General features: G+C 39.4%; 3 protein-coding genes across 3 annotated transcripts; 2 read left to right on the plus strand and 1 right to left on the minus strand.

Moving 5' to 3' along the window:
- Positions 1-763: 763 nt before the first annotated feature.
- On the minus strand, positions 764-107,009 carry LOC137257597 (uncharacterized). Its single transcript, XM_067794915.1, has 30 exons — positions 106,726-107,009; positions 92,372-92,454; positions 76,079-76,211; positions 64,000-64,171; positions 25,088-25,216; positions 22,772-23,058; positions 22,296-22,430; positions 21,956-22,098; positions 21,294-21,402; positions 20,988-21,174; positions 20,500-20,740; positions 20,001-20,181; positions 19,505-19,645; positions 18,975-19,146; positions 18,448-18,687; positions 17,734-17,921; positions 17,308-17,514; positions 16,575-16,706; positions 16,321-16,464; positions 15,868-16,014; positions 15,121-15,370; positions 14,821-15,002; positions 14,294-14,602; positions 13,773-14,045; positions 13,195-13,434; positions 12,500-12,703; positions 11,715-11,961; positions 6,923-7,101; positions 6,591-6,743; positions 764-6,281 (listed from the first exon to the last, which is right to left on the minus strand). Exons 1-30 carry the CDS (start codon positions 106,817-106,819, stop codon positions 5,200-5,202), a joined length of 6,384 nt encoding a protein of 2,127 aa, XP_067651016.1. The 5' UTR covers positions 106,820-107,009; the 3' UTR covers positions 764-5,199.
- Positions 107,010-116,510: 9,501 nt separating this feature from the next.
- Positions 116,511-154,560, plus strand: LOC137257445 (sushi, von Willebrand factor type A, EGF and pentraxin domain-containing protein 1-like). The gene is made up of 31 exons (XM_067794776.1): positions 116,511-116,562; positions 117,246-117,544; positions 119,470-119,529; positions 122,887-123,610; positions 123,993-124,145; positions 124,930-125,085; positions 125,462-125,680; positions 127,055-127,246; positions 127,828-128,019; positions 128,261-128,515; positions 128,903-129,142; positions 129,679-129,873; positions 130,619-131,740; positions 131,957-132,112; positions 132,350-132,673; positions 132,834-133,055; positions 133,157-133,384; positions 134,841-134,954; positions 135,133-135,264; positions 137,777-138,003; positions 138,711-138,897; positions 139,438-139,662; positions 145,848-146,075; positions 146,677-147,342; positions 147,693-147,806; positions 149,379-149,467; positions 149,616-149,680; positions 149,955-150,145; positions 150,447-150,588; positions 151,219-151,331; positions 152,372-154,560. The coding sequence occupies exons 1-31, from the start codon at positions 116,511-116,513 to the stop codon at positions 153,172-153,174; spliced, it is 8,085 nt and encodes a 2,694-aa protein (XP_067650877.1). The 3' UTR covers positions 153,175-154,560.
- Positions 154,561-170,177: 15,617 nt separating this feature from the next.
- On the plus strand, positions 170,178-171,741 carry LOC137258916 (uncharacterized). The gene has a single exon (XM_067796610.1). It carries the CDS (start codon positions 170,417-170,419, stop codon positions 171,662-171,664), a length of 1,248 nt encoding a protein of 415 aa, XP_067652711.1. The 5' UTR covers positions 170,178-170,416; the 3' UTR covers positions 171,665-171,741.
- Positions 171,742-239,629: the final 67,888 nt, after the last annotated feature.

Consider the following 239,629-nt stretch of genomic DNA (forward strand, 5'->3'; position numbering starts at 1 on the left):
CACCAACACACACACCAACACACACCTACACACACACCAACACACACACCCACACCAACACACACAGACACACTCACACAAACACACACCAACACACAGACACTCGATCACACAGCAACACACACCCTAACTCACCAATACATACAGACACCAATGAACGCCTAAGTGATGTTTAGCGCATGCTTTGTGATGCACTACTTCAATCTTTTTAACAACGTTCCTAAAGCGTTCGTTAAGCATGCGATAGGGACAGATTTAACGACTGCTTCAAGTTCCAGGTCTGCACAGACACTGCTCAGTCGCTCGAGTTTGAATTCTTTAGTAAGCTCCAGTTCATCAACTTAACTGCAGTTACGTGAAGCATAAACTGATACAGGTGGATGAGCTTTGACAAGTTTGGCGGTAAATATGCATATGCATATGTAGAATGCACATAATTACTTAGATACAAATTTGTTATATGTATTCACTTTTTGATGATTGGGCAAGTATTAGCCCAGAATTGTCATGTGTAAATAATGAAGAAGTTGAACACCCGTAACAAGTGTCTTGTATGAAACATAGAAGACAATCAACTTTACAGTGGACCTTACACATAAGGTCAGTTCAAAATGTCTCTACATATTATCATATTAATATGTTGCAGTTCACTTGTGGTACTATATTTTCTTCACCAACTCCTAGCAGCTCTGATGTGTGTCAGCATGTGTATTGAGGAATCTCCTGTGGTTCAGCTGTTACACAAACAAAAACAAACACACAGTTGGATGGAAAGTCTCAAAATTTATTGATATTTCAGAAGCATAATTTCCAGGAAACGTGAGTGATGGTCTCTCTGCTAATAGTGAACCTACCAACTTCAATAAACCACCTAATAAACAACCTACATGAAACTCCATGTACACAAACTATAACATTACAAACCATAAAAACTGAGGACTTAACATTTTAAAATAATCTTAAATTCTTTTTAATCAAATCTGAAACTAATGATAAATAGTCTGTAATGATAAAATACGGACATTCTTTGCTTCACAGTGACAAAAAGATATTCCATAATGTTGGTATCAAACACAGGTTAAATGAGAGACATCACCAGTGTATTTCCATTCAGTTCCAGTCATCTATGGCCAGTAGAATACATATATACTGCAATGTCTACAGAACACTAGAGTATTGAGTATGAACACAGGTGGTGGTACAACCGAGCAAGCCCAGCTGCTCTTCCAGAGATACAATGTAAAACACTACACCATCAACTTGGAGAAAGTCACAACAACTACAACAATAGTTTGCACAAGGTTCCATAGCTTATCATAAAAATGGCTACAATGATTCAGTCAAATATCATGTTCATTTACAGAAGAACCCTTTGAAGCTAGCCTTCTATGTCAGTTTCTTTAAGTATACACCTGTCTAAGTGCATGCTCTAAACACACTGAGGGTTCCCAATAATTAAACTACATTTGTGATGTCATTACATCGTCTGCCTGCTCCATTACTTTTCAGAAATAAAGCAACATGCACCAATTTCAATTCAAAGACTTCATTTTGTCATTTTGACATTTACTTTTGATAACAGAAATATTCCCAATACTTTGAATGTAATTTAAGTAGGGTAACAGCCTCTCAACTTGCCATTCCTTAAAAATAATGTGCCTCACTCCCCTCTTTAAAGAATGGAGAGTTACTCGGACATTACCCTATACTTAATTACATTTATTCCTGCATTGACTATTACATAAGGCCTATCACAATGATCTTGCACTGATCATGTAACTGACTAGTATTGTATTGAATGCCCTTAGATTTACACAACTCTTGTTTCTTTGTTAAGTTATCCCACTATCCACTGCAACAAGAGACTACACCAGACACGGATACAGCCAGGAGGTGACCAGCAGACAGACAAGTTGATTCTACATCACTTATTTACAGACAGGCAGGTTCCAGCACAACACATGAATTGAGTACAGCCAACAACTGGAACAATATACACACATTCAGTCTCCCCAAGGATACATTGCTGCACACCACAAAAAGAAAACCAGATTTCAGACCTATATACCCACAAGAAGACTCTGACAAGAAAATGCTGTAAGGTTATATATATGCATGATAATGTGATGAATGCCCATTGTAAACAGAAAGTAACAAATGAATAACTTATCTTGATGGGTAATTACATACTGCGATGACGACAACCTTCAGCACATGACGGCTGTAACAACACAACCAGTATCTTTGTTTTTTCCAAAGCATGAAATATTTATGTAAACTGATATGACATTTGAAATAAAAGCCACACTTCTCATCTAAAGCAGAATATTCATCATTCAAGTAATCCTGTGTTTTTGTTCCATTTGAACAAAACCCATCCTGAATAAATTACAGAAGTACCACAAAATAATTTCAAACAAAAAATTTGCATCAAAAGCATTCACCCTCTCTTTGGTAATATTACACTGAGCACCGTGTGTGGACTTTCATAAGCAGTCCAAACTAATCCTCTCCAAGACAAGTTCTAGTCACCTAGGTATTTAGTTAACACAACCCAAGAATAATAAGGGCACCTCCAACTGGGTTTTCATAAATCCTCAATAAAATTTTAAGAGTAAAATTGCATCATCAATATGTTAAAATGCATGTCATTAGCAACTTAAACTATTAAAATATCAAAATTGTTTTCATTGAAAACTGGTTAACTGTCAGTGTGAATGTTGACTCTGGGAGATGATGCGAACACCTAGAGCTACCAGCAGTTTGCTTGCATAGGATGTAGATGATGTCTCAGCACTATCAATGTCAACACCAAGCACTGTAGGGCTAGAGGAACACACTGTACAAAGTCAGGAGTCTAGAGATATTTTCGAGATGAGGCCTGAATAGGCCTGAGTCCTGGGATTTGCAGAATCAGGAAACACAAAGAACAATAAAAAGACTAGTACAATCAAGCTATTCAAGATGTACGCTGTGCTCTTTCTATTCATCCTTACCCCAGATAAACCATTCCTGTAACAACTTGATGAGCATTTACTAAATGTAAACCAACATGATCAGTGTCCACTGTATTTGTGTATACAAGTTGACATCCTCTGCTAATTCCGATGCTAGCCTTGTTATCAGTTACCAGATTGATATCTGATATGCATCAGAGTATCAAGTTGATATGATGATTGATACCAGTATGCTTCATTTGATGAACAGAATGCCTGTCGACACAAGTATCACAGTATTCATCAGTGTGAATATCACCTGTGTTTTATAGTGTACTTACACTTCCATGTTATTGTTGGCAATATGTAGAACTATGTGATCACCAAAGCTCAAGGAAATATTAAATCTATATGTAACTTGTCCTCTAGTTGAGCATCTGTTGAAATGAAAAAGTGTCACAAGAGTGAAGATTTGAAACAAAGGCACGAAACATGTTTTGCCCAGCGGACACTGATGTCCTACATGCAGACATTGCTTCTGTCCACTAGCTCAAGACAACAGCCTCTCACAACCACAGTACTAGTGCTACGAATACTTACAATGTGCACATACAAACCACTAGTCATAAGCATTTCATTGCATGCACATTTTGTAAATTCTTGAGCCTTTGTTTACGATTCTGTGCTTCTCATGAACATACTTTTCAAAAGTGTATAGCTCTGAAACTCTTCTTTCAATAAGTTTCTAGTAAGAAATAGCACACAACAAATGACTTGATTTCTTAGCAGCAAGTTCACGTATGCTACACTGTAGACATCTTTCTGTACCAAATACAAAGGCATGTGAGTACATGACACAGTAGATATCATGAATCAAATCAAAGCTTTATAGCTCATTTTTCAGATGAATTTAATTGATCCCTAATTAAAAGATAATTGTTTCAAAACAATAAAATTCAAGTTGAATTCTGATTACAAATTAATGTCAAGCAAATACATAAGAAATAAATATTCAGTTCTGAAATGATCCCTAAGTATGGAAGCCAAGTATTGTTCCAGTAAGTTTGTCACCACACTGGAAAACTCTGAATTAAATGCTGTGATGTGTCGTATCACTGATGGATATACTCATTGATGGCACTTTATTATTGAAGATGTGCCCTCAACAAGTATTGTCATCAATGTTTGTTGTTAGCAATGGCTTGTATGAATGATCACATGATTCTTATGTAATATAACAGTATGAAATAAGATGCTCATCGCTACAATGGATATAGTAATGATTGGCCAACAGTGTGCCAAATGCACTAAACATTAATATCAAATAATTGTAAACTCTCTCAAAATGACAACCTCTTTCATGTACAGTACATGTGTCATGATTCAATGCAGATAATATCGATCAGTAAATCAAATACAAGATAAAGAGAAAGACATCAATATACATATACTGGGGTTGTAAAGGCTGAAAAATATATCCTTGGTTCTGCAGCAATGATGTATCATTTAAATCAAAGCATTTTGTAGTGCGTTATGGACAAATTTCACAAAGTTCACTAACCATAGGGGTTCATACTTCAACACAAAAAAGGGGCCCCTTCAAAGCCATTTGAAGACTACTGACAGAAAACAAATTATTTTTTCAATTCATAAATGGTTATGATTTTCCAACACAACAACATAATATACACATATTATGTAAACATCACTTTCAGGTTATTTACTGGTTCATATCTAATAACCTGGGCCAATAAGTAAAAAGTCTTTTTGAAACCCGAAGTCGATAAGTGATAAAATGAATGATGTTTTTTATTGGTAATACATCCAGGTATGAAAAATCCTGAATAACAAACTTCTTGTTAGTGCAACTTGGCAACAAACGATATGTACATAAATAAGTATAATTATCATCATCATATACATCAAGTCAGGGCAAGCCAATACTTGCAATGAAGTATTCCTGTGACAAATGATGGCTAAATGATATAGTAACACAGATATTCCATACTCTTAGTGACAACAGCCCCCATTTCCACCAGATGAAGCCATGGACTTCATAATCCCATCACATAGCGATCTTCACCTTAAAAGTTTAGAACTTTAGCCTCTTTTTCCAAAGATAGTTTACTTCAAACACATTAAGAGGAACTTTGGGCATGACTATGGTGTTTAATGTATCTGCACTTTAAAGAGACTGTCATTATTCAAAGAAAAGAGTGGAAGAATATTTTCTACTCTTTTCAGAGTCTAAAGAAAGAGCTACCTACTCATATTCATAGCAACTGTTTTCAGTGATGGATTTCTTTGACCGCTGAGATGGAGGAGTCCTAAACATTGCTTCAAGGCGAGCTCGGGAAGCATTGGGTGATGCCCTTGGGGTGGATGGGGGTCTGTAGAGGGAGTCACTGGACACACGGCTGGATGTGGAGGGGGAGATAGGAGATGGTGGGCGCTTGTACAGAGAATCACTCAGAGGCTTGAATGAACTTTGGCCATCTTTTGGCAGGTTGGGACTGCGATAGGGCGACTCCAGGTTTGATTTGAAGGTGCTGGGCATGATGACTACATCACGATTGTTTGATAAGCTCCGATGAGGCATTTCCGGGGAGGCACGGAAGGACCTGTGGGGCATCTCTGGTGATCCCCGGAAGGATTTGTGTGGAGTTTCTGGAGATCCTCTGAACGTGCGCTGCATGTGTGGACTCCGATAGGGGGACTCTGGTGGAGAGCGGTGGATTCCTATTATCTCTCTCACAGACTGAGGGCTTCGATAGGGCGACTCAGGTGACGACTTGAATGAGTTGGTTGATGCCCGAGGTGACATAGGGGGCTTATAGTTATAAAACCCTTCATTTGACCGGAAGGATTTTGTAGACTCTCGGGGAGAATTGGGCACCAATGTGTCATCCGAGGCCTTGAAAGAGTTAGTCCCTGATGACTCCCTTGGGGATGGTGACGGAGGTATCCGATACACTATGTCACTTGCAGTCTTGAATGAGTTCATGGAATCTCTCTGGGATTGAGGGGTGCGGTAAAAGGCTTCAAAAGTTGCTTTAGTGTTTGCAGCTCCATCGATATCTTCATAGTCATGGTAACCAAGATAGTCTCGGGTATCAGAGGGCTTTTCACTGAACTCAGACTTTGGAAGAGGTGGTGGAGCAACATAGATGTTGGGCATCATGTAACGTGATGCATTGGCGAGGGCAAGACTCTTGCGGGCTTGCTTCTGTTGGCGCTGATACTGTGTGTACATGAAGATGACCATACACAGGAACACAAAGCCAAATGTGCAGGCTGTGATAATCAGGAATTTACTCATCTCATCAATGGACGGTAAGGACACACCTGAAACATGATAGTGAACCTTCCTGAATGGCTGCTACAAAATTAAAAGAACTGTTTCTTATGATTAAATTATTTGCATTAACATTTATAAACCTCTTAAAACATGAAGAACAAGGAGAAAATGACATGGAGTGTCTGAATATCTTGGAAAGACCACTCCCTTTCTTTAGTCACCAGTAAGAAGGGTAGAAATACTCCAAATACAAATAAATCAATACCATCACAAATTATTTTGTCCTGATTTCAGGAGTTAATGTACCCAAGGTTCCATAGCTTAATTCTGTGCCTCCCATTTGAAGGGCTGCTTACATTGAGCTTGGCCCACTGCACCCTCCTCCTTGGTGAATCCTTCCAGGCAGCGCTGGCACTGTGTCTGCCTCTCCTTGTCCTGGTAGTATCCCCGTGGACACAGAGCACAGCGGCCTGTGCTGGTGTTGTGCAGGGTTCCCACTGGGCACGACACTGTCAGGAGCAGATGAAAGTATTAGTGAAAGAAATGTTGGTTTATCAAACAATAACATACAAAAACAAACCCTACCATCATTGAACGAGGTTTTGCCACTTGAACAAATAAAACAAGTTTACATTGAAAAAATAAACATCTTGTGTAGTATGACTTTATGTAGATATTTGTAACTTACCACAGCCCTCATCATAGCGCATGGCACCAGTCAGACACACCATCTGCAGGGGGGTGGTGCGCACAGCCCCTGGGACAGAGGTGTACTGCTGTTCCCCCACATTGAAGGACAGTGTGTTAGCCAACTTGACCAGCATCAGGTTGATGTTCATCAGCACAGACTCCACATGGGCACGGTTGCTGGAACACACAGGCAATACATAGTTGCAACATAATACATACATGATTCTTTCTGCTAGTACCTGAAGGTGAATTAACATGTAACAATTCTGCTGGCTACTAACACAACCTTCCACGTAATACCATTTTTACCAAACGAGTCAATGATTTGGTATCAGACAAGTAACTGCAAGCTTAATAATAATGGTACTTAACAGAAGTGAGTTAAGTATTCTGTTTATGGCATCATACGTGTAGCGGTTTTACACTAGTATATGATTGTCTTAAAAATATTACACTGCAGCATCTTCCCGTGCGAGTAGTAAATAGTCTGAACATAACCCCAGTATGATGATGTCTTTGAGTATCTGAATAATAAAACCTGGAAATTCACATGTAACAATTCTGCTGGTTACACTAAAATACAGATATGATCACATCACATCAACTTCGTAAATTTTCGTTTTTGTCATCTGACAGTTACTCATTGTTTTTTTAGACTAAGTTTGAATTATTTGTTTGTTTCTGAAAAATATAAATGCCATATATCTGTAATCAGCAAACTCACAATTTCAAGATCTGTCTCATATATCTGCCAAGATCTGTTTAAAGACATGGTTTTTGGTTTTTGGAAAGGGTTTTTGAGTTGTGCTCTGCTCCCATCCCTCCATTCAGACTAAGTCTGAAACGTTTCCATGGAAACCAAGAAACTAATACATCACAAAAACTTGTAAATAGCAAAAGGCACCACTGTGGGGTCTGCCACACATATCCTCCAAGTTTTACTGACAGATATTTAGAGGTTTTGGAGTTCTGCTCCGGAAACGAAACACACCTCTCTCTTTTGAGACTATGTCTGAAACGTTTCATTGGAGACCAAGAAAATAATAAATCATAACAAGAGTCATCAGAAGATGACATATACCCCCGGCCCAAACATTGTTTGAAATGACAAATAATCTGAGAGTTACTCGTTGTTTTTTAAGACTAAATTTGAATTGTTTCCATGGAATTCATGGAAATTATAAATGCCATATATCTGTAATCAGCAAAGTCACAATTTCAAGATCTGTCTCATATATCTGCCAAGATATGTTGAAAGATATGAAATGGTTTTCGAGTTGTGCTCTGGGAATGAAGCCCACCCCTCCATTTTGAGAAAATGTTCGAAACGTTCCATGGAAACCAAGAAAATAATACATTGCAGAAAAACCTTTAAAACCCAAAAGGCACCACTGTGGGGTCTGCCACACATAAAACATAAGTTTTACGGATATATATTAAGAAGTTTTTGAGCTCTACTCTGGAAATGAAACGCACCTCTCACTTTTCAGACTAGGTCCGAAACATTTCCATGGAAACCGAGAAAAAAAAAATCACAAGATCCTGTACATAGCAGAAGGCACAACTTCAGGTTCTGACTGATATATCTACCAAGTTTTGCAGAAAACTTTTGAACGGTTTTTGAGTTCTGCTCCGGAAATGAAACCCACCCCAGCATAAGACTAACACCAAAATGTTCATGTAAAAACAAAAAAAATTATAAATGTCAAAAATCTGTAAATAGCAAAAGGCACAATCATAGGTTGAGATTACTATATCTATCAAATTTGGTCTAAAAACATTGAACGGTTTCTGAGTTATGCTACGGAAACAAAATGTTTCCTGATTCTCTATTAGCCATAAGCATTTTGTCAATTTGCCTTTTTCTTCTTTGAATGTTTTTTTCAATCAAATGACTATAGTTCTAATAGTTAAATTTCTGGTTTGGAAAATGCAGGAAATCTGTGAACAGAAATGAAACAAGAAACCCCCATAAGTCTAGCTAATCCAGTGACTTAGATCATATGATATTTCATCTGCCACCTGATTCTGAAAAATAGTAAACGGGGATATTGTGTGGACCATGTCACTTCCAGCAATAGGAAATGTTTCCTTCATTGACTTTAAAATGGAACTAACATATTTCAGATACAAATGGTTGCGTACTCTAGTTGTGGATAATGACAGTTGTGGCTTTTGGCAGAAATTTATAATGGTTGTAGGTTCCACTATCATTTGTAATATCTTAATGGATGACATCACCAAAGATTTGACATACTTACGCAGCTAGTCAAAAGCTTTTCATATGGAAGCAGCTAATGGGAGCACTTCAGCTATGTTAAGGATACTCCCTTATGTCAACTATAAAGCATCAGTGTGAAAAATACTCAATCTTGACTAGCGAAGAAATCGATTCCATTTGGTGTAAAGGGAAAATAGATGTGATAATAAACCGAAAATGAGTGGTGAACATGTCCTGTCCTACTGTGCCACCTGCCATTCATCGGTGGTTACCTGGTGTAAAATCGACCTAAATATCCATATCATTTCCAGTTGTATATTCACTACCGAGATTCTACTCTCAAACTGATACTGGTTAACTGATTGTTTTGAGTAACGACCAATAACAACAACTTCTGTTTCAATGGCTATTCCATTGGTTTAACTATCTAATCAGCAGATGATATGACAGGTGCTACAAATCTTAAAAACTGGTGAGAAATTTTGGATCAATGTTTCCGTCAACAAAGGAAATATCATGCTTTCTAAATGTAACAACTTTTCATTGTTATTAGACTTGTGTCTGAGATTTTGTTTAGAGAAGTACTGTGTAATGCCGACCTGCCATTTGAACTCGTGAATCTGGCCATGCAGTCCATTTTACCATTAAAGGTCCGAGGGTGTGTAAAGCGATCAACTGCTGTGAATTGTGTCAGGCTTCTCTCGTTCTGGAATGGATTCTATTTGCTATTTTCAGGTTGACAATTTCAATACACAACCCCATACAACACTCGAATTTTAAGTGTCTAATGATAAAATAAATACCGAAAGGTTAATTTCTGTCCTAGCCTAGGTTCTGTGTGTGTGGATATATGTTTGTGCTGTCGGAAATAGTTCATGTGTACTGAATGACATTGTAGGCAACCTCATGTGAATGAATGACTTGACCTCATGTACCTAATTTAGAGTGCGACATAATATGTTTCAAATACCTGCAGTGTTTAAAATGCTTTCCACAGTCCATATTACAAGATGCTAGTATACGAATGCTCGAACAGAAACATGACACTTCCAAATCATTGAGTAAAAAGTGATTATTGCAAGGATCACAAACTTTTCATACCTGTTCCACCTTCGAGTAGGTAGTGGATCAGTTTACAGCATGCTGCCCAATCCCCTTTCACAAAAGTGTCTAATGTTGGTTGGACAGTAATTGTATATGACAACTAGCAATCACCATCAATAGCTGTTGCTGGGAAAAGTCACAGTCATACATGACCTTATGCAACTGTTGAGAAAGACCGCCTTCATAAATTCCCTGCAGACTGTCAGATGTTTTTCGCTGAGGGTTGTTACAAAAACAACATAATGCATTGTTAATCATAGCAATGCACTGCCCAGCAATGGAGGTACGTGGCATTTCCTGATCCATATTTAACTGTCAGTAATCAAAGTTTTCCATCATTTCACAGAACAAATAACATTGTTATACACATTATCATGATGATGCATTGCCAACCAGCAGGCATCTGACGAGTCAAATTCAAATGAAGCCAAACTCAGTGTTGTCATGATGTCCTGTGTTACATAGAGTATCAGTATACATTACACTGTTCCTCTTACACTTTCGCAGCTGAACATGTTACCGGAGTCTATTAGGAAATATACCGGAAAAGTAAAAAAAAATTCGATTTCTTGTGAAATTATGAATCAGATTATCTGTCACCTTTATAAACTAATGCCTTACGTAAACACATATATAAGAACAGTTAGTGGTTTCTAAACAAATATCCCAGCTAGAGACTTGTTAAGATGAAAATTTTATTTGTCCGTCAACACTGATACAAAGGTTACGGTTTCTCTCACACTGTCGTGTGTATCCATAATGTGTGTCTGCATTTTGCTTTTGAAAAACTCGCCAAGAAGACTTTGAAAGTGTCTAAAGAAAACTTTGCTTCAGAACTTGCAGTCAATATGGCAGTCATCGAAGGCACATCCTGGCACTTTTTGTGCAGAATCTGCGCAATGGTTACTGGACATCAGTTATGGAAAGTTTGGAATGTCTACAGCTGAGTTCGAGCTCACCACATTTTGGGAGCTATCTACTCACAAAACTGCCAAAAAACATGGCCAGAAAATGAAAACAAAAATAATGGCCAATTTACATTTTAGTGACTAGACCCATCCAGCCCAAACAGATGGGAATTAGATTGTGCATCTGCTGAAGAAAATTGGAAGTCATGGAATCATTAGTTCTGGAGATATCTGCTTTCAAAGTTTGAAGTTTAGGAATTAATTCTGAATTATCTGCCCTTTGTTTTGGGTCTAGGGTCTTGGGGTTTTGGTGCAAACAACTTCAGCACTGTGGGCCTCTTGATGATTTTTTTTGAAGTGATTCTGAGCACTGGTTTAGGAGTTATGTTTGGTACAAAAATCAGAGGAATATTGAACAATAATAATAATAATGATCCGAACAATTACAATAGGTCTCCTGCTTAAAGGCATGGAGCCCTAAATAAAATGCCAAGAAAACAAAATACCAAACAAAATTCACATCCTTTCATGCTCTAAACCAGTATCACTGTCTGTACCTGTTGTCAATTGTAATGTTCCACTTGACATAAAACTGATCCTCCACATAGCGGCGTTGTTTAGTGGTGGTGGGGCCACAGTGGATGGTGAGATTCCCAAAGGTGCACCTCTGACAAAGGTTTAGGTTATCCAGGTACTCCAAAACTGATACGGAAAGCTGAGCCTTCAGGCTGTTGTCATCAGGGTCACACGGGCCATTGAAGCTGAGGCTGAACTCCTGCCTCACTACTGGAGGTCGTCTCTTACCTGCAACCAGCAGACAACATTCAGTTAGTATGGTTACACACGTCATACAAACGTTCCTTTACCAATTATTGTTTATTTACTCATTTCATGTCCTTTATGCTAAGTGACATTCACTATTGCTGAGCACTGTAATTACACAGAAAATATAGCTAAACTGGAAGCCTGGACTGTAAAGAACAGAGAAGATATTAGTTGGTCTTCCACATATTAAATGAATTTCAGAAGATGAATGTCAGAAAGTGATGTTGGTAGCAGTCCCATCTTCCCTCAGTGTAAGTGGATTCTGGGACAAACTTCGTATATGCTGCTACTTTGTGAGCACATGCCAATAACCCAACAATGATAACAATCTTTTTAATCAAACCCAAATTGATCTTGGCAGCTAAGGTCAGGTGCTCTACCCAGCAAGTCATAGCACCTCAGTCAACTTGAACAACATCTGTGCCCATATCTGAAATCTGATGTGGGAAAAAGTTGTATTAGGAGTCTTTTTGTTCACTATACCTATACAGTTGTTAGTAGGTCACAGCAGACTTACGTAGACATGGCTCGTGATACTGCAGCAAGCTGGTTAGATGAACAATGTCCTTGACAACCATACAGTTGAAAGGTCGTGAGAAGGTGATGACAGGATGAAGGACAAAATCCTTGTCACATGCAATGTAGCAGTTGTCGACCTTTGTATGGTCATGGCCACACACAAAGGCACCATTATCAATGGAAGGAAGGGTACAGCTTTGTTCTGAAACAAGCACATGCTTAAAATAAAGCCATTTCTGAGAAAATATTCATTGTATCAGGAGATCTTCGCATTTTCTATTTTTCAATACTTATTGTTGATAAGTAACTGTTAATTAGCCTTTTGTCTACAATCACACAAAGTAATCTTCAAAATTTAAACAGACGTCACTTTTAACTTTACAAAACTTGTTCTCAAGATAATATTACCACCAATCAGGAACCAGGTTTTTACCTTGAAGAGGTCTGAACATCTTTGCTAGACCAAACCTAGACTTCTCATTTGGTCATCTCAAGCACATAGGCCATGTAGTCCCACAGCATAACTAGGATTCAGTTAGATGATAGCCACTCTCTATGTTAATGGTTAGATAATATGAGTGGCTGTATATTCTTGGTCACTGCAGCCCACATAATGGATTTATGACAATGACAGAGATAGAAGATTCTAAAGAATGATATTCAGTTTAGTGGAATTATTATTGGTCTGCTTACTTTGAATGACCATTATGGTGAAGTTGCATACAGCTGTGTTGCCTGCCTTGTCTACAGCGGTGTAGTTGACAATGGTGGACCCTTGTTTGAACTCAGTATCAGGTTTGTGTGACCCTGTCACTGTTGGCACTTCCACATTGTCAGTGGCCACAGGGTTGTTCCATGTGACTTTCTGTCGGTGGTGGTTGGTATTGATGGGTTTGATGTTTGGGCAATAGGTGAACTTTGGTGGGATGGAGTCTTCAAAAACAAACAAAACATGTTTTATCTTTGAAATGGAATTGCATGATGTTTGAACATGTTTTCACTGGGATTAATACTGCACTCCAGATGTCAGAGAGCTTAAGACAAAGTAGTTTCATGAACTCAACCTTGCTACCTTTCAAAAGATGAAATGTCATACAGGAAATTCAAACTGACCAAGAACAGGTAAATCTTTCAGCTCTGCGGTAAATTAACAAACTACAAAGGATAAAAAAATCCTGAATAATATTTATCTTGAAGAATTTCGTTTTCAAGAGGGAACCATCATGTATATGGCACTACAACGCCAGTGATGACTTCTGACCTGTACTCACCGTTGATGATCACCTGGAACTGACAAGTAGTCTTCTGCTTCCAGTTGTCTTCAGCTTGAAACAACACTGTGTGCTGTCCTGCTTTCCCATTGGCTTGCCATGGCAGTGTGATGTGGCCATCTGTGATTGGATAGTTGGAGTTGATTGGAAGTAGACTGCCATAGGAATCCATAGCTATGAGGGAGTCGGTGGACAACTTAACTGTCTTGCTGTTGGAGTCTAGTTCCATGACCTTCAACTCCCCCTGGGGGCAACCCTCAAAATAGGGCCTTCCTGTAGAAGAAACAAGGCCAACAATGTTTATGAGATGTCACATTTCAAATATACACAGATTAAATCTTATTTAACAATTAAGCTTCTCTTATTATCTTGAATTTCATTTGGTTTCAGTTGTCTCCAAGACCAGATTACTTTTTGTATTTCTTTGATTATAGTTGAAGACTTCAGTTGGAAACATCTCTGGTAAATACATTGTATCTCTAATGTGGAATGATCAAACTATTACGAGAAAGAGAACACACCTCGTGCAACTTGAACCTCTTCATTTTTCTCTGTAATGATCATTACTGGTGCAGTTGTCACCTCTGACCGAACAATATTTGGAGCAGTGGTCACCAAACTGTCTGTCATTTCCACTGTCACATCCTCCATAGTCACCAAGTCAAGATCATCTTCGGTGACCTCTTCAGAGGTCATGTGTCTAGACCTTTCTGTCGTTACACCAGCTGCTGCTTTTGTTTCTGCAGATGATGAGACAATGATCTCAGCAGATGTCATCTCTTCTGATGTCATGGAAGCCTCTGTTGTCATGACAGGAGGTGGAGATTTTCCTGGATCATTCACAACTTAATTACTTAATCATCAAGAGCTGTACATGATGACACTGAACATGGCAGGGCTTGAACAAGTTATTGCCTATCTACACTGCTATTCAAACCACTAAGTCAGGAGAGTGTTGAGTCGAATGCAAACTGATGGTCGTAGATATTTGTGTGAAAGTGATCTTGAATAATTTTAATTTTTTATTGGGAGCAAAGTTTCTACTCACCACAGCTCCCCTGATACCTGTCTGCCAGACAGGCATGGTGTGGTGGGGACACCCTCACATTTCCAGGGATGGTGGAATACTGCTGCTCATCCAAGCTCACCTTCAGGGTCAAAGACAGATCCTCCAATTTATGCTTGATATTGGCCAAGTCCTTGCTTATAGCATGCCCATTTAGACCAGTGCTGAAAGAAATGAATAAACATTACACAATTGATTATACAATATCAAGTTACATATAATCCATGTTTTACTGCCCACATAATCTGTAAATTGACACTTCATCCACTACCAAATACATACCAGTCATTGTAAGTGATGTTCCACCTGAGCTGGAACTGCTTTGTGTTGAACCACCGTTTCTTGGTGCCAGTCTCAATACACCTGATTGCAAGGTCAGTAAACTGACAGTGATGAGTCCGACATAAGTCATAGCGAGCTAAATAACGCAGTGCTGCATCCTTCAGCTCTGTCTTCAGATAATCGTCGCCAGGGTCACAAGGCCCGTTGAAACCAATGCTGTATTCTTGCTTCACTTGGGAACCAGTCTTACCTGTTGGAGACATTCAAGTTGAACATAAAGAAAATTCTAGGGGGGCTCTTTAGTTTCTGGGTTTTGTTTCTCATGATGTTATCCATCCTTTCGCCAAGGGGACAATCTGTATCTGAGCAGAAATGCCATCCTGTGAAATCAGATTCCCAATCAATAGTGTGCTCCTTTTAGCAACTGGTGGAAAACAAATGTATCCCCCTTACTGATGTATCTCACACAAGGAATTATATTGGTTTTATAAACAAAAGCAACATTCAGAAACTACTTTCCCTTAAATATTATTATCCATATTGATGTCAAATAGCAGCCTAGTATTGTTAGAATATCAGTCAGAATATTTAGTGGAGACATACTACAAAGTGAATCTTTCATCCATAAATCGTATCTTAAAGTTGTGCATTAATACTGTTTGATGCTTTACTGTTAGAAGTTTTGATGATGGAAATGTTTTGCACAGTTTTATTTGACTAGATTCCATCAACACAAGATATACTTACAGACACATGTTCCATTGCTGTTGTGGGCATACCTGTCCTCACATACACATTCTGTGGCTGAGGTAGCGCCTCGGGTTGTCATGCCAACAGGACACTGGGTACATGTGCTGTTGCCAAGGAACGCCTTGAAAGAGTCTTGGCTGCATGCTGCAATTACAAAGTTCATTCAAAATGAATAACAAAAGATTCTGTTGTATAAGCAGAGTACTGTAAACAGTCTTACTGCTAATACTATTGTGCACAAGCTTTTAGAACATCATTACATGATGTCAGCAAACACGGCCTGTATATTCCTAAACATATAAACACAACTATCAACTGCCAACCCTGCCTCCATCAACAATCTGACAGGTACAACATGTGAATCTTCATCTGGAACCAACCCTCAGAATCACCTTGACAGTTTTCATGTTCAATTCCCTATATACAACCTAATCCTGATTGTCCACTCACATTCACATTCATAGCCATCTCCTTGATACCCTCCCTGACAAACACACTGATACTTGAGCTCTGGGATGAGCTGTGCACAGTGAGCCTTGTCACCACAATCCCGGCCACATCGGAACTCCTCTGTCATCTCCCAGGGACTCGACACTGAAACACAACAATCATATGGAGATATCTTGTGGTGATGTATCGCACATTATGGATAATATGTTCCACAGATGTTTGTGACATGTTTGTGTTTGTATGACACAACTTACTCTGGATACAATTCTTGCCGTCTGCTGCTAGCTTGGACCCCACATCACAAGTACAGTGGTATGAGCGTGGGACAGGCACACAGATGTTACTGCACACTTGCTCCCCCTCACTTGATGTACACAGGCTGTTTTCTGGAATACAAGTCAAAAAGGTTGTTCAAACAGCACTCAACTCAACTCTGAGGATGCTCTGCTTTCAGTATTACACAATCACAGTCACATAAAACCAATCAATAAGCGTGTTTTGTTCCTTTGTACAGCATTGCAATGATAACCAAATGTGTAAGAAAGATGGAGAAGTTCATGGACATGGTACTCATCACAATCCGAGCAAATCTGGTATTTAAAACAAGTATCTGAAGATCCTTTGCAAAGCAAAGTTCTGGCACCATCGTAGACATCTGAATCAAGGGGAACAGATACCTTCCATCTGAAGTGCAGCTGAATTTTGATTTTTGTGCCAAGAGTGAACTTGAATTTGAGACTGATACAGAAATGAAAAACTAGTTTTTCTAGTCTCTTGCTAAGATTAGGTGTGATGAAGACTCATCAGGAGACATCTTGAGGCAATTAAACATCCTACCATGTTCCATGGGAAATGAATCATGACACACTTCATTCAATAACCATCCTGTCACTAAGTTAAATCCTGCAAATATTTTAAAATCTTTCCACACGTAGAGAAAAAGGTATAATTTCATTTGGCAGTACATTCTTTACAGATCACCTATACCTTTGAGACTTGCTGGATGATAGATGACCACAGCAGTAGGTCTGGAGAGATGTGTTGCTATGGTTTCCTGGTCTCCAGTTACCATGTCAACCATGTAAACACTGTGTGTGTGCCAGTCTGAGTAGAAAAGAGCATTCTCAAACACCACCATGCCAAAGATGTGGAAGGAGGCCCCAGTCAGAAATGTCAATTCCTTCACATCGTTCCCTGGAACATCAAAAACAAAGCATGGCATTACTTGAGTCCCGACACATGTTGTTTCCATTTTTCTGAGTTTTCATTATAGCAGAATTTTAAAATTTCTTGACGGATTGAGTCTATGACAACTACAAAACTCCCTTATTGTGAATGCTTAACTACACAAGTATGCAATTCAAAAACAGAAGTTAATATTCAGATAGAGTATAATGATATGGCTTCTCTCACCATCGAACTTGAGTGTAAAGACCTTCCCCCATCCATCACCGACAAACAGCTTGTTCTCCTGTACTGTGAGGGCATTGGGCCAGACTAGGCCTTCTGACATGATCACCTTATGGTGCTTGCCATTGGCCCGTGACTTGTGAACGCTTGGAGGAGACTTCTTTGTACCATACTCAGTCCAAAATAGCAGCCTGTAACAGGTAGGTCAACTCTTATATGTTGAACAGCAGACAAAAATATATAGCTGAGGACAGTTCCAAGGAGCACACCTATAACATAAGGTCTGAATATAATTAACTATTGTTAGCCCTGACTACTTTCATTGCGACCCGTGAAGGTCCCGGGGTAGAATAGGCCTTCAGCAACACATGCTTGCCATAAAAGGCAACTCAGCTTGTCGTAAGAGGCGACTAACGGGATCGGGTGGTCAGACTCGCTGACTTGGTTGACACATGTCATCGGTTCCCAATTGCGCAGATCAATGCTCATGTTGTTGATCACTGGATTGTCTGGTCCAGACTTGATTATTTACAGACTCCCGCCATATAGCTGGAATATTGCTGAGTGCGGCGTAAAACTAAACTCACTCACTCACTTTCATTGCCTTTTTGTCAAAATGCCTATAATATAACAAACAATGGTTAGAACAAACCAAAACATTGATTGATGATGTGCAATGACTTAATGAACAAACTCAGATACTTCCAGTACACTAACTTTTTCTTGGGGATGTGTAGAATTGCCCTTGGACTGTGAAGTCCGGTGACTATCTCATGGTAGGATGACTTCCCCCGTTGGAGGTTGATGCGTGCAATCACGCCAGAACCATTATTGAGGTAGCCAGTCCAGAACAACCTCTGTCGGTCACCATCAATGGTCAGTCCATCGATGTAGTGGGTGCTCTGATACACCAACTTGGGACTGATGTCATTGAAGGGTGAAGAGAAGATAGCTCTCCTGAAACAAACCAAATTGTCAAGTGATGTTTTCTGATGTGTTACTTTGTAGTGACACGTTTTACAAAGTCATGAGTCTCAAATTATACACATGACCTCTCTGGTCATTTCAGTTCAGTGTGTCCTTTGCTTCAATGAAGACAAATAATGGACACATTATCACTGTTGTATTGGTTGAAAACAACACTCAGTTGAATGACTATTGTCGCCAGAACAATTTTTATATAGACGGCCTAATGACATTGCTCTGTTGATATTTATGTAGATGACCACGGCTAGCAGACTGACTTGTTAATGTCACTCCAGTAGATGGTGTCAGTTCTTTCATCATAGGCAACAGCAATGAAGTTGCTCTTTATGTCGCTGTACAGCAGCGTGTGCGTTGCTTCCTCTGAGTCAGGGTCAAGGCTGTTGAGCTTCAAGGTGTTCAGGTCAGCATACAACAGGAAGTTCTGGGGTCCTGTATGGGGCAGAGGAAACACCATGTGTGTATATATGAATATTTCTTGGTATCACTCCCTACAGTTTCATATCTATAGAGACAAGTTTTGATAATGGGTGAATCCAACCACTGAACCTATATTTCTAGTACTTCCACCACTTCAGTTTTACAGACATTGACAAATACTTAAAGACATATTGTTACAATCATTTTCAACAGAGGGATAAAAATGGTTATGAGCGGAAAAAAAAAATGTGGAAAATGAGCCAGGGGTCTTAGGCGTGTTTCACAAGAATGACCCAAGTGCAGAATTCTGCGGATCCAATGAAAATTCTCATCCGTGTCAATGTAGTTTTCCAATACTTGCTGTACTCACTGTCACAGGTGACCTTGTTGCTGGTGAGGATTTTGGCAGACTCATCAGGACACATGCACTGCACTGGGTGGGCAGGTGATGAAGGAACTCGGACACACTCGTTGCTGCAGCCGGTATGTTCACATGACCCTTCAGCAGCTTCTAAAAATTAACATTGTAATAATTACTCTGATGAGAAAACTCAGTGTCTTACTACAAATATTAGTCATTGTTTAAGCCTTAAACCTTTTCTTAAACTGATATAAGACAAGGCCAAATGTGTCAATCTAGATTAAAAAGCATCATACCTTGCATTTTAGTCTCAAATCTCATAAAACCCCTCAGATGTGCTCTATCAAATGTAAAGAACAACAGTAAAAGAAGTGTTTGCACTAACAATGATAGTTCCTATGATCAACATTTACCCATGATGTGTATTGTTTTTAACATGAAGTGTTCAGTAGCATGTCCGATTTTGGTGCTGTTGCTGTGAGATAACCTACTGTCAGCTGCTTACCTTGTCTCCGTCTGGCTAGAGGAGAGTAGTGGAGACCAGTAGGCTTCTGTCCGGTCAGCATCACAGTGTTGTCTACCCCATACCGCAGGTCATATGACTTGAGGTAGCCAGTGGAACTCTCCATAGAAACCCAATCGGTGTAGTACAGGGTGTCTCCTCGCACAGCAAGACCCATCGGCAGCTGAAACAAACACTCAGTGGTGAGTACTTATGCCAAATCTATAACATAAAATAATATTTGGGTTTACACTTTCTCAGTAAAGTACAGATTCCAGTGCATTTCCTTGGGTAGAGTCCAATCCAGAATTCAAACCTACAGTACTATATCTGGTTGAAAGTTTTTCATCACTACTTAAACATACCAGTCTGTGTTGGCACAACCTTTTGGCAATAATCTAGCAATTCCCTTACTCATGTCATGACAAGCACGTAATGAATGTATGTTGCTGACGCCTCCTGCTGCTACAGTCCATTTACTGAGAAACTGTGGTTTACTTACTGAGACGTTGGTGCTGAGCTTCAGTTGTTGCCATGTTGCTGTGTAGACATCATACACCATGAGGTGAGGGGAGGATGTGAGGTTGTTGAAGTTGGAGTCAGCAACATACAAGTGACCATTGTAGAAAGTCAGTCCATTGGGGTTGGACAATCCACTGTCAAGGATTATCTCCCCCTTTGAGCCATCCAATAAGGAAGCCACAATTTTGGGCTTCTTGCCCCAATCCCCATAAAACAAAAATCTGGAAAGAGACAAAGTAATGATACAAAATGCATGACATGAACTTGATTACGAGAAACATTCATTTATGAGCAATATACTGAAAGTCTTTCATATGTCTGAGGGCAGAAAATATATAATTATTAAATCAGGTTGATACAACAACTTCCATTTTCACTGATATTAGTAATATAATACACATAGTCAGCAAAAATGGAATTTAAAAGCTGGCAAAAATCCACACTTTTGATTCAGTCTGAATGGCTTACCCATTCCTAATATCCAAGTCCAGACCTCGGGGACTCTCAACATCTGTCACTACTGTCTTCCTGTTGCGGCCGTCCAGGCCAATGACCTCAATGCGATGCCAGGAGTAGACAACTCCGTCAAGGCCAGGGGTAGAATGCCCCATGTTGGTGAAGTAGAGTCTGCGAGCCTCCCAGTCCACTGCCAGGCCTTGGGGAGGGAAAACAATCAGTGCCCATGTATCAAGTGACAGGGTCAGGATCAAAAGATTATCTTTCAGGCTACCTACATCAGTTGCGCTTTTAAGCTGTGTTAGACATGATACTCACCATCAACAACACCCACACCATGAGTACAGTTGAGGAACACCTCTCTCTCTGACCCATCCAGACTTGTTCGGTAGATGATGTTCTCCTTTGTGTCACTCCAGTAGACAAACTGTGAAGTCACCATCAAAACACAATATCCTTAATGTAACTCATGATGACCTTATATGATTATGAAGTAAGCCTTAATATGGTGTACTATAAAATACTTTGTACACTGAATAGTATGTTTTATAATTGGTTTGTACGGTTCTTCAGCATGTGGAAGAAGGACTTATAGCTTTTACATGACCCCTTTGTTTGGACCAAGCGAAACCTATCTGTAGTTGTGGTGCTGTGTGGTCCTGTGCATAGAGCTCAAATTACAAATCTGTTTAAGTTAGGCAACTATAAGTGTGGAGAGTTCTTGGATGGGTGACCATGTTTAGCAGCTTGACTGCGGGCAGTTTCTAGCACATCAATCCTGCTGCACAATGAAGCATATGTGAAACATGTGGTTCTACCTTCAGCTTCTGTTTGTACAGCAGAAAAATGGTAGGATAAGTCATGCCACTACATAAATTTCTATTGGGTTATCTGGAGGAATAATTATTTGTGCTATGATTATGATGTTGGTGTGGATTCAGCACTATATAAATGGACTAACATAAGGTACATGATAGTACCTGTTCAATAGGGTCATAGCTGACAGCACTAGGACTTGGGCTGCGGCCAACAAGGGTCAGGTCGGGTGACTGTCCACCAGTCAGGGAGATAAAGCCAATGTCCTCAGAGTTCTTCAGAGTGAAGAACAGCAACTCACTTGGCACTGGAAACACACAGCAATTATTCACACAACAAAGTCAAACCTGAAGTAGACACCTGGCACATTTGCTGTACAGTGGTATACTCAGAAAGATATTCAACAATGTTCATCAGTGAAATGTGAAAAAATGCACTGATAAATGTCACAACAGCATGAACTTATCTTACAAATATTAGTCTACTTCTTTAATGAATTCTCACCTTCACAGCTTTTGCTGTTGGAACTGAGGGCAAGACCTCCAAAGGATGGACAGGCACACCTGTATGAGGTCCCCCTTGTTGGCAGACACAGGTGAGAACACCCACCTCGATCCTCCTGGCCACATGGGTGGTTACCTAAAAAGTTTCAACAGGCTGTTCAATAACTGATGGTCAGATGCATACTTTTCTAGTTCATGTGACATCTTAACCAAGTTTGATATGGATTGTAAACAGCAAACTTCCAGGCACATATACTGACATCATTTTCACAAATCAACATGTTCTGTCAAAATGTGATCAAAAGCGCATAGATACTAATTTCAAAATACTTTCACAATTTATGATAAATATAAAAAAGATATTACAAATTATTACTGTAGAGACAGACTTCACATTATCATTCAATCCCATCAAACCATTATCAATTTTGTCACTTTCTTTACTTCATCAAGGGAGGCAACTCAGCTCATACTCACTGGGTGGCTGCATTGAATGAGTGGTGGCAACCAGACTGAATAGTTCTCGACTTCCAGATAGTGTTGCGATGGTTTCATCCCTCCAGCTGAGTCGCGTGGCCACAAGGGTTGAGTGGATCCCAGCACTGAACCATGTACTGAAGATAGCAGTGTTACCAAACACCACCAATCCAAAAACTGGGTCACTGTTGGCAATCTTGGACAGGTCTCGCTCCTTGCTGATATCCTTGCCATCAATGTTGCAGGACATGATGTGCTGTTTCCGTTGGTCAACCCAGTAAAGTCGTCTGTCAAACACACACAACATAGTCATATGCAGGTAAGCACAGTGACTAACATCTATGCATGACTAACTGTGACCACTAACTTAACTTGTGAGAGAGTAAGGTTAGTTCTACACCACCTTTAGCAATATTCCAGCAAGGGACACCACAAATGGACTTCACACATTGTACCCATGTGGAGAATCGAACTTGGGTTTTCAGCGTAATGAGTGAACGCTTTGACTCCTGGGTTATCTCACCGGCCCACTAACTGTAATGAAGATGTGAGCAAATCTTTCCTTTTTCTGAGATATGAAAATATTGTACATGACAGTGAGTGAGTGAGTGAGTGAGTGAGTGAGTGAGTGAGTGAGTGAGTGAGTGAGTGAGTGAGTAAATATCTTTTGCTAAAATTCTTTGGCATCAAGTTGTTTCTATATTCATGAACCTTTAAACTTTTATTTAGTCAGATGTTTGGTCTCGAACCGTTTCTATAATTTGGCACCTTGAGGATGCACAAACTGTTGCTCTATATAGCAGGATCTTCCACAACAAGTTGTCTATATTCAGTCAACTTTTGGAGGCAAAGGCCATTGTTATCTTATGAGTAATCCACAGTATCATGTTACACAACAAGAAGTCCAGCTGATGTCTGGGTGTCCAGGTGATGTCTGGGTGTCCAGGTGATGGATGTCTGTGTTAGTAGTTTATCTCCATTAAGACCACTTTCTAGTGCAGTGTTGTATCCTAGCAATCTAGAAATCTGAGTGAACATAGTTGCTGTTGCAATATTCTGCCATGGCTGGGAACAACTGAAATAGGTTTCTTAGACCTCATAGAGGAGCCTAATCTAGGCCTACATGTCCAGTCATGTCATTAACCACACTCCACCATACTAGATCAATTTATACAGAATGCCTGGTCATCACCTGATGTCACTGTGAGACACCCTCATATTTGAGTGAGGTTAGAGGATTATTGAATGATGGGTTGAATCAAACTTACCATTACTAAACTTGGGAAAAGTCAGAACGTTCACATTTAAATACGATATTAGTGCGTTTACAGACATACTACTGAAGCCAACTAAACTTCATTATTAAGTTATCATGACTGAAGTGATGGCATATCACATATTTCATCTATGAATTGCACAACCATGACGTACATCAAGACAGATGCAGATGAAAAGATCCTCCCAGCTCAACCATGCTACATGGAAGTCTCCTGAACTCACTGGCTCCATTTAATTAAGAAATGTTATTGTTATAAAAACAATTCCACCTTGAAACAAAACCTCTGTTTTCCCCAATTTCCTGGCCACATGTGGCCTCAAAACATATCTGCTCATTCAGGAGTCAGGTTAGGTAAACTTCATCATGATTTGGCAGGACTTCAATATGTCAACACTTTGACTCATCAAGTGGTTTCACAGCGAAAGAAGCATAATTCCAGCTTCATGAAACTGTCATAAAACCTTGTAACCGATACACCCAGCTACTCTGGGGTGCGGCAAAATGGGATTTGACATGGCAGCATGTTAAAGACTAATTCACTTCTATAGCAATGTGCATGTACAGTCCACACTTAGTGTTTGTGGTATGGCACCAGCTCACTGAGATGTCACAGCCAACACTGATATTCCATTCAGATTCCCTGTGCGACTTTAGCTGACCAACCCTCATCTTACCACCTTACTGCCAAACACCAGGCAGGGAAACAACAGGAATCAGCTTCCAATTTGTTTTGGTGACAGAACAGTGAGGGAATCTGACCTCCAAACTTTCACTCTCATGACAGTGAAGCTCTGGCCATTATTTCACATGACTGGTTACTCTGTAGGCCACAGATGTGTAAAAAACAAAGCCAGTGTTTGGGGAAATGAATCTCTGATCCTGATTTTCCTGCTTTCATGCCCACTAGGTGCTGTAATGGTGCTTAAAAACGAAGCACTATGATTGGAAGATATATGAAAGAATATTGGATAAATAGTCAATTTTGGAAAAAGGGAAATCGTTGTGCTAAAAGTATTGTGTGTTTTTGGAACACTGACCTTGTGCCATAGCTAACATCCAGCTGGTTGGGCCAGTGGAGGTTGCTATTGACCAGCACAGTTCGGTGACTTCCATCCAACCACACCCGCTCTATCTTCTTGGAGCCCTGGTCTGCCCAGAATACATATCTGAAACAAAACAATGAACAATACATACATTGAGTACACAATACAGAGACCTGTGGAGCTTACAGAATACATCAAACCTATTCATCAGACCTGTTCAATACAGTTTTGTTTGCCCTAAGTACACAATGTATACATTAGGCAACCCCAACAACCATCACAGAACCAAAGAAGTGACCACACATGCTTTGACACTTCAGTTTTGACAAATAGTCAACCATCCACCAAGCTGTGAATGGGTACCTTGAAAGGATGGGAAAGTCACAATAACGTGGTATGCATCCAATGGCTGCATGACTTGTACTCAGCCAAGGGAGTTGAGTTTGATAGCGCAATGTTTCTGTTGAGATTGACATCCAACGATCGAGGGAAATATACCAGCGCCTTGATCACGTGTTGCATGGATATGTGTGCTATATCCTATAATAATAATAACAACCACAAGCTTAAGACTGTAAATGACAGTCACTATATGCTACATGGTATAAAAGATCCACTGTGAATATCTCAAGTGACAGCTTCAGGCCTGTCAGTGAATGGCGTCACCCTCAAACAGCTCCAGGTGGGGAATGGTAAAGAGGCGCAGACATCACTTTTAGTAGAGAGCAAACACTCTCAGTTGCAAACAACAACCATAATATTGTATCCATAGTGCTCCTTATCATTAAAGCCGATCTCTGAATCTCCTTCATTCTCCACTGAATGTACCTCTGATGATATATATAAAACAAATATACCCATCAGGCAGAACCTACCCATCAGGCAGTCATTGATATGAGACAGAGACCTGGACACATACTGATGTCCTTCATCAGACAAAGTTGGTACCAGCATACCAATCTGTTAAAGAAACCGCTCCATACGCAACACAAGAGCGTCATCTGGATTTGATCTCTATAAACTCTCTTCAAGGAGTGTCCTTATGAACCAATATTTATGTATTACCACCTAAAAACAGACAGTATCCACCACCATGTTTCACAAGCCAAAAATCACTACTCTGTCAGTGTCTTAACATAATGTTATCTAATCAAGTTACGCTTCACTACCTGAAGGACTGAAACAGAGAGATGCAGAAAGAAATAACTCAAAAAACTTTCTTGGCTGATCAAGAAAACACCTTGTAACAAGCCGGCTCATATTTCCCTGTTGTAGGACTAAGTGAGAAATGCACCAAATGAGCAATGGAAGATCTTTGATGCCAAGAAACAACTGTGAACATATCTGAGGCTCCCCCTCGTGGCAAAAACCTTTCTCCAGGTAAACACACATACCAGTACCTCAAACATGTATTTTACACGTGGAGAAATGATTTGGGCGGATGCCAGCCTCTTGTACAACTGACTGAAATAACTTCTTTCAAATCTCTGTTAATTGATATCTACTGTTGTGAGATGTGACTCTACATACAAGGCAATGGCAATATGCTCAGGTTCAAACAACCTTGTGCTGTCTATCAGTCATCAGCATCTCCTTATCTTCCTTTTCAAAGAATGACATTGAAAGGAAAGGTACAGTTAGTACCCTACATTCTTTCAGTATCAACCTCTATTTATGTAGCTGGCTTGGTACTGAGGTTCTGTTTGGGCCCTGGAAAAATGTGTAATTGGACTCAGAACTGAATTCCAAAATATTTTTGGTCTACTTTTGCTAACCTCTTATCTGCATCAAAGTTCATCATCTGAAACTCAGTGCAGGTGTCATATTTCCCCATGCCCATCCATTCAAGACAGACGCTGTTGATTAGTGTGTTCATGTGGTTTGTTCATCACCTTGATGTAACAACCGCACAGCACCGCATCTCCTCCTCCTGTCAGGACAGCAGTGGTATGTGGCTCAGTCATCAAGTAGGGGCAACCACCTCCCATGTATACCTGCCTCACAGTCATCTAGCAAAGGGCAACCACCTCCCATGTATACCTGCCTGACTGTCATTTAGTAGGGGCAACCACCTCCCATGTATACCTGCCTCACAGTCATCTAGTAGGGCAACCACCTCCCATGTGTAACTACCTCACAGTCATCTAGTAGGGCAACCACCTCCCATGTATACCTGCCTCACAGTCATCTAGTAGGGCAACCACCTCCCATGTATACCTGCCTCACAGTCGTCTAGTAGGGCAACCACCTCCCATGTATACCTGCCTCACAGTCGTCTAGTAGGGCAACCACCTCCCATGTATACCTGCCTCACAGTCGTCTAGTAGGGGCAACCACCTCCCATGTGTAACTACCTCACAGTCATCTAGTAGGGCAACCACCTCCCATGTATACCTGCCTCACAGTCATCTAGTAGGGCAACCACCTCCCATGTATACCTGCCTCACAGTCGTCTAGTAGGGCAACCACCTCCCATGTATACCTGCCTCACAGTCGTCTAGTAGGGGCAACCACCTCCCATGTATACCTGCCTCACAGTCATCTGGTAGGGCAACCACCTCCCATGTATACCTACCTCACAGTCATCTAGTAGGGCAACCACCTCCCATGTATACCTGCCTCACAGTCATCTAGTAGGGCAACCACCTCCCATGTGTACCTACCTCACAGTCATCTAGTAGGGCAACCACCTCCCATGTATACCTGCCTCACAGTCATCTAGTAGGGCAACCACCTCCCATGTAATGCCTGCCTCACAGTCGTCTAGTAGGGCAACCACCTCCCATGTATACCTGCCTCACAGCCATCTAGTAGGGCAACCACCTCCCATGTATACCTGCCTCACAGTCATCTAGTAGGGCAACCACCTCCCATGTATACCTGCCTCACAGTCGTCTAGTAGGGCAACCACCTCCCATGTATACCTGCCTCACAGTCGTCTAGTAGGGCAACCACCTCCCATGTGTACCTACCTCACAGTCATCTAGTAGGGGCAACCACCTCCCATGTATACCTGCCTCACAGTCATCTAGTAGGGCAACCACCTCCCATGTATACCTGCTTTACAGTCATCTAGTAGGGCAACTGCGTCCCATGTATACATGCTTTACAGTCATCTAGTAGGGCAACTACGTTCCCATGTATACCTGCTTTACAGTCATCTAGTAGGGCAACTACGTCCCATGTATACATGCTTTACAGTCATCTAGTAGGGCAACTACGTCCTATGTATACATGCTTTACAGTCATCTAGTAGGGCAACTACGTCCTATGTATACATGCTTTACAGTCATCTAGTAGGGCAACTACGTCCCATGTATACATGCTTTACAGTCATCTAGTAGGGCAACTACGTCCTATGTATAACTGCTTCACTGTCATCTAGTAGGGCAACTACCTCCAATGTATACCTGTTACAGTCATTTGTTCACAGTGGAAAGACATGAGACTTGCAGTAAACCTGGAAAAAATGTCCTTCAGCTTAAAGAGGCTAGCAGTGAGACCAACTTGCATGTGCAATGAGTGTACCTGTGCCTGCACTACCTAGATATGTTTGTTGTTGTACTCTAGCTCTCCCAGCAGGTTCCCTCCATCTACCCTTCAGCTGTAGTTAACACAACATGTATCACTGTTTCCAGTACCAGTACCAGTGCTTATTGTAAACACGTTTCTCCCAGTAGGGACTCGGACACTCAAGGCTCTTTCATTCTTTGCATTGCTCAGGTAAATATTTCCCATTAATGCACTGATTTGCTTACATATTCTTACAACATTTCTGATACAATGAAACAAACTTTCTGCTAACATATACATTCCCCATTACTTGCTTATGACTTTCCTCCACTACTTATTTGTACACTTTCCCTTGCTTACATATATGTTATTCATTACTTAGATCCTCGATTTCATGTGTTTGCATATAGAGTCTCCCTTGTTTAAATATTGGCTCTCCCTTGTTTGAATATATCCTTTCCATCATTCACATACTGGCTTTCCAATGCTCCAATATCTCACCACTGCTTCATACATGCCCTGTTGTTTAAACATATGCTTTCCATTATGTATTGATAGGTTCTGAGTTCCTTATATATATACTTGCCAAGTTTTAATATATCTGCATGGTTAGGTAAATGTAAAAGTGACATGTCATGAAGACTATTGTTTGAGGTATCCTGGATTTGCTTCTAGATAAAGGAAAACTACTGAGCATATCATTTCCACATGTGATCAATTTTTCAAACTGTGAGCAATCACTTGAAAGCTGCAGCTGAACACAACCAGAACCAGTTGGTTGCAGCTCCATATGAGAGACTAGTTCTAGAACATGTCAGGCAGTGGTCAAGGACCACAGGAATGACACTTGGTACATCCTTCACTCTAAGATGTAGCACAGATGTTACATATGTAGCAGGAAGTCATGTCATCTGAGACATATCAGATTTTATTATGTGGTGAAGGTGTTCCATTAGTTATGAAATTATGTAAAATGCTAAACTCCAAAACTACGTTTAAAGCTTTCATTGGTGATGGGTTATTTGATGAACATTGTGGTTGTCTGATATTTGATTTACAAAGTTCACAAAAGGTTTATTGAGGGTTTGTTAGTAAATTTCTATGTGGTTGAGGTGCATCTGAATTATGTCCCTTCATGGAATATTTACATCACAACGGAAGTGACTCGTGGTTCATTCTGGGCTCGATTTCATATTGTGTGACTGTGTCCAGAGATTAAGTCTCTGATTGGCTTCTTTTAGGCATATTAAATACCTTGAGTGTCCAAGCACATGGCACTTTGCATCTGGCCTTGCCACAAAAGGTGCCAAACCAGGTAGAAATTGTAAACTCTATTCCATAAATGGGTAAGGTTTACTTTTTTTCAATATACTGTTCATTTTTCTTCAATATACTGTTTTTCCTCAGTATATTATGTGAATGTTTTCACTGTGTATTTGCATAACATGTCTAGGTTGTAATTCACTTAATGCAACCTGTAAAATGTTAACCTACTTGTTATATAGAACATTTTCCTATATAATATATTTTGATGTTTATTTTGATATTTTGTCAATTATTGCAGGATGGTTTCTTGTGGAATCTAAATTGAACTTCTGAACAGACTACCCTAGACACAAAACATCCTCACTGCTACCAGTGGCATTGTTGTTTTGAAGAAGAGAGCTGGTCACACATACTCAATATAAATACCATGACCACTGACTTTTCTATTCAATTTCAGAAATCCCATGTATTTTCCAGTAGGTACATATTCCTAACATTATCCAATCTGCATTTGATAGAGAAGGATCATGTGACCATCCAAACAGGTAGTGATAGATGAGGGCCATGAGACAATCCAAACAGCCAGTGACTGAGAAGGATCATGAGACAATCCAAACAGCCAGAGACAGCAAGGGACCATGAGACATCCAATCTGCCAGTGATAGAGAAAGATCATGTGACAATCCACATATCCAGTGATACAGAAAGACCATGAGACGATCCCAGAGAAAAAGAGGGACCATGAGACAATCCAAACATCTAGTGAAAGATGAGGGTCATAAGACAATCCAGACAGTCAGTGATAGAGAAGGGCCATGAGACACTCCAAACAGTCAGTGATAGAGAAGGGCCATGAGACACTCCAAACAGCCAGAGATAGAGAAGGGCCATGAGACAATCCAAACAGTCAGTGATAGTTAGAGAGGGACCATGAGACAATCCAGTCAGTGATGGAGAGGGACCATGAGACAATCCAAACAGTCAGTGATAGAGAAGGGACATGAGACAATCCAAACAGTCAGCGATAGATAAAGAGGGACCATGAGACAATCCAAACAGTCAGTGATAGAGAGGGACCAAGAGACAATCCAAACAGCCAGAGATAGAGGAGGGCCATTAGACAATCCAAACAGCCAGTGACAGAGAGGGGCCATGAGACAATCCAAACAGTCAGTGATAGATAGAGAGGGGTCATGAGACAATTGAACATCTAGTGAAAGATGAGGGTCATAAGACAAGCCAAACAGTCAGTGATATATAGAGAGGGACCATGAGACAATCCAAACAGTCAGTGATAGAGGAGGGCCATGAGACAATCCAAACAGCCAGAGATAGAGAAGGGTCATGAGACAATTGAACCAGCCAGTAAAGTTGACATAAGAACCTTTATTCCCAGCTTTCATACTAGTCCAGCTTTTAGTCCAGACAAGCATGTGTTCCTTTGAAGACCTACTTGGTGCCAATCTCTCCTCTTGAGTGGGACACCAGACATAACTGGGTCTTATTTCCCCTCTATTCCAGATAAGGTGGTCATTCTGACAGAGGCTACACACTAGACAGGACGAAGATGCTTGAGAACAAGACCACGATGGAAAACTAATTCTCAGCTGACTTAGCAAGGTCAATCCTTAATCATCTTAACCAAACATGCCTGCAGTTTCAAACACCATCTATTTTCCTCCAACATGAAACTAGAGACTAACCCAAATCAGAAAAAAACAGACTCGTCTCCCATGAATATAGTAAACTAACCACAGAAAAAGTTCAGATGACTTATTTCACCCTTCCATTTGAGGGTTATATTTTAAATAGGAAGAAGCTGATATATGATAATGGTAAACAGTATGACAAATTGGCTCACAAAATCTGACACTAAGTGGAACAAAAATCTCCAAGATTAAGTTCAGATCAATATTTACTCCCAGATATATAAATATCTCTAACATATGAGAGGTGTGGGTAATTTTGCAAGTGCCATATGACAGAACAAACAGAGACAATGAGATTCACCAGGTCACTCAGAGTGACACCACAGTAATCACCTCCATAAGCTTTTAATGCTGCCATCATCAGTCATCTTACAACTGGTGCCAGCAACATCATGGTGGCTCATATTTTCTCAGGTGGGGGTTGTTTTATGAATGTTTTTTTTCATGTAGTTTATCCATTAACTAACACAAAATTACAGTTCTAAAATAACATATACATTGTTTTGTTGAAATCAAAATGATAAGTGTTTTAAGCATTAAAGATTTAATAGTTTTCCAACCTTCCTCCTCCTTAAAATAAACATTGATCCTTCTAAGGATTCTGGACTGCACTTGAATAATAACATAAACAAACGTCTCACATATTCTGCAGATCATAACTTTATACCTAACTGAGGTGAAGAATCACATTTGTTCCCTGTAAAGCCTGACCATGCAAAAAGATGTTATCTGGTATAAGGTTGAACAAACTGCAGATTGCTATCAAATAGACAGCTCAAATTACAATAGTTCTAGGGCTTACATCATCAAAATGGATGAATTTGTCTTGGACACACATAATATGTACAGTTACAATAAAGCTTGATTGCGTAGATATTAATCAGTTAGTTCCACATGAAATTATAGTAATATGGAATTGCTGATCCATACCTACATCTGCCTAAATTACATCGGTCACAGATATGCACTATTTGTGAAGTCAAACATTTTAGTCACTGTTATATCCGGAAACATTACTAAGCAACAGTTTTAAGTAAAAGTAACATTTCGAGAAATAGAAATCCATATGACAATTCACTTAATGCAAAGAGTCAATATCAATCATACACTGTCAATAAAGCACCACAAATGCCTTAGTATGTGGGTGAAGTACCTGGAGGGTATTGATAAACTGTCCTCATTCACACCTGTATTTTCTCTACGAACACATTAACACTTTTTGGGGTACAATACTGATTCCTGAAGCAGAACTTCTGTGGGACATAAATGGGTCCAGTCTTCGCGGACATGACAAGGAATCAACATGGTGAGTGTCCCCCATGATGAAACTCATGCTTAACACCACACTTCCTTTACTGTATTGACTTCCCTAAATAACTAGGGTATAACATACTGAAACCTTGGATATCACAGTGTTTGACTGTCCATGATGAAACCCATGCTTAACACCACACTTCCTTTACTGTATTGACTTCCCTAAATAACTAGGGTATAACATACTGAAACCTTGGATATCACAGTGTTTGACTGTCCATGATGAAACCCATGCTTAACACCACACTTCCTTTACTGTATTGACTTCCCTAAATAACTAGGGTATAACATACTGAAACCTTGGACATCACAGTGTTTGACTGTCCATGATGAAACCCATGCTTAACACCACACTTCCTTTACTGTATTGACTTCCCTAAATAACTAGGGTATAACATACTGAAACCTTGGATATCACAGTGTTTGACTGTCCATGATGAAACCCATGCTTAACACCACACTTCCTTTACTGTATTGACTTCCCTAAATAACTAGGGTATAACATACTGAAACCTTGGATATCACAGTGTTTGACTGTCCATGATGAAACCCATGCTTAACACCACACTTCCTTTACTGTATTGACTTCCCTAAATAACTAGGGTATAACATACTGAAACCTTGGATATCACAGTGTTTGACTGTCCATGATGAAACCCATGCTTAACACCACACTTCCTTTACTATATTGACTTCCCTAAATAACTAGGGTATAACATACTGAAACCTTGGACATCACAGTGTTTGACTGTCCATGATGAAACCCATGCTTAACACCACACTTCCTTTACTGTATTGACTTCCCTAAATAACTAGGGTATAACATACTGAAACCTTGGACATCACAGTGTTTGACTGTCCATGATGAAACCCATGCTTAACACCACACTTCCTTTACTGTATTGACTTCCCTAAATAACTAGGGTATAACATACTGAAACCTTGGACATCACAGTGTTTGACTGTCCATGATGAAACCCATGCTTAACACCACACTTCCTTTACTGTATTGACTTCCCTAAATAACTAGGGTATAACATACTGAAACCTTGGACATCACAGTGTTTGACTGTCCATGATGAAACCCATGCTTAACACCACACTTCCTTTACTGTATTGACTTCCCTAAATAACTAGGGTATAACATACTGAAACCTTGGACATCACAGTGTTTGACTGTCCATGATGAAACCCATGCTTAACACCACACTTCCTTTACTGTATTGACTTCCCTAAATAACTAGGGTATAACATACTGAAACCTTGGACATCACAGTGTTTGACTGTCCATGATGAAACCCATGCTTAACACCACACTTCCTTTACTGTATTGACTTCCCTAAATAACTAGGGTATAACATACTGAAACCTTGGATATCACAGTGTTTGACTGTCCATGATGAAACCCATGCTTAACACCACACTTCCTTTACTGTATTGACTTCCCTAAATAACTAGGGTATAACATACTGAAACCTTGGACATCACAGTGTTTGACTGTCCATGATGAAACCCATGCTTAACACCACACTTCCTTTACTGTATTGACTTCCCTAAATAACTAGGGTATAACATACTGAAACCTTGGACATCACAGTGTTTGACTGTCCATGATGAAACCCATGATTAACACCACACTTCCTTTACTGTATTGACTTCCCTAAATAACTAGGGTATAACATACTGAAACCTTGGACATCACAGTGTTTGACTGTCCATGATGAAACCCATGCTTAACACCACACTTCCTTTACTGTATTGACTTCCCTAAATAACTAGGGTATAACATACTGAAACCTTGGATATCACAGTGTTTGACTGTCCATGATGAAACCCATGCTTAACACCACACTTCCTTTACTGTATTGACTTCCCTAAATAACTAGGGTATAACATACTGAAACCTTGGACATCACAGTGTTTGACTGTCCATGATGAAACCCATGCTTAACACCACACTTCCTTTACTGTATTGACTTCCCTAAATAACTAGGGTATAACATACTGAAACCTTGGACATCACAGTGTTTGACTGTCCATGATGAAACCCATGCTTAACACCACACTTCCTTTACTGTATTGACTTCCCTAAATAACTAGGGTATAAAATACTGAAACCTTGGATATCACAGTGTTTGACTGTCCATGATGAAACCCATGCTTAACACCACACTTCCTTTACTGTATTGACTTCCCTAAATAACTAGGGTATAACATACTGAAACCTTGGACATCACAGTGTTTGACTGTCCATGATGAAACCCATGCTTAACACCACACTTCCTTTACTGTATTGACTTCCCTAAATAACTAGGGTATAACATACTGAAACCTTGGACATCACAGTGTTTGACTGTCCATGATGAAACCCATGCTTAACACCACACTTCCTTTACTGTATTGACTTCCCTAAATAACTAGGGTATAACATACTGAAACCTTGGACATCACAGTGTTTGACTGTCCATGATGAAACCCATGCTTAACACCACACTTCCTTTACTGTATTGACTTCCCTAAATAACTAGGGTATAACATACTGAAACCTTGGACATCACAGTGTTTGACTGTCCATGATGAAACCCATGCTTAACACCACACTTCCTTTACTGTATTGACTTCCCTAAATAACTAGGGTATAACATACTGAAACCTTGGATATCACAGTGTTTGACTGTCCATGATGAAACCCATGCTTAACACCACACTTCCTTTACTGTATTGACTTCCCTAAATAACTAGGGTATAACATACTGAAACCTTGGATATCACAGTGTTTGACTGTCCATGATGAAACCCATGCTTAACACCACACTTCCTTTACTGTATTGACTTCCCTAAATAACTAGGGTATAACATACTGAAACCTTGGATATCACAGTGTTTGACTGTCCATGATGAAACCCATGCTTAACACCACACTTCCTTTACTGTATTGACTTCCCTAAATAACTAGGGTATAACATACTGAAACCTTGGATATCACAGTGTTTGACTGTCCATGATGAAACCCATGCTTAACACCACACTTCCTTTACTGTATTGACTTCCCTAAATAACTAGGGTATAACATACTGAAACCTTGGATATCACAGTGTTTGACTGTCCATGATGAAACCCATGCTTAACACCACACTTCCTTTACTGTATTGACTTCCCTAAATAACTAGGGTATAACATACTGAAACCTTGGATATCACAGTGTTTGACTGTCCATGATGAAACCCATGCTTAACACCACACTTCCTTTACTATATTGACTTCCCTAAATAACTAGGGTATAACATACTGAAACCTTGGACATCACAGTGTTTGACTGTCCATGATGAAACCCATGCTTAACACCACACTTCCTTTACTATATTGACTTCCCTAAATAACTAGGGTATAACATACTGAAACCTTGGACATCACAGTGTTTGACTGTCCATGATGAAACCCATGCTTAACACCACACTTCCTTTACTATATTGACTTCCCTAAATAACTAGGGTATAACATACTGAAACCTTGGACATCACAGTGTTTGACTGTCCATGATGAAACCCATGCTTAACACCACACTTCCTTTACTATATTGACTTCCCTAAATAACTAGGGTATAACATACTGAAACCTTGGACATCACAGTGTTTGACTGTCCATGATGAAACCCATGCTTAACACCACACTTCCTTTACTGTATTGACTTCCCTAAATAACTAGGGTATAACATACTGAAACCTTGGACATCACAGTGTTTGACTGTCCATGATGAAACCCATGCTTAACACCACACTTCCTTTACTATATTGACTTCCCTAAATAACTAGGGTATAACATACTGAAACCTTGGATATCACAGTGTTTGACTGTCCATGATGAAACCCATGCTTAACACCACACTTCCTTTACTGTATTGACTTCCCTAAATAACTAGGGTATAACATACTGAAACCTTGGACATCACAGTGTTTGACTGTCCATGATGAAACCCATGCTTAACACCACACTTCCTTTACTGTATTGACTTCCCTAAATAACTAGGGTATAACATACTGAAACCTTGGATATCACAGTGTTTGACTGTCCATGTTGCTAGGTCAACAGACAAACTAGTCTCTTGCACATTCATTCTGTCCCTTCATTTCAGGTATGTGTCTTATGTTGGCTGCATACAGATCATACGACTCTGCAAGTAGAGTTTCAAGAAAACATAACAATACTTATCTATAAAAAAGAAACAGCAACTTTAGTCCAACAGATGCTGTGTAACATGTACCTTAGATGATTTTCTCTAATCCCAGGTTGTGGGAAGATTATTGTAACAGTCCAAGCAAGCAGAAGACCACTGTACTTCCTTATTACCTGTAAGGGATGGCTCACAGCACCATATAGTCTAATAACATCTATGCACTGACACTTCCAAAAATTACCTCCAGAATATCTGATTTCAGTGGTTTCATTGTTACAATCTATCCCTCCTCCATCATTCACAACGTTGGAAATCCATTTAGCTGCTTTTGTAGCAGATAAGAGCCGTTCTCCAACACAGTGCATGTAATAACCTTGTGAAGCAATATTAGATTTACTAAGAACTGCTTACAGCATCTTACTTTGAAGTCGTGAAATCCTCTAATGGATGCTCAAAGACCAGGTAAATGTGAAGAAAAATAATCTTGCTCCTGATAAAAACGCAGGAGGCAAAGTTGTTTTTAGAACTGATATTTGATAAAAAGTACTGTTTGGAAGTGTGCCCTAGACTAACTTACCAGTTTTACTTGACTTTGTCTGGCAAGCAAAAACAGCACAGAAAACCTGACCACATCAATGTCGAGCTAGCTCACCTCCATTCAACATCTGACCCATGGCTACTGATCCTAAAGCACCACCAAAACTTGTCAGATTACAACAGTCTTCCTAGAGTTCTAGTCAGGCAAATAACATTTCACAGGGATCAATTTGATTCAGAAAATTTGGTTCAAGAACTCAACAACACACCACATCAAAGAGCAACAATGTATGAGCTGAATCCAGCCTTATGAAATTCACTCTTATGGAACAACCACATCTCATGTTACCACACTGTCCTAGCATGAAGAACAGTTTCATGCTAAAAAACAAATATAATCACCCAAACTCTTTGAACCTTTTTCTCAATAGGACACTTAGCAGCCTCCTGTAAACTTCATCAGTCACTGCGATACATGGGGTGGGATTATCCGTTTCCGCTGCCTCCATCTACATATTGCTCAAGTCCCTGGGCAATGGCACCATGTATATTTCATGCAATGTTGTTCCTCTTATTTATGATGCAAATCCACAGATAGGAATAATAAATGTACAAGAATTGTACCATAAGGGGCTGTAAGTTGATGGTAATCATGAAAAAAAAAAAAATTTTTTTCTATGAATGAAATATTTTACTAGGCACTTAACAGGCGGGATCCATGTTTTCCTAGTGCAGAAGGGTGGATTATGATGTGTGTGCTTGAAGAACAGTTGAATAATGCTGCTCTCATGTTTCCATTGTCTTCCTAGCTCACTACAGGGCATGTTGAACTACACATCCAATATTCTTTAAATGACTCCATGAATCCATGGAGTGCTCCATGAATCCCGAGCTATTTCCCGACCCTGATGGTTTTACATGGTCTACCAAAACCAAGGAGAAGTGTTTTCTCTAACATATATACCATCAATGATGGGTAATTACAATATAGATGATCATTTAATGAAGCTACAAAACAGTAACTGAAGTGTGTGTAAAATCAATATAATGACAGTAACTATAAACATTTTTTTTTGTGAATTTAACTTGATCGATATTTTTCAATTGATTTCAAACACTCACGTATCATTTGAATGTTGATGTTCATGTCAAGGTAGGAAAAGTAAAACCTGGGAAGTGGTCTTAGTAACGAAAAGTAAAACCTGTTCCTCCAAAACAAAAACCTCAAATGCTGTTATTCTGGCAACACAAGAGATGACCTAATATACAGTGAGAAGCACACTTTAGGGTTATGTTGTGGTAGCAAAACAGGAAACCTATTGTTTGAGTGCTACACCGAATGTACACCTAGCTGATTGGAGGACTTTCTGTTATTACAAGTAACCCCTCCCAGACTATCACTTGTGCTGCGGGTACTTCTCTCAAGTGTCTCCATAGGTGTTAATCCTGCTGACCTTGTGGTTCATCACAGGATATGAAGATGACACCAAAATACAAACCTTAACACCATGTTCTTTTCTACTGACATTCCAGATTTCACAAGAATGTGATGTCATCTGAGGCTGAACACAAAAATACTGTCAGCTTAGTCATGCACTTCCACATCCATGCTCCCACCATAACCATAACACATTACAGTTCACACAGAAAACCACTGAAGTGATAAGCAACAGCCTGCTTCTATTGTAAATATAGATTTTAATCTGTGTTTTTTTTCATGCATCAGCATGACATTTAAACAGAACATCTTCTAATTTGAATGAACGTACACCATGATCAATACTATACATGATGCCTGCAAACACTGCTACCTGGTGTGTATCTATATGACAATATCTGTAACAACACACTCTTAAAGAACTGTCTTCGGTAGTGTAATGTGTATTGTGTTGGGGAGGCTCCAACTTCGCCAAATGTACAATGAGACAAGGCCTTCATCCCTGCATGAGTTCTTCTGCTATTTGACCATGCTCAGGTCCTTTCTCAGATGCTTTAACACAGACAACACTAACCTCACAGAGTATTTCAGCTGATGTTCATCAATATCAATCACTGTCATTTCACAGAACTTGTCTGCTGTTGTTGTCCAAAGTCAACCACTGTCAGCCACAGAACTTGTCTGCTGTTGTTGTCCAAAGTCAACCACTGTCATTTTACAGAACTTGTCTGCTGTTGTTGTCCAAAGTCAACCACTGTCAGCCACAGAACTTGTCTGCTGTTGTTGTCCAAAGTCAACCACTGTCATTTTACAGAACTTGTCTGCTGTTGTCCAAAGTCAACCACTGTCATTTTACAGAACTTGTCTGCTGTTGTTGTCCAAAGTCAGCCACTGTCATTTCACAGAACTTGTCTGCTGTTGTTGTCCAGAGTCAACCACTGTCATGTCACACCGTTTTTCATTTGCTGATACTCAACATTGAGTCCAATGATAATGACTAAGTAGACACTGTTCATGAGCAGACTGATAAAAAATTCTTATGAAAATGAAAAATATCTATTATGTGTTAGCCATAAATCAGTGCAAGAAGTGTCTGTATCGATTCTGATCTCCATAACAACCCTACAGTCCTTTCTATTATCACTGTCAGTAGCCAGTACTTCATAAAGCACAGATAAGAAACCAGATAGACAATCTGCATATGCAAGCCACCATGTCCATCATCAGCAGGCTGGACCCACACAGTCCATCCCCTATCTGCAGCAGCCTGCCTTAGGGTGGACCTATGCTTTGGGGCCCATTTATCAGTGCAAACAGTCAGCATCCGTATCTTCTTCGTGTGTCAGGTCTCATCGGGTCCATGGTTTGTTCTATTGATTTTGTAGTGTACCATAGCACTCCATTTTATGTTCCCTGGTTATTCCTGACTTGCCATACAATATTTTTTAATATCCTTGCAAAACTCTGACTAGATGATAAATGACATAAGTTGTAAATGTGACTCAAACATTAATACACATTCACATGGATTCAGAGACTCCTGTCTGAAGTTTCAGAGTTAAACAAATCATTTCATTTATTGAATCTAATATTTGCAAACCATCAAATGTCAACATATTTTCTCCACATCTGGGTGAGGCTATACATTAGTCATCAGATTTCTGTAACAATGCATATCAATTTGTAATGCCGCCATCTTATTCCATTTCAAGCTATCTGGAAATTAATAACAGTGAGAGTTCATAACCATTGGTCGGCTTTGTTATTTTATCTGAACAAACTCCACCAATAAGTCAAACAAACTTAAAAACTGCACACATAAGACATAACCATCACAAATGTAATGCTATTTTTTCTGACACAGTGTTTACAAAGCAACACTAGAACACTACAGCAACCTCTAATGGCTGATGAAGGGTAGCAAGCTACATTTTCAGACATTTCTCAGTGGTGGCCAATAAACAATAAAGACATCAACCAGTCACATAGATTTGATCAGGGTGTCAGGTAGACTAGCAACTAGTCTGAACTGAAATGAACATATTTTATAGAAAAAAGTACAGAGTAAAAAGACAAGCTATAACGAAAAAGAGCCATGACATATCCTTCCTGAAGCTGTGGAAATTTAGATTTGCTACATTTTCTAGACAACATTTCTCTCTACATTGTCTCTTTATAAGACAGATTTCACAACATACTCAGTTGGCAGTCCAACCATAAACTTGTGTTTGAGAAGGGAACAAACCCAATCAGTTATCTAGGGTTGACCCCTATTACAAACTCAGTCTATTTCTTGTAGAGAATATATACTATGTAGAAAACCAGTTTTATTGCTTAGTGAATTATAAGTACTATTCATATTTATCCTAACGTGCAGCAGACCTAACTTCTAGGGAGAAACAGTAAGCTCACTTATGGTACCATATTTTCTGCATGGAGCCAACCTAATGAAGCTTGGAGTCATTTTATCATCATTATCAGTACATTTACTAACAATTGTGAAATTCATATCCCATTCAACATACTACAACTACTTTGTGGGACCTTATGCAACAACATCTTTCCAGGGAATATATGTGTGAAGCTAATATTCATAAAGGTTCTGTAGACTGATTCACATACTACTAGCTTGTAGCTGGTGATGATGCCCCAAACCATCAATGTGAAATGATACAATCCTTCCAAGATGGCATCATATCTGTATACAGAAGACCTGAAGCTCTATTTCTGTATTTATACACTTAACCAGCTATTCATATGCACATACTGACACCAAATGTTGATGACAAAAGAAATGCGATCCATCAAACTGTTTACAACAAATCCTATTTTAAACCTAGTGTATCAAAACTTCTTTAACCATATAAAACACAAACATATGATACTCTGCTTACGCCATGCACCAAGTTGCATTGCCAACAACCACAAGAAGTAGACAGAAGGCAGCGTAATACTGGCAGGGACATGAGATATTGTTAGTGAAACCAACCACAACATGACCGCCACTTTCACCCACCATGAACACAATACAGCCTGGAAACAACCATCACCACCCCCTCCCCCCTGCCATGCAACCCACACAAGTGTCTTATCACAATTGCCTTTCTCAAGCATCTTATCATCCTGCCAGTGGTGAGTAGGTATTTTCCAGTGATGCCAATTCCTGTCTTGATAATGTAAATGGATGCTAGGTGAGAAAGTCATAAGAAGATTTAGGCTCAGTATCTGCCGAAAATAAGTTCAAAGTTCTTTTATCTGATTGGCATGTGTTCATGTGTTGACAGCACACAGAAACCACCTGATGGTGTGCTCTTAAAGGGATTCTCCGGGTCTTGTTTATTGGACATCTTGAGTAAATATTTGTATCACCTGTTCACACATACATTTTGAAGAAAACATGACAAATGAATGCGAGTCCTGCAAGAATATCTGCTATGAATGTTAACAACTCACAAAATCCTTGAATGTCGCAAATAGATATGTCTGACGTTATATTCTTATTATATAGCATTCAACTTATGTATGTCAGACACATGTGCAGTAAAAGTTATCTAATGGCTGCATACAACATTTGTTAAGCTTCATATGTAAAAAGTTGTGCCATATCGTATATTAGCTTACTTGGTGATGAGGTCAACGGTTCAAATCTAAACAGAGACAAATTAAGTAGTCAGCAATGGAGATGATATTAACAAAAAGTTTTGCAAAAATACTGTGGACTAAAACCTACTGTTTAAGCTTAATTTAAATGAACTCGAGATTTAAAAAAAAAATCAAAGTTATTAAGATATTAAAAATTATAACGTGCATGTTGAAATACAAGAAATGTCAAATTTCACTACTGCTGTATATTGTTAAGTGCAGCACCTCTCTCTCTTTCTCTCTCTCTCGCTCGCACGCACGCACATTTTCCATCCAAAATTAATTACAGAAGGCTGTAAATACATTTTTTAATACCGCAGCCACAACAAAATTACACTTTGAACCTCTTGTGCAAGCTGGGAGTGCAATCATCAGTGAAGCTTTAACTAGTTCTGAGTCTTTTGAAGAGAGAATGCTTAAAATGCACAATATGTAACCCATAGATTGCTTGCAAAATCAGTTCACAAGTTCACTTGACTGACTGATAGTAAGGATAATTAAAGAGGTGGTTATTTCCTCATCTTCAAGCAACAGAATACACCAAAAACTTCCTACATTTCAGACCTTCCAAACCCAAATCTTACAAAATATGATGCAAAAGATATCTCCAAATGGTTGCACATTGGTTTCCAGACAACAAAACATTAAACCATGTTCAGTCATCCCTGAAACAAGTTTGCTGTGTGGAAATGATCCTGCGCCATTAACATTAGAATTTGTTTGCACACTGACTAATGTCTGCAATATTCCTTTACAGTTATCACCTTGCATAAATATACTGCATTATCATCCACACCAGACAACGTATGCCATTCTGTCAAACCAATATGTCCTCCAACCCACACACTGACAGAAAACCCTTCTCTAAGACTAGACATACTAGACAATCTGCATTACCAGTGGCAACTTCCGACAATTCCAGCAATAAATCTCACTGTACTAAAGGCAAACAAATGGGAGGAAATTCTCCCCTGAAAAGTTATAAGGTCATGACCCCTCCCTGCCATAACATATACAGAGCAATAACAGCCACTGACTTAGGTTCCTGGCCTCTAGGACAAATTGTCTGGAATCATGAACAAACGTTTAGCTTGCCTTGCAAACAAAGAGGACAGGTCATTAATTCATATCCATTAATTCAGACATTGCATGTTACAAAGACAAATCTCATGCAGGTTTTGCCACACCCGACAAGGCTTCCCTAATGGAATCATAAAAGACTCTTGTGTCCGTTGGCGCCAGTCTGGTGGAAATGGTTGTGATGGGTTATCAATATTTGAAACAGGAAAAAATTCAATAATGTGGCAGAGCCCTTGGACACTTCAACCCTGTGTAATGTTATTCCATTTGGGATTCAATACAAAATGGATGTGATCTTATGACAATAGTAAAGTGTTTTGAAACAGAATGTTTTCCTGGAAAACCAATACAAGATACAATGAATAAGACCATTCATCTAAGATCATTGATTTCCAATTCCTGCATGAAGATTAAACCAAGTCTTTCTTCACATGTCTGAGAGTATAACCATCGGGAAGAAAACTGACACAAATTCTTGAGATGAGGCCATAACAAATCACTTCTTTACACACATTGTCTTTTCATTAGTGCATATGTCAACAATCAAATCTGGATGTTCTCACTGTAAGGTTAACACCAACCCAGTAAAACTACAACACAAGATGACTTAATACTAGTAGAAAGTCCAGACACTCTATTTTCAGAAAATACTTAAACCATCAGTATCACAAGTCCGAATATCAACTGCTTACCCCAGATTTACTCTCAGCTTACACACAAAAAAAACCCCTAATTTAAAACTTATTTTTAATTTCAAATATCATAGGCTGTAGATATAATTATGAACATTTACAGATCCAGTTACCATCTTGCCTTTTTGCACTGCCCAATTAGGAGAGACTTTTGGAAGGCTCTAAACCATCACAAATGAATATTTCATCTCCAGGTCTTTAAATGGCAAACATTTTCTTCCCAAATTAGCAGCTAAAGATATGGAACAAAGGAGAGATGATATCCTGGAACAAAGAAACCAAAAATTCTTTAATTGCATTGTGGATTCAGTCTTAAGCCAACTGATTCAATATTCCAGTAGAGTGTTTAAATATGCATGTGTCAAGCTTTGTAGGGTATTGTCCCAGTCTGTGAGTATCATTACTCAAGTATGTAAATAGCAGCAATAATCAATAAAGAGTAAGTTAATGTGGATTTAGCTAGTCATCAGCCTGCAGAAACCTAACAAAGGAATGTGTGATTACTTGTTAGAAATGCCATTTCAAGTTAATTAAGTCTTAAAGTATTGACTATATGGATGAAATATCTCATTTTTATTCAAGCAATATTACTAAAATGTCATAACTTTTAATGTTCCAGATAATGCTTTCTCATTTCTATCAACCATGAACAGCAATCTAATAACCTTCACAACACAATAATGACTTTCAGAATTATCAGTAATAGTAAAATCTTTAAAAGAAATCAAATAGAATCGCCACATTCCAAATTTATATTTTATTCATTTAAAAAAGAATTTCAGGAATCTTTCTAAATCACACCCACCCAATGAATGAATGAAAGAATGAATGAATGAATGAATGAATGAATGAATGAATGAATGAACGAACAGGGGATAAACTGAATTATATTTTTAAAACTAATGATTCACTGTGGTATGTATATATGTATTCAAGTGAGAAAAAGCTGTGTTATTTGTCATTGTGCCCCCTGAGCCTGTCTGGCCTGTGGTGTTGGTATAAGCAGTAGAGGTCTTGTTTGGCCATATGAGCTCAGGTGCCACTAGGGAGAGAGTAACAAGACATGACCTACTATGAGTTAAAGTTTCATTGAAATGTACAAGTCAAGGTTTTTTTCTCTCCATTTTGATACCAATACAGCAATAATTTAGCAATATTTCATGTTTTCAGCAGAGTAATGTTTTCAAAAGAATGAGATTTTCAAAACATGAACAATATTGCACAAACCAAATACATTATTATTTGTTTTGGTTAAAGAGAATTCTTTCGAATGCATGACTTCTTTTTTTATTCTTTTTCTTTTCATTAATAAAGAACAAAGGCCAAATAAAAAGCAAATCATGAAAAGTGGCACAGAAATTTATGTTACCTCTGCACTAAAATCTGCCTAAAACACATGAAGCTTTGTTATTTGTCTGATGAGTGGAAATGTAGTAATCCCTCCAACACATCACCACATACATCTGACTGTAAACCTATCTGCTTCACTGAAAATATTTTCCATGTACTACTTCATGTATTTTCTATCACTACACAGCTGTACCACGCATAATCAATCACTACACCTAAAAAGGCAGAAAAACAACAGCTACAAGGTGTCCTGACAAGACACAGCATGCTACATAAGCACATGTCTGTTGGCTGTAACACGCTCCCTTCTCCACACAGGCCCCTTGCCTCCTGCACTACCCAGCTGTTGCAGCAACAGCAGCAACAGCACTCACACCTCCAGGAGCTGGTTATCTCTGTTCCATAGCATGCTCTGGAAGACTTGTTTTTCTCTCTGTCCAAGCTTGTTTGCTGAGACAGCAAATTGTTTCCATGACAGAGTTCATCAATCACATGCTGGTCAATATTATGGCTGACTAACACAATGGTATTCTTCCCCTTGGACAATCTGAACTTATATTGGTGCTTGTCAACAGAGGTTGCTATATGGCTCACATGGAGTTTTGGCAAATACCATTGAAACATGTGAATGTGAATAATGTCAGTAGTACTTGTTCCAGTAATTCTACATTTGTTCTACTGCAAGGTGTCCTGCATTAGCAATCCTAGTGACCAACAAATTAACAGACCACCATCCATGACATGAAACATTCACATTCATCAGTCTTCTGACAGGTAGCACTGAACCCATGCTTATTGTCTTGATGATGCAGCAGAATAACGATTGACATTGTATTGACTCAGATACGTGCCATATGTCAGTTATCACACATGCACGTGCCATATGTCAGTTATCACACATGCACGGAACCATACTTGAGACTGTCTCTGGTGATAAGCAAATAAACTGTACAGCAGCATTCAGCTCTTTGGTGACACAAACCATAGCCAAGCTTCATCTCCCAGAATCTGAAGTCCTGTTCATTGTTGTACTCAATGACAAGATGCAGCACATTGCCCATCAAGTGCTTATCACTGCTGTGACAGCAAGCCTGCTAGAGGTGTGTTGATCTGCAGTCATCTGAGGCACTGAGGGAGGAGCATCACACTCAGCACATCAGTATGCAAAGCCAATGTTCACTACAGAGAGTGAATATAACAGCAGCTAGAATCAGGCAGTCCTGTTGTGTGTACAGATCTAGTATTTAAACTAGCCTTGTGACCATTATCTGGTCACACATCAATGAAAGGGGAAGCGTACATGAAAGAAATCATGCTATATCAAACAAACAGGAAGGTTTTAATTAGTAAATATCAGTTTTTGAAAATGTTTACCTCATTTATCTCATAATGAAAGAACAAGGATCCACAGAAGTGTTGAAATGTTATGTCATTATGAGTCTCTGTTTTTCCAATCTAAATCTGGCCTGAGTCACTGCGCCCTTGGACTATTACTCAACTGGTGCCAATTGAAACAGACTGGCCCCCTGCATGGTACCAAAGCAAAAGATGTCTGTAGTGAATCTAATCACATAAAAATGTACAAAAAGACCAAGAAGGATGAAATACAAATCAAATTAATGTAAATGTTTTACTAGTGGTGCCTCTACTGTTTCCCAAAAGTACTTGTCTTTGAAATGAAATGATAATTTATCTATCACAAGAAACAGGAAGAATCAACCATTGAGTAAAACTTTTCATGAAGAGCCATCTTGTCATGTTAATGAAAACTGGCTGTCCAAAATGGATCCTCTTCTAAAAATCTTTCTAATCTGCAGAATCTGTGAGTGAATGCTACACTGGGATGGACAAAAAGCTTGCAACTTTGCCTCCTTGAGTGAATGAAATTTAATTCTGTGTTTAAAAAGTGTTGTCAGTCCCAACAAGTCAATCTATTTTTTGCCACTTTACCATCTGCTGTTAAACCAGGGACCCCGTCACTTCTCATCAACTATTTTTTAAATTCTCAATCTGAAAATTCAATTTCTGGGACTGTTTGTAATGTCAGACAGCTTTTAAGTAAACAGATGATTACTCAGACAGGTCATCCAGCATGCTTCCAGAGGAATACACAAGCTTGTCACGGCATGGTACGATGCTGGAGAGAAGTTGAGTTTAAAGTATAGACATCAAATGTTGTGACACATTGACATTCAACTTGGCGTGACTCCGCGTTAGTTCAAGTAATTACCCAGTTATTGAGTGCTACTTCTCTCCAGATCTGTCAGTGATTTTTTATTAGTCATCTGCTTTTCTGCCCAAAATATATCTTGTGTCACACATATTTCTTCATAAAACTTGTAGATCGTTTTTTGTTACTACTGATGGATACACAATGAAAAATAAAAATAGTATCATACACTACTAGTAAAATGTTTTGTAATGAAGTCAAATTCTCATGATATATCATTAAAAGCAGAAACAAATTTTCCCTTTTCGTACATAATTAAAACCACAGACCTAATGTAGTGTTTGCCTCTAGACTACAAAGCAAGAAACCAATGTCTCCAGTGAACCACACAAGTCTGTCCTGGTCTATCAGGTTTTCAATATCAAACAGAAGCACCATTACTCAGCTTCCTGTACCTGCTTTCTTTGAGAAGGAATCTCTTTGAGTGAGTCTGCTTTAACAACAAGGATCTGAAGTAATACTAGTCACTAGGTATTATTCCTGAGAGGGCTCAAATCCCAACTTCTTCAACACAAATTTCTTTGAGTTATTCCTTGCTCCAGAAGTCAGTTTCAGTTTCTATTTTTTTCTCCATGATCAAATCAGACTTTTCTCCTGAGCCCTAACAACTGACACCTAAGTGCGAATCATAACAAGCCTGGGGCTATTTCCAGTCCAAACAAATGTAATGACTTCCTCAGGAATTAACAGTGGGCTTATCTGACATGTGAAGACTTGGGATGACTTTTCCATATGGAGGACTACCTTCCTCCAGCCCAGGGAATTGAGGACCCTGATAGTTGCAGTGGCGTGCATTTCATTCATGTTGACGTGACATGACAATGAGCCAGAACAAATGACATGCAAAGGCTTAAATGTACATTTCACTGAATGCTTTTGACATGTGGTTGTTACAAGGCCTGATTTCAGTGATAACCAATGTTTCAAATTCATATTTTTTCACTTTAAATGTTTGCCAAGCATTGAAGTGAAAAGATCTGAAATGGATAGCTAAATGGACCTAAAGAGTTAGATTCTACAGAAAAAAGAAAAAAACCATAAAACTAGTGCATCAACACTGTGTAAATAACATTTGAAGTTGGCAGAAAAGACTACTGGTAGAATGCTGGGCAATGAATCAGCATCTCTAAATAATAAGGAAGACAACCTTCAGCTTACATAGCTCAAAGTAAACATTAACATATAACCAGAAATAATTTCAATCTTGTTTCAGAGTATGGGTCTGCCATTTTGAAAAAAATATTTAAAAAAAACAAGCCTTGAAAGAGTTTTTATCATGCTGATATGTACAAGCCATTTCATGTTATCATTATGGTGGGATTATTGTCTTAAGACCATGATGGGACTTTTGTGTTACCTGAATGGTGGGACTCTTTTGTTATCAGTTAGGTGGGCCCCTTTGATGTTATCAGTATGATGGGACTGTTGTGTTGTCAGTATGGTGGGATTATCATGTCATCTGTACTGTTGAGCTATTGTGTTATCAATATGGTGGGATTATCATGTTATCAATATGGTGGGGTTATTGTGTTATCAGTATGGTGTGACTAGTGTGTTTTCGGTGTAGTGGAACCAAAGTCTACCCCATAAAGCATGGCCAAGGCTACTAAACACTCATTCCTTACTTGTGAACACCTGTCAGTCCAACATGTGATGACCTGAACTTCAGTCTGCTTGGCTGGTGATACCCAAACATACACAGTGAGATGACAGCAAACATCATACTGTGTGTTATGATATAGAATACTCTGTGTAAGTAAGCCAACCTGCTGTTGGGTCCCTCCCCCCTTGCCAGCCCTGGGAACCGGAACACCAGTCACAGCAGTGGTAGGTGCAGAACAGGTGGGACACCAACATATCAACCAGGGGAATGTACTCCTTATCACTGCTTATACAAATCACAACAGATGCATGTGTGAGATGGGACATTGGCTACTGACATGAAAAGCTGCATCAGCAAGTGTAAAGGACATTTAGATAAAACCTTAGGTTTCACAGAACGTTCATATGAACAACCCAAAAAACTATTTATGTATTTTTACAGAAATAACCAAAAAACACAAACATGCTTTCCTTGACACGAGATGGTTCTTGAAAGTTTTACTGCACAAATGGCATGGTGGATATATATAATCTCTCAAATACACATATTCCTCATGTTTGGCCAATGTATCATAAGTGATACAAACAGCATGGCAGGAGGATGTCAGAAACATTGGTTTGCATCATGATACAGTTGCTGTAAATCACAAAGGCCCAGTACCCTGTCCATCACTACCACTCCCTAGCTACTGGACTGTTATACAATGTTTCTACAAAGCTATCAAACTTTCACCTTTATATTCAGTATTTTATTACTTCTAATCATCAAATCAACCTTGTTTTTCATTTGTCATCACTTTGTAAAGTAGATCCGAGAACAACATATTAGCCTCAAAGTAATATGGTTTTCATCCAGACTCAATTAACCACTGCATGGTGGTCTCAGTCTTTTCTTGTTGTCTTGACAACCACTGCTATTGGCTTAACTTTCATGAGCATGGAGCATGGATATTTTACATGTGTATTGACTGGCAACTAATTTCCTCATTTAGTGAATTGATTTATTCAAATTAAGGCTGAGGAAGGCTCCTGTTACGACATGTTCTGGTAAATCGGGGATCACCTTTCTGGGAGATTGATCTCCTCACTGGGACAGAACACAGGCATTCCTGGCATCACATCAAACAATACAGTTTCGTTTCCACTCTTCCTGTTTGGCCGTATATCAGGCTGACTGCACTGACTGAATGAGTGAGGCTGGAACACTGGTTGTCCCGCCTGCTTTGGCTGATCAGTTTAATCAACACTGTCTTACAACAGCTTGCATCAGTGGAGCCAAGCCATGAGGGAAAGTGGGTTTTTCTGCCCTTCTGAGCACTATCTCATAAAATAAATATATACGTGAAGGCAGAAGCACCCAGCCGGTGATTCCATCTACACCAACACATCGATGTAGTAGTCAGGGATCATCTGGGAGTTGCTTCCCTTTCCAGATGCTCATTCATCTGGCTGTTTTAAACACCCAATTTCATATCCCATCTAGGTCAATGTTTGCACCATAAATCTCCAACATAAAGACCATTCATTTCACTTTGCTGACCGTTGAAAGCAACAGTCTGTCTTGGTCATCATCCTCCCTACCACGATTACTGTGGTCTACATAATTCTGGTCCAGTCTCTGCAGACAGAAGATTACACAACTTAACTTCATGGCAAGCTAATCACCTGCTACACAAACCAACTTTCCAGTGGTTGTTTCTACAGATTCACTCACACGAGCTGTGACCAACACCTTCATCTGTTTGCAAGCAATGTGACTTTGATGATGCTGAAATGGCAACAATATGTAGCATGCACATTTTCAAAGATTTACATGAAGTCATTTTCTGTGTAGAACATGTTTAAATTGGAAGATACAGATTATGAGCTATTTGTTCAATAATTGTTTCCAAAACCAAGATAACAAATATCCTGTTGTTTTATCTAGCAATTTCAGATGATGGCATGAAAGAAGTAATGATATCTCACAGTCTCCACAAAAGCCTTGTAAAGTATGATTGCACAAATCACAAAGGACAGCTGTCTCCTTGGATCTAGACAGTATCTCCACTTCTGCAAGTTCCGTAATTAGGGTTGTTTGAAGAGGGTATTTAGATCTGATAGACTTGAGCCTGGAAACACCCACCTGAAGCATCTTGAATTTCCAGTAATACTTTTATTACTTTCTACTCTCCTGATAGCACCATTCCAGCACACGTAAACATTGTGCACATATACAATGATCTTAATTAATCTTACAACAGAGACACTGCAGCCAAGAACCATTCCAGCTGGCACTCAAATGACAAACGTGATCCATGCAAGACTTTGCATGATAATGGAATCTTTTCCTGTCTGCTTTGGCTGCCATTAATGTTTGATGCTAATAGAGACACCATCTATTTACCTGCAAGAGCCATGCAGTGACAAAGCCTTTTTCTTCCTAATAGGAAGCATCCTCAAGTCAGCCTGTATTCTCCTAAAGACACTGCCCATATTCTCCATTCTCTTTACATGAAAAACAGAGAGTTTTCCTCTTTCCTGAAGATCTGTTTTGTCACAACATTTTTGGGATCAATGTTTATGGTTTTTATAGCGAAGGCTTAGCTTAAAATACATCATGTATAAAGATGATATTCCAAGTGGCTTTCTCAAACATTTTAACCAAAATGAAGAAAACAAAATGTTGCAGTACCAATTACACGTCCATGATATCAGCCTTCTGTAATTCCAGACTGTGTGCTTATTTTCCAAGCCAAAATGAAGAGGTAATTTTCATTACCCTAAATGAACTTATGAGTTATATGGTTAGCAGCAATATATAGCAAGCTATCATGCTTAGTCACATTTGTTGGTTTAAGCCCAAAATGTAGACACCATTTGCCTGGCCTCTTCGGAACCCATGTGCATTATGTAAGAACTTCGATAAAATGTTCAGTCTATCTCCTCATATTAAATGTCAAAGACTGTCAAGGACTGCTTTTCCCTTTCTGGTACACTTCATAGCTATTATTTCAATAATGCTGGCAATAGATATATGCTGACATTATAACAACTGGTTAATGAAATACACCTTGAACATTATGGGGTAAATTAGGCATTTCTTAAACAAATTTCTCATTTATATGTTCCTTGCAAATTGATGTGACAAAAACAACCCAGCAAATGAAGTTGATGAACTGAAGGTACCCGAGAAATTGTTATGTATATGTACACTGAAACACGCACTTGGTACATTTCTACTATCTCACTTGGAATGGCCTGGGCAATATCACTATTCCATGGGAGGCCCCATCTGCATAATTACCATGGAACTGTTAGCACTATAGGGACTTAATTGAATGAAGCTATTCCATCAGACTGCTATGAATATACTAGGAAGAAATATTCAACAGCTTACAGAATCAGGATCATTACAGACATCTATTTGGGTACTCAATCTTGAAATGGGTTGAAAGAAAACCTGTTCAACTTGGTAAAAACATCTAGGTACACAGAGTATAAATGATGTGCATGCTTTATTGAAATGAGTGTGAATAGGTATGGTATTAATGGCATGATGCTGTTAGGACACTACCTGATGAACAAATGATGGCTTTGTCCATCTTAAACACATATCTGTGGCGACACGCAGCATACTGAACCAGATGGTCCACTAGGACTATGCATAGTTAACAGCATTAAACACCCTGTGATCATATTTGTTCTTCTCATTCCTGATAATAATGGTTGCTGATAAAAAATCAGCATGCAAAAATATATGGAGAAGAAATCTGAGGCAATGCCTCCACAAGGTGAGCTCCACTGATTAATTTCTCTGTTGAAGGCCCTGATCCTAAGACTGTGAGGTTAGCACTTCAAGTAGATGGATTACTTGCGGATCTATAATGATACTTAAACACAAGCACGGAAATTAAGTTGCAGATCAAATATTTATAGAAACTGCCTCCACAACTCAGAACTGTCCAAAGTGGAGAGAGGTGCCACACAATTAGCCCTAAATCAAACACACCAAGGAGAGAAAGGGTCTGTGGTCTCACTCAGGTAGCAACTACAGTGTGGCTTGGTGCTACTAATGAAACTTGGGTTGGTTCATGACAACTTTTTGGCCAACCTGAAGGCAATACCTTCCCTTTCTGGATGTGAAAGGTCTCCAGTATTTGTATACATCATAATCTATTGCAAGTCTTTCTTCAAGCCAGTACTGAAAAGGATAGCCAAATCTTACTGCAATTTCCACACAAATTACATTTCAGAACCACTCCTTGTGAAGTCAGATGAAATGATATGATCCCATATAACTTTTTTTGTAATATATTCTGTTTCATTAATCCTCAGGACTTGTCAGAATCAATTAGTTGAGACCACACTGACTGAACTCAAATGTAAGCCTGTCAGAACAGCAGAACAATATCACACTAGGATTCTACTTCATAAAACAGTATCACAGGGATCCCGGCCTTGATCAACTTTCTCCTAAGCTCTTCCATCGTGAGAAAAGGTTATAGCCACATTATGTCACAGCAGTGAGACTGAATGTCATCAAAATATATGTCAATACCTACTTCAAAGGCATCAGCTGCCCCAAAGAGTCCTAAGACACACTTATAACCCATTACATCAATAACATCTGTCATCTGTAAGTAGAACCACAAACACTTACCTTTCATATATCACTATTTCCACATTTGTTTTAGAGAACATATCAATGAATCCTTTAAAATCATCTGTGTGTCCAGACTGGTATGAGAAGATAACAAACAGAATTCCCCCATGAAGTTCTGTTTTTATCCCTAAAAACATATCTGTAAGAAGTCATCATGTGGAGAAAAATGTCTTCATCATCTTATCTTCACAGATACTGCAGATATAGAGTTCCATAATGACAAATCTTGTCACCACCGTTACATACTGACATCCACGTACCATACTCATCACATGTTCTCGAAACCTTCAGCGTTCTGATGATGGTGAATTTTATCAGTCTTGTAACTAAGGTGATTAGGGCCAATTGTGTTGATACTACAAGTGTTTCGGTAGCCTGGTGGTTTGTGATGGTGAGAATGTTACTATCTCAGGAGCTTCCAGGGTGCAGACCAGTATGTAGACCGTCCTTCCCACTAATCATTTTGGTCAAGTATTGTCAACTGTTGCATAATGTCAACCTAAACATTAGCAGATAATATATAATAATATATTTGATGTGCATGAAGCAAACAGCAGTATCCATGGGGTGGTCTTTACTGACTTAGGAGTCTAAATTAGACAAAATATGTGTGGCTCCAGACTGATTTTCATGAGTGTATGTGTCACACTGATGGTTAAGTCAGGTGAAATGGGGTTTAACATCATTGTTAAGAAAATTGATTTAATCAGACCAAACACCAAGTGAATTTACTCAGATGTACGGAACAATTAAACAAAAATTACCAGACCATGGGGCTGGCTAGCTGTGAATTTGGACCATCCATCAAAACTCTAGCTGGGTAGACAGGCATTATTTCATACCCTGGTAAGTGTAAAATCTTCAACAGCCATGTCACACTACATCCAGCTTGGTTTCTGTCCATAATTCTATTCATATGCCCTGAACCACCATATCACGTGTATGTACACCTTATTATCTCTCATATGGTAGAACAAGGACAATAAAGGAGCACTTAAGCATTAAAAACATGACACTGTTATTAACCTTATCAACAAACACCAATTCCTTTCACTGTGTATAAATATTACACTACACCACATCACCAGTCCAGCAGACAGTGAGTACAACAATGAGCTCTGTTGATTCAGCCCCATCTGACTATTCATTGAGAACTAGTCGAAGTGGTGATGGGGCAATGAGCTGACAAGGACCAATCAGTCGCCTGAAGGCCCAGGTGCTGTAGATCGCCTGTAATTAACAAGGCTAAGGATGGTGATTTCCTTTGTCTGATGGATGCGTGAGTATCAGAGATGCAGCAGCAGCAGGAGGATCCTCAGACAGTGACTCACCCATTGTCATCAGCAGGATCCCTGATGAGCGGGATCTGACCCTCACTGGATACTTCACACTATCAGGAGCTGTTTGCTGTATTCAGGGTGTACTACTCACTGATAACCACCAGCTGTGGTGGAAACTTGCTGGCTGAGATATCATACTGAGCCTTCAATTAGCTTTGACATGTTTGAGTCAAGTCCTTGACAATCAGTGGATACACTTATTAAGAGATATTTGGTTGTTGCCTAAACGGCATTTGGTAACCTAAACTGCTGCTGATTAGGAACAAGCAGTTAGGTAACCATGTCTAACTGGTTGACAGATACCTCATCATACAAATCAGTGAGTGAGGTATAATCATGTATACAGCAATGTAACAATATCCTGGACTGCACTTCTGTAGGGTGAAGTTATTCATGTGCAGTATAACCAACTTATAAAGAGGCTGATGCAGTCAACCAGTTCATATCATTGTATGACTGGCTAAATAAGTCTCTTCTAAAAGTAGTTAGCAGTCCGATTTAGGACTTTAATTTAGTTAAGGTGTTATGGTAACTGACTTATGTACTGTTATGACAGGTACAAATTTGTATTACACAGAAGCACTGGTGAAAAAGACGCCCTTACGTTTTACACACTTTAGCAGGCTGGTTGAATAAGGTTGTCACCATACTCTCTTGGCCTTAGCACAGACATATACATTTGTCATACATAAAACAGCCAATGTCAGATTTTCATACATAAAACCATCACTGTCAGATTTTCCTAACCATCTTGCTTTAAATGAAACATTCATTCGAGAACATGTTGCTTAATTGATTGGATTCTCCAAACTGAAATACCCCTACTCACCATGATGCTGCTTGTAGAGAAATGAGACATTTCTTTCGCTATATTACCTTACCACCCATCATTCAAAACTGACATGATACTGACATGTCATTTTCTAAGAACTCTTGAGGGTTACTTCTGGCTAATTACATTAGGACCTCTGACTGTCAAGTTAACATCAGAATGTAACTTTAAAGGCAATAGAAAAAATTGACATTTTTGAAAAGATTATTTGATTACTTCTTCTGTATTAGGTCATGACATGGAGACTGTTGAAACCTCATGTCAGACGCTAGATAAATGTCAGGCTGGCTCCTTTTACAGCTCAAATAACTTTGGGTCATGACATGGAGACTGTTGAAACCTCATGTCAGACGCTAGATAAATGTCAGGCTGGCTCCTTTTACAGCTCAAATAACTTTGGGTCATGACATGGAGACTGTTGAAACCTCATGTCAGACGCTAGATAAATGTCAGGCTGGCTCCTTTTACAGCTCAAATAACTTTGGGTCATGACATGGAGACTGTTGAAACCTCATGTCAGACGCTAGATAAATGTCAGGCTGGCTCCTTTTACAGCTCAAATAACTTTGGGTCATGACATGGAGACTGTTGAAACCTCATGTCAGACGCTAGATAAATGTCAGGCTGGCTCCTTTTACAGCTCAAATAACTTTGGGTCATGACATGGAGACTGTTGAAACCTCATGTCAGACACTAGATAAATGTCAAGCTGGCTCCTTTTACAGCTCAAATAACTTTGGGTCATGACATGGAGACTGTTGAAACCTCATGTCAGACGCTAGATAAATGTCAGGCTGGCTCCTTTTACAGCTCAAATAACTTTGGGTCATGACATGGAGACTGTTGAAACCTCATGTCAGACACTAGATAAATGTCAGGCTGGCTCCTTTTACAGCTCAAATAACTTTGAGTCATGACATGGAGACTGTTGAAACCTCATGTCAGACACTAGATAAATGTCAGGCTGGCTCCTTTTACAGCTCAAATAACTTTGGGCCATGACATGGAGACTGTTGAAACCTCATGTCAGACACTAGATACATGTCAGGCTGGCTCCTTTTACAGCTCAAATAACTTTGGGTCATGACATGGAGACTGTTGAAACCTCATGTCAGACACTAGATAAATGTCAGGCTGGCTCCTTTTACAGCTCAAATAACTTTGAGTCATGACATGGAGGCTGTTGAAACCTCATGTCAGACACTAGATAAATGTCAGGCTGGCTCCTTTTACAGCTCAAATAACTTTGAGTCATGACATGGAGACTGTTGAAACCTCATGTCAGACGCTAGATAAATGTCAGGCTGGCTCCTTTTACAGCTCAAATAACTTTGGGTCATGACATGGAGGCTGTTGAAACCTCATGGCGGGACTTTAGACAGGTATCAGGCTGGCCCCTTTCATGGGTCAAACAACTTCGGGGCATGCCCTGCAGACTGGTGAAACCTCATGTCAGACTTTAGACTGGTGTCAGACTGTCCAAGTTATGTTACATGTTGCCACTTGGAAATCAGCATCTGTCAGATCAGGGTAGTTTGTTATAATAGGTTGCCATGTCTAGTTGGCAGAAATATGAAATCTGTCATAGAAATCATGTAGGTAGGGTAGTCAGAGATGCAGTCACAGTTCAGGCTATACTGTTGGTAAATGATGACCTGTGAAGGTCCTGGGGTAGAAGGGGCCTTCAGCAACCCATGCTTGCCATTAAAGCCGACTCTGCTCGTTGCTAAGAGGTGACTAACGGGATTGTTTGGTCAGACTCGCTGACTTGAATGACACATGTCAATTGCACAGATCGATGCTCATGTTGTTGATCACTGGATTGTCTGGTCCAGACTCGATTATTTGCAGACCACCACCATAGAGCTACTGGAATATTGCTGAGTGTGGCGTAAAACTAAACTCACTTACTCACTCATTTGTAAATGTTACCACATACAATGACACTAAGCAGGCAGGCATGCTAACACTGAATTGCTGTTTCTCAGTGCAAAAACTGTCATCAGGAATGGAGGTCGTTAACTGTTGTTTCTTGGTGCAATAAACAGCTTTCAGGAATAGCAATTGCTTTGACTCTTGTTTCTCTGCCAGAACATCATTGCAATTATCGCTTGGTTTCATGGACCACATTTACAGTTTGATCATGTTTTTCAATACTTCAAGTAATGAAATGGTTACTACAACAATATCTTATATCTTAGAAGTGCAAGTTTTCTGCAAATAATTCCAAGCAAAAGAAATATTTTAAGAGTCCACTATATAGAAATGATCAAGAGGGAATCAAGAATAATCAGCATTTTTTAACTTAGACCAATGACATGTAATGTGTCTGATATCATCACCTTTCAGGTAGAAAAAAAAATACTGTACATCTCACACATGCTGACGAAATTCTGACTCTTTAAGAATTTTATCAGAAAAAAGGAAAAGATCTACATCTCCGAAAAAGTTTCTCCTCTCGTCAAGGAAAGATTCCCCTAGAGTGTGGTTAGTCTGTTACGTATCACCCGGAGAGTACTTGGCCATCTGTTTGTGCCGTCATGAACAGGTTAAAACAAGCAGTCAGCCAGTCATGTGAGGAGCAACATCAGGTTTTTAACCACTGACTTGTAGACAACAACAACAACGTCATTACAGGCGCACATGATTATGTTTAAGTTTGGAAAACAGATATTCTTCATGATAAACAAAGTAATATCTTACCTACCTGTACTTGACTTAAATACAGTGTGGGCTTAAATACTGTGTGGACTTAAATACAGTGTGTTTGAGGAATGTAAATGGTTGTTATGATGTTATTTTCCCCAAACAAATTATTTGTTTCTTGTGGATGGTAATGCTTCACCCAGTTGTTTCCCAGTGCATTGTGCTGGTACATCTATAATTCTAATGTCATGACATACCACTGATGATGTCACCTGTGTATGTCAGAGGTAAAAAGGTCCAGGGACAACATGATGCTCACTAACATCATCCTGCATACATTGCCAACAACCGATTGGCATCTTAAGGAGAAACACAGTTATGGATATGCAAGATACTTTACACAAATGTTCATGAATCAGTTCCATAAAATTGTCTTTTCCTTACATTTTTCAAAACACAAACTGATGTGCATCAATATACCACTTCTTACATGACACAGACATGCTTCAACATACTTCTTACATGACACAGAAGTGCTTCAACATACTTCTTACATGACACAGACATGCTTCAACATACTTCTTACATGACACAGACATGCTTCAACATACCACTTCTTACATGACACAGAAGTGCTTCAACATACTTCTTACATGACACAGAAGTGCTTCAACATACTTCTTACATGACACAGACATGCTTCAACATACCACTTCTTACATGACACAGACATGCTTCAACATACTTCTTACATGACACAGAAGTGCTTCAGCATACTTCTTACATGACACAGAAGTGCTTCAACATACCACTTCAAACACAACCACATTTATACATACCACTCTTTACAAAGCACATACACACTTCAATATACTACTCCTTTTAATATCACATATACCACTTGAACATAACCCCAGATCCAAGCTGATTGATTTCAGTGAAATGTACTCTCTCATTAGAAGTAAATCAAACACACACCTCATCCTGGGAGGCAGACACACCTGTTTTGTATGCATGGGATCGTCAAGTCGATGAGCTTCACTGATGTGAATTTCAAGCCTGAGGTATTAGAGCTGTTGAATTTGGGATAGAAGGACTGGTGTTCATCAGGGGACACGACTCTCCATATACATTGATTTTCCCTCCTGCCAGTAATCTGATTTCCACATGACTAAGAGCCAACAAACTTGCTTCAAAGTGCAAGCAAATACTGCTGCTAAGCTCTCCTACATCAGCATTCTGCTGGGGGCTTGGACCACTACAATGTCTTTAAACAGCCACTGTTTCACCTGTCATAGATCACTTATTATCAATTTCATTTCAAAAGTCTCCATTTGCCATCTCATGATTGAATGTTCAAGTATATTTACTCCCAAAATACTTGGTCACCTACAGAGCATTGAATCCTTGATTTGACTGAATATTTCTGATTGGAAATGTAAACCGTTGTTACAAATACATAGAAATCAATCAAAGTTGGAAATGAAAATAAAATATTTTTCCTAGAAAGGCAATTGTTTACCAAATATATTTCATCCAAGCTGGAACAAGGGTAAATTCAAAGATTTTCCTCACCTGAACTCCACTAATGTCATATTTTTCAAATTATTATATGATCTGAAATGACATTGATTAACCATCACTTTTCTAATTGATGAGATTGACTTTAAGTTCTTTTGTTCTTGGGCATCACTGAATCATGATTCAGTTACCATGGAAACAGGTGATGATGATGTTTGTCCACTGCAAACACAGCAGGAAGAGACATTCCCCATGAGATCATCCCTACATTAATAATGCATCTCTGAAGATAAACATGACCCCAATCACAATAATTGTTTAGATTCTACAGAGACAACAAGACAACAAGTGTTATCTGTTAGTGTTAGTCCTCAGATGTGAAATCTAAGGCCACATTTGTCATATTCATGCATTGCAGATCACAACCAGACAGTTTGAGCACGTTCATATAAGACTTGTTGTTTGGTTCAAACTTTCTCCTTTTTGGCAAATGTTCTGGTTCATTTACCCTGGTTAGAAATATGAGATACTCCTAATGCTTGAGTGAGTGAGTGAGTGAGTGAGTGAGTGAGTGAGTGAGTGAGTGAGTGAATGTGTATGGTTTTACAGTGCTTTTAGCAATATTGATAGTACATGTTGTGCTTGATGAAGTGCTACACTGTAACATATTTCTGTGGAGAAGGCTTTCCAAATTGTTACATATTCGGCCACAACCTAAGTTTTTCAAGATACTCAATAGATTTCCATAGATTTTTTCCATAGATTAGATAAATGCTCATTAGTAATGTTCGTAAACTTCCTGTTTCATCTGTAGTGCCATAGCTGTTCAGGTGTATAAAGCAATTTTAATAGCAATTTGTCTTCACACCCTATACACAAATATGCCTATCAAAGCATCATAAAGATACTCATTGTAGCCTACCAGCATATCAAATTCCAGCTCATTAGACGCTCATTGTCCATTTTCAACTATTTTTCACATGTGATATGGCACTCAAGCCACAAATCAATGCAATATCATAAATTGTCCTGAAATGACATCCACATGAATTATTGAGACTGTGATACCAAACCTATGAAATCAATTTCCTTTTATACAGACAAGAATTGATTTAAATCTTCTATTTCATGTGACCCCCCACCGAGAAATCAACACCATTAACCTTGCAAATGGCACTGCAATCTACATGCCACTGTGCTTATCAAAATATTGTCTTGGCAGAACGACTATCGATATCTGTGTTGCCTCGATATCTGTGTTGCCTCGACCTGCCCATGTCTCTTTCATCTTCAAGTGATATTGATGATGTTAACACAAAGTGACTGTTAGTTTCAATAGACATGAAAAATCAGTAAAGTGATTGTCAGTCTTTCAAATTTGGACCATAAATTCTACCTGCTATCTGGAAGAATCCTGCAAAGAGTGACATTACATGTGGAATCTGATACTGGGAAAGGATGTCACAGAGACTGGAGGCTATCCCAGGTTGTGATGGTCTGTAGTCTGTCTCACAGTCCCTCAAACAGATTATTTTCATTTGTGCCTAGCCCTCCCTGCAATGCAAAGGCCTCAAATAAAGCAAGTCTAGGTTCCCATGGTTCATCTCCCAACTCACTGGGGATTCTTGGGTTTAATGGGTTCAAATGGGTTTATTTGTAACTATCAAAAATTATATACATTCAGGGACTAAGCATAAGTCTAAGAGTCTGCAATAGTGCAGCATTAATGTTTAACAGATCTACAGACTATCACAAACTACACACATTCACATTCCAACCAATAAACCATAGCCAAACAGTCACACGCACATACCACAGATCTCTAGTCTGTCATCAAGACTTTGTAATAAATTCACCCATGACAGCCTCATGCAAGTCTAGAATATGTGGCAGGTCTAGATTTCCACAAGAAAGCTCCTTTTCATTATATTTTATTTTTATTATTTAGGAACTGTATTTTTATCATAAAATATATAAAATACCATTTATTTCAGTGACTAGATGTTAGTCTGATAGTAATTCTACACATGGTCAAACCCCAACAACCAAATAAAACTGTCACAGCAAAATACTAAAGCACAGAGGGACTGGTCAATTCTGCACCCTCATTATTAAGTCTCCAATTCTGCAACATCCCAGACCATAAAGGCTTTATGCTCTATTAGTCGACCTAATGATTCTACTGGGAATATTCGTTATACTCAATAAATGCAACATTTCAGTAATGACATTCTTTTGACTGTTTATAATGCCCTATCAAACTGACATTTGGACAAGCAGGAACTTGGAGCTATATATACCCTAGAGTTTCATAGTACAACTTTTGTCAGTACCAGATGTACTGTAGCCAATACCATATCAGAAATCCTTACACAAATCACTGGACTGAATGTGACCATGTTCCCCAGCTGGCCATATAGTCAGTCCTTGGTTCATTACCCACAGGCAACCAAGTCATCAGCCTTGGACAAAACAATGGCCTCTTTGGATATTGAAACCTTGCTTAAAAACAATACCATCAAAGAAGTCGGTTCATGAATAAATATCAAAAGCAGTCAGAATATTCCACCAGACAGCAGAATGTCATCTTGCGTGAGGGTGCTGCATGAAAATATTGATCACATGGCAAATTTTCATGACATCAAAGCAGTCTGGTTTGAGCAAAGACTTTTTGAGGTTCAGGGACTAAAATGTGAAAGCACTGGACCAATTCTTTACATCTGCATTGGGGTTGAAAGCTTAGCATAACTGAGATTAATATTAGTATGCAAATTTATGAATATTTTAGTGTTTGGAACACACTGAATGACAGGAGATGTTGATGTATCTGTACAATGTTTGCAGGTCTAATGGGTGAAAGTACATCATATAGTAGGTAAATGCAAACAATGGATACATAAAGATATTATTGACATAAATATTAAATCTGGGGGACTATAGCTCACCTTGCCAACACAACAGAAAATGGTAAGCAGTCATTTTGGATAAATGTAGTGAGTATAAACATCATAATGTGAGCTACAATACATTTCTCATCAAGCAGCTTCATGGCAAAGGAAGACATACACAAGTCTCTTAAGTAATAACTAATACATTATATGACCATTTCATTTCACATATAATCAATGAGATCCTTAGACACTAATCTAGACTTCCCTCTTTAAATGACAGCAAAAAAAGAAACAACACAAAAAGAAACAGGTGCACAGGAAACAAGCTTGGTCGAGGTCAGGGGAGCAATTCCTTTGTAAACTTCAACTGAAACTTTGATATTGTTCAAGCTGCATTCTGGCTTATGGTGTCCCAAAGCTGACATCCTTAAACATCCACTTACAAAGGGTATGAGAATGCAAGGCAACACCAAACAATACTTACCCATACACCGGGTCCACAACAATCCCACGTGGTTTGTCCAGGCCAAAGCCAATCAAAATCCGACGACCGCTTCCATCATAGTTGGCAACTTCTATGGTTTGCTTCTGTGCATCAGTCCAGTAGACATGATTTGACAGCCAGTCCACAGACAGCCCATTACATTCCTCAACATCTGCAGCATACACAAGGTGATATCATTTTAAGGTTAATCAAACTGAGTATTGCGTCAGTTTAAGCAATGGTCTGCTTTGCAATGTCAAAATAGCAGAAACATGTCAGTACAGACCAAGCTCAGATACCCCGAGAACTAAAACTCCATCATTGGGACCCTAGAGCTATCTGAGTAGTCTCATATTGAAGCTGAAAACGACCAGTGTGATGAGGTTCTTCAGAGGCATTTAGAAGTAAAAGGCAACTATTATGGATGACAACTTATTTATCGTATGTCACAACGTTTCTGGGCAATCCCTTGTCCCTTTGTCAAGTGAACTGACTCAGGGCCAAGGAATAAACAAGAAAGGTTGTGACATATAATAAAGAAGAAGCTCTTAAATATATGCCTTTGGCCAGTTTGATGATCTGAAATTTTCCAGTTGTGAGGTGTTTGTTTGAACACCTGGCTGCATCTGCTCTCACTTAAGACAGAAATCAAAACAACCAGTGGCAGGATCTGTACAAAATAATTCAAAAGCTTAGGAAGATAGCTGCATGTACTAATGTGCAGTTCAAGGAACTGATGATAGGAGGTATTAACTTTATGACTTTGAGTGTTATGTATCTTCTGACACTAATGTCTGAAGGAACTTCCCAAAGACAGCAATTAATCATAGGGTATCTTTCTGTATGGATATTCTGCTTGGACAGAATCTACTGGAATATCATGAAGGACATGTTGTAACTCACTAATATCATGTCACACCTCACATCACAGTTCTCTCAAATAAATGTAGACTCTAAACACATGGCTAGGTCTGTGGTCAAACTGAATTACTTCCCCTGTGTTTCAGATGACTGTGAACGAACTGTAATGTTAGAATTTTCTTTAATAACATGTTTGTTTAGGTCCCAACTCTTTGACACAACATACTTCTACCTCAACTCAGTACACCCGTGGACATTTGAGTACAGACGGAAATGTTACAAACAGGAAAGGCTTAATGTCGACATGGCTGGGCCTAGTTATAAGATTCTTAACCAGTTTACAATATGAAGACAATGACTTACAAGTAGTGGAATGTAAATATTGTGTGTTTTAAATTGTAGTAAACAGCAGATGATAGCAGGTGTTCACGCTGCTACTGATGTAGTGCATGCATGGTTATAGGGGTTATACTACTGTGTGTGTATGTACGTGCACACCACTCTTTGTCACAAAGTATGTGTCAACATTCATGTGCATTATACAGTTTACTGCTTTTTAATAAAAGCAAAAGAATGTAGTCGCATTGGCAGCTACACCACTGAGTGCTGCTTCCTGGAGACAAAGTTGGTATTTTGTGTGCCAAGAGAACCATTTCAATGTGATTCAATGAGTATTTCACTGTGATTCATTGTTCTTTAATCATGGATGCACTACCTCTGTTCCAAACAAAACATTTTCAGACAGTATCCCAAACTTCAAGTATTGAAGGGAAAACTGCCATCAAAGGCAAGTGTCCTATGAGAGACTAGTTAATAGCTTAAACCCAGTTTCAGTAATTCACTTAAAAATTACATCATCCTTTAACACTCAGTCAATGCTATGTTTCTAATGGCAACACCCTAGAAGAAACAAACAATAGATACCAGTCATCAGTTGGCTTTAATGTCGCCAGGTAAGAAAATATATTAGAAGACAATGGCTGCTTCCTTATCCTTAAACAGAAAATAACCCCACAACTTAAATTTTGTGTTTTGTAAAACAGATTAAAAGACATGTACGACTGTGTCAGTTCTTCCTCAATGTAATGTCTACCACTGATTGTACAGTGGGTTGTCCTGTCCCTGCTGGTCAGTTACTGAACCTGAACAATCCACTCTCACACCTAGCTGGGTCAAAATATTCCCACTCTCATGAAGAGATTTCACCACTTGCAACATATAGCCTGTCTTAATATATATCACCATAAATACTGTCACTATAATGCTGCTTTGTTGTGAGTTTCAATAATCCTAGAGAACAGAAAACCCTTCATTTACATGGTCCTAAAATGTACTGTTATGCTGAACTGACATTATGAGAACTATCACCACTCTATGGCCCCCTGATGAAAGATTTAATCATTTCCTAACCCCAATACTGAGCCCATATCAATCATACGTCTATCCATTACTCTATTACGTAAATTTCCATACGACACCTGTCAAGTTGAAATCCACTGTGCATATTGCTCATGTAGTGTAGTGGAGATGATTAATGTAATCAATTTCCCTACCGTCAATCAGCGACCCTGTGACCCCTCCTTATCCGACTCATCAGAAATTGATCTTCTTTCAAGCAGCATGTTGTTCATGGGGAGTCACTGGGGCTCCTCACTCAAAAAATGTCAGACATCCTCTCCAAATGCTCATAAAGTCAAATTTTTCACACGGCTAAATCACCCACATTGTTGACACATGGCCTTTGCATATGAGCTGAATCAAGGAGGCGGACTGACTTCTTTCAAGCCATATCACATTCTGCATCAACAACGAACCAAAAGTTTAAACTGCCAAGTCTGTGTCACAAGTACCAAGACTATGATAACTTAATTAACAGAATGATTTCCTCATGCTAGAGAGTTCTAAGTGAAAATAGTAATTTTCACAAATTAAACACAGCAGCACTTGATTTCACAGCAATATAAATTGCTGCAAAAATATCACATAAGGTGGACATACCAGTAAACTGAAATTGCCTCTTCCACTATATTTGATGTTAAGCAAGGGAAACAGACCTGTGCATCTTGCACTCTAAATGGAGTGAGTGAGTGAGTGAGTGAGTGAGTGAGTGAGTGAGTGAGTGAGTAAATATCCTTAGCTAAAATTCTTTGGCATCAAGTTGTTTCTATATTCATGAACCTTTAAACTTTTATTTAGTCAGATGTTTGGTCTCGAACTGTTTCTATAATTTGGCACCTTGAGGATGCACAAACTGTTGCTCTATATAGCAGGATCTTCCACAACAAGTTGTCTATATTCAGTCAACTTTTGGAGGCAAAGGCCATTGGTTTCTTATGAGTAATCCACATATCATGTTACACAACAAGAAGTCAGTATATAACTGTCCAGGTGATGGATGTCTGTGTTAGTAGTTTATCTCCATTAAGACCACTTTCCAGTGCAGTGTTGTATCCTAGCAATCTTGTCCACTATAAACTCAACTGCTGTGAAATACGGAAATAAAGTCTTATGATAACATTACATAGACCTGTACACATTCAAGGGAATACTTCAAGCAGGGTTACAATACTGCTTTGCCCAGTCAGTGATAATAAGACCGGTTTACACCACTTCCGTGATACATATAACAGTTTACTATAACGATAAGGATTTACCTAGCCTCAAATATGTTAGAAATATGTAGTTTCTTTCACAAAAGTTTAACCATACAAATGACAAAAGTTCATAAGTTTCCCCAACTTCAGTGGTGATAACGTCTGACATTCAGTGCCTACTCCAAAATCAAACAACATTCATTTCTACATTTCTCCGGCATTTGGAGACCTCCTCTCCTGAAGAGTGCTCTACTGATGCCTCGTTAGATGGCACCAAGGATTCTTCTGCATTTATTTTGGTATCTATGGAACTAACAATGGTCTGAGATGAGGGCATCAGCCTGTCTTCCACTGTGTGATTACATCAGATTATCAGAAACAAGACGTATGATATAGCACTGCCCATTCCAACCTACATTTCCAAGACACCTGCTTTTGGTTCTGGGAATAACCTTGTTATGTCCTAAAAAAAATTTAACAAACATTACCACATTTTCTTGACCCAGACAGGCTAATATTGATGCCATTTTGTCCTAAATTAGTTTTGCTGAAAGAACTGAATTTCAACAAATGGATTTTCCAGCAATGGCCAAAAGACGATGGACTGTGAAATCGTTGTGAAAGATCACATGACACACAATGTCCTGGAAAAAACACACTGCAGTTGTCATACAGACAAGGTTTCAACAGAGTATACTTGGAATCAATCATATATCATTTTTTCAAGATTTCATTTAATATCGTTGATATATTTTTTTTGCAAGATTATTTTTAAACTGTCCTTTATTTACAAAAAACATTACCAGTTTGAAGTCACTGACTATTAAAGTCAACTTCGGTTGTCTGAGGATCGATGGTTCCACATATTACACAGGCTATACATTGACTGGTAAAAGTCATATAATTACACAAATGAATGTTTTTGCGGCGTGTTCACAGTTGAAACCATCATCGCAACAAACCACATTTATTCTTATGACTATGTGTGCTTCAAATATTTCATCTAAAAAATATGAACATACTATTCCTAGTAAGATAATAGTACATATACAATATCTTCTCATTCCAGGTATAATTATTTGCAGTGACATTACTGGTTATTTTCAAAAGAAACCAGCAGTAGAGGAAATGTCTGGCCAGGTGACAGCTGTTAGTGGGTTTCTTTATGAGAAGATTACATACACCGATCTTATCTCTTCATATAAAACAATGACAAATACTCAGTAAATCACACTGAAACTCTTATCTCATTTTGTCTGGTGGTGTTTTAGCACAAATCTCACATTTCAGTCGCCAAATCTGACAGTCCTTGTTTGTTCAACTGTAGCTATGTGATGAAGTTTTTTTCCTAAGAAGATATAGAACAGCAATTATCCCTAACAGCTGTACCTAACAATAGGGTGTGCGCTTTTCATAAAGTCTCACTAAATACAACAAAATACGGCAGATTTCTAACGTGTTAGGTTTGCTAAGTACAGATGTGTTTAGATGCTTGTATTTGTGTGTTTAATGGTTGATGACAGTCCTGCAGTTGTAGAGTGCATTACTCCAGCCTGTGTGTGATCTCTCAGTAGTACAGCAGTAACTACCTCATCCAGCATGACACAGGCCTTGTTCCCTCCATATCTAGTGTGGCACCTACTGACCTCACGCCCACCTGAGAGTAGCTTCAATTATGGCTCCTCTCAGGAAACATCTGACAGTATCTCTAACTCATCATGGCAGGACACATCCTTCCCATGCATGACATGCCTCATCTTTAGATGCAAGATCAACACCAACTTCTCACCTCACATTATCCAATGGCCAATACATCCTTCATTGTTGAATCCTTTCCTACAATTCCTGAATCTTACATACTGCTCACTATCAGAAATTCCCTAATCATTTCAACCTATACAAAGCTCTTTATTTAACTCATTCTTCCTGCTATCAAATCTTCTATATAATTTATTGTTTAACCCTTTCCAATGACTACTGAAACCTTTATATCCCTGATTATTTAACCCTCCTTCAACTGCTGAAACATAAATCCTTAATTTTACCTTTCCACTGATTATTGAATCTTATGTATGTATTCCTTATTGTTTGACCCTTTCATCTAGTCTTGAATCCCGTATTTCCACTCCTCATTTCACCCTTTCCTCACATCAGTAAGTCCTGCATATCCCTCATTGTTTAACCCTTTCCTCACATCAGTGAGTCCTGCATATCCCTCATTGTTTAACCCTTTCCTCACATCAGTGAGTCCTGCATATCCCTCATTGTTTAACCCTTTCCTCACATCAGTAAGTCCTGCATATCCCTCATTGTTTAACCCTTTCCTCACATCAGTGAGTCCTGCATATCCCTCATTGTTTCCCTCATTGTTTAACCCTTTCCTCACATCAGTGAGTCCTGCATATCGCTCATTGTTTAACCCTTTCCTCACATCAGTGAGTCCTGCATATCCCTCATTGTTTAACCCTTTCCTCACATCAGTGAGTCCTGCATATCCCTCATTGTTTAACCCTTTCCTCTGGCTACTGAATCTATGGAACCCTCAATATTTATCCCTCCTTTCCACTTCTATCTTATATGTCCTTCATTATTTAACTCTTTCTATGATGACTGAATCCTATACATATGTCCCTCCAATAACCATTTCTTCTGATTACTGAATATCCTAATTGTTACATTACTTACACCTTCCCTCAGCTGGTACATGATCTTACCCCATCTATGGAGACAGAGTGCCAAATATCAGTCATTCATTTATCCCATACTTTTGACTTCTGAATCCTATGGATCCCTTGTTCACTGAACCCTGTCCCATGATAACCCATATATCACACCCATTTCTTCTTCCTTTCCTCATAACCCTCATCTACAGCACCGAGGCCACTGTGCAAAGTTCTTCCATGACATCCTGGCCTAAAATCTTATCACAGAGAGTTACCTAATTTTACATATCTGGTACAGTTTACGGTCCCAGTCTTCAGTGATAAGAGTCTGTGCACTTGCTTACATCAGTGAGCTGGGACAGATAGTATGTACCCCCTGCTCTGCACGAAAACACACTGGTGTAATGATATCAGCTAGTGCATCTTATATCAACACACTGACTACAAGGAAAACCCCTCTCTCAGAGCTTCAAAAGAAAACAATCTTGTTTGAAAAGTAAATAAATGCATCTGTCAACACAAAGCCTCATTGCAAAGGGATGGAACAGGTGACTAATCAAAACTATACATCAAGAGATACATATGTTGTAATCATCTACTTTAAGCATTTAATATGCAATGCCTGGACAAATCTTTGTAATCAGGATGTGATACTGACAGAAATAAACCCTTTGTAGTTCATGGTAAATCTGTAAGATTCTTTAACAAATGGCGTGACAATATTTTCTCTGGTCCATTGAAATCTGGCTTGTTCCCCATACTGCTATTACTTAATATTTCTTATTACCAAGTTAGATACACGTAGATAGATACAATATTAAAGCTACCAGGCTTGCATTGATATTAAAAATTCACACTATGCAGTTCCATTGAAATATTGATGTTCTTTTCGTAATGAATTCCATCCCATTACCAAGTATAACTTTATAAGTTTTTGCAATTTGAAAAGGCTTTTCTAGGTGTTTTCTAATGAGCTACTGTTATTCAGGCATCACTCATGGGTCACACTAAGGGGACTACTGTCAAACTGGTGTTCATTACAACTTTTGACAAGGAGACAAAATCATCAATATTCCCTACAAACTACTCTTCATGTATATGTGTACTAGTTATGATGATGTCAAATGTTTCGGTGTGTATATAGCAAAGTGGAAAGGAAATATTTAAAAGGTTTTTAAGTTCTGCTCCAGAAAGGAGCACTACTACCAATTTCAGTTGGAGCCAAATTTGTTGCCATGGAAACACCAAAAATATTTCATTCAGAATTCCAAAACTAAAAGGTACCAGCTCACTACCAGACCTATCCATTTGCCAAGTTTGGTTTAAAAATAGTCAACAGTTTTATAGTTCTGCTAAGGAAAAGACCACATCCACCAATTTCAGTCATGTTGACATGGAAATGCAGAAACATATTTTATTCAGAATTCCAAAACTACCGAAAGGCACCAGTAGTAATCTTTGTTTTAATTTTTCATGAAGAAATAGTGTAAGGTTTCACAGTTCTGCTCCAGAAAAGAACACTACCACCTAATTCAGACACAGTTAAACTTGTGGCTGTGGAAATGCAGAAATATATTTTATTCAGAAATCCAAAAGTAACAAAAGGCACCAGTATGCAAGATCTATCTACGTGCCAAGTTTGGTGAAGAAAGAGAATGGTTTTGAAGTTCTGGTCCAGAAAAGAGCACACCCACCAAATTCACTCAAAGGCGAACTCGTTGCCATGGAAACACCAGTATTGTTTTACTCAGAATTCCTACCAAAAATCCACCAGTACATCACTAGATCTATCTATGAGCCAAGTTTAGTGAAGAAATAGTGAACAGTTTTAAAGTTTTTGTCTCTAAATTATGAAGGTGAACGGTGAAGGGTGAAGGTGACGAGAGGAATTTAATACCCCCTGCAAAATGTGTTCAGGGGAATAATTATATTTCTTGCCAGTACTTAAAATTTACCAATACAGAACCATAGGAATCTGAAATTTCATGAAAAGATCCAACAACATCTGTGCAATTCACTCAGTTTTACCCTTCTCTTTAAACATGGGCTTCTAGTTTACATTAGCACGTTCAAGTAATAACACTTAATGTTTCTTCTCTTCCGAAATGTTACAAACATACATCTGCTGGCTGGCATTACTGGGTTAGTTGATAAGAAGCATGGAGCAACATAACCACATAAGTTGGGAGACAGCTGAACATGGCCAGCTTGGCTTGTGTTCTCCTGCATCCTTCCCCTCCTAATACTCCTGTACCAGCCCTGATAGCACAGGTCTGGCCAGAGGTCGGAAGGTCATTACTATGACTGGCAGCATCAGACTGGCATAAACCTGCAGGAACACCAGATGTCTTGGAGTTACCAATTCAAGGAACCATGGAACCTCGGCTGGTTGCAATTCAATCGGCATTCAATGAGGCCTCTACCTTTCATCAGAGGACATTAACCTTGATTACAGTCATGGCTATCAGTGAAAGTTGGTGAGCTTGGTCTCCAGAGTGTCTGTAATAAATCTTGTCTTCTCAAAGATCCTTTTCCCAACACTTGTTGCTTTACTGCAGAAACAATATCACTCTCCCTATAAACCAAGCCTGGAAGAATGAGACTGGAGATCTGCTGCTGTGACATTCAATAAATACAGATAACAGATGCAGTAAACACTGGATGTGGTGTGAAGCAGACTGCCTCTACTACAACCACAGTCTTCATCACTGATATCATCACTGCAGTTTCTCATATACACACCTTTGTTTACAAGTAAAAACAATAACAAATGATAAACAGACCATGTGTTCTTTAATTCACTACTGCAATTTCAGTGAATCGATAAATCTAATTATACTGAAATTGAAAATAACTGTACATTTACTGTAGCTAAATAGTGGGATAAGCCTGAAATATTTCACATAGTGACATTTAAGTGCAGATCTTTTGCAACATTTAACATTTATGTTAATTCATCTCTTGTCACAGTCAATTATCTTCCAATAATAATGAACCTTTCGACCATTCTTTTATGGTAAGGGGAGAGATGAGGTAGCCTAGTGGTTAAAACGTTCACTCATAGTGCAGAACACTCAGGTTTGATTCCCTACATGACTACATTGTGTGAAGCCCATTTCTCATGTGTATTGCTAAAATATGCTGGGAGCAGAGTAAAACTAAAAACTCACCCACTGACTAACACAGTAAGCAAAACAACCCTGTCCTCCATCCATCACTGGGTAACAACACACTCCCCAGCATAGTGCACATGTGTCATGATCTGTCATTAAACATACATGACTGTATTATGTACACATCTCAGTAGGAAACAGACCAGCATGTATAGCATTCATCATAGTGTGATAACATCATTATTCCATCAACATATGTCACTCATTGCTTGCCTGCTGCAGGGACAAGCATTGACCAACATGAATTATTCACCATGACAAGTGATAAGTGCTTGATTGAGGTGAATAATTTATCACACAAACCACTGGATACTTGCATCACATCCTCGATGAGAAAGCCATTGGCGATGTGTCTTTGAAGTGCTTTCATCATTAGGAGGAAATAAACACATTCATCATTTTCATTTTCAGCAATTTTGTTCTTTCTGCCCATCAATCATCTATGTCAGCATCTAATCCTCCTTGTGGAAACATTAAAACACAGCATGGACACTATCGCCTAAACCTGATTCATTAATAACCATTCTTGCTGCAATGATTGTCAAAGAAATCCTATAAAATTAAAAATTTGGAAATGAAAAATCTCATTTAAAATATACCTCTGTTTCATGGGATTACTGTCAATGAAATATAGTGATACAGGCTCCCTGGTATCAGCTGGACTCCAACAGAGAGAGAGAGAGAGCTAGCATGAATGGCAGTTACCATAGTTTCCGGAGTAGGATGCTCACCTTCTATCATGCACTACCCTTCACTATGTTAGAGTCTTTGGCACAAAAACATATCTCTTCAGCAAGCCATGTCTTCCTAAAACCTATCAATACAAGAGGTCAATTAAATTTGAAATTTGACATAAAACCTGGCATCCTTTGTCTGTGAAATAGTGTCAATAGCAGTAATTACAGTGGTCGCTGCATTGTTGATAGCTTCACCCAATTTGGCTGAATTTAATGTTAACATTTTTGAATGAAATTATGCATAATATTAACTGATGTCCAGATATACACTGAACACTATTCATAACTTGTCAAACTGCATGATTATGGTATTTCATATTTGTTGGCATGGTAATTATCTTGTGTTAAGTGCTCACCTAATGACAACGCTTGGGTAAAATATAAACATTTATTACAGTGGGTAGTATGATGCATGCTTCCCAAATGGATGCCCCTGCTGCTGTAGGAACAGTTCCCCACACTGAGTGTGCTCTGGTGATTAATTTCTACTAAACAAGTTCATATACATCTATGCAACTATGAGATGCACACCTTTCAAGTCCCAATGAATAACGTGTATAAGCTTAATCAGTTCTGCTGAGCAGTTTTTGTGGAAACGTGGATAAACTTAATCCCCTATTAACCATGATCAGAGAGAAATTCCACAAAATTTATCGAAGTTCAAATGTCTTTAGACATACAAAAAAATATAAATACAAAAACAAAATATGAGATGCACACCTTTGAGTCTCCTTAATAGAAATATGTAAGCTAAGTAAGTTTTGTGCAGTGGACACTGGGGAGAAGTGGATACACTACACCCTATATTGTATCATATGAACAGGATGAATAGAACCAAATTCAGCTAAGTTCAAACATCTGTAGAAGTGACAAAATTAAAAAACTAGATGAACAAAGTATGAGATGCACACCTTCAGAATCTCAATGAAACACATGTAGAAGTTAAATCAATTCTGTAGAGCAGCTATTGTGGAGAAGTGGATAGACTTCATCCCCTATAAACACTATATTCAGAGAGAAATTCAACAGATTTTATCTAAGTTCAAATGGCATTAAAATTGGAAAAATACAAATACAAAATCAAAATATGAGATGCACACGTTTAGATTCCCTAAAAGCACACATGTAATGTAAATGAATTCCACAGAATAGTTTTTGAGAAGAAGAGGATAACGTACACCCCCCTTCATCCCCGATTGCACTATCAGAGATAAATTCAGCAAAATGTATTAAAGTTCAAATAGCATTAAAATTGAAAAAATACACAAAATACAAAATCAAAATATGAGATGCACACCTCTAGAGTCCCTACAAAGCACACGTGTAATCTAAATGAATTCCATGATGTAATTTCTTAGGAGGGGTGAAAAACATACACATCCCACATAACACTATATTCAGAGAGAAATGTATCTAAGTTAAAATAGCATTAAAATGGACAAAAATAAACAAAGTAATTTCTTAGGAGAAGTGAATAATGTACACCCTCCTTTGTCCCCTATTACACTATTACAATGAGAGTTTTTGCAAAATGTACTTAAGTTCAAATGTCTCTAAACTTACAAAAAAACCCAATAGAATACAGAAACAAAATATGAGATGCACACCGTTAGAGTTCCAAGAAAGCCCATGTGTAAGTTCTTTGAATTCCATAAAGTAGTTTTTGAGAAGAAGTGGATAGAGTACATTCACTGTTTTCGATGAATGAATGGACGCAGATGGTAACCCTATATGCCCCCAGCCATAAAAAGAAGTAAAGAAATCTAGTTCAGTAACTGTAAATCTTTACACTGGGTTTGTCACATGATGGTGACATGATTCAGTGACATGCAGAATGTAGGTCAGCTGGTTTGACCACCTGATATTGTTAGATACATCTTGTTACAAGCAAGGTGACTGAAGATCTATATCTATCAATACTAAGACAACACATACAATGACACAGACATAATTACTATTGATCTTTAGAGTTTACATGTTACATTCTGTTAATGATGCTTCTTAAACCAGAACACGAATGATGAAGGTCAATATATGGCCCATCCACTCACCTCGGAGGATAACTGTTACATCACTTCCATCCAATCGAGACCGATATATTGACTTTTGTCGGGAGCTGATATCTGACCAAAACAGCCAGCCGTCATCTATGTCTGCCGCCAAACCGATTATCCTTCCATCATACTGAAATATGCAATGAGAACAAAACTGATGAGAGGGGACTAGATGAACTGATGAGAGGGGACATGTCGGGACTTCTGTGAAACAAGCTGCATTTAACCACGATTTAACTACTAAGTTACCTCACCATCCCCACACTGGATCAAAGGTGACGCTGAGAATACATTTTGCTTAACACCAAATTTCAAAAACATGGCAATTGGTAAACAAAATCAAAAGACGAGTAAAATAAGAGTCAACAGGAGATGACATATTCTCCTGGTCTGTAGCAATTTGGAAATGAAGTTTGACTACCCTGCTAACATCACGTAACTGGGCCATTACTGGCCCAGTAAGTCAGGAAATCTGGCCCAGTAAAGTCTGAAAATCTGGCCCATTTAATGCATTCTGGAACTGAGCCTGTACAATTTTGCACACTAGTGTTGAACTGGCCCAGTACACAACCCTAATGGTTGCAAATTGGCCCTTCACAGTTTGGCCAGCACTAGCTTGGTTAAGTTTAATACAGTTTCTACTATTTAAAACAAGCTGATACCAAACAAAACTCTGACAAATATAAAGAAATATACCCACAAGAACATGAAAAACACACAACACATATGAGTTTAATTCATAAAACAAGATGAAATCATGATGTGTTATTCTTTCATTGGCCTTCTCAATGAGCTTGTTCAACACAAGTTTTAAAATTTACCTGATATATTTTTAGCTAAAGTATTTTCAAAGTTTCATTTAGAATTCATCCTTTTGATGTTTTGTCAAGTATGACTTGTTTATCAAAGAATATGATAAACTAGGTTGTATACTGAATTTTGGTTCTTGAATGAGGCATGTCAACATGTTTTACATCTAACAACATGACACATACTGAATGTTTCAAATGCCCTTGTCCCAGCAAAGTTCATGATGCATGTTATTGTTCATAATTTAGCTCAACACTTAGCCTTAGTTGAAAATGAAGTCTTCATGAGTGTTTCTCAACAAATGCTGTTACTTTTTAAGAGTTACATTAAGTAAATTTACATTCAGAAATGTAGAAAATGTCACATTCTGACGTTTGGCCATCTCGATGGAGCAGACAACATGGTCCATTGATAATCACCCCAAACTAACCAATAAGTGCATTGTCTATACTGGACCAGTACTGGGCTGGTAGTGTACTGAGGTGCAGTATTTCAGGTAACTGTCCATATATGGCCCAGTACAGTTATGCCTGTAACGGGCCATTAACAGAAAACATGCATTGGTCCAATACTAGCTCTATACTGTCTTATAGTACCATCTGTACAGGCCAGAACAATGCCAACACTGTCCCAGTAATGTGATGTTAGCTGGGTACTTATACCTTCATTTGGATTCATTGCCATTAGAAACCTGTACTTCCGCATAGACAAGCCATACTTCAACAGATACATTTTCAATATCACCACCTGACTGATCTGTAAAGCAAGTTCAAAATACTGAATGATTTTTTATGCTCTGTTTTTCTGGACTAAGAAGAATTTTTTTCAGTGACCAGCAGTTCACTTGGGCCTGCTATAAGAACCGAGAATGTTCTGTGAGAGAGCTGGAAGAAGTTGGAAGACTGCTTGGTCCTAAGAAAACTTCATTCAATGACCAGCAGTTCGCAATAACAGGCTGTAGGCCAGGGTCGGTATGGTACCCACACGTAACAAGTGGTTGGTGCTTCCTCATTCCCCATAACAGGCTGTAGGCCAGGGTCGGTATGGTACCCACATGTAACAAATGGTTGGTGCTTCCTCATTCCCCAACATTAATGTTATGGAAGCAAGTCTTGACATTGTTCAAGGTTATTCCCCTCTACTACCTGACTATCAGATCCTTTCATCTCTACTTACAAGACTTACTGGCAAAAACACTGACACAATTCTTATGTTAGGGTCAGAATGAAAAATGAATTGGGACACACTGAATAGTGCATGTGGTTTTGTAGTGCCACATAACTCAGTGACACGGTTATAAACTGCTGTTCTGACAATGTCGACAAAGACGCAGAGCGAGGCTGGGAATGCCACATCCATGAGTATAGGCGTTATATAAGTCACAGCAACATCCTCACAATGAAAACACCTCAATGTAGTTCACCTCATTCTGCCTGAACTTATTTCCAGTAGTCCATGCTTGTTTTGGGGTAGACCATTGAGGATAAAAGGGTCTAACTGTGTAGAATCATACACTGACACCATGGATCTGTGCTCCTTACATCAATCACTAGTTTGCTAGGCCAGTTTCCATGGACTGTCATGCCACATAAATTAACATTTCCTTGGTATGTACACATATAAAGTTATTGCATGTGCAATGCATTTAATCAATAATTTATTCATACAGTTATGTTAATGCTGTATGACCTATTTTTCCACAAAAAATTGGTGACATTTGGCAAAAGAGAGTATACTGCATCTTGGCAATGTTGATTGTATATTCTGATTGTAAATCCATCAAACAAAACCAGAGTAAACCCATAGTTTAAGAAACAAACATTGAGAAAATCAGGAAAACATGATGTGAGACAGTGTATAAGCGCACGTCATGGAGAGGTGAATCACTTAACCATCATACCATGTCTCTAACACTGACCCAACATTAAATATAGTAACTCTGTGTGATAAGAAACAAGGTGGTGTGTATACAGGTGAAGTGTGAAGGTATGTAAATGACTGTGCAGCTCTCATGTGCAATACAGGTGCACAGATGCTGGCTCTGCAAGCATGTTGCTCATCATGTAGACATGCATATGTGTTTGTGCATACATGTGGTGCCACCTGCATGCAGCAGCCTGTGACTTCTGTGTCCAAAGGATACCATGTTATACAGCCATTTAAACATTATGTACTCGATTTAGAACGTAAATTCTTCTGCTTTACCAAATGAAGGTCAGTGAATGGTACTTAGAAGTGATCCACATAAGGAACAGAGCTTTACTATGGATGTCCACTCTTTTGTTATGAAGAGCACCCTGTTTCCCACATGAACTACCAACAGAATCTAATATCAAACACTAAACAGTGTAATTACTAGGGATAGATTGCCTTTTCACCTTTCAATCTATTTCACTGAACTTAAGTCTACTAAAAAGCCAAGACATTACTTCAACTTTAACTTCAAATGCACATTCCTTTCTATCATAGAGCCAGTGCTCAACAGTTTCTGTAGGAGAATCGATTCTGTTTAACACATTTTGGATATATAATAGAATTACACTCTCTCCCGAGCTTTAAAGGTGCCCAATGTGAATTGATGAGGCCATGTGTGGCAAAGGAAATTTACATATCGTGTTTCTCTCCTTCATTAGCAACATGTCATGTCAGGTCATATGAAGGTCCTAATACATTTCTGCCTGTACGTGACATATATAATATACTTTCACAAACGATGACAATGTCACATTACACAAACTTAGTGCTGAAATGCCCAATTTCCATGAGATCCCAGCGCATCAAATATGTCATGAGATGGTCACAATGACCTACTGCAAGACAATGACAGCTCAGAGCATCCACTATTTAACCCAACCTGCATCTCACTGAACATGTTCCATGGAACAACACATACAGCCTATGGAAGTATATCTGAAAATATACTATGGCCATTGAAGGCAGTTGATTTAATGAAATTTGAGAAGTAATCCATATATTCCAAGATGTGTGAAGAAATAGTACACATAGTACATGATGTTCATGGCCAACTTCTTACTGTTTTCTTTGGCCAGAGTCCAGAACAAACATCAGAATGATTATGGCAGAATACAAAGTGGCAGCCTGACATGTAACATGAAAATCATTAAAACACAAATACATGTTGAAATTTGAGCTTGAACAAAAGATATGCTCCCCTGAAGGGACACTGTCTTGGATTTACAGTTGAGTAGACAGATATTCAAGTGGGACACTGTCTTGGTCCTGCAGCTGTGTAGACAGATATTCCACTGGGACACTGTCCTGGTCCTGCAGCTGTGTAGACAGATGTTCCACTGTAACACTGTCTTGGTCCTGCAGCTGTGTAGACAGATGTTCAACTGGGACACTGCCCTGGTCCTGCAGCTGTAGCTGTGTAGACAGATGTTCCACAAAAGATATGCTCCCCTGAAGGGACACTGTCTTGGATTTACAGTTGAGTAGACAGATATTCAAGTGGGACACTGTCTTGGTCCTGCAGCTGTGAAGACAGATGTTCCACTTTAAAACTGTCTTGGGCCTGCAGTTGTGTAGACAGATGTTCCACTGTAACACTGTCTTGGTCCAGTAGCTGTGTAGACAGATATTCCACTGGAACATTGTCTTGGTCCAGCAGCTGACTAGACAGATATTCCACTGGTACAGATATTCCAGTGGGACAATGTCTTGTTCCAGCAGCTATGCAGACAGATGTTCCAGTGTGACACTGTCTTGGTTGAGCACCTGAGTAGACAGATATTCTACTCAAATACTGATGGCTCATGTACATTCATGGATGATTACGAACAACCTCACAAACATCTAATTAATATCAGGCTTTCAAGACCACAGAAGGCTTTTACATGATTAAAGTGCAGAAAAAGGACACTTATCTCACATGCTTATGTAAAAACAGACTGGTTATAAAAAGTTTGCTTTCTCCTGATTAAAAGGACACAGCACTTGGACCACAATATTCTCCCATCATTATCCAATATGCCTTAAATTTTAAAAATGAAGCTGGTGCGTTAGCTGTGATGAACACATCGTGCAGGAGCTAACTGGAAGAGGTTGGAAGGTTGCTGGTGGAAGGCAGGGCTGTTCACACAACAGGGGCCCTATTATCTCTCTCCTCCTGCTTTGATAAACACTCCACTGAAAACACAGCACAAGAACATTGTTCTTGTCAAACTGAGATGAGGCCTTTGAAGATATTTGAAATGCAATTCTACTCTTTGTCTTGGTGGGGGACAATTTCCAGTTGGTATTATTCATTCATATATAAACATACAATACCATGAATATTTCAGAACTAGTTTCCAGACAAAGAGACGACAAGAGAAATCCATTTACATCAAAGACTTTGGTATTGTAGCTGCATGTTTTCTTTGTAATAAGTTAAGTGACACAACTGAGAATTCTGTCTTTACACACAGCATCAGCTGCCCTTCAGCAACACTGAATCAGTTCACCTTGAAAACAGTAAATGACAATTTGGACAAGAACAAAATTATCATAAAAAATAACAGTTTTTAGCTTTTAGGAACTGCCATACCAGTTTAATACTTGTAATCATGACATGTTCTTCTGTCTTAAGTTAAGGTATATCTTCCTAATGTTGCTGTTTCAAATTAGTCGCATAAGTTGGAGAAAATGCACCTTCACAATTAGAACCATTTTGAGTGAAGACAAATTACAGTCCTGTTTGATCAAGGGTCATTAGCGTTTATCAAATATTTGTAACTTTTTTCTTCATGTTCCAGTGTCCACTGTTGATTCATGCTTTTGTTCATCAAACTGACAACATTTCTGATTTGTCCTTATACATTTGGAGTTGATCTCCAGTTAATCACATCAAATATACCAGAAATCCTTACCAAGGAAAATGATAAGATATCCCTATTCAGCCATGTATCTCCCCAGGTCTCCTCCTTACACATTTGCTGGCTAGGATAAACACTGCAAGGTATTTGCACATCTTTAATATCAAAGCTCAAGAATATGCTTGGTTCTGCATTCCTGCAGAAACCATTCTCCCTTCCTCTTTTACCCCCCATCTAGATTATTCAGAAAACCATAAACTCCCCTGTGTCAGAGAGATCACAAATATCTGTCTTGTTCCTACTCCAGTCAGAATTGTGTTGTGTTATCAGTTTCCTTGCATCATAAATCTGCAGGGGTGAAGTACCATGGCAGCCATTTGGAGGTTGAGGAGGGGAGGTGCAGCGGGACCAGGACTGCAGGGAGAAGCAGAGTAAAGTACTGTTTTCCACCATTACAGATCGGGCTGGTCCTTCTGTGCCATATTCATTTCACTTCATCATGAGGTAATAGACAATTGTACAGCAGATCTGTAGCATATCTGCATGGCAAGGAAATAAATCAGAATGATAGATGGTATACTCTGTCCTCATTACTTCCTTGTGCCCTAACCTCTTGCAAATACAGGATCGTGTTACCCTGAAAAATGATGTACAAGCTAAAGTGTCATGTTGATTATTTGATTATTAAAATCTTCCCCATTCTTCTACATCACTATAACTATAACATGGAATAAGATGAATTCATTCCATAACATCGAGATAATGCCACACAAAGTTACCTGATTCTCAGCATGCATCTTCATCACTACAGCCTTCAAAACATTGGAAAGCCCTTAAACTATAACTCTGCCATAACACCTACATTGCTTACTAAATGTTGAGTGATGATCATGTAAAAAAACTGTTGCCATTAAACATTCACTTGAAGTTCTCATAACCACACGGGTGTAAATCCTGTGCATCCATTTTGCCAGAAAGTCAAAAAGCCACCAACAGTGAATCACCAGTAATGCAACAGTTTGGTTTACCAACAGCCTGAGACATAATCTGGTATACAAGCTACAGGTCTTCCCTGGCCTCCTTGTTTTGATACGATTATCAATGATTTCTACTTCTTCACACATACGGGAGGTGGGGTAGCCTAGAGGTTAAATGGTTCCTGGCCAGGGAAAAGAAAGGGTTCACTTGTAACACTGAATGCACAGGTTCCATTCCCCCCATGGGTACAAAGTGTGAAGCCTATTTCTGGTGTCCCCGTTATGATATTCCTGGAATATTGCTGGAAGCAGCATGAAACCAAATTCACTTACTCACTCCAGCATACCTGTCAAATATGGGTGGGGAAATTGCAGAGATCTACTGATGGTCATGTTAAACATATCTGATTCAACTAATGAAAGAAAAACAATGTTACTACCTTACAGAAAAACAACATTCAAAAGGAAACAGTTGTTCTACATGCTTTATTTCCTGAAGGTGAGTGCAGAGCATGGAAGTCTCTTCCGATATCTCTTGAAAGATAACAAAAGAATAGATTCAGGAAAGTAAACCATAAATACCTTAAACTAATGTCTCAGGTCTATAGAATCCATCTGAACAATGATGTTTGTCAAAGAATCTAACTACACTATCTTATTCACTTTTTTTTCATTCGTCACTCATCAATGTTTAGAATATATTCAGTTTATCTTGTAGTCATGACACCAAGCAAATGATAACACTGGAAATGTGAAAGTTTAAAAATGACCACCTGGACAGAGAAAGGCCTATCTTTATATATGCTGTCGGAAGTTGTTATAATACCAGATTTTATCTTGAAACCAGCATCAACCAGGTGCAGGTTGTAGTGAAATAGCCAGCCTCTGTACTCTAGAGGTATTACAGGTAAGTGCAGGTTATGGTGAAATTATCAGCCCTTCTACTGTAGAGGTATTACAGGTAAGTGCAGGTTATGGTGAAATTACCAGCCCTTCTACTGTAGAGGTAGTACAGATAAGTGCAGGTTATGGTGAAATTACCAGCCCTTCTACTGTAGAGGTAGTATAGATAAGTGCAGGTTATGGTGAAATTACCAGCCCTTCTACTGTAGAGGTAGTACAGATAAGTGCAGGTTATGGTGAAATTACCAGCCCTTCTACTGTAGAGGTAGTACAGATAAGTGCAGGTTATGGTGAAATTACCAGCCCTTCTACTGTAGAGGTAGTACAGATAAGTGCAGGTTATGGTGAAATTACCAGCCCCACTCCGGTAGAAGTAGTACTGTTAGGTGCGGGTTGTGGTGAAATAACCAGCCCCCTCTTCTACTGTAGAGGTAGGTGCAAGATTCCAACTAGTCATGTACACATACACACATGGAGCACTTGCTGGTTGTGAAGATTAACACTGTATAGTTCTAGAACAACAAACATCTACATCACCAGTGAAGAGGGACACTTCAACATAACTGTTCTCAAAAAAGTGGTTTGTAAATCTGAGACTTACCTGATTATTCATACTTTTCAAAACAAATTCTTAAAGCCAAATGTTATGTAAAAAATGTCACTACAATGGAGAACAGCATGTGCTGAACAAGCAGTTGATAATGAAGAGCACAAAAGTATTACATTTTCCAAATATGATACACACGGACAATTTATGCAAGTGCATATAAATTTGAGCAAAACCAGAGGGAAAATAAATCTATCAGGACCGGACAGTCAGGTGGAATTTTAACAGAACACTGTCAACTGAAGCAGTTGAATGTCAGTAGCAGTATGATCAGTGGCTTTCAGTGTTCTGGGAGATACTGGAAGTGTGTGTTTGTGATAATTATGAAGTTGATGACTGAGACAAAATCAGTATGATCTGTTAGCAGTTTATGACACTGGTTGTGGTTGTTTGGGTTGAGATGAGGAAGGGGTAATAACTGTGGTTGTGAGAGGGTTATAACTGAAGAACTCCAAGCTGCTGGTACTCTGAAAAAACAGCAACAAAAACTGGCTGAGTGTTTTTGAGAGCTGCTTCCAGGCAAGCTTGGCATAATATTCTTGCATTCAATACAAGCCATTCAATTTCACAACTCTGTGTATCACCATTATTGCTGCTACCAAAGTAGATTTATGAGCACATAGCATCAACTCCATCCAAGTTGCCTACTTGAAGCCAAGGTGCTCATACAAACAACTGAAGAGAGCAATAACTATACATCACTCTATCGATCACAGGCTTAAAGGGGCACTGATGCGGAGCAATTTCCGTGGACTGGTGTAAACTTTTGTTATTGTTTTTCTCCCGTGAGTACCCGGATGATATCCCAGAATTCGTGACTGGTTCGAGACCTCTGCTGCGCAGTCCGTAAGCGCAATTGATTTTAATTATAGACAGATCAACTGAGGTGAAGTCATTTTACTTCATTACAAATGTATTATGAAAACAAATGAAACACTTTGAAGGTTAATCATCTGCCAGTGGCAGAAATGGTAAAAAAACTATTAGGACGGGAAAATAACGAAGCCAATGTACGTCTCTATATTATGTCTCATAACCCTAGTTAGTTTATTGTCATACTTGTATGATTCTGAAAATTAATAAAAGAACACACGATCTGCTTATACTCACAGTAAATTTCTAACATAACAGCAACATTTATACATTGTATAGAGTGCCAGTGTGGATCCTATTTGACACACATACGCGATCTAGTGTGTTTTTTCTGTCATGCAGATTCTGCTGAATGCTACAACAAATAAATTAAAACAAAATGCAAAAAAATGAATGTAAAACAGACTAGCAACGATGTCAGGCTACTACCTTGTTCAGGAATGTATCCATCAATATCCACGTAAAGGAAATTCCATTCATCTGCAGCTGGTAAATAATCCTGCTCTGTGTCGCATGTCTTACAACTGTCTCATTTGCGAAAAAGTAACACATCGTTTCACGTCTTTCGTTGGTGAAAACCAGATAAACCTCTCATTGGTCTCCCAAGATAGCACACCTGGCAACTAATTGTATGATGTCCACTATTCTAAGTAATTTAGTTAACCAATAATGAGCAATCAATCAATCAACGCAAGGGTGGTTAATTCTCTGAAGGGAGGATGTTGTTTTTGCACTTACACTTTACGACAGGGTGTAGTCATCTACACACACTGCCTTTTGACAAATCCGCTAGAAGATAAAAGTAATTAATCAATCAGTGAGTTATCGGTTAATCCTTTGATCGATGTTTGTTTTTGTAACTCAGCTGATAAACCCTCTTGCATCACTTACATGCACATATTACATAACATACAATACATTTGCCATTACAGACCTTAATTTATAATGTTGAGTATTTACTCCAGACAGGAGAAATGCCAAATGGGAACCTTTGTTGAGTAACCGAAGTGGTGTTACTACTAATTATACCTGTTATAAATTCATTAATTGACCATCCAGAGAATGATGACAAATAACACGTGTAGGTTTACACCATCAAACGCGAGTTACAGCAAGGAAGATGTAATCTCTGTGTCGCATGCAGCCTGAAAACACTTATGAGCCGAAACTGTTTTGAGGATACCAAGGGAATTTCGTTACATAAGGAATACACACATGCATTTGCTGTGTACTTGGGTAAATAGGTGAAATAAGGGTTTTTTACGTAAGAAAATTTTCAGATTTCTCTACCAAAGGCAAAGTCATCGGTTTTTGTGTACGAATTCAAATAAATCAACTGTGTGTTTTTATTAACATAAATAATAAACCATTGTAGCTACCATAGCTACCAAAATGTACGTATGATATTTGCTATCACAGCTGAACCAACACACAAAACTACCTAAATATAAAGCTTTGCAATCTTCCGTACTGAAACAAATGGCTACGTGCCTGTAGACATCATATTTTCATGTAACATGATGAAATATCGAGGTTAAAACACTGAAATAGGATCAAATTGGATCAGTAACTATACTACCCAAGCATCCGAAAAGAACTACACTGCTGGGATATTTGGTTACGATCAGACAAGGAATAGCATGGATATTTTTAAACAAATGGCATATGATGGGCATCCGGCCTCCCGACTGTTTAGGTGAAGAAATTCTGCTAATATGGACAGGAGCCCAGTTCCTTTGTCCGTCACGGTCGAAGGAGCGGGCGGTGACCAATTCGCGGTTTGGTTTCGTAATTAGACCGTTGGCGAGAAACATTATTCGCTCCGCACCAGTGCCCCTTTAAGTGCATGCATTATCTACATGCAGCAATAACATCTTATCTGCTGATGCAAAACCTCAGCTCAAATAACAGGATGTGCAGACCCAGAGAGACAACTAACTGTTACAACACCTTAGCCTGTGTAAGATCCACAAATACAGTCCACTGTTTTTAGGATGTGTAGACTCACAAACATAGCCCATTGTTACAGCACCACAACATGTGTAGACCCAACACAGCCCATTGTTACAGCACCACAGCATGTGTAGACTCACAAACACAGCTCATTGTTATAGCACCGCAGCATGTGTAGACCAAACACAGCCCATTGTTACAGCACCGCAGCATGTGAAGACTCACAAACACAGCTCATTGTTATAGCACCACAGCATGTGTAGACCAAACACAAACCATTGTTACAGCACCGCAGCATGTGAAGACTCACAAACACAGGCCATTGTTATAGCACCACAGCATGTGTAGACCCAACACAGCCCATTGTTACAGCACCACAGCATGTGAAGACTCACAAACACAGCCCATTGTTACAGCACCGCAGCATGTGAAGACTCACAAACACAGCCCATTGTTATAGCACTGCAGCATGTGAAGACTCACAAACACAAGCCATTGTTATAGCACAACAGCATGTGAAGACTCACAAACACAGCTCATTGTTATAGCACAACAGCATGTGTAGACCAAACACAGCCCATTGTTACATCACCGCAGCATGTGAAGACTCACAAACACAGCTCATTGTTATAGCACCGCAGCATGTGTAGACCAAACACAAACCATTGTTACAGCACCGCAGCATGTGAAGACTCACAAACACAGGCCATTGTTATAGCACCACAGCATGTGTAGACCAAACACAGCCCATTGTTACAGCACTGCAGCATATGAAGACTCACAAAGACAGCCCATTGTTACAGCACCGCAGCATGTGAAGACTCACAAACACAAGCCATTGTTATAGCACCACAGCATGTGAAGACTCACAAACACAGCCCATTGTTATAGCACCGCAGCATGTGAAGACTCACAAACACAGCCCATTGTTATAGCACTGCAGCATGTGAAGACTCACAAACACAGCCCATTGTTACAGCACCGCAGCATGTGAAGACTCACAAACACAGCCCATTGTTATAGAACCGCAGCATGTGTGGACCCACAATTACAGCCTACTATTACAGCGGCAGAACTAGTCTAGACAATCAAATGACCTACAAAACAGCTTGATACAAGTCTGTAAGGAGAGCAATTATCTTCAATACCACAATTATTTTTATCACACCAAACAAGGCTCACATTAGCATGCAGAATCTACTTGCAAGTTGCATGATAACAGATTCATAGAAAGAGACAAAAAGGCACAGCGTTAGAAGAAGCCAGGGCTATTTCAGAAATTTCTCTCAGGAGATTTTGCAGACATGATTATAGTTTTAAGAAATTTATTCACTGTGCTGAATACACTGGGGAACTCTAAAGGAAGATGTGTTTTGGTGTGAAAAATGTTATTGTAATGTGGCTGGACGAGAGGGATGGGATTGAGGGCAACTCCTGAGTTGAGTTGAATGCTCCCTGTAGTATTGCCAGTTGCTTTCACTGTGTACAGGTTGTGTCTGAAGCTGTCACTCACCTGCAACCTTCTCAACATGAATCATGCATACACATACACTTTTACTGGTTAACTTTTAATTCCTGTTTGAAATTAGCTTAATACCATAACATTGAAAACTAGACATCAAAAACATGATATATGACTAATTAGAAATCTATTAATTTCTTCAACATCTTATTGCAAAACTAAATCTTTCACTCAATTACATTTCCTTCTTACAATGCAAGTCTAAAACACTGCCATGGTGATTCAAGCCAAAGATTTGATTTTTTAAACTTATGAAGGAAACAAACATCTCATTAGCAGGATATCCACAACAAAAATAGATACACATGTTCAAATTAGGAAACTGCATCCAGACAACTGATTTGCCTATTACAAGTACTTCCTTTAGGACAACTTCGTAAAAAGTAGAAGTCATGACCCTTAGGATAGCAGACGTCAACCAGATAAATATTTACATTGCACTGATGATTACTTTAATTCACTTAAAATAAGGATATATTTGTTAGTGGTGATATAATGTTTGTAAACATTGTATCAGTCTAAAAGCCCTGCCCAGCAAACTCAGACAATTTCTTTCCACTGAGTCTGTTAATGCAATGGTGTATCTTCTGAACATAAATATTTGCTGAAACAAACAATTACACAATTCAATGTTTTGAAGGGAGTTGACTCACTCAGGTCACTGGTTGTCTGTGGTACCTGGTCTATTTGTGTCAGAAAGAACCAACTCAAGTCACTCTTACAACCAGTAGTAAATATCAACTCATGAATTTTTCTCATCATCACTTATGAAGGGCAGACGGTACCCATGAAGGTGGTTAGAACTCATCTTCAGTAAACCATACATGTCTTAAAGGTCACATGCAAACAAAAAATCAAACCTAATTAAAACACAGTTATCACTTATTCATGATATATAAAATGCATTGCTCATTTAAGGAAAAAAAAATAATCAGAATTATAAGCATATAATCGCAAATCAAAAGTGCAATATTTTGTACTTGAGTTTACCTCCATCGAAATGAAGCAGCTGTGACACCGAACCCAGTCAGAGCCGGTTGGTGTGCACTCAAGTGTAACAAAGGCTTTTCATTGGCCACTGGTCCATTTACCAATACGCTTAGCCGGCTCTTTGTTTATGGCATATAAGCCTCAGAGGTGTTAATTTCAAATTGCATGTGGTCAGTGATTGAAGTTCTGCATTGCATAGTGTCATTAGCAGACAGGCAGACATATTGGTGTCAATAAACCAGACACTGAGTTTTCTCTGTGACAGAGTCTGCTTATCATAATCAACATGTTGGCTTTTTTTATGTGACTAGTAGATTATTTACTTGTTTGTGAACACGACCATGATTAGACTGTTTGTCACAACCTCATATCTCGGGCATGCCTACTGTGTCAAGCTCCATGAACCTATTCACTGCACATGTGTTATGAGTGCAGTGCAGTATAGCTCTTGAAATCACTTTTCCTCCCAGCACTGGGGGAAAATTAGTGAACTGTTTGACTTTTTGCTGTCTTTTTTCGTCATCGCGGTTCCCAACTTTATAGGTTGAATTGGTATTTTTGATGATTGCTTTCGGTAAGTGCATACCGAAAGGTATAAGAATTTGCAAAGTTGTGTTTTACTCTGTATGTGACCGTTAAAAATACACCATAAGGATGCTAATGATGTTAAGCACTGGACCATCCAGACCAGACTTTGGTATTTACAGACCTCCATCATATATAGCTGGAATAATGTTGAACTCTATTTCACCATGATAGATAACCATGATAATATTTGATGGTAAATATGCATGTCATACCAATCAGCATTTGACCTATAAGATGAAAGTACCTGTCAGTATTTGGGCCAGACAAATCAATTGGTCTCTTGCAGCATAAGCAACAATCAGTGGTGTCAGGGCACAATGACATAGATTCAACTAGGTGACACACTGAAACCATTCCTTTCTCACCAGCTGGCTTACAACCAGTTACCCGAGAACATCCGGGTTAGAATAGATCTTCAGTAACCCATGCTTATTGTAAGAGGCATCTAATGGGATTGGATGCTCAGGCTTGCTGACATGGTCAACACATGACATTGTATCCCAATGGTGTAGATAAGTCCTCATGCTGTAGATCAGTGTCCTGTTTGGTCCAGACACAATTATCCACATACTGCTGATATACGGCTGGAATACTGATGAATGAGGTATAAAACTAAACTCACTCACTCACAACAAGCATGGGAAACTAAGAGCTCTTCTGTATTCCAGGAGAGAACTGATGCCCAGTAACCTTAATGAATTGGAAGGTCACATTCACAGACTCTTCATCACTCTACTTGGCTTTTTGCTTATTTGCTTATCAAAAGGTACTACAGGTAAAGGTGATGCCTCTTGGAACCTGCACAACAAAAAAAAACACACTCACTCACTCACTGAGTGTATATTGTATATCAGTTTGGAAGCAATAAAGTCTCAATGGAAGAGAGTGAAGAACCAGTCTCTGAGACGCACTACAATGTTTAAATACTTTGTAAATATGACCAAAATTGTACATTGAACATTCACATATTTTTAAAAAACAAAAATGTACGTGACAAGATACTTCTATGAATGCTGACCAAACTATAATGACAAGTTCAGGTTCAGTAAAATACAGTGAGAAATGTCCATCTTTAACCAATGTTAACCTTGCAAGCAGCCGTTATTCAGTGAGTAATCTCCATTACAAAGAAATGAGAAATGCTACATGTAACAATGTGATAGAAATCTCTGCTCCAGCACGACAAAGCTTGACACTCGTTACATGTGAAAATACGACACCATTTATCAACCTTTTTCCGCTGTTTACCCCAGAGATCCTGTCAGAAATGGGCCTGCACTTTCATTGCCGGCAACCCCCAAAGGACCCTGTATCCTAACATGGAGCACTTCCTTCCTCCATGTTGCTGCCAGAGATATTAGAACACCCTCATGACCTTTTCAATCCAGTATAACGACTGCTTGAACCATTGTTGGGCAGGAATCTTGTGAGACAATTACCTGCCTCATCTGTTTTGGACATGTCTGATTTGTCCACGCTGACGATAGCCTGTTTTTGTTACCTTTGTTCTGATTACACATGCTAACAGTCAACCGACCTCAAACATGGCACCCAAGATTGCTGTTAAGACAGTATTTCTGAGTTTTTCACCTATGACCTGAAGATTCCTCATCAGAAATAGAGTGGGTTTTTGCAACAAGTTTGTCATGGAGCCTTTGAACATCCAAATAGTTTGGTTAGAGCTAAAAGTTGCCTTGAGGTCAAAGAAGTATTTGAAATCTCATAAGTTTGAGATCAAAGATCATGACTTGTGAAGACACAGGGTCTCAGTTGGGATCTACTTTTGTCAACAGTCACTACTGCACAGGAATATAAGAAGAGGGCATTAACAGTTCTGCTAGAAATATGATCAGGTAAATTACCAAGCACACTTCCCTAAAACCATACATCATTATGACCTTCTCAGGATTTCGATGATGTGATAGTTACACCATCACTTAATGTCGACAAGACTGCTTTCTATGTTTCCACATTCATAGAAACAAATGAAAAATACTGGTGTTTCCTCAAACTAAAAATACCCCCTTGTACAGAAATTGCGAGTTTTTCTAACTTCCATGAGAAACACTTGGCCATGTTAACTAGTTTACTACTTCTTCTCTCCTGACTGAGTACTTCAAATACTGGTACTAGTGCCGTCTACCATCATCTGTATGTTGGATGGGTGGAACTGCACCTCTTGTCTGTTGATTAGATAAGCCCTACATAAAACAATGTGCAGACATATCATGAATTACACCGATATCTCACCTGGTAGAAGACAGATGCCTTGTGTCCATTGAGTCTGTTGATTTTGATGATGTTGGTGCCGTTGCTCACGTAGAGGAAATTACCTGAAACAAAAAGAGCCACTTTACATGGAATTCTATGATATGTCCTTTGAGGGTGAACACATGGCACCGTCATCTGTGGTGCTGCAGCTATTTCTTGCAGAGTTGGGCACACAAATAATTAGACTTGCACTAGTCTCTAAGGTAATAATTAATAGTTTATATGATAATTTCTGGAATCTCTACATCCATGGGCTTAGCCTTTAGTGCAGTCTTGGAACAAGGGTTGCAAGAAGTGTATGGATGTGGGCTTGGATCCCAATGTTTCTACCTTTGTAAACACTGTATCTGTGTTTAACTTAAGCTCTTGTGGTTAACCAGAGTCTGGGACTTGCTTGGTTATAACTAGAACACTGTTCAAAGTGGTGCTAAACCAAACTCACAATACTTCCATGAATACAACAGAATTTTGGAAAAAGGGAAAATGAACACACAGACTTGGTAACTATATCATTAGAACATGAGACAAAATGTTTCAGTTTGAAATGCAATGCCCTCAATAAATAGTGAACACTTTCTGAAGATCACACATAACTCAAGGAAATGGAGATGTTTTTCACGAAATAAACCCTCAAACTTTTCAAATACAAATATGTCCCGTTTAGTAGGAAATGAAATACTCATTACTTTTAAAAAGTAAGAAAGTTCTAATTGCCCTTTCTAATTTCCTAAAAAGACTGGGTGTTATGAAAGAGAAGAAGCATTTTTTTCAAAGTGTGAAATGTCTCCATGTGTGAGGAGATTGTGGCGAGCCCAATCTTACACATCACTACTACGTTGATACATGTCATGTACCTAGCCACTTAAGGTGATAAACAAGGCTCTTTAACTCAAGTTGTGAGACTGTCTTTTGACATGCTGTTAACAGCAGTGTAATGTAGATTTTCTCCTCCAACCTAACCATGTGTAATAAACACTGTCAGCTGCTCTGACTGGAGTAACCAGTATGATTACCTCATTATTTACTACTTACACCAATAGCTGGGCAAGTCCCTGGCCGAAGACCACCTCAGCTATATCAGGATCCACCATAAACCCAATTGACTTCACTAGAGTACAAATAAACCTGTCAGACTGTCACTTCTCAGTATATCTATCACATTTGACATTAGTCAATTTGATCTTCATGCACCTAGCAAGATCAGATCTAACTGCAGAGGTGTCTAGACTTGGTAAATTAGACAATACTGACTGTCTTGGTATCTATGGTGACTCTTGTCTTACGGGACAGTACAGGTGACAGGAATGAAAGATCAGACTCTGGAATTTTATTTATACTAGTGGTAAGGTGGTTTTAGCCAGGAATCTTTAAGAGTCAAAATTTGTCTTAGTATTTATCCCCAACTTTAACAAAAATGACTGTGACAATTGTTCAGGGCAGGGGCATAAGACTCATTCAACCAAGCAGTCTTACTGCTACTGCTGTAGTTTAGACAGATAAGGACTAAGATCAGTTTGCACAATGGAACCATTAGGGCTTAATTTTCACATGAAACTGGCATCCAAGACTGCCTGTTCATTTGATGACAAGTGTTCCGGAACCAATCAATTTCAGTAAGCATATGAAAGAAAACCTTTCACACGGATCAGGATTCTTGTTTCAGGATTGTTTGGAAGTGTTATCATTTCTCCTCCTCAACCCCCATGAACCGAACATTCTCAGACATATTTCACTGCGTACCTGCAACAAATCATTCCCTACTGTCTGGCTGATGGAAAGCCTGCTCTGACATTCCAAGTGAATTATTGGCTGTTTACGCAGTAATTTCAGACTCTACTTACAGATCTGTGGGTTTATTGGAAGTATTAAATAAACATCCTTTGAGAGAGATACAGTGAATACTGGAGTTTCCCAACATGATGCAAACATGCTGGCGTAATTGTCTGTCAATCACTTGTCAATCACATGCCTTTGTGACTTATTTAGAAGTCTGAGCAAGTATTTCATTACAAGTCACCAGACGCACTGACCATTTTAACTGACTGGTCTGAAGTTGCAAATCCATATTGTCTTCATGTAGCTGGTTGTGTAAACTGACCAAAAGTAGTACTAACAAACTAAACTGATCTATTGCCAATAATCCTGTTCTGCTGATGAACAGCCACCCGTCCCTCCTCATAGATAAGAAGATACCACACAGTAAATATGTATACATTGTAGCAGCTATGACACCCATGGCACTGTGACATCATCAATCTGACTTGCATCAAGAGTGGTCAAAGCAGAATGAGCCAGACACAAACAATCAACACTGCAAACTGAAAATTGATGTTACAGTGAGCTAACAGCAAACACCAACTAGCTGTAACAAGAAAATTACTGAAGAATGGAGGGGGAGAAGGAGGATGTCAGGGGGTTCCGTTTGAATATGGCTCAAGGCCACAATGAAGTTAATCTAGGGGTGACTTCAGGAGGTATGGGTTTGAGACATCCCTGGCAATACTGCTTATGACAATGCCAATGTTCACTTCATATGGCTAATGAAATGCCCACGGCACAACATCATATGGCTCATGAAATAGTCAATTTACAACATCATACTACTCAAGTATGAGTCTTACAATACATTCAAAACCCATGTTGTATCTTACAGTGTGTAAACCAAATATACCATATCTCATCACTTTAGTGTATCAGGAAAGGCAACTTGGAAGTGAACAAGTAGGCAAATGGAAAGACAATGAACAACATGTAATGCCAGTTTACACCATTATCTTGGTGAGCTGACAATGAGTCACCAGGGTACTGTGGAGGCAGACTAAAGCCAGCATGCCAACAACCCATGTCAATCAACCTGGGGATGTAATTCACAAATGAAGGTTTTCTACCTCTGGCATTTCAAACAGTGACATTGATTAAAATATTGACAGAGATTGGGGATTCTGTTTTAGATAAGTGCTAAGGCAGAAAAGACAGTCATCAGGTTACTTAGATTAGTCTTGCTGTCAACATTTCAGATTTGGTGAGGCAATATGCTTGATGTACAAACCAATCTTTCCACACACTTGCAACATCCCCACAATGACAGGCTTCCAATTTCTTTTTCCACACATCAGTTAGAAGGAACAAAGTTCATGATACGGTATTAAGACTATCAGAATCCAAGTCAACATTAACATCTCTCAAAAACACTGCCACTTTGGCAGCAGACTCTATTAGGAAACCTAGAGCAACAATATCCCCTTGTTAATTTCCCTCTTGCACCATCTGGAAGAGGTTTAATGAGTTAGGAGCTGTAAATATTAGCCGAATAGCATGGGATTCATTACCATGAGCTTGAAAGTAAGTGATACAGAAATGTTCACAAATACAAGCTGAAACAGTGAAGACCCTCACGAAGGTGGTTCAAGCTAGTCCTGGAAGGAGTCAACTGTATGGGGGTACAGCTAGGCGGAGGAGGCACGTGACAAGAATTAACTCAGCCAACTTCTAGACTACATTGTTTAATTCCGCAGAGAGTCTTGTCTTGAGGCGCAGGACATTTTACAATTAAACCATAAATGTTTATTGTCCCAGCTTTTGGGGCTTTTTTTAAAATTGAATCTGTTGCATCAAACTTTCAAATATGTCAGATGAGGTGTGGTCATATAGAAAATAGGTAGTGGTCATACAGACAATGGGGAACTGATGTAATAACCATGGAAACATATAAAAAGTTTACATACAATGGACCTGGAACACATAGAGATAAGGGATATCTGTTCAGTAATACAGAACCCAGTAAATACACCGACATCTGCATTTAATGGTGATAGTGGTCAGCACAGGCCATCAACTCGTCTGTCTCAGACCTTGACTTCTTTCAGAGAACTCTCTGTAAATTACATCAGTTGTCTGACCAGTGCTGGACAGCCATGTTATTTTCTATCAAAGTATGTCTTAACAGATTCAATAACAGAAACCATTAAATTTAGATGATGACAATGGCAAAAATGATTATTATTATTAATATTTAATAGTAGTTGTATTAGGTGTAACAGTTATGCACCATACAAGCTGTGATTTGAACCAATATTCTTCTTCAATTAATTCATTGAAAGTCTGAACTGTCTAAATTGTAACTACTCATAAACGCCTCTGGCAGTTTGTCACTTTCACAATGCAGACAGGTTTCTCAGCTTTGTTCTGTGTTGCCTATTATAACTGGAAATGTTCATGAAATACTGAAACAGAAGATGAATTAGCTGTAAAACATAAACACTGGCAGAGGGTTCATAATGACAACAGCAGCCATGTCTGCAGTTGCTGATGACTACAAGATATCTCCAATACAGGGACAACCGAAGGAAAATTGTTTTCAGCTAAAAACTTACTACTGAGTCAGTGAATGGGGGTTCGGGCAATTCACAAAATGGATCAGTTGAAATAAAATCGGCACCAAAACCCACACATCCACAGAAAATTACCTTCCCAGACCAATAGGATCTAATATCAGTTACCTCACAGTTGTACCACCCTTTGGTTCTACCTCATCGAGTGTACCTTTTCGTATCTCCCTCAACCTGCTTACTCATATCATCTGAACTACTCTATAGAACTTCACTTTGGCCAAGTGGCTGAAGTTACTAGCCCTTATTGTTGAAATAGTTGTAGCCGTAAGAATTCTTAACTTTGATCGTAGCCTCTGTGTTTAGACTGAGCTTAAGAAGTTCGCAGAGCTAAGAAAGTTTCGAGAATAGCTAGCCTGTACTTTACAATCAGCATCCCTCACCATCATGGCACACTAATACTGATCAACTTGGTCACCAAGTCTGACCACCAAATCCATGACGTCACCTGAGAAACTTTCCCTATTTTCACATCTAGACTTGAGATATATTCTACACTTGCATTGGGCTTTCTTGGATATATTTGTTCCAGGGTCTTCATGAGAGACTAGATGTTATTGTGAAGTGAAGGACAGCTCTGAAAAACTCACTGATGGCCATGGAAGTTTTACAGAAATAAGCTGATTGGACTTCATGATGTGGTAAGCAGCAATGAAGAAACATGACAAATTCATCACTGACACTTGCAGAGAAACTTGATTAATGATGGATTTTGAACAATACTTTTCTGCAAGTTTACATACATAATCAGGTGTGCCCTACAGAGCTGGTGTTTATAACAGCACTGTGCAGCCTGCTTAGTCTCATACAGACCCTGAAACTAAAATATCCAAGAAAGCCCTTGCAAGTCTAGATCAGGTGGCAAGTCTAGATCAGGTGGCAAGTCTAGATCAGGTGGCAAGTCTAATATGGCAAGTGTAGGTTTCAAAAGTTGAAAAAGAAGAAAATATCTTGGCTCCTCTATATTTTATTTGGTGATTACAATTTAGGAACTATTTTTTAGGTAAAATATGTTCATTTCATTTACTAGATGTTAGTCATAAGTTAGTCAGTAGTAAAGAAAGACACCAGCTTAAAGCAAAAACTAATGTCATAGATCTACAATTCCACAAGGGTTTAAAATTACATGTGCATTGTTTAAAGATGTGTGTACATAACTCTTAGCCTGAGTTATTCAAAATGCCACTGTTAGACAAACCATTCATAAAGACAAAAGCTGAGTCTAGCCAGTTTAATGAGCTTCTTTGAAGAAAACATATCATCAGTACAACACTGTGCAGACATTTTAAATTAGGGTCATATAGCCATGGCCCAGTGAAGCGCATCTATTGTAATCCAAGCAATGATAATTGACACATCAAAATAGGCTTGTTTAGCCCAAGCTTACATTAAATGTGCTAGCCCAAGCATATATTAAATGTGCCAGCGGGACTAATGTCACTTAAGATAGGATTAATAGGATTAAGAGCACCCCCCCACCTTCCTGGTTATTTCAAAAGGTCACACCCTACTCTGTATATTCAGTATTCATTGGCTATTATAGGGCACACCCATTTTGTATCTTTTAACGAACCATAATCCTTTTATTGTTTCAAGATAAGATAAATAAGTCACTAATTCCTAGTATTGGACAGAAGGGTCTAGACTTCCAACTTAGACCAACTCTAGCCCTCAGCCCAGAGGGTTGTACCGACTCTCTGTGGCCACCCTTGTTATTCTATTTCTTGTTAATAAAATTGTAATTAGCTTCTTGTGACTTTGGATTCTTTGTTTAGTTGATTCCCCCAAGCAGACAAGCACGCCAGTTAGATAAGGGATTTTACTGGTATGCTCATTTAGACCCGAGACCCTTATCATAATATCAGCCATAACCTACACCACCGTCTACTACAAGTGGCTCAGTATATTCCTCTATACATATGTGCATTTCTTTGTTTGAGAGTCACAGACAATCTGACCTCAAGATTGAGGACTGGAGCAGTATAAGCTGATGGTCTGTTGACATGACAGACTGGGACTGATTTCCCACATGGGACCTGAGGAGAGTTAGTTGAAGACATCAACCTGACATTCCATTGTTTGTGTGCTTCCTACTGTGTTTTTACATCACATATGGTGAAGGCTTCCAGACAAACTCACATGCAACACAAATAAATAATGCATGTTGAGCTGAACTTCCCTGTTGGTCGTTTCCTTATCTGCTTCTGAGTACATGCCAGCATAACCTACTGCTTTAGTCAGTGATACCAAACACTCTTGATAACAAGAGTCATCAGAAGACGTATCCCCCCCTCCCACCCCACCTCCATTATCAAATGTTGAAAGATAACAAATGGTTTTTAAGTTGTGCTCAGAAAATGGAGCCCATCCTTCCTTTTGAGACTAAGACCAAATTGTTTCATGGAAACCCAGAAAAGAAAAAGCTAAATATCTGCAAATAGCAAAAGGTAACACTTTAAGGATTGCCCCACATATCCGCCAAGAGACTAAGACCAAATTGTTTCATGGAAACCCAGAAAAGAAAAAGCTAAATATCTGCAAATAGCAAAAGGTAACACTTTAAGGATTGCCCCACATATCCGCCAAGATCTGTTGAAAGATATCAAACGGTTTTCAAGTTGTGCTCTGGAAATGGAGCCCATCCTTCCACTTTGAGACAAAGTCTGAATTGTTTCCAAGGAAACCAGAAAAAACAAAAATGACAACAATCTGAAAATAGCAAAAGCAACCACTTTGGGGTCTGCCTCATACATCTGCCAAGGTTTGCTAAAATATATTAAGAAGTTTTCAAGTTGTGCTCCAGAAACAAAGCCCATCCTTCCCTTTTGAGACTAAGTCTGAATTGTTCCATGGAAACCCAGAAAATGATAAATCACCTAAATCTGTAAATAGCAAAAGGCACCACTCTTGGATCCCCAACACATATCTGCCAAGTTTTGCTGAAAGATATTGAGAAGTTTTCAAGCTGTGCTCTTCAAATGAAACACACCTCTCTCTTTTGAGCCTAAGTCCGCAACATTTCCATGGAAACTGAAATAGTAATAAATCACAAAAACCTGTAACAGCAAAAGGCACCACTTTAGGTTCTGATTGATATATTTTTCAAGTTTTGCAGAAAAATATTGAACAGCTTTTGAGTTATGCTTTGGAAACAAAATGATTATGGACGGATGGATGGGCAGATGGACAGACAGGCAGACAAGGCATCGACTATGTCCCTCCACATTACATGCTGGAGGAATAAAAATACACAGTTATGCATATTTCTAGAATTACAATTTCTACCAAAGATCAAACACATCTTCAGCAAGTGGTAGATAACTTTTTCAACTGATTATCAGTGACAACCCAGTGACAAAGCCACCCACTGAAAGTGTGAATCACTAAACCTATAGTTAAAGATAGCAACTACAGCTGAAATACAAAATCATCAGCCAAATGATAAAACCATCACCAAATGGTAAAACCATCACCAAATGATAACACCAACAGCTAAACAATAAAACCATCAGCTAAACAATAAAACCATCAGCTGAGTAATTAATCCAACAACTAACAACTAAGCTAAAAGGCAAAAGATAACTGTACAGAAACAGACTTTATAACAGTGTCACAAGTTTCTTAGCCTCTTTTAATCCTTAGCTCCTGCACATGTACCATCAAGTCCATGTATCATTTCACAAGAGAAAGAACAGTGCATTCATATTAGAAAGGTATTACCATAAAATGCGTATTCATCTCCATTTTAGACAGAATCTGCCACTTTGAGTTTGAACACTAAAACAATTTCTGATCATCCCAATGGTAAGAATTGTACACAAAAGTGTCCCTCCCACTTATTACAGAAAAACAGCAACCATGGATGATCTGTGAGTACCGCCTTCACAAGGAACCAAGTTACCACAAACAAATAACTGCATGGGGCAAGTGGTACCAATACCATTACCCCTAGGAGAGTTCATCAAGTTAAGTGTAGTCCTCCTGACCCATGTCTCCCCCCACCACTCCCCCCCACCCCCCCATTCACCCTCCCCCTCACAGACATCAGATAGTGATTGGGCAGATTTTGGGGAAGCTCCTTTATGACCTGTTCAGAGATAATGACTGAAGAAAGTCATCTCTACCATCAACCCCTGTAGACTTTCACTGGGGCAGCACGTGATTGCTCAACACCTTCACCTTAATTATATCTCTCGCTACACAGTTTATACCAATTCACCGTGATGCACACTCTTATACTTTTTGTAGAAAACTATGATTTTCTACAAGTATTCAAAAGAATTACTATTGTGTGTTTAATATCATCTTGTGGCACAGTAAACAAAGAGTCTGAACTTATTCATAAGCACTGGCCCATACCATTCATATTCTTCACAAACATATTTCAACCATAATAAGATTTTTTTTCATGATTCTTCTTTGGTAAATATTAATATGCCTTCAGATGACCCTGACTTTAAAGTCTGTTTTCATAACCACCCCAATGTACATGCCAGGAATAGGCTGGGGAAGGAATAGACCGCTTTGATTTGTTTAAGCCAAAAGCTACAGCACAGGGAGGCTACACTACACATTGTGTCCTTTCCTGGTGATATTGGCTAGCCAGCTGCCGCTGATCACTATCTGCAGGTGGAGACCATGGGAGAATTGTTCCTTAATCACCATGGGTGTAGCTAATGCATGTATCTTTGTCTCACGCTACCAACCACAGACTGGTATACCATGGTTTTCCTGGATCTATATCTGAATGTTTGTTAGCTGTTTAACGCTGTACTCAGCAATATTCCAGCCTCCCAGTTATACAACCCAACAATCGATCTTAGGCCTCTACAAGCGTCTTTACAATCATCATACAGTAGTCCCAATCCACTTGCACCAACAAATCTTAATGCAATTGTACGATCACTTTGATTTTAAAACTTTCCAAGACGGGGTTTTCTTGAACCCCTGTCTACAGTTGCACACTGAGGAGAGCTTGTTGCATATATTTAAGGTTGAGGCTCTCATGGCACATATATTCCTCCCTCCGTCCCACCCTGCACAGTTTTCATGAAACAACACAATTATTTGAAGAAAACAATCACTGAGATGATTGCTTATTCATTTTTTTCTCTTCATTTAAACTGTTGCTATCTCTACATTAGGAACTTTAAGTTTCATACTGCAACAAGAAAAATATCTGTCCATGTTTCATGAAACTCACAAGAAACAGTCAACGATTCCTAAGTTTGGCTCAAGATTTACAGACTAACAACTGTACTGAAAAATGTTCAAAGTGAAAGAAACTAAATGAAATGGAACCCTGAGACTTTCTTCATTTTGCTGTGGGAATCTAGACTTACCACATTTTCTAGACTTGCATTGGCTTTCTTGTATATATTGCTTCAGGGTCTGTACGAGAGACTACACGATATAGTGACACAATAGTTAGAATCATCATAATCAACTCAGTATTGAATAACAATAATAATAATAATGCCTTATTGCACAGCACATCACGGTTCAAGGTTAAAACACTGAGGTAGCAACTTCGCTATTTAAAATCCACAGTAGCAACAACTTGCTACCTGGTATTTTTTAGTTAAACCACTTACATTCCTTAATTAGCTGTCATTTTAAAAGGATATATCTCTACTTGACTGGAGATGTAGACTGCAGACAGATACACTTGAAGATTTTGAAGAAAATCAAACTAGCAGACCCAAAGACGTTTAGAGAATTTGATCCAAGACACCACAAGTGAACAGGTGGTGAGGGAGTGGAGAGTGGGGTCAGGAGACCGAATATAGTTCCACATGGGCAAAGACAGTAATGGGACTGGGAGGGAGGGATTAACAGTGACATGTTAATGCTACTACCAGGTAAGGGATTTTGCTCTCGATTTTCAAAACAGGTAGCAAGTACTTGCTCCCAGCTGAAAAAGTTAATTTTGGACTGCACAAAAATGTATGATCTGACAATTTTGTGAGCTATGGTCATTGGTAATGCATGTACTTGGGCTACTTTTAATGAAATACCAAATGTATTTCTTAAGGACATGTCTGGCTGCTACAAGAAAACATGCCACGATCATGAGTGTCGTGAAATACACATGGCAGGGAAATAAGAACAATAAATAATATTTGGGGTGAGCATTGTTTCATTAACTATACTATGCTGATACATATTTTTCCCAGGATGTAACATTCTTTCGCTTGTCATAACATATTTTACACAAACTGAAAATGTGTTATCATGAGTATTTACTGTCTGAAGAACACTTGCATATATTCAGTCAGTTTGTTTATTCAGTTGCTTGATTTTTTGTTTAATGCCACACTCAGCAATATTCAGGCTATATGGCAGCAGCGGTCTGGAAATAACAGAGTCTGGACCAGACAATCCACTGAACTAAAACATGAACAATCTACTCAACTGGGATAGATTAATATGTGTCAACCAAACCAGCGAGTCTGACCACCCAGTCACGTTAGTTGCCTTTTACTACAAGCATGGGTTACTGAAGACCAATTCTAACTTGGATCTTCACGGATCTTGTATCTATCATGAATACATGAAAACCTCTTGTCTCACACCGACTCTTCCATAGATGTCAGAATCAGAAAGAAACGTCAATGATTTTACATGTTAACTGTTACCCAACTGAAGAACACGTTCATGACAATTACAAAATCACTGACATGGATGTGGCTAAAATGACATAGAGTGTACCCTGTGATCTTACAACAAGGGCAAGGCAGACTGTCGGCAGTGAAAACCTTTCTATCTCATGTTAAGCCTATGAATACCTGTCCTTGAGTTATCATACAGGTCAAGGCTACTACCAGTCACTTGCAGACACCTTTTGCCATTATGATTGCCTTGACTATGGAGAAGCTATGTTGTTTCACACATCTTCCAACAGGGTGGTTGATAGTCTGGTGGTTCACTGTGGCAAGTAAGGGTGTTTCTGATTTTAAATCAACGGTCCATTCTGTGCATTGTTGGTAGTGTCTATGTGAATGGTCATACACAGAATTGTAGTGGCATTCTTTGAATGTAACATATATAGTTTGTATGAAACCCAAACTTGACACCATTTTGTCTAGTTCATTTACAGATGGCAGTCTTTGTAACTAAAGATTGCCTCCAATTTTAAGTTTCAACTCCAGCCTATAATGATCTTGGCCTATAGTCACTTTGTAATAGTGGATGGTGACTGTAGCCAAGGCCTAACATCATGAACATTGTGCTTGTTTTGAGCAAGTAGGCATTGGCTGGTACAATGATTATTCTATGTAACAGGATGCCACTTTTTCTAAAATGATACAAATATCTAATTAATTTTGAAACTATCAGTTTAAATATGTTTATGTATCACTTACATTTTGCACAGAGATCACATTTTTTCATGTTATGAAAGGTATAATGGTTATTTTTCATGCACAAAGAAGCGAAATTAGAACTTTTTAATCTCTGAGAACAAAAAATGTTGATCTTTTCATGGACGATTATAAAACCTGAAATATTACTGTTCCAAATGTAACTAACTTTATGCAACAATGCTGCAGAAATAAGTATGCCTAATGTCATATTATTGCTCATACTCAGAAGCCTTTAGTTTTTTTGTGAAAGGATTTTAATGGCAGATTCATAATAATGAACCCATCACACTTTAACCCTGGATGGAGTTCTATTTAGGAGGAATACCCACCACTCTGAACACGGTCTATTATCCCAACACACGTTCTTTCTATCCCACTGTACTTGCTTTGTAAATACCTATTCCGTTTTTATGAAGACATGAGGCAACATTTTGTATCAAGTATGAAGTTACTTATATATATATAGGTTTGACATTAGTGCAAGACAGAAGACTGTGCCTGAAAACAATATTTTCTCATTCAATTTCCACTTCTGCATGAAATTGTGGGGTTAATGTCTGTAAATATCTTTTTACAACCTAAACCTGCTTTCAGACCTCTGAAGATCACGTTTTGAAACCAGCATGCAGATTGACAAACTGTTCCAAGAAGATGTCTTTTGCTTCTCTTCTCATTTGCAATGGACTTGGTTTGATTTCATGTACACCTTTTCTGGCTTCACAGTACACTTTGTTTATGAAAAAATAGCTCCCATAGCTACTGCAGAGGATTATTGCCTACCACTAGCTGCCTAGGTAGCCTGTTGTTAGTAATATCTGGGGAGTGAAATCTTCATTATGTTTCTAGATGCCCACAGGTTAGCATCTTCTCAAGACAGTCAGAAACAGGCAGATAAAATCAATACATGTAAAAATACCTGATCATGTTGTTAATTTATCCAGAATTAATCAAAAATTTGACAAACAATAAATACTGTATTTGAAATATCTGCAATACTATTTTTGAAAGATCAATATTTGTTTGCCTGTCAAGCAACTGGTTACATAACTTTAAAAATTCAAAATTAATAAAAAAAAACCTGCAGTTGCTTATCATCAGTGTCAACTCCTTGTAGAGATAATGCTGGATGAGTTAATCCCTGAATCCATTGTTCACAAAAATTAACAGATTCTTGACGTTTTACACATAAAGAATGACATTCTGCTTCACATTTCTGACATGACCAGATAACAGTAAATGAGGACAGGATTTAATTGAAAGGCAAATCATTTCTTTTGATTAAAACTCCAGAATATTCAACATTATCTGTTCGGGAAGAAATTCCAACATGAGAGATTGATTGTAACTGGATAATTATTCAGACAGCAACCCCATGGTGGGTTCTGAAGAAAAATCTATCGGCCTGTTGCATCAAGGCTCCTGTAGTCATCTCTCAATAAAAGGCGTCAATGTCCTTCGAAAAGTGAGCTGGGGTGAAATAGACGTGATGACTCATGCTACGAAATACATTACACTCCTTACTGCCTTGAGCCATAGTAGAGATGAGTGCTGACACACACTAGAATGGTCAATTTCACGTGATAAAGAATCACTAGTGATGTAAAAATGAAGCAAATTATTAGGCCAAACATAATAATTCTGGGTCTGTTTCCTGACTACTGCCGTCAGTAAACATTTCAGAAATAACAGATTTATGATCCTAAACAAAGTATCTAAATTTCCATATTCTTGCATGTAGCATGATACGTTTTAATGCTGCAGAAAAGAATGCTGACCTCAACCAAATACTTGCTACTTGCCTCAGAAAAAAATATCTCTGTCTTTTCAGCCTCCGCATTCATTGCATAACCTCTATTCCATGTTGGTATTATCCCATATCATTAAATTTCATTAATCTGTGATTTAGTTAACTTCTTACACAGGCTTAATAAAAAAAATGTAAAAAAAATGTTTATACAATTTGATATAAATTATGGATGACTTGCAATTTGCATGATGTAACAACAACTTTCTGCACCTGCAAAGAGTTGCACTAAGAATATTAATTCTTTCAGAATTAAAATAAAAGTCATGTTTTTTTGTGGATTTGTGCAACTGTGGTGGACCATGCACATGACGCACTACCTGTAATAAAAACAACATGTAATTGCAATCTGATGGGCTGACTGCTATTGAAAGTACCCAATTAACTGAGTGGTGTTGATTACAATTATCAGTGGTAATTAGATAATTGGTTTGACGGCAGTCATAACCAATAGAATTTGTTATTGTTAACTTAGAGAAGTTATATTTCATACTGAATAAAATTATACCCTGACAGATTCTGACATGACCATATAACCTGCAAAGACAGTATCAATCACTTTGTTGCCATGGAAACCTTTCAAGCCAAACTCGATTAGACTTTAGTTCATTCCGAAACACACGATATCTCACAGGAAATCGACAACACAACTTTCGCCTGTATGCCATCTGTTAGCCGATAAACTTGGGGAGCTGTATAAAATTTCAACTAAGACGCTTTGAGGTAAAATTGGAAAATCATTCAGTTGGAAGAAACACTCAGATTTAAATATCTCACCTTGGGCATATGCAGCAACATCATAGAAGAAAACTGAAAATCCCACGAATAATATTGCACTGAGTCCCTTAGGTAAAGTTGAAAAGCGGCCCATCGCGGTATGATATCCCAGGCCAAACTTGGCACCGTTTTACATTTATCCTCTTCAGTCGAAATTTTCGACTCTTTCTTGAATACAAACACACATTTCAGAGATATATTCCATTCACAATCGCGTCAAATCGTAATCCTTGACTGTGTACAATCCATCGCAAGTTTACATGGCACTGTTTCTGCGTTCAACGGTGCTTACTTCGGCTTAACTGTCATGCGAAGGCAGATTCACAATCCGGGCATTCATTTCCTGACACGGAACAGTTCATAGTGAGTCAGGGGGAGTTGGGACCATGCCAACCTATTTCAACACGCGTGAAACACTTACAAAATCGATCGAGTGCATGCCACATGACAGTGAATTATGTGTGTAATTACGTTACGTTTAAGGTACTCACAGACCTCTTTGTTACAGAAATATTTGAACATTCAACGCATGCACATCGGGATTTTATTAATTTCTTATTTGTTTTCACCTATTGAAATAATGGACTGCGCCACCGCTGGCTCGTGGAACGGACACATGGTTGTGTTTTGGAATAGTGTAGCTGTCTGCGAGTGTCGACCGTCGGCCATCGAGGCAAGAATTTCGTCGAGAAAATCAAATTATTATCTTGAATGCACGGGCTTTATGATGGCAATGCCTTTCATTGATAAAAAGGCGTATAGCCACAGGGAAAAAATACAGTGTAATGGGTCACGTGCATTATGATTAAAAGGATGCCGCTATATTGTATGCATCGATTTTGAGTTGAAATTGTTCTTTTTGGCAAATGATTGAATAAACGTATCTATTATTAAGATATTCATTCATATTTAGACATCGTTCTGTCTCTTATTATTGATTTCATATTCCCCGACAAATACATGAGATGCTATCCATGTTGGACCGATGACTCATGTGCGCGTGCATGTGACAGTTTGTATCTCTTCGTATGTAAAACAAAGAACATTCATTGAAAAAGGACAGTCATAAAAAAGGAGCTAATGGCACTGATGATAATGGAGCTGATGATAATACATTTTTGTGACAATGTTGCTGAAGATAAAAATAACATCAATATTAAATATCAAATTGTAGTTAGATATCGATGTGATGGTGATCTGTGACAAGGTCATAAACGAACCTAAAATTATTGATGTTGACCTTTATTCTGCTTGGTGTTGCATTGAACAGTTTTACTGTTGTATTCAATCATATCAGAAAAAAGTTACTTTTATTTTGCAAGGCATGTTGTAAGTGATTTATATCCTTGCAGGTTGTAATACTTGTCACATTTTGAATAACATTGTGTCAGCTTAGTTCAGAAATATGTCAGAGTAACCACTTCAGGTTATACAGTGTCTTTGCTTTGGATATTTTATACTAGTCATGGCTGAAAATTTAAAGAATTCTGTACATGATGTATTTCATCAGGCATGGATGTTTGGTAGGACTGTGTACATGGTGTATTTCATCAGGCATGGATGTTTGGTAGGACTGTGTACATGGTGTATTTCATCAGGCATGACTGTGTACATGATGTATTTCATCAGGCATGGATGTTTGGTAGGACTGTGTACATGGTGTATTTCATCAGGCATGACTGTGTACATGGTGTATTTCATCAGGCATGGATGTTTGGTAGGACTGTGTACATGGTGTATTTCATCAGGCATGGATGTTTGGTAGGACTGTGTACATGGTGTATTTCATCAGGCATGACTGTGTACATGATGTATTTCATCAGGCATGGATGTTTGGTAGGACTGTGTACATGGTGTATTTCATCAGGCATGACTGTGTACATGGTGTATTTCATCAGGCATGGATGTTTGGTAGGACTGTGTACATGGTGTATTTCATCAGGCATGGGTGTTTGGTAGGACTGTGTACATGGTGTATTTCATCAGGCATGGGTGTTGGTAGGACTGTGTACATGGTGTATTTCATCAGGCATGGATGTTTGGTAGGACTGTGTTCATGGTGTATTTCATCAGGCATGGGTGTGTACATGGTGTATTTCATCAGGCATGGATGTTTGGTAGGACTGTGTACATGGTGTATTTCATCAGGCATGGATGTTTGGTAGGACTGTGTACATGGTGTATTTCATCAGGCATGGATGTTTGGTAGGACTGTTTACATGATGTGTTTCATCAAGTGTGAATTGTTCCTAGCAAATCTTTATGAAAATATAAATTTTTATTACAACAAAACCGGTGTAAATTTTCCACATTCAATTTGATACATACCTCAATGAAGTGACTAGTTTTACATTCAGTCCTGGTTATAAAATGAACATGTACATCATGCAGTGATACAAATCAAAGCAATCTAAAGTGACAAGACCGACAAACATTACAGACTAAGGAATACATACTGTGATTTATGAATTGTTGATGGCTGACAAAGTCAGTAGCCAATCAACTGAAAGCAACATCAAAACCAAGTTCATCAGATCTGATGTGAATAGACTAGAACTTACAACAGCCAGACTGTAACAAACCAGGACTATATGGACAGGACAACTGTATAGAATCACATGTCAGTTACCACCAGATTTAAACACTGGGCCACTGAATATGGTCAGACTTGAAGCTGGTGTTACCAAAACGTGGAAAGCTAAAATACCTGCAGATCCTGAGTGTCTATTGTGTCATTGTTGCTGAGCCTAGGAGGGTTGGTTGGTCCTAAATATGTGTGAATATCACCGTGGAATGTGATAAAGGAGAGCAGATTGGGAGTTCCACACACCATGTTTTGAGTATCTTACATTACCAAAGACCTGAAAGTTCTCTACTTTGGTGGCAGTGGCTTATTGTGTTACTTTTACTGACTACCTGTGAAGATGTGGGTTTGAACTGATTTTCAGTAACCCATGCTTGTCATCAAGTCCCAGTTGTATAGATCAGTGCTCATGCTGTTGATCACTGGATTGTCTGGTCCCTCCTTGATTATTCACAGACCACTGCCATATAGCTGGAATATTGCAGAGTGTGGGTTAAACAACAAACCAACCAACCCACCATTTTCAGTGAGCCAGACAATGACTGACACATCTGCAAGTTACACTGTTTTTCTAGTTTGGGTTGTTGTTTATTATATTATTTGGTATTGATGTTTGGGATGGATATGACTGACAGATTTGGTTTCCCTGCACCCTGTTTCACAAAACTATCACAGTGCAACAACTGTGTGTGTTACAGTATAGGAGGTATGGCAGTCACAGCGCTACACTAACTTTGAGAAACAGGGCCTTGGTTATAATGCCATACATCTTACCAAACAAGAGGTGGCAATGTAACCAGGGTGCACTGCTATAATAGTTGGCAGGAGTAATCTTTGTGCCAGTACTGTTAATCACTCTAGCAGACTGACTGTTCGAGAGCATTGGTACACCTCAACTGTATACCTGAATTACTCTCCATACAGTATGATACAGCTCAGATGAATGTGCAGCATCTTCTAACATTATAGAGCAACCTTTATGGATAACAACTTCTTTTATTTGTGAGTGCAGGGTAGAGATGCAAATTCTTATACTGTTGTCAGTCTGCACAGATTAACTTGAGGGACTAGGGTGTACTGTTACACACTTTGGGGAATTGAGCATTCTGGCATATTAAGTGTATTCTGGGGTTATGATGTACTGTAGAACTAGGATGAGTTGGAAGAAATGGAATTGAGTACCCGTATGTACCGGTACTTACCCAAATCAGGATCGCATACATGGAAATGATAGGGATACACAGCTTCTGTCAACTTTCTGTTTATTCCGTCAGTCACGATTTGGCAGAGGTTCTTATAGAAAACTTGAAAGCATGGCATAAGACATTATAACATTGATCTGATATGAAGAGTAACACCATCATTAGTTACATTGCTACTTAAACAGAGAACATTTGCTAAAACACAGAACTGTTCATTCCCTTTGTTGCTGTGGCTTGACTACTCACTGCTCATGTGTAGATAAATTAATAGTAAAACCTGGATAAGTCAGACAATACCAAAAATGTGTGTTAGTCAAAATTGATGGAGACAAGTTATTCATTCAGCTAATAAACACTACGTTTGTATGTGATATTCTAACTGAATCTATGATGTTTTACATACAGACTTTATGTAACTTTATGTAGAATAATATTTGATAGATGTATTTACTGACTGGAAAAGTTTATACTGTAATGCAACTGAGTTAAGTAGTTACAGCAAAATGCTTCTCATACATCAGGGAAGACTGGTCATTTTGACCTGTTGTGCAAGTCCGTTGCATTACAGTTTGCATATTATACATTACAGAGTACAGACTAATATCGAGCCGTGAATAACTCATTGGCGGCATGTGAAATATTTATAGTGATTTAATTTTGATAAATGTTGCATTGAAATGCTTTTGTTTGAATGAAGGGATAAAGAAATGATGTAAATGCATATTATCACCTGTAATAAAACTATTGTTAATTCAGTATTCTAAGTTTGTATGTAAGCAAACATATCTTCTTTGGAATAACTGTATGCTGGTTATTGTTTGTTTAACAATAAGATGTGTAGTAGCTGCAGTGGTAATATATGTGGGTTATGTATGTTATGCTCCTATTTCTGATAATCTTTCTTCTTTTATAATGATACCCTTTTGAACATTGTATTTGCAGTTTAGAATGCACCCTTTCAGCACTAGTATACATGTGTTTTGATACATTAATTCAGTAGTTTTAATTGATATTCCCAACACATACAATCATTTAATTGCAATAACCTTATAGGTCAGTGCATTCAGGTCTGATGCAAATGTAAAAGCTCTGTTTGAAAGAAACATTGTATAGACAGTAAAGGCAAAATTCAATGTAATCTTGTGGAAAAAAAATTTCATGGACTACTAACTTGATAAGCAATGAACTTTGTTACACAATGTACTGGACAGGTTTATGTTTACAGGGTGCTTTAGTAAAAGATGTTTTTTGGCACTGCGTCCACAATATATGGTATTGGCATTTGGTTCTCTTGCCATTTTCATTAAGCTCAAAATGAGCCCAAATACTCCACTTTACATGAGAGTCATCCATATTGCTTTAGGTTACAGTTACCTGCCCGTGTCACTACAGAGTTCTCAGCCTTTCCATGTACTTGATTCCTTGAAATAGGAGTTGATTCCAGATGTACCCGACCCAGATTCGAGTACCCGAGTATACGTCCCAGCCCTAGTGCACTGATGTATGGGAAATCATTTCCGTGTTGGCTGTGTCGTATATGTTCTGTGTCGTATATGTGTAGAATTTAGTAGATACTGCCAAGTTGATGATGGATTTCATGATAAACAAGCCGCGTCTGAGAGTTATATGAAATGAGTTTGATTCCGTACACAGGCACAGTGTGTGAAGCACATTTCTGATGTACCCTGCTGTGATATTGCTGAACTATTGCTGAAAATGGCATGACTATAGACTAGAGCTACTGATTCTTCCTTATATCACTGTCTTGACAGCAAGAGAGCCGGACTCTAAGCTAGACTTGTGTTTTTCAGTCCCTGCTATCCAGTCATCAGCTTTCACTTTGATATGTTAACTGAGTTAACAGACTTTGAAGCCATGCTGGTCAATAATAAGCAGGTAGACAGAAAGTAATGGATTCCAAGCAAATTAGATAGTCCACCAAATCTGTCAATGGTTGTATGAGGGTTACTTGATGATTACTGAAGCTGTCTCAAGACTGGGATCTAGATGATAACACTTGGTTAAATTTAGATGACTCTCAGACATCACATGCATAAGTCAGAAATATCACTATTAGTGAGCATTTCCGATGTTTATTTGCTTTATTGTCTCAGATGAATTTTATCCTGTTTCAGTTTATGATTAAAGTAAGAAGAACTGAGTAAAATAAAACGATGATGTTTCTTGTTTGTGTTGAAAAAATATGGTCATTTGTTGAAGTTTACTGAATGTTATTGAGAAAAAAGCTACCTGACATTTTCTCACAACATCTTTAATGTCCTCTGTGTTCTTTTATCTTTTACTGAATATGGCTGTCTTCCAAGGAATCATTTCTTGGGGTTCACATTATATAAACACATGAAGAGGCACTGGCAGCTTTTGTAGAAAGTGTGTTTATCGATTTGATTGTCATAACATGCTTTTGATAAATGATATCTGTGGTACAATGTCAGTTAATCAACATGTATAGTATGATAAGTGATGTGTGGTGCACATCAGAGAGTCACATGTGGTGCCTCCTGAGACAAGGGGTTGTCACATGTGGTGTCTTTTGAGGCAAGGGACTGTCACATATTGTGTCTCCGGAGACAAGGGGCTGTCACATGTGGTGTCTCCTGAGACAAGGGGCTGTCACATGTAGGGTGTCCTGAGACAAGGGGTTGTCACATGTGGTGTCTCCTGAGACAATCGGCAGTTACATGTGGTGTGTCCTGAGGCAATCAGCTGTTACATGTGGTTTCTCCTGAGGCAATCGGCAGTTACATGTGGTGTGTCCTGAGGCCATCATCTGTTACATATGGCATTTCCTGAGGCAATCAGCAGTTACATGTGGTGTGTCCTGAGGCCATCATCTGTTACATATGGCGTTTCCTGAGGCAATCGGCAGTTACATGTGGTGTGTCCTGAGGCAATCGGCAGTTACATGTGGTGTCCCCTGAGGCAATCGGCAGTTACATGTGGTGTGTCCTGAGGCAATCAGCAGTTACATGTGGTTTCTCCTGAGGCAATCGGCTGTTACATGTGGTTTCTCCTGAGGCAATCGGCAGTTACATGTGGTGTGTCCTGAGGCAATCAGCTGTTACATGTGGTTTCTCCTGAGGCAATCGGCAGTTACATGTGTTTCCTCAGGCAATCAGCTGTTACATGTGGTGTCCCCTGAGGCCATCATCTGTTACATGTGTCTCCTGAGGCAGTCAGCTGAAGTTGTATCTCAGGAAATGGGACTTGTGGATCATGTGCAGTTCATGTCATACACAGTGCAGAGGGGAGGAGCATTTCCACCTAACCTTTGGACTTCATGATTTGTGTGCATACATCTCTTAGTCTTCATAGTCAGGATTTGGAAAACTATCTGAACCTTTTGAAAAGATTAAAATGAAAGTTTCCCTATATCAGTATGTGTTGTGTTTTAAAGTTGATTTCATTGCAAGTATCTGTCACTAAAGATGAAGCAGAGTGTTCATGAAGTCCTAAAATTTCAAATGACCTTAGCAAAAGTGTTAATATTCCCCATCATGACACGGAAAATGGAGAATTAATTTCTATGATTTCAAGTGAGATAGATAAGTTTGTTTCATGGTAAAAGGGTTATTTAAACCTGTTGAGATTTGAAAGCAGTCCACTGGTGGGGTTGGTAGGCTAGTGGTTACACATTCGCTCACCACACCAAAGACGTGCATTTCATTCACCTCACTAATTTTGTACAATGTTAGAAGCCCATTTCTAGTGTGCTTGTCATGATATTGCTGCAATATTGCCTAACTGTTCTCTCTCTCTCTTTCTCTCTCTCTTTCTCTCTCTCTCTCTGTCACTCAATCACTCAATCACACAATCATTCAATCACTGTTGTAAATAACTTAAGATCAGGCCAGAATTCCATAACAAAAAGATCCGTCTCTCCTAAAACCTGTGTTGTGAAAGTGCTGGGTAAACACTTGTTACAATGTGGCCAAGTTGATTATGATGGTTCCATAGTCTGTTCTGGTCTAAAGCAACATCTCAGGTTAAAAACCAGTCCATTTGCTTGTGAAGCCCAAACTATTTTAATTCATTCATCTTTCCACTTTTTCAAACACAAATACTATCAGATATGCTGATGTTTTGGAACACAGTTTTATGAATATCTAATAGAAGGCTAGATAATGTAGAGTCAGCACTGATTTGTTTTTTTGAGACAAATATGAATAAAATTTATCATTGCCACAGAAATTATAGATCAATCGTTAAAAAAGGGAATGGCATTTTTTCAGCAACTTCCTCATTACCAGCTGTCTTGCCAGTCATTACATCAGCTGAGACAGCCATAAATTATATTAAATGGTCTGGCGATGGGTTTTATGTCTGCTATTAATGTCCTAAACATGTGGAATATCAGGAACATAACTTTCAGAAATATCTCCATTATATTGAAAGGAACTTCCAGAAAACTGGATACAATGGTTACTTCAGAGAGCATTTAGTACACTTTACCTCCAACATTGAAAGTCTTGTATAAAGCATAAGTTAATGATGTGATTAGTGTTTTAGTATTATAGTATAACACAATTTTCTAAGGTAATTTTAAAAAGTCTCAATAATAATTTTTTAATTTTTTTTCTCACTGTCTGGCATCCTTATCTAGACTTGCCTCTTAAAGGATAGAATTACTACACAGCCATGGGCTGAGCCTTCTGTGCATCCTTCATGGAAGTCTATATTTTAGTGAACCTGAAGTTTTGTTGGATTTAGACATACTCTTCAGAAGTGCTTCCTTTCAGCTTGAAGTAGATGCCAGTTGAGAGCACGAATATCTACTTCTCATTTACAACATTGTTTCTGAACCAGGATGATTCTTTATAGACGTTCAATATAAATTATGTACTTAGAACCCCCACCTCCGGTCTGGTTGCCATGGTTTCTCTTCTTTAATCTCATGGGTATTAGCTGATAGTGGAGGTGGGCTTCATAATTCCATATCGACAATTATGTGACAGATATGTTATAATTCCACACTTGAGGTCGGTCTGTCCCCAGGGATCATTGACATAAGGGAACTGTTTCTGTTTTAAAGAAATTTCATGAGACACTTCAGTGTTTTATGTTGGCATTTTCAGCCCTGATACTTAAACAATAAAATGGAAATATTGTAGCTGTATATTCATGATATCTGAGTCTTATAAGTTACACTGGGTTACAGTGGGTTACAGGGAGTCAAATTGATTGAATGCAGTAAGGATTAGTTTGAAGTAGTTCACTGCTTTCCACTGACTGTATCCTGATGTTAAACTCATCATTGTTTTGACATTCGTTCTTTATCATTTATTAAGTAGCACCTCACTGAATACAATACTGACTTAACATAGTCTTTGTGAATAACACCATCAGTTTCAGCAACAAGTGTTCACTGTATGTCTGGATACAGTACATGCAATGGAAGGGTGCAACATTTACACATCCAAGTCATTCTTTTAGCATTGTGTTAGGAGGTTTTGTATAACTGTAAGGAATGAGTGCAATATCGGATCCACTATTGGTTTAAAATATCCAAAATTATGTAGTAGAAAATAGGGATTTTTTTTGACCCAGTAGTTTTTATAACTTTAAACTGTTATAAACTGGAGTGGTGCAACCCAGGACATTCCTTCTGGACCAGAGGAGGTGGTGATGTCAAATATTTAAAGCATTAGTTCATCATGTTGAAGGTGTTGGTTACTATCCCCACATTGCTGAAGTCCATTTTCTGTATCTCCTGACACAACATTGCTGGAATATTGGTAACAGCATCCCAAGAACATGTTCACTCTGTACCAGTGTATGCAATTGATGATGAAAGACATGTCACATATTTTTTTCTAATTGTTGACTCCAGTCGTTGCCTGGCTGTTCGTGTGACAGTCACCTTCGCCACAGACTCTGTAATAGTGTGTCTAAAACCTGTCTCTGTCCCTACATTAATCTCTCAACCCCAGGATACCTGTGACAAGATAGCTTCCAACTGTGGACTCCTACATGTGCTCATGATGTCCACCACTAGTTGGCCTGGTCCAGAGCTGAGAATGTACTGGGGACACAGTAGATGTTTGCAGAAAATGTGTCTGCATGCATTTGTTTGTTTGCTCTGTCTGTCTGTCTGTCTGACTTGAGTGAACGGAGTACTCCAATGAACGGACATTTGGATGAAACACTAGTAAAATGGATCCTATCAAGTTTGTAACATAAGTTTATTGGTAGAGTGCTCTTCCTCATCATGAATGTATGCTAAGGGGATATCATGGACAAATGCCTGATTGTGCTGTGCCCTATGCCTCATTGTTTTGATAATGTCTAAAGATATCATCAGGATATTCATTTGATTACATTATCAAGTTATCCATGCACAGTTTCCACATATAGAAGCATATGTTGATGAAACATTCATAAAATCTCAGTCTTTTGAAACAACTGAATCTGGTGTTATGTAGAATAAGGACATGCTGTGATGGTTGTTTTCTTTGTAAGTTTGAAGTTGCAACGATGTTAGATAAATGTGAACTTTGCTGTACAGTTTTGTCTTGCTAACCAAATGCTCCCTTGTTGGAGATACCTATCCAGTCGGTTATCTGAACTTCCAGAGTCTAAGCATTTGTTCGTTAGGGCAGAGTTTATGTTTTTCGCATCACCCGACTGATCCTTGTAACTTTGTTGCCGACCCCCAGGTAAATTCCCCGACCAGGACAACTGTGAGGGGGTCATGAGGGGGTCTCTGTTTGATTAAGTGACAGATACTTTGAGGGGGTCTCTGTTTGGTCAAGTGACAGATATTGTGAGGGGGTCTGTGTTTGGTCAAGTGACAGATACTGTGAGGGGGTCACTGTTTTATCAAGTGACAGATACTGTGAGGGAGTCTCTGTTTTGTCAAGTGACAGATACTGTGAGGGAGTCTCTGTTTGGTCAAGTGACAGATACTGTGAGGGGGTTTGTGTTTGGTCAAGTGACAGATACTGTGAGGGAGTCTCTGTTTGGTCAAGTGACAGATACTGTGAGGGAGTCTGTGTTTGGTCAAGTGACAAATACTGTGAGGGGGTGTCTGTTTTGGTCAAGTGACAGATACTGTGAGGGGGTTTGTGTTTGGTCAAGTGACAGATACTGTGAGGGGGTCTCTGTTTTGTCAAGTGACAGATACTGTGAGGGGGGTCTGTGTTTGGTCAACTTACAGATACTGTGATGAAGGTGTGACAGAGCTGCAGGTGTGCAAACAATCAGCATAGAAAGCTGGAAACATGACCAGGATGAAAATGGGATTCAAACTCATTATCAGAGATTTCCGTGATGCCCTAGGAGAGGAGTCCAGCATTACTGGGTTCTCCTATGCATGGAGAAATGAATAGTGCCCAGGGAAATGTGTGCACCTATCATATAACGAACCTGCTAAATTGCAATAAAGTAGATGAGGCTGATTTAAATTGTATTATTTTTCTAGAAAATGAACTTGAAACTGACATTTACATCATTTTTATTGTAGGCAGCATCTTATCAAACAGCATCTTATCAAACAGTCCAAGACATCTTCCAACAAAAGGGCAAAATGACCTTTCCTGACCTACTTTATCCCTCAAAACTTTACTCAGGTTGAGTTGACCAGTCTGAAACAAGATGAATTTAGTTGTTATCTTTTGTTTTCAGGAACAATGCAATGATATATATTTGTCTGTGTTTATTCCATGTATTTTAATCAGCAGTGTAATTCAACTGTCCAAGTGATTACAGTGTTTATTCTGCGGCCAGTAATTGTCAGTGTTTTATGGGCTGCCTGCATCAGGTTCAAGGCTCGAGGTGCTGATACCACAGTTCCATGTAACTGTATGGAAAGATCCTTCTGACTAATGTTTCTCTATACAGTTCTATCTGATCCTGCCTGAAGAGGAGGAAGGGTTATAATGAATGTCATCACGTTTGTTTAGTCGTGATGCTTTCCACTCTGATGTACCTGGAACACTGATTTAAAGCAATGTTAAACCCAAACAAAATGTGCTTGTTCAATCACTCACTCTCTCCCACTCCCTCCCTCAGTCGCTTGAGGCTGTGTTGAAGTTCAAATTCTGAAGTCAAGGTCCACTTCTTTCAGAGATAAATTCTTCAAATTGTGTAGAGATTTATGTCACATGAGCTAAAACTTTTGACACTGTGATATTATTTGACTCTTCATATATTGTTATTAAAGATACAGAGGCAGCTAGATGAGAAAGAATATAAATGTTTCTTGGGGGCAGTTTTGTCATGTTCATGAAAATGAGTGTTAACATGTTTCTTTAATTGCTTGTGAACATGCTGAAAGACATAAAACAAATGCCAGTTAAGGACATTTTTCTACATTGTTAAAAGTTAGGGGGATATGGGAGGAAATCATTCCTATGTGTCAAACCCTGATTTATGCCTGTAATGTTTTCTCATTGGTTAGCACCAGTGAGATTCTGAAACAGCCTAGCGGCACTGTCCACTTTCCTCCCTCCAGGATATACTGTTAACTGAAATACTGTGTAATACTGTGCAAATCTGTGTAAGTAAACGGAATTCACCCACTCACTCATATACCTAGTAGAATGCATCATTTTCTGAACTATTGTCAAATTTTCTCCATGTCCAAGTCACTTGAGAAGTCATTTTCAACAATATTTTTAAAAACATCCAAAATTCCAATATACGGAACTGTCCAGTTACGTCTTTATTTGTAGATAATTTTGTAAAATGATTTTTACATCAGCGTCATGACTGTATAAATGAAGCATCAGTGAATTAATTCATTGTAATCATATTGACCTCTGCATAGCGACTTGCCACTCCTGAATGCTGCATGGTGTATTTCAGGCAGTTTATCACCACTGCCCTCTCCCAACATGACAAGAGTTGTAGACCTGGTGCCACCTTCAAGACCTGACCATTGTATTGTGAGTGGGATCAAGTTTCCTCCCTAGCAAGCATGTCATCATTATCTGTGGGCAGATAGTGTGTGGGTCCCACCACATCCAGGACGAGAACGCACGCACGCCCTCACTGCAGAAAGTGAGTACTCAATTTGTTATAGCACTTTGATTTTGTGCCAGTAATTTGGATTCCTAAGAAAGAGTATTTTTTAGGTATATTTTAATATCAATGCTTAAATGTTTAAATTAAACATTATGATCAAATATTCAGTTTATATTTATTGGTTTAGGAAAGTATGTGTATTATGTAACAACCCAATGAACATGTTCTGATGTGAGCTGCTGAATTTCGGCAATATCTCGGGTACTACAATCTGTAATATAATAATGCTTTGAGATTGGAAATCTCAGGAGTATTTCACCATAGGGTATAATGTTTTAAGATTGGAAATCTGACACAAGATTATATGTAACAGACATGAATTCCTAATTGTTCCCAAATTCCATGGCATCACAAAGAATCATCGTGTTATGAACTCACAGTTGGGCCATAACAGATCAACATAGACTAACACCTGATCCATGAAACAAAAACGTTTTCCTTAAAATATATGCATAAAATATAATAATATAAAAAATAGGAGTCCAGAGATTTTCTTCATTCCTAAAACTGTGGTGATCCAGAGTTGCCACACATTCTAGACTTGCATGGGTTGTATTGGGTATATGTGTTTTAGGGTCTGTGTGACGTGTGTGGACAAAACCCCCTTGATTAGAAAGTCTTCAATGGAGATCTTAGCATCTTAATATATATTAATTATTAAACTGTCCTCATAGCCCCATGACAGATTAGGGCTTATATTTGTAATATTACAGTGAGTTGAAATACTAAATAATGTGTACATATATAAAATATCAAAATAATATGTCAGTCATAACTAATTGACTCTGGTTGTTACAAATTATGGTTTTAATCACAATCATAATTATTTATGGACATATATGATAATGGAGTCACTAAAACACAACAGTAGCAACAACCATGATTAATAAACCAAAGTAACATAAGACTGAAACACATTTGAAAGTTTTCCCAATTTCCAGCATCTTGTGACGTAACACCAATATGTGGCACTTTATAACAAACCTAAATGTAGACTGTTTGTTTCATAATTAGACACCATGATTCATTTATGAGGAACATGTAAATTGCATGTTGTGTTGATTATACTGAATGTTTATAAACACCACCTGTCACCACTGATGTAATGTGTGTCGTCAATAGCACGTCACTAGCAGCCTGTCTGTGATAACACAGCAGGAGGTGGGGATCATATTGCTGAAATGCGACCCACTCCTGATGTAAATACAGGATATGTATCATGTTGATGCATCGACACTCTAACTAACTGATTGGCAGACATTCATTGAAACATTTGATTGCAATTAACACACCAAGCCAACGCAGACTGATTTAAAGAAATACATTCATTTGAAAATTGCTTGAATTGTAAGTGACATATTTAAAAGGTAACCAAATTGTTTGTATTTTGTAAATTGTATACTAAGAGGAGTATTTTGTCAAATGTATATTTAGTCCATATATTATATGGTAACCTACATTAACTATGACATGTTTGGAGAAAGCATGCGAAGGTTTCTGGAGATAACTTTGTGGAAGATGTGATTCTTGAGGAGTTCTTGGAATGGGCTTAAATCAAATGGAAGTCCCTCTTCCATTTATATTAGTAACTTACGACTCATGTTCTTTCTTGAAGATATATTGATTCTGAAACTGGACCCTTTTCACTTTTTAGACAAAATAGGTCCTGTGAACTCAGTAACTGTGACTGGGGTATTATTTAAGGAACCGGTTTCTTCTGGTTCCTTGCTATGACACTGCTGGAATATGCTCCAAGAATTGGTTCCATATCTTTTGCGTATACAAAAATCTCACAAATATTGTGGTAATCTCGCTGAAACAATTGTGCCTCAAACAGCAAACATTTATACTGAATAAAACTAATTAGGGACACCATCCATGTATGTATTTGTCGGGGCAAGAATGTTTACATGGCAGACACTTGAAAAGTGTACACAGTTTCTTCAAAGTTGACACATAGATAGGTTTTTAATTTTGGGATAACTACCCCCCACCCACTCCACCACCCCCAACTTTTATGTAGGAGAAATAAGAATGATCTATTTTGAATGTTGAAACCTAACATAAAAGTGATGAAGTTTGGAAGTAGTGAAGTCTTAGTAGGATGTGATAGGATGCATGAACAGGAAAGATCATGACAAAATTATAATATTTAAAAGTATTACCTTCCTGATTAGGCAGTGAATACTGGGAATAGTTTTCCTGAATATAGTGTTGAAAAATTATCTTCTTTAAGATTGTACTGATTTTTTTTAAAACAAAAATTACTTTACCATAACATTTATAAAAAACACTCTAGCTAGTTGACGTTTTACCATTGCAGGGGGTATTGATCACAAGGCCTGTCCTCTTGTTTGGGGTATTTTTCTTAGATGGTATGTTCATTCTTCACTTACTAAATGTATCTCCCCAAATATTCATGATACCTCATTTTGTTCAATATCTGTAATTAACAAAATTAAACAAAATAACTTTCTTTACTGTTTAATACATTGAGCAGTATTTTGCTTCCATAATCTCACATAAAGGAAGACACTATAACAAAGAACAGGATGTGAAAGTGACACCAGTTATCTGGGCTGGAATGTCAGGCATGTAAACACTCGTGTTTCTCATTGGTGCAGTTCTCCTCCTCTTCCCAGTGTTCTAGTGGAGGGGTTTCTGCTCCTGCCACACCTTGGTCTCAAATCTTGTTCTATTGGGATATGCCATCATGAATGCTGTGCATAATAACAATATATAATTTCTTTGGGGTGTTTTTCTTTTTAAACCATGAAGATCTGTGTTAGAACTGGTCTTCAACAGGCCATAAAATGTGATGCTGTTGGTCACTGGATTGTCTGGTCTAGACTCAAGTATTTACAGACCACCACAATGTAGCTGAATGATAACTAACCAACAAGCCTCTTTGATCATCTGTGATTGTGTACTTTAACATACCTTAAAAATGTCTGTATACTGGCTGATCAGTAATTGCTAGTTTTTCAAAATCTATGCCAACATATACCTACAGACCTTCTGTGCTAGAGTCGCAAAGATCAGAGTTTAAAATAAAAATGAGTTTGGAATTCTCAGGGGTGATACAGAGTTGTATCCTTTGAGAGAGCCGGAATCTGATTGGTTAGACCTTTACCTATACCAGCTCTGTACTTATATGCTCATTGGTTTTCCCACATGTAAAACCTCATCCTTACGAATGGTATTTCTGGTGATTACAGTTGTTTGTAAAATCTGAGATTACAGTATGGGCTTTGAGTAGAGGAATACATCCTTTAAAATTTAAAATATATCCCTCACAACATTCTAGTAATCATCATATTGTTTTTTATTCAGAATTTCAGAATGAGTCTGAGGGAGTGTGCATATCTTGGATATGTTATATGTTTGTGTATGACAGTCCACTCTATCCCAAGTGAGAGCACTATTGTCTCACAAGGTAGAGAGATGGTTGAAGGCTTCTACAACAGGTTTAGCTCTCGAGAAGTGGATCTTGTGTTTATTCTAGACCGTTCGTCAAGTGTTCCAAGATCTGGATGGGAGGCCATGTTGAATTTTGTTCGTTCCCTGTTGGAATTCTTCACCCTCAGCCATGACAACACTCGCATTGCAATAATTTCCTTCAGCACAAGGGTCAGCGTTGACATAAATGACCTTGATGAAGGTCGTGAAAACAAATGTTCAATGATGGTGAAAATTCAACTTCGTTTGGGTCAGAAGGTAATGTCTGGATACACTGCAACAAATGAGGCTTTGCGAAATGCTAAGGCAATCCTCTTGAACTCAAGACGTGGTGCTAAAAAAGCTGTATTTGTGTTGACTGATGGCAAGTCCAACATCGGTCCAGCACCAGTCCAGGCATCCATTGAACTGCGGTCTCTTCGTTGGGACACCAGCTGGAATACAACTGCCCATGGCCCCCAGCTGGAAATATATGCCTTTGGGGTAAAGGATGCTTACATGCCAGAGTTACGGACCTTGGCGTCACCACTAAGCAACCACACCTACTATTTACCAGACTTCAGGACATTTGAAGAGCTGGCCAGATCACTTCATAATGGTATATTGATGCTGCTTACTCAAGTTTTCAGTATTATTTAGATTACATGATGAACTAATTTGTCTTTGCTCGAAGTGGATCTGTGTTACTGCAGCTGTTTTTCTCATTATCCTGTGACAGATACGAGACAAATCAAATAGCTTAAACATTTGTATCTTCTGTAAAAAATTTTGGTGTGCTTCAGTAAACCTCCCAGTTTTGCCTGAGAAACATCACTCCCATTTTGAGGATGTTACATCTGATTGGGTTCTTTTGTTGCTATAAGTGGTTTCAAAAACAGGATATATTTTTACTATAAAAGGCTTTTGCTATTATTTATCGTTTATTATTGTGAATTGCTGTTTGTAGTGTTGTAATACTATCAACTACTTATGCTGTGTAGAGCAACAGCGGGAGACTTGGGACGTGGTCAGCAACATGATGCTGTGTGAGGACCAGTGTTCCGCCCATGCTGTGTGCACCTGCACCACACGCTCAGGACAGTACCTCTGTGTGTGTAAGGCTGGTTACTATGGAAATGGATTTACCTGTGCCGGTAGATGTATTCAGATTTCAGCTAATGATGATTTCATGCAGTCATGTTACTACTGATAAAAAATACACCTAAGATGTTATTGCATTAATCTAGTTAGGAAGGTAGATGTAATTAACAAACTGCTCATTCCATGGTAATATCATGTCATGTGTTTTCTCAGTGCTTGATTTAAGAGATGTAAACATTACATGCGCCAAGTCCAGTCTTAGATAAAACCCTAACTGCACCAGCCAAATTTCAGTTGTTCTGCATTTATTTGAATATGTAATGAAAGAAATATAGTGCTGAATTATTTAATTGTTTTCTTTGGAAGTTTATCCACAAACTGACCAGCACCTGGTGCACATTAGACTGATAACTAGACTGCATTTTGTAATATTGGGTTGCACCAGTGCAAGGAACAAAGCATGAAGATGATCATTGTTTCTGTATGTGCAATGAATATGGCTGAATATCAACAGCCTCCACCCTCTGATCCCCATCCCCTTCACTGATCTCCACCGCCTTCTCCAACCCCCACCCCCTTCTCCTGTGAAAACATTTCTCTGATTTATGTGCATCTCCACTTTTCCAATGTCATGGATCTGCCTGTGCATTATGTGAGCAAGTGGATAATATCTGCACATGTTTTTTTCATTTCACTGATGACATACAATGTGAAAAGCTTAAATAAAAAAGTATTATTCCATATCTGCTAGCGAGTGATGTTAACTATTTCATTAGAGTACATGGTAACTGCCACACGGACAGATCAATATGTTGTGTATTTGTATCTTGTCACTAGAGTGTCCCTTGGGGACATACAAGGACACCCTGAGTCCCCACCTGTGTGTCCCGTGTCCCTCCAACTCCACCACGCTGCTTCCTGGGACCATCAACCGTGACCAATGTGTGTGTCAGCCTCCATACCACCAGGATTCAGTCAGAAAAACATGTGAATGTGAGTAGTTGTCAGTGAACTGGCTCTGAATCCATTTCCAAAGGAAATTTCTGGCTTGGGGTAGTGATGATATGTGACTTCCCCTAAAAGTTATGTATGAAGTATGTGACTCCCTACATGTCCAAAAATACATGTGAAAAATCAGTGATCCCGCTCCCCCTTCCCATATTTTATAAAATATTTTCATGTACAAACTTTTTGACCCCACTAGTAGTGCATTGCTGACCCTGTACCTTCCCAGAGCAAAATGCGTAACTCCCCTTAAAATCATCATCACCCACCCAAGTCATAAACTATGAATGGTAACCTTCTCATGACTCCTTTGTTGTCTTTCCCAGATGAAATGATAACAATACATGTATGGATGTTCTTTCAGTGAGATCATGTCCAGAGCTACCTGAAATAGCTCATGCTCATAAGTTCAATGTAATTGGTCGAATCCGAGATGAAGTCATTGACACTGGGTCTCCATGTTACAACTCTCCAGAGACCTCATGTCACTATAAGTGTGATGTGGGATATCGACTTGACGGTCATCCAGGTCTCATCTGTAACATGAATGGAACATGGTCTGGACAGGTGCCTCAGTGCCAGGGTGAGTGTTTAGGTGGTGGGATATACTACATGTTTTCATCTGTAACATGAATGGTACATTGTCCATGGTCTGGACAGGTGTGTATAATGTGGTTGTGATACGCCTGATGTTGACTGTTGAATGAAAAGTTGGATGATATACCAGTGATTGATTGTTGAATCACCTGAATATGGCGGTGATGTTCCAGTGGTTAATTCTTGAATTACCTGAGTGTGCCTTTGATGTTTCAGTGGTATATTGTTGAATGACCTGATTGTTTCAGTATAATGTTCCAGTGATTGATGGATGAGCAACCTGACTGTGGATTTGATGTTTCAGTGGTTGATTGTTGAATGACCTGATTGTGCCTGTTATGTTCCAGTTGTCGATTGATGAATGACCTGATTGTGCCTGTTATGTTCCAGTTGTCGATTGATGAATAACCTGATTGTGTCAGTATGATGTTCCAGTGGTTGATGGATGAATAACCTGATTTTGTCTCTGTAATGCCTCAGTGGTCGATGGATGATTGACTTGATTGTGTCTGATGTTCCAGTCTTTAATTCTTGAATGACCTGATTTTGTCAGTATGATGTTCCAGTGGTTGATTGATGAATGGCCTGATTGTGTCTGTGTAATACTCCAGTGGTCAATGAATGAATAACCTGATTGTGCCTGTGATTGTTAAATGACCTGATTGTGTCAGTATGATGTTTCAGTGGTTGATTGTTGAATGACCTGAATGTGTCAGTATGTTGTTCTAGCAGTCGATGGCTGAATAACCTGATTTTGTCTCTGTAATGCTTCAGTGGTTGATGGATGAATGACTTGATTGTGTCTGATGTTCCAGTGGCAGATTCTTGAATGACTGGATTGTGCCTGTGATGTTCCAGTGTTTAATTCTTGAATGACCTGATTGTGCCTGTGATTGTTAAGTGACTTGATTGTGTCAGTATGATGTTCCAGTGGTTGATTGTTGAATGACCTGAATGTGTCAGTATGATGTTCCAGTGGTTGATTGTTGAATGATGTGATTGTGCATTTGATACTTAATTAATGGCCATGAATATGGCGGTGATGTTCCAGTGGTTAATTCTTGAATTACCTGATTGTGCCTCATGTTTCAGTGGTTTATTGTTGAATGACCTGATTGTGTCAGTATAATGTTCCAGTGGTTGATGAATTAATGACCTGATTGTGTCAGTATGATGTTCCGGCAGTCGATGGATGAATGTACTGATGGTGTCAGTATGATGTTCCAGTGGTTGATTGATGAGGGACCTGATACTGCATTTGATATTCCAGTTGTCGATGGATGAATGATCTGATTTTGTCAGTATGTTGTTCCAGTTGTCGATTGATGAGTCACCTGATTTTGTCAGTATGATGTTCCAGTGGTTGACTGTCGGACACTGGAGTACCATGGAAACCAGGTTACCCATGGCCATGTGACCTATGTCAACTCCACCACCACCTACCTGTCTGTTGTCCAAGTACGCTGTGATGAGGGGTGGAGGCTATTTGGCAGTGCCACACGGCAGTGTACCACAAATGGAATATGGTCAGACAGAGCTGCTACATGTATAGGTAAACTCTGGAATCTTTCTTTGGCCCTCAGAAGAAGCAGTGGCCCATCTGTGGTCATTAACCTTGTGACTGGGATGTGTAGCTATGTGCACTAACTGGTGAAAATGGTATCAGTTTCATCATATGTAATTTTGATAGCAGTTGTAAATGTGACTGGTATCTTTACATGTGTAAAACTGTCTTCATCTTTGGAATTCGTGGTATTTGAATGGTGCTTAAATGTGTGTTAGTGCCTGAAAAATGGAAAGACAACTGTTTTCTTTCAATTAGCAACATTCCAAACTTGGAAAGTCTCTGGGAAATGGTTCTCATAAGTCCCAGGGAGGATCCTTTGAGAGAACAATGTTATTTCTTAACAGATCTGCATAATTTTGTTATTGAAACAATAATGTGCAGTCATGGAAAGTGTGAAGGTAATTACCCCCTCCTACTGAAACTGCTGTAGAGATAAACAGGGCCACATTAGACTTCAGATTTAATCATGTGAGTACAGAAATTGAGCTAAAACTTCGTGTAAGGGATGATTAATATTTGACAGATTCCTAAGCAGTATTAAATATACATGCATTTTACACTTGTAGAGGCCCACTGCCCTGCTATTCAGCCACCACCTGGGGGAGCAGTGGAGGGGGTAGAGTGTTCCACAACCCGGCAACTTCCTGGTACTGTGTGTACCATCTCCTGCAGGGCTGGTTACACCCAGACAGGTCCACACCAGCGGACATGTTCTTCACGTGGAACCTGGGACACTGTAGAAGATACTATTTGTGTAGGTAGGAAAACAAGCTCTTTAAACTTTCCTCACAAATATTACAATTGTATAATACTGTGTGAATGCAGGAAGAAAATATTTTTTATGAATTCAATATCTGTCAGTTTCAGTATTTGGCGGATTGCTTCCTTGACAGAAATTGTTTATCAATTCACATTTTATGATGCTATCATTATCAACCACAGGTGGTACATATGTGATCCCTCAGTGCAGTCTGTTGACACACTTAGCTTCCATTTCAGACACTGAATCCCCAACAATCTCCTGTCCCCCTGATATCCGGACACCGGTCACTACAGCCAATTATGCCATTGTCCACTGGGATGCTGAATCCCCCCAGTACTCTGACAACTCGGGGGATGCCAACCTTCGCCTGCAGGTGATAGGACTGAGAACATCCCCAGCTCATCTCACAGTGGGCTATCATCAGATTAACTATCAGGTGCAAGATGCTACAGGCAACGAGGCCTTCTGTACTCGTGGCATTCATGTGTTAGGTGAGGCAGTTGCACTTTATCTTAATACTCTCTGTGTCTGCATGTTTGTTTGTTGTTTAACACCCTAATCAGCTATTTTCTTGCTGTATGATGGCAGACTGTAAATAATCAGGTCAGACAATCTGGTGATTGACATCAGGAGTATTGATCGAACAAATCCAGATCGAGTGATGTGTACTAACAAAGTCAGTGAGTCTGACCATCTGCTCCTGTTAGCAGCCTCTTACAATTAGGATGCTGAAGATCAGTTCTTGACCAGATCTTTCTGGGTACAAAGTCTGATTAGAACAATCTTGCTGAAAATGTTAGCATTATTCATATATCAGCCACATATAAGTTTAAAAGCTTCTTGTTTTGTTTTTTCTTATGCAATATTGCATATTACAGAGAAGATAATCAGAATGGATTTTTGTCCGGAGAACATTGTGAAGACTGATGTTCTTGGGTCTGGTCAAGCGGTCAACTGGACATCGCCGGCTTTCAGAGACAACAATAACAACACCATTCCCTTTAGCTGCTCTATTCCTAGTGGATCAGTGTTTCCGATTGGAACAAGGAATGTCCGCTGCACGCCACAGGACACTGTGCAGAACCTTCCTATCTGTGTGTTCTCCGTCACGCTGGAAGGTATGTGGAAACTTGCAGGGAGCAGGTATATGTAACCAGGTATTTGGTAGGAGACAGGTATGTTGTCATGTCATTGCTCAACTTCTCGCAAGTGTAATAATAGGGGCAGTGGGTAGGCTACTGGGTGAAGTGCTCGCTCGATACCTCGAACACCTGGGTTCCATCCCTTACATATGTGATACCCATCACTAGTGTACCCTGCTGTGATATTGCTGGAATATTGCTCAAAGCAGCATAAAAACTAAACTCATTCACTCACTACTGATAAGTTGTGTCAGGTATGTCCCAAACTTGTTCAGTGATTAATACCATACCCTGAAAGTTTAAACTGATCATGAAATTGTAAAATGCTTAAAAATTGTGTTTTTTCACTATGGGAGTGTGGAACCATAAGATGAACAAGCAGTGATGTAACACATGCATGTTGACAGAGTGGAAAGTCCTGTCTTAGCATTGAAACGCCACAGACCTGGTCCTTATGTTCTTTCTGCTGTGTCTGTGAACATCTCCTTGTGTAGATCTACTTCCTCTTTCAGGAGTTGTGTGTCACCATCCACGGGAACCCCTACATGGCAGCGTCACGTGCTCACAGTCATCAGATGCACTCACACTGTGCAGCGTCAAGTGTAACAGCAACTATGACTTCTACCGCCAACCTCAACTAATCTACCGCTGTCTCAATGGACAATGGGCCCTTCACCAGAGGGACACCTGGTGGCCAGACTGTTCACGTATGTATATCGGAAATACCCATCCATACAAGAAAGAATATTTTTTAAATCAACTTGAAGCTATGCGTTCCTGTTACAGCTGCCCAAGATTTCCTATTGATAGACATGAAGTGGGAGAATACATTAATACACTAGCCTCTGTTTGTTCCCGGAAGTCAATGGAAATAAAGTTGTCAGGTAGTCAGGCTCTGTGAGGATTGGTGTACATGGTGTCATGCCCACACAGTGTATTTGGTTAATATGAATCAATTTTTGTCTGGGTGTGACTATTTTCAGGCTGATATAGCTGAAATATTGCTGTTCTGGGGCTGAAAATGCGCTAACTTGCCTCCCCCCAAACATTTTCAGTTTCAGCAAATGCAGTTGGAGATGTTAGGGGTGATATTCCCTGGAACTGATCCCTACACTTGTACTGGTAGTGACATATGTCAGCAGCAGTTTCTTATCTGTCATCATGGTGGTGTACCCAGCAACACATTACTCGAGCTGTACACTACTGTTTCATTTACTCAATTACCACAGTCTGACATCTGACTTTTTATTTTGCTGGGTAAAACAACTCTCAACTTGGGTCTTAGGAGTATTCTCTTTAGAATGATATATATCTGTAATGTTGTTTATTATGTATTTATTTATGTAAACAATCAGAGAAGGCTAACTCACTGCTGAGTAGGATATATACAATTTGGTGATATACTACAACATATTTGGGGTGGTGACATACTGTTCAGAAAATCATTTTCAGGCACCAGACATCCAAGTCGTGCAAGGATGAAGCCATATGCTGAATATTTCTACTATGGTGGGGCATGTGAAGAGAAGAAGAGTGTGATTGCCCAGAAGTTTGAAGAATGGATTCAGAGTCGTTCATGGCAGGTATGTGGCTCTGATTCCTGTCCTCTAGATGACATCATTGTGTCCTGTGGAGTGGACTCACGGAGGCGCAGGGAGGTTAGGTTACCTAATAACAGATACCAAACAACCAGGTCAAGACACTCAGCATCTGGGAAAGTATACTTTGAAAAGAGAAGTGACATCAGAAGTGGACAATTTGAGACGTATAATCAAGGTGTTTCCAGGACAAGACACAAGAGGAACAATAAGGCTTCAGACACTTTTCCAAATCATAAGGAAGGTCATTTTCCAATCCATGTTGGTAAAAGGAATTTAGGGAGTGTGTTGGTGAATCCAACTGTATTTATGCGATTCGGTGGTGGTGAGACATATGATGATGATATCATGGTTGATGAGCCGAATCCTGCTCTGGCTGGTGCCACTGCAACAATGGGAGTTCCATATATCACCAGTATTCATGAAGGCACAACAGACAAAGACAGTGGTCAAGATGCTCTGTCTGCAGATGACCATAATCATGGAGTTGAGGATGACCCTGTGCCTGTAACAACACCAAGATCTAATGATGCAACCACACCACCGAGTCCTGAATCTCAAGCACCTTTTGCATCACCACAATCAACAAGTCTTGAGTACTCAACCAGAGGTGACTCCTTACCAACACCACCATCAGTACAATCAACAACAGCAACATTATCAACTGATACTGGAGGTTCTGAGGTGACTGTGAACACCCCAAATGGCAACACAACTGAAAGGGTCAAGATCCAATTCACTCTGACCCTGTCCTCTAACATCACTGACATGACCATACAGGAACAGCTGGTGGTAACAGACCTTCTGTACAGCATTGCTGACAATCTGGGTCATCTCCTGAATGAGAGCAGACTTGTTCTGGACAACTCCTCAGATATCCTCCTGCCAGCAGCACCTATGTCCTATGCTGAGCCACAATTTGATGACTGTGAACCTGGATTCATCACAAGGGACTCTTATAGCAGCAAGACGTGTAGTAAGTGGCTTTCAGCTTGTGGTTTTCAGCTTGTGCCTTTATTCCGTCAAATTGTCCATCCAGTTAAATGCTGGCTTGTTTTCTGTACCAACTTTTAGAGAAACTAATGGCAGAGTAGGAATAACATGGTGTCAGAGTGAAATGAACTTATTCATTTGATGGTGACCATTTGCTGTGTTGTTTGGGGAAATTGTTTTGTTTTTGTTATTCATACAGTAATGTGCCCTGTGGGAACATACAATGCAAACAGAACCTGCATTGACTGTCCTGTTGGCCAGTACCAAGACCAGGAGGGTGAGCTGGAGTGCCAGCAGTGTCCAGACAACACAACTACCATGGCAGAGGGGGCCACCAACAGCACAGACTGTAGAGGTAGGTGGATGCAGAGAAGGCACTTGATTACGTAAATAGTTGGAATACGTACACTGGATGGAACTGAGACAATAGTTGTGTCCCCTAGAGTGCAAGGATCCACATATCATAGGTTCAAATCTCAAATAAACATATATCATAGCTTAATAAGCTTGTAACAGTCCAACTTCATTCTGCTCTTTGTTGATGTTGTGAGCATGTTGAAGAATATGACAGACTGAACACGACATGTTCCAGTTCCGTGTACTCCTGGGTACATCTCTTCATCTGGACTAGCTCCCTGCAATCCGTGTCCTACTGGAACCTACCAGGAGGCTGCAGCAGCCAGAATGTGTCAGGAATGTCCCACAAACATGTCCACTCTCCACCACGGGTCAGACTCTGCAGGACAATGTCAAAATGTCTGTTTACCAGGAAGCTATGGTCAGGGTGGAATTGAGCCTTGTGAGTTATGTCCCCTTGATTCCTACCAACCACAAGGTGGTAGCACTGACTGTCTTCTCTGTCCAGGGAGAAAGATGGCAAATGTCACTGGTGCCATTTCTGAAGAAGATTGCGTTGGTAAGTATCCCATTCTGAGATTTTGGTCTTTACATCGCAGAAATATTGCCATTAGTTTGCTAATGCTATTTTAGTCTAATGACTTTCTCAAATATGTTGTGATAACAGACAGCATAAGTCTACCTTGGATACATTCACCTGAACCTTGTGCCTTTTTCAGAATATAACCCCTGCCTCAGTAACACCACCGTCCCATGTGAGAATGGGGGTCAGTGTGTGTCCTCATCCCAGAATGGAACAATGTGTGTGTGCCCAGTAGGGTACATGGGATCTTGGTGTGATACAGAGATCTTGGAATGTGTGTCCAGCCCATGTCACAACAATGGGACATGCATAGAAGGGGTGGGGAACTTCATATGCAACTGTTCCAGTGGATATACAGGTACTGTAACATGATATACAGGTACTGTAACATGATATATACTTGTAGTAGTAAGATATACGGCTAAGTTTAGTTACTCATAGTCAAATGTATTTTTCCAGGTGTATTTTGTGAGCTGGATATAGATGCCTGCATTTCATCACCATGTCAAAATGGTGGCTCCTGTATGGATCTAGAAGGAGCCAAGGGCTATTCCTGTTACTGTCAGAGTGGTTACCTAGGAGACAACTGTGAACAGCAGGATGAATGTCATGACTATAACTGTTACCATGGCTACCCTTTCAATGATGGGGGAATCTGTAGATGTAACTGTCAGGGAGGTTTTGCAGGTATGTATGGAGCAAGTAGTGATTGTTATGTTGTGTCAGTTGGACTACGCTGGCTGACATTTTGTCATGAGAAACACCATGGCTGTTTTACTGCTGTTTAGGTAGATGGTCAGTTGAAGAAGGTGAGTCTGAAATCCTACATATCTGTATACTCAATTTAGTACCACTCAACTATAGAGCTCTGTTTCTGAAGGGAAATTGCAAATCATGCACAAAAACTCCATAACCTATTTACAGCATATGTAATAAGATAATAAGAATCAAGAGTTGCTTGTGGAAATATGTGTGTATACAGGAGTATCTGGTATATATGTTCAGTGCATTTCTCACATTCATGATATAAACTGGTTTGGAAACAAGGGCCTTTGGAGTAGGTAGGTAGGTAGGTAGATGGGTGATGTTAGAAATCTTTTGGGTGAAAAGTGAGTATAGAGATAAACAGATGCCTAAGGTAGATATTTGCAAAGACATCCAACTCTGTAGATGGCTTAGTTGGTCGATATTTACAAGGATACCCAACTCTGTAGATGGCTTAGTTGGTAGATATTTACAAGGATATCCAACTCTGTAGATGGCTTAGTTGGTAGATATTTACAAGGATATCCAACTCTGTAGATGGCTTAGTTGGTCGATATTTACAAGGATATCCAACTCTTAGTTGGTAGATATTTACAAGGATATCCAACTCTGTAGATGACTTAGTTGGTAGATATTTACAGGGATATCCAACTCTATAGATGGCTTAGTTGGTCGATATTTGCAAGGATATCCAACTCTTAGTTGGTAGATATTTACAGGCATATCCTACTCTGTAGATGACTTAGTTGGTAGATATTTACAGGGATATCCAACTCTGTAGATGACTTAGTTGGTAGATATTTACAGGGATATCCAACTCTATAGATGGCTTAGTTGGTAGATATTTACAGGGATATCCAACTCTATAGATGGCTTAGTTGGTAGATATGTGCAAGGACATCCAACTCTATAGATGGCTTAGTTGGTAGATATTTGCAAAGACATCCAGCTCTGTAGATGACTTGGTACGAAGGTGCAGTGTAGGTATTAATGTGTGAGAGTGTAAATGGTTCAGTAGATATATCACAGGTTGGGTAGGAAGGTAAAAGGGGCAATCAGTAGTAAGTGCACTGGTAGATACTTAGATACTTAAATGCTTAAGCAGATGGTTAAATTGTAGATATTTAGGTAGATGGGTGATTTGGTAGATGTTTTCAGAAACTTGACAAAAACGTAAGATCATTTATTGGAAATTTTAAAGTTGTTGACAACTGCTTTATCTTTGAATGTCCATGTTTGTAGTTAATTTGTTACACCAAAAGTGGCAAATGTCTCAGGTTCCTCCCCACATAAGACTGAGATGCCCTGATTAACGGAAATATTGTTACAAGAAAGCAGTGTGTTAATTATACTCACTCACAATTACATTTTATCACAGGTTTGTATTGTGATATCCTGATTGACCTCTGCTTGACCTTCCCATGTCAAAACTCAAGGAAATGCCGCACATTTCAGAATGATTTTGAGTGTGATTGCCTCCCAGGCTATGTTGGTAAGTACTTAGATATCTACTGGCTACTGTTTATTGCTCCTCATTTCAACCACTACATGACAGACTCATTTTTCATAGAAATACAAAGTGGGCGAGAACAATGCCCTTAGTTGATACAATGTGAAACTTTAAGTTTGACAGTAATTATATATAATTTACCTTGTGTTTTTGTTTGCAGGTAAACAATGTTCTTTTGAAACTGATGAGTGTGCCAGCAGTCCTTGCCAGAATGGGGGCACATGTTTTGACCGAGTGAATGGTTACTACTGCAACTGTCTAGGGGGCTATATTGGTGACCACTGTGAACGAGGTACAGCTGTTAGTCTTTTATAGAAAACAACTTGAACTCTATGACAAAGAAACTATATTTCAACTATAAAGTGTATATTTATAGTACTTTATGTTGCTTGTTTGGACCTGTGAAGATCTGAGTTAGAATTGGTCTTCAGTAACCCATGTTTGTCTAAAGAGGTGACCAATGGTATTAGGTGGTCAGCCTTGCTGGCTTGGTTTACACATATCATTGTATCCAGTTTGCGTAGATCACTGCTCTTGCTGTTGATCACTGGATTGTCTGGTCCAGACTCGATTATTTACAGACCGCCGCCATATAGCTGGAATATTGCTGAGTGCAGCGTAAAACTAAACTCACTCACTCACTCACTCACTGTTGTTCCTTTGACTGTTCAGTGGAAACAACATGAAATGAAAAATGGTTTCCAGCCTCATTAACACATTGACTGCGTACCACAAGTATACGTATAGTATCAATTCTGGCTGAATTTGCTGCTATCAGTTATCTGGAAGGTAATGCACAGCCTGCAACTACCCCAGGCTTATCATGTGACAGCCAGTTGAGGTCATTTTCTTCTCTTGGACCCTGACACAATCACGTGAGATAGAATAAGTCTTGTAAATATCCAGTTTATAATTCTAATCTTTATTACATAAAAATTTATCCTATTTTACATTATGCAATCTTTGACAAGGAGCTTTAATTCCATGTAACAGGCAGTTATGTGTGAAATGTGTATAATCTCCCATTATCATCATCAAGACAGGCAGGTTGAGTAGGGATCAGTGAAGTGTTGGCTTAAGTGGATTGCGTTCTGTAGAAGTAAGGTTAAGTGTTGGAAGTATTGGAGGCAGGTTAATCACGTAAGGGCCTTGGCTACAATAATATTCTGAAGGAGCATCTCAAGGATGTGTCATTGGAAGGAATCAGCTAAGTGAGTTCCCTTAAGCCATCTGAGAGGCTACGGTTCCTTCTTGGTGAAGAACCAAAATCTTTTGAATGTATGACTATTAGTCTCTGTCCCTTGTCTTTGGCGAGAGCTGCCTTCATCAAGATACAATCAATGCAAGGTGAATAAGGGTCATGATAAAGTCCATTACATCTTCCACAAATTGTGTGTGGGCCACATGTCCTGACTCAACCTTATCTTTCTTAAAATAATTACTTTTACACTTTCTATGATTTGTTATCTCTGTATTTTTCAAGATGAAACAAAATCTCAGTATGTGGATTGGATATCTGGTGGTATTTGGGCAATGTGTTAAAGAACCTGAAAATGTTATGTCATGTCGATATTCAGGAGATAATCTGAGATAGGATTAAACTTTTGAGGATCCTAAAGTTTGTATAACAAACTGAATTATTATGGACTAAAATCACAGTTCTGTATGTGGATAATCAGTTGTATATGTCAGGTATATATAAATATACTTGACATGACTACTGTAAACCAGGAAAGTTTTATGTCGATAATATTTTGCGATTGAACAGTTAATACCATAAATGCGACGATAAAATTTTGCGAGTTGTAAGACTTTGATCAGTATACTCACTTTGCCATTTTATGTTATGAAAGCAACAACACCGAAGCGTCAGTTCACATACGGTGATTGCTTCCTGTTGTTTTGTAATACCATGCAAGCGATACACAAGCACTGTTAACAGTGGGCCTGATTGCTATTGTTTTGGTGTCTGCACAAGCACTTTCAAGAAGTTGGTGATTATATTGGAGTAGGGACATTCATTTGTAACATGTCGTCATATACCCCAGCTGAGAGCCATGATGTGATCCCGCTAGATTTCCCTTCCCCCTTTTATATTTTCTTTTTCTCGTAATCAGAAAATTATAATTAAAAGATTTCTCAAATAATATCTATGGTTGTCTTTTCCCCAATGTCAGTGGCTTCTCGCATACATCCTGTTTGTCGTTTGAATCAGCAAAACTATTGATCGTTGACATGCGAAAGCAGCTTTAAATAAAAGCGACGATTTATTAATGTGACACAATAAACATCGCATTTTTCGGTCTAATTTTTTGCATGCAAACATTTCCTGGTTTACAGTATCTTGTGTATAAATAGTAGAAAGATACCTAAACAGTTGGTAGGTACATGATACCATACAGTATATAATGCCGTGATTGATTTATTGCCACACAAACTTGAAAGACTGAGAGATGCTATGTAATTGTCAATTGTAATTGTCAGCTCATTTTATACTTGAAGTGCAAGCATTGATTCTCTAATAGTTTCAGAAAGCCCAGTGAAACCTGCACTTTAATACCTCCAGATTATGATACAGAAACATAATTAGTTACAAAGTTATGAAGTTGAATCATATGAGTTCTTGTATGTGGGTTGACAATCAGAATAACTGGAACAGTGTGGAGAACAGCATGAAGTCACTGAAGGTCTGGCCAGGTCACTGATGTTGATATGCCAATATTAATGTAACACTGCCACCACATGCTGTAAGGGTTAACATTGACCGTCATGATATCATTCATACCTCAATTCTTCTCTTTCAGAAGTTAATGCTGACTTTGACCTTCTGTTTGCTGAGAGGTCTTCGTATGGTTTTGTTTCAATGGAAAGGGAGGTAATCCCAGCATTGGCAGCAGTCAGTGTCTGTACCTGGGTGAGAACTAGTCAAGTGTTGGGATCAGGAACTATTTTCTCCTATACAATACCTGGACATGAAGGTGATGGCATCATTGTACCAGAGTTCTGGTTAAGTGACGATGGGGTGTTGAAGGTAACAACCATGCTACACTTTGTTGTAATAAAGCTGTGACAAAATATGGATATTTCAAATAACTTTGTTTTGTTTGGTTGGAAAAGATCTTGTGATATGAATATATTTGTTTACACCTTTGATTCCAAAATAGGAATTGTGAATTTTAGAGAAGCACAATATGTGTCACAATGAGATTTTCATATATAAATAAAGTGCTGAAGTAAATACAGAACTTTAAGCCAGTTGAACCTCCATCATACATCTTATCTTATTTGAAGAAATATTTAGAGATTAAAATCAGTGCTTGGTATCATCTGATATGAGAAAATCAGTTGTATTACAGCACTAGTACATTTCACTGGTAAGCTAAATGAGTGAGTGAGTGAGTTTAGTTTATGCCACACTCAGAAGTATTCTAGTTGTATGGCTGAAGCTTGTAAACATATAACTGAGTCTGGACCAGAGTATTCTGTGATCAGCAGCATGAATGTCAGTCTACACAACTGAAATACGATGACATGTAAGGCAGTGAGCTTCACCCCTGATCCTGTTAATCATGTGTTATGATAAAAATGGTTTTCTTAATATCAATTCTAATGTGGATCTTCATGGACGTAAGCTGTATGAACTGATATAGGAAAATATGTACAACACCCCTCAGAAGTGCCTCTTGTGACCTGGCATTTGTGAATTTCACACAACTCGCCCTTTACCATGGTTTCCAGCTGTCTTTGAGGCAGGAGAGCGTGACCACCAGCGTGTCACTGGCCCCCAACGTGTGGCACCATGTCTGTGTCACCTGGCACAGCGATGGTGGAGCGTGGAACATCTACATTAATGGAACAAGACAAGCAGCCGGAGTGGGACTGGCAATGGGGTATGAACTGATTGGTGGAGGCACCTTGGTTATTGGTAAGACAATTTCATTGTCAGGTGGACTTTGGAGGAAGTTCTTCCATAATGCTTGGATTGAATTTGCTCACAAGCAATGATGGTTTAGGTTTTTGCTTGACATTTGCTTTGTAGGTTTTTGAAGCACAATAGTGCAAATCCTCCAAGTATTCATTAAATGTACCCTATATTACTGGAAATAAGCTGAATTTTGAGGATTCTCAAAATAGCAGTCTGCAGAAAGGGGTGAGCTTATCTTTAGGTTATATGTTAATCAGATGGTTTTTCAAGGGTTACGATATGACATTGTATTGCCTCTCATCAATGAACAGGCGAAGATGACTGTGTCAGTAAAGATGTCAAATTTGCAATAAGACATCACTACACCAGATTATTTACCTTTTAATTTGTTTCACTGGGCATTGTCTATTCTCTTTATAAACAACCTAAGGTTTGCCTTTTCTAAATGATAATAACTTTCAAACCTAAACAAATACTAAATTATACACTATATGTAAAGGATACGATGTGATGATGGTGGAATCAACGTATGTCCTCCAGGTCAGCAACAAAATACTCACGGCAACATCTTCAACTTTTGGGAATCCTTTATTGGTGAGATAAGCCAGTTTAACATCTATGGTGAGCCTCTTTTGGAAGACCAGGTCACTGTATTAGCCAATCAGAGCAAGTGTGACATGTCCTATGGTTCTGTGTTGTCATGGACACAAGTTCTGGACGGAGTCTATGGAGATGTTCTTATCAGAAACCGATCACGATGTTTGGGTGAGTTATTTGTATTCATTAGTCTCAGTCTGAGTGCATTTAAGGAGTAGGTATTACAGAGAATAAAATTGAGGATAAAGAAATATTTTATTTTCAAAATTGCTTTTAATGATGTCAGTTCCTGTGTTTTAGCAGCAAGCCAACAGACTTAAGTTACTGTTCTACTTGTTGATTAGAGTTATTTCCCATTATCATAACACATTGAATAATCACTGGCCTTTCATGTAAGACAAACAAAAATTAATGTTTCCTCACAAGTTATGAATTCCACACACTACATTTTCAGTTGGAACTATACTCTTGGATTTTGAAATATAAATGTATACTCTTAAAAAAAGTAGGGGAACTTCATTTTTTTTTATTTACGATAAAAATATTTCAATCAATGTTGATATGATATTAGTGAATGTTTTGAGAGTGCATCACCATTTGCACTTCCTCATTAAAATTAATGTTCTAAGTGATGTTTAGACCTCCTTGAAAATGGGACCCATGCATGTGTATGGACTACTGTGTTGTGCACGTGCATATCATGCATTCTGTTTAAGAGTGGTAATAGAGGGAAATGGTGGTGCGTTCAAAAGGTGTCTGTCCTTGAAACGTTTGTTAATGTTTACACTTCCTTTCCAAACCGAAAGTTCAGGTTCCCCCTACCTCTTTTAGTAGAGTATGTGTTATGATGACTGAAACAGGAGCATTCTGTATAGCCTAGAGAAGCCTGAACGGAGAACACAAGGGTCAAGGAAGCAGCTGTTATGTTATACAGGGTTACAGAATACATACTGGTGTTATGTGAATTACACTGAATGAGGAGTTGAACAAGGCTTCAGGATATCTGTGTAGGGACAGATATGAAATGAAACCGTATGTAGCTCTGCAGTAACCCAGACACAGATGACCTCCCCTTCAACATGACCATTCCTCCAGCATTGACCTTCCCTCCAACTTGACCTTTACAACATGATCACTCCTCTAGAATAAATCTTCCCTCCAACATGACCTTCCCACCCACGTGACCTTCTTTAGCATGACCTTTTCCCACCATGACCTTCCTTCCAACTATACCTTTCCAACATGACCATTCCTCTAACATAAACCTTCTCTCCAACTTGACCTTCTGTAATGTTTTAAGTACTCCGTGTACGCTTCATATACAATTCCCATTTTTTGTGGAGAAAACGTCGCATGGCATGTTGGGTAGGGCTAGTTCAGGAGTCACGTCCGCCATGTTTGTACCTTAACGGTATTAAAACCAAAATCGAACATTTATCCATGTTTTGTGATCCATCACAAATTGGCGACGAGGTAAACTAAATCTACATGTTCAGCAGCATGTCTGGTCACCATATTTTCGGTGAATTCAAGCCTAGTGAAGAAACTTGGGCATGTTACATCGAGCGGTTGGACGCATACTCTGTTACCAACGATGTAACCGAAGAAGAAAAGAAACGATCGTTTCTCATCAGTGTTGTGGGTCCTAAAACTTATGGACTTATGCGAAATCTAGTTTCGCCTGATAAACCGAAGGATGTTCAGTTCGACGTGCTCACCTCGGCTGTTCAGGATCACCATCACCCCCGACCGTCCACCATAGTGCCACGTTACAAGTTCAACACATGCTTCCGGCAGCCCGGTCAGACTATCGGAGGATATGTAGCCGATCTTAGGCAGATCGCAGAATTCTGTGATTACGGAGAGGAACTTGAAAACAATCTGAGGGACAGATTAGTGTGTGGCGTAGCGGATGACCGCATACAACGGCGATTACTCTCTGAAACGAACTTGAACTACAAACGTGCTTTAGAAATCGCTCAAGGCATGGAAATGGCCGCGAAAAACATATCGGATATACAACCTCAAGGTCAGTCTCACAAGAAAACAACGGAAAACCACGGAAGTGTCAATTACGTGAGTAAAAACAAAAAACAATTCTCATCCAAGGGGCGTAACTCTGGTTTCTCTTCATCAAACGGAAAAGTAAACAAAGTCAAAAAGCCATGTTATCGATGTGATAGTGACTCTCATACCTCGGACAAGTGCAAGTTTATTGATGCAGAATGTTCATATTGTCACATTAAAGGCCATATAAAAAATGCATGCAGTAAAAGAAAAGGAAAAAAGCACAGAGTTAATTTTGTTGAGGGAGATGAAAATGATAACAGTGAAAATGATGAAACTGCTTATGAACTGTTTTCTCTACAAAAAGGGAACAGCAAATCTGAACCATTCATGATTACTGTAGGTCTTAATGGCAAAGAAACAAGCATGCTTTATGACACAGGTGCAAGCATTTCTGTTATGAGTGAACAGACATACAAAGCACTTTGGCCTGAAAATGCTCCTCCCATTAAACACGGACCAGTTGTTCTGACCAGTTATTCTGAAAACAAACTTGACGTACTTGGATACATTGAGATTGAAGTTACATGCAAACAACAAAAAGCATCAGCTCAGCTGACAGTCATTAAAGGTAAACAACCCAGTTTGTTTGGCCGAAATTGGATCCGAATGTTCAAGATAAACAATCTTTCAGATTTGAACTGTGTTTCAAGTGACGTTTCCCTGAATGACATTCTTAACAAACATGATGATGTGTTTCGTGCAGAACAAGGTGAAATCCAAATCATGGTAGGCAAGATTTACGTTGATCCTGATGCTAAGCCTATCTTTTTCAAGCCACGCCCACTTCCTTTTGCTATGAAGGAAAAGGTGGATGCTGAGCTCGATCGACTTATCGATCAAGGTATCATTTCCCCGGTACAACATTCTGATTGGGCCACACCCATTGTACCAGTTCTCAAGGGGGACAACTCAGTGCGTCTCTGCGGAGATTACAAAGTGACTATAAACAGGGTGTGTCAGCAAGACCCCTATCCTATTCCTCGCATTGAGGATTTGTACGCTAGACTTTCGGGTGGTCAGCGTTTCACTAAGATAGATCTCACAAGTGCCTTTCTCCAACTACCTATTGATGAACAGTCAAAGAAATATACCACAATAAACACACACAGAGGACTTTTCCAATTCAACCGATTACCTTTTGGTATAAAATCGGCTCCTGGGATCTTCCAAAGGTGCATGGATAACCTACTTTAAGGCATCAACATGACCGGAAGTTATCAAGATGACATCATCACCACCGGCGCTAATGACAAACAGCATCTACAGAATGTCAACACTGTCCTCAGCAAGCTTTCAGAGGCTGGAGTTAGAGTGAAACGTGAGAAGTGTGTCTTTCAGGCACCCGAGGTTGTCTACTTAGGACACCGTATCAGTGCCGACGGATTGCACCCAATGCAAGACAAGGTATCAGCCGTAGCCAATGCACCAGCTCCGAAAAACGTGACTGAACTGAAATCCTATTTGGGATTGCTGAACTACTACGGTAGGTTCCTGCCGAACTTATCTACAGTGTTAGCACCACTGCACATCCTGCTCAAGAAGGATGCTAAATGGCAATGGGAAGCCATGCAACAGAAAGCCTTCCAGAAGTCAAAAGAACTTCTACAGTCTGCTGAAGTTCTCGTTCACTTCGACCGTGACAAAGAACTGGTGCTTGCCACAGATGCATCTGCCTACGGCCTCGGCGCCGTACTCTCACACAAGATGCCCGACGGTTCACAGAGACTGATTGCCTTCGCTTCACGTACCCTAAACCAGGCGGAAAAGGGCTACTCACAAATAGAAAAGGAGGGACTCTCAGTCATTTTGGTGTGAAAAAGTTCCACCAAATTCTCTACGGCACCCACTTCTGGATCTCCAATGATCACAAGCCTCTACTATTCCTCTTCGGAGAAAAGAAAGGGATATCTGCCATGTCATCGCCAAGAATACAGAGATGGGCAATCACCCTCTCAGCATATGACTACTCGTTCATGTACACCCCGGGTAAGGACCTGGGTCATGCGGACGTTCTCAGCCGTTTGCCTCAACATGTGAACATACCTCCTGTGCCGTCGCTCCCTGAAACTATCTACCTCATGGACTTCCTGGAGACAACACCAGTTACAGCCAAGGAGATAGAGAAATGGACAAGTCCTGATCCCGTGTTGTCCTGAGTACACAGACTCGTACAGCATGGTTGGCCAGAGTCAACACACACTGATGCATCACTCCGACCTTACTCAGCCAGACGAAATGAGCTCAGCACTCATGGTGGAGTGATACTGTGGGGATCTCGTGTCATTGTCCCTGAACCAGGACGGAGTCGAATCCTTGATGTACTTCATGAGGGACACCCAGGTATTGTAAAGATGAAAATGCTCTCGCGCAACTATCTGTGGTGGCCACGACTAGATGAAGACATTGAGCTGAAAGTAAGAAGCTGTGAGCCCTGTCAGATCAATGCAAAGGCCCCGCCTGCTGTGAACATTCACCCCTGGGAGTACCCCCGTACTCCGTGGCAGAGGATACACATAGACTTTGCTGGACCCCTCATGAACAAAATGTTCCTGGTGATAGTCGATCCACATACCAAATGGATGGATGTACACGTCATGAACAACTCTACTTCCGAAGCAACCATCGGTAAACTACAGTCTTCCTTCGCAAACTTTGGTCTCCCCAAAACTCTAGTCTCAGACAACGGGACTTGCTTCACAAGTTCTGAATTCCGTGACTTCACACAGAAAAACGGAATAAAACACGTGTTCACTCCTCCGTACCACCCAGGCTCAAACGGTCTCACTGAGAGGTCAGTCCAAACTCTAAAAGAAGGACTAAAGAAAATGGACGGTGGTAGTGTAGAATACAAAGTCTCACGATTCCTGTTCAGATATCGTTCCTTACCTCACTCAACCACAGGGAAATCCCCAGCGGAGCTGATGTTCAGCAGGAGAATGAGGACCAGTCTGGACTTGTTACACCCTGACGACTCTGAAACAGTGCTAAAGGCACAAACCACTCAGAAACATTACCGAGATACTCACACCAAACAGAAAACAATCTTAGCTGGTGACCCAGTCTACGTCGCAAACTTCGGATCGGGTCAGAGATGGATTCCGGGTAAAGTCAGCGAAACATCGAGTTCAACAGCAATCATAGTCCTCAACGATGGCCGAGTAGTCAGGAGACACTTCGACCACATCAAGCTGAGATACAGCACGAGCGAAGACGCAACACAGCTTGAGACACCCACCATGTCTCAGGCAGGCGAGACAACCATGTCTCCGGTGAGTGAGACAAAATCGAACACTTCGACAACGGAAGTTGGGCTGACCAACTCGCAACCAAAAACTGTGTCAACGCCGGTGACCCCTGCTAGTACACGCTCTGAGGCGTGTAACCTGAGGCGTTCGAGTCGCACGACCAAACCTCCAAAGAGACTGATCGACTCGATGTGAAGACCTGATGTTATGATTATATGAACTTTAAATGTGTTTCAGTGTTAAAGTTTAACCCAAGAATGGGACAGTTTCAGTTTTCGTTAAATTCTACAGTTCTAAGTGATTTCCAATGGACACTAAAGTTATCTAAAGTTCAAGTGATTTTCAGTGGACTCTAAGTCTTAAAAGTTTAAGTGATCATTGATCATTACCTATGACAGGCAGTCACTCCTCTTTTATTTCACAGAACTATTAAAATCTTAAAGGGGGAGGTATGTAATGTTTTAAGTACTCCGCGTACGCTTCATATACAATTCCCATTTTTTGTGGAGAAAACGTCGCATGGCATGTTGGGTAGGGCTAGTTCAGGAGTCACGTCCGCCATGTTTGTACCTTAACGGTATTAAAACCAAAATCGAACATTTATCCATGTTTTGTGATCCATCACACCTTCCCTCCCTCATGACCTTCATTCCAGCATAACCTTCCCTCCAACAGGATAGAATTCACACTTAAAACATACAGTTTCATTCCCACACATCTTTGTGTTTCTTCTTTTTCTTTCATTCACTGTAACATGTTTGCAAGCTTCTTTTTGGTCTCATGTGTCAACTTCTTCGATAATAAATAATTAGTTATACTATAAATAGTCCTGTAGACATTTTACTGGCACATTGTTTGAGCCATTTGGTGGCATGTTCACCTTTTGTCATTAGATGTAATGACATGTTTCATTTCCAGATTCTAGCATTCAGTATATGGTATGAGAGAATGACCAAACAATAGATGAATTTTCTATATTTTTCACCATATTATATACAATGGCAAGTATGCAGTATAAAATTGTTGTGTCTGCTGCAGATGTCAATGAGTGCAAGCTGACAGACAACTACCCCTGTCAGCCAAATCATATTTGTGAGGATATGATTGGAGGATACAACTGTAGCCGCTGCCAGTATGGTTACCAAGGCGATGACTGCGATGAACCAATAGATGAATGTCTGTTGGGTATTTGTCAGAATGGGTCTTCATGTACAGATGGCCCAGATCCATGGGACTTTGCATGTCACTGTCTGGCTGGGTACACTGGTAAGAGATGGACCAGCCACAGCTTATAATGCTGTTCTGTATTTGTCGGTTTTGTATGATTAATTAAGAATACCAGCTGGCTCACAGGTAATGAAACCAGATATAAAATGAGGATTGAAAGGACATAATATACCCCTCTTCATTGTAGTCACTCCACCTTAGTAACAGTGTAAGAATCTCCAGTGAAACATTACAGAATGCACTAAACCAGAAGTTTATTGCAGAGTAGTTACATGTTTATCAGATCTGTAACATATGAAGAATTGATCTTCTGTAACCCATGCTTGTTGTAAGAGGCAACTAAAATTGGATGGTCGGACTCACTGACTTAGTTGACACATGTCATTGTATCCCAACTGTGTCTGATCCAGGCTTGATTATTAACAGATTGCTGCCATATAGCTGGAATGTTGCTGTGTGACATGTAAAACTATACCCACTCTCTTAGAGTTCTGTTTCCTGGAGTCCTTGTGGAACCATTGGATACAGTGTCACTGTCAGGAAGGGTGCCTGCTGAAAGATAAAAAGTATACAGTGGTATCCATTACATGTGTGACAGAATGGTCAACAAGTAGGTCTATATGTTCTTTCTCTTCATCAGGTGCAAACTGTCAAAATACCATTGACTATTGTGAATCCAACCCATGTTTGAACAGCGGTGTGTGTGTGTCTCGAGTTGGTGGTTATGAATGTGAGTGCAGATCTATCAACACTGGACCACACTGTGAGGATCTTGGCTCTTCCTGCTGGCCAAACCCTTGTCAGAATGGTGGAGCCTGTTCTTCAGCGGGTGACACATTTAACTGCAACTGTCCTGAAGGCTATAATGGCACAAGATGTGAAATCCACACCCGCAGATGTCGAGAAAACCCTTGCCAAAATGGAGGGGCTTGTACAGTTGAAAATGGCCGCCATGTCTGCTATTGTAACCTTCACTGGAAAGGTCATAGGTGTGAAGTGAAGGTTGTGACAGATTGTTCCTTGGCTCCATGTGTCAATGGTGGGACTTGTGAGGCTGAAGACAGTGACATTGGCTATATCTGCCACTGCCCCACACGGCCAGGGGTCCTTCTAGACTCCAACTGTGGCTATGTTAGCCCCTGTGATGCATACCCATGTTTTGACCGAGGAGTCTGTGTGTCAATGCCCAACAACACCTTCATGTGTGACTGCAACCCAGGCTACAGCGGGAGGCAGTGTGAGGTTGATGGCACTCTTGGACCGTCATCAACAACAACAACTGACACATTGGCCTCTACAACTACAGGTTGGTCATTCTTGCTCTCAGTATGAAGGTGCATTCATAAAATATTCCTATACAACTGTTGAGCAAAACATAGAAGTACAATGTGAAATAAGCTTATGACACATGATGGGGTATTTTCTGCAGAACACTACATGATGTTTTAAATATTGTTGTCTTATAGATATTGGTGCTCATCGCCTGTGTGTTAATCACTGGCCTCCATGTTACAGATCTATGCTCATTGTCTGTGTGTTAATTGCTGACCTGCATTTTACAGATGTATGCACATAGTCTGTATGTTAATTGCTGACCTCCATGTGACCGATCTATGCTCACTCTCAGTGTGTTAATTGTTGTCCTCCATGTTACAGATCAATGCTCACTGTCTGTGTGTTACAATGGTGGCACATGTGTGGAGCAGTCTGGGGTGTGTGTGTGCCCCATGGAGTATACAGGGGTACGGTGCCAGGTGCAGAAGCACACAGGTATGAAGTCAGCCATTCTTCCTGTTTTCAGAGGATATGTTTTTCAAATTTGTTATGATTCAAGTGATTATGGTTCCAGTATCTTTGTTATCATGTTCACACATGAAATTTTCTGTTTGTGTAGCTGGTAGTAGAGCTTAACATATAGTCTGGTTCATAATTATTGAGAATTTTTCTTCTTACTTTGAGCTATCCTAACACCTCAACTGATTCACTGATACTTAAAACTAAGTAATGGTATAAGGGAGGTAACTCATCTTGGCCTACTGAGTATAGTACAATTAGAGTTACCTCCCCTGAATTTGTAGCAGACGTCATTTTCCTCAGCACTGTCAACAATGTCTGCTGAAGATAAAAGAAGGTTGATTTTTGAGTTGTGTAATCAAGGAATTGATGATGTAAATACATTGGTAGGGAGAACAGGAACTCCTCTTTCTACTGTGTATAGGATTAGGAAGACTTTTAAAGAGGGAAAGGATTTTGGGCACCAGAAAGGAGCAGGGAGACCCAGAAAATTGGACTTCTCAGATCGCGTCCGGCTGGGAATTTTAGCGACTAAAAAGCAAAGGGCAAGCATCTCCAACATCAGGTATGAAATGATAGATAGGGGATCAACAGTTGTATCAAAATCTACAGTTAGAAGAAATTTGATTGATCTTGGATGGGAGAAAAAGACTGGAATTCCTTCTCCTCTCATGAAACAAGAACATAAAGACAGGCATGTTGAGTGGTGTTTGGCATATGAAAACTTTGACAGGGAAAATGTGATTTTTACTGATGAAAGCTCAATATGGGTATATCCCAATAATGTGAAAATATGGACAAAGTCTGCGTCAGCACCGTTGTATCGACGACCTAAATACAGCCCAAAGTTTCATGTATGGGGAGGGATATCCTTATTAGGAACGACCCCGCTGTGTGTGTTTGAGGGAAATCTGACAAGTCAACGCTACACTAACATATTAGATAATTTTCTCCTTCCAAGTGCACATGTGTTTTATGGAAATGACTGGATTTTGCAGCAAGATAATGATCCTAAACACACCGCAAAACATGCCAAGCAGTGGTTTCAGGAGAAAAATGTGACTGCATTACCATTTCCTGCATATAGTCCTGACTTAAATCCCATTGAGAACATTTGGGGGATGATGAAGGAATGTGTGAATCAAAAGGGGTTGACAAAAATTGAAGACATGAAGAGAGAAGTGGTCCGATACTGGGACAGCATAACTCACGAGACACTAACCTCTCTGATAGGAAGTATGCCTACCCGTCTTAGACTGTGCCGTGAAGCTCAAGGAGACTTGATAAAATATTAAATTGTTACCTACACAACATGAAAAGGTCAGTTCACTTTCACAATACATTCAATTTTATCTGATTTGTTCTCGTTTAATAATATGAAATGCTTTAGCTATTCTCAATAATTTTGAACCATACTGTATATGTTTTAGATCTTTACTTTTGATCATGATTTGACCATTGATTTTATTGATTACCTCTTATTAGGCAGTATGCTTGTGTACACTGATTGCTCAGAAAAGACTGCTCACTTGTTACTTCCTTTGGCAGTGCTGTCCAGCTATGAAGGCAAGGTAACAATCCAGATGCCTTACACCACCCGCAACAGACAGACGGTACTGGCTGACTTCAGTAGACAGGTGAGGTCGTCCGTAGTACTTGGTTGTATCATGATCATGAGCCATTGCGATATGCATAACTTAAAGATAAGGAAACTTTTGACAAGGTAGCTGCCAGCTCAAGCAGTATCATGTTTCAAATATCACTGTGCTTAGCATTTTGCTTCAGGTTGAGAATGTAATGTCAGCACTGAAGAGTACTGGACAGCTGGATGTCACCATCAAGTCTCTCAGGTAGAGCCCTGCCGCTGTATCGGCATTCCTCATACTCATGGCATTATATGTGTAATTTCATTACGTATTTCTGATAGCAGAATTGTACAGAACTGTTAAACACGTAAAATAAGCTCTTACACAGTGATATTTCTGACAGTCCATTACGTTGTTATCTACAATTCTAAAAACACCCATTTGCTTTAAGATTAGACATGATTTAAGTGAAGTGATCTAGAATCTACACTTCAGTGTTAACAGATTCTACTAAAGTTAAACAATATTTGTATATTAGGCCTTCAGCTGACAAGAGTGAAATGGTGGCTGAGTTTGAAGCAACTTACACCCAGTATGTGACAAGTATGACTGAGAAGATTGGGTACATGGCTCTGAGGAATGTTCTCCATGATGCAGTGAGCAGTGGCCACATTGGAAACCTACAAACCAGCATCAAGGGTTTCCACTTCCAGGAAACTGTGAAACCTGGTGGGTGGCTGCCTGGTTTTAGTTATCACTGGACAGAGATTTCAGGTCATATTGTATCACAGAAAACTTCCTTTGGTGTTTCTGTCACCGGCAGAAATTTCTGAAATTGGTTGAAGAAGGTGGCTTAAGACTGAGTTGTACAATGTATGACCTGATAATGTGTGTATGATTCTAGTGTGTGTGTGGAGAAAACACTGGGCTGGTTTTATGGGTGCTGGTGGATCTGCTGGTTAACTGGTCAAGTAATGGAGCTGGTGGACTGAAGACATGTGAATTGATCAGTTTTTGTTGTTTGTTCCAGATTCCAATGGGAAGGACACGACTGACCACATGACCATCTACTTGTCTCTTGGTCTTGTGTGTACCACCATCCTGATGGCATGTCTCATAGCCTGGGTGGTGTGTAAGATACACCGATATAGGAAGAGGAGGGCCTCCATGAAGTGAGTGTCTTGTAAAGGGGGTGTCTTGTAAAGTGAGTGTCTTGTGAAGTGTATCATGTGAAGAATGTCATATAAAGTGAATCTTGTGAAGTAAGTGTCTTGTGAAGGGGGTGTCTTGTCAAGTGAGTGTCTTGTGAAGTGTATCATGTGAAGTGTACCATGTAAAGTGTGTTGTGAAGTTTATCATTTGAAGTAAGTGTCTTGTGAAGCATATCCTGTGAAATGAGATGTGTGAAGTGTATCATGTGAAGTAAGTGTCTTGTTACATGAAATGTGCTTTGTGGAGTCAATGTGTCAAGAGAAATGTGTTAACTTAAGTCAGTTGTTAATTAAAGTGATTTGTGTTCCAATTAGAAAACTACAAGGTTGTGTAAACAAAAGACTTAAAAGTTTGCTGTGTTCAATCATTTCCTTGGCATCTACATCTGTATATGTCATCAGCAAGGTGTTGTGGGTGAACTTTCTGTCTAAATACACAGAAGCCTTTCGACTTTTATCAAATGTATGACAGTAATGTATTTTTTCACTATGAATGCCATTTGGGATTAAACTAGCTACAGGTGATTGGATAAAGAGTGATTAAGCTCTTTCCTCTGTGCACAGTTTTACAATGTACATTTATCCCTCCAGTCTGCTACCAAGCATGAACAACGCTGCGGCAGTGAACATGACGATGCTGACTAACCCAGTGTTCGAGCATGCTGATGAAGACCACCGCAGAACTCATGGCAGCATGACTGAGGGTTTGTGTTCACACGCACACGCACACGCACACGCACACGCACACGCACACGCACACGCACAGACATATGTTATAAGTTGTAGGTTTATCTTGAGGGGAACACAGCTTCATGTACACACTGTGTGACCATATAAACAGACACAAACACTCTATACTTTAAGGGAAATAAATACATCTATCAACAGTTTTAATAATTTACCACCATTCAAGATTGTCTGCATGTTTGCACGTTGCCTTATTAACAGATGACAATTGTCATGTTTGCCCTATATATCACATACTCAAAATCAGCGTTACTATACATTATGTGATGCCTGCTCACTCTAAAGCTGTTCATATGAGTATAGTTGGTGTATAGTTTTACCGTTGGCACCCTGCTGTAGCTGGGCATGTTGATATTTAACACAATCAGTGCATTTCAAATATTTCACTCATTAGAGACTGGTTACTGTAAACAGCCAAATTTCGCGACCGTTTAATTTTCGCGAACTTCGCGTCAGGCTTCATGACGTGAGAATAAAAACACGCGATAATATAGATATATCATACACTCTATTCAGGTAAGTCAACAACACAAAAACAATACAGGTGTCATTGCTCAATCACGTGTCACAGCTGGGCTAATCTGGATTAACACGGCTCAATCACGTTCTATTTTCATTTCTCTAACACCTAATTAAAAAGGATTAATTCTGAAATCAAATACATTAATTTGTTGTTAGATCACTTCGCAAATCTGTTTATTTTATAACAGTGTAAAAACATTCAGAGATGCCCCTGTAACAAGATCACCTCGCGAAAATAGGAAGGCACGAAAAGGTTTAGTGACCATCACTCGCAAAAATTTATAGGTGCGGAAATAAGACAGTTTACAGTATCTGTTGTCCTTCATCTTCATATGTAACATCATGTCACTGGACATCTTAGGCCATCAGAAGTACGAGTGTTCTAACTGAGACATTTTTACTTTGAATGTTGTGTAATCTTTCATCTTCACATACTGAATATGAGGTAAATATTGAAAAAATGCCTATATTTCAGAGAACACCTATGCTGAGTTTGGAGAAACGATCATTCCATACGAGGTGACCTACTCAACTAAACAAAATCTCAAGGAGTGTAATCTGGTGCGGGCTGCAGCCAGGAAGAACTCAGAGGCATCATTCTCAACTCAACCAGCAGCCCAAGCTGGGAAGGACAAGGGAGGTGACTCTGCTAAGCCTCTCCTTGACAAAGACTATCTCAGTCCTATTGTGTCAAAGAATGAGCTCAGTCAGATGGAAGAGGTGCCAAAAGATGAAAAGAAATTATTGCCAAACTTGAGCAAGAATGGTCATGGGAACCCTGCATTTGACCAAAATGATTATCTTGAACCTGTTAAGTCATGTCCAAAGCCAAATTATGTGAACCAGACTCAAGGTCAAACTACAGGATATGCAAATGAAGGTAACAATGAAGCTGAATGTCAAGGTGAACAATGTCAGATGAAGGGATTAAGTGAGGGTCCAACTACTCATGATCAGTCATCAAGCTGTCATCGGTATCTTGACATGAATGTTTTGAAAGAAAAAGATAGAATGCACAAATTACAGTTTGTAAATGAATCTGAAGCAGGAGTGCCCCAAACCACTCCATTGCCAAAGAATCCCAGTTCACCTATTGACAGATTAGCTTACATGATCAACAAGCCAGTGAGAAGGGAGATAACTGATGAGTATTTAGAACCAGTCCATGAACTTCCCCCAGAGTACCTAGACATATGTCCTCCCAAACCTTCTGAACTTCCTCAACCAAATTTGTCAAAAAGAAAATTGCCCCCTCTGCCCAAAGGTGCAGGAAAGTAATGGATAATTGCCCTTATACATTCACCTGTTAGTAATTTCACATGTACATGGAGAAACCACAGAGTTACAGAAGCTCCATCCTCAATATCTCCAATGTAAATGTTCTGATAAATCAGCACTATACCCTGGATACATCTGTGGCTAGTTTTATTCCCTCCCTTTACTAGTTCAACAGTAACCAATCAGCTAAGCGCCATTAAATTACGACCTAGCTTGACAGTGTCAACAGAGATAGAGGTCACAGAGGCGCAGTCTTTGGGAAATCATACAGGAAAACTGACAGGTCCTAAGCTTTACTAACATATAGGCAAGAACTCCTCTACCTCTACCTTCTTCTACCTCTTACAGAGTCCCTCTTTATGATTTGTGTTGCCAAGTTCAATCGTTTAGACAATTTAAGAAGCAAAAGAAAGCTGTGATGAGTACTCTCAACTTCCCATCATAGACACCAGATTGGATAAAAAGCCAGCCAAGGGAGGTAATACATTTATTGGGCCAAACCGTAGATGCATCCAGGGTGTTGTGGAGATATAGGAAGGTGTACTCTGGATATATTGAGGATGCAGAAGTGCTGAAGCAACATCTTTGCATCCAGTGGCTCTTAAAGACTATGTTCAATATTTGAAAAAAAATAATTCAGTTAGAAATCAAAGAAGTTGGCCAGGGTATGACAGAAAAGTTGTTTAAAGCTGTATTGGGGCCATTTTCCATCCTGTCCAGTATAGTGTCATGCATTTGTCCTCAGCAATAACGGGCAGTGGGGTAGTGGTTGCTTGTCATGAAGCCCATTTCTGGTGTACTCTGATGTTGCTGGAATATTGCTAAAAGCAGCATAAAACCATACTCACTCGCTCCTCACCAGTAACTAGGGTGGATCAGTCCTTACATCAGGGATGTGTTATGGAACAATAAATGTCCACAGTGTAATAGTGTAATAGCCCAATTTTCCAACAATTGTAATTCTGATGTGTGAATTAGGTTTCACGGTATGCAGCATGTTGGAGGGGCTTCAATTCTGTGTTATTCTTGCTGCCTTCGCATATAAACAAGATGTACCACATTCTGTATATATCAAAGACACACAGTTATATTTTGGTTTTAGATTCATGTATATATGTAAGAAACTGTAATTTTCTATATGTGTACAGTTTCCACTATGAAAGTTTAACATCATATCTACTCTGTACATGTCTGACACATGAACATTCTATACATGTATACAGTTTGCTTGTACATTTATACCCAGTGACTGACCATTGAACCCCACAGGACTGTCATATCTCAGTTTTAGATTTCTATCATGAATATATATGTTGTTTATGAACACAACATGACTGTCACATTTAGTAATGTTTGATAGCACCAATAAAGCCTTATATGGGCAACATTGATATTGTTGTGTGGTATCATTCCTCATGAGAGGTGAGGGCAGGTAGTCCACAGAACTGTAGAACCACAGACTTAGCTACATAACAGCTTGTAGACTGAGTTACACATGAGCACGTTGAGCATACCAGCACCGGCAAGATGCCAAGGCATTTAATTAGTTATACAGATTATGTGATATAACAGGGTGAAGATTCAGCTATATTTCAACATGAACGTGATTCAGCTATATTTCAACGTGAAAATACACCTACAAATCATCAGGTAGATTCAGTTGTAGTTGAATATAAAGATTCGGTTAGATATCAGCACACACAGTCATCTACCCATGCGTAGTTGATTCACGCTCAACTGCATATCCGCTAGTTCGCTACTTGGACCAGGGAGATAATATGTACGTAGATTATCCCTGCTGCTTCGACATATGCACATTGCTTCCGTTAAGCAATATCATGTAGATACAACTACACGTAGTTTACGTTAGATATCAGAATGTGGATTCCGTTAGAGATTTGTATCATTACAAGTGATTGTAAGGTACCTCAAAGAAGAACAAATTGCTCGTTGTTGTTACTAATTTAAACTGTTGGATGTACTGTTCAAACCCATGAATATGAAAGTAAATGAAGCGAACGTAATATACTTGTATGCTTCGTTAAAACAGCCACCAGAGCAACAGAACGTGATTAAATTTCGACTTTAACAGATCTCACGTAGTCAGGACTGATTTGTTCTTGTCTTGCTCTGTGACATCTGCAAAGTGTGATGCATGTCAAGGGTCTGTTCTTGAGACCAGTCTGTCATTAAAGAACGAATAAACTCATTTTTTATACATACATAAATACTACCTTTTGACAAATCCCCATTTAAATCCACCTAAAAGTAATTAATCAATCAGCGTGTTATCGGTTAATCCTTTGATCGATCCAGACAAGAAATGCCAAATGGGGACCTTTGTCGGGTAATCTGAGTGGCGTTACCACTAATTATACTTGTTATAAATTCATTAACTGACCATCAAGTTAATGATGACAAATAACGTGTAGGTTTATACCACCTAACACGGATTACAACCAAGCGACACCAAGTGATTTTGACAGAATCGTCTATGAAAACAAGGGTTGTAACTCGAAAACTAGGCCAAGCAGGAGACAAAACTAAATGATAGTAGATTGTGAGAACATATAGCTTTCATTTTCCACAACAGTTTTCGCGATTTCAGGTTTGTACAAACCTGTAAACGAAATAGTTTACCCCCGGAAAAGTAGATGAATTCTGCATAGATTCAATTCAATTCAATGCTTTATTGTTTTCAAGACCATATGGCCCATAATACATCCTTACATGTTTTATACATTAATTGCTAACATGCGTATCAAATATATTCTCCGCTTGTGCGAAACACATTATACAGATATTTTCCCAACATAAACAAGTGGTTACAATTAGTAGAAATCAATAATGCTTTTAAATTATCAATATTTTTGCTATGAGTGGAAATGTATGGAATATCCTTACGAAAATCCTTGTACTAAGGACAATGATATATAACATGACATTCATCTTCGGTAACTTTACAAAGAGAACACATAGAATCATCATCTTGATAACCGTTTAAGCCTTTTGTAATACACTGTATGCCTAATAGATTAAAACAGCATCCAAATAAGAGAAGCGCTTTTCTATATTTAATGTTTTTAACATTGTGTATGTACAATTCTGGATAAAGTGAATGTTTTATTAAGGAATAGAATGGTTTAATGACGTTTTATCAGATAGCTCATAACGCCAATCTTGCCTGGTGCAGACAATCACACTTCTTTTAAAAGCATTTATAAACATATCAATATCCCCTACCCCTTGTTGAATCCATACCCGGCCAAATCCGTAAGTAAATAATAGTTGTATTATATTAGTTGCTCAAATTAGACCGTTTTCTATTACAGGATTGTTTCATCATAAGATAGATCGGTGAGGATATCTATATGACGGCACGGTGATTAATTTCATCCAATATCTAATACAATTCTTATATGAGTTCACATATAATGGATATCTCCCACATTCGCCATACAGAGCAATATTTGAAAATGAAACATTTAATAAACATATACAAAATGATCGGTGAACAATTTCTAATTGCTGCATTTCCTTGAAGCCCCATATTTCGCTGTCATACATTAAAATCTGTACAACTTTCGCATCGAACATCTTAAAGGCATCTGTAATATTTATGTTCAACTTGCGAATAAGACATTTCAAAGGGAATAAGGCTTAGTTTGCTTGTTGCGATAAAACGATGCAGGCTCTTGTCCGTACAAACTTAGGGGTCGTCACGATGCCTTTTCATATCGTGATAATGGTCCCCCGTTTCTAAAGACAATCACTTTTGTTTTGTCGATATTGATCTCCATGCCCCATTTCAAACAATAGTTATGGAGGAAATATGGTTGTTATTGCAACTTCAGAGGGGTGTCAGCAACTAACACTAGATCATCTGCAAATAGTATTGATAACACATTATACATTTCCTCTGATATAAATACACCATTGTCAAAAGCTGGACTCATAGATTCCGAGAGCTCCTTGATGAATATCGAAAACAACAGGGGGCTAAGAGCACAACCTTGTCTACCTCCTGTAGAACAATCAAAATAATCAGATAATTTCTTACTATCAATTGAAACTGCAGACTTCACCTTGTTGTACAAATCTTTGAGAATATTAAATTTATATCCATGTATGCCATTATTTAAAAGGAGAAATAGGAGCTTTCGTCTATTAACCATATCGAAAGCCTTTTTGAAATTAACGTATGCACAGTAAAATCTCCCTGACTTTGTTGTATACTTTTGGATAATAGATTGAAGGATGAATATGTTATCTATTGTCGAATGGAATTTGCTGAAACCACCCTGATACTCTCCGATAAGGCAACTACTTTCAATATAATCATCTATTCGCCTGTTAATCATATCTGTAAACAACTTGCTAATAGTATTAAGCAAGGAAATACCTCTATAGTTGTTAGGTTCGTAATGATTTCCCTTCTTATAAATAGGTATTATCATCACTATCCAGATAGTGACATATTGCTATGTGGTGATATAAACACCAGAACTGGTAATGAGCTAGATCATATCGAAGACGACAGTATTGACTTCCTGCCCCCTGAAGATTTGTGTACGATGCTACCTCATCACCCTCTCCACCCCGTGTTAAAAAGGACAATATTGTTTACAATTATGGGAAGCAGTTTTTAGATTTATGCAGACTATTTAATATCAATATACTAAATGGAAGTTGGTCTAACGCATCTGGTGACGTTACCTATATTGGTCCAAATGGAATATAGCACTCGTGACTATATATGCGTGTTATCTTGCTTGTGTCATCCCAAGTGTGACTGATTTTAACGTTCTATCACGCAGCGAGTCAGATCATCTCCCTTTAACACTGACCATTAACCTTTTCAGTGAGAGAGATGTGGCAGTATGGTCCTCTGTAAGACAACATGCTGACAGGTTAGTTTATAGATGGAAAGGTGAATATAGAAAAGAATTTACTGATATTTTCAGATCAGATTATTCAAGTAATAGCCTCAGCAAGTTCATGGAATATGTTTCCAATGGTGATATTGAGTCTGGTAGATATAGTACACTATAGTGGGAAGTCTATGTTTACAAGAAATGAGAATCACAAAAGAAACCAGCCGGAGTGGTTTGATTTAGAATGTGAGTTGGCTAAGCAATCCAAATACAAACATTTAGATCATCTTAGAAAATATCCGTTTACAGTTAATTTCAGTTTATATGACCAGAGCAGAAAAGAGCTTTAAAAACTGTGTAAAGAGAAACGACGGTTTTTTTTGTGAAAGTGTCTCCAAAACGTTAACTGAAGCATCCGTGAGTAATGATTATAAAAGCCTTTGGAGTCTTCTTAAGAAATATTCACATAAATCAGATAATAATTGTAATGTATCTGCAGGAATGTGGCATTCGTATTTTAAAGATTTATTGAACCCAATGTTAAACATGAATGGCGTCAATGTGTTTGATGACTATGTTGAAACTTTTGTTAATGAACATGATTGTCACAATTGTAGCAAATGTGGTGACAATGATCTGTCAGATGTTAGCAAATGTGGTGACAATGATCTGTCAGATGTTATTACTATATGTGAAGTGGAGGCAGCAACAGATAGATCGAAACCAAATAAATCGCCGGGTAATGATGGAATACCATCAGAATTTTTCAAGATTATTAAGGAATTTATTTCCCCATATCTTGCTCTTCTCTTTAATCGATTTCTAGATAAAGGGGAGTTCCCTGAAGCTTGGAGTGCTTCAATATTAATACCCTCATATCTATACCTACTATTACGTCACGTCTGATTGGTTAAAATTTCGTTTGCGGCTGAGAATTGTGCACAGTCATCAAAAAGGCCGATTTAAGGTAATTAAAGATCGAGATAAGCAGTTTTGACGACGGGGTTTCATTTAGAACGATGTCAATGAATGATTTATGCATTTGAGTATAAGTGATCTTTAAACAAGAATAAAATAATACATGCAGTTGAAAATGCGTTAAAACGTAGGTAAATCATTAAAGTTGTATCAATAGACATCAATAGGAAAAATCGAAAACTCGGACAATGATCCCTGATTAATTAAATCATATATAAATGGCAACGACCTTGTATAGCAATCTAGTATCATGTGCTGAAGAGTGTCACTCTGACTAGGTAGGGGGATTCTAAACTGTCAAAGAATACAAAGGGATTGCAAAACAACTTCTGTGCTGTATTATTTTGTCGGATAAATCCCGTGGAAATATGGCATGTTTTGTTCCCTCATGTGCTCCTATGTCAAAATGACGTGTACATTCTTGCCTGATATGCTCCTGTGGAAATATGACATGTAAAATCTTGTCTGATGTGCTCCTGTGGAAATATGCCTTGTTATCTTGTTTGATGTGCTCCCGTGGAAGTATGGCGTGTTGTATTGTCTGATGTGGTCATTTATCTTCCTATGCAATACTACGGGGTGTGAAGATTCCATTATCTCACAGGGAATATACTCTGAACAGTCTTGGCTTACTTAGATGAAACACAGCATAAAACACGACCATACTGCCTTTGTTGTATTCAGTCGGGCCATACTATACAGATCAGACTTACGAAGCAGTCGTATAATATAGTGCACCTCATGACGCCAGGAGGATATCTTTCTTCACTGCCAGCTGAACAAGGATGTGTCAATACTAACTGTGTGGCTAGCTATTCTCGAAACGTTCCTAGGAGGCTATCTTACTTCACTGCCAGCTGAACAAGGATGTGTCAATACTAACTGTGTGGCTAGCTATTCTCGAAACATTCCTAGGAGGCTATCTTTCTTCACTGCCAGCTGAACAAGGATGTGTCAATACTAACTGTGTGGCTAGCTATTCTCGAAACGTTCCTAGGAGGCTATCTTACTTCACTGCCAGCTGAACAAGGATGTGTCAATACTAACTGTGTGGCTAGCTATTCTCGAAACGTTCCTAGGAGGCTATCTTTCTTCACTTCCAGCTGAACAAGGATGTGTCAATACTAACTGTGTGGCTAGCTATTCTCGAAACGTTCCTAGGAGGCTATCTTTCTTCACTTCCAGCTGAACAAGGATGTGTCAATACTAACTGTGTGGCTAGCTATTCTCGAAACGTTCCTAGGAGGCTATCTTACTTCACTGCCAGCTGAACAAGGATGTGTCAATACTAACTGTGTGGCTAGCTATTCTCGAAACGTTCCTAGGAGGCTATCTTTCTTCACTTCCAGCTGAACAAGGATGTGTCAATACTAACTGTGTGGCTAGCTATTCTCCAAACATTCCTAGCCCTACGAACTTCTTAAGCCCATTCTTAACACATTGACTACAATCAAAGTTAAGAATTCTCAGGGCTATGAAAGTTTCCAGAATAAGGGCCCTGGTTCTTGTGAATGAGAGGTACATTTCGGCCCCCAAAATAAGCCTTTTATTTTTAAGACTGATAGCAGTATCACGCGGTGTGTGTTAGAATGGACTAACTACATTTCAGCGAATAAAGAAAACGGTGAATTGTATCAGTTGTACAATTAAATCATAATGCATAACTATTCCTACTCATATGCTCTAAATTCTTCGAAGAAAAATTATGCTTCAGCACTGAAATATTCGCATCCGAGTTCGAGACAAATATCTCATGGCGTGCATCCGGAACATCCTTTTTCAGGGTTCGACATAAGGCGGGCCCATAGAGGTTGCCAGAAAAAGGGGAAATACCAGAAGGATCTAACAAAAAGGTCATGCTGGTGTATGTCTCAGAACCTTGGGAAATGCGTGGCATTGTGCTAAATGGATCTTTGGAACTGTTTTATGAGTAGCTTAGCAGCCAGAGATTGCAGCTTTAAACCTGCTTCTGAAAAAGGATTACGGATACCAAACTTTGTATATTAACACTTTTTCTGGACATTGCCAAACATCGGTGCACATCGTATCCTAGTGTCCGTCAGTCACGGCTGCATTACGGAATAGTCATCTGCGTCCACCCCATTCTGTCCTGGTGGTTCGAATCCATCTTTGATATCTCCTGGGTATACGTTCCGATAACTCTCCACTGTACCCAGGATGCATCTATGGCCCACCCGATAAATTCATTACCTCCCTTGGCTGTCTTTTCATCCAATCAGGTGTCGACAAACCTTCGCAGCTTTGTTGACACTGGCAAGCTCAGTTGTAACGGCGGCATAGCTGATTGGCTACTGTGAGAATGCGAACCAGCAAAGGGAGGTAATAAAATTGCAGGGTCGTAGATACATCCAGGGTATAGTGGAGATTCATCGGAACGTATGCCTTGGATATATCGAGAATGGTTCAAATACTGCATTGTTTGATCTATAAACCAGTCAACCGATTACTCAACGCACGAACTATTTGACGAGTACTTGGTAAGAAAAATTGACGCCTAAAGAAGCGCTTTGTTTGAATAGAGCTAAGGCCAGTGAGTGAGTGAGTTTAGTTTTCCACCAATACCACATGGAACAAACAAAGAAAACAGATGATTATACTGAAAAGTCACAAGACTCCTGTTTACAGTGAAGCACTTTCTGTAATGTATATTTGTAACCCGGGTGGATTCACGATATGGACACTGTCAAGTGTATCTCCACTTCATAACGTGCCCTGAAAGAGTTATTAGTGGACCAGCCTGAACAAAAGCAAAGGGAGGAGACAATCGAGTTCCTATGATACATTTCAAAGATCTTCTAGCTTCAATACATCACTACACCCCATAACAAGAGTATACAACATGATCTATACAATTCAAGCTGTACAAAATGGCATATACTGAATTATCTGTGATAATGATACTTGAGACAATATCACAGCAGTAATCACATGGAGCTGTTTGAGAATCTTGGCAAAAAGTGAGGTTGTACGTCAATAGCTGTATAAACACCAACTGCTAGGATTGATGGGATATTTCTCGACTTGAAGGCAAAGTCTTGCGTTTTCTCTGAATCTATGTGCTTGGCTTTAAATATGAAACAGATGAGGCATTGTTTCAGGTCTTCTACAGATTTAACAGTTCAGAGGGGTTAATGAACACGGGAAAGGAAGAGAGGTGGATATTTGATGGTTACGGAGAGGGCAGCTGATCCCCATGGGTTGTCTGCTTGTTGAGATGCTTTTAACCAGAATTTGACCTACTGTCTTCAGTACCCTTCGGACTGTAGTTGCTTTGATGTTTTACTTGTTAAGGGGAACCACAACACATGTTTCTTTGAAAGGCAGAATATTGTTTTTTCCAAGTCTGTCTTTTTCCAAATTTGCACAGCAAAAATAACCTGGTTTCCGCAGTGCGGAAACCTGATGGAAAGTGGACTGAAACTTAAGTTTCCACCAAGAATCCAGTGAGTTTCCGTTCTTTTACACTGAGTTTCCGCAATGACGGAAACTGTCAATTACCCACTTTCTAAGGGTTTCCGCACGGTATCCGTTACCCATGCTCCAACAAGTTTCCGTTGAGTTTCAGTTAAGTTAGAGATCCATCAGGTTTCCGCAGGGTTTCAGTCACCAAGACTCCATCAGGTTTCCGCAGAGTTTCAGTTACCAAGACTCCATCAGGTTTCCGCAGAGTTTCTGTTGCCAGAAAACTTTCCACAGCATTTCATTTACTCGGGTTCACAGGAGTCATTCAATGTGTGTCATTGCATATAACATTCTTGTTACTCCTGGTTGGCAAAGACAATATAAGGAGTTTGTGTACAATCATCACGTATACATAAAGAAAAACAAAAGATACAATAAGATTCACTGTTTTATTTTCAGACAAATATGGATCAAACATTTATCTAATAAATAATAAAAAGATATAGCACTAGATAACAGATCAATATTTGTCACTTATGACAAAAATATTTCTAAAAACATGCTATAACAGTTGCATCCCTTGACTCCTCCTGCACCTCCTCACGCTGACACAGAAAAACACACCCCAGTCAGTCAATGCTAAACATATAATAACACACACCATGCAATACAATACAACAATGAAATAAAATGCAATAAAGAACTTAGGTTACATTGAAAGTACAAAAAATGTATTTAAAGTAAATAAAGGTCTCTTGGAAAATAGATAAAAATTAAGATTGAATAAAATTGTATTAATTGAAATACAATCAGAATATCAAAACTATTAAAGTTTTACATTGAGAATAATTCAAATTTAGTTGATCACAGATAAAATTACGTTCATGTGATCGATTAGCTATTTACTAGCCCACTTGGGCATCCTTGAGCGGATATCTCTGTCATTGTGGTTGGATGCCGCATCCTGGTCTTCATGTTGGCCTTAGCTTTGGTGGTGGCGTTGAAAATTGTGGCTGAGTCCAGTGCAGACATCTTGAGTTTAGACTCCCAGGTAAAGGGGTAAGAGAGCAATGAATTGGCATCTTCTTCATCACTCACAACTGGTGAAGTCATTTCCAAGGTAAGTATAGTTGAAACCCTTTCCTTTCGTCGATCTGGCCAGTCAATAGTTTTCAGGCTTTTCATGCGCAGTGCAATTTTCTGAAAATTAAACAAAAATCAATCAACAGATAAACCATAATGCCAAGATGGATTGCAAATTATTAAAAAGGAAGTGTCGTGAAAAATTATTTACTTCATTAATCACCCCAACACAAGTTAAGCAGTTCATCACATTTAATGACATATCCCATTTTCTTATGGACACACAATCTGTTGCTCTGAAGTGACATGAAGTCACTGAAGTGTAATAACATGTTTATATATCACCATTAACTGACTTGATTCTTATGTTATGATTTATGAAATTATGATCTGAATCATGTGTTACATATCTTAAGAATGTAAAAAGCAATAATCCGCAAACAGTTTAAATGTATATTTCCGGAACTTAGAATCTGTCACACATTGTAATGAGAAGAATTGTTACATGTTATTATTCGAATAGATATACTTACGGATTTCATTCTTTTTGGTTTTTTTGTTTTTGTTTGCTGCTGTTCTGTGTGACACTTTCTTTCCGGTTTCTTGTCTACTGAGATCATCACGCCTGTTCCGCCACTCTACACACTCTACAAAGCGCTTCTGAAAATAAATGTTTAAAGTACTATACAGCATGTTTCACGCATTTTAGTTCATCTGTTAGGCAAAGGTATTTATATATGCCATGCTGGCTTGGTTACTGAAGTTAACATCCATAAATCTGTCTTTACACTATTATTTAAATCATTAACTATTTATAATGACAGGCAGGTGAGTGAAAATTACCTTCACAAGATCCTATTGACCATCCTTGGTCGTGATATAGTCACTTGTTTCTTTGACTACTATATTCATAGAGTCCTCGTCATCGGCTTTACTGAAATAAAAACAAATGTCATTTTTCTTGCACTTCATTCAATCATGCATTCAATACAATGTCTATTAAAATTAACGATCGTCAGTGAAAATTATACAACCAAGTAAACTGCAGATTTATAACTTTGAATACATATATTGTTCTGAAAGTTTACCATTTTGTAGTTAAATGATTTAAAATAACTTCCAAAAAGGCTAACCATCCTTTGTGTTATTTCGTGCAAATTCTATGTACATCCTGTTTGCCAAAGTTATGCAACCGGTAAGTGAACAGCTTGACATAAAGATCATGATAAAAGAAGTTATATCACATGACATAACCTTGCAGCAATTAAGCATTGTAAAATCAAGGGGTCAGTTTGATGGCAATTTCACACAGGTGTAATGTTAAACTGATTTAGTTTACCGGCTATTCAAATCCATTTGCAAATGATACTTTCATGTATTTTTCATTTTGAGAAAACGTACGTAGGGAAGTGAATTAATGAAATATTCAAAGTGAAATTACCTAGTAACATGAGCACATACCTTCGATAGACAAGGGTGATCCTCCAGGAGCAGTCGTGTCCAGATTTTTCTCACAACAGCCTAAAAGATTAAATCAAATACGTTAAATATAACAGGTATATATATGATTATGCTCAACACGTATGTATTAAATTATTGAAAAATTACATGAAATTTTAAATGTATCCTACGCAGAGCTAACAGTTTCTTATATGAATTTAGTGTTTGCCTCAAATAGTTCAGAAACACATCTGACGCCTCTGAGCGAATTTGGGGGTAAACAATTTCATTTCACTAATGATCCAGGATTGCATTTAATAAATTACACCGAAATGTTGCCATTGTAAAAGCCCATAATTTTTATCATTCTTTAAAATATATCTGAATTGGTGAAATACATCTTGCAATACCCAGTAAACCCATGAGTGAACCACTACATATGGCGGATCTTTTTGATGCAGATCGTAATTCATCCCCCCCCCCCCCCCCCCACACACACACACCTTTTGTACAAGTGTTAACCGAGTTGCAACGCTAAAATTTGCAAACTATTAACAGGAGCACTAAAATCAAAAGTCTGCCCCTTTAAACTTAAATAAATACTTGTGGTTAGTACTAAGATAGTTACTTACAAATACAAGCTTGGTGTATTCTATACCATGTCGATCTATTGAAATGGAATATAAACAAACTTATTTTTCAGGCCTATTTTACTTAGATTTAACGATAACATTTAAAAATAATACGAGCGAAAATATACATTCGCGGGATAAACTTTATAATCTATCCGGATTTCTGTCATTAACGCAATATTTCTTTAAACGTTATTTACAATAAAATACCCTCGGTCTTACCTGACACATCCGAGGTACTCCGAGTTGCTCGCATCCGTTCTCTGCTTTCTTCTCCAAGTCGCGAATTCTTTCGTCGAGTGCTTTTGGGGAAAATGAGGTGGCCATGGCAAAGTTTACACGACGCAGCCATCTTATGCTTAAAGTTTTGAAAAATAATTGCTAGGAAAACAAATTTGTTCCTACCCGCCAAACAAGATGGCGTCTCGCTAGCACTCACGGGAAATAGACAGTTTTGTCATTGTGTTTTTTTAAATAAATCTAATGTGACCATTTGACAGTAGATTTCCTCGTTCTACAACAAAAGAGGAAGGTATACCCTGTTGTGAGTTGTTTTGTTAACAATTAGATAGTCTCGCGTGGACGTGATCCTGTCGCCATTCGTTTATTTGTTTACATTGCCGACATCAAAGGGGAGTGTGAAAAGTGGAATTCAGCGGATTGAATGTAAGTACTCAAAGTGACAACAGTGAGCAGTTATGGTTTTAGCAGTCTTTTCATCGCATTAGCTTCACTGATTGCTTTTTCTCAGTGTCAAACATCAATATGTAGACCTTGTGATTATTAACAGTGATTAATTGTGAAAACATGTTCACCTTACTTTAACATGCCCGAGCGTCATGAGTCCTACTGATTTAGCACTCATGGGAAACTTTATTGTGGCAAATAAGTTATTTTCTAAAATCCTGTCAGGAGAAGGTAGTATCCGGATATATTTCTGCTGGATGGACCCCCCCCCCCCAACACACACACACACACACGTACCATGTAAGTAATTTACGCACTGTGCTCACAAAATTGTTTGTTCTTTTCAGTTATACACCCAGATGTACTATCCCTATCTACCCTTTAAGTTAACTTTACTACTATTACTAATATAATTTGGTGATGTGTCACGATTTCTTTGAAACCTTAATTCATTTGTCAATGTGAATGAAGAATGAAGCACAATCCCACTGACCCTTTGGCTATGATTTGTACATGCATAATTTCTGTAGACTATTCGTGGCACTTTCTGCTGCAGGGACACAGTTCTTTGTGGACATTGCGACAAGTAATTGTCAAGAAAAACAGCCTAAAATCACGAGAAATACGTTTCTGAAATATGGTTGGTTTCTACAATATTTGTTTTAACATGGGTACCCAGAGATATTCCGCATATATGTCTTCGTTATATCTATTCATATAATCTGTACTCCAGAAATATTTCAACCAAGTCACATCATACATTTATTAGTTCATCAAATTATCTAGTATCTTATGTTCTGTGTCAGTTCTGTGTATGCAGTTGTACCAGTTAATCAGTTTCATGGTTTGATATTTGTTTTATAACCATTAAAACCTTGTCCATCAGTACATGTTGCATGTGTTAGCCCTACAATGCATTGACATTATCATCACACCTCAAGTTTCATATTTCTGAAAGAATCGTTGTGTCAGTTATTTGATTTACAGATATGGATTGTGGACCAACAAACTCGGAGAATGATGCCCGGTAAGGGAATCTCTTTTATAACAATATTATTCATATAGCTTTATAATGAAGCTGACACTATGTTAATACATACAACAAACCTTTTTGACCTCACTCAAAGTGTAACTGTACATGGATTCAAGCATAATATATACATATATATTTAAAATTCCAGGAGAAATACGGCTTTTCTGTCCTCACTGCCAGACGTCTGTTTAAAAAAAAACACGTTATCTCCATCTCCGTAACAAGATGTTCGTTAGTTTGTAAAGATTTTTCGGGTGAATGACAAATGTTTCATCAGGTTAGTCATCAAAGAATTTTTAGATTTCACTAAAAATCGAGTTTGCACTGTCACTTTGCTATCCATGTTTAATATATTTAATGTATGTATCATACATGTAACTGTAATAACTGAAAGTGAGCAAATGGTAATACGTATTTAATATTTGTAATACATGTTATCTGCATTATCATATATATTGCTGTGTTTCATTCATTGAATTGTCTCTCAGTTGAATTGATGATTCAAACTGAATGTCCTTTTCCTTTCCAGACACTGACAGTGACCAAGATATTAACAGCACATTCAAGGTTTGCGAGCTATTACCACCACAATGTGAGAGCCTGATTGATTCGGATTCAGATGTTTCGCCAGATATTAACCAGGACTCGCATACAGCAACAAACATCTACAGAAGAACAAAGCACTTTGTGTAGTGACTAGCTCGTCTTCATTCAGTGTGCCAACTTCCTGAGCAATGCTTGTGTGCAGAGAATTCTGTTACTCTTCTCTGAGCGCCCCAGTTTCTTAATACAGCGAATTGTGTACTACTGCAACTGCCCTGTTGCATTAAAATGTGAGCTTTTCTAAGAAATGAAACAGTTGGATCATAATATTTCCAGCGTTTGTTTTTTGTTCAAATAAATATGTAATAAATATAACAAGATAATACAACATATTTCAGCTTTCTAAACTAAGCGAACTCTCATTGTCATCTTCCTTGTACAGAAACCTAGCGGAAACCTACATTACCCAAGATCCACAAGGTTTCCGCAAGACCAGAAACTTACTCACTCCAGCTATAAAGGTTTCAGTAAACTGAAACTAAATGGAAACTTCCAACTACAGTTTCAGTTGACGGAAACATGACGGAAACTAAGACTTGTTAGTTTCAGTTGTGGAAACTATGCGGAAACTCTCATTGCGCGTTTCCTGAAACTGAAACCTAGCGGAAACCTACATTACCCAGTATCCATCAGGTTTCCGCAAGAACGGAAACCAAGTTATTTTTGCTGTGTTGTGCTTTTTACCAATGATATCATCGCGCACTGAGTTAACCACTTTGACAGACATACCACAGGTTCTACTTCTCTTCCTGCCTTCTTTATGCACGTTTCAACAGAAGCCATACCGATGTTTAAGCTGTGATCCCAATCAGAGTTTTTTCACAATATTTTGGGCCATATTGGAAAAAATAAAAGCTGACGAAATACTTTGTTGTTAACAGTGGTGAAGTGACATGTGTGAACGTGACCTCCGGGTGGTATGAGTACAGAGGATCCCGGCAGCCACAGATAGTGGAGTGTACATAATAAGCTCGTTTGACGTTCTCACTCACGTTTTCAAGAGAGCAATCTGAAAGAAATGGTGCACCGTTTTTGAAAGAAATGAAATTGGAAATATGAAGGCACTGGAAGCTGATGTTACGTAAATTTAAGGTAGAAACTATCTCGTAAGTAAATGACAAGAATCGTTTTTATTCCATGTTACCAAGGAAGAGCTGACGTATTAAACGGGGTGAAATAACAAAACCCCTGAGCATTTATTTATTCATTCGTCAACATGTATTGATACTAAAGAGTGAAGAATTCCCGACAATTTTCGATTTTGATCTGAAATACAACTGCATACTTACTATATGCAAAGTTTCAAACTGAGAAATGATGAAGTTATCGATCGGTACCCACAATCATATCTGAAATCACATACAGTCGAACGCTTTGCGAGAGTCAAGGAAAACTCAAATGAGCTTCTCTAAGAGTGTTCAGAGCTTGTACTATTAGTATATCTAAAACTGATCTTCAGTTAATATGGAATACTCACAAATAACTACTGACGAAAACAGAGCACTGTGCTTCCATATACCATGTAGCCATTGGTCTACCTGACCTTTCTAACATGGGATGAGTCATCTTCTGCTGGTCGTCTCAGGTCCAGATCTAGGAACAATGGGAGGTCTTAAAGGACCACTAAACTCAATTTTTTGGTACTCTTTTTACCACTGCATGTGAAATACTTTTGGTTAGTCATAAACGAAACACCACTTTGTTTTTAAGAAGGCTTGTGGTTAATTAATACCAAGCGCTTAAAATTTGCTAAAAAGCCGTCTGCTTCTCTCTCGACCGCAAACGAAAACGCAGACAGGTTACGTAACTCTGTCGCGAGAGCCCTACAGTAACGTCATAGAAGGAACGATTTCGAGTTAAATGTATAGAAAATGAGTAGGAAGCTCGTCATTTTGCTGATTTCTCGACGTCACCAAAGACATGCCGAATTGTTGTGTTGCCGTCAGTTGTTCCTTGGGGTCGGGTGATGGTGTCACTATGCACAGATTTCCACCAGACTCCGTAGTTTGTGCTTAAATTGGTTGTTAGTGTGTGCGAAGTGAGATTTGTGGAAGCCTGTGGTATATGCTAAATCGGATGGTTCGCCCCCTACCACGCTTCCAGAATAGAAAATGGAGTTTAAGTTTCATCGAGTTTATAAAATAAAGACTGCTTACTACACATTGCTGACCAAAAGGATTTTGCAAGGATATAACGCTTTCTTCCTCGGAAACGAGGTTGTGGTCGAAGTGACAATATTATAGCATTTAGCGTTAACCGCTAAATTGTGTTATTGATGGCGTGGCTATACCACGTGCCTTTGTTTATAAATATTACCTTGGCTCGCGCAGCTGCAAACATTACGTCAAATCATGACGTCATCAGTTGTTACGTCATCACAACACGCGACAGATAACGGTGCTTCACTTCTCGCGTCTCCGCCGAACACTACTTACCGTCGCTCACTACCATATTAACATCGATAAGCAGGTTAACGTCGCCAATCTGTAATGGGACCAAAAAGAAGAGCAGCATTACAGCACAGGCTAGTCCCGGCACCTGCAGCTGGAAAGAAACGCAGGTCAACAAGGGGTAGCAGTACCATCAGCACATCAAGTCCGCCGGTGGATATTCAAGGGACGACCTTGGGGACGACCTTCGATCCTCCTAGGAACGCTCCAATGCAAGGTAGGTTTAGCTTAGCTTCAGAATTGCATCAGGGAATGAACAATCCCATTCAGATAGACCCAAACTTATTATTAGCTACACCGTCCCTAACACCCGCGCCGGTTACCCAATCCACGGCAGCGCAGCCGGCGGCAGACGCGCACCCCAGTAGTCAGCAGGCGGTAGATGCACGCACAGGGTTTAATCCGGATTTAGATGCATGCACAGTTCCTTCTGCATCAAGCATTCAGGCCACGATACAATGGCTTTCTAATCTAGCTTCGGGTGGGGGATCTTCACAGCTAAGCCTCCCCACGTACAGGCAGGTACCCGATGCCACTGCGGTTAATGCGGGTTTGCCTCAGCTTTCCTACAAAACGGACCACATCGGTGCTCATGTGAAAGATTCGGTCAGGCAAAAAATATGGAACGGCGAGTTCGTAGACTTCCAAACACTCCTCCCTTCTCAAAACGTTGCGCAGGATGGCGATGTACCGTTACAAATGGTTTTTAACCAGGCAGGTCAGGTCATGTTTAAACCGGCAAGTAAACAATCTTCTAAACCCCTCAGTATTGCCTCCTGGACTACGGCCTTCCATATTTTTATGAGTATTTACCTGCAAAAACACCCAGGTGCAGTTCAAGAACTGTTAGGATACGTTGACGCAGTTCGGGGCGCCGCACACAAGTACGGTAATGACTCGTGGTACACCTATGATTATTATTTCCGCCATAAAATGGCTAGAGATCCCACGCGTTCCTGGGGAGCCATCGACGGCGATCTGTGGCTCCGTTACATGGTTCACGGTAGGCAGTCCTACAATCTCACAGACACTAAGTCCAGCACTGCTGGTTCCGTCACTGCTGTCACTGATAAGCAAGTCTGCTGGGATTTCAATTTTTCCCAATGTTCAAGATTATCTTGCAAGTACCCCCACAAATGTTCCAAATGCAAAAGTTCAAACCATAGTGCCCGTCAGTGCAATTCTTTTCGTAGCAAACCAACAAACAATGCACAAGTGCAACTCCGAAACAGGGCCAGCTTACCCCCATCTCCCGATGTCGTTAGCTCCGGTACCCATAAAATATAACACACTGATTCCATGGATCGATGCGTACTATGCAGTGTGCTCAAAAGATGCCGATCTATTACGGGTAGGTTTTACCTCAGGTTTTAATTTACAGTTCACTGGTTCGTTCACTCCTAACAACGCTCCCAACCTTAGATCAGCAAGGCAGTTTCCTCAAATTGTCAACACCAAGCTACAAAAAGAAATCTCTCTTGGTCGTATCGCCGGGCCTTTCCCCTCATGCCCGATTCAAAACCTCAAGGTTTCTCCCGTTGGTTTAGTCCAAAAGAAATCAGACACATCAAGTGTCACCACAATCGCGGATAACTACCGTCTTATACACCACCTCTCCCATCCCCGGGGATCGTCCGTAAACGATGGAATTTCCGCGGAATTTTGCTCCGTTCAGTACTCACGATTCGATGAGGCGGTTAGTTTAGTGCAGCAATTAGGCAAGGGAGCTCAGTTAGCAAAATTTGATGTTAAGTCAGCCTTCCGTTTACTACCAGTCCGTCCGGAAGATTTCCACCTGTTAGGTATGTACTTTGAAGGAAATTACTATTTTGACAAATGTCTCCCTTTCGGTTGTTCGATATCATGCGCTCTTTTTGAAACATTTAGCCGTTTCTTGCAGTGGTGCATAACCAAACACACACACAGTGCATCCATCATGCATTACCTAGACGATTTCCTGGTGGGAGGTCGCGCCCAATCAGGCAAATGTAAATACCTGTTAGATTCAAGCATTCAGCTTTTTCGACATTTCGGTATTCCCATAGCCCAGGAAAAAAACAGTTCAACCAACCACGACCATCAAATTCCTAGGCATAACCATAGACACTATCTCTATGGAGATTAGGATACCACCTGAAAAAATCAATCACTTGTGTCAAGAAATTGTCGCCTTACTGCAGTCACAAAAGCGCAAACTAAAAGTTCACCAGTTACAATCTTTGTTAGGCAAGCTGTATTTTGTGTGTCGCGCAGTTAGGTGCGGGAGGGCTTTTTGTAGACGCTTGACTGATGCCCTTTGCGGAAACGTCTATCCCTATCATAGAATAAGACTCACTAACGGTATGAAACAGGACCTGCAAGTATGGTTACAGTTCCTGCAGCATTACAATGGCGTATCCGTTTTTCATGATTCTATTTGGCTGTCTGGTCAGCATTTACGTCTTTTCACGGATGCATCTAGCACACACGGCTTCGGGGCGTATTTCCAGGGCAGCTGGACATGTGCGTCCTGGCCCCAAGCGTGGATACAAAAAGGCTACACCAAGGATATGACACTCCTTGAATTATTTCCTATTGTGGTAGCGTTAAAACTGTGGGGAAATTGTTTGAGCAACAAAAAGGTTATGTTCACATGTGACAACCAAGCAGTCGTACATATTATCAACAAGCAATCATCCAAGAACAAGAGGGTCATGGCACTAGTAAGGTGCTTAGTATTACTCTCCTTGCAGCACAACATAATATTTCACGCCAAGTACATTAGCACGCATGAAAATGCTATAGCTGACGCTCTTTCGCGCTTTCAGTGGCACCGATTTCACCAAATGGCTCCAGACGCGGACCCGACACAGACCAGCTTACCAAGAGACATTTGGGAGATTGTATGACAGAATCTCATATACTTATCGTGTCTTCTTTATCACGCAACACTAGACGCACTTATTACACGGCGCTGCAATGTCTCGAAACGTTTAGGCGCGCGTTTAGTCTACCATTAGGAGGACCCATTTGCCTAGACCAACTTCTGCAATTCATAGGCTACATGTCAATTCAAGGTAAATCCCCTCGTACTGTAAGGGCTTACATTTCAGCCTTATCCACCTGGAATAGACTAAATAACCTTACCAATCACTGTGAACATTTTTTGGTTAGAAAAGCCATCATTGGGATGCACAAGATTAAAGTTAGGAGGGACATACGAAAGCCCATCACATTTCCAATTCTTCAGCGCATCGTAGGTGTTTTGCCTGCTATCTGCAGCTCTTCTTACGAGGCTCAGGTTTTTAAGTCAGCATTTACCTTAGCCTTTTTTGGTTTCCTGAGGGTCAGCGAGTTGGTTTGCAGTTCACAAGCCGACGATTCAAAAACTTCACTACAAATAAATGATGTTTCATTTTCAGGCGAGGGATTAACCTTGCGCATAAGATTTTCTAAAACCGACCAGTTCGGTAGAGGAACTCTGCTTTCAATTTCTCCTACTGCCTCAGAGCTATGCCCCGTTACAGCTCTCTCTCTGTATCTCGCGTCCAGACCACGCACTAGCTCACAGCTGTTTGTCCATTTTGACGGCTCACCATTAACGCGCTATCAATTTCAGGCGATTCTCAATAAGTCGCCATCACATGTCGGTTATGACGCGACCCAGTATACATCACATTCTTTCAGAATAGGCGCTGCTACAACTGCGGCGATTAATGGTTTGGATGAAAGTATAATTCAGCAGTATGGTAGATGGACATCTTGTGCATACCAGGGTTATATTAGGATCTAATAAAGTAATCACGCATAATTAACTGATTCTACTTAATATTTACTAGCTTTGCTCTTACCAATTACATCGTAGCAATTTTTTCTGCTGTCCGATCTCTATGTTACAGATCTGGCCTGGGTGATTGGTGACAGCTACATGGCCAGGGCAAAGGGGAGCTTGGAACAACGCTTGCAACGTCTCGGCCGTACACGGTGGCAGGTCCGAGGCGGGAGGCGATGGAGCCACTTCCGAGCTTCGCTTAACAGTCTTTTGGCTTCCGCGCCTAACACCAGTCCCAAATGGCTCGTGATCCACTTAGGCTCCAATGACTTGTCCCAAACGTCCGCCAGGTCCATATATGAAGACATTATGTGTGATTTGCTGTATGCCAAGCTACGTATGCCTGATACGACGCTGGTGTGGTCATTCATGTTGCCACGGGTTGCGTGGCCGGCTGCTATGGACATCAAAAAGCTTGAACTTTCTCGTAAAAAGCTAAATCGAAGACTCTCAAACAGAATCTATGAGCTTCATGGGATCAGCGTCCGCCACGACCAGTTTGATCCGGTCAAATGTGGCCCGGAACATTACTTGGCGGACGGGGTGCACCTGTCAACCACTGCAATGGACATTTTTGTGCACAATATTGTTAGTGCTTTAACTGCTAGTTAACTCGGATAAATAAAAATAACGGCAGTAAGTGAGCACGCGCTTCCATTATTTCCCAGCACAGTGTAAGTCGTTCATGCTGTTCGCGTATCCACTATTTTCTAATATCTATATGTTGCTGTGTGGATGGCCGGCGATTTATATCGCGGTGGCCTGCTTGGGGTGAGAAGCTATCAATCGCTATGCTGCTGGTTGTCCGCTTTCACAGCAGAAACCAAAAAATCGTAATTCCAGCCTGCTTCACAGTAGGTGGAACTCATCGCTCGCTACGCTCACCTCGTCTGCTTGTCACAGCGGAAAGGTGATTATGCATTAATACCATGCTCTCGCTCGCTGCTGCTGCTCCTTCTCACCCCCGTAGCCATCCACACATATTGGCCATTACTCCCAAGATAATATCTTCCTTTTCATTTAAAACGCAAGTCCAGCAATAATAGCATTTAGCGTTAACCGCTAAATTGTGTTATTGATGGCGTGGCTATACCACGTGCCTTTGTTTATAAATATTACCTTGGCTCGCGCAGCTGCAAACATTACGTCAAATCATGACGTCATCAGTTGTTACGTCATCACAACACGCGACAGATAACGGTGCTTCACTTCTCGCGTCTCCGCCGAACACTACTTACCGTCGCTCACTACCATATTAACCCTCCCTCCCTTCCCGTGCTCACTTATTTCCGTTATTTGATTGGGTGTACATTAAATCTAGAAGTATTAACATTGATATTCATTGTACCTTTATTCACTTTGCTGAATTAAAACGTCATAGTGTGTATGGCCTGCTTGGGGTGAGAAGCTATCAATCGCTATGCTGCTGGTTGTCCGCTTTCACAGCAGAAACCAAAAAATCGTAATTCCAGCCTGCTTCACAGTAGGTGGAACTCATCGCTCGCTACGCTCACCTCGTCTGCTTGTCACAGCGGAAAGGTGATTATGCATTAATACCATGCTCTCGCTCGCTGCTGCTGCTCCTTCTCACCCCCGTAGCCATCCACACATATTGGCCATTACTCCCAAGATAATATCTTCCTTTTCATTTAAAACGCAAGTCCAGCAATAATCGTAAGTAATATTATATTGACCCCTTATATTGACCGACTCCAAGAGTGAAATTGTTATGTTATAAGCAATGTCATGTAAAATCCTAATGTCAATCAATAAAATAGTATTTTACTACCAGTAGAAAGTAATTTTGATTTTGTAAGTCGGTGAAAACAAACTTAAATAGCATTCACTCCTCAGGCAGGGCGCCGCCATTTTTTAAAATCGTGAAGTCACGGGCTAACAGGGCGCCCATTTTTGACAATCGTGAAGTCAAATCCACTTGAATTAATGAGATTATGTATGGTTTGTTCTCATCAAGTTAGAAAATCAAAACTACATAAATATGTATTTGAATCATTACGAAAAGGAGTTTGCATGACACAACCTGTAATATAACCTAAGCGAGGTCGGGATCGAAGTGAAAATACTGCGCGATAAATTTCTACAGTTGCTAAATTTACTTGGTTTTTAACGTTCACTCACCAGTATGTAGACACTTGTCAATATACGTCTTTATACTTGGTCTCATAATCCTACTTACTATATAATCATACTTGTATGCATTTTGAAACTTAATAAAAAGAAGCGATCTGTGACTGCATAACAGGAATGTAATATGTAGACATTTCATAGTTTTCCTATATGAATCATAATTCGCACCCACGCCCTAGTGTGTGTCGTCTGCATCATTACATTTAACGACGAAAACAATGATTGTGTTGAAAGCTACAACAACGTATTAAAAACAAAAATGCAAATATCAAAATTAAATGACAATGATGACAAATAACGTGTTTGTACAAACCTGTAAACGAAATAGTTTACCCCCTGAAATGTAGATGAATACTGCACAGACCCTAATTTCTATACCCACTATTACGTCACGGAGACGCGCCGCTCTGATTGGTTGAAATTTCGTCTGCGGCTGAGAATGTTGGCACTGTTGACAAAAAGGTCGATTTAAGGTAATTAAAGATCGAAATGAGCATTTTTAATGACGGGGTTTCATTTATAACGATGTCAGCAAGTGATTTTGCATTTGTACCCAATTAGAGTATATCTGACGTTTAAGTCAAGTCCAGTTTTAAGTTAAGCCCAGTTTCCAGTATGGTCACACTAGTCAGATATATCAACAGAAAGCGCAACTGTTACACTGGGAAAACTTTGTCCTAGAAAACATCACAGCGTCATTTTAGGCTGCAAGGCTATTCTATGTATTTTGCAAGATTTAATGCACAACACTTACACTCAACAATATTTGGTTTATTCCTGTTTTTTAATAAGGAAAATGTTGTATTAATGAGAAAGTGAATTACATGTATTGAAATGTCATGCATTCCAAGCGGTGATATAGCTCGTACTTTCTAATTGTTACAATCACGATGTTCTTAATAAACAGTCATATCACGAAATGAATTCAGTCCAAACGAAATTACACAGCAATCAACAAACTAATAAGAGGTTTTGGTGAGATAGTGTTGAATGTATGAGACATGAAACAATAGGATACCGGTTACTTTAAACATGCATATTTGTGCAGTGAATGCGAGTAAACGGGTGTGGAGTATAGATCTCCGACATAACGAGCTTCCCAAGCAGCTGGCCTTGTGTAGGTCAGCTTAAAGCGCAGTGATAGCTGTGTAGCCTAGTAGTTAGAGCGTTCGCTCGTCATGTCGAAGGCCGGTTTCGATTCCCTGCATGTGTACAATTGTGAATCATATTTTGGTCTACCCGATGTGATATTACTGGAATATTGCGATAAGCGACGTAAAACTAAACTCACTCACTCACCCAACGCGGGCTTTTCATACCGGTACAACAATCTCGTCCTCGCGGTTTCGAGGGTCAGGTTTGTTTTGGACTTATACTGTTGTAAATGCTGAGTCGTCATGCCTAACACTCCCCAAAATACTGCACACTGTTCACTTCTGAACATCACAAAGGAAATGTAATTTAGTCTTTTAGCAAATTAGTGAAATTCCACTCATGTGCGTAGCGACCGTCTGCAAGTCAACACACATTTATCAAGTTATTGATGGGCATGACATAAAGTCAAACAATAATTTCCGGGAGTATGAAGAAAACCAGTGTGAGAACAGTCTAATAACATCACAGGCAGACAATGTAAACACCTCTGACAAGCCATTGAAGCTGGCTGGGGACGTTGTTCACTCCAGTGAAACAGATCCATGTACACAACGCTGACAAGTATGTTTGGTGTCGTTACCAAGATGAGATTACACGCTGTGAAAGAAAACTCTTCATAGGATCTAATATCGTTAGTAAATGGTGGAGGTTTAATTAACTTTTCACTTAGCGGGCAGCTAAAAGCACAAGCATCGAGAAAGAAAAAGAATGAGATTGTTATATTTACTGTCATGGCAGCTTGGTTATTACTAAACATTTACTGTGAAGGCAGCTTGGTTATCGCTAAACATTTACTGTGAGGGCAGCTTCGTTATTACTAAACATTTACTGTGAAGGCAGCTGGGTTATTACGAAACATTTACTGTGAGGGCAGTTTTGTTATTGCTAAACATTTCCAGTTTTGCATGAGATGTTAGTTTCTAGGCATAGGTGTATTATAATCATGAATGTCGAACACCGCTCCCGGTTGTGAAGTGTCACAGTAGATGCTATGATTGCCAACGTTCTTGTAGTGACGCTTAACGTAATACAACCACTGTCAAACATTCACTCACTTGTCGAAGCATAATACATGTAAACATAATGATGCGTCATTTTTGCTGGTGTAATTATACAAATTTGCAAGGTTGTAATGCTTGCTTATGCATGCATGTTTGGAAGAGACCATTGGTTAGGGACACAATATAAAGAGGAAATGATAGTTTAGGAAACATTTCAACTTCACTTTGACTTGTAGGACCCAACCTAGGATCGATGGTTATCATGACTGTGAACTGAACTGGTTTGGATGATGTTTTACAGACAGCAGTTCGCCTGGTGTAAGCCTGACTGCTTTGGCTGTTGTCGTTAAGTCTTTCACGGGACATAATCCACCAAGAAACTAGTCTGCAGGTTTAGTTCCAGCAGCCCTGGGACTCTTGCACTGTCAAAGGATTAGTATGGTGCTGGAACGAAGTCAACTATTTCAGGAGATGTGATTGTGCTATCGTTTGTGACCTCAGCTCGGCGATGGGATCACATGGCCAATTTGTGAAGTGGAGGCACATGATTGATTGGCCGAAGTCCCCCGGCGTCCGTCGTGGGAGAGCCAGTCAGAGCGGGATGACCATGGTGGTACAGATGGCTACGACTGGCTAGAGATGTAAATGACTCTAATCTTTGACCCTCTGCGGGTAATTCCTTGCTGACGACTTCTTGATATTAAGAAGAAATTTACATAGTGTCTTGTCGAACTGCCTATCAGTCATCCTTTTGTCCGTCACTTGGCCAGTATGATTAATTCGCTTTAAGAGTAATAGGACGAGTTGGAATGCCGAAGTTTTTAATATGTAACCAACTTCACGTTAAGGCTATGCATTTACAATGATTCACTGCCATGTGTGAGGGGTGGGACCGCTCCATGTGAGACGTGGAACGTTGCCGATTCTTTAACATTGTCTATCATACGATCGTAGGTCTGAATCCCAGAATATGCTCATTGGTTTCATCAGCAGCATTTTCCTTTTCTCTAGCTTTAACTGAAGGTTTACAACCTGACTCACCGCGGCTTCCCGACAACACATGACTGATCATGATTGAAATACTGTCTCCTTGGCGTGCTTGCATGCTCGACATTCCACTATAAATCCGTGAATACATACTTCTGTTAGTTTTATACGACAGACAACATCTAGATTGTCTGTGTTGACTGGTGAACAGGGAATGAAAAGAGTGATGACGTGTCCAAACACGTGTCACCATCACCAGTGTCAGAGAAATGTATTTTGAATCGATTGTTTGCTCAGACTTGTTTAGCATCCACGTATGCCTTGGAATTGCTATAGAGTAATCAGCTATATTTTAGTTTGAATGTAAAAATCAAAGCATGTATAAGGAAAATATATATTGCAATATTGAAGGGTGCTCACGATACACAGGAACAATATATAATGAAGGATCTTATTTTATATGTTGTTTTTCTGGTGGCAGACAACATTAACGTACTGGCTGAAATTCCAGCTTCAAAGCAGAAATATTTAAAGATCAATACTTGCAAAACGTACGCGGCGTCGTATGAAAAGCACAAATTATTTGTATTACGAGAAGAACAAAGGAACTTTGTGTTTTGAAAAGTATATCTCCTCATTTGAAATTGTATAATTATCCTAGGTTCAGTGTATGGAGCTTATTTTGATGTCCCCTCCGTGATATTGCTGAAAACCAAACTCGCTATATTCATATTCAGAACCAATGAACTTATCATGAGAATGCTGAAAACACACGAATAAAAGAATAAATAGAGGAAATACATCAAAAGAATACCCCATGGAATTTGTTTTCTTTTATTTCTTTTTTTTTTAAAAAAACCTATTTTGTCTATTCCATCTCTGTATGCGTACAAACTTTGAGACATATACAAGGGTGATACGGGGCTTAAACATCAGGCTAGCTATTCGCGATCGTCGTAAGCCCATTCATAACAGACTGGCTACGATCAGTGTTAAGAATTCTTAGGACAACGAATTCGAACGTTGCAAGAACAGGCATGGCGTGTGTATTGTTACAACGTGCGGCCATACACGAACAGTTACCTCTCATCAACGGCAATACAGGAACAGTTACCTCTCATCAACGGCCATACAGGAACAGTTACCTATCATCAAGGATGTATATATGTCCTGTGATGGAGTGTACCATGTCATTGCAGGAACCGATGGTGTACAGTGTACTGTACACTGTTCAATGGTAATTGTATTCAGTAAACACCGAGCACGTCTGAGGACGACATTTAAACATTCGGCATATACACCGACACGCGTATGACACTGAGATATGTTACCGTCGTTACGCTGTTGTTTAACGCTGCGCCCAGCAGCACTGTTGTAGGACGAAGGTAAGTCGTTTATTCCGGTCTGGCACAGACAAACGAACGACTGACATCATGGACAACTTTGTATCAATTTAGGATCTGATGGCAATGCATGCATGCAAGTCACGTCACAGAGCTCGACTGAATATAGGAAACACGATAACATATAACCTGAGGTAGGAACATCCGTCATGTTTTATTGATGTGTACAAGACACGTCACAGATGGATATGGCAACATGTATAGGCAGTTATAACCTGGAACATGTTCATTGGAATTTAATAAAATTATACAAACGTTTGGTTAATCGTTCTGTTTTGTCGATGAGAAAATAATCTCTTTCCTCACCTCAAGAAATTACATCTCAGTGAGAGGTTTTCTTTCACTGCGTGTAATCTTATCACGTCCGTCATCTCCTGGCAATGTAACAAAACGTCTTTGGCAGCGTTGTGTGCACGGAACTGTTTCACAGACTTAGCAACGTCGCCGACCTGTTACAATGACCTGTCTGAGTTGTTTACATTGTCTGCCTGTGATGTTATTAGCCTGTTATTACACTGCCTTTCTTCATTCTCCCGGAAATTAATATTTGACTTTATGTTATGCTCATCAATAACTTGATAAGAATGTCTTCCGTTCGCAACGACCTGGTGGCGACACAGAGACTCGCTGGAAGTCCCAGAACGTCGCTTCACTGGTTTCTTACAAGGTGGTCCAGCTACTTTCATTGTCATTATAGAAGTTCATGTAGTACAGAGAACCTATACAATGCAGACATGCCGTTTCTAACTCACTCGGATACCGACATTCGGATAACCAGGACAATGTGGTTCTCTCGAATTTCTGAGCCTGACAAGAAATATGTCACAAAACAATCATTTAAATCACTTAATGGCGGTCCAATTTTGGCATATCCAAAATGAAAAAACTTTTCAAATCAAGTTCTTAGTTTGTCATTAGTACACTTTATGGTCCCTCCCCAACACAGACACAGGGTGTGAAGTCCCTTTCTGGTGTCCCCTCGCCGTGATCTTACTGGCATTGGCTTAAACCCATACTCTCTTACTGTATGATCAGAGATCGACATTTTCAGACTTCCAGGAAAGGTGGCACTGACGGCGACTCCTCTTCAGAAATCTTCACATTTCCTTGCATCTGAAGTAGGAAGACACTATTGAACCCATACCTTTTTCGACCTCGATCATAACTCACCTCCTTCATTCGAGATATGAACTATTAGGAATATTTGTAGATGACTTCATCCGGTTCAATCAACATTACTTTCGTGAAGACGAGTAAAGATATTTCATGATTATAGCTCAAACTGCCAGAATTGATTTTACGTCTTTGTTGTATATATTGCAGTAACCCAGGGAAAATACTGGCCACGTTAATCAAATCTATCGATTGGAAGCAAATTTCATTGTCGACAAAGACAGGAACAAAACTGTTTGCCTCCGATTCTAGCGTCTAAGTCTTCTTTGAGCTGGAAGTTTCTTCACCGCAACACCTCTGGTTTTTGACAGTGATGTTTTTTTGTGTCCATAGAGCTGATTTGTAAGTCAGTTGGAGAATGTTGTATGCGTATATGATTTTAATATTCGGGACTGTGAATAGTTTATTCCAAATAACCCCAAAACACGGAGTATTCCTATAAATACGACAACAAGCCATTTCATCTTTCAAATGGACGCTACCTTTCTATCTGTCCATACATATCTTACAATCTAAAACTTAGTTTGCAAAATAATCAGCAAAACAGCAGCCAAACTCCTGAAATTCACTCGTTGTTACAACCTAAAAATTACTCTTCATGCAAATGGCACTGTTCAGTAATCTAAAACCAAAGCGACGGTAAAAATATTCCACAAAATAGATTTTACTCTCAATAGAAAGTGAATGTAAATATCTCAAAATCGGAAAGTGCATTATTAAGCAGTATTTAGTAATAATCTCTGGACTGTCATATGTAGGGATAGCATTACACAGATGATGAATAACTCGAATATAATCAATACCAGAACTTGTTTAGTTAAGATGTCGATATCACTATTTCTGTGATACGGGGAATCTATACACATTGGGGCTGTAAAAAGAATCCAATTTATGCAATTGAAGCTTAGAATCCTTACTATATAATCTACGGTGAATTTGGTAGCACCCATTAAAGATTTAAATATCAAAACACATTGCATGGCTCTGACAAGTACATTGTATATACTTGCACAGCTGGTCAATTCTGTGAATGTCTTATGGTGTATTTCAAGAAAACTGCTTCAGTTCCTTCGTTAAAATGTTACAGAAAGTATCAATGAGGTCGGCCTAGGCTTGAATCACGCATGGAGCAGAGATGTTAAAGTAGGAACTATTTGACATTTTTTTTAGCTATATTTGAAATTATTGAGATTTATTCTTCTGGGAGGTAGTGATTCTTGTAAAAATATATGAACTCTGATTTGTTGCATTTGGAAATACACTTAGGTTTAGTTTCCTGTTTAGGTTTGACTCTCATAAAGTGTGAGGCACCAACAGAGCGCAGAGACAGAGCGCGACACAAAGTGCATAATCCAGGCTATCAGTTTAAAGCATGCTTTTTCCGGATCCAGCGGTAGCTGAGTGGGTTATATGGCTGACTTTGAGTGCTAGCGATTTGGTGCCTTTTGAATGCATATGACTCAACTTCCACCATCCCCACCCCCAATCCTAGACTCTGTACCCAACTATTATATTTGTTGCATTTGACTGGTCTGTCAACTGGGATTGCGTGTTCATGTATGACGTATGAAGTACTGAAACAAATCACCAAACATTACTAGTGCTCTTCTTTAAATGTGAAGTGTTATACCCAACACAGATTGTTTCATACACCACAATACTATCCTCGGCATTATAACGTGTTCTCTATCCCAAATCTGAACGATGTACAAAACCATCTAAATATGTTGTGCTTTTATTAAGCCCAAGTCTTTCCGTCACCAGATTTTCATGGAACCTTCACTGCCAGTCTCGACCAACGGTATCAGCCTAGCGAGTGTTGGCTGGGTTTGCTATCTCCTGTAGCATGGCGGTACGTATTGATGAATAACTATAGATATGTATCACGAATGAAACCCGCAACATTTGCGAATTATAGTATTCCGCTGTTCAACCAAGGTCACATACAATCCCTAAACTAGTAGTAATCAACATGCGTTGGACCAAGAAGTGCGTGTATTGAAACGGTTGTAATTGGAAGCTTCTGTCAAAACATAGACCGACTGATTCACTAATTACAACTTATGCATGAATGGCACTCACAGAGCCACTAGATGTTACAAGCACATCTGTGTTCTGCATGAATACCTGTCAGTCAAGCTGAGTATCACGTAAATCGATAGTAGTTTGCTATACAGAGACTAGGATGACTGTGCGTCGCTCAACACTCAATAACAGTAAGCGTGTTCGATTATGGATGGACACTATGGCTCAGAAAACAAATATATAATGGTTTGTCACTACTTTCCCCAGTACATAGATTTTACATATTTATACATCAGTTTTCAAGAAATCTTTACTTACCTTCCTCCTAGCCAAACATGTGTTCACTTAATTCAGACGTTTACCTCATGTGCTTGATTTGATCAAGTCTCGTCAGTTTGTAAGGCTCGTCTTTTCGTGTGTGTAGACGAACACCATGCGCATAAAGTATTCGAACAAATACAAGTCTACACTCAATATAACCTGTGTTGTTGATTCAGAAGAGGAGTGATATGTTAGGCACCCGGTGTAAATCAGTTACAACGAAAACTTACGCACGATGGCCACTTGCCTGAAGCATTCCTATTCTACTTTGAAGGATCTAGTTTTCTTGATTGGGCTTATATCTGGGCATCATTTGCTTGTCCAAAGACGCTAATGACGGGACCAGGTGGTCATTCTCTGTATGTGCTCTGTATGTGCTCTGTGTATGTCATCGTATCCCAGATGCGTACATCTATGGCCAATATGTCTATCACTGTATTATCTGGCCCAGACTGGATCAATTACAAAGGCCCGTCATGAAGTCCAGATGACCTCGACGGAAATTTCCGTTCATTATATAACAGGGTCAAAAACATTTTACACATTTGTGCACCGCTACATCAACACTGACTTCAACATATATGAAAATCATGTTATATTACTCTATATTTCTTACCAATAACGTGAAAATGATATCATAATTTCATCTTTAATACCACCTACTCACCTACTGCAATGCTATATCAAGCTTTGTGTATTGATGATAATGTCAGGTGTATAAATAGTAATGTATTTTGCTGAGGATGATATATTACGTCGTGTGGACGTCTCTTGACACAAGTCAGTAATATATTCGTGTCAGCGCCATATGTCGCATGTTCGTATATCCATGGAACTTTCACTGGTCGTTACGGCTGATTGTGACCGTGACTGTTTGCGACTGCCCTGTCCTGTCACTGATGATGATGTATGCTGTTGGTGACAGCTGTGGTCTACTTGACTATCAGTGATTCAGAGCACCAGTTTGCATAATTAAAGTCTAACGTTTAAAGTTTAACGTGTTTTTCCCAGTGGGTACTCTTTTAGCATAACTAGGGGTTTACAGAGAGTATATTGCCTGTCAGATGGTTTATCTAGTAACGAACTATCAGAAATGATAATAATAATCATAAATATACTCAAATGCAGATACCAGCTGTAAACAACAACAATGTACAACTATACTGGGATGCGACACGGCTAGGGTGCAACTCCAGTACATGAGTCCAAAGTTTGAAACCGATTTCTAATGTCTACCACCATGATATTTGTGGAACGTCGCTAAAACGGCGTAAAAGTCGACTCACTCGCTGCCAATGGTATGATATGCAACTACGACCAAGCAATGGTATAAGAACGACCAAAGGAAACAACAGTATAATACGTTAACACAGGGACCTGCTCACACACACCGGCAAACGCACATCTGATACAGTAGTGAAATGTCGTGCCAGAGAAGATTATGCCTCGTTCTTTATTGGGGACAAAGGAAATGAGATTATATTGATGTGTGCTGACTTAGTTAACAGACCGAAGTGCCAGTCGTAATTCGTGAGCCGAACGGACTAAACCATACTCCGTGTGGGTTTACTCTTACCACAAGCTCTCCATCTAATCAATGTGTCCGTTATGACTGTGACAACCACCTGGCCAAAATATTGTCAGGTAATCGACTGACCATTTTAACTGTATTGTAGAAAAGAAAAACCGTTAAGCATGGGTTTTGATGCAGGTTGTATAAAGTCATTTTCAATACTGATGTTTCCTGCATTGGAAGGCGTGGTTGTTTGATAGAGACATGGCTGCCCGCTGCTTCATTGATTACAGCAACTCTCACACCAGCACACTTTGTTAATCCATTGTCCGACAAGACAACCGCCACCTGGCGAGTCGTCTGCAGGTCATCTGACTGGTCAGGAAACTTGAAGCGTGGACAATAGACACGTGTTTTACGTCTTCTGTCTTCATGTCGCAATGCAGAGCAAACATCAGAGAGATTTCATATTTCACAGCTTGTAGTTTGAATGCATCCTGTCATTTAGCGAACAAGAGGCACACTGGTTTGTAGACAAACATGAAAGCTTACTGGTTTGGAATGATCGTCTAGTAGACTAGAGACATCACCAGTACTATTACCTTGGCAACAGTGTCATTGGAGGCATAGTCCATTACGATTTTGGTGAAGAGAATGGTGCACCGTCATAAACACATCACCACCGACTTTACACGTTCTAAAAGATGTGTAGCAATTTGGCTCCCTTAGATTTGTTGTTTCAAAGGCATTTAGAAGTTGGAGGCATCAAACTAAAAGTGCTTTATGGTTCAACTTCTTCAACATGACAGTAGACTGATAACACTGGGTAACAAGATATACAGGTTTCTATTAATTGATGTACAGGCTTCGATTGATAGATGTACAGGCTTCAACTTATGTACAGGCTTGAACTGATTGGTGTGCAGGCTTGTGTTGATTAGGTTAACGAGTTACAGGTAAAGATGTTTGGATAAAGATTAGTCACTGAGGATAAGGTGGTTCCATGCATTGGGTAAGTAAACACCTCCGTCTCTGTTGATTGAGGGATTGTTCCGCTTGATTGCAATGGATTCTAGGAGCTTCCGTTTTTTTTAAGTCATTGGCGTTCCTAACTAAATAAAGAAATATGTCCTGGTGTTGTCCCAAACAATCTTGTGATTGGGGTTGTGCATGATGTGTTCACATACAGCAGACTTCTGATTCAAATTTTGAACTGATGTTTTGTGTTTTGTGTTCTTTTAACCTGATAGCCAGTGGTCGACCAGTTTCACCAATATATGTCTCTTTACAACTGCATTGGATCTGGTAGATGCATCCTGCTGGGTTGTTGCATTTAGGTGTTGTTGGCCCAAGTCCATTAGCTGATAGTAGCGTTTTCAGGTTGGTGTCGCTACGGAAGGTGCCGTCTGTTTTCTTGAAGGTTGACATCATCTCTAAACTGTTTTAGAGGCATTTTAGAAGTTGCTGAGCTGAAGGTGACGGAACAAATGTTATGGATTATCAACTTCTTTATTTTCACAATAGCGACGTTTCGGTATGGATTCTTAAACAGGGATCAGGGTATATTTCTACCTAACCAGTTCGACACTCTAATAAAAAAATATTAATTTCTGGTTTCCGTCACTAAACCTCTATAAATTGGTCTCCCCCACCCCCAACCCCTGGCTTCACACTAATTACTGGTTATGTCAATAACTCAAGTTATATCCTTTGATGGTTTTGTTATCTCATCTCCTCAATTATGTTGTTGTTATTGTTAATCTCTTCAGCAATATCTCATGTACCTGTATATAAACTGTTACACCTTGACCTCCCATATGCTTGAAAACGGTATAAGAATCCATACCGAAACGTCGCTATTGTGAAAATACAAAAGTTGATAATCCGTAAAATTTGTTCTGTCACCTTGACATCATCTCTCTTGCCAGACAAGATATGAAAGTGATCAGACATTTCCATCCGTCTCGTTTCCTTCTATACAGTTCAGGGCCTACATTTTCGAAGCTCTCTTCGTGTTGATATAGTCGTACGTTAATGCTAATATATGACACTTGCGACTATCTTAGCGCTAAGAGGGCTTCGAAAATCTAGTCCCAGGTATGGAAACCTGTCTGTTCGACCGTTACAGAACGATACCAGATGGTTGTTACACCTAAGACATATTAGAAATATTTCTTAGTAATAGTTTCGGGTTTTGGTTTGCCCTTTTATGTCAGACTGTCTTCAGCTTCCACATACATGTTATTTGTGAGTTCAGCGTCTCACTGCTGGTCTACCGACTGAACAGCACATGCCATTTTCCAGCATGGTGACAATTGAATGTCAGTTCCATCTGACTGTTGATGTAGCAGTTCCAAGTCTTAGATTCGACTGAGATTGAACAAAACAGGAATGACAGCTTTCCCGTCCCAGGCAGCGATGTGCGTGCGTGACAGAGAACCTGCTGCTTCGTTTTCCTCGAGAGAGATTTAAACTCCTCTGCTAGAGGCAACGCATTTTTCAGTTTTAGCTGCCGACCTTGTTTGATGGCGTAATGTGAACCTGTGCACACAATGAAGATAGTGTAGAGAAACTTAAGACTGAGCGGGAAATCTTTTTTCCAGGAAATTCAGTCACTGAAGGACAGTGGCAGTATGTTATCCTATGGTTCCGTATAGCCGGACAGTTTCTTGCTGAGTACCTGAAAGTTGGGTATTTGATGAAGTTAAAAATCAAACTCCTGTTTTCTGTTTTTCTGTTTTGTATATATTAAAAATATCGATGAAACGGTATTCAGTTCAAACTATTTATTACCAAACTTTATCAATTTAAGCCCTCTTTGAAAATGCCTCCGAATCTGCCAGGAATATTCTGCTTTATAACTAATACATTTTGAATAGCTATGTTAGAACACTATATAAGCATTTAAACGTCTATACTGATACGACTGAATACTAATCTGACTGCCAGTGGTTGTGACAGTCAGCCCTGTTTCCTGTCTTTAAAGCAACATGCTGCAGGGGGGAGAAGATCACTTTTAATGGATGCATGGACAACCTCTTCACTGCAGTGGAGGCGACGTTCCGGTGTAGATGATAACACTGTTATCAAGCACATGATTATGAAAAAATGCATTCCTCTTCATTTCTGTTTTGATTTTAGCAGATGATAAATACCAAAGACAAATGTTGGTATGTATTAGACGATTTTATTATATGCAAATATATTCTTCTTCCTTTTTAGTTTTGAATAGATATTTGCAATGTTACAATCACCGCTATTCATGATGTTTTTTTTCTTGAAGGGCAATAGGAAACACTATTATCACAAAAGCAAAGCTTCCTGTTTTTATGGTTTGATTAACTGTCAAATAGAAACGATTCGAGATGTTGCAAACAAGAGAGTGCATGTTCTCACTGTGGCCACCTCCAAAAACAGATGCAAAGGATGACACATTTTCACCTGAAAAAGACTGGGAACGTAATGCAAGTCAAAATTTGACAGACTTGTTTGTCTTACTGAAAATGTGAGTGAGTTTAGTTTTACGTCGCACTCAGCAATATTTCAGCTTATGACGGCTGTCTGTATATAATAGGGTCTGGACATGACGCTACAGCCATCAACAACGTGAGCATCGATCTACGTCATTGGTAACCGATGACATAATTCAAGCAAGTCAGACAGACATAATTCAAGCAAGTCAGCAAGACTGACCAGCCGATTTCGGTAGTCGCCCTTTAAGGCAAGCATGGGTATCTGAAGACCAGTTCTAGCCCGGATTTTTACGGGTTACTGATCATTTGGAAAGTAATCCGCTTCTACCATAAACGCGACATACAGTTGACAATCGGAAAGTTGAGGTCATCGAATTTTGTTCAGCACAATTATGATCGACCCAGAAGTGGACGTCCCAGAATCACAACACCCCAGGAGGATCAGTATCTGCGGGTTATTCACCTACGCAACCGATTACGTCATCAGCAGCCACATGATTAGGGCATCATGAGTCGATCCACACTGACCAGACGACTTCATGCTGCTAGCATACGACCTTCCAGCATCGTAGGAACCGTCACCGGTGACCATCACTACATCGCTGTTTATTGTGACCCTGTTTTCATCAAAATGTTTTGTTATTGTTATCTTTTTGGAAGAAACACATCCTGTGTACTTTCTTTTGCTGGTCGGTTTATTTAAGCCTCGTTAGGTTCCAGTTCAAGTGTCATGCTGTCTAGCTTGATATCGGCGTTAGCATCTACACTAAACTGTCACTTACTTTAATATAAAGACGTTGTGTTTCCATAGCACTTTCTAGATGGCTCTAATGTTCTGACGAAGCTAAATACATCTGACTTACTATCAGAGGTTAGAAGAGAGTCTGAGTGGTCAGTGTGGCGGGGAGGACAAGCATCCCAAGACTGAAGTTAAGGAATAAACAGTAATTCGTCGAAAACTATATTTACTCACTCACTCAAGACAATGTGATGGGTTTACTATACTGGACAGAAATAGTTAGGGATATATGCAATTTTTGAAATTTTGAAAAGTGATAGATTGATTCATCGACACACTGATAAAATATCAGTCATAAAATACTAATATCCATAACTTATTGTGTCCAGTATATATACCGACGATGATGTTGGTCTGATTAAGCTGAACATATGAGCGAAAACCTTCTATATGAGTGCTTGATCATAATCATCCGCATCTTGCAGGCACAGTTTATGAATCATCCAAGTCAATAAGAGAAGTAATATCTGGATAGCGGAAATATTCGTCGGTGAGTGCCGATGGGCCTTGTACACAACCCCCAGGAACTCAGTTGTATAGCTGACTCCGCACGTCTAGTGCTTTTCTCCTGCCTGGATATGTATATGGAGTAATAATAAAGAATGAAATCGGAAACGGGCAATTTGTGTCAGAGAGAGAGAGTTTCAAATATACCATTCTGTCTAACGGTTTCTTGTGTTCAGAAATTCAGAAATGGATCCCGGAGGCCAGTAATCATTCTCCTAAACGTCATATGGCAGAACAGTAAGGAAGGTGGTACCAGAGATTAGACGCGCTCCATTCTCGCGCCAAGTCAGTGTTTAGCTGGTGGTTAATCTGGTGACTGTAATGAAGCATAGCAATTGGTCAGGTTGGGCATATTGTTTGGTTTTGCACCGAGAAACGTGATTTGCTCACTGGTCAACTTCTTTAGCAGACCATAGCAATTGAACATTAATGCATTTTAAATATGCATGTACGCTACAAACATAACACTTTAATGGAGGGCAGGAGAGCATGGCATGAACTAAAATCAATAAACTATACCTGAGTCGTTACAGCCCATGAACTTCAGCAGCCCAGGCCTGTAATATACGGTAGCTAAACAGGATGGGCCATGAACTTCAGCAACCCATGCCTGTCATAAACGGTAGCTAAACAGGATGGGCCCATGAACTTCAGCAACCCAGGCCTGTCATAAACGTTAGCTAAACAGGATGGGCCCATGAACTTCAGCAACCCAGGCCTGTCATGTACGGAAGCTAAACAGGATGGACCCATGAACTTCAGCAACCCAGGCCTGTCATAAACGTTAGCTAAACAGGATGGGCCCATGAACTTCAGCAACCCAGGCCTGTCATAAACGGTAGCTAAACAGGATGGGCCATGAACGTCAGCAACCCATGCCTGTAATATACGGTAGCTAAACAGGATGGGCCCATGAACTTCAGCAACCCAGGCCTGACATAAACGGTAGCTGAACAGGAAGGGCCATGAACTTCAGCAACCCAGGCCTGTAATATACGGTAACTAAACAGGATGGGCCATGGACTTCAGCAACCCAGGCCTGTCATAAACGGTAGCTAAACAGGATGGGCCCATGAATTTCAGCAACCCAGGCCTGTCATATACGGTAGCTAAACAGGATGGGCCCATGAACTTCAGCAACCCAGGCCTGTAATATACGGTAGCTAAACAGGTTGGGCTCATGAACTTCAGCAACCCAGGCCTGTCATAAACGTTAGCTAAACAGGATGGGCCCATGAACTTCAGCAACCCAGGCCTGTCATATACGGTAGCTAAACAGGATGGGCCCATGAACTTCAGCAGCCCAGGCCTGTCATAAACGGTAGCTAAACAGGATGGGCCATGAACTTCAGCAACTCACGCCTGTCATATACGGTAGCTAAACAGGATGGGCCCATGAACGTCAGCAACCCATGCCTGTCATATACGGTAGCTGAACAGGATGGGTCATGAACGTCAGCAACCCACGCCTGTCATATACGGTAGCTGAATATGGTGGGCCCATGAACTTCAGCAACCCACGCCTGTAATATACGGTAGTTAAACAGGTTGGGCCCATGAACTTCAGCAACTCATGCCTGTCACAGCTAAACAGGATCGGATGGTCAGACTCGCTGACTTGGTTGACACATGTCATCGTATTTTAGTTGGGTACATCGAAGCTCATGCTGTTGATCACTTTAATGTCTGGTCTAAACTCCGTGAACAGTCATTCACCATGCTTTTAGGTAACACCTTGATAATATTAACACGGAAAGATTGGACAAATATTTTATAACGGTATGTGTTATTGAAAACTGGAAATTTACACACTAACTGACCACGTTCCTCAATGTTAAACCTGTCAAGGGTCACAGTGATAACGAGTATCGGACTTAATCCGTGTCCAGTATCTCTAAAGCTAACAGAACCAAGGTGTAATGCATGTATCTGTCTTGTCTGTCGTACAGACCCTGAAGTATAAATATCCAACAAACCTCACGCAAGTCTAGAAAATATGACAAGTCTAGACTTCCATAGCTTCTGAAAATGAAGAAAGTCACAGGGCTCCATTTCACTATACCATTTTTTTCAACTATGAACGTTTATTTCAGTAAAATATGTTCATTTTAGAGACTAGCTGTTAGTCTAGTATCTGTCTTTACACGACTGTTTGTAATTCACGCTGGTGAAATCACGTGCGTGCCACGTATACCTTCATGGAATACTAACGGCTGGCCACCATCGATGCCTTGGTCCATCTATATGACATAATCTGAAGTTCAAAATAACCTCTATATGACATAATCTGAAGTTCACAATAACCTCTATATGACATAATCTGAAGTTCACAATAACCTCTATATGACATAATCTGAAGTTCACAATAACCTCTATATGACATAATCTGAAGTTCACAATAACCTCTATGTGACATAATCTGAAGTTCACAATAACCTCTATGTGACATAATCTGAAGTTCACAATAACCTCTATATGACATAATCTGAAGTTCACAATAACCTCTATATGACATAATACTATTTTCGAATGAATTATGTAACAAAGAAATCCTGTGACTGCGGGTATTAAACTCCCTGTTTGTTTCACTCAGGTGTTGCGTTGTGTGTGGGTTGGTATAGTCATACCTCTTGCCAAGCGAGCCAATTCCCCAAACTCCCGATTTACTAATAATATATAACTCCCTGACCCTTGACATCTGGACAATTGGTGTATATCTCGCATGTGACTCCTGGAAAACAGGTGTATATCTCATAAATAACATATGAAAAACCAATGTATTAGCTGCATATCTCTCACAAATGCCACATGGTGTATCGATATATATTTCATACGGGACACCTGCACAACCGCGGTATATCTCTAACATAAAACCTGCAGCATCGGTGCTTATCTCAAACATGACACCTGCAGAATCGGGGTACATCTGAAACATGACATCTGCAGAATCGGTGCTTATATCCCACATTAACAGCTGATGTTAGATCTCTCACATCAAATACAAAGGGCACTTTGCCGCTGTAACGATCTGGATGCCTCGTTACACCAATCAACAATTTGTATCATGCTTGGCCAGAAAATTGATGTGTCTATCGACTCTGGTTTGTCTTCATCATTCTTTGGACAAAAGGGATGGAGGTAATTTATCTCCTGGCAACCACTTTTCATCTGTTCCTCCTAAGACGCCGCATTGAAAACAATGCCTACCACATATCAGAAACATGTTGACTCGCCTATGTAACGGCTGGGTGTCCCGGTACAGATTTGATCAAATTGAAAAGGACACATTATTGACATATTCCACGCCTCAGGGTCTCAGTGTCTATTTCAGTTCCCCAACTTGAACGTCTGTTTAAACGGAAAACCAACCTGTTTCTCTCACTGGGCAAAACGACGCAATGTTTTAATAACACTGTAGTTTGTTGGGTGGTTTTGGTGATCAATGTCCGAAACACTGAAGCTAGAAAAGCTGAAAAGTACACTGATTTTAAATCAAAAGTAAACATGCTAAACTGTAAAGTATCCAAACTAAAAAACCCCTAAAAATATATAAAATTGTGAAATCAAACTGACAGGCGGAAACAATCATTAATTCTATGTTCAAACTTAAGGATAATCTTGTAGATGAAATAATAAGATTATCTAAAGGTACTGTTTACACGTAGGTAATGAAACAGAATAATTCACCGAGTGGTGGGGCTACTCATACATCTGGATAACACTGCCTCCGGCGCAGTTGGAACGCTGTCTGTTAAGTATGCAAAATAATCTCTTGACGATATTATGATGAATTTTCGAAGTCCATTCACAGAAATGCAATAAATCTAACCAATATGGCAAAGAGTGCCCGGCTAGTATAGAAATCGTTATTGTTTCGCTATTCTTAGTGGGCGTGTATAAACTATTCCACCAGAAAAGCTGTTTTGATTAACTTTGCTGGTCAACTCGCAGCCGCTCGCAGTTTTTTTTCTGCAACAGGTTCTCGCTTCCTCCCGCCGATGGGACGGACTTGGCGTTCACACAGACATGTAAGCAATGCAAGATCGAAGGAGCGGGCTTCCAAATGTCGTATTTATCTGAGAATCCAGTGAGTGCTTTCTCTGCCAGTGATTAGCCGGATCTGCACGCACAGCAGGCAACAAACAGTCAGCGATCGCCCTGTATACCAGCTGTGTTCCCACCAACATGGGCGGACCGTTATAACAACAGGCGACAATAAAAGAAACTCACCCGTCCCGTTGTTTGTCACGGGTGACCCGCACAGGTGGGTTGTACTGTTTTCCACGTGACATCTGATCGATCGATAAACTCTGACTGTGACTGGGTGTTGGGTGATTTTGTCCTTACCGTCAATAATTAAGTCCATACAGGAATTGAGAGACTCTAACACGTCCACAATGCCGCTTGGATAGGACTTGTTTCCGGAAGCTGTGAGACCATTTACTCGGTTGTTTGTGAGCGATAGCTAGTCGCTTGAGCAAGCTGGACAAGGCACAATAGCTGAGAGGATCAGTCTTTGTTGAGGCACTATGCCATGAATGTTGCGCAACATCGAACTCCGATACGCCCTACGAGGAAATCTTTACTGGGATTTGCATGTAGCCAAAGGCGATTTGGTTCTTTGTGGTGCCATTATGTGTGATCTAATGGAATGTTTCTTGACTTCAAAGACGAGTTTTTAAGTCCATGATTTTGGGGAACATTTGTGTAATGACCAACGAATTTCCTATAGGTGATTCAGTGTGAACGTTCGATTTTTGACAGACACTTGGACGTGCAGATGAACGTAATGTATTACCAGAGGGAGACGGACTATGCACCAAGAAGGTAGTGTTCACAGGGAACATACAAATAATATATTGCCAAGTCTTTGTCACGACTAGGGACATTTTTGGTCTATGGCAGTACAGGTTCTAAAACCGTTTTCAGATTAGTTTGAAACACTGGTCCGTCCCAACCTATCCCTGTTCCTTTGGCATCTGCGACAATTCAGACGCATAACCCACCCTGTCCTGGTGCCATAGTTGCTGACACTGACGGGAATGGCGATGTAGTTTACGGAAGTTGGAAATATGAATATGGATGATATAACTGTGATAGATCAATCTTGACGCTTTTTCAGTCCGCCTTTCGGCACATTGTTCCCATATGACGGTTGCGTCTGTCAGTGGACACGGTATCTAACGATGTGATAAACGTCGGCGGTAGTTGTCATTCAGTGATTTAGTCATTCCAAAGTTAACTATCGACTGTCGCTCAGTAAGGCCGTACACTGTCACAGCACACACCTTCTGCTCACATTTGTACAGGTGAAACTCGAAAGACACCGGTAATCAGGCTTTAGAACCTCATGATAAACTTCATATGTACATCATTCGGATATAGTTCTATAGTTAACTTAAGTTTGAAAACTCAGTAAACAAATTCTACCTAGGCTGATTTATAATTCCAACTGATGACGTCGTCATTGGTGTGATTTCACTTTTCAAACTATCTTGCACTTAATGTTTGGACGGTAAATGGAAAAGGTTGTGTTAATATCACTATTCACTAAGTAACAGAAATAATATTCTCAGTGAATTGTATTAAATATTGTCCAGAAACACGAAGCCACCAGTGACATCTGGCCTTTTACTATGAAACTGACATCGCCACGCTGACCTGATGGAGGATCTCCATGCCAGATTGGCACAAGTGTGTGAAATGTACATATCCTGAAATGTACACGGGGAATAGGTGTGGCCGTGAAATCTACCTCACCGTGGGATATTGACAGCTGAACGAGATACTTCTTTCATTAAAGGGACCATGAGTGGAATATTGTTGTTTTTGTTTGGATATCGTGTTCACGCACGATGTAATACAATGGATATATGTCACAGGTGGAATTGCCAACTGGCCATGGATTCTATCGAGGTTAGTTTACGTCGCAATATAATGAGTGTAGAGACTTCATGAATAGATCACTCATAGCAATAGCTCTCAAAAAGCAATAAAATAGCTTGATCAGTGGCCTGTGAAGGCTGCCTTGTGCAAATTTTAGCATTTGGCAAGACAGAACAAGCTTGGAGTGGATGGTGTGAGTCTTCATCTGTCAAATGTTTGTGTGGACTAACTGCAGAGTGTACCAACAGTGATCGCAGCATTGGATATATACTAAGATAAACATGTTTAATCCGGGAGAAATAACCAACAGAAGAAGAAGGAGAAGAGGTAAGTGATTTTGTCGTCTCTCAAAGTGTTCTTATGTCAAGGGAGCGCATGAGATCTTCATGCGTAGATTTGAACATCGCACGGGCATCACGTGCATGTGCAGGGATATCGTCGTACATTTCGGCGTTCACGAGGGATACTTCAAGGTGTTCTACAATCACTGGCGCCCTTAATCTGATATATATCATTTTTGTTTTACTAATACATCTTTGGGTATCGCACAATGCCAATGCTAATAGCAAATTGGTGGTTGTTTTTGTTTTTTTTTGGGTGGTGTTCTATTATTTTGAGACGATTTGTACACACGTCATTGTGTATTTTGATTAGTACAGGCGAAGCGTTCCTTGAAATCTCATTGATACTTTCTTATTTGCCGTAGTCATATAACATTGTCTGTTAAAATACTAACTCCAGAAGTATGGTGTATGTATATAAAAACCGACTCTGCCACTGTAATGACGTGAACCGATACGTTTGGTCTTCATATTACAATTTGTCTAATTATTACCAAATGCATTAAACATGATAGCATCAGGCACCAGATTAGGAACGTTTGCATACGTTGTTTATGACTCAAAAGGTAAATAATGCCCGACTCGAGCGTCCGCGTATTATAAATGGACATTATTGTAGATGAATAATTTAACACGAACACTTTCATGTTGGTAAACAGGTAAATATAAGTAAGGACCTAGGTGCTTCGCATCAGTACTTGGAGCAAACGTTCGTCAGACTCATTAGACAGAGAAACATTTCCGTTGCTGGTACACTTGGCCAGCACTGAACCTGAATGTGAAGCCACATTAACCGACTGGCGATAAACATCACGCCTGAACGGGTATATGAAACATGGCGAACCCTTCTGCAGACTGCCCAGGCAACCTGTCAGTGTGCTGATGAGGTATCTACTTTCTATATGTCTTTGTCGGAGAGAGGTGTCTACTTTCTATTTCCATATGTTGGAGAGATGTTTATGCTTTCTATTTGTTTTTGTCGGAAACATGTTTCTACTTTCTATTTGTGTTTGTCGGAGAGATGTTTCTACTTTCCAATTGTTCCTCGTCAATGTTTCATCAAGAGTCAACGTAAAAGCGGGGGATCTGTGTATATAAGTAAAACCACCTTCCCTCACTTGCTGTAGCACAATGGAACGAAGGTGTTAGATTTAGTACAATATAAAACGAGATTGTTTCTTTATCAGCTTGTATTGTTGTAGTTTCGGCGTCATATAACAGATGAACGCCATCTGGGGTTCGGTGAACGGGTGTCATTAACAACTGATACAACTAGTGCTACTTTGAGTGAGGGTGCCACCATCATCTTCTGAATCCCCAGTACACCTGGTTATTACTAGATGCTTCTTGACATAAATCTCTCCAGTCGACTCAGAATATGATCTACACAGGCGGAATGTTCATCTTAGACACATACATACAACACGTGTATATTTCATAAAAGTGTACGACTTGGCCTTGATTTACAGGCAAACACATAAAGAAAACTTGTAGATACAACAGATTTATTTTAAAATCTTGGTATTGTTTAACTGAAGGATTGTATACCGAGATTGTTCATGTCAGTGAAAAGTAGAAGAACTGAGGTTAAATTTGATTATGCCGTTTAACCATCACTCATTTTTACAACAGTTATTAAAATGTAATAGGTTTTATGGATTTGCGACAACATGACTGACCCCTCAACACATGACTGACCCCTTATCACATGACTGTGCCGAAAAACAAATTACCCATGAGTGAATTCTGTTTTTGATGTTTTAAATAAAATCAAATAGAAGGTTATATTGAGGGCTTGCTCAACAAAACTTTGTTTCATTTTCTTAAACATTTCTGAAAGTATTTTTGGATAACATGTCCTCGTGTAGTGATAGCTGTTTAACGTTGTCGTGTATTACAATCACTAGGTGTTAGATAAAAACATTATCACATGCCCCTTTACGGAGGTTTATATCAGTGATCTGCGGCGGTGTTAGAATGAAATCAATATGTCATCCCATGTAGCTCACACATGCTCTACCATATGCCAGCTGAATGGTCGAGGTAATGTGAAGACAAATTTGTTGACGAATGAAAGAGATCGGATACTGCCTCATCACCGTGCAGCATGATAAAGTAGTGTTGTGATACGTGTGTGTGCTGGGGCTGGATTAACTGTGTCAGGTGGCTTCATTAATGGCTTGGCACTATGTGAGATGGCTTGATTGGCGACTTGATACTATTATTTTTCAACATCCCTCCTACATGTTGGCAGATCACAATAACACGGTTGTAGGAAGACTATGTGATCTGACTCATGCTATAGGAATCTTCCTGGCAGTTGCTCAAATTGACTAACAGTTTAACACTGTGAGGTCGCATGATGAAAGACTTCACTCTGTGAATCAGCTTGATTAACGTGTTGACATCATGTATTGTGGCAATATCACACCACGACTCTCTCATACAGTCACTGGACTGTTTGGTCCCGGCTCGACTGGTTTCAGACCACCGTCTTTCAGTTTGAAAATTGTTTAGTGAGACCTAAACAGACATAGCAATAAAGACACCCCAAACCCAAAACAAACCACCCCAAACCCAAAACAACCCACCCCCCCAAACCCAAAACGAAAAACCCAAACAAACATCAACCTCCCTTACCCCACCCCACCTAATAAATGAAAAGGCAACAACGGAATCAGCAAAAACAAAGTTTCCAATTTTGTAATTCCAAAGTAAAACGATGCCTTATCAACAGCTATGAAAACAGAGCTATGAAAACAGAGATTAGGTATACGATATTTGATGTTTTCCCTGCCTCAGAACGGAAAGTCTGTGTTGACATGGTGACTGTAAGCTGGAGTAGTCACAAATTATTGTTAACTGACGAAGTCATCAGGATGATGTGTAGTAAACTCAACAAGCGGTTGCACGGATGGTTACAATGTGTAACATGTCTGATTACACCCAAATCCTTGTGATGAATACTCATATTATCAATCACTAGTTTTATCAATCAAAAGCGATATTCACAGGCTTTCATTCCGTCTACAGGTGTAACCATGGGATTTCGTCTTTTCTAGTGGTAAATATCCCAACCAAATCAGAAATGAACGAAATGTTTCACCAAAGCCTTTGCTTGTCATGAATACTCCATTTAATTAAGTTAATTAAGACGATATAACGTTGCATGTTCGTTGCCCAGTTTTCACGACCCAACGAAATATATGACAGTGCTGAAATAACATTTGCATCGGCAGTAGCACAGCGGCCTCCGGGGTAATATTGCTTTTAATAAACTGACATTCTTTCCCAGCTGTACGTTATATACGAGTCGTCCTCGCCCAGGGCGTTCTTTGTCTTGCAAGTAGGACTAACTAAGATCAATACCAAACACCGAGCCCTCCGAGACATATCAATAACTGTCTTTACCGACACCCCATCTTCCATCCCAACAGTACACGCCAAGTGTCACTTGTTCAAATACACGTGGTCTGAAAACCCTAACCAAAATACCAAGGTATTTCTTGATTGCATTTTTGATAGAACAAAAGTCATGCAAAATAATTCAAGAGAGACTGAATTATCAGAATCCCTTTATACACTCGACGGCATTAGATCTGTATCCTGGTTTGGCGATGCTGTAACTCGTACATCGTGATCTTATTTATCAATATAATGAATATGCATGAGAGAATGATAATGGACTCGAAAGCAACAACATTTAGTGGTAAGTATTTATGTTGTGTGGCTGGATTAGCCGTGTTGTTAGTAGGTCTGGCTAGGCAGTATTGACGGGATGGATGTGCGTGGCGACGTGAAGATACTGCAGGCATACACCAAGCATTATATACAGGCCCTGCCACTTCATGTCATTGGTCAGTCTAATGTCTATGGTGGTCATCAGGAGAGGTGTACACTGAAACTAAGAATTAGGCACATTGCATCATAACTACTTTGTATTGCAGCTAACCTCACTCACTCGTAGTATCGTTCTCATCGGCCGACTGATTGGAGTCACCGACGCCTGTGATATGATATCTTTGCATTATGACGCACTTACACGCCACTAGGGTTCTCACAGGCTTGTGGGATTATTTGTATAAACAAATGCGAACATACTTTGGATTTACGTCTTTATCTCAGTCTAATAGTTTATCCTAGTCTGGAACCGACATATTACGATACGACGTGTTCCGCATATCAGTCCTCCACTTGACCTACAAAACATCAATGCATGTGGTGAGCTGACGAATGTAGGAGTAACTATTCCGACACATAATCTATCAGAAAGGTGAGCTGGCGAAAGTAGGAGTAACTATTCCGACACATTATCTATCAGAAAGGTGAGCTGACGAAAGTAGGAGTAACGATTCCGACAAATTATCTGTCAAAATGGTGAGCTGACGAAAGTAGGAGTAACTATTCCGACACTTTACCTATCAGAATGGATCTTTCAGTCTCAGTGAACAGTCATATAACATCGAATGCTTAGGCATTTAATCCATATAACTGACACCTTCTAGCATAAAACCCCAACAATTCACAATCATCTATGTAACAGCAAGTTGGGGGAATTATCTCGCTTGGCAAGAGGTATGACTATACCAACCCACACCGAACACAACACCTGAGCAAACAAACAAGGAGTTTATTACAGTCACAGGATGATTTCTTACACTATCATTCGATAATAATATGGGTACAATCGATCAGCTTTCAAACTGAATGAAATGCATGACATTGTATATTCGTTTCACATTAATCACAACGTAATACAATAGTAATACAAACCGTCATACAACCTGTGTGAGCCTTGGCTGATTGAAGATTGTGAAACGTGGTAACATTTCCATATTTCAATGAAATATACTGTCATAAAATATTCTAAAACATTGTGCGTTTTCCCCATGTTATTAATATCCAGGACGCTTGACGCCAAGCACCAGAAAAATGGCATTGAAAATAATCAAAGACATTAATTCTACCACTATCAAGTGTAACGAGTGAGTTTGGTTTCACGCCGCACTCAGCAATATGCTTGGTATTTAGATGCGGTTAGTAAATAATCGAGTCTGGACGAGGCGATCCAGTGATTAACAACATGAGCATCAGTTTATCCGATTGTGATACGATGACATATGTCATACAAGTCAGCAAGCCTGACCAGCCGATCGCGATAGTCGCCGGTTACAACAAGCATGGTTTACGAAAGATCAGTTCTGACCCGACTCTGCAAGGGTGTATCAAGTGTAAGAGAGCATACAAAGTTATTGCTTGTTAGGAGATGTCCATGGATTTACTAGTTTCAATTTTACACAGAAACCCCCAAGTGAAACCGATATTAGAGGAGGCGTTTATGTCCCCTAGATGATCCAACAAAAAAAAGAAAACGCGAGTGAAACTCCAGGACAGGTATATTGCCGACAATGAGACTCAACCACAAACACCAAATTGCTATCTTCCGTACGAAGCAGCCAATATGGATGAAGGTGTTCAAGATAGATACTCCTGTTGAGCAGCTCCATTATTTGTAGTATACCAGAGACGTATATATGGTGACCGGGGAATGAGGCAGGTTCGCCCGACATCACTTCTCCCGTATTTTAGATACACAATCAATACACATCTTGAAATGGATGCTGTTTCTGATTTCCTTCTGTGGAAACACTTCAAAGAGTCGTAAATTAACCTGTCCTATTTGTTATCGTACCTGTGTGTGGCATTTATGCCCCTCGATCCGCCGCTGTGAAAACATTTTTCCAGGAATTGAAAGCTTCTTTGTGGTTCTGCTATTCTTCCTACTCGATCGCATCGGTCTGTCGCTATGGAAATTGCTGCCCTTTCACCAGACATAATATGTTAGAGTGGAATGAAGTGGGTGGACGTCTCGACTTATTCAAATCATGTTCCCTTCATATGCATTCATTAACAGTGACTGTGTCATTTTTAGCGATTCCGAATCTACACAACAATACTATATATTTACTTGAAATATGTATGAATATATACTTGATGAAAGTAAAGTGTTCCTTTATTCTTTTCCAGGCTCCTTCACAAAACATGTATTGCACTGTGAGTGGAATTCTGGAAATACACAAAAGAACACTTGTACTTTCATGTGTTCTCTTAATCGTTTCCATGAGTACACTAGGTAATACTTCCATGAGTACACTAGGTAATACTTCCATGAGTACACTAGGTAATACTTCCATGAGTACACTAGGTAATACTTCAATGAGTACAATAGGTAATACTTCCATGAGTACACTAGGTAATACTTCCATGAGTACAATAGGTAATACTTCCATGAGTACACTAGGTAATACTTCCATGAGTACACTAGGTAATACTTCCATGAGTACACTAGGTGATACTTCCATGAGTACACTAGGTAATACTTCCATGAGTACACTAGGTGATACTTCAATGAGTACACTAGGTGATACTTCCATGAGTACACTAGGTAATACTTCCATGAGTACACTAGGTAATACTTCCATGAGTACACTAGGTAATACTTCCATGAGTACACTAGGTAATACTTCCATGAGTACACTAGGTAATACTTCCATGAGTACACTAGGTAATACTTCAATGAGTACAATAGGTAATACTACATATGAGGAAAGGTATAGTTTTGACGTTTAGTAATAGTATTACCTTTGTCAAGCATGTTTCTATCATCTCCATAACATTACATTACAACAAACTATGTATGTCAGCACACAATTGATTAAATGCACAAAATTACATCTTTATGTTCTTTAGGCTCTTACATAATTCAAAATATAGAAAACGATTGTTAATCATTTAGAATGCATAATAACATTGTATAGATGTTTTATGCTGTAGGACGTCGACCTGAGCAGTATTGGTCCCACAACCAGTGGGCTGACATACAACACAAATGTTATTAATGATGAATGTTTATGGTGAGTTCATTTTTCCTATATTTACATTATCAGTGATGGTGTCAGTGTTATGTGTGTTAAGTCAGTGCAAAGGTTTCCAGGTGTCGAAGTCTGATGACATACAGCTAGTACTGTATTATCGATATCAAGTGTTTAAACAAACAGGACATGACGCCCCGTTTGCAAACACACTGGTCTGATTGTGGACGAGAAACGTATGTTTCCGTACCACAACGCTTGGCTGGAGCAATGTCCTTCCTTCCGAAGACACGATCACCCGGGAAACTTGTGTTCGGCAAAATAGAATTTCTGGGTCTAGATTAACTAGTTTCTGTACTGTTGTGGATGTTTTTGTGATAAAACATCTGACAGAATCTTATGAGAAACTCGTCTTAAAAGGAGAGGGGGTGGTAGTAATTCGAGACCATTTACATCCGTTACCTCAACATTTGACAATGTGTATCATTGCTCGTGCAATCAAGCATATGTTTGTAGCCATTAATAGTATATAGCACCAGAGACCATACAGTATAATTATGATGCATTGTATGGTCTCTGATGGTAGCCAGTCTTTCCCATCAGAAAAGCACATAGTCTGTCTGACTAAATGGATTTTGACATGTTACCAAAATGTTCCTGGCTAAATCTGTGAATTGCAAAAGGCATTATCTCCAATGAGATATCTTTATATCTAAATTACATTTCTTCATGCGAACTTTAAACTTGTTAGTAATTGTTTACATCAAGTTAATTATGATTGAGCGAGTTTAGTTTTACGCCGTATTCAGCAATATTCCAGCTATATGGCGGCGGTCTGTAAATAATCGTGTCTGGACCAGACAATCTAGTGATCAACAGCATGAGTTGCGCAAATGGGAACCGATGACATGTGTCAACCACGTCAGCGTGCCTAACCACCCGATCCCGTTCGTCGCTTCTTACGACAAGCATTGTCGCCTTTCATGGCAAGGTTGATTAAGGTCTATTCTGCCCCGGGACTTTCATGGGTCCATGTTAATTATGAATCAGTACATTACGGCATCTTCAGGACCTTGTGAATGCAAAGATTCTGACACCCTGTACCAAAGTCCTGTCATAACTTCTAGATAATCGTGCATTCGAGATAAAGGGTGAGAGACATTCAGGCTGATCCAGGTACACTTGATTCATAGCAAAATCATATGCACTCGATGGTAAACTGAAACTGTATCACGGGCAATGATCAACAAATGTGACTGATCATGTACATTATCTGTCTATTAGTTACATATACCATGTTTTAGGTGTAGCAAATGCATCTGTTATCTTAGGCATGATGATAAGCCACGATAAGGACTGGTAGTGTAATGTTTATTGGAACTGATGACATTGAACTGATAAAGAATGGTATAACACTGGTAAAGGCTAGCATACCAGTGTCACAGGCAGACGATACAATAGCTAAAATGACATGACAATGAAGGCTAAAGGGTGACATTAGCATGGTAAAGATGGAATGAAAGTGGTAAAAGCAAGCAATTGCATTCTTTAAAGATGACATTACAATGTCAAAGTATGGCACATTATTATGAAAAGGTAAAGATTACAATCGTAAAGGCCGGTATAACAGACGTAAAAGATGGCATAAGATTGTTAATTAATGATATCAAATAGACCAAGAATGATACAATTATGGTTAAGGGTGATATCGCTTTGGGACAGGAACACATGATTCCAATTGTAGAGCTGATATTGAAATATTAAAGTCATTTCAGTCATAAAATATGCCATTGCAATTATATCTAGACGGTTAAGTTCTATGTACACTTCTTGCACACAATATGTACGTCAATATATCAGCTACATGACGGTGGTATGCTCCAAAACTAACTAGGAATATCCCTGGGTATTGGCATGCAGAGAACCACGCACTACAAACCACATTAATAAAGTTATACGCATCTGTGGGCTATTTTCAGACACGTCGGTGATTTACACGTTGATTTAGTCGACAAATAACTTCCGCAAATTCATGGGATTTCCTACTGTCAACAATTATTGGTGACAAATGATCCGTACCCACGGATTGTTTTGATTGTTGTATGGTTATCACCTACTTTGAAATCTTAATTGAAACTTTTGACGGGCTTCAATCGGAAATGCCCGTGCCATGTGAGGTCATCATGACCCTCTGTTCAATATATAAATGAAACCTTTGACGGTCTTTAAGCGGAAATGTCCGTGCCATGTGAGGTCATCATGACACGTTGTTTCAATATATAAATGAAACCTTTGACGGTCTTTAAGCAGAAATGTCCGTGTCATGACACTCTGTTCAATATATAAGTGAAACATTTGACGGTCTTCAAGCGGAAATGTCCGTGCTATGACACTCTGTTCAATATATAAGTGAAACTTTTGACGGACTTCAAGCGGAAATGTCCGTGCCATTTTAGCTCATCATGACACAATGTTTCAATATATATGTGAAGCTTGTGACGGTCTTCAAGCGGAAATGACCGTGCCACGTGAGGTCATCATGACACTCTGTTAAATATATAACTGAAACTGTTTAATGGCTTCAAGCGGAAATGACCATGCCATGTGAGGTCATCAATATAGCAAATCAGAATACAGATTACATTGTTAATGGAATAGTTGATGTAGGGTCATATACTGCATGGGGAATTTAAAAAAGGGTCACACGAGACGTTGTACCTTTTGGTAGGTACTTTGTTTTCAGCAATTTCATCCGTATCGTTTTTATTATTGAATCACAGTCAGAAAATTGCAGCACGGTAGGGTCAGCGTGAAAGTATTTTAAAGTGGGCAACATACACCAACTGTTGTTGGAATGAACAATAATTTGCATCCTCGGATTACGATGACTGCCCATCACGGCCATCTGATTCCCATTGTATTCAATCAGCTTGGAGTTGATGAGAGCTTTATTTCCATCCCTTTAGTTTATTTGCGGAACAAATCCACCCAATTCCAACTACGAGACATCACTTAAAAGATATAGAGAAGATGACTATCTGTGTATTCGACAAGTTTCCTCACAACCCTCGGCGACTAACGACTCCCAGTCATCACTTGCAGCTACCGGGAATGTGGAATGTGGAATGTGGAATGTGGAATGAGGGAAGAAGAAAAATTCATCCTAGATAATGAGACTATAAAACGTGAATGTGGTTGATGCATGTTGTATTTGGTGATGATTCCTGAAGTCATCACTGCACTCAGTACCTTCCAAGTGGACTGACACACACACACACAGTCACACACAGACACACACAGACACACACACACAAACACACACACACACACACACACACACACACACACACACACACTGTCACCGCAGCTGTCGAACACCTGGCTTGGATCACAATGATATCAATATTCTATGACACATGTTCGTATGGTATACAGATATATGATACGTGTCTATGGTACACATTTTAACTGAAACTGACTTTTGTCTCTGTTCGAATGTTTTGGCATTTCTGGACAATACTCAGCATTCCCACCTACCCAACCCCACCTCACCTCCCACTAGTGCTTCAGTTTAACTAGTCAGTGCCATTTTACCTCACCTATATTTTTGTAATTGTGTTAACGACAGCTGCTTCCTATACAGCCGGACATGTCTGCAGCTGCCCTCTGGCATAGTGCCAGGTAGAGGACACGAATGATGTTTGTGCACTAATTAACGTCACATAATGTTATTGATTCCGCTCTCATTCGAACATAAGACAATTGGCGGACACGCAACCTTATACAGCTAGGAGCAGAATTACATGTGCTGTCACGCTCCCCATTGAGTGGACCATTGCGTCACGATAATAATGATGTTCTTTATTACTCCACAGGAGAGTACAAAAACACGGACAGACAGAAGATGTACATTAAATAAGAGGAGTATTTAAAAAGGAGAGGACATTTGAGTTATTGGAGTACTGGTTTAAATGAGTTTGGCTTGGAAACACTTTACCATAAGGTAAATTTGGTGTATTTACACAGTCTGTACGAACCTTGAATGACCAAAGCAGGGTAGATGGTGTTGTCTGAGTCACTGATGGGGACATGATAGACGTGAACTGCATGGAGTGCATGATAGAGACAGTATACAACATCCCCCTCGGGCTGGACAAGCAGCTTCTCTCCTAGCTCTTTTGGACCAATGTTTGAGATGTCAAGCCACAGCTTATATCGTTCCCTCCTCTTATCTCTACAGTAACAGATGGTATGGATGATTAGGTCTTTGAAATGTGATGGAATGGACACAGTACAGACATACCTTGTGCACCTCCTGGGGAGCATGATGCAGATAGCTTACCCACAAGTTTGCGTTGCTGTATAAGATGTTGGAATTGTCAAGCAATGAACCAATAAAGGCTCGGTGTGGGGCAAGGACAGGGTGGATGTTCAAGAAATGTCTCATTTCAGGATCGGTGTCTTTTCAGCATCAGAGATTGCCTTCTTGACAATCTGTTTCTAGCGCGTGTATTGGCATCGGTGTCCAGAGTAGTGAAGATCTTCCAGATAGTCACACGTTACACTTCGTTAGGATACGAAGCATCACTGAGATGAATCCTCCTGGGTCAGCCATACAGTTGTTTCTCACGATTCGTGTCATAAGTAACTTGTAGCTTGTATTCCTCACAGAGGTGTGGCACAGCCTTCCAAAGAGCAAGATACGGGCCTCTATGGGTAAGCATCCCAATGGTGCATTGTAGACGTCCGTCCTGGTTGTCTTGGGGAGATCTTGAATCACTTTAATGCAGAATCTGATACATTGTGCTCTTTCAAAGGCTAGAATTTCACGTTTGGTGAGGCAGGACCAGAGATCGCAGCCGTAACGCGCTTTAGGAAGATGCCAAACATTATTAAATACCACGTACCCAATGTCACATAATAATGGCAGGAGCAGAACAGCTGTTTCGTGCCATTGTCTGTGACGACCAAGGTGGAGTTGTCTAATGGTTTGAACGACAGTTCGTAAGCCCACAGGATCGGGTGCCACAACACTTCGTGGGTGTAATGCATGAATCCCATTTACCGTGTCTATTGTCGTGATATTGCTGGAATATTGAAATTTACTCTCTCCCTGATCACCCATCCATACCCACCAACCTACTTCCCTACCCACCTACCCAAGCAATTCACTAAGTCAAACGTATGCAACTCTCTTGTAAAAGTACTAGATTCTGTACTTTACTGAGAAAAGTGTAACAGGTGTTACACCATACATATATGTTTATCTGGTACATGTCTTGCAGCGAAATTGCCAGTGTATTATTTTGTGTGCCAATGTGATTCGTCCTTGATCTACAGAAAGCCTTGCAGAGCATCTGTAACAACATCTCATACAAGAATAGACTGTTGTTTCTTTCCCTTCCTACAAGGCGTAAGTGTCGGTGTCTCTTGCATACGTACCTACAGCTCTTCAATCACTGTCAGCATAGGACAGGTGCACTTTTCAGCTTTGACAAGCACTGTGAAATAAACAACCTATGAGCCTAGGGATCTCAACACAAGGCAACTCTCTCTTGATAGTGTCAGTGGTATATTTTCTATCGTGATATTATCTTGTAACTGCATATGGATGCTGTGTACAAGTATCTGCCCTTTTCAAACAGAGGTTGCACAACATGCTTTTACTGTGGAATTAGATACGCCATGTTGGCTATGTGTTATCAGATCCAGGCGATTGAATCGTATCAAAATCTGTAGACTTGTATATTCTTTGTATATTCGTACTGATTTAGTCTGGAATTCGATCATTTCAGTTAGAATATCTGTATTGAAACTAGCACGCTTCCAGTGGTACGAATAGCGTTTAATTTTACTCAAACGTATTTGCAGGTAAACGAGGTACAGGATTTGCCGTTGAAAAAATTGGGACAACACATATGTCGAAAAAAAACAGGTTTTGAAAAACGACAAACTCGAGGTTTGTGATTTTCGATGAATTGCTGGAAAACATAGGAGGAATAATTGTAGAGGTTACTTGCCGACAAGATAGAATACTTTGCCCAATCCATCACTTCCAGGTTTGGGGCCTTGCCTACATGCTGTCAGCTCAAGTTCGATAAAACAGCCGCAGCTGAGAGAAGACGAGTTATGTATATAGAAACAGTTCAGCACGTAGGTACAACTACAAACAGTGACACGTTTAAGTGTTATGGACAAACTAGAAATCGCATTTCATATTCATAAAATGGACGTTTAGGACGTACTTAATATGTAACAAACTATACTATAAGTCTCATATTTATAGCTCTAATACACACTACCATATGAAATGACTACCGAATGATTTGGTGTGTGTTACAAACTTTAATATTGATGATCCAAGGTGTAGTCCCGTGCGTGTTTATAGAGGGCTGACAAACAATTGTGAGACAAGGTGTGGTCCAGTGAGTGTTTATAGATAGCTATCATATATTTGTGATCCAAGGTTTTCTCCAGTGTTTCTCATAAATCGTATTCACAAACAGATTAATGTTTTCATCTTAAATAACCCAGTCACATGCTCCCATCAAATATGCCACCCACATGTTCATTAACCACTTGTATGTATACAGGACAGACTACATATTAGGCCGTCACCTTTAACATGAACAAACATCCATGGCCAAATCTACATTTTCTTTCCCATCGATCTCTCAGAGATTACCCCAAGGACACTTCTATCTAACTCTGGTTCCATTGGTTCGTGAAGCGTCATTGTTTTCATATATGTTTAGGAACTGTTGTCAAACGACCGACACATCAGTCACAAAGAGTGGCCATATGGTTGATTTGCTGTTCTAATTTGCCATTAAAAACAGTGCCTGTGTCACAGGAAGAAATATAGTCCAAGAAACAACGGTATTTACAATCACAAAGCTTTTTAAAATGTCGTATTTTGAAATAGAAGTAAGAAACCTTGGACTTTGTTGTTGAGGGATGATGTGTCTTTGTGTTCTGCCAGGTGAAAAATAGCACGCTTGTCTGTAAGCTAACGATTATATATGCGTATCTGATCAGATCTATTCCAGTAAAATATCTCCGATGTTGTGTAAAGCGCACACAAGCACGCACACACACTGTTGGTTGAGTGATCCTATAATTATTCAGTATAGGTGATTCACAATCGACCGGTGAAGATCCTGGGTAGAATACGCATTCAGCAACCCATGCTTGCCAAAAAAGGCGACTATGCTTGTCGTAAGAGGCGACTAACGGGATCGGGTGGTCAGGCTCGCTGACCCACATGTCATCGTGTCCATATTGGATGAGGATGTAGCGACCTTCCGTGTCTGTTGAGACTATCTACCTAGATACTAGTGGAACTCACAGCACACCTCGCGCCATTACAATACTTGCCGGAAGTTCTCCCGCCATGTTTGGGAGGAGGTGGATGTGGAGAATCTATGGAGGCATGGAGGATCTATGGAGACTTGTGCATAGCTGCACAAGATAGTTCAATGTGCGTCACCTATTAGCTTTGATAAGCAGACGCATTTTCCAAACCAGATTACCTGAAGCACGGCATTGTACACATTGCGAGATAGTCTTCAAGTAGACTTCCTTAGGACTCCCAGAAGACCCTCACTGTTACCTTGCCTTTTGATGGAAAGGACATGACATCCTTTTTCCATGAAGACGTCCGATATTTCTTATGGTATACCTGTGGTCTAGTGTTTGTCTGATCGGGGTGGAGCACAAAATTCACCCGAGATTACTTCAATCAAGTCTTGCCTAGTTCCTTGCCCCGAATGTTCCCAACTCCTGACAGATTTATACTGCACTAGCTATGAGGAAGACGTGTCATGTATTTTAAGGACATCGTCTATGCTTTCTCTAAAGCCCCACTGCCCACCACTGTCAAAGGATGGGCCATCTACCCTGAAGCTGACCTCGTGTCCACGTACATACTTGTAGCAGACAGTACGGCAGCAAGTTGTTTCCATTTTCATCAACAGGGGACACTAACACACTTAATGCCTCCATAAATATGCTACCTGGTTAGGTGTGTGGTTCAAATTCCACCTGCAGGCATGGTCAATATTGTCCATAACACATGCAAACTCTTCAGCCATCTCTCGTATGATGACAGTACCATTACCACAACAGACAATGATAGATTAATCTATAGGAGATCATCTGGATAAAAACTAAAAAAACAGTACAGCACAAAAATTCTTTGTCAACCTTATTTGTTAACATTGTCCTCATTGAATTGCGTATTAATGCATCATTTATTGTCAAACTGTATTTAACAATCTATTGCACAAGAGTACACAAAAACCTAACGGGTATTTCTAACGGGAAGGAACTAAAGTAAATGTTATTGTAGCTGTCGGATGTGCTTTCAGTAACTAAGCAACCTACGTTAACCCGGATATTTTTCTTTGTCAAATTAGTATTAGGTTGTCTAATGTATTTAATTAGACCAGAAATGTGTGCATTTATACATATAAATAATTTGGTACAACATACAGTCTAACAATACAAAAACTCTTTTGTGATAGGTATGTAATCCAGGACAAAAGGGGAAAAAACGGACAAACATGTTCTTTCATTAGTCATATTCAAACATTTTAGAATTGGACGAAGGCTTGTATTATTCAGGAGCAACCCTTTGAATAAACTATAAACTATGGCGAGATTAATCATTGGTAATCCCCGGGGAGGTGGGTGTTGTACATCAAGCGAGCGTTGTCACGACATCTCGACGTGAGCGGAATCATCAGTGGGAACCAGGGCGGAAAACCACTTCATGAGTGTTGACGACATAGATGATTATAGGTGACATGTGAAGAAAGAAAGAAGGGAGAAAGTGACTTTCTTAACTGACTCCAAGATTACATTAAATCAGTATAGAAATTTATCTGGAACTTATACGACAGTCCACGTGGTCTGGCACATAGAATGTGGAAAGTGGACAGGGTTTGATTCCCTGTCGCGTCAACATCAGTCAAAATAAGAAGAAAAAAATACATATTTGAGTAAATAGGAATAAAAGAAGGAAAAGGGGTTCCAAGTGCCCCATGTTATATCTGCCCGTTAGAAACGTAATGGGAGAAGAGTTTGCTTGGCTTGAAGTCAGTCGTCTGCGTGTAGGTAATCACACCAACTTAGAATCAGTCGTTCAAGAAGTCACTTTCCCTGTGACTGGATTAGTTTGTGAAAGATTCTTGTGGGATTCTTGTGTACATCGTTCCAGCCAGCAAGCACGGCCATGTCTTTCAATATTCCAGGCTGTTTTTTCTCAACACTATGACATGTACTAAATGTGAATGGAAACAATGTACTTAGCTTTGTTAATTAAAAAGATGCGTAACGTTACCATAGAAACCAATAGGGATATATTTGTTGCTTTTCTTAAATGCGGTCTGATATGGAATGGATTCCAGCGTGTTGTGAGGCAATGTTAGCGTTATATGGCTTGAGAGCATCACTAAGAAACAAACGATGATCATGAAGCTTCATCAGTTCCCTGATGAGTACAGCCTGTCAAACACTGGCAGTCACATGATAAAGTACTGTGTACAAAGGAAAGGATGTAACGGGATCAACACAGCATGGTCATTCTCGGCTGAAATAGACAATGGTCGCTGTGAGTAGTCTATGATCTTACACACTTCGCTAGCTAAAATATAACCCTTGAAGCTCATGGTGTCATGATGTTTTATATTAGGTGCCAAACTCTCAACTCACACCTTGTACCGCTAACTTACCGATTTTCTAGTGAACTGAATCGTGAAAACCGGCGTGCGTCAAGCACCTTTATTTTGATGGCGGCTATCAGCCGGTCGTGCCTACGTAACCATAATGGCACACTGACGTGTTGTATTCATTTTAATCGGTCCTTTCCATACTACATCTTCCACAGACAGCAAATACCACACCAAAAATATCCCTCGATTATGTTTTATTTAAGACCCCTGAGATCACTGAGTACTTTCTTTGAGGAGTACATCCAGACCATGGCTTGAAAACGGTTTGAATCCCGGACGTGTTTAATAATGAATCCATATCACTGACGCCAATAATTCTGCTGTGAAGTTAGTTTACTTGATAAGGCCATGGGCTAGATCCCTGGTGTCCCATTACTTCAGGTCACCGAAAACCAATTCCCTTTCAATTCCGACTCGTGGGATTCAAACCCGGACCTGCTTGAGAGACTGGCGAACACATTACTGTTCATCTATGTAATTCTGGTGTATTGTTATGTATCAAATCACTTATCTACACCTTTAGATTTGATCCATCATAAGACGACGTTAGACTAAGAAAACCTCTGGTGGCTTATGGTCATTTTGACCACGGGGAATGTTTCGAGGAAATGGATTGGTCATAGCAATGGGCGCAACTCCTTCATATCTTGGCACTAAACAAATAAATATGAACTGAACAAAGATATATATATTCTAGCCTGGACCAGATCATTAAAAGCTTGAACCCAGTAGCACGAGGGATAGATATGCTTTATCTCATCCTTTTCTTTTGACAGGATATATTTATTTAAAGGTTTAACGACTATTTTAGTGCTTAACTGATACAAAGCGTCAGAGATAAATACCTGATATCATCTTCCCAGTTCATCATTCTCCCCGACCGAAGTCCCCCGACGCCCATTCAGTCGTCTTGTACGAGAACCGGAAGTCCTCGAGAACCTCCTCCACGTGGGAATCACCAACAGGGTTAGAGGAAAGAAGGGAGAGCCTTAAACCAATACATCCACTCACAAACGATGTGTAGATAATATGAATGACTTCCTTGATCCAGGCATTTCACGATTTCATGTCTTGTCATTGGGCTGGATTTATTGTATGTCACTTATGTTCTGATTAAATACAAATAACTGACAATGAAGACTTAATAAAGGTGTTAAGCACCAATTCGTCAAAGTTAACAGGGATTACTAACATCAGTGGGGTTGTAGAATCTACATCAATATATATTTATTGGTTCCACGTCGGCTTGCAAAGATGTTACCTAAAATATGCTCCCCTATGAATATTCTAGCTGTTACTGCGAAATCTTGCATTACGTGCCCCAGGATAAAATACCCCGCATATGTGAAGATGGATTGATAACCAAATCACTACCTTTAACAGTTTGATGTGCCGGCGTACCATCCCAAGCATAAATAGAACAAATGACTGTATGTATCTGTAGTAGCAGGCGTTATGACAAAAAGACTATAAGCGTTATAAACCGCGGATGTTTTTCTTATTCATGTTTGCATTTCTTGTATGAAAGCACCATGGCGATCGATTCCCGGTAACATTTCTGGCCAAAGTTCAGACGTTCACTAATTTCTTTCCCCATTCAAGCTGTCCTTTCTTCCGGACCAGCATGCCAGTAATAAGACCACGTGGACCTCTTCAGGCGGTGTCGTTGCTGATTTAAAACATCGATTTTCAGACGCCTCTTAGAAATACATGTCTTTTACTGGTCTTGACAAATACTGCTCTGTGACAACAGATTTCAGCATCTGGAACACGATTGTCAGGAAGCATGTTCCAAGGAGATATGTACTACGTGCCTCTCATGAAGCATTTTGGGATGTCCATGACACGAGGTAACTATGCTCGGTGTTTTTCCGCTGATCGTGTTTCAGCTTGGACATATGTTGTATCCGTATCTTGTATCATGGTATGACTTTGATTATTAATAGTTAATTTTATGTTTAGGTCACGGGCTTAAAATCGATTAATAAATCGCAACAGTTGGGCCTGAAAATGTTTCACATTTTCCATCTTTGAAACTGTGTGAAGTAGTGTCAGACATGTACTGTATTGATTTTATTATTGTATGACATTATGCAAGGTCTGCTGGAATCTATCATTAAATATGTTATACTTCTTCAAAGATTAGAAACTGTTGTATCAAAACAAATATAGGTGTTGCTGGGTTTGTAAGTCACGGTATCATGCTGTTTGGATTAGTCCAAACGTCACGTTTAAATTAAACAACGTTTGCCGTCGTCTACATAGTTTTTGGTGCATTGACTCGCACAGTTTGTTGTACTTAAGTGCGTTTTTTTAGGGTTGCCGTTTTTGATGTTCGAATCCTTGATTGTTGCTCTTTAGTTTGTAAGCACTGTAAATGTCTCCGGCTGATGTCATTTTACTTTCGTTCTACATTTAGCAGACACAATGACATACATGCAACATGTACACCACAAACCGTCTAGTTCTTTATGGCGGTAAGCAGTAGGGCTATTTTTACGGCACTGTCGCCTTGGCAACTAATTGATTCCGTCAATTAGATAGTAAATGTGACACCATACTTTTCTATGGCATTCTTGTCACATTTATTGGTTGTAGTGTGTTAGTCTAGCGTTTTCAGTTAATACAATGCAAATGATATGAATGTTATTTAAACAATCGATCCGGTTATACTGATGGAGGAAACTCTTGTTGAATATCTGTACTCTAAGTTCTTTAGATAATCTCTACAGAAAGTAATTAAGTGGATATCCTGCACACACTGAAAGCAGTAGAGACCAGGAGAAAGAAAATGGATTTCTTCGTTGATGAGATCTGCCGAACATAAACTTAACTTATGAGAATTGGTCACTAGTACCCTTGCAAGTCGTAGGAGGCACCTAAGTCGATCAGGTAGTAGAGATTGAATTTGTTAATGCATGCATTTGTATTCCAGTCGCGTAGATCAATGCATGCGATGTCAATCAGCGGATTGTCTCGTCCAGACTAAAAAAATCTTTACAGATACCTGGAGCATTGCAGATAACATACTAATATAGAAGATCTATACTTTCGTGTTTCCAGCGTGTGTTCAGTGCTCATGTTGAGCGAACTGCGAACAGCTTTTGTATGAAGTGTTACTTCCAACATTACGTACGAGGGAGCGGATCGGTAGCTTAGTGGTTAAAACGTTCAGCCGTCACACCGAAGACCCGGTTCGATTATCCATGCACTTGGGTACAATGTGTGAAACCCATTTCTCATCGCGATGATGGAGTATTGTAGTATCCCTCAGTTGTATAATTGTTCACTAATCTGGTCCTTGTTGCACAAAATGTCACTTACGTAACGGGACTGAGTAGTCAAAGACCACTGCCCATGACGATCTGGTTCAGAGAGAATTGATCTTCGGCATCCAAGGCTTATCGTAAGCGGCGACCGGATGATTTGGATGGTCCAGCTCGCTCACTTGGTCTACATGTGTCATCGTATTCCACTTGCGTAGATCGATGCTCACGTTGTTGATCATTGGATTGTTTGGTCTAGACTGGATTATTTTACAGACAGCTGCCATGTAGCTGGAATATTGAAGAGTGAAGGCGTAAAAGTAAACTCATTCACCCAAGGATGACTAATTGTCTGTTCAGTTTTATGTGCCTTAATCGACCACGATCTATACTTCATTCGATTTTCTAATATACAGATGTAGAGAGACTACGTCATAGTTTAACACCGACATCACCTTGAACACTTCATATGAAGGTTATATTAGTAGCAACCATATTTCAGTGAAACGGTCAGCCACCAAGCCCTCAGAAAGCGTGGAATCAGTACCTGGGAATAACGAACGGGGGCATTGTTCACGGGTAAAAGACGACCCTTCAGTAAACACTATCAAACATCACAAACCGTATCGATATGACGTAGGTGACATTTAGTATCCGCCCGAAGGCTGCGACCTTGTGGCCCAAACTTGATGCCAATGTTTGCCACGTGCAGACCATCTCATTAGCAGGTGTATCAGTTTGTGGTTTGTGATAGCCCCCCGGCTCAGTTCCGAAGCGGTATACAACTCTGGCATCGAGCAACACGAGGCATACACGTAATAGCGTGTTCCTTCTAGAAAAGGAGAACTGCATTTCAACAATAGTAGAAACGGCAAAAAGGAAGTCCAAATGTACGGTGGCTTTATTTGGCCCACAGGATCGGTTCTTTGGAAATGACTCAACAAAAAATGGCTCCATTGAAACACATGTTAAGACCGAATACTAATTATTCACCGTTATCTTATATAACCCAAGAGTGAGTGTGTTCAACACTGTCTTGGGCACAATTTGGTTTTATCATGGTTTGTTTTCATGTCAACAATAACATATGACGTATGTTTAGATCGTGAATACTTCTCAACCATTTAGCATCAATATATACAGTGTACATAACCTACGTAAATGATATGTGCTAATTTGGGTTTCAATGTACAATGTGTGGATCCCATATTTTGGTGTCGTCTGCCGTGATATTGCTGAAATATTGCTATAAAATCACTTACACCACGCGTTACTGGCGTGGGACAAGTCACAGAGACACTGCAAACGTCAGGTAAAAACCATATCTGTATCAGATACATCGCCATAAAAACTAGTGATCATTTCTTGGCTGTTGTACGTTCAGCCGCCATCAAACATCGGTGTATTCTTTCTTTTCTTCCTGCAGTTTATATATCACTAACTGTTTCAGTCTTAGATAACTATCATCAATATGTTTTTCAATTCCCCCTTACATATATACTGATCCAGGTAAATTTTTGAATGGAACCTTCCATTCGTAAATGGGTTATGCATTATGGTGTCATCCGGGTTATCAGTGCAAGTGCTGATGTTGAGTAAGCTCCAGGCGGGGATGATGACTTCAGACAAAAGACTATCCCACTGTGTAAGCTCTGCCAGTTGTCATCACCATACTACACTCGTCATGCTGGGGATATGTCACAAACTAGTTAGGATTGATTACACTCTCACAGTTCGGGGACAGTTGATAAATCTTGTTTACATGTATTAGTGGCGGGGCGGAAGGTATATCACTTCCCCTAATCAAACCCGTTCCCGTAACTGAAGTGTTTTAATTTCATATCTATGGTCACAAATTAGCCCAGTTGTGATGAAACCGGAAGGATCCAAGGTAATGAGTATTTGAGTGAGGTTCATGTCATTAGACAACACTCGCCAGCTCAACAACAGCTAATATGTTCTGTAAAGCACTGGTGTCGAGATGTCATTCACTTAGATTACCTTGTTCTCGAGAGGCCTAAATACGAGTGTGCTAGATCTATTAAAATAGACATATGCATGATCTTTGCTCATTGCAAAACCGTGAGTCACAAGCGGCAGATTTATCTTACTGACTTTGATTGTTGTTTCAAAAAGAATGTACTTGATAGGGTCTACTGCCCTACTGCCCTTACCGAGCGTTAAGCATACATTAACGTAGGTTAAACAATACACACACCGCCAGGTGTCGGGTTAACGTCAACCCCGAGTGTTAATGATGGACTTCATGTAAGCGAATACGACTTCGCCATTGTCTATGTAATACCTACATCTCCACCATCATGCTGACCGTGTTATCAACACAGTCATCAGTAGGTCGTGATGGCAGTTAACCAATCATCAGTGGGCGTGTTATCTCCACACAACAAATACAATCTATCGACGCTCAGTACTCGTAGACTTAATGGATGTTTCAGCCTATAATGAACATTCAATCTGTCTCTCCCAGCTTCCCCTTGCTAGTAACGACAAGAGCGACTGTTGTTACACATATCACATCACGCTGTTTGTGTAACACATCCGTCATCTTTGCGCAATAACTATAGATCTGTGTGTCCCGAAAGCCTTTGAAATTAACCGAGGATAGCAAACCATGGTAAAGTGACTCCTAACTGCAATATTATCATAATACTTTGTGATATCCCATGGCGGTAATGGAAATGATATTCGATACTGCTGCAAGATGTCCATTGAGTTTTTTTTCTAGATTATGGAATTACATGAGTTACTGAATATTGAACATCATTGTATCTATGGACAAAGCGCCGTGAAAGGACTGTTTGACACATGTTGAGTCCTAATCGAGAGTAACTATAACTGTTTCAGTCTTAAAACATGTAACATATAACATATTCCAGTCTTAAATGTATTCATGACTTAGTTCTATGGTGTGTTTTGAACTACCGCAAAACCACCAAAGACGCATTCCGACGTCACAACGTTAATGGTGACTGTGTTATCAACTGCCAGCTATAGCTTGTGGTTCAACAACCCAGTCCATCAATTCTTCAGTATTATTGTTTAGTATTCTCCCCTAATTGTCATTATCCTACTGGGGAAGAATGATCGTTTTACATTCAGGCTGACACCTTCCTTTGTTGCGTCACAGACGCAAATGTGAATGCTCCCATTTCGATTGACTTTCCTTATTTTATTCGTCAGAGCGTTCATTAATCTCATATTTCTTCAAAAACGCGTCTTAATGTTTCAACTACTTATACAGATTACTGTCGACATCGCCTTCTGAAGTGTTTGTTTCAGGTTGAAAACATATTCTTTTTGATACGAATTAAGTCAATGCCGGTATTCACGTTTGCTTTAGAACGCTGGTTGATTTTATTTCTTTGGAGGTGACGGCTTTCAGTTCCACGTGCTGGCGTATTGTCCTGTCAGAGCCTGTCTTAGCCTTAATTGGTGGGCGCAAAGTGGAAAGAAAACATCCATTGTTCTTTAAAGCTCTGGGACGTAAAACGTCGCCATTATTCTAGTTCCAATTGTTCTAGTCAGCGCACGACGCTATCTGTCTTCTGGCCTGTCCAAAGAGGGACATTCTCGTAGTATATACCAGCAATTATGGCCATTAAAATGACAATGACATAAAATGACAGCTGCTTCACGCTGGTCACGAGATATATATATGTATATATTCTCCCGAGAATAGGTAGTGTATATGATGTAGATATATCAAACCCAATTTCCCTCCGTAAGTAGAGACAGAACATCTTACACACGACATCTCGCCTCTCTGGGGATGGTGCAATAACAGAATGTGGTCAATCACCATGAACCAGGGGGGATAAAACATTGGCTATGTCACTGACAATGAGAATGGTTTGCTTGACTGTTGGTATCACCGCGGGACTTTGTGATGTGACAATATCGAGTTTAATGTCTGTAATAAAATGCAACAGAAGCCTAGTAGTCGTACACAGTTGTCTGGGCACTGTGATATCTTTACACCCAATACTGCTGAAGACCGTCTGTCTCTTATTCAGCGGTTTGAGCCGGCACTCTATCTGCAGCGATAACGTCAATCTTAAAGTAAACCTATTAGGACCGTCCTGGAAGAGGATATCTTCGTGAAAAGGCTTCTCAATGGGGGTAATGCAGCGACACAGAGTGATCTCCGCGAAGGCTTGAGACCAATGACGCACCACGTAACGAGGCACTCTCGGCAGCAACCATTACTGTCAAGTCATTGCTAGAACCACCGATGTCGACCTCAGTGCTGCCAATATTTGCCAAACTAGCTAATACCCAAGGTGAATAATTATGCAAATATGTGTCCAGCTGGAAAGTCATCTATCCTCTTCTATTACATATTCGGCGTTAATGTTGTCCACGGCATGTAAAGGTCAACTTAACCGGTAATTAGGACTGGAAAAGGGGATTCATCTGGGAGAAACATCTCTAGACATTTCTGGGAATAATGTTTCGTTTACTTTCGGTACTGATAATGGAACTGATAGAAAGTGTTCATAATACCCTTGTTCCGGCAGCTGGTGATAGTGTGCAGCAAATGTTAGCATCAATAAACGTATACATGCTGCCTTACTGTCTTGTTCCCTGACGGGGTATACATAGACAAGACAACCATACTTGGACACTCCAGACAATAGTAATGTTGTCATTGAGCCCTTGCCTTTAAAACGTGTGTGGCTCAAATATCCACCTTTAATGAGTTCTAGGGCGCGTCTCCTTTTGGTGGTTTGCTTTGTATTCTGATCTTCCCTTAACTGAACTATGATTTCATATTGTAAATCACATGTATGGTCATTCTCACAGTTAAAATGCTGAGAGACTGGTTTATCCATGTTATCATTATATGTCGGCAAAGTGTTCCTTCTTTTAAAAATTGCCATAAAAGGTGACTATGCTTGTCGTAAGAGGCGACTAACGGGATCGGTTGGTCAGGCTCGCTGACACACGTCATCGGTGCCCAATTGCGCAGATCGATGCTCATGTTGTTGGTCACTGGATTGTCTGGTCCAGACCCGATTGTTTACAGACACCATATAGCTGGAATATTGCTGGGTGCGGCGTAAAACTAAACTCACTCACTCACTCTTTTAAAACAACTGTTTCTCTCACATGCTGTTGCTTGCATTTTCTGCAAAGTAAGGATGAATATTACATTACTTAACTCGACAGTGTAATTGTGTTTTCCGGATACCTTCTTCATGAATGAACTTGTGAATTGGTCACTTTTATCGATGGACCTGCAGATTTTGAAATCCGTTTTGTTGAAATCTCTGCCAACGAACTATACTGTATTTCCACTAATTCATGGTTGAAGTCGTGTCTTTGTTAGGTTAGCTATAAGTAGATAGTCTTTGAAGGTTATGTGTGTTCCTCCTACACACTTTTACATGTGGTGAGGTTAAGACGTCTTTCTTTTGAAAAATACCTACTTCTACCGAACTATGTGAACAGGCCACAATTTACTTCTGGACTTACAAGTCCAGAAACTCTCCCCACTGTAGCCACTCTCTCACAAGGGATTTTACGAAAATAAAAATGCAGCTGTTATGAAAAAAATCTTGAAAACTCAAAATTTAAACTTGCCCGCATTTGAGAACCCATGATGCAAGCTAGATACACATATCATTAAGTGGCTATTAATCTAATTACATCGGGTCAAATCACACTCAACTCAGAGTTTTACTTACAGCAACATGAGCATTAAATACTTTAGAGTCTTTTCATATTTAGGCATTTTATAAATACCTACAAAATTCAAGATATATCTATGAAGTTGAAGTTACTTTTGGAAGACCTGTTGGTTGTTCATCTTGTTCACTTCAGTATGATAGTATATTCGATGAACCAAGTAGATTGATGGGCGTCAATATGACCAGGATCAACCTGACATACCCGCGCCAGATGGGTTTGATCACCGCCCGAATGTGTTTATGATATACTGGTCAGCTGGAGCATTTATACATACATCAAAGTGCCTCTACGCGATGAGCAGGTAGAACCAACTTGTTGATGAAGTGCAATATAAACACAGAATCTCTGTTTATAACATCACATTATACATATACTGCTTCCATCATCATCGTAAAGCAATGTGATGAAGAACGTGTATTGAACCTGCGACAGTAATTGAACTCACATTCTTAACATTAGCAGGACATTTGCTTGTGCTATTTAAATTAATGACAGTGATTTTGGTTTAAGCTACGCGAGAGAATATTGGCGTTATCTGATAGTAAAGCCACATAAAAGTGTCTGGAGAGTGTTATTTTATTTTCTCATGCTTGGATAAGACATATTGTCTGGAGCATGTCTGTACGTTGTCTCATACCTGGATGAGATCCATTGTCTGGAGCGTGTTTGTACATTGCCTCATATCTGGATGAGATACATTGTTTGGAGCATGTCTGTTTGTCGTCCCATGTCTGTATGCGACACGTTGTCGTCTTTTTTGTATCCTAACTGTACACGTTGTCTAGGGCGTCTGTTTATCGTCTCATGACCATAAGAGACACGTTGTCTAGGGCGCCTGTTCTCGTGTCCATAAGAGACACGTTGTTTGGAGGGTGTCTGTTTATCGTCTAATGTTCATAAGAGACACGTTGTCAGCGTCTGTTTTGTTGTTGTCAGGAGCACGTTGCTTCCAGCCATGTTCCTGTCTCTACCTGACAAGACTACTCTTTCAGAACCTCTCAAGACTGTAACCGTAGATATTGGGCCTTCTCGCGTTAATAATGTGTCCATTGCGACATTGATTTTTTATTGTGAATGATTTTGCCCTTCATGATATGTGGCACGAGCCAAATGGAGAAACTCGTTAAGTGACCATCAAAACAGCTAATTAAATGCATTTATTTCTTGGTGACGCTTTGCTTGAAGTCGAGGACATAAGCTGTTTATTCAATGCACAATTGTTCTCGTTCCTACTTCAGATGATGTGAACTTTGGATGATAAGAACTATCCAGTGTTAATGATGAAGTAAGACACGACTGTACCATTGCACTTGTTGGTATACAGTCGGTGGTATACAGTCTGCGGCAAATACTCTTCATCAAAGCTGTAAGTTAAGTTTTACGCCACCTTTAAGAATATTCCAGTAATATCACTGTGGGGAACCCTTGAAATGGCCTTCATACATTATACCCATGTGGGCAATCAAACACAGGTCTTTGGCGTGATTGGCGAAGGCTTTTACTACAAGGCTACCCCACTGCCCATGGTCAAAGCACAGTAACGAACTGATCTTGAGATATGCCAGTCAACAATCTACAATGCTCATTACATGATAGCCTTTAGGATTATGTTTGATGGAGCAGATAGTTGCAATACAAAATAAGTGTGTGTCTACCAAACCTCGGAAAGACATTAATTAAAGCATTACAATTATTTATATTTACTGTTGAATATTGTTCCTGTACGGCGAAGTGGGAAAGAAGAGACTAATGAATGTTATGTTGCTTTGAAACCGTATTTCAGCAACGTCGCGGCGGGGGACGCCAGAAGTAGTGAGACATGTTAACTAGCTTTCGGTTAGTATTTTATGATGAACGAAGGTTGGTAGTTTAATTAAATCACATGTGCAAACTAAGTTACTTAAATATAAATCAAATTATTTAGTGTTACGATTTGATTAAAACATGATTCTCAAAACATTCTCTTTGCTATATTTATCAATCACTTTTTTTTCAATATGACCACTTTTCCCACTTAAGCCGAGAGTTTTTCACTCAGTTATGTGGTTTATATTTTAAGATCATTAACCAAGTATCTGAAACCTTTGTTATAATCCTTCACATGCAGTATTCAAACATTTAGCACAATTGTGATGTTTTATTCGAAATGAGATTAATTCGAGAACTCTTTCGATTTGAACGGTCAAGGGGTTTTTGCAAATTCAACAATATTCAATCTTTGTGACGTCTGTAATAACCGTGCCTTTACCAGACAATCCAGAGATATCAGGAGTGTTCATCTTCGTAGCCGGCCATGGTATACGATGACGTATATGAACAAAGTCAGCGATTGGTAATCCCGAGCCCGTCAGTCACTGTTGACACAAGCATGGATCTTTAATTACCCATTCTAATCAGGATCATCACTGATTAAAAAAGCTTGAAGACAAAATAGAACGTTGAGTATACTATTAGTTCTTGACTGCTATTCATGTAAAATGCATTTTTATTTGAAATAGTATATATACATCGAAAAAATAATCTGTCTTGTTCTCTTGCCGTTGCTTCATACCCCATGGCGCGTAAACACTTCATTGTTAACGTGTGAAAGTGAAACATAAACTCGTTATTGTATTTTTCTGAGATTCACCATCATTCTATCTGTCAGCACAAGATGATCGCTGTAGCATATTTGCCGCCGAGCCCACTTCCGTCATCCCATCCATGCAGAGCCGCTGTAAATGACCCGGTAGTGATATCAACACTGTCAAACCTGGCAGGGTGAGGGAAACACGTGCGTGTATATCAGATCCAGTGATGTGCCAGCTGTCAGTAATCAATACACAGACATCTCATGTCGATTTCGATTGTTGGGGTGGGGGTGGGGGTGGGGGTGGGGGAGACACCAGTCTACATCACTCACTGATGACTGTTATCAATCTGAATTTCCTTGACACAGTGTAACATTTTAGGACAGTGTCTCTGACACGTTCGATATATAAAACAACTAAAATACTACATGTAACATATGTGAAATTTGGGATTACACTTTCTTAGGAATTTACAAATTCTAGCACTTTGAATGTTTTTCAGATTTTGAAATTTCAAATGTTTAAAAATTAAGGGAACAGTATTCTTCCAGATGTTATTAATTATTTGCAATGTCGCCTTTGGCAAGATAATGCGTAATTCCTTCTTTTGAACAAATCCACAATTACGTCTTTTTTGTAATGCCAGTTCTTCACGAACTAAGAATTTTGATGAACCTGCTTCAGTAAGTGGAAGTGTGTTGTATGTGTGTTTAGAATAAGTTAATAATAATTCCATATGACAAAGGTTGTTCAACAAACAATGCAAATATCACCCTTTATTTTTTATGTTTGAGTCACGACAAGAAAGACTTCATGTTGCAGCATGACCTGGAAAGTGAGCGAAACCGTTTTTGTTGCGTTAAGAAAAAAATGGTTTCTCTTGATAATTCAGCACACAGACAATCCACTCAGTTGATGCTGTATGCAATGTCATGTGTTGGTGTCTTAAAAGCCAGACAATATGTTTGTGACTGATGTGTTCCGATTCCGGCGTGCTAATACAGGAATAACTTGTCTATTTAAACATCCCTTTGGGGAAGGATGTAATGTTACTGTGGTAATAACTAGTAAACGGATCAAAGTGCTTCTCACTAGATCGTGACATATTATGAATAATTTTGAAAGATGTTCAAAGTGGTATTGATCTCTTCAAACGAAGTTCATAAACATACAATACGGGAAATTGTTTGACTGACCTGGCGATATAGAGCCATTTCATGTCGGAATGTGACGATCTGCCAAAACGCTCCGGTGATCAAAGCGTTGCACCTTATAGGCATGCACTACAAACGAGTGAATTTGTCACATTTGAAGAAATGATTTCATACAGGATAATTTCTGCGGTTTTGTGATATGGCGGCACATATACGGATCACTTGGAAGCATTATTCGATTTGGCTTTTGTTCTCCATATTGCTCATTTCTATATTTTATTGTCAATATCAGGTTGCACCCGAACTGGACATTGTTGGATTGAATTGATTATATATTCTATTCTCTGTATCATACACGCTTTTGATCTCGACCCCGAACTATTCTTGTCTCGAAGTGCACCAGTGAAGTGCATCAAAATACTTACGCCGGAAACAATGAACTGGAAGACTTCCCAGATTGTTGTGTACTTTCAAGGTTGATATTTCCTTTCTTTACTTTATTACTGTATTTACTTTTTTAATTTCCTTATTTCGATTTATCTGAAGTTTTCCTCCACATCATACTACACAGAAACCTGGTGATATCTGAGTGTTAAGAATACCAGTTGAGATATGATGCCATGAGCCAGATATGATGCCAGACACAATGAGCCACACAATTGTGGGGTGTGGCGTGTGTGCGTGTGTGCGTGTGTGTGCGTGTGCGCGTGTGTGTTGGTGTCTTCAGAGGAATACATACATTTCACACAACATAACAGTATATTCAAACATCAGTCACCTTTACCTTTGTGCACATTGTCGGAAAGGACTGTTTCATGTCCACTTTAATGAGACCTGGCAGTTCTTGTTGTCCGGACCCTAGTAACGGTATATGAAATATGGACTTCGGCTGTCTAATCTGGGCGTACCGACTTCCAAGGATAATGTGTGATGTGTGGATCTGAATATCCAGTGCCTACGCGTGTGCATGTGCGTGCATGTGCGTGTGCGTGTGCGTGTGCGTGTGCGTGTGCGTGTGCGTGTGCGTGTGCGTGTGCGTGTGCGTGTGTGGACTCGTGAATAAAAATAAGAAAAAAATCGAGTCCAGACAATCTAGTGATCAATAGCATCAGCATCGATCTACGCAATTGGGATAGGATGACGTGTGTCAACCTAGTCAACGAGAGTCTGACCAGGTGAGTCTCCCCTCAGTTGTCTCTTACGACAAGCATGGGTATTCTAGCCTTCCAATCTTCACGCGTCTATATACTATGTGTGGTGGCAGTATTATGGGGATAGGTGTGAATCTTAGTTTATGTACATATGTTGCATATTATTCTGACTGGGTTGCGTGTGTATCTTACAATGCCATTTTTCTTAAATCCGGTCTCATATCCGATATAAGGCGGGAGCGTAGTCAAGTGATTCAATGTTCGATCGTCACACCGAAAAGCCAGGTTCGATGTTTTTGTTGGAATATTACAAAAGTAAACTCATAATGCAATTGTTGGTATTGGGTACTTAGTCTAGACCTTGCGTTTGTAATACATCATCCATCCTCATTTTACAGAATATTGCCACACCTTAAGACACACTCAGACCATGGCAGTACAATTAGACATGAACGGCGTGCTGGTACAGTGGTTTTAGTGTCGACTCGATCGTGTTCGGTTGCGTTCCTTGAAGTGATTATGTTGAGAAGCGCAGTAAGACAACAGTCACTTGCTATAGATTGCAAACTAATATATCGTATGGATAAAATTCATTGGCAACACTTTCGTGAATGTAGCCATAGTTGCAATATGTCATAATTGGGGGCAATAGTTAATGGATACTTGGCGTTGTATTCCTGGCTCTCAGTGTCCGACTCGAGTGTTGGCATACTGAAGTGCATCTGTAGAATTATCTGAATAACATTTTCAAACACATGTCATACACATGTCATACAAACGAGGGCGGTATATTACTCCTTATCTTTAAGCTTTCACCAACGTTTAGATTTCATCAAACTTTGTTTACATATGATGCTTTGGCATGCGAATGTTTGTTTAGTAATCTTTGCCAAAACCTGGAAGCATCTCCAGTTCTTGGAATGAATGGACACTTGTCAGGAGGCTACACAATTATGGATGTACCATTGTGGCATCGGTACCAGCACAGTGATCCAAGATAATCCTCCTACCATTCAGTCCTGTTGTTTTGACGTCGATCCAGTTTCCAAACACAAAGGCAGTTCAACTGACATGAATGCATACAATAGCATATGTCAATTAGTGCGTGGTCAGATCAGAAAGGCTTTAGAATAACAAAATCGATCATAGTTCAAATACATACAAGATATGTCTAGGAGGAGCTGGCAGTCAAGGTTGATAAATCACTGTAGACCATTAATTTGACAATCATCTTCCATCACACAACTGCTAGTGTTTCTTTCTAACCGTTGTTTTGTTTGAAAATAAACATCGACCACATGCATCTTTCAACAGCGATTACTGCATAAACCAATGTGGTTTTGTACACTTTAATGTACAGATAATATATTGCAGTGTTGCTTTATGGAGCGCCAGTTGATATGACTGCATATGATTATCATGAATGCATATATAAATACATGTTATCATTATATTAACTTCAGAAACTTGGTACTTTTGTTTTTAATGTAAAGAAAATATACTTTGCAAGACAGGGTGCTAGACTATAAAGATGAATTGGTACGGCTGATAAGTAATTATTGGGCATAATCTTAACATCAAAGATATGCATCAAAGACCGAGATGAAAGGTTCATTGAGTTTGGGATTCGCGACCTTAGCATCGACAGAACCTTCATGACCTGCTCGGACTGTGTCCTTTGTGTAATATACCATGATCCGGAAGAAGAGAAGTCAACTCCAAGATACTTGCAGGATGAGACTATGTCAATTGAGCGACCACTAAGTGTAAAGCGTTCATATTTTCTAGTCTATAGCTACCGCCTTTCTTAAAAACCATCTATTTACTCTTGTCGATGTTAATGTTTAATTTCCATTTATCACAATAACTTGTTAATTTATTAATAATTTTCAGTATTCCCCCAACTGTACTATCAAACATAACAATATCATCAGCAATGAGTAAGATGAAAAGTTCCAGAAAATCTATATCAATACACCTTTGGTTATCCATAGACAATATTGGACGATATCATTAATAAAGCAAGAAAACAGAAATGGTGACAACTGGCATCCTTGTGTGACACTAAACAGGCACTCAGAAAAGACAATATTACCATACCCGCCTTCACATTTTGCATACATATTATGAAGTATTATGAACTCTTTACGAAAACCTGCTTGTTCAGAGACTTATCACCTTTGCAAATACATGTATGTTACCAGATATTTCTAATAATGTTGTAGGTCTATAGTTTATAGGGTTATTAATGTCCTTATCATGGATGGGACGCATGACTCTCAAGTCCATTCCTGGGCGTACGTTCCAGATGATAAAATTGAATTAAACAAAGCAACTAGCATATCAGTACAAAATGAAGGTGCCTTTTTAAAAAACTCAACCGTGATACCACTGTATCCCACCAATTTCAGCCATAGTTGCCAGTGTTATTATGGTTACATTCTAGACATTTTCATAAAGTTTGATATAGTGGAACTAAACCTAAACCTTATATTGCCTCTTTGAATAGTGTACCAGACCATACTGATTTATGAATGGAAAGTACACTGTTGGGGGCTCTAGCTGGCGCCAATGCATGTAAACATATTGGATGGTCTGACAGTGAAATTGTCTAACAGTGATATGTCTGTTTTGCTCAGCGTTTATCACCGTGGTCAACATTTCCATGTTTAAGGGTGTCGTCAGGAAATGTACTTCAATGATGAAATGTACATCAATAATGAAATGCACAATATACATAATACAATAATAAAACAGATGTGACAAAGTAACTGCTCACATTCGACAACTTCCGAATACCAACCAGAGCATTTGTTTTACAATTAATCATAAAACCTCATTCTGATGTTATTGTCATAATTGCTTTCAATTCATATGGACGTTCAGTGTTCAGAAACACTAACGTCTAGACAATCGCAGTCCAAAACCGTGGTCACCAGCTTTGATGTGTCGAAGTTATCGTCGCCTCAAACTATAAGTTTGGTATTCCTTGTTTGGTCACCATTTTGCCATTGTGTCGAACCCCAAAGAATGCGAACTGTGTACAAGTAAACGTTATTGTTTTCCTCTTTGCATCCTTCTGTATTCGTGTTTTCGTTTGTGCCGAACGTTGGATACCTCGAATATTTTACCACAGCCCCTTCAGCTTGGACACGATGTTTGCAATGGTCGAAATGTTCACCACCAAGAAGATGCAGTGTATTGTCTCGGCACTTACGTCATATTGAGTGAGTGAGTTTAGTATTTTCGCCGCACACGGCAATATAACCGCTAGCTATATGATGGCGGTTTGTAAATAATGGAGTCTGGACCTGTCACTTCAGCGATCAACAACATAAGCTTTGATTTACACAATAGTTATAAAATGACTTGTGTGAACCAAGTCAGCGAGCATGAGCACCCGATCCCGTTAGTCGCCTCTTACGCCAAGCATGGGTTACTGAAGATCAGTTCCAGCCTCGATCTTCAGGGACCATACGTCGCATTGACCACGGACAGTACGTATTGTTCTGTGTATCGGCTGGGTGTTGCGTGAGGAAATGAATGATATGTGCGACGTGTTACAAAAATGTGCGATGTGCCATTTCTGTGATCTTACATACTGGTATCAATATGATGATAATGGCGTTTCAAGGAGAATATTGCATCTCACTGTATTACGTTTTCGCCATAGTGATTGCACTTTCATGACTTTCCGTAACTGACATAAATCATTCATCATTCCTTGACGTGAATGTATATGACGTGAATGTAATTCTTTACGTGGGATCTGTTATACGCTATCATGAAAACCTGAATAATGAATTCTGGTTTTCTTTCCCATACGAAGAACCTCCACATATTTCCCTTCCTTGTATACAGAAAAAGGTCATCTATTCACTTGACAGCGACACGAGTGGTGATAAAGAGCGTTTATTCCATCACTGTTATGCACCAAACAGTACAGATCACAATCTTTTCCCCCTTTTAATGGTGTAAATTGCAGAATTGAAGCTGAATGTATGCGCATTTAACAAAATACGTTCACGGAATCTTTGCAGAATCACCGTAAAAGTACCGCAGTGGTAACGCGATGAAGTTTAACAGTTAAAGGGCTGGGTATTTATGAGCAGTAATGTACCCAGCTCGATGCTTTTAGTCTGTATTGGAGGCATTTCTCACCCGTGATTCTGTAACAAGTATGACTGACTGGTTGATAGCGTGAGTTAATATCCTAAGTCAGGTATCACCGGCTGTCTGTACTATTCGCAACATGCCCTGGAGAGAATATCGGTATCTAGACAAGGGTAACACTACCATGATATAGAACATATCTCGTTACCTTGTCATGTAATAATCTGATAGTTTGCTTTAAATACACCCATGTCCCCTGTGTCATTGCATCTGTCTCATATCTATTGCCAGGGTGATGTAGTATTCTGCGTATGGTTTTAAAGGTATCAAGTTATCACCAAGCACAAATCGCGGTGATTTCTTCTCCCACAAAATATATAATTGTGATCGATGTATTTTCTCTGGTAAATGCACTGTCCTCCCTTTTTTTAAATCCAGTTTTGTTGATAGACATATTCACGGACATTCTTCTGTTTTTTCTGGTTGCCTCTATTCCTTTCTCATTAGCATTTTTAGTTCCAGATTGTAAAGGTTCTTCATGTATAGACGTGTCAGTCTTGTATGTGAAATCAATGTTTCTGTTTGATTCCAAATATCCATGAGGACATTACCTTTGTTAGTTTGTGTGTAACGTGTGATCTGTTTCACACTAATGAGTGGAAGGCAATGGGTTATTTCAGCTGTGTCTCGTTGGAAGTGATACATCACGATCAGTCGGTACGCCTAGCGACAGTGTTGTTCTCTCATATGTGTGATGCTTTGTCAATGTAAACAGGCACCTAAAGTTTAAACTAGTTTCAAGGATACAGACGCATGTGCATCTTGACAATAACTGTCGTCCTCTATTAACCGTAAATAATTGGAAAGAAAAAACTGATAAGATCAAGTATATATCCCTAATAAGTTACGATGTAAGTGATGAATGTGTGACCATGACCAGGGACGATATTGCATTCCATAGAACACAGTAATGCTTTTGTCTGTGTATGTATGTATGTATGTATGTATGTATGTATGTATGTATGTATGTATGTATGTATGTATGTATGTATGTATGTATGTATGTATGTATGTATGTATGTATGTATGTATGTATGTATGTATGTATGTATGTATGTATGTATGTATGTATGTATGTATGTATGTATGTATGTATGTATGTATGTATGTATGTATGTATGTATGTATGTATGTATGTCGCTGGTGTTGATTAGGTGATTACTTAGTAATGTATTTGGAACATAATACTAAGCATGCTGAGGCCTCTAAGGGCCTTAATACTGAAACAAAGAGCATGCTTACATGTTTTGTTTAGGATCTTAGCAGATGTTTTTTTTCATTTGATGAATGTCATTATGAGAAGTGTATTGAGCTCGTACTGGATCCGGTTATTATGTGCGCTTTTGTTAAAACGAAAAGTAGCACCACCTTTATTCTTTGTCGATTCCTGCAATAGGGTCTCTTTAATATCTTGCATGACCTTGGAATGAAATCCATTCAAATGTGAAATCCGTGACTGATCATGAAATCCGCGTATCCTGCTAAAGTTCGTGGAAGCTATTAGAATGTTTAACACACCGCCCATTACACTAAGCACACCAGTTCCTTGTCAAAACAAAATTAAGCTGTACGCTTATATTGTTAATCTTAGCAACGGTATATCGTGTAAATTGCAAATACGTCAATGAACTCGTTATACACGCTCAAACATTGATTTATCATATGTGATATTGATTTCTACCGCACGGGTTAGCCATTGCGTTAGTTTCAGTGGGAAGCTGAGATGTATTTGATCACGTGATCAGTTCCTGGGTATAACGTTTTTGACAGAGCTGTTAGGTTCATTGATTTTCAATGATTTCTGAATTCTTAGATATGATTTATAGCCCGATGTTATGAAAGGAATATAAGTCAGATTCTAAGAAATTGACTACAAAAAAGATATTCACCGCTCTCTGAAACAGAATAACACTATTGTGTGTGTATGTGTGTGTGCGCGCGCGTGCATGAATGCATGTGTGTGTCTGTGTGTCTGTTGAATTTGCATCGAAATGTGTAAAAAAAGACCTCCCTGTGTGTGAAATAATTTCTTCATAGGACTGAATTTCATAACGGCTCCGTTTAATTAAATTATGCGAAAACACATAATTTAACAAAGGAGAAAGTAATCTCCCTGTGTACCACCACCATATGGTATTGTTGGGTTTGCACTCGTACCCCATTCCCTGTGGTTTTCACTCTCAAGGTGCGTCATTTCTTTTAATGGCTGTATGTTAGAACGGCATTAACTTCATACCACAAGATATCAACGGATTATCAGCAAACGTTAATGTAAAGGTTCCAAGGAGATCATCGATTATGTAAATATCCCGCTTAGTTTGGTCACCAGGGATAGTGCCAGATTACAATCACTCGTACTGTGAGACCAGAGGAAAGGTACCTGACACTCCTAATTGCCAGCATAAACCGAAAATGTCATTTATGAGTTGACCAGCATCAGGAGCGTTTGCTTCGCAAGCTTATTTGAAGGTAATCTATTGGTTGCATTAAGAGCCGCACAGACATCAAATTCACGATGTGATTAAGCTTTAAGGACTCTAAATGGGGAGTCCTCTATAGTATTGTAGAGGTCCATACGTGCTGGACCAAACGGAAGCATTAGATCGTAAATTAGTCTACTGTGAATGGTTTTCCCCCTGGACTATATTGCCAAAGTACTTTAGCCCTTTGATAGAGGGCATTTTTTATTTGACTCTCACTTATGACTAAAATATTAAGACCCGTGCAATTAAAGACGGTGTCCCTCCACCCTCCATTCAAACGATAACAAAAAAATATTGTTTTTAGAGACTCCATTAACACCAGTCAAATCACGGCACTTTAATCCATAACAGCAGCGTGAAGTTAATCTAAGAACCAGGCATCTGATGGACATCCACCTCTCCACGTTAGATCGTTATGCGATGCAGACAAACCAATGTGAAATTCGCATCCCCACCCAGCAGCTAAGGGTTGCATCATTCCAGCCCTTGATTTAGGCGAGTGACACTGTAATGGACAAAATGATGGAGACACATGCTTCCGATGGTGGATCAGTGCTATGGGAGGCTTGCTGTTGTTTGCCATTACTCCTGGGTTAGAGCAAAACAAATCCCAGACATGCTAACTCGTAACACATAAAATGCATCTTACTGCTTAGTCAATGAAATTAGGCTTATGTTCTTGTCATGAGAGTTGTACTGAATAAAAGCCACTACCACGCGTGTTCTTGTGCTCTTGAACCGATATTAAACTCCAGTCATGTTACACACACAGCTAGGTAAAAAATCAAGCTAGTTCGGTCATTCTTTTAAGAAAAATAACACATCAATCATACAAGCGTAGTAGCCTCAAATAGCGTCACTATTCTTCAGCTTATGCGATCATTTTATTTTGAATTTGACTGAACTCAAAGACCTTACTTTGCCACGACAATAGATCCCAGGTTCTCTCTACTCATAAGGAATGGAAGTGGTGATTGGATGGCAGCAATAGCTGCTGAATGCGTGAGATGCAGTGATGGCCTCAGAATACTTTCAGCATTGATCTGTCAACATGGCGTGAGGTATAAAGTGAACCGGTGGATATATCACGGAACACTAGAGTAGCAATCAGGGGTCGAATTCCACACTTGGTTTTCCTGCACCATACCCATCTGGCGATGAACAGTCTGTCCATAACCTTCCACAGGTGTTCCTCCAGCTTGAGGAAGACTCTCGTCACATACAATATCATTCAGGGCCGTGTCATCTGGACAGCTGTTACTATTTACACCACATGGACACAATTAACAGCCTTCGAGTCTGACCATCAGATCCATTCACTTGCCTCACTTCGCTTGGGGACCATGTGCACCTTATATCCCACAAGGGCATGTAGTGTATGAGATGACTGAGTGGTGTATTCTAGGAGACTCACAGCCATGTAAATATGATCTGATAAAACTCTCAGTTGCCTCCCTTAGTCGTATCAGTAGGTGCTGATTTTGAATTCAAATCTTGATCTTCCTTGATATTTGACCTACTGGCATCATACTCAAAGTCAAGGATTTCACCAAAGATGGGGCAATCTGTCGTGGCTGTGCGGAGTGAATCCACCATTAGGGTAATGCTTAGTTTCTGAATATACATACTTTTGATGAATAATTCCTTTTGAATTTGGAAAGGACTCCCAGTGAGATGGGAGATTCGGAATGCTGGCAGAGAATCCTTACGAAACCGGTGAAGATGTTGGTCCAGCCAGACATGTTTACTTTGTAACCCGAATCCTGAAGTAGGTTAGTTTTGTTGCAGATGATAAGAGACGATTGACCTGATGAAATCTAGACCTGCTTTATATAGCAGGCCTATAGCAATGAACAAAGGGCAGAGAGGAAGGGAAAATAATGTGGTTCAGGGACTGTGAGACAGACAAAACCAGTGGGGCTGTCATCCAGGTGCGTCCTGTAACCACCCCCACCACAAACTTGCTCACACCATGGTTAAACATTCAGAGGGGATGGGAAGATAGAAGGAAATATGTCTGTAATATGATACCTGAGGAATGGAGGTTGATTGTCTGAGTGGTACCTCGGCACAAACAGGAAGTGCTTTATCTCCAGATTACCAATTCATTTTTTGTCGACGTCCGACGGGAAATATGTTTTTTTCACTTCTGGCGTTAGATAATGAGGTCTTGCACAACGCATAGCCATGTCAGTGAAGTTGTTCTCAATAAACCTTCCATGTATTCCGCGGTAACCAATTTAGAACCAATGCTGCCATAACAAAATAGAAAAGCAAAAGAAAACAGTTGAAGCTAATATGAGTCACATGCCCGTGTGTGCTATGTCAGGTGGGAACTATATTTCTAGATGCTTAACCGCTCCACAAATTGATCAAGCTTCTGTTTTCCTATACAATAAATTTATATATGCATCACTGAAAGGAAACATATATATTTTGTATCAGTAAAACACAATTTGTTTATTTGATAACATGAATATGGATCGTAGCTTCCGACGATCTGAAGGTGGATATGTAAACGCATCTATCACCTCAAGTCCTGCAAACCTGGTATATTTTTAATGATGTTTAAAGCCGCCCTCGGCACTATTCCATGTGTATGATAATAAATCAGGACCAGATAATGCACTGATGAACATCACTGGGATACGGTGACATGGGGCAGCCAAATCCCCTAGTTTGATTGCCAGTCCTGTATGTCGCCTCTTACGACAAGCATGGGTCACTGAAGGCCAGTTCCAACCCAGATGTAAAGGGGCAGAGTCCAGAGACCCACGCCTATGCACATTCTGTTGACCTTTATGTCCACTGATTACACGGGCATATAAATTGACCTTGATGGAATGAGGAACGTCATGTGTCTTTCATGTGTGTCTGTGAAATGCGTGAACAACGGGATTACATAGCCCAATTTGTCACATATCAGTTGCTATGGCAACAGCATGTAATTGTCTGTGTAAAGGTCATACCAGTTAGTTTGGTACTATGGGGAAGGCAAAAGCTATCCCAGTGTCCTCTTGCCGTACACGCTTGTTACATCATTGTCTCCCACGCTTGATATCTCTCCGACATAGCAATGGAATACATGTAATAGTCTATAGCAACGAGACATTTCGAAAATCTTTTACTACATGTTGCCAAGGTTACGAAGATGAAAGGACTTTAAAACAACACGTTGGGAATTACTTTGAAATAAATTAAATGTTCTTTATCGACGAATAAATCCATTTTGCTCTGTTGATGACAGTATTCGTAAAGAAAATATTAATCCAACTTTGTAAGGTCGATAAGACCGCTATCTATTTACACGTCAAAACTAAAACACAATATCTTCCAGATAGCATTTCATTATAACATTGCAATCAGCCATACTGGTCGATGACACCCGGCCAATCCCTGTAAATCTTACAAATTATTGCAAGAAGCCAATTACATAGCCCAGATGAAACACTCACTTATTGATTACCATGCAATGTCGTGCTGCAAGTTGGTTCCCTCTCATATTGACACAATCTCTAATGTTTACCTGAAATTGGCATGCCATTAATTATTCAAGTATATAACATGCCATGAATAGTCTCCGGCATTAGCGATATCAGTGGCTTTCGATTCTTATCAATAAATTGTTTAACTGTTTCGTTTACTCAGTTACTTAAACATCTAGAAGGTATATGTTTAACACGGGATGATGGGTCCCTGTATACATTGACGCTGGGTGAGCTGATGTAACAAGGATTTAATTGAAGGTGTGATGAAGTCGTTATACTCTGTTATGTAAATGTGATGAATCTGACCTGTATCGCAGCTGTTTCACAAATGGCTGCCATTAGCTATACTAAATAATGTATGACGAATAACTGGTGATCCATGACGTTAATGATGTCGGCGTCGGGCACCAACAGGTCAAATGTCAGTTGATCAGGGCCGTAGATGTCCCATGGGTGCCAGATGGCAATGGGCTAGCTACCCACCACTCACTTGCTTGTCGTGGAAGAAGATCACAATACAGAACGTGGCGATCAACTCTTAGATTTAACATCCCGACACTTAATAATTCTTTAAGTTTTCCTCACGGTTTTTTGTATGGGTGCCAGTGCTATGCGCCTTCATTAATTTAATTAATTTTAAAGGATGGAGGGATGAGAGTGTCGATTCTCCCATTCTGTTCTGGTGAGGTAGGGGCGTGATCAGTTCTGAGGAGGGGGTTATTGATTTTGTACGAGATGGAGAAGGGTGGGGATGGGTTGTGGGGTAGGGTACTTAGATGCTAAATGTGTGTGTACGTGCTTCTCCATAAAATACATCATCAAACACCCCCACCCCGGCCATGTATGTATGTATGTATGTATGTATGTATGTATGTATGTATGTATGTATGTATGTATGTATGTATGTATGTATGTATGTATGTATGTATGTATGTATGTATGTATGTATGTATGTATGTATGTATGTATGTATGTATGTATGTATGTATGTATGTATGTATGTATGTATGTATGTATGTATGTCGCTGGTGTTGATTAGGTGATTACTTAGTAATGTATTTGGAACATAATACTAAGCATGCTGAGGCCTCTAAGGGCCTTAATACTGAAACAAAGAGCATGCTTACATGTTTTGTTTAGGATCTTAGCAGATGTTTTTTTTCATTTGATGAATGTCATTATGAGAAGTGTATTGAGCTCGTACTGGATCCGGTTATTATGTGCGCTTTTGTTAAAACGAAAAGTAGCACCACCTTTATTCTTTGTCGATTCCTGCAATAGGGTCTCTTTAATATCTTGCATGACCTTGGAATGAAATCCATTCAAATGTGAAATCCGTGACTGATCATGAAATCCGCGTATCCTGCTAAAGTTCGTGGAAGCTATTAGAATGTTTAACACACCGCCCATTACACTAAGCACACCAGTTCCTTGTCAAAACAAAATTAAGCTGTACGCTTATATTGTTAATCTTAGCAACGGTATATCGTGTAAATTGCAAATACGTCAATGAACTCGTTATACACGCTCAAACATTGATTTATCATATGTGATATTGATTTCTACCGCACGGGTTAGCCATTGCGTTAGTTTCAGTGGGAAGCTGAGATGTATTTGATCACGTGATCAGTTCCTGGGTATAACGTTTTTGACAGAGCTGTTAGGTTCATTGATTTTCAATGATTTCTGAATTCTTAGATGTGATTTATAGCCCGATGTTATGAAAGGAATATAAGTCAGATTCTAAGAAATTGACTACAAAAAAGATATTCACCGCTCTCTGAAACAGAATAACACTATTGATGCCAAAGCCTGTTTTAGATAATACATAATATTGTGACTGTCGTTTACTTTTCTTTAGCGGTAGTGTAAATTTCAAATTTCCTTCTCTTTTCCAATAAATCATGCATAATTCAGAGTTTATTTCAGTGTTATTTTTGGTTCTTGGCTTCAATTCTGATCCAGGTTTCTAATTTTTATTCATTTGTACGCGTACGGACCAAACACATATTATCCCCTAAAGAAAGCCTAATGGTATCACTTTCGTAGAAATATTCTAAATGATGACAAAACATTCATTCACCAGGAAACACTCACATAATTCCA

Source organism: Haliotis asinina, chromosome 12, assembly GCF_037392515.1.
Source record: "Haliotis asinina isolate JCU_RB_2024 chromosome 12, JCU_Hal_asi_v2, whole genome shotgun sequence".
In the NCBI taxonomy this organism is placed as follows: Eukaryota; Metazoa; Mollusca; class Gastropoda; order Lepetellida; family Haliotidae; genus Haliotis; species Haliotis asinina.

Excerpts from the sequence above, each read along its gene's own strand:
- LOC137258916 (XM_067796610.1), top strand. The coding sequence starts at position 170,417 with ATGGGACCAAAAAGAAGAGCAGCATTACAGCACAGGCTAGTCCCGGCA.
- LOC137257597 (XM_067794915.1), bottom strand. The coding sequence starts at position 106,819 with ATGGGCCGCTTTTCAACTTTACCTAAGGGACTCAGTGCAATATTATTC. Across the intron at positions 19,147-19,504 it reads CAACAAGGTCACCTGTGACA|GACCCCAGAACTTCCTGTTG; the intron begins GTGAGTACAGCA and ends TGCCCCATACAG. Across the intron at positions 16,015-16,320 it reads AGATGGCTATGAATGTGAAT|CATGCAGCCAAGACTCTTTC; the intron begins GTGAGTGGACAA and ends TTGTAATTGCAG.
- LOC137257445 (XM_067794776.1), top strand. The coding sequence starts at position 116,511 with ATGTCCACCACTAGTTGGCCTGGTCCAGAGCTGAGAATGTACTGGGGA. Across the intron at positions 138,898-139,437 it reads TGGAGGCACCTTGGTTATTG|GTCAGCAACAAAATACTCAC; the intron begins GTAAGACAATTT and ends TATGTCCTCCAG. Across the intron at positions 146,076-146,676 it reads CTGTCTGGCTGGGTACACTG|GTGCAAACTGTCAAAATACC; the intron begins GTAAGAGATGGA and ends TCTCTTCATCAG.